This window comes from Anabas testudineus, chromosome 2 (assembly GCF_900324465.2).
Source record: "Anabas testudineus chromosome 2, fAnaTes1.2, whole genome shotgun sequence".
NCBI classification, from domain to species: domain Eukaryota; kingdom Metazoa; phylum Chordata; class Actinopteri; order Anabantiformes; family Anabantidae; genus Anabas; species Anabas testudineus.
The window spans coordinates 25451484-25705842 of NC_046611.1; the positions used below are offsets into that span (position 1 = coordinate 25451484).

General features: G+C 40.4%; 4 protein-coding genes across 11 annotated transcripts; all 4 read left to right on the plus strand.

The window, feature by feature from the left end:
* Window positions 1–27147: 27147 nt before the first annotated feature.
* neto1l (neuropilin (NRP) and tolloid (TLL)-like 1, like) lies at window positions 27148–79812 on the plus strand. Of its 7 annotated transcripts, none has more exons than XM_026364503.1 (12): window positions 27148–27804; window positions 28417–28473; window positions 28573–28707; window positions 29129–29377; window positions 61496–61537; window positions 61817–61944; window positions 64136–64218; window positions 64771–64916; window positions 72652–72765; window positions 74526–75153; window positions 75994–76068; window positions 79165–79812. In XM_026364503.1, the coding sequence occupies exons 1-11, from the start codon at window positions 27777–27779 to the stop codon at window positions 76052–76054; spliced, it is 1671 nt and encodes a 556-aa protein (XP_026220288.1). In that variant the 5' UTR covers window positions 27148–27776; the 3' UTR covers window positions 76055–76068; window positions 79165–79812. The 7 variants fall into 7 exon arrangements, with proteins under 7 accessions (XP_026220288.1, XP_026220285.1, XP_026220287.1 ...); XM_026364500.1 differs by lacking the exon at window positions 79165–79812 and adding an exon at window positions 76334–78392; XM_026364502.1 differs by lacking the exon at window positions 79165–79812 and adding an exon at window positions 77338–78392.
* An 883-nt stretch (window positions 79813–80695) lies between these two features.
* timm21 (translocase of inner mitochondrial membrane 21) lies at window positions 80696–83299 on the plus strand. Its single transcript, XM_026361385.1, has 6 exons — window positions 80696–81222; window positions 81769–81831; window positions 81986–82083; window positions 82246–82319; window positions 82571–82676; window positions 82793–83299. The coding sequence occupies exons 1-6, from the start codon at window positions 80898–80900 to the stop codon at window positions 82883–82885; spliced, it is 759 nt and encodes a 252-aa protein (XP_026217170.1). The 5' UTR covers window positions 80696–80897; the 3' UTR covers window positions 82886–83299.
* A 649-nt stretch (window positions 83300–83948) lies between these two features.
* Window positions 83949–93152, plus strand: si:dkey-118j18.2. 2 transcript variants are annotated; one of them, XM_033326527.1, is made up of 5 exons: window positions 83949–84503; window positions 84763–84859; window positions 84948–85107; window positions 88309–88441; window positions 91289–93152. In XM_033326527.1, the coding sequence occupies exons 2-5, from the start codon at window positions 84840–84842 to the stop codon at window positions 91507–91509; spliced, it is 534 nt and encodes a 177-aa protein (XP_033182418.1). In that variant the 5' UTR covers window positions 83949–84503; window positions 84763–84839; the 3' UTR covers window positions 91510–93152. The 2 variants fall into 2 exon arrangements, with proteins under 2 accessions (XP_033182418.1, XP_033182415.1); XM_033326524.1 differs by having other exon boundaries at window positions 83950–84503; window positions 84780–84859.
* A 17995-nt stretch (window positions 93153–111147) lies between these two features.
* sema5a (sema domain, seven thrombospondin repeats (type 1 and type 1-like), transmembrane domain (TM) and short cytoplasmic domain, (semaphorin) 5A) lies at window positions 111148–222067 on the plus strand. The gene is made up of 22 exons (XM_026364488.1): window positions 111148–111449; window positions 139429–139640; window positions 148788–148887; window positions 151482–151527; window positions 159363–159425; window positions 162884–162982; window positions 167499–167712; window positions 168955–169240; window positions 171394–171529; window positions 176218–176422; window positions 178593–178800; window positions 180525–180642; window positions 183361–183542; window positions 184736–184879; window positions 189154–189301; window positions 199685–199910; window positions 211486–211695; window positions 213947–214117; window positions 214353–214508; window positions 215788–215832; window positions 217263–217474; window positions 220653–222067. Exons 2-22 carry the CDS (start codon window positions 139493–139495, stop codon window positions 220770–220772), a joined length of 3237 nt encoding a protein of 1078 aa, XP_026220273.1. The 5' UTR covers window positions 111148–111449; window positions 139429–139492; the 3' UTR covers window positions 220773–222067.
* Window positions 222068–254359: the final 32292 nt, after the last annotated feature.

The following is a 254359-nucleotide window of genomic DNA, read 5'->3' on the forward strand; positions in this document are numbered from 1 at the left end:
CAATTTCTGGTTCAACCTTAGGTCAAACTATGTTTACCACACTCAGCAAAACACTTCAGTCTTCTACTCACAATAAGCTGAAACTCACTGTAAAGCTCAGCAAAGGTGAGGGAACTGTAGATTAAGGTGGTAAATCCTGTCACGTTGTGACATTGTTTTCACATTGTCATACATTTAGCATTATAAAAGAATTAATGATACAAACAAGCTTGCCTTATTTTACTAAAGATATCAGTTTGTAAGGCATTTGATTATATTCAGGGAATAATAATACTTTGGTTTAAAATAAGTAACAATATAGTCACACCTTTTCTCACTGCTTGCCTACATACCTGGTATTTTTGATCTTGTGTGTCTTATTATATCCCTTTGCTCGAGGTTGCGTAAATATGAGAGATGCAGTTTACCCATACCTAAGCATTACTACTAGGGTAGCATAACAACTAAAAGCATAGCACTAACATTTGAAATAGCTCATATTATCTGCCAGAAAACTTCCCCAGTCTACATGCACCACAATGACAAACAGGTTGCATTTCATGTGGAGGCTTCACAATAAAGCCACGTGTTTCACCACCTAGTGACTGGTAACATGACCTTACATATGTATGCATCAAATGTGATCAGGTTAACTAAAAATCATTCGGTTTGCTGCTGCACTTCTCGTCAGGCTTTTACTCACGAAACCACTCATGAATTAAGTACCTTATTGCAACTGCTTTAACAGTATGACTATCATTCGTTCATCCCATTGTGCATTGAGCAGATCTGAAATGTCACTATGAGTATAAGAAATGATTTCACTTAGACATTGGCTCAAATGAGATTTTAAAATATTAAAGTGAAGACAAAACTTTCAAGGTATCCCCAGCATGGATGGTGCCCAGACACTATTCATATCTTCACTGCTTCTATAAAATGCAGTCGGTCTGCTAATTATTAAATGGTAATAAGAATTTAACACCTCTGAGATCATGGCAGGACTTGTGTCCTACAGTGATTAATCTCCTCATAGCAGTAGACTAGATCTATCCTATTTAATCAATTTTATAACTAAATGCAATCAAGCTGTTTTGTATGGATGATGTTCATAATCATCCTTTGACGTCAGGCACAAAATGTAATTAATGTAACAGGACTGCAAGGAAGTTGTGATTACTGCTCCGACCTGAGAATTCAATTTGAGATTCTGATTAGCTTAAAATCAGAAACACAACATCTCTTTTTTTAATGTTTACGCAGTTTCTTTGCTGATGAATAATGCCATGGTCCATCAACTAATAACAAACATGTATGTATAATATATGTATGTATCAGTCTCTTAAATTTATTTCCAATCTGGACCACTGGACTTATTTTTCTTTGGCTGTGTACATTTTTTGTATAACCTTAGAGTATCTTTATTTTTTGCTCCCAGGCCAGTTTAACAAGGAGAAAGTAGCAGATAAATGATAAGGACTATTTGTCAGTTATTCCCAGTTCTCAGACATCCTATTACTTTTTTTATGGGAGCTTCTGACAACTGCCTTGATGCCCACATCTATCACTTAAGTTTTCTTACACTCTCCAGCAATAATCAGGCTGCTTGCACTGTCTATATTTAGTTCATTCAAAGTCTGGTAAGGACAGCTAGAAATAGCCATGGTGTAAGGATAAAGTGGAAGTGGTTGTTAAAGCAGGTGTCTTCTGTGTTACCTGATGAAGACAACCCAGCATGCTGTCAAAACCACTTGTTCTCCAGGTTCATAACATACTTGTAATGGTGCTCTCAGAGTCATCTCTTCCTATTAAATGTAATTAAAGCTCCCTCCAACTCCTGTACCTGCTCTCTCTATCTCTTTCTCCCGTGTCTCTTGTTTGATGTCACTTACATTCGCCACGCCATCTCTGATTGCTCATTCTGCCTTTATTATGTATGTTTAGTGAACAAATAGATCCGAACACCATTAGCTTCGCACACACACCCAAATGTAACTCTGCTAATTGAAATGAGGCTCAAATTATGCCGAGCGTGGCATTTAAGTATTCTCTCCTCTCACTCTTTGTAGCAAACTATAATATAATTGTCTACTGACTGTCAGACTTAAGAGTTAGGCCTGAAAGACAAGTAACATTGAGTACTTCTCTCTGGAGTCCAGTAAAGTGCCTTGGGGAGACTTTTAAGTGTGACTCTAGTATAGTGGCTGGCTGATAAATTGTTCTGTGAGACGTGGTCAATATAACTGATGCTGTCATACTTAATGGATCACATTTGATTTAAGAAAAAAAAAACATACCAACCATAGAGATTTGCTTTCAACGATGAATAAGACAATAAGAGGAGGTTTTTACTGTGTATCACTCCACCTGCACGACATTCATTTGTCAATGGTGGCGTGAAATACGAGCATGCTCCAACAGTGTGTGTGATTGATAATTGCTGTACTGTGGCTGAACGCCTGCCATCTCCACTGTGGCCTGCCAATTCATCAGGCATCAGAGGCAGATTGGGCTGATGAGTAATGTCTGCATCTATCTGTGACAAACCACAGCGATATGCTTTCTTGCTGCAGCCAGACAGCATGCTACTTGCAAATCTAGCTTATTAGTGAGGTGACAGTGCGACTCTTGAATCGGTTGATATAAAAGGAAAAAAAAAAAAAGTTTAAAGTCCCTAACTCTTCTTACACTTTAGAAATAGAAGTAAAAAACCCAAATCAGAGTATGTGTTTCGGCTACCCTGGCATTTTCAGTCACATACAGTATAATACTTGTGGTACAATTCATGCATCTATTGCAACAGATTAGCAGGTGCTGGCAGCCTCTCTCTACACACACCATCCCTTTTGTTAATGAGGTAAGGATATGCTCAGTCTCTCTGTTCTTTGATGATTGACTTCCTATTTCCGTCCTTCATTCTTAGATAGGGTCTCTTATTAAGCAAATTAGCTGCTGCTCCATTGGACTTTGCCATCAGATAGCTATGACTGAAGGTTAATGGCACTGTTGTTCACTGGGGAAACAGGGACACATAGGGGTCTCACCCAGCATGGTGGCCTGCTACATGTGTCCTTTGACCTGTCTACATCTGTGTTATACTATGGGCCCCGACTCCCATGGGCGTGCAATCTGCGAGAGCACACAGTACAAGATGCTCAATGTTAAACAGAAACAACACCATTAATCAGGCAGTGTCAAGGTGTCACAAGTGTAATTTCACTTCCACAATGTACGTGGATTGTTTATTACAGTGATGTTGACCAAGCATCTGGGCTGGCTGTCATCTATAAATTAGCTACCAGTCATAGCTAATGCATGTGAGAACCAGGGGAAATTAACGCTGGCTTAAATGGGCCTACAGCAGAGTGTACTTTTACTACTACTACTATTTCCTTTTGCATTAGCAATGATGATTTTGAAATCATGTTGGCAATGTGATAATCCAGTGATTGCTAAACTGGGTAGTGACAAGACATCATGACCTCAGATCTGCACTTGTAATATATTTAGTCCAATTCAAATCGCTTTTTCCTTTAGATTTAGTGTAACTACTATGCATAACATGTGTTGTTTAAGTTTACTTAAGCCTTCTGTGGTTACATGTGCTCTGTAATTAGGTTTTGTGTTCTTCTCAGTCAAGGCAAACCAATCAACCAGCAGCTGAGGAGTTTAGTGTCTTTATTTCTGACAAATCAAAAACCTGCACCAAAAATCTTTAGCCGTGGGTTAATTGCCACGTTTCAAAAGTTGACCTCCTTTGCCAGTCTTGAATAAATCTTTTCTTTGTCTCCTGTGTGCCAAACATAAAAAGGAATAAAAAATAAATATCTAGAATCCTTAGGGCTGGCATTGCCAACAGACATTGTTCTTGGCTCAGTGCCTGGTTTCAAGAGAAAATTCTTTCAAGCAGGCTTTCCTCCCTCAACAGGATGATTTTGAGGGGATTGAGGTAGATTTTCCTGCATTACACTAGAAAATCACTCTTTTAATTTGAAATCTGGGAATTTGTTGGCTCTTTTGTCTTGAGAAGTTACATGTGGCAGCTATTCTCAGATGAGTAGCAGAATATACAGCATATTCAATTTGATACAAACGATGGCTAGCTGCTGTGTGGTTGCATGGCCTCTAATAATCTCAGTATGTGTGTGAAAACAACTAAAGAAAAAACACAGCTGGTGTATCAATGTTGGGATTAGTGGCTGCTCTCTGCAAAACACTACCTTAGGCAACAATTCTGATTTCATCAAACTTCAAAAGCCCTGCTTTGGATACTGTAGGTCTATGCAAAGACCTTTAAGGAGATAAAGATGACTGCCCCAAATTAAATAACAGTGATGTCAGTCGTACTAGTCGGCTCTGTCATGAGCTGCCGGATGGACTCCATGGTCAGAGAGCAGACAGGACAGAACTGAGCGAACAATGTTTATTTAGAAATGACAGAACACAGTAAATCAATGGAACAGTCACCAGGTGGCAGGAGATGAGGTAGGGTGCGTATGGTGGTCTGGTTGGAAACCGGAAGTAATTCAAATCCAAGATGGCCAACCAACAGAGAGCACATGGGCAAAATGGAAGACAACGTCAAAACCAAAATGGCCGACTGACAGAGAGCACATGGACAGAGACACCAGAGTCACACAAGCACAACGAGAAAGTAGTCCAAACAGTATCTACAGAGCTAGCTCGGAGGTCGAGGGTAATCCGGGTCATACACAGGCAGGCAGTTCAAAGTTAAGTCCGGCAGGCAAAATCCACAACGGAAGACAATCCAGGTCGAAACACAAAAGCAGTCCAAACAGACAGAGCAGGAAAGGGGACAACAAGGGAGCGAAACAGAACAGAGGGAGAACTCACTGAACCAGAGGGGAAGCAGGGTCAGGTCAGGCTGGTCCAATAAGGGGGAATCCAGGGTAGACAGAGTAGAAAGGGGACAGGTCCGGGAAAGGGAATCAGGCAGGTCCAGGTACAGGTTTGGTACCGTGAGCAGGGGGGGAAAAACAGAACTCACAGCACCAGGGGGTCAGGCAAGAGACGGGGTCCAGATCAGGCAGAGTCCAAGAAATCCAAAAGAGTCAGTAACTTTCCGTCACCACCATGAGGTTGAGAACTGTGGTTTTGACTAGCAAGGTTAATTTGCATGGGTCAACAACATTTGAGTCAAGAGTGAGACAACTACAACTTATAACAAGAGTACAACTTAAAATATGTTAGTTACTGTAAGAAAGTACTTTTGTGTTTTATTGTACTTACACTTAACCTAACCCAGATTTTTAACCCGGTTGTTTCTGTTTTCCTGAACTCTAACCAAATAGAGTCATAATTGTTGTCATGACAACAGCTGCAACACACCATAGTGCTACTTGAAGAGGTATCTATCTATTGTCAATTCCCAGAGTGTCAGACACTGACGCCAAAGAGTCCCTTTAGCATTGGCCTTGAATGAGAAGGGGTTGGGGCAGACTGCATTCACCATTGATAGTGAACATATTCCCAGAAATACTGGACTGCAAATACTACTCACTACTAATATAAAACAAGTAGGACATAAACCTTGCCTCCTTCCACCAACTGCATGTATCCCACTATGACTTTAGAGCATCCTTCCAGTATTAAAAGTTGAAAAAAGAAAAATTTCGTTTTGAGTGAATGAGTTTTGAATTTGCGTAAGACGTGCAGTGTAGCTGATGGATGGATATGTGTGTGTGTGTGTAACAAAGAGTGCATGCAGGGTGGGGAGGCTTGGTGTTGAAGGCCAGTTCATAATGGTGAATACTGTGGTAACAGCACTGTTGCAGTTGCAGGTGGTGCTGACAACACTAATGCACCAGAAATGGCCTCAGTGTCAAAGACACAGTTGTTCAGATGGAACAGGTCAAAAGTAATCCTCTTTTCCTTTCAGCTTGCTTTGACACTGAACACAGCCATCAGCTGACGACCATGCCAGCCATTCAAATGACAGGTTTTTTGCCTTGCAGTGGGTGGAAGGAGACAAGGAAAAGCATCTTCTGTTGTGTCTTGAAAAACTGACTATTTTGTTCAGAGTACAGAGGCACTGATTGACAGTATGAGATGAGCCTGTCTGTCAGCCCTCATCTCCATATCCTTGAGAGTGTTGACATTTCCAGTGTGATGGGAGCTTTTGCATATTTCTTGCATTCAGTTGTGGTTTTACATCTGCAGAGCATTGCTTTTATCTATCTTACGTGGCACAGTGTGTCGGCCGCATAATTAACTACTTGCTTAGTGGTTAATTTCAGCCACAAATGAATAAGTATGCACAATAATATGTCTATTTAAATAGTTGTGAGGAAATGCATATTTACATGACACAATCAGTAAAGCAGTTAATAAAATTACTAAAACATTAATTTATCATTATGTCAATTAATTATCCATTATTCTGACTATGAGCATTGAATACATTTCACAGTTTCACAGACTGATTAAAATGTAAAAATAGTTTTGGAGTCTATAATTGTCATTCTAACTAACTATGCAAAACACATCACACAGTGATCAAAAAATATGGAATAATCAGAGTTTAAATGAACTCAATATGATTTTTTATCCTCTGCCAGGAGTGCATGGCCTCAGTGAACAGAAAGGCTAAGTAAGGTTTCTGGACACTGCTGGTTGGTGCTCTTGTCTAATGCACCCAGGCCTTTAACAGTTTTCAGGACACTTCAAGGTTCAAGATGCCCCTTGGTCTGCCTTGGGTGGACAGACACTTATCTGATCACTGCAAACACAAGTAAGATGGACGAAAAGAACTTTGTATAACTTTGCTCGGGAATTGATGGTATCCATCTATAATGAGAGAGAGAGGAGCAGGAACCAGTGGTATAGTACCAGCAAACTGTTTCCCAGGGTCCATGAGCAGAGTGTGGCCATCAAGAGGATTACTGACAGAGAATCTGTCAGATACAACCAGCAGTCCAACCAGGGCAAAGGAGGTTAAAAAACCTTGTCTAATCACAGCAATAATCAGACCAGCTGTCTCCCTTCTTATATTTAAACTTTTATCTCTGCCAACTACATGGATGAATAATTGAATATCCAGCAAAACACTTTAGATTGGCTACAGTGTTTGAGCACAGAGGAATTAAAGGAGAGCTCAAGATGAACAAAGAACATCCACTAACTGTACTTTTATGCCCATATGCACTGCTAATGGTGGGTGAGCATGGAAGATTTTACTGATTTTGGAACCCACTACTTAAATCCGTTCACTTTCATTCACTTATATTGTGTTCACTTTTATTTTCTGACTATTGTGCTTTTGTTACTACTCTTGCTCTTACTTAAGACAAATACCTGTATGTATGCTCCATCAACTGCTGCAGACCAGAAACTGGTGTAACCTGCTTAAAAACTATTGTTGTTGTTTCTTCAACATATGACTTGATTTGGTTACACTCCTTTTTGTTCTGCAGATTTACCATCACTATATGACTAATACTATAAGCCACACAATGGATGACTGTATCGGTTTTATCTACCTTTTTAACTAGAATTAAAATATTTAGGGAGCTATAACAAGACACTCAGACCTCTTTCTGTGCCCATTTAATTAATGATCATTTGTTCATCAACTTGATAGTGTTTAATAGATACTGTCCATAGACAGCTGAGTCTGCTAAGCCTTCTGAAAAGAGCCCCCGGGTAACGATTATGTCACAAGTTATTGTTCTCTTCTCTCTTTCTTTTCTTCTGCTCTTTTGCAACTGAACTGGGCTTGCCAGCACAATATCAGTGCCTTGGCCCAGAAGTTCAAACATTTCATCTCCCAGTGAAGAAGATGAGAAAGCAATTAGACCCCTAAATAAGAGAAAAACCCAAAACCAAAGAGAGCCAGACAGTCTGTTATATTGCTGTACTGGGTTCAGGACAAGTACAAGAGTTAAATATGGTCTACATGTAACAAGGAATGACACACACTGTGGAAAGGAGCAGATGTCCTGCAGTTTGTACACTAAACATTATCGTCGAAACAAACATGCCACAGCAACTATGGGCAATAAATGATGTATTATTAATGCTCTCTCCGTAGGACTTTTGTGAGCTATTGTAAGCCACCACAAACTTTCCCAGTGCATAACTTACAATGTACAACTAAGTGGCATCCTGCAAACAAGGTCGGGTTTTCCAATTGTTTTTATTATCAGGGTCTGAATCACCTGTAGAGACCATATACCACCCTCACATGTGATGATCTAGGACACTTCCTTTAACATATCTCTGATCAAGAGTCTAGTGTAAAAGTGAATATTTTTCTTTATAAAATTTGAATCTGTAAGGTTGACCTTGCTGCATTTCTCACACCAAAACCAATTTATTTTACAACTACCAAGACTAATCCATTAAACATCTTTTTTTTTTTTGTAATTCTTTCAGAGGCCTTCTGAACAGCACTTACAATTTCCATTATCTCCACTGTCGCTGACCAGTGTGCCAATATAAGATGGGGTTTAACAATGGCATATGAATAAAGGTAAATTGAACTGTAAGATTAGTTCTGATCTTACGACAGTGAGTGCTGCTAAATGTAAGCTTTCATAATTTGAACTGGAATATCTGTGAAGATTGCCGGGTATCCAGTTCAATTTAATTAAATTTTATTTTATTTGTATAGCACCAAATTACAACAGAAGTCATCTCAAGGCACTTCAGCGTAAGGTTTAAGATCTTACAAAATGTTACTGTATACAGAATTATCTTACTTACAGTAAGAAACCTCCAGCAGAATCAGGCTCATGTTGGGCGGTCATCTGCCTCGACCTGTTTGTGTGAGTGGAAAGAAGAGAGAGAAACAAAAAACAACGACAACAAGGAGCAAAAACACTGGGCAGGTCTGCAGGGCCAGTAACTGAAGTCTGGAGATGTACAGCTCCAAGGTCGACGATACCTACAGAGGAGTAAAGACAGAGGGAGACAGAGAGGAGGAAGCACAACTACGGGAGAGAGAAATGACAAAGTTAATGACATGTAGTGTTAGTGGTGGAGAAAGGAGAGAGGAGCTCAGTTTATCAGTAGCGGTCCCACAGCAGACTAACCTGTAGCAGCCGAACTAAGAAATGGTTCAGAGTCACCTGATCCATCTCTAACTATAAGCTATTTAAAAAAGGAAAGTTTTAAGTCTAGTCTTAAATGTGGAGAGGGTGTCTGACTCCCAAACCTGAACTGGGAGCTGGTTCCACAGGACAGGGGCTTGATAGCTAAAGGCTCTGCCTCCCATTCTACATCTGGAAACTCTAGGAACCACAAGTAAACCTGCAGTCTGAGAACAGATAGTTCTGCTGGGAAAATACTGTATGAAACTATGAGGTCTTTAAGATAAGATGGAGCTTGATTATTAAGTGGTCTATAAGTGAGGAGAAGTGTTTTAAACTCTATTCTGGATTTTACAGGGTGCCAGTGGAGAGAAGCTAACGTAGAAGAAATATGATGTCTCTTGCTAATTCCAGTCAGAACTCTGGCTGCAGCATTTTGGATTAACTGGAGGCTTTTAAGGAGTTATTGTGACATCCTATCAATAGTGTATTACAATAATCCAGTCTGGAAGTAACAAATGCATGGACTAGTTCTTCAGCATCACTTTGAGACAGGATGGATGCCGTCTCTTCTAATCAGCCCAGGTTTTCTCTAAAAGGTTTTCCAATTGTCTGTGTAGCCCATGTTGTTTGCGGGACACCACTTAGACAGCGAGGGGTTACATGTCATCACTGTTCAGTTTGGGAAGTGGTCCAGAGAAAACTAGGACGTATTTTGCAATTGTACATAATTTTAACTCCTGTGTGAATTATTATCTTACTGTATTTACATTTATCTTTACACAGGAGATTCAAACAGGATTTGACTTTGTCTGCTCTGGCTCCAGGAATACACTTGACTATGGCTGCTGGACTCTCTAAATTCACGTTTCTCACTATAGAGCTGCCAATAACCAGTGTAGGGTTCACATGTGTGTTGCTAAGTTTGGAAAATCTGTTGAAAATGTGAACCTGATTGTGGGGAACCTTGGGCGACTCTCTAGGGTTATTCTTCCTAGGAACCATCACCCACCCGGCCTGACCTCTCAGCTGCTCGGGAACTGCCAGAGGACAGCTAACAGGAGCTAGGCTAGGTGGCTCCGTCTACTTTTCCATGGTTAAATGCTACAAATTTACCATCCAGCTTGGTCTCCCACCCTGAAAAGGCTCATTGGAAGGTGTGATTAAATGTGGCCTTTCTGGTGGATGGGCAAAGTGGTCTTGATTTTTCTGGCAGTAGATGAAAGGGCAGCATGATAAATTAGAAAATTAGAGAGTTATGTCTTAGGCAGTCACCTCTTTAGAGTGAAGTGCTCTTTTCCACATCTTCTCTGTCCAAAATATATACATCAGTGTCCTCAAACGTGTTCTTGAAGATCCAGAGGTATTGCTCTTTCTGTGCTGCGTAACTCTCTTGTCTAGATGCTGTTTAGTTTCCCCAGTGTACAGCTCTAAGCTTCTCTTATGTTTTGGTGTCTGGTCTTTCAGGTGGACGAGTCTCTGTCTCGATGTGTTTGTGGATTTGAAGTGGATGGAGGCATGCAGTTTTTTCCACTGTTTTCCACCAGCCATGTAAGGAATAATTAGGTCCTTCTATTGGCCCCAAGTCTTCCCTTGTCCTTTTGCTCAGGACACTGCCTTGTTAAAAGTCGATATCCGGCCTTGACAGTTGTCCTTACACTTTCTTATTCTTGGTTCCAGTGGAGGTGGGGATGTTTTTCAATCTATGGTTTAGAGTCTTGATAACTCCTAGTTTGTGTTGTAGTGGGTGATGGGAGTTAAACAACAACACACTTTTGCCAATTTATACATGGAAGAAGTGGAGAAGAAAGCGTTCAATTCCTTCCCAGGGACAACCCCCCTTACCCAACCCACTGATTCAGGTATTAGGATGACTACTGGGTCAAGATCAAAATCCAGGAGGTACTGTCCTTCACAGACCACATAAATGCAGTGGACATGGCACATCAGGTTCACCAAAAGTGTGACACCAAAGAGAACTCATGGGACTAGAAATAAACGTTTACAGGAAACCCACCCACACTGACCAGTAACTGTTATTTTACTCCACTGTTAACTGTTGTAAACACCCACTACATTAGCATTAATTTGGAGCCATTGATGTGTCCATATACTATACATATGTCCAACACTGATTCTACTTGTAGTTTGTTTTCTAGCTCCCACCAACTGCTGAGAAAAAATGTCTGGCTCATAAAAGTAACCTTGTCTGTCAGCTGTTGAGTTTAGGACAGGCACTTTACAGTGTATAAAGCTTTTTGATAAAAACATCCTAACTCATCGAAAATTAAATGAACGGCAGAAATATTTTGTTGATGGATTCTGTGAAGGACACTTTTCTCCTACTAGATGCAGTACTGTACGTTTTAATATTGCCATATTACTCTAGCAGCCACCTACAAAGTTAATTGCTGCTGATTCACTATTTTAAAACCACAAAATAACCTGTGGTGTTACTGTCACACGACGTTTAATCCTGTAATATTTTCGGAAGACTGCAAAAACACGTTTGGCAATTTCATGCCTGCTGTACTTTATTCCAAGCAACAATTAATTAGAAATCAACTGAGTGTGAACAATATCAACAACAAGTTTGATACTTGCTTGCAAATTACACTTACACCTAACAGTTCATGTAACAAAAATATTTATTTCTTGAATCCAGGATCATTTTTGAAACAATTCCTTCATTCCAGTAAATGATCAGGATTAATATGTGAACCCTATGTCAGACGTTTAGCAACCTGAAAATAATATATGTACCTTCTGACAGTGTTTTATTGAGAGGCTATTGTACAGTAAGACTGAAAGTGTGGAATAGACGGTTACTTGGTACTGTTAGTGTGTTGAGTGATGAGCTCTATTAGTTATCCAATTACAGGAACATCTGAATGAACAGCATAAAGATATAAAAAGCTATTCATCATTTAGAGCTACAACAACTCTGCATAAGTAGTAATGGAAATAACCATTCATCTTGAAACTCTCTTAGGAATGGTAATGTGTGTCCAGGCCAGTTCATCCTGTTGTCACCTCTTTGTCTAATTTAATAGTTGTTTTAATGAAGACTGTGGTTAAATGATTGATTTAAGTGGTAAATTCTATTATTAAAATGTAATGAAACACTTATTTTTTATAAATGATCAGCATTTATTAACATTAATCTCTTATGCCCATCTTTCAATAACTCTTCAGTTTCTGTGAAACCCATTTATCCCATTGATTGTTCATCGGTCATTAAATTACACTGTCTTCCAGGTTTTTTTTTTGTTTGTTTGTTTGGTTGTTATATTCTCTGGAGATTTTGTTCTTACCTTAACGTAAAATGGTGACTCACCACAAAATGCTTTACATCTGCAGTCTGATTCAGTTCCACTGCTGACTACCTTTCTGTTTGTTTGTTTGTGTGTGTATGTGTGTGTGGTTGTGGGCGTGGATGTGTGTCTGTGTGTGCACATGAGACCAGACCAGAATGTAAGTTGCTGAAAGAGGGATAACGGGATGAAGATGGAGATTTACTCTAAAGTACACTATTAGCCCCAGAGACGCATTTATGCCTTGTGTTAAATGCACAGCTCCAGCATGAGTCAGCCATCATAAAGAATTCATAATTTGATTTGTCCAAGATTTCAAATCCAAATGGCTTATTGAAAATTGTTGCATCATACTGGGGCTGTCAGGTTTTATTCAAAATTCAAACAACCATTTGATCAGTAATGTGCCACATTTTTCAGTGTATAAGGCCAACAGCCTGTGCCATTATTACAAAGGTAAGTAAATTATTAAATTATTATTGTTGTCTTTGCTAACGGAAGATGGACAGCACTACTGAGCTCTGCTGAGCAGGCAATCATGACACCAAACTCAAAAAGGAATGAATGGAAAAATAATAGGTTATGGTCAGGCTGTTTGTTGACTTTATACAATGCAACTGTGTTAGCTTGTCACTCAGTGAGGCACTTGAGACACAGTAAATGAACAGAGCAGTGTTACATTAATTATACAAGGCTGGCATAGATCGAACTATGTGGAAAGCATTCTAATTAGTTCGAAAATAATCATGTCTTAGTTTGAATGCACATGGGCTTCATTTTTCAACTTTCTTGCAGAATACAAAACCATTACATGTTCTACCTTACAATTAATTATATATTAAATGCATGTAATGTGTAATGTTATAGTAATTGTGACTTTAGGCAGATCTGGAGCATTGTATATTAGCCATATAGTGCAACTGCAGTATTGATTTCTACTAGTTTGCATGGTGTCTGACAGTTCATTAAATAAGTAGAATAAGCATTTTGTGTGTGTGTGTATACATGCATTTAAATTACAAGTTCCCCATTTCCCTGTGCATTGGTCCAATAATAATAATAATAATAATTGAGTGGCTGTTTGGCTCAACTCAGAGATGTAAAAAATATGGGGAGACAATGTGAATGGGAACACTCAAACATCTCAGTGTCATCATCTTCCACATGGCCATAAGTATAGCGCACATGAATCTGATGCCTACTACAGTCCTCCTTTAAATAGAGAAGTCATTTGAAATGCATCAAATGAAAAGTGGGGCCTCTTCGTTTCCTCTCCGTTCTGCTGAATGCAGACTGAGACAGTAAAATAAAGCACAAATGGATGTACCTCTACCTCTGTTTCAAATGTAATATATCTGCTTTTATTTACAGTATATAGCCATCTATGCTGTTTGAGGGAATGTAATGACTTTCCTGATTTCCTTTTAATCTTACTATAATCACATATTCCACATTACACATTAAGGGGGAAGGGCAAAAGAAAGACCTACTACTATTTGGCAACGAATCACCCTTAGTGCTCTGTGTGTAATATGTGCAACCTTCTGGATATTAACAGTGGCCTATTGGCTGCAAGTGACAGTAGAATGCTGTTTTTCAAGGCTGCTGGATCTGGAGATGCAGGGTGCTGTTTAATATGCATGGACTCACTAATTACAGCCCTCTTACTCTAATGATGTGGCCTTGAGACTGGGATGCAGAGGAATAGGCTCAAATATGCATGCCTGCACACACAGTCTCTTTTACACACACCAACGCATACAAGTCACTACAACACACAGCACCCAGACAGACTAAGTTTGAATGGATCTGAAGATCCCCCTGAGCAAATCAACATGTTACCGGTAATTTGAGATGGTGGCGCGTAGGTTGGCACAGCACATATGCCATAACAGATAAAATGTAACACAAGCTCATAAACTAAAACCAAATAAGAAACATTGAATGAAATTTACAGTCAAGTTTGTGTGTGCCTGCAGACATGCCAGAATACCTTATGTGAGATCCAAGCAGATACACAAATACACAAGAAGAATGAGATGAACATGCCCAGAGGACACTGCAATGTCAACTGGCAGATCAAATAGGCAATTTTTGGTTTTGGTACATGAGGTTCTCCTGCTGTTACTCTCCCAGAGCTGGCACATGGAAATCTACCTGAGAGGCTGCCTAGCACATTGTCACCCAGTATCAGTGAGTAATCTCAAGTAACCTCTTGCCTTCCTAATCAACCATCTATTACACTGTTGTCTGATGCTCTACAGGAAAACACTGCCACAGCACATCCACAAAACCTATACAGCTCCATTTGCACTTTTGCTTTCCTTGTTGTCTCTCATACATGAACAGGCACACAACATTAAACACACCCTCCCTTTCTCTAGCATTCTCCTAAAGGCACAGTGGAAGCATTATGTGTTAGAGACATTGAAGACGTGGAAGTAAAATATCCTGTTAGAATCAGGGTAGAAACAAGACACTGCGGCTACACTCTTTGATAAATGCCCAGTACAAGATTGGAAATAACATTTTTCAGCAAAAAACTAATAATAAAAAAAAAATACGGTAACATAGTAGTTTTACAATTTAAATGAAATAAATGCATTTAGTGTAAAACTGGTTTAAGATTGTAATATAATTATCAGGTAATTTGCCCAAATTACTATTGTAACGTACCGGTACTTACAACTATATTATAATTTGTGCACTGTATTTGTTTAGTGTAAATTGCTGTGTATCCTTAAAGTAACTGCTGAGATTAGTGTGTAAGAAAATTAGTAGCTTGTGAGAAATGTGATTATATTGTGATGTATGTTTATGCTAATAAAATGCTGTGCATCATGTCATAGGCCTTCAGTTTTTTTTTTATTTCACAGTATTAAATATGTTTGTACCTACAATATACTTTGTAATATAAACCCAAAAGAATTAACTTTCTTCTTCCATAAGCTCACTTATGTTAGTAATTATTAACTATTATTAACTCTTACTTATTGGGTAAATGCTAGTAAAAGTGATTGTTTTCTCATTTAGGATTTATGGCAGCGTAAATTAGTGGAAATGATGTTATAATGTACACACATTTCTAGGTAATTACATTAAAATGTTAAACATTTTTCATACTAAATGTTAAGGTTACATTTTAGGCAAATTACGTGATAACTGTATTAAAATTTCAAACTAGTTTTACACTAAATGCAGTTATTTCATTTATATTTGTGAAACAATTACTACATAATTATTTAATAATTAGTAAACTGTAATTTTCTATGTTACCACAAATACCACCCATATCTTGTCATGTTCTGTTTGTAAAATGTGAATTAATTCACAAGACAGAAACATTTTCTACATTTAATATGCATCGTTTGCTTTAACCATGAATTGAGCTGATTTGGTTAAAGACACAACAAGAGCTTTGATTCATTTATTTTTCGTTGGGGTTTTATAAAGATGCACCCTTGAGAAAGCTTGGGCTGAAACTGAAAGCAGGCCAACCAAATTGCTCCTCAGCCCTCAGCAGGGTTTCTGGTGCTACATGGCAGAAATTCCACAGCTCCATGCTGCACCGTGGCCAGCAGAGGATGAGATTACAGCATTGTGTATGCTTTCTGGAGCCGTACCTTCACCCTGCTCTGCGGGTGGTTTTCACACCCACGAAATGGATCAATTATCCCTTCACAGACACCCATCCACACCACTCTCACACAATTAACTCAGCCTGACACATGACAAGAGGACTGGATGATTTGGGAACAGCTTCCTCAGTTATAAAATCGATCTAAATGTATGTCCTCTCCACCTTTTCCAAAAAATAACAAATCTTTTATCTGTTTTACTCCAGTTATCCCCCAGTTACATCAAGGCACATGTTTGCCACATACCCCTGTAGGTGTAGCACATGTAGGCATGTAACCACCAAACTGGAACATAACGTCTGACATAACTTGTCCTGGTTAAACTAAATCACATTGTGCTCACATTATTTTTTTCTGTCACCTAGCTGAGAAAACAGCGGGGAATTGCTTTCTTCTGTCACTTATGTGTGCATGTTTTGTATTCTTTTGGCTTTTTCATCTCTCTATTGAGAAATGCAGGATATGGAAAATCCTATTTGTGTTTCATAAGCTAGCTAAGAAGTGCACAGCCCTAAAATGTAGGCTACAGTATTTGCAAATTAAAACATAATGCCTGTTGTTTTTTACATGTTAAATACAAAATTTTAAATATTGTCTGAGAAACCATTAAAAATAAAGAGCAATTGAACTTGCAATAACAATGATAAGGACGTCCACAATCTTATTCGCAGACACACACACCTCTTTTGAATTGTACCTTTCAGACTTTGCCTCATTTTCCAGGCATCTATTGTGCAGCGCACTGTGAACTTGTGTGTGCTTGCATGGGCATGTGTGTTTGTTACTGTGTGAACATAAAGGCGCTGGAAGAGAGAGACTTGCTAAAGGACAACGCTGGCTCAGCTCTGTGTAACTTCAACAACCTCAACCAGGTAACCTCATCCCACTTTTGGGTGATCGTCATACCACACAGAAAGGAATATTCATATCTAATATAGTTATATTCGTTACATTCAATATGATTATTAAATGAATTCATAAATGGCATAGTGCAAACTGTGGCAATTAGTTTGGGACAAACTTTTCAGAACAACTCACATTTCCATTAGCATATGTTCAGCCAGACATTTTATTTCTTCCCTAGATTTTTTTAGTGCTCCAGCAGATGTTCCAGTGGCTATCATCAAAGAGATTTATGCAAGCTGATTATAGCCAAAGAGTCTCCTGAAGTGAATAAACATATTCAAGCCGGAAATGGACCCTGGCTCCTTCTGTAGCTGAATAAGGTCTCCTTTGGTGTGTAGTTTAACTTGCATGTGGAAACAGACTTGGTAGGTTCTGACATGTCCGAAATTACGTGTGTTGTGCATTAAAAACAATTTGTAAAATCTTAAAATCAATCAGAGAACATAATAAGTGTAAGAAAATTAGCTGAATGTCATGTCCTGTGTTCCATTATTGGGCGCTTATTCTGTTTTTCTGTTTCTCTTCTCTTAACAGTCTCATGGCAGCAGCTCCAGAAATGTGTCATCACATCATCTTCTGGTATCACAAGTTGTACTACATTGAGCACAACAGTTAAGATGTTTTGATTATGATCACGCTAATTTCAATAAATTCATTCATTTATCAGGAGCAAAGGTCAGAAAAAAAGTGATCTCCCAAACCAACATCCATGCATTTGTTAATTTACTCTTCCCGTCATCATTTTTTTCATGCTGTTGATTTCTGTTTTACTCACTATGTTGTCCTGTGTTGTGTTTCTTCTCGGGTACTGTACGTTCTGTAAGTTACAGAACTGTTTTTGTTCCTCGTCTTTGATTTGATCTATTTATTGTTATCAAAACCTTGACTCACTTCACACTCCTCTCTTTGTGCTTTGCATTTCGGTCGAGCCACTTTACTCCATGACACTTCCACCTCTGAAATAGCCTTCTCAGGCACTCTGAACTCACTGTGTACAATTCCCAGAGAGCACCACCAATTAAGATGTTATAAAACTAGATGCAAGCCTCTCCAGGGGACAACCGTGATGCTCACGACTGTCTTTCCTTTGTCTTCTATAAAGTAACAGCTAAAATCAGTTTAAGAGAAATTAACCCTGGACATTTTCAATACAAACACTAAGAAAACTTAAGAAGGGTTCGATACTCAATAGTAATCAGAGAGAAGCATATCAGAACTGAGACGCTGCTGTCCATCCTTTTACACACACCCAGATGCACTCCTTTACTTCTCTCAGTGTGCTGTTGCCGGCTTGCTTTGACTGCAAGATGATTTTCTGCTCAAGTTTCAGAAATGACTTTTTTACCAAGATAGGATCTGAGGAAGCCCACAGATTTCATCTTTATTGATAAGCATGTCCTTAAAGGCGCAAAGCGCACCTTGAACTGCCTTTGTTTTTGTGAAACCCTCCCTGACTGTCTCATCTATCCATCTGTAAACAACATCTGCTACTCAACAGTCCATTGTTGCAGTTGTCTGATTCTCCTCCTCTGTGTGATGCTCCGTTTTCAGGACTGCACATGAGAACCTGGCATTGTCCTGCTGAAACATCCACTAAGAGGTTTCAAAGGTACCTCACACATATGCTTAGGTCACCTGTGATGTGGCCACAACAGGGCATTCAATGTAGGCAACCAGCTTATAAGTTTGTTGTCAGAATTCAGTAAGATACCAATCTGCATGTAACTACGGACATTTATAGCTTTCACATCCTTCTTCATCAGCCGACTCCAAGTTGGTGTACTTGCCTGACAGCTTGTACAAGTTCTTTTTGTTCCTTATGTGCTGTTGACTTTAGCTGCAGTCACATCGTCTCACCTCAGCTTTGTGGATCTGGCATCACTAGATCTGCTCCTTTTGAGTAAACCACGGCAGATTTTTCAGACAAGTCCAAAAGACATCAAAATAACTTGAATAAATAACTGACTAAAGCATAGACAGGTAGATATTGGTGTACCTGCTGCTAGTGCTAGAGTTTGAACAGCCAGGCCTAGAGTGGAAACTAACAATGCCATGTGCTAGTTCCCATTCTGTTTCCAATCACTGAAGGAATTAAGCAATAAACAGGTTGTTTGTCTAAACATTTAATTAGAAATGTGTGCCCCAGAGTAATTACACAATGCCAATAACCCCCATATTCCTATGATCTGTCCATCGCTATTCAACATTCAACGACACCAATTTATTACAGGCAGCACTACAGGGAACGCCAAGGCTGCTGCTGCTGCTGTCTCCCGGGTTCAGAGCTGTTAATTTAAAGGACAGAGAAACAGCAATAGTCAACCCTATCAGCAATTAACTAATAACCTTTACAATAATATAGAGCCAACTCTTAAATCAAACCTGAATAGTAAATAGCTTACACCCTATTGCTCCCACGAGTGTTAAATTTACCATTACTTGCTGCACTGGGGCATTGGGTTAATGAATTCTTCTTTGAACAGCTAAACCAGAAGAAGTGGTACAGTGATATGATAATCAGGATAGTGAGTGAGGACATGGAGAAGAGATACTTTTTAATTTCTATAGAGCTGAAGGCTTGCTAAACATTCAGTGAAGTAATGGTGTCTCTGTAAAGAGCTTTATCTATTGTCATTTTGGTTAGATCAGTATCAGTAGACGGATCGCACATCTCCTCATGCGTGAACTGTTCAACCAGTTTCACGGACTTCAGTGATTGTATTAAACTGCTTTGGGTTATATTTATAATGTTAGTTTATCATAGAGGCTTGTTTCCTTTTTTCAGAAAGGATAATCATCTTATTATAAAGCAGCAAATTACAAATGTTTTTCACTTAACTGCTCAGATGATGATTAGTTGCCGGATTTGTGGGTTTAGCGGCAGAAACATTTTGTTCTAACGTCACTGTAGTCACTACATTTCTTATCTCTAATTGACACAGCTCTATTTGCCTCTGGTCCAACGGGGTTCAGCTGCTTTCATGATGTCCTTTTGTCAAATAATCAAAAGATGGATTAAAATACCAGAAGTATGTGTCTTGCAGCACAGTTAAAGTCATTCATTTTCCAGATGGCGGTTAAGGGTTTCGGTCCTCATTGATTGTTTGCCCATTGCAATTTGTTGATGACTTCAATGGGTTTGAAGCTTTTGTGAGATGACACCTCAACATGGTGAGTGCACATTTTAGCTTCCACCAGTCCTCACACGAAAAAGCAAAATCTCTATATTTTTCCACATCAGAACAGTGCAAAACCTCAGCAACATGATGGCAGTGTATTACTTTTTTATATGAAATACAAAAGCAAAAGCAAGTTTAAGCAATGGATTTAAACGCCTACATTTACCTGTTCTAAGCTACACATTAGCAGGTCCACGTAACTCGCTCAAATACAGTAACAAACTAAAGCCCCTGTTGGTGCTAAAATAAAAGTGTTTATTATGATGTTGTAAAACATTCAGGTGGTATTTTGTTTCAAACATATAACAGAATAAGCTATTTACTTACACACAGTATTAAGGCTAACGTAGCATTACACCTAAAATAACATTACATTCATTTGTTAGGTTAGATAATATGATATACAAGAAGATATAGCTTTTGCTTTAGCCTCGTTAGTATCGTTCTTGGTCACATTCAAGACATTGAAATCACTTCAGTTTTTTATCCAACTTACTGAGCTAATTAGCTATTTAGTTTCAATAACTTCTTATAATTTAGTCAACTCGCACTGAGAAGTCTTCTTTTGTCTGTCTCTGTGTACAATCAACATCTTATTGTTTCAATGATTACTAAAAAGATTCAAGGGGTAAATCTGACACAAAGAAACTACTTTCAGATTTTTTTTCTATATTTACATCAAGCCTATTTTATTTTATTTTTAATTTTATTTTTGGACATATATGTGCATTTCTGTTTACCCGGACGTGTGTCGATGACTGACACTGGGAAGCGGCTCCTTCCTGTGGTCTGCTGCTGACTAAGCCTCTGTTAATTTCACTAACCACCTTGGCCATCTTCTCTATCGTCATCATTAATCATCTCTCTGCTCTCCTTCCTTTTCCTCCTCTCCTCTCCATTCTACTCTCTTCCCTTCCCCCATGCTCTCTCTTTTATTTTCCTCTCCTACCGTGTCTTTTCTGCACTCTTCTGCAGCCTAGTGCTCCAGCATTTGTGTAAGAGCTGCAGTAATGAGATAACACAGGCCTAATGGCATGAATGCAGTAAAGCTGACAAAGAACCTAGTACATACAAATTATACAGATAATGCGCTGCTACACTGTTGTGGAACATTGTTAACTAGAAAGTGCTATAAACTATCTGCACGGAGCATTTAATTTTTTTTTTTATTATATTTTTATGATGCAATTATTTAAAAAGACTGTGTACTGAAATACTGACCAAGATGCATACTATGTTGGTATACAGTAAAGCTTCCATCCTTTTTATTAATGGTCTTGAGGCAAGATCAGTTCTCAGGCTGGTAAGTAGGCCAGTAAACTTAAAGCACTACCTATTACGACAGTATAATGTACATTTGATGATTTTTAAAATGTAGTCATTGGTATTTATTCTGAATATAAAGTAGTGTTACAGTAAAGAAAAAGGAGAGATCACGGAAATATAATTCTTACTAGTATCAGATGGACTGTACACGTTACACAGATTAGGGCAATATGGCAAGATCCTCCTTTTGATATGAATTATTAAACTGCCATATTGTAGAATTCGGGTCTATGATTAACTCATGACACTATAAGTGAACATATCATCTTTTTTAAAATTAAAATACTGAGTGAAAAGTGCCATACTGTGCAGTCATATTACATGTATTCATTAATATTACATATGTATTCATACTCCATGGTGTCCATGGTGTAGGTACTATTGTATTACAGTTGTCCATGCAATCTTCCCAGAAAGTATATTCAACCAGGGCTTTGTTACCTATACCTAATAGAAATACTATAGAAATATTGTCTTTGGAGTTCAGTAGTGTGTGTATCCACAAACCAACTACTTCCCTTAATTTGTGGGTAGAAGGTAAAAACAAAGAAATGCAGCACATTCTTTCATGCAACTGAATAAAATCAAGGCAGATTTGCCTCAAATTAATTATTCAGATGTCATTTTAGAAAATTTGGGGTTGAGGTGAGGGAGCATGAGGTGTCAAAGAAACTGAATTAATTGAATTTAGATTGCACCTTTCACTGTTCAGTTACAACATTAAATCCATATGGTGGTTTTAATGTTGTGGAGTGACCTCCTGTCCACCACAACAGTAAGTCGATTTAATGTTTAATGTGGCAATCAGTCTATTTACCAGCACAGCTGCTAAATTACTTAGCTTAACAACCACGCGTATCTGGATGTAGAATTTTTGTATTGACACTTCTGAGCTGCACAAATCTATCACTGATCAATTGTTTTACGTAGTATGTATATTTTTGTACTTGCACTACACACAAACATAAACTCAAAGTAACAGTGTCCACAATAATGATAACTAAATGTTTTGTTTAGTTTTCTTTACTCAGTAGCCCTCTACTCTATAGGTCAGAATATTCATCCCTACAAAATCAAAGTTCTGGGGTTAAACTTCAAAGTTTGTAGAAAACTTCCCTCTTTCACTTAGACAAAATAATTTCTTCCATTATAAACATTAAATGCTGCCCTGTGCCCCAGAAAACTGCATTTGTCACACATCGAATGCTCGACTCGACATATGAGTGAGTAGGTTACGACTTTGCATCACAGAACTTCTACCACAGCAGTGCTGGAAGAAAGATGAGAACGCTTTTGTTGGAAAGTTATGTGACATAACTAAAAAATGACATAATATAGTTTATATGTTGCAGTGGTGAATAAAATAAACCACACCTAATAATGTCTGATTCCAATATAATCCTCCATACTTCCCCAGAGTGAACATATACCTCTCTGTGACATTTTCAAAAGCAACATTATTGACTGCAGATCAAATAAATGAAATGTACTGTGGCTAAACACTGACAATGTGGAAATGAAGCAGGAATGGTTAAAGGGTGACAGGATCTCAGCAGCTCAGCTTGGTCTTCAAACACTAGGGCCAAAATGAAAGGTCATCTCTCCCTACTACAGAGCCCACCTGACATTTCAGCAAAAATGATCTCTCTCCCTGTCACTGTACAGTGGGATCCTTGAACACTTCCACTTCCACCACAGTTGGAGATAGAGGAGTGTGAATACAAAAAAAAAGTCATACTGTATACTAAAAGAGGCTAATTTATAAAGAAATGTGCAGTATTATTTAAACACTACAAATGTTTGGTGTAAAATGTAAGGACTTGAACAGTCACAAAAACATACTTTATGATTTATCCGTAGCATGCAGTGTAATAACAATAAACCTTTTTTTCAAATATAGAATTACTTTTGTGCAAAATGCTTAATGTAAGTCTGTTTTAATTGTATAAACTAGTTATTATTTTAAAATCCGTCTGATTTGAACCATAGTTTCTTATTATAAATGACCACGGGTCTGTGTCAGTCTGTGATTTGGTGTCAGAATGACATTCATGACTCTGGGTGTTACAGCCCACAGAGTGTCACTCCACAGTGTCCATGGTGCACCCACTAAGTGGCTAATGAGGTCAAATGGTGTATTACATCCCAGTTTAACCCAGAGGCTTGGGGCTGCATAAACAGAACAGATTGCATAGGGTATGTAAGCCCAAATCCAGGACACCTGTGATGCACCAAGGCTCTGCTTCTTTCATGCCTGAAGACAGAGGGAGAAGCATGCAGAGGAAACACTAGAACAAAAGATTTGCAGAAAAGTGCAAGAAATATGTCCTCCCATACAGCACCTCTCAACATTACAACTAGAGCAGAAATCTGCAGACTAGACTTGCAGTCTGTCAGACGTTTAGGTTCATAGACAGTGCAGCTGCCCCTCTTGGGCTAAGATTAATTGCTGGATGGATAAAGCCACAGTGATTGACAGATGAGTTGCAGCACTGAAGAGACATGAGAGAGATGAATGTGGAGCAGTTCAAAGTGAAATTAGCATTGAGTGCTTTGGATTCCTCAAAAGAAATTTAGCTGGAACTGAACATTTGGAGTTTATTGTAAAAAATATGATTTTCGATCAGTCATGAACCAACATGCACCGCCTTCTATATGTCGCATGTGTTTAGGGCTTTGTTTTCTAGTCATTCATGTGTCGGATAACTATGAAACTGAAAATAACAACACAGAGACATTTATTCCCTAGTGACTATTCTATTGACAGCGATGCTACCGGTCTAACCTAAACGCTGAAGACATAAACTGAAGGTCGTGTAGCATGTTCATTTACATCTGGCCTCCATGTAGTCTACAATGAAAAGCTGAAAAAATGATTGTGATAAGATCATTATAAGATAATCAACTATTTACTCTAAGTCAATTCTTTAACAATAAGTGCCAAACATTTGCTTGGTGCAATATGCACCAGCTGTGATAGTAAATGGAATATATTTAACTTTTCAACTGCTGATGAGATACTAAGCAGAAATGTAATGACTTTAGCTCAGGGAAAATGTGATGGGGGATTTTTCTTTATTTGCCAAATGTTATGTTGATTAGCCGAGAAAATAACTGGCAGAATAAACAATTATCAAAATAGGACTACTATGATTCAGCTATATTCTGTTTTATTTTCCACATAATAGTTGGCAAATATCAAATACATTATTTTTTTTATATGTCTGATTTTTTTTAAATTTCTGACTTTTAGAGAGAGTGAAAGAGAGCACAGGGCTTAAAATTGCAAACTAACAAAGGCACCTCAACAAAAATGAAGCCAAAGGTAGATTATGTGCTATCATCTGATGGAATTATTTTCCCACTGGCTCCAGGTGCAGAGCCGGGATAAAGGCAGTCTATCACCAGAGACCCAGACAGCTAATGTAGCATAAAGTGCTGTTCAAAATTTGCCCATGGTCAGAGCAACACTTTCTTTTAACTGGGTCCTGCTTAATGAACTACAAGCTACCTTGAATGACAAATAAATGGTGAGCTTTTGGCCAACAAACTTCTCAATGCATCACTAATAAGGTTAATTTGAGTCCCAGTGGGCAGGTGGCATTAGCCTAAGTGTTTATCCGCTTTTATGCTGTCACCTGTTAGACTGACAAAAAGAAACAGAGCTGGCAGCGTCATTAGAGCAACAGCAAGTAGAAGGTGAGTGTCCAATCTGCTCATTAGGTCTGATCCGAATGTACAGACCGCAGCCATGAATGACTTTGTTTTGTATATGCCGGAGGTATAAGACGGCACATTTTGGGCATGTCTACTTGAGAAACTACATGTTTAATGAATGAAGTGAGCTGTTCCTCCTGTGTATACTGTATGTATGGATCCAGTTCTATAGAATATTTTCCTTTTCCCCAATCTGATTATACTTACAAATGTACACGACGCCAACGCAGCACAATAGTTATCTCGGGCCAGATGACAGACTTCCTTAATTAAAAATGTCAGACTTTGAGACTGCTGAATTGCTTCTCTGAGATGCTCCCACTGCCTCAGTGCTATTCAGTCAAACAGACGCTTTAAACATGCCAAGCTAAACTGGAGGCTGTTGTTAAATTCACCAGGGCTACTGTTGCATACAGTGGGACAGATAAGCCTCATTTGAATAATTCCCATATAACTCTGCTGCTTCATCTCAGCGTTTACCCATCAGAAACGTGTGGTGTGTTTATAAAGTTGACAGATGACGCAGCACCTGTTAATCAATAACAAGCTTTGGGCACTGCATTGTGTTGTGTATTGACATCCCCTCAGACTGGAAGATCTCTAATAGGCTTTGCCTTTGCAGAGAAATTGGCATTTGAAATTCTTTTCAGCCATGTTTTTATTCTGTTTGCGAAGTCTTGGAGAAAGCAAAATGTGCGATGCTACTCTGTGGGTTTTAAAGCTCTGTGGGAGTTGACTGTGCAGTAGCAAGAAAGCAACTGGCTAAGCTTCAGTTATTGTGTTGGGGGGGGGGTAGGGTCTAAATCCCAAGTCCATTAAATCACTCTATATAACAGATTAGCAGGAGCCTATTAGTTGAAAAGAGTTCTGAGATTTCCCACTCCCACATGCATTCTCAAAACCAGCATGGCACCTGCAAAGTCTGCATTACCTGCTCCACGCCAAAACACTTTTAAAGTCGTCAGCAACGGACCACTCTGTGGGACAGGATGTAATTAAGAAGGCGTTGGAGACAACAATATGCCTTTATCTTAGAAATCTCCAGAGGGTTTGTACACTAGAAAAGTACACAGTGGGAACGGGAAGGACAAAAGAGACATAACAGACATAGTCATTGCGTTCAAGTCTGTCATGGGCACAACAGAGCTAAAAAGAGTTTACATAAGCACCCATTAACAGTCTATTTCAAGCTGATTCAAACTGTCCAGCGAATGTTAACCAGCAACATTAACATACGCACAGAGGGACCGAGTCCAAGATTGCCTCTGCAGCAGGGGCACCTGAAGATGGATATTGTCTGCTTGGTGCCAAGACTATTTTGAGAAACTGAGCCACTGACTTGTCCCTGGGGTATTGGCATACACCTCATGAAAGTATTAGGTCTTTGTCACTTATCTAAGACAAAGAAGAGGCAAGTGCAGCTTATGTGTCGACTTCACTTTACCTCTACATTCCTGGTAGCAATTGAAAAAAAATGAGCAATAGAGAGAAAACCTGAAGATGCCATCCATGATAACCCTGAAGTCAGTGACATGTGGAGCTGCACCAACCACTCCAGTGGTTCTTCTTATTGGGCAGAGGGAAGAGTTTGACCTGGTTTTAGTCATAAACACAGATGCTGTGGATGACGCATAGCTTTATAGTTCTGCATTATTTCATTCAGCAGGTTGATGGTGCTGATAGGACCTAGTCTTTGACACATATTGTCTTGTTTCCCATCTCATTGCCTTTTCCGCTCCCCTTTCCATCTTCTTTGCGCGGCGGATCCAGGAGGTGAAATGTAATGAGCGCTAATTGTTCAAACCAGGCGCTCACACAAATGCATACAGGCTTTTCCCACACCACTTTTCCCAGTGTGCCTTCATGTGCGTGGATGAAGTCGAATCCTGGAGAGAAGTTTTCCGTACGTGCGTCAAAAGTGCGTGAGGATTGTGGCGCATTGGACGGCTCGAGTCGGTGTTGAATGAACGGAAGGAGGAGGGACATAATACGTTAACTCCTGCTGGCTGCGGGGACTCTCCAGCTGACTCTCCAACACAGAGGGAGGCACACAGAAGAGCACTGACGGCCGTTTGGGAAACACAGAAGCGACAGAAGAAAACCCACTTCGTTTGTTTGGCCACCCGGTGTCTCCAGGAGATTTTTACGCACCGCGGAGAGCAAAGCAAACGCTGCAGAGATGAGTGTTGCGCGGTTGCACATGCTCCTGAAGGATTCCCTCTCCTGATACAGGGACCCGAGAGGACAAAACAACGCTGTCCACGATGTTTTGCAGAAGAAGATCGCAAAGGTGGAGCGAGTAGAGAAGGGCTGATGACGGGACTATTAATCCTTTCAGTGCATCCAAAGCACCAAAGGGCATTAGAAACGTTTGGATGGAAATCGGGCGAGTGTTTAGAACTGTTTTTGGTTTTATATGAAACTGGCGATTAGTTTTCATTACTGACACATTCGCAAGGATCTTGTTTTTTTGTTTTGTTTTTTTAACTTAGGATTTTATTAAGGAGTAGAATTGCTTTTGTTCACCAAACATTGACTGGTATGAGTGGTTTTCCACGTGAATTTTTCAGAAACTCTCATCTCAGTCTTTTTTTTTTTCTCTCTTCAAGTATTTCTAAATCTAAATGGAATTAGTTGAGTCTGAAGTCGTTTGTGAAAGGAACAGACATGGTTCATGGGCACAGCTTCCCTCACGGTAAGACATCCGTAATGCATGTAACACATAACATTAACGGCGATGAAGTGGATGAGTCGTGTAATCAGCGTTAAAACGCTGCAGTATCAGAGCAACAGTTTACAGTGAACATAGAAACACAGCATCCTAAACTCACCGACGAAGGTCGCACTGGAAGTTCTTGTAGTATTGGTTTTCCTTTTTCAAATACATTTTAATGGTATGAATTGTTATTAAGAAAAATAGAATGTGGCACAATTAAATTAGGTTCTTCGAGAAATCCATCATTTTTTTTAAAATGATGGATTTTATTAATTGAAGTCAATCAAATTAAGTGTTTGCACGAAGTTACAGGCCTGGATGTTATGTGCATGTTTTCAGTTATTTATTTATTTTAATATCACTTTAAATTAATGTCTTCCTAATTGATAATTTACCAAACAGTCTGTTACAGTTTCAAGTTTTGCACTCAGGGCAGGTTTAGCATACAGCTGATGTGCAGTACCTGAAATCCAAAACCTGAAATCTCTTCCTCAACCTTCTCTCAGCTGATACTGATCCTGTGCACAAAACAGTGGATTTGTTTGATGGGAATTCAATTAAATGCACTTATTTATCTTTCGGTTCTTACAGTTGTTGCAAGTCTTCTCATACTTGGCTTGTCTGGGGCAACAAAAAAGGACACAGCAGGTAATTCCCATCACCACACACCTTTCCGCTCAGATATCATCTCTGTTGCTAACTTTGATCTCCGACATTTCTTCTCTTTTTTTGCTTTATATGATTCAGTGAAAAACAATTCTGGAGTGAAGCCTGCAGGTCAGTGTGGAACGTGGGTGAAAGAACCCGAAGGAGGACTCTTCACTTCTCCCAATTACCCAAACAAATACCCTCCAGACACAGAGTGTGTTTACATCCTTGAAGGTAAATATTCTCTTGAAGCACAGCAGCATTTAAAAAAAAAAAAAAAAAAAAAGCAAGGCGATCTATTTATTTATTCTCAGCAGAAGCATTCCTGGGGTTATCCTGAGGAGAAAAATCCCGCTATCTGCTCGGAGAATGATTAGATACATTGCAAGTGGCTGCTTCAGGCTATTATTTTTCACATTAGCAGATGATATTTGATTAATCAGTATAGATAAACAGGTTAAGATATTACCAAAGTGAACATGGACAGCTCTGGTGTTTTAGAGATAAATTGACTTACAGTCAGGCCTGGAGGCATTTATTGAACATGTGGGTGTGCTGATAATGGAACAGGTTGAATGTTTGTCAATGAAAGCGTGACAAATATTTTACTCCCTGGTTTCTGCTAGGTGGTAATTATATTCATTGTGTCTTCCAGCCCCCCCAAGGCAGTGCATCGATCTACACTTTGAAGATAATTATTCAATCGAGTCCTCTTGGGAATGTAAATTTGACAACATTGAGGTTCGGGATGGACCATTCGGCTTCTCCCCAATGCTCGGAAAATACTGCGGTCAGCACAGCCCACCTGATATTAGGAGTAGCGGTCGATATCTGTGGATAAAATTTGTTACCGATGGTGAACTGGAAGCGGTGGGATTCTCAGCAAGTTACAACTTCACTGCAGGTACGTAGATCTTTTTTCTTTTCTGGCCTAACTGTTTCTGCCCATTCATTTCTTCCTTTTTAAGCTTTATAGCTGTAAGTGCAAGACTCCAAATGAATAACAAACATCATCCAGGGAACTCTGCCTTGTTGGAGCCTCTTGCAGGTTTATTGATTGCCTGCACACGCCCAGTATTTCCATTGGCTAGGCTGGGCATTGGGTTTTTCCTTTCCTCTGTGTTCGTAGTGATGTGGAACAGTGTCAGACTTTAATTCAGTTGAACAGGCCCACTCTTCAGTTTACAGGGCTGGAAGATGCTGAGGGCGCCTAACAAAATAATCTCTATTGTTGAACACAACTGTGGCAATTAGGGTTTTGTGTAAAACCTTGGTTTTCTTAATTTGCCTCACATTTGCATCAGATCCCATTACTGAAGCAGTGTAAGGATTGATGACAAGGAATCAGGGCATAGCCGTGATTTAATATTCCTTCACCTACACTTGACTGAGTTTAATAACACTGTCAACCTTTTAGTGTGTTTGAGACTTGAAAGGCACTGTGCCAGGAAACATGAATGGTATGCCAATTCGTCTCCATATCCACTGTGCCTCTAGGGGCGTTTCACCACTGGAGATTTGAGTGTGTCATTGTTTTTGTGATGATCACTTGTGCAGCACATCGACCTTTCATCCAAAAACATGCTACACCAGAGGCTACTGAAAAGAAAGCTATCGCGGTGAAGGGGGACCGTGGAGTTATCTCCGGTGGCGTTGTGTGTGTTCTTATCTAGAAATCTAAATGGTGATGCTGTTCATGGGAAATTACAGTGAAAAAATGGAGTATCATTTCTGAGTTTTAAAAACATAGTGACAGAAAACTGTTCTGGCTCATTCAGTGTTATGCAGCCAAATATGACATTCATAACATTCAGAAAGCTTCAGAAAAAACAGTGCCAGTTATTGTTACATATGTTTTTAATTCTTTGCTGTGGAGATTGCTGTCTGTAGAGGCAAGAACTTCTTATCATGAGGCTGTTTTTGCAACTGTAATTGCTACAGTACAATTCGGGCTTTAGCCTTTATAAATACACTGATATTGAAAAGATGTAATTAAGCTGAACTAAGCTAAGCATTTACCACACAAGAATACTGTATCAGTGGGTGGATGGCATTTTAGCTTATGTTAACTAAGCTGACATAATACTGTAGTAGTATTAGGAAGCAGTTATGAGAGTATTGATATCACTCACATGTCTGTATCCACAATGAGCTTATGTTAAAGACTGGCTCTGCAGAGCGCCCTCGTTACCAGATGGTTAGAGTGCACGCCATAAAACTGCATTGTCCCCGGTTCAGTTCTGGCTGGGGCCCTTTGTTGCATGTTAGACCCTCTCTCTATCTTCCCATGTTTACTGTCTGCCTGTATGCAAAAATATCCTAGATGTACTGTTGGGTTTGTTGCATTTGGTAGATATTGCATAGGTACTGTGGAGCCCTGCAATGTGACATATCCATTTACATTTTTCACTCAATTTGAAACGTTACCAATATAGATAATGCATCTGGACCTGAGGGACCTGTACTTTACATTACAAAATATGCTATATTTGATGGTTGACAGCAAATGGGCCGACATGACTGAGGGGAGAGAGCCAGTGGGTACATCATGCAACAAACGTTCCCAGCAAGGCTTGAACCAGGGATGTGGCAGTTATGTATGTATGCCCTGTAATCATTAGGCCACCAGGGCACGACTGAACATTTGCTTTTGACAGACTAACTGGCTAAGCTACCTAGTCGCTGGCTTTAGCTTCATATTTACCAAACAGCCGTATTGTCTTCTCATTTCTGAGCATGAAAGCAGATAAGTGTTATTTCTGAAACATCTTTTTTTCTAACAGAAAACTATTTTAGGTTGACATGCTTGAAAGGCTTCATAAGAAATGAGCTATTCGACAAAGTTTTCTTCCCTAGTAGATGTGAATTAAAAAGTACAGTGGAAACATTAACACTGTGACCACAAAAAAACTGAACTACGCAGGTAGGAAAAAAACATATTTTCTGTGATGTGCAACTCATGTATTGTTTCTTTTTCCTGCGTCTCATTGAAATTTTGCTGAGAGGAAAGGGGGAAAAAAGCTCTCCCTCTTGACAGGAAATATCTGTGGCATATGATTTACATAATTAAAGAAGATAAAAGTCCTGAATTCACTCAACTTGATACTCTGAAATCTGGCAGTGTGAATAGTGTCTCACATCTGCAGCTGCTCTGCTAACCATGCTAATTCACACAGCCTTCCTCTGATGAATGGGAGCGAGAGAAAAAAAGATGTAACAAAGGTGACATGAATCAGCTCCTCTTACTCTCTTTCCTCAGTCATTTTTGGAGCAGAGAGATAAAAACTCTCCTGCTTCTCCTTCACATTCTGCCAGAGTCCTTTCAGAGGACTCATGCTCTTGATGACTAATGCAGTTAGTACAGCGCCAGTGAATGGAGAAAGCGGCGGCGGGAATCTCACAATATTCAGTGTCATATTACAGGAGATGTTAAGATACTTCAGTAAAGTACTTCGACTCCACAGATGGGGCATCAGAAAAAGTGGGAAGTTGTTGGAGTAGCAGTCATTTGAGGTTCATTCAGAACAGTGACTTAGTTGATCGTGCCTGTCCCAATGATGTGATGTGCTTTTTTTTTTTTTTTTTGTCAAACATACTTATATACCTCGTACCCTGTTGGTTTCCCTACAGCATATACAGTCTATGATGTTTCATAGGGTTATGAAAGGTGTGGGGGGAGTGTGACAAAATGTATATTTGAAAATATTATGTGCAGATTACTTCTACTATTACACACTAACAATTTTCTATTGACTTACCCGACTACAAATATACACTTTACATGACGAAGCTGTGCAGCACCTGTACAGGGATCAGTACACAAAAGCTTACCAGGCTGTGGAGTCCATCTGGCAGGCCGTATGCGTGACTGAATGAGCATCCGTGTAGTCAGGAAATACCTCTGCCGAGCTAACACATGTGGGCTCCCAGATGAATCGCAGCCAATCGTCATACAGCCCCTGATATTGATCTTGACTCAATACTCCCACTAGTGTACACTCTAGTTAAACCAACAAGCTATGATGTGTTAAACAGTGAGGTTTCCACAGAGCGAGGCTGCTTGTTTACCCCTGTTTTCAGTCTTACTTTGTTTTACTAGAGTAATGGTGGGTAGTGTTTGTGACAGCTTCAAACTTAGCACACAAATATGGGAGTGATATCAGTCTTCACATCCAACTGTGCACAAGAAACCAAGTATTCCGAAAAAATGTCAATGATATGTCTGTAATAGCACTTTGAAGCAGCTTGCAGACCTACTGTAAGTCTATCCCAGAAGTCATCCCACTCTGCTGCTCAGTAATCAAGTCTAAAGCAGTAAATTAAGAGAGGGAAGCTTTGGACAGAGGAGCAGGCAGTAAATTACCTATGGGAAGAGTGTTTTTAGGAAAAGACGCGGTGCCTCAGGGCAGTAAGGCTTTTGAATTTAGAAACATTTTTCCCAAGATTATCTTTGTTTTTAGTATCTCATCCTTTCCTTCATATTTTATATTATTTTCATATTGAAACGTTTAGTTTTGAAATAAATTGCATCTTGTTCATGTGTGAGTGTCAGTGGAGAGATGTGAACGTTTTATTTTTCATAACAAATGTGAAGTTGCCTCCCCAAGAGTCGTATCGTCATGGGGGATTTGAGCAGCATTCTGCAATTTGTGTTGTCGTAGGGCGCCGTGACCTTAGAACCCTGTGGACGGGTGGATTAAGTGGTGTTTCAGCACCTTCAGCTAAAGTCAGAACAAATAAAAGCTGCCAGCTCTCCCTCTCTTGCGCCCTGTATGCTGATCTTTGGCTGTTTGCAGAGCCAAAACCTTGCTGAGGTAGATGCTGCTATATGGAGGACCAAATGATGATCAAAGGACTTTAAATATACCTTTACTTTTAATGAAATATTGTTGAAGGAGTGAAAAATATAGCATGTAAGATGAGATGTAAATCTCCTCGTTTAGCACATAAGTAATTTGTAATTTACAGTAGATGTGAAAAGTAAGCTAATCGGTGCCAAAACAATCTACTGTAATATTTACTGTTGTGGAAAGAACAGATCCCTGGCAGTCTACCTTCAGGAGCAAGTGTAATGCATGTTCGGCCTGTTTAGAATTCAGGCTGTGACTAATGCATCTATAAGAAAGATGAGACACTGATTTGTGCTGTAAAGCCTGACTGATTTTGGAAGTGAAGGAGTCAAAATGGCATTTAAGATTATAGCTGGAATAGGATATTCACGGCCGTGAGATTGAACCGAGTTTGGCTCAAATAGGAAAATTGAAAATTAAACAATGAAGATCAACTCTTCTTTACTCTGACTACAGTGGCACCATTTCTAGGTTTGCACAGAAGGATTAGTATCTTGTCAGTTTCATCTGTCTCCAAAGTCATTTTCCAGTGGCAACAGCTGACTTTGAAATGTGTTTTAAAGTGTTTTTCATTCAGCTGTATCCACTCCACTCTCTAAATGACATTGCCAAAGACGCTGACGTTCACCACACTAGCAGGAAGTATAATGATGATAGTTGTCATGTAATGTCTCAATCTGAGTAACTTTGGGGAATTTGGCTAAAACATCCTTTTCACTGCAGTGGGTAAATAGCCGTAGAGAGACTGAGAGTTAGAAGTAGGACTTTTATTCAGGAGATGCAGACGTTTTAGGGAACTGTCATACTGGAAAAATGAGTAAGAGAATAAACAAACACTAACATGTACCAGCAAACTGTAGCATTTTGATATATTTTTTATGCCAGCTGATTCCTATAAAAGTACTTCAGTAATCCTTGGTATCCTACATTACAACATGTGGCATGCACCTTCTGAATAAGACGTTATTTGCTCGAGTTTTCTCGGTAACCACTTTGTTTAATTTTACAGATTGTTCAAATTGCGCTCTTGCTGACCTTTGTTTCTGAATTTCAAAATGAAACACACAATGGCATTTATATACAATAATCTGAGTCGTTTTAATGGGAGAAACATGAAATGTTGTTACATAATCGTGACTTGTTTAAATACATGTTGAAATAGAGTGGGAAAAAATTAATTCTCATAGAGACTACTGAGCTAATAACATGTGGTGCCTCTTTTTCTACTGTGATACCATTCAACCTAAATCAAGAGAGAAACACTGTCATGACTTTGCACTACACTAGTAGAGCAGCCCAGGTACTAAAAGTACATTTTCATTCTCTGTGTCTCAACAGTGGTAGGGGCTCGGATTCACTGTGCGCATTAGAAAGGTAGAGGAAATTCATGAGCAGGAATGGAGAGAGAACTCTCCTGCGGTGCAATTTATGGATTTCAACATGATTTCAGTGAAGAGTGTCTTTGCCAGACTGAGGCTCTTGCACATAGTCACTCCTAATAAATCACAGCATTTTTCCTTCTAATGCTTATTGTCATTAGCGCTCCCTACAGTGCACGTCACATTCTGTGTGAGTTTTCTCCCTGATTGTTCAACACTGCCCACTGTTTCTTTGATTGTTATGGCTCCGTCTTTCCTTCGCTGGGAAAATGTGTAGGTGCACCTTTCCCACAGCACCGGCATGATCCTCATGTGTAATGCAATTTCCCCAAAGTAATGTTATCAGCTGAAGGGCTATGGCAAACAGAAAACTGCCAGGTATTTGTTTGTGTTTATTTTTTCCAGATGAGTCATTGTAATACTAAAAAAAACAACTGATAGGACCTGTGTTCGGAGGACAGGCAGGACCCTGCTGGTTTTCTCTAGCTGTCTCTGACTGCCCACACCTATCTCATTTCAAAAAGAATCTCCTCTGCTCGTATGTAGTGGGCAAGAATGACAGATGGTAGATTTGAGCTCAGCTGAAGATACCCATCCTTCCACACAGCCTCAGTTTTAGCAAACCAAGATGGATGGCGTGAGTTAACATTGCAGGCACTCCTCTTGCAGCTGTGGAAGAGGTTGGTCTCACCCTCGCTCGCTTTCTTTTTTCAGCTAACAGTACCTCTTTTCTTCTCTCCCCCGTCAGTTAGTCATAACCGGTTTCAAACCAACCCAGTCTCCTGAAAATGCTATGCAACTGAAGCGCAAAAGCAAAATAATGTTTTGGTATTTTCACTGGATGGATTATGTTCTGAGGAATTGTATTTGTTGAATGAATGAAGCACTATGTTTTGTATGGGAAGTTGCAGGGAGGCGGTTTGGGTGAATGATGGGCATACAAAACACAGGACAGTCAGACCCAGTTTGGAGTCCAGTCCCAAGTGTGGTCAAGTTTACACAAGAGAGGCATTTTAAAGTTAATAAGGTTATTAAATACGCTGTACATTACATTTTTCTATTAAGTCAGATCACAATCTATCCCCAAACTTAACCAAGTGCACTGAGTGCCTAAACACAACTATTAAAAGTGTGTCTTTGTGTGTTATATTTTGTACAAGTACAAATCTGTGCTGTACATATATACATATATACATCTTTAAATGCTGCACTGATCCATCCTTTTCCTTTCCTTGGATATTTCGATAATAAAATTCATTAGATCTGAGTTCAATCAACAACAGAGTTTGGGTGGATTAGTTTAATAACAGAAAACAAAGCTTTGGGCTGTAACATTATCACAAAAAGTGAACTCCTAATAGTTTCCTGTTGTCTTCTTCCCATTCGTTTTTGTTTAAAGCCTGAGTTATTTTACTGGACTTCAGCTGTGTGCTGATAGATACATAACACTTTAAAATATCTGGATTTTAACTTCTTTTCTCTGAGGTTTTCAGCCACCTTCACGCTTTGTTGTTGTTTGACTATGTTATTTATGTAAAGTGAGTTAGTAACAGTCTACTGCTGCTGCCTTGGTCTTTAACAAGGATAAAAACACAAACACATCAGCAGTAAGTGGGTGGGAGGAACAGCAGGACTGAAGTGACAGCTCTCTGTAGGGAAACAGAGGGGACTGTCATTGTAGCCGCATAACCTGACGCCAAAAGGGGCGCAATTTCATGAGACGTCTGCCAACGTATGTGGGGATGCACTTATAGCAAAACCTCACATGGGTTCTATTAGAGGGCTGGGTCAAGCAGCCTACTGCATATCTGCAATAAGGTTAGAGGACTGAAACAGAGGCAGACATTACCCTGGTTCTAGCAGTGCACACTTCACAAAGCCTTGTAGATGGATTTTATATTCTCTTTTCCATTTTTACGCCACTTGTTCCATTGTTGCTCTGATATCTTGCCTCACTCCTTCCTGCTCGGCAGAGGATTCCCGGCACAAAATGTTCAGTAGCTTATCAGTACGTTCACTCAGGGGACATGCAGTCAGAGTTTATCGCCCGGTGGAACTTAACTCACTATCGAGGAAGATGGCTGATATTTATGTCCTTTGGCTCTTCCAGGCGCTCCTAGCCAATTACTCTGCAGATCAATCAGTAGCTCGGGCCGCCTCCTGCTTCCATCCTCTGTGGCAGTTTGTTAGCCAGGCCTGCTGTTCAGCTGCAGATGCTGTGGGGGTCAGGGTACCGCTCCGTTGTAGCTGCAGGTTTGCAGTAATGGAAACCATGGTGGTTGCAAGTTATTTGTGGCGTGGTTTGGGAATTGGAGGGGAGGGCTTTTGTAAATGTGTCTGCTTCAACTGTATACACACACCATATGGATCAATACCCATGTGTACATATAGTAGGTTGGAACGTGTATTTGTGTATGTGTGTGTATGTGTGTGTGTTTGTCTACATTGCGCATCTCTCCTATCAGTTAGAGAATCTTGGCTGCTTTCCTATTCAAACCCCCATGTCCTTCCTGTGCTACATTTACAATTGAGCAATGCATTATGCATTCAGTCAGTGTTTGCTACATTGTACACACGCTGCATATGTTGCTGGTCTCAGAACCGCATTGGAAATTAGCTGGGTTGTTGTTAGTGTTTTTTTTTTCCTCTACTCCTTTCTTCTGTAGGCATAACAGCTTGCCCAGGGCTCTTTGTTTCAATAGCCTATCACGGCGGTGGATCCTTGGCTGTCATGCTGAGAGTGTGACTCTCTCCATTATGCTGCATTAGACAGCAATGAGACTGAGTTGTTTGTTTTATCTCTACACACCCAGCCTACACCCAACGTCCTAGAGAATTATTCTCATGTGGGGCTGATTGAAAAGGTCTTTTAATTTTTGGAAGGTGAATAAGTTTTGTTTGCTCATCGCTCCTGATTTGTGCTCCTGATTTCGAGGGACATCACAGAGCAGATTGCTTTCCATGCTTGACAAGTTTTGGTTTTGGTTTCATCTTCATATCAGAGGGATACTTCCTTAGGGAGCTGGTGTGTTACAGGGATAAAATGCCTTTTAACTCACTCAAAATGAGTCTGGATGTTGTATAGTATGTCCTATTTTCACCATTTACAATTTGCTCATACATCGTTTTTGGCAGTGAATGGACTCTACTGTAGATTCCCAGCTTAGCATTAAGGGCAAATGTCTGATTCCAAAAGGACCTAAATCACATTTGGCATCAGGGTAATCTAATAGTCAATGTTTTGCCGCTGGGGAATAATGTCAACAGTGAAGGAGTGCAGGACCTTGATGGGATTATAAGATGTTTGAGTTGAATTTGAGCAATCCTCAGAGGATTTCATAATGAAAAGAATTGTCATGGATTCAATTGGATGGCCACAACAATATATAATACTCCCACACTGGAAGTGGTAGTAAAATGAGTTGATGGTACATTTCATGAAATTAAAGTGCAGCTTAGGTCTTATATTGGCTGCTGTGTTGGACGGTTAAAACATATCATTAAAATCTGAGAAGCCGGGCGAATGACAGGTGGTTTATTGTTTACAAGTGGCTATAAATCTCCAGCTCCTCTCAATTCATAATATTTTATTTATTCTAGACTTCCCTATTTCAACCAGGAAAGAAATACTCAAGCAGAATTTCCAAGCAGGTCAAGGTTTGGTTCTCTTGCCTTCCCGTTTCACCCTATCTGAATGAAGGATTGCTATTGCACCCAGACGATCCATTATGTGAGTATGCAGGCTGCAAAACGGGAAAGACGAGGTTACATTTGAATGTTTACCGTTTGTCGTTGTTAAAGTGCATGTGACATTTGGTGTACTTGAGGTGCCAAACAGACTGCACGTGTTCTGTGCTGTTTCAGTTTACTTTCAGCCATTTTGCTGAAGGTGTCAAGCATTTACTTGGCCCTAAGACCTTGAGTCACCACAGCTGAAAGAACTGTCAGGATGACAGTGTAGCAGAAACATGTTCTTAGCTAAGTGTTGTTTTCCATTCATCCTCGTGATAGCTCAAATTGCTCATCCATCTGTGATTATTGAGGTGCCTTGGGGTGCGTGAGAACATTTTTATTTCCTCCTCAGACCACTGACTGTACACCCGTGGAGTCCAGCAAGTCAATTAAGACTGTCTCCTTGCATTGGACAACTGAAGTCTCTCTGGCAGATTGCTGAGAGCATAGACCTGGAAAGGAAGTCGATGATGTGTGTTCATCTCTTTCTCCCTCAAACAAACACTAACAGTCGGCTGAACACATTGGCCTTGCTGCTTTTTCATTTTCCATTTGACAAGCACGATTAATCACAGCACTCCTATACAATGCATGCACATGGCCACCCAGAGCTTGTGGGTCTCATTAGTTCCCTATGCAGGCAAATGTACAGCTAGGGAAAAGAGAGGCAGCAGGAACACCACCATACAGTAGCTATAGTGCTGCACATACTGTATACAGTGCATACATCTTGTGACAGGAAACACAAAAGAAAAGGCAAAGAAAAACTGAAAAGACAGATTCACTAATGAAGAGAAATATTTGGATAGCTGTGAATCAGTTATGGCCATACTGTGAGGAAGACTGATAAAAGATTGGGGCTGCTCCATGTCCCCTCAAGGCTCTGCTTCAATCTGAATATTCATTGAGCTGACACTGGGTTTTCGTCTATAAAAAAAAAAAGCCAATTGGCTTTTACCCTGTGGCTCCTAATAAGCCTTTGTGCCTAACTTGCATACAAACGGCTTGTCATAATACACATACTGATACCTGCACTTGCACATAAACAGCCTTGAAAACTGCTTAGAATGCATTAGGAGTATGTTTAAAGTGTCATACGCAAAATTAAAAAAAAATGTATTACTAGATAGCATGTTTTCTGTGACAGGTGTTTGGCTTCATATCTCCAGGACTGAAAATAAGACCTCCTGACTTTATCTTCTTTCATGCGTGCACTATGATTGTTTATTCATTCCGTATAATGAAGTATCTGATCTGCTGCAGGAGAATGAAATTGTTTTGGGAAGTCGTTCAATTTGTCAAAAAGCAGATTATTCATTTATTCAGCACATTCATATAATTCTTCATTCACTCATGATCCCAGATTGCCAGTTTTAAAGTAACTTTTCTACAATTCTAATATTGTGTAGAATTGTCTTTGCTGACAATACAGAGTCTGAGTATGTTCTGAAAAATGTGCGCTCTGCAGATACAACACCCTGCATGCTGAGTCTGAATGTCTACACAAAAGCAGCAACGGTCGAGCTAAGTAGTGCAAAATGTATTTTTTGATATATAGTCACTGCACATACGTAGAGTGTGTGGAGTCATGCGCATGTTTGTATCCTAATGTGCATCTCTCATCCCAGGATTGAGTCAATCTGGATTTTAGCTCAGGGAAACTACTCAAATCTGTATGCTACTCCTAATCCCTGTGCACAAACACAGACATACACACTGGACCTCCACTGAGCGCCTAGATCTGAACCCTCAGACCAAAAAAATCCTTTTCACTTTGTGCTGCAATTTTTTTGTAAGATCAACATTCTTAGCTCTTGTTTTTTATACTGGAAGCAAAAACGGGCATGTTTGTGAGGAAAATGAGATAAACTTGCTAAGTAGATTTTTCTTTTTGCCTAAAAATGCATTTGTTTTATAATATTTGTTAAATATTCTTGCATAATCCTTGGTGCTCTTCTGGTAAGATGTAGAATTGAGCTTGAGATTGAAATCACCGCCACTTTGTTAGATAGCTGCGTGGCACAAGGACATCATTTTCTTTTCTTAAATTAGAAAAGATTAGGTTTAATCTTTAGCGCTCCGCAGAGAATTTTGTCACCCTCTGGGCAACACGTTATTTTCTAGTATTTCAAAAGTTTTATTGTTTAGTTGATATCTCAGTCTCTCTCCAACTCTCTTTGTTACAAAAAGGAAAAAAATACGTGTATGGGTTAGAGAGTAAAATAATTTATTTATACATTATGAACTAATGTCCACTACCACAGCGTTAATTTCACCACACCACAGAGCACGAAAGGGCCTGAAAGAGAATCACGGGGTCACACATCAGACAGAGAAATAAAAAAGTGAGATGGTTGGATTACATTTAACCACACGCCCCCCTCAAAAAAGCCTCTTTGCATTTTTGTATCTTATAAGACTGTGATCGGGAAGGAAGCCTGTGCCACTGAATTTGTTGTGTTCTGCCTTTGAAGACACAAGTCTTTGTGGAAACCTAGACTGTGGTAAAAAGAGCTCAGTGAAAATGCTTAAATTAAGTGTGTGGGGAGGAGAGCTTTGCTGTGGCTTAAATATTCATTTGCTGGTGGCACTAGCTCTGGAGTGAGGCTTTAGCTCCTAGCGATGGATCTCTTGACTCACTACTTGTCAAACATCTGTGGGTTCACCCATTCAAATGAAACAAAGCTGACTTTAAAAAAAAATGTAAATCTGCTCTTTCTGCTGTGTTCATGAAAATGCTCTGAGTTTAACCGTGTCCACAGGTACATAAGAGCCCACACTGAGTCTGTTCGCTGCTAACACATGCATTCACCTGAAGTCGAAGTACAGTACTGTTGCTAAAAATGGAAATGTGCTAAATTTCACATGCCACGTGCAAGACCTCCTCACGCTGCCCTGCCTACCATTGTAACTTGTAATGACTTGTAAGTCGCTTTGGATAAAAAGCGTCTGCTAAATGACTGTAATGTAACATGCTTTTCATTTTGATGCATTAAAAAAGAAGTTTCACAAGACATTGCAGTCGATGTGCAAAAGTGTGACTCTGACGTGTCATTTCATGCCACTTCAAAACATAGAGGGTCATATCATTTAAATAATTAAAAAGCTCTAAAGGTACCGTGGTTTAGCATGTTGCACAATGAGAAACCGCAGAAAAATATACTATTCTTTATCCTCAACTGTAATGTTTTTTCTTTTCCTTTTTTATTTTGGCACAGCTTGTGCTTTGTCAACACGCCTCAAAGTCTCTTTTGGGATGTTCTCAGTGCAATCCTGATTGGGATTGGGTTTTTCATTTCATTAAATGTGAGAGTGATTACATCAGCCAGAGGCAACAGTTTGCCTGGGGTTCAGATGTGTGAAGCGCACTGATAGTGCTTCCCTCTAAGATAAAAGATCGCATTATAAGAAGCGTGAGTTACCAACAGTGGCTACAGTAAGTGGAGTTTACCAATGTATGAGTCATTACTTTGTACCAGAGGTTAGATAACATGTAATTTAACAGAGGAACAGCGAGTTCTTAATCACTTTCCCACCTCTGTCACTGCACCTTTTTTTTTTTTTTTTTTTTTTTGGCTTTAAGCAATCTGTGCTGCAACTTAACTTGCATGATTAGCCAGCACACCAAAGAGCAGTGTTTCATTACATTGGAGTGAGATCTTTATTTGATCCTACCCTTTTAGTACATTTGCCTGTTAATACCCCTTCTGATGTCTGATTAAAACTCTCACAGTAATGTGCCTACAACCCCCACCCACGCACACAGACTCTCTATCAGACACAAAAAGCCAATTTGAGAAAATTAAAAATCTTTTAAAAGGACGTAGTTATCTCGCCATTTTCTAACGGACATTTTTATGTAACTCAAGTGATGCATGACTGCTTCCATTAACTTCTGATCCCTAAGTTGGTATAAATACTCTTTTCAATTTAGATAGTGGCAAGTGGTGAATGGGGCGTTGCATTGGCGTGCATGTAGAGTAGCGACCTCCGCCAGACTTCTTGACGAATCATTCATTCCTTTATATGATTAAGCTGACGTTCACCTGCAACTGCAGTGCTGCGTTCATAGTGAAAGACCCCAGCTGTCTCCAGTGATTTGGAGATATACATCTCTCAATCTTTTACAGTGACTAAAGCCTGAAATTGCATATGTAAATCTCTTTTAACACAACCCTGTGCCACTAAGTGATTTCCTTTCACTCATTTTCATTCATCTAAATCAATTTTGCCAGTTATTTATCTTCATGCAGTGTCAGGGTAACCTTGTATTTTTGCCCTCACACCAATTTCTTTGTGGTTCATATAAGTGTGTGTGAGAAGGAGGGAGATACTTTAATGGGGTTTATCAAAGTCAACTTGAATACTCAATCACAGTCTGGGCCTGAACATCAAAGACCGCTCTCCCATCCACTGCTGACTACTCTGGACATTCATCAAACACCCAGGCAGAGGGAAACCCTAAATTGACTAAATTGGTGACGGAAATGTTTGTATTGTAAGGACAGATACGGCGATGAAGGTCTAATCTCAGCACACAGGTGTGATGGTGAACGAACCTGACTTTTTGGGGAGTTAGCTCAAAGGTGTCACAAGAAGCCCCTTTGTATTTGAAACTGTGAAAGAATTAAGAAGCAGTGGTAGATTATTTCAAAATGCTGCAAGGTCTGCATCAACATACTTTATGACATGCTATGGATTCAAGAGAAGATGAAAGGAAATGCTGTGTGATTTGATTTCTCATTCAAGGCTCTTAATTCCCCCTGACACGCATTGAGAGACAGGCAGTCCTTTTGATTACAGTGAATCTGACCAACAGGGTTATTCACTCTGGTAGATCAGAGTGTTTCACCTTGTTTTTATTAGACATCAAAGGTTACATGTAGAAGTAATGCAGTGTACGTACAGTACGTATATTCATCTTTTTGATAGCTGTGAATACACTTTAATTCATCATTTGTTTGTGTGGGTGTTCATTTGAATATACAGAATAGTAAGGTAGAATGACTTTCCACACTGATAAAAGAAACTCTTTTTTTATTTTAAAAACACTGACGATTTGCACAGTAAAAACATGTAAGGGATGAAAATCTCTTATGTGAACTGCTTCACTTTGAATTGCATAGTGACGGATCATCTGCTCAGTAGCCACATTTTCTCCCTCTTTAGTTGGGTTTGTGCACCAAAGAGAAATGGATTCTGGCATTATGCTGCTGCTCTGGGAGATTACGTCCTCCTTTCTTGGATGTATTTATGGCTGTAATATTGTGAAAGGAGAGGTTAGAGATTAGATAAAAGGACCATATTGACCATGTCCTTCAGTTTGTGGGCATGGCAGACAGTCTTGAGATGTCAGTCTGTCTTAATCAATTAAAAGGTTTTCCACAAAGCGCTTAAAAGAGCAGGCATGGAAATAATGTTTCATAATGAAAAAAGAATATACTGTATATACAGTTATTTTACAAATCTCTGCACAACAGGATTAAAAGTCTGCAGCCATGCTATGCTTTGTGAAGGCTGAGCCAAATGCTAAAAGCTGACATCAAAGCTGCCAAGCTCACAATGGCAATGCTAACATGCCATTTATCTTTATCATGTTTATCATCTTAGATTAGTTATTAGCATGCTAATATTTGTTAATTATAATTGCTGGGTAATACCATTTGGTAATATAATTTGGACACGATAGCACTAAAATCAGTGGGGAACATGAATATCTGTACGAAATTCCATTTCAATCACCTCCAGTATCAATATTACTGAGTTTCTCCCTTGGCAGGACCCAGGTGCTGTCTCCTTGACTTTGCTATTGGCTTGGAGGCTAAACGTTTATCTGCAAAGCAGTCCCTACGTCCTGCGTTACTACTACTACCTTTACAGCCACTGCAGTGAAGTAAAGTCGATTTTTCAACTGTAAAATTTTAGTATGTACAGGATCTCGTTTGCAGTTTTAAAATATCAGAGGAATCCATATCAAAATGGTATTTTATATATATTGCCTGATGTATTTCTATCGGCTAGATACACGCAGTGGAAGCAAACTGTACTGGCCAGTGCACCAGTATAACACACATGCGCCAAAGCACGCACACACACACACACACACACGCACACACACATACACACACACACACACACATACACACTTTAACTGTATAGTTATTGATTGCTTCTCTCTATTTTGCTGAGACAGATGCTGTTTCTCCCAGGATGGTACTGGACCATTTGGCTGGTGGCCTCTCTCTTTCTCCTTTGTGTCTCTATTGCTGCATACCTATCCTTCATCAGCATCCACACACACACACACTTTACTTCAAGTCATCACATCACTATCACTAATTACCTGCCTCTCTCCTCTGAATTACAGAATTACATTAGACTTTTTCCACATCTCTCTCTGCTCTCTTTTACCCAATTCTTAATACTGCCTAGTCTTTCACTTCCTTCCTTCTCTTGAGCCGCTGACATGTACATAATGTGTTTCTTATATTTTGAGACTCCTCCATGTCTCTGTCTCTCTCTCCTTCTCTCACTTTTTTGACAGCCAGGACCATTTTCTCAACCTTGTCAGTCTTTGTGTGTCATTTGTGCCATTTTGCAGTGGACAGGTTGCTCTGTCTGTGTCTCTTAGTACCACACTAGGCCCCTCAAAGACTTCCCACTCACCTCTGGATGATACTGTCTGTGCCCCTGTGTGATTTACTGACCTTGTTTTCCTTCTTAACGCTTCATTGCCAAACTTCACTTATTGTTTTAGCACTTAAAACTCAGTTTGGGATGTAACACACATTAATTTCAACAATAAATCTAGACTGTTTAGTATAGAGTGTGTTTTAAAAAATCTCTGTCCATGTTCATAAACCTTGAAATGTGTTTCAATAGCTTGTTGAGGCCGATCCACAGTCGGAAATCCAGAGACATCCGGCTTACACTTGTGTGCAGTCCTGAAAGAAAATTCACTTTTGAGATATCTGATGTTTAGTATTTTTCCTTGACAAATGAAACAAAACAATAATTTAAGTCATTATTTCTGGTGATCAGCTAAACAATATGGATCTTCACTCTATGGCCAGTTTGTGATAAGTGAAATGTAAATTTGTATTTCAGCATCACCAGTATATTCTCATGCTTTCATTTAATCTACTGTACATTATACATCACAATATATACATATAGAATCTGTATAACAAGAACCTACTCTGTATCTCACAGAAGTGTCCTGCAGGATGGGAATCCCTGATTGCAACAAGCCCCATCAGAAACTATTGGGAAAAATAACTCCTTCCTGAACACCCGACCACTGATGTAATAGTAAATGATGTACCAGCGTCCTTCTTGTCCTCAGGAGGCTCCCTTGCTTTCTAACAAGTGAACTGTGACCTGTTGAGTAATTTGTTTGTGGCAACCACAGAACAGCTTAACCAGCACTAATCTCTTCATCTGGCACTATGTGCTGTGTCAAGCACCAGTGTGCTTTATTTCACTTATTCGTTGACACCCATCGAATATAGATAAAACTATTTTTAACTTGGACCCTGTGAAATAATGCATGTGCGGAAAGGATAATGAATGATCATAGCAGGTGTCAGAAGTATTGTGGTTTAACGCCCGCGGGCTGGGGGAAAATTGGATGGATCTTACTCTGTTTATTTATTCATGGTTGTATCTGGCAGACGTGTAGAAAAAGCTATGTTGCAGTACTGCTTCCCTGCTGCTTAGACCCCTACAGCTAGTGCTGAGAGCTAGTGCTTGGCTAGCTTCCTGTTGCCTTCTTATTGTGCTGGTGGCAGGCGAGTGCCCTGCTGCCAAGTAGGCCTTATCCTTCCTTAAAGCAGCAAGTATTATCTGGAAGAAAGCACCATGCTGATAACTAAGGTTGGATTTTGTTTTTTTTTAACTATTTCAAATTCAAATCATAGGTAAACAATTACTTTGAAAACATTTCTCATTAAAATGCATGAAATCATATTCTTTATGCAGTTATATGCTTGTAAAGTGCACAAAATAAGTTTCACTTGTGTGAGTGTGTGTGTGTGTGTGTGTTCTCCAAGTTCTGATGAACTCTGATTAAAAGAAGGTGTAATAACAACAAATCAACGCCTCCCACTTCAAATAGTCACTGCTAACAAATTAAAATTTCCAATGACGGTAAGAGAATAATAAACTAACTGTTGTTATCCAAATATTCATGATGCCTACGGAAGAAAAACACTTCCATTGTATACACAATGGCTTTTCACAGCAGGACTGATGCAAATGACATACATATATATTATATTTGTAAACTTGTCTTAATATTGGTAAAATGGAGGACTGAAGGCACACATATGGTTTGTGTATTTCTTGTACACAACTAAAACTTACTTTTAAAGTTATTTTAAAATATGACTAAATGATCTCTAAGTGATTTCATTTCTTAATCAAAGGGACACAGCCAAGATGATGTTGAAGGAAGCCAGGATGGGAAAAACAGAGAGTAACTAAGCAAGCGATGCAACAGAGTAAATATCTGGCTGACTTTTACTGCTTGGCGAGAGCTAAAAAAGGTCAGTTGCAGATCTGTCGCTTGTGCTGTTGGACCAGTGAATAATAACTCATTATGTGTGTTGTTATGTTTGTTTGAAGTGTTGATGTATTAGTGAAGTTTTACTTTTTGATCATGTCAGCAGAGGTTAGCTGCTTCCTACAACATCTCAACATTAGCAAAGTTGGCAAAGGTTCTAAATAGCAAACTGGGACGCACATCACATTGGACAAAAGTGACACAGTCTTGTGTTGCAGTCTGCCGAGCTAGTTATAGCTGCATTTGGCAAAGTGCCGTAAAGCAATAAACATCGTGAGATGTCACGATTGGGGATTTAAAAGTTACATAGTGAAGAAACACATGAACATAATAGACAGGTGTGCCACTTGCCTTCATTTGAATTTGGCACAATATATAAAATAGTAATTTCTAAATTTGTGCAATTTATTTAATGTATTTTTATTATTTTGTGTATGATCTCATTCAATATGTTTGTTCGAGGACACCAAAAGAGAAGACACACAGGAAACTATTAGGTCATACCTTTACAACTGTTTCACATACAAAGCCTTTTTTACATCACCTGGCACATCTCATTGAACAGATCCATTTGATTAAATTTATCAAACAAAACTGACACCAAGACACACACATTTTAGATGTGTCTCAGCCTTGGGACCTCCACATTTGTCAAATTATTTTTCCTCCTGGCATGTTTTAAAGCACAATCTTCACAGGCAGCTGTTTAAGTCTGTTCAAAAGTTGTTGTTACCTGTGTCACTGTGAACTCTCTGGTTTCATTTTCCCTGCCCTCTGCAGCAGATAGGTGAATATTAATAAAATCAAACATAAAAACGTTCCTGTTTTTGTTCTGATGAGGCGTCTTGAAAGGGTTTAGTAAATAACAAACAGCATGTGTGCTTATTTTGTGCAATTTAATGTCAAGAACATTTGTTAAATTACATATTAATATATTAGTTTCCTAGAGAAACTAATTAGCGGTGCCTACCATTTTGAGTCTGGTTATTTATGTGTTCACGGGCATGATGTGTGAGTGAGAGTGTGAATGTGACTCTCACTAAACCAGCCATTGCAACTGTATATATCACCCTGACACTGCTGCCCATGACGTTGGTTGCTTTGACACAAATGTCACATTATTAACAGCACAACTCTCAACATCCCTGATGTAAAGTGATGCTAAAAATGTGTTTGACATGTCAAACTGATGCAAACCTCAAGGTCTCAGACTGGTGTCTTTGTTTCTGGGCTGTCATCACTCTCACAAGTTCAAGGCCGGTGCTCCTAGACCTTCACAATGACAGCGACGCACAGAGACCACAGCTCCAGAAACCTCGGCTGAAACTGTCTGTGTAAAACATATGAACTCCAGGATATGGAGCCTGGATATCAAATTGAAACCAGTGTAATTTGTGGGTTGGACACACATGGAAATGTTGACGGTATTTCATAGTACGGTGCAATAGCTGTCTGTTGGACAGCTCCAGCTGAAGAATGATGGGCAAAGCAGAGAGATGAATGAGAAAAAGAGAGACTTTCCTAATCCCTCCCTGTTCTGCAGCATAGGATAGAGAGTACAACAGACTAGAGGAGATGTTGACAGGACAGGAAAGTTTGGCATTTTGACAACTGCAATCTCTTTCTCTCCCTCGGACACCTGCACACATAAGGATGCATATGTGGATAATATACATACTGAATGTACATACCAAAGGGAAATAGAGGCTCATTGTAATACAACATAGACATAGATGTACTATGTCTCAGGCTTATGGCTGGTCAGAAGTTGTGTAAAGACATATAGATGTGACAACACAGGTGTGCCTGCAGCTCATGATGAGCACTGTTGAAACTGGACAATACTAACAGTGTATTGCAGGAACTGATAGAGGACAAACCTGTCAAAACAAAAAGGACACAGCTCCTGTAGATTGGATCTGGCAAGGATTATCTTTTTTTTTTTTTTTTTTTTTGTTTCCTTTTTTCCTTTTTCCAGATTAAAATCAGTCAAACCTTTAGTACAAAGAATGGATGATTGAGGAGCATTCTGTGTTGCTTTTTTGATAGTGACTGTGGTTTTTAAGACAAAGAAATACCAAAAACGATACAGCTTAAAGACTGAAGTTTCAAGTGTGTGTTTTCCTACTATTAATTTCTCAGCAGTAAAAATTCCACATTCTTGACATATCTGCCTGTAAAGATTACTGTAGCGATGCAGCAGTTTCTCTCTTTTTATCCATACAAGATGTGGATACTTTCAGTGGGTTGCCACGGGCTTGAGTTTATTGCCTTACAACAGAGATTGAAAATGGAAAGCTACTACAGAAGGTACAGATGATAAAAAGAAAACAGAATATGAATAAGATCCAAAAGAGGCAGCACTACAGTTCAGTCATTAGGCCTTTCCTCCATACTCTTGAGCCCTTGAGTCCATTCTTGGCATTGCTATATTTCATGGACATCCTAAGCACTAAGGGACCCATATAGATTAACCCTCAAGGACACTCTCACAACAAGCCCATTCACAGTGAACGATTATAGATTCAGCTTGACTATTGTCCTATATCACTTGAAGGGTGAAATACCCAGTGGCACAGGATAGGCCTACTTGGCTGTGTAAAGTCACAGTAAATATTACATAAGATGATCACCAGTGTCCTAAATTCTCAATTTCTTCACAGGCCTCTCTCAAAAATGACCAGTTTTGAGGTGGAGCCTCTAACTCACCACTCTCTTTGCTGTGGTGTCTGTGACGCTACAACCTCCATCCCCCCCTTTAGCACGATGATGGTGAGGCTGGAATGTGGGGGGAAAAAAGACACAAGAGGTGTGTGGGTAGCCTTCAGCAGTTCATCAGCAGCTCAATGTGCATGCTGATATTTGTTGCTGCACCAAGAGAGACTTAATCATGTGCCACTGCACTGAGTGGAAGTGTATTTATGTGTGTGAACTGATTTGTGTCTGTGTGAGAAAGTGGATGGATTTAAAATCTTGTTCGGTTGTAGTAAATAAATCTCAAACGTCTCTTATACCACTGTGAGGGTGTTGATTTAAAGGAACCTTTCAGCAACTTGGGAAACACCTTATGCACTTCTCTGCTTAGATAATGAAATCAATACCATTCCCAAGTCTATATGGCCCACATGGTATATGAAGCTGCAGCCAGCAAACATAAAGACGTGCAAACAGAGGGAACACTTATTCTGGCTCTGTTCAAAGGTGATAAATCCCAAACAGAAAACTAACTGTAAATTGGAATTAGTCTTCCACATAACCAACACACTGCAACATAGTTGAATTATACAACTTAGTACATATCAATTAGTGAGAATTGGAGGTAGTATTAATTCATTTTGACAGAACTAGCTGTTTCTAGTCTTTGTGCCAAACCAACCTAAACAGGTGCGGGCAGTAGTTTCATACTAACTGGACTTTTGAAAGTGGTACCAATCCTCTCAGGATAATAGCAATTCTGCATTGCACTTTTGCACCTTTTTGAAATTTTTTACCACCAGCATCAAACTAGAGAAAGTACAGTATACCTTTTCTTGTACTTGACCTTTTCTGCCACTGTGCTCCAACTTTCCCAAATCCTACCTTTAGCTATCCAAAAGTTAGCTCTGATCCCAAATTAACTCTTATTAAAAGTTATATTTAAAAAAATCTAGCAACATCTCATGAACTCACCATGAAACGTAATGAGCCTTGTACATGTGGATATGCACTCACTTTGAACTGCTGATATCGCTATATTTTGTCGTTGATTATTGGCTTCCGTGCCATCGCTCACTGAGATAGGTCAAGGTAGATGAGAGCAGAGTAACCATGTCTGTAGAAGTATAGAAGTGCTGAGGTTTTACAAATGGATCGGTATGATAGAAGAACTAATAAATGCTCAAATATTCCAACCTGCCCTGCTCCACTGTGACTCTAGTTAGGAACTGCTTCAGTCAGCTTTTTGCTGACTGAAGTGTGGTAGCTGCTACACAACATCCTTCAACATCCTTTTTTATGTGAGAAACACCTGCAGGATTTTACAAAGGGGTCCTCTCAGAATGAGGCAACAGTCAACGAAGTGCATAAAATGTTTATTTAAATATTGATTTTATTATTATTATTGTTCATAGTGAACTGACTATCTTACTTACTATCACCTACAGTTTTTTATCTCAAACAGTGAATTAATGATATGATGGTTATGTATTTGACATGCTCTGTACCTACATACCTACATACAACATTTGGCCTTAAATCTCTGGTTCTATCAAAACCATTATTACACTGAAAGAGAAATCCAATTAATTAGGTCAAATTTCTGAAATACTTACTGTATGGGTGTAAATTTCTAAAGCAAGCTTAATTTCAGTTCAGTCATTTCAGCTGGTTTCATTTTTCCCAATTTGCTGCTAATATAAAGTCCAACACTGTGGTCACTCTCCATTACCTTCTAGCCTGCTCTATTGGGACTTGTTTGGAATAGTAAAACCTGAGGTTGTAAGTGTAAATGCAGTTTTCACTGTGTGGATTTAATTTCTCTTACTATGTGACCACCCTATCACCCTTCCTTGTTTCAATATCCCTTCCTCCCTCTGTTGATTGCTTTTACTTATTTGGATGTAATTGTTGTGGAAAGCTCTCAGCCTGTATATTTGCCATCATTATGTTTAACCACACTGCATGATTACTTAATATACTGGGCTATTTTACACTGCTTCATATATAAATGTGGCCTTTTGGAATAACTGATACAATCTTTGAAGCCGACAAGGTGAATTTTTCTCTTTTCACTTCTTATCTAAATTATATCCAATGCAATGAATATTTTGGTAAATATAGAGCCTGCTTTAGTGGCTCACTGCCAGTCACTCTCTCAAGTTGTCTCTCCAAAAGTAATTTGCTGACTGGCATAAATATTGTTACATCCTCAATGCACCATCAGGGTTGGATGGCTAAATTTAGAGGCTTAAGTGTTTTGGAAAGGACAGGGCAGAGAGGTTCAGGGAGTTTAAAAGCAAGACAGAGAGCAGGACTGTGTCCCAGAACAATGAGTGCACTATACTGTATTTATTGTGATTAGAATTTTATTATGAGCTTTTGATTTTCTAGATCCAACTAAATCCAGTTGAAACTAATCAATGTGACTTTTACTGTTATGAAGTAATGATTATGTCAAAACAATCCAGATCTATTTGATCAAATGCCGAATTAATAAGAAGAGGGTCAAAAATAATCTTATGTGTCCATATAGGGCTACTGTTTTCAGTAGTTAAAGAGACACCAGCCCTGCAGGTATTATTCTCTTGACTCAGAGACTCAGTCAGACCTAACACAGACAGCTCAACGTACAGAATATTTCCATTGTGATTCAGCCCATTTAACACCTGGTGACAGGGGGTCAAAGTAAAGAAGACAGAAGATCGAAGCTTGTGAGTTTGTGTGTGTCAGGTTCTAGCAGCTTCACTTCGTCTTTCCACATGGCATGCCCACTTGGCCTGGTCGCCCAAAGAGTTTGTGAGATCGAAGATGCTGCATCTCCTTGATCACAACAGGAAGCAGAGGCTTACTGACGAGTGTAAAGAAAGCCGGATGTGGCTGTTTTTAGCCATTAGAGGTGAGGCTGAGGAAAAAAGTCTGAGAAAACTAGTCACAGCTTAGCATCGTATCAGGTGGGAAGAAGCTATAGGTAGAGGTGGGACTGATATTATAGCATGAAGGCTTCTGAAGTTTTTAGTTTGGCTGCCGGGCTGCATGCTACACACAAGATATTTACCCCATTTTAATGCAATGTAACATAAAACAGTAGGTCTAGATGAATTTAGCACTTAATGCTGATATAATCACATTTCAATTGTGACTACAGCACACATTGTTTGTAGTGCTGTACCCACAGATTGCACAGACACACAGTTCCCCTCTGCTCTGCTGTGTGTTTATGTGTCTTTCATTTCTTTGAAACTCAGCAAGAAGTTCAAGAAAATCAGCAGAATCATCATGTTTGAATAGGGACCTTTGCTAAGTTACATTAATTATAATAAAGACTGAACGCAGGGCACAGGGTTACCCTAGCTCTGTCCAAATGTAATAAAATCTTTGAATGTGTTAATTAGTAAGCTCTAAAACCCACTAATTAACACGTCTCATTTGGTTCATTTGTATTATTTTATATTTGTCCACAAATCAAATGTATCATACTGGTTATGCCCCACTTGTGCGCTACTACACAGCAGGCCACACTGCCAGCTTTGTTTTGAGAAATTATTAGTATCTAGCCATAGCCCATGTGTTGTAGAGATTGTTCTCAAAGGGAAAATGAATGTTGACAGTGTGATTGATACCAGAGCTGTACGTTTTATAGCTTATAGTCTGCCTCTGGGTCAATGTCCAGCTTCCATCAGAACTGTCGTTGTGCTACACAGCCGCAGCAGTGGTGCAATAATCTTAATTCAGATTTAAATCCTATTACACTTCTTTTCAACAGTGTGTCAGTCACTTTGATGGTAAAGACCCTATAGCGCTTGGGGGCCAAAATCGCAATCTACATCTTTCTCTCTGTTTCTTAATCTCTCTCTCTCTTACAATCTCTCTTTGCTTCTGTCAGCCTCTCCATCTCTCTCTACTACCAGAGCATCAATTTCATTACTCCCTTTCATTTATTTTCCCTCTGCTTGCTGATTTAGGATTTATTTAAAGGCTAATATTGCACACAATAAATCTTATTATTTCCAGTCCTATGCCATATTACTGTGATGGTTACTTCTTTAACATGGCAAGCAATTTGTTCAGCATTCTTCCTTTGAATCCACTTGTGTTTGTATTGGCTACTAGCTAAAGTGTATTTGGCTGCTGTTTATCGCCCCCCTGGGTCAGATTGTAGCCTGTTGTTGTCATAGAAAAGTATGTGAGCCAGTGATTCACCCCTGGGTGCTCTAGAACAGATGCAGAGTGGCGGTGAAATGTGAAACAGGAATCTGCTACCTCTCATAATTCCATGACAGTGAAATGAAACACTATCTCATGAAAGCAATCAGACTCTCAAATTACCTTTCTTGAGGGGGGGGGGGCATTGTTTGCAGATCAGCAAAACTATCCTTGCTCTGTCCCTTTATGTCATCGTGTATCTCTCTTTCTGCCTCTCAGACACTGTGTGCAGTAATGACTGGCAGAGTGGCAATGTTGTGTTGATTTATTGCATGGTTGCCCAAATAGAACTTGGATGGAATGTGTCTGTCATTGGGGTGTCACTTAGATAGAAACACCTGTGGTGCCTAGGGACAACTAACTGCTCCATCAGGAATAGGTTCCCGCCTGAGCCATCAGTACATCTTACACACTCACACAGCACACACAGGGTCACACACAAATTTGCACACATACACTGTCAAATGTGGTAGCACTCAAAACAAAGCGTGCACTGCTGAGGCAAAGCGGTACGGTGATTCAAATGCATTTGCATGCGATCAGATGTAGCTGCACATGCAGTTTACCAGACGTGTGACGGTTTGAAATGCCGGTATATACGGTAATTTATTGCATTGAGCTAATATTCCACCAATTCTATAGCACTGCTAGACTGTTGATGATCAAAATTAATTCAGAAGCAGAAATATTGTCCTTTTTATTCCACACATTTCACAAAATAAAAAACCCTGGAGTGTAAAGGGTTAAAACCTGGTGCATACATTAATCTTGTATCTCTATTTCCCAGCTGAATTAAATGAAATATGATGCACTGGTACAAATTAAACCACCTAACAATAAAGTAGTAAACCACTCTGCATATCTGCAGCATACCCACTACCTAGATACCACTACACCACTCCAGTATGCCAGTGCTTACCCAGACTTAGTACATAGTGTAGAACAGGATGGGTGGCATTGTTCCCAAGGTGCTGGAGTAGTGTTTTCAGGATCAGCTTTTTGTCCTTGTCTGGGAGGGAGGAAGGAAGGAGAAGAGAAGGAGGAGAGCTGTTAACAGCTTGATCAATGGATGAGATGGAAGAACACACACACACACACACACACACACACACACACATAGAACTATGGGAGCACACAGACACACAACCATAAACAGATTTCTGAAATCCATCACTGTAAATAATGGTGCAAAATGAAGTACAACTCCATACCAGTGAGCAAATTCACTGCTCTCCCCTCAACACAAAAATCTTGATGGACACTTTTATTTGATGTGGCATGTCCACCATGAGCATGTGCATCTATTGGTATGAACTAAACTCCTAAAAACAGATGTTCCAAAAGCAAAATATAGAAGCATGTGTGGATCAGAGATGAATGGATGGATGGTCAAATAAGATTAACAAAGAGGAGGTTTTCTCATTCAACACCAATGTACTCAGTGGCCTGAAGACTAGACTTTACTCAGTGTAATCAATTAAGACACTGAATGAACAAAGCACACAATTAAATGCATTACACCACATCACTTTGTTTCTCTAAGGCAGCATATTGAATAGCGATTAGGGTATTTTACAGAAATGATTGCAAAACAATATGGGATACATCTGCAGCAAAAGCTGTCATCTGCAGCACCTGAACACTACAGCACACTGAACTGACCAAAACCCTAAAAGAACAAATAAATTATAAGGTAATAATAGCCACCTTAAATGGTAAGTGGTCAAATACCATTTAGTTTAGAATGCACATATGTTCATATGGAAAATGATGAGATAACGTTATTGAAGGAATGATTTTGTTCATCTAACAGGGATGTGGGGTTCAAACATATTTGCTTTAGACATTAGAAATGAACTAATTAACCACAGAAGTCATGTGCTGAGGTGTCCTTGAGCAAGACACTGTATCCCTGCCTGCTTCAGGAGCTTTTTTTATTATAGCTGCTTCCCTTATGGAGATCAATAATGTATCACAGGAGTCATTAGTCCACATAGAAGGGCAGGGATCATACAGTTCTTGTAATGTATATACCTCTGAAATCCTGTGACCATCTGTCCTCCAAGGTCTGACAGACGATAGTTTAACTGCTATTTCTGGATAGTCAGCACTTCTACTGGAACATATTGGGGTTAAGGCCCTTGCTCAAGGGCACTTGAACCATTGATGGGTGAGAAAGACTTTGGGATTAGCTTTTCCCAGTTGAATTTCCCAGTTATAAGCTCACCCCATTGTGTCACCCCATTGCCGGCTTCTATAACAAATACAGGTCAAGGGCAGGCTGTATTTATGTCTGTATTATTGTGAAACAGAGTGATTCGAGCTTCGATCCCCAGATAAACCCAAGAAAATTATAATTCATGTCACTTTTTTTGCACAAAAAGCATGAAACACACTCCTTTTATTCCTCGAGACTAGTTCGGAACAGTTCTTAGACACCAGTGTAGCTGGTTGTTGTTTGTGTGGCGTTGGGGTGCACATGGTTACTAATCGCTGTCCAGGGCACAGACCCAGCTCACTGGCCATGACACTCAGGTTGTGGTGAATCCTATCAGTCCTCAGCAGATCCTGTGGCCTCCTCTTTTCGCAGCCACTCTTCTGTATAGTTGGGCTGTCATCCGTCAGAAACCCCCTGTTGAGTGGGTGTTAGCTATATAGTTAATCTTTACGACATTGTTTGATCAAAGAGGGTTTTCATAGTGGCTTTTTGTTTGTTCAGGCAATGTGTTTGAATACTCCAGCGTGCAATGTGCAGGTTTGTTTTGGGAGTTGAAAGCTGGGTGAACTGCTAGATTGAAAACTGCAGAGACACACTCAATACAGGAAGCAGTGAAAGTACAATATGACAGGGAAAATCACCTCTGCCAAAATTGGTCTTTATTTGTGACTGAAAGGGCCAGAAGCAATCAAACTGTGGAAAATGTTTCCTTTTCTTTCCCTATCTCTCCACTTCTTCCTCTAGCTGTCTCTCGAACTCCATCCACAGCTGTGCCTGGTGTGATTAATGGCAGCCATTCATTAGCTTGATCAACCACTTTAGCAGAGATTATTAATCAGATGCTTATTTAAATGTCACTGCTGAGCAGCGGAGAGGAAATGAGGCCACTGGGAAATTGAGTTTTTGTGTGTGGGCTGCTTATGAATGTGTGTGCGTGTTTGTGTTCATTGGTTCCTGGAATATTGCCACACAGAGATAACCATGAGCCCTATTCATTTGCTGTTTTACATGCACCAGGACTCAGCAGCAAATACTGAAGGGATATATAGCAATGTAGCCTAGCGTTCAGTTCCAAATGAGACATAATGTGTCTCATTAATAAAACATAGTGTTGTTGCCGTATTATGAAGAGCAGTGCAATACTTCTTGGATCACAGCAGTTATTAGAAATTTACATCTCCTGACAGTTCTGCAGGGCTCTGTTTCATTTGTCTGTGCGTGCATATGCTTTCTCAATAAAGGACATTTCCCACTACGCAGCCAAACTGCTCTAATCAGGGCCTACTCATCATTTGTTTCAGAATTGTTCACTAGAACAAATTCCTAGTGATTATTTTTGTGTCTGGCTGCCAAAGTGAATTACCATTGCAGCATTGCCAGTATTATAAACATGTTTTTGAAGCAATATGACGAGCACATTTGAGCTGGCATTTGCAAGCTGCTCATGTTTGTTTCTGGGGGCATTTTCACGTAACTTCTGTAAAATTCTGCCCTGTCACTGTGAAGCTTTCGGGTTTTTGGGACAGCGTTTTCATCTTCCGTTGTATAGCTTCTGTATGTTGGTGCAAATATAGTTTTTAGTTATTTATGTATTTGATCAGGATTGCACTTAGGATGGTGACAGCGTTTTGCTCTTCATGTAGCACAGTCTGTGCATATGTAGTGCTGTGGGGCAGTCTGTGTCCCAGGCTTTAAAGTGAGCATTTTCTGTGTTGCAAAGGGTAAATACAGTAAGCCCCAGAAGATTATGCTCTTGGTAGAGCTTTATGAAGAAAGGAGAGGGTGGGGCCATGTGTGGATCTGCTCTGAATTCAGCTCGCACAGTCGAAAGCATTTACACAGTGCAGTGCAGAGAGCAGGCACCATAGAGAAGCTGCAGTATGAATACAATGGCAGCACACATATTTCACATGTCAGGATGTAGAAGTGTGCTGCGGTGAAACTCTATCTGTATGCGCTGTGGCGAGTTAGGTTTTTACTATGGTATTTATTATTCACTGGAGCAACATATAGCAACACTTCTCAAGTGTGATGTTCACCCTGTAATCAATTATTACATGGTGTGACCAAGCTCAGATACCCACCTTATAAATAACAGGGTTTAATCACCTGCTGTGGTCAGAGTACATGTACTTTATATAGTTCATCAATCATTTTATCAATCCATGTAATTGATTGAACTGATTAATCAGAGGGGACATTGAGGGGGAGGGGGTGATGGATGGTGAAAGGGATGGAATCTGCCTGATTGAAATTCAGGAGTCTGACTCTAAAAAGGTCAAGGGTCACACAAGAGGCATAGCAGCCTCTTAGTGAGACCTGCCATGTTAAGAAAAGTCTTTATCAAAAGTGTATGTGTGTGTGCGTGTGTGTGTGTGCCTACATACACATAGGCCTGTGCATCTATTCCTTTGAGGTTCCGTGGCCTTGTGATCAAGTCGGGTTAAGTGATGGCAAAGCCCAATAATAAATCTCTGACACAACCAGCACGAATGACCTGAAGGTCACTGTTTCATTAAGTGTCTTCTGCTTTCATTTCCTCATCCCTCATGCGTGCTTGCTTCCCTGCTCGCTTGCCTACCTTCCTGCTACGCACACGTAAACACACTGTCAAAGGCAACATGGACAGACGCTCAGAGAAGGTTTTGAATATGATGAAGTTAAATGTACATGTACCTTAGGTGTAAGTCAGGTTTTTTTTTTTTCATTTTAATGTTAATGATAAGGTAAGCTAGTCAACAGAGTTAGAGTAGTTACTTGTCAAAACTAATATATATTACGTATTACTGCTTACTATATGTAAGGGTTAAGTTACAACATTACTTTCTAAAGCAGTAACTGACTATTTTATGAGTTACTTTTAAATAGTTTTCAGTGTCCACATAAGTGAAGTGAAATTTGGCCTAATGAAGTAAGATATTTAGACATAAGTAATTTTACTGTTTAGAGTAGAAGAAGAAGAAGTTAATTTTATATGTCATTTGAGCTTTAGGAATCTATTTTTACTACTAGTCTAGTCAAAGACAGATTTGATTAAGATAACTAGAATTACCACCCAACTGTCTGTTTACATGCAAATTCTAATCAGTTCATCCATGCATCCAGGGTGTGCCTGATGTTATGGACATCTATTAGTTCCTGAGATATTGCATCAAGAAAAATGGGACAGAAATGAGATAATAGTGACTTTGCGCTTTGACCTTTAACCACTAAAATCAGTTCATTTTTGAGTCCAAGTGGACATTTTTTTGCATACAATTCTTCAAGGTGTTTGAATGGATACAACGCATAGAGAGGCACAGGCAAAACTAAATCATAATGCCCATAGCTATACAGCTTTTTACAGATAGACCTATTTGTGCAACTAATAGTCAGGAGGAAAGGCTCCAGGAGAAGCATTTGAATAGACCCTCGTGACCTATCTTGACTGCTCTCGTGTTTGCGATTGTTTCAGCATGTCCTCAAGAAGAAAGGGCTTTTTGCAGCCCTGCCAGCTTTATTACAGGTATTCAATGGGTTCTTCTTTTCACCATAACGCAAGGTCCACATTGGGCCAAGAATCTCTTTGTTCTGATTATAGGTTTTAACCAGCGAGTGTCATCATGAGAAACACTGAATGCTCATCCTCCCTCAAGAGCCATTTCACAGTTTTTTATCTGGTGTTCTGTCACCAGGTATATTGGACTTGCTGCTCCTTATGTCCAGCACACGCACACACTGAAGCTCTGACTCATGTCTAGACAGAAAAATTAGGGCATACATACAGACAAAAAAACTGTGACATTTAGGCAAGGTGTTCACGCTGTGCAATCAGACCTCATTTTCCACACTGAGCTCAGTCAGTGGTAGCCATGTCTCGATTTGGCAAGGAACAATCAGATTTAATGTGAAGCCTTTTTGTGTTTCCTATTTGCTCTGTCCTCTAAATGAATGCAGCCCCGAGCTCTCGGCTAACAGCGTATCTTTGAAAGCACATCTGCTCTGTCACTATAGGCTGAAATAAAATGGAATCAGCAGGAATGTTTTGAAGCTGTGAAAGCTTTGTATTTTAAAGACAATGCTTCATACAGCATAGTGACAAAGTTTGAACTCGAAAGCAAGACTCAAATCAAAAAGCTTTACTTAGGTCAGAGAGGGTCAGCAGAAGACTAGAGAAGGCTCACCTATCAGACAGGCATCAGGTGGTCAAAATAACTACAGCTAGTACACTTTTTATAGCATGGCAATAAGGTTGCATGCAGTACCATTTACAATACCTTTCAAATAAAATTGAAACTGATACAAAATTCAACTGCAGTTTGGTGGGAAAAATCACATAGAGAAATGTTCCTGCATAGCAAACAAAGACCAATGATGACGTGAAAGAGCGGTGAAGACTTTTCAAGATTTAGATTCTGTCTTGTGTGAAGTCATCTGAAGAGTGATATAATCTTTAGGGACAACATATGAGACTGTGATGTTTCACTAGCAAGAGGAGGTAACACACCTCAGCAGCACCAGGCTTGTTGATGTAATTTATTGCAACGTTATACAGACAAATGGTTTACAACTTTTCCAAACCTCCTAACAACTGATTTTACTGTTACTTTCTTCACAGACTGTAGACTAATGTTCAATCAACTTACTCTAATTAAAACAAAATTCTGTCAAGCTCCTGTAAAACACACTTTCAAATGTTACTGATTAGAGTGTTGAATGAAACCCCAAGAGAACATCTACTGCATAAGTCAGTCCTTGGTCCTCTTAATTTGCTTTCAAAACCTTAATTGGCATAAATTTGCTTGATTTTATATTTTTGACCAATTTCACGCTAATGAGGCAATTTTGCATAATTTTAGAAGAGTGCAGCTACTGTGACTGTACTTTCACAGTCATTCTTTATATATCTGGAATTGAACTAATACAGTGAACATAGAAAATATTATACTTGCTTAGCCTGCTTCCAGCTTAGTGTCTTTGGATGATCATTATCACAGCGAGCATGTTAACTTGCTCATATTAACATTACTCTCAAAGCAGCATCATGTCATACGGCTGCTAGCGAGGCCGTAGCATTTTAATCCCATTGGTCGATTAAGAAAAATGATTGCAGAATGCGGAATGGGAAGTTGTCTTCAATGCAGTATATGAACATAAAGTATAATGTCATATTTAAGAGTTCAACACGACAGTTAACACAGTAAAATCTCCAAAGATAAGGCAGGCGCAAAGTGTGTAAGGGTGCCTAAATAATTTTGGATGTGCTGTAAACATTTTGTAGATTTCTTTGCTGAAAGTTCCTTCGTATGTTGTTACTCGTTGTTGTTTTTTCCTCTGTGAAGATCCTGATTTTGTAATTATGAATTAAAAATGAATACCCCTTCCTCTGCTCTCTTCTCAGATCCGGACTTTGCAGACTTGGGAGTTCCCCCACCTCTGCCCTGTAGGTATACTCCTTCACTTTCTGCCAGTGTTTCTTTCTTTCTCTCTTTCTGTCTTTGTCACACTTGATCTTAAATTCAATCTCTTCATTCAGTCTCTGTGACCTTTTATACCGCAATAAAGTCTATTTACTGTATATTCTTGCAGTTTTATATATTGTTTTTGTACTGGTTGTCTCCTGTATGCTTGTGTCTTGTGTTTGTGATACTTGTGAGTTCATGTGTGTTTGCTTCAACTGCATGTGCATGTGTGTGTGTTTATGCAAATGTGTGTGTTTCAGCCTGTCAGTATGACATGGTTGGTCCAGAAGGTATCGTTGAGTCACATCAGATCACCAGAGATGGGAAGGCTGGTGCTGCAGAGGCCATAGACTGTAAATGGTACATCCGTGCTCCACCACGCTCCAAGGTTAGTGACCAGCTAAAAAGATAATAGTCTAGTTCCTTATCACCATTTTATGTGAAATTTTCAGCATAATCTTCTGTTGTATTAAAGATAAAGTATTGTTTTCCTATCACTTTGCTGTTTCCAGTCATTTCATTTCTTTACATATGCAGGAAAATCAATGGTTGCATCATGAAGCTTTGATGCATGCAGGATTGTCAGCACATGTCAGCAGTATCCCAAGTGTCCATGGCTGCAGGAGACTTCTAGGGTCAGACACATAGACAGAAGGGTTTACTTGGAGTCAGGCCCATTTTTTTATCAGCAAGCTGTTGCCAAGAGGAATAGGCAAGCGGAAGGAGAAAGAGGGAGAGATAGAAGTAGAGGAGCAGTGGTGGTAGACTGGCCAGACAGAGAGGAGGGGAGTGCTACTGCTGATGAAATAGTGTTGCCATGCATTTTGACCTCGAGGCCTGCAACAGCCTGTATTTGTTTTCTCTTCCAGCAATCTCCAGGATTCCCTGCTTGCGTACACAGCTACATACATGCACACAGTAACACGCATGCACAAACACACACACACCTTTGCTGCAGGTAATACACACTGCATGCTTCCTTATCTGCCAGAGGAACCTGTGCTGCACCTACCTGTATGCTACAGGATTAAAAGTTTCCCGGGGGCAGCGCAGAAGTGCAGGAAAAGGCCATGTTTTACAAATGCTATAACTTCTCACAAGTCTATATGACTTGTTCATGAACACATGTGCACACGTGTCCTTCACTGCAGTAAATCCACTGTTGAAATAGCCCCCTTCTGGCTGCACTTCATTTAATAGGATGAGACCACACTTTAACTTTGACTTTTATAATAGGAGTAATTCGTTCAAGGACAAAAACTATTATGAGCCCTGGTCTTGAGGATTTAAAAGGGCTAGTCGTGCTTTTAAGAGTGTCATTGTAAATGGTGAGGTAACATAGACTTGAATCTTATATTATAATGGCTTTAATATATGTAACATTTTAGGCATAATCTAAATTCAAAAAGTCTCCTTTAACCATAATCCTGTAATAGGTTACTGTAAAAGCTGAAATTAATTTTTATGAAAATGTGTCTTATTTCCCCAAGGGGATCAATGAAGTACATCATCATTCATTTTATGTATTGTATGTAGGTTTTTATTGGGGTTCATTTCTTTAAATGTGTGCGTTCACCCCGGAGTGAGATAAGTCAGGTGCAACATCAGTTTAACTATGTCACTATGTGTTTCATTAACTCAGCACCTCAAGATGTTATTCTTTTCTCTTTCTGACCACCACAGAGATCTTTTTAAAGCCATACAGTACACATTAAGGAGGCTGTTAAGCTGTTATCATCTCAGATTTGTGTCATAGCACTTTTTAATGCAGGTTTTTCAAACTGTGCTGCAGGCTCTTGTACTGCAGTCTCTTATACTGTACACACCCGCACACGCACACACACACATGCACTGGCTTATGATTATGACTGGCTGATAATATTGGCGCGACTGTGATTCATGGCCACAGTCATTGCTGTTATCTGGCCTCCTCTTTTGGCCACATATTTCCAGCTAATGTCCTTGTTTCCCTCAGAAATGACCTTCAAATTCAGCTACTTTAAGCCCCAAGCCCACAGGAACCATAAGACTGCATCATCTAACTTGAGCTTCATCATCAGCACTCATGTGGAGCCATGCAAGTGTAACATTGAAACAGACATTAGGATGAACCGTGGCTCAGGTTAAACAATGCTGTTGATTAAAAACAAGCAGCAGTCCCACTAAGAGACTAAGTGATTGGGTGATTTCAGTCTGATGAATGAGTGACAGACAATGATGTGGAGGCAATCAGAAAGCTGTTGTGAAGAGTCAAGGTGGATGGCAAGGTGGATATTTCACTCAACAAGGGATTGCAAAGATAGTAAAATAGTCTATATGCGGTAGTCATAGTTTGAAAGTCTTTAAGATACACTGCTTACAACATACGGTATATTTGGCTGCATAACTAGCTGGTGTAAAATCTATTTAAACTTTCTAGTCACACATTGACTTTGTACGTCAACATAACACCGTCATCTATGACCAGCTGTCAGTTTTCTCAATGAGAATTAATAGTAGATTTTTACATTCATTTTGTGTTTTTGCTTCATTTTTCACTCTGTAATATCCCTTTTCTCTGCCTTGTTTGCATTGGACAGATCTACCTGCGTTTCCTCGACTATGAGATGGCGAATTCCAATGAATGCAAGCGCAATTTTGTGGCAGTGTATGATGGTGGCAGGTCTGACTTTTTTTTTAACTACTCATTTAGATAAATCATACAACTAACTTAGTAACTTAGTGTCTTTTTGCTAAGCTAAAGCAACTGGGAGCCATCCCAGTTAAGACAGTGCTCTCAACCTTTTGATCCAGTGCCATGCGAGAAAGTATTTGTATTTGTAGTAACTGTATTTTACTACATTACGAAGTTGTGCTTTAATAAATTAGCCACGTGACAGATTTATAGGCAACTTCACAGAACAATAACTTTTTATCTCAAGATGGTAGGATAGTTGGGATATTTGATATGTTAATGTAATGTAATAAAAAGATATGTTGAAAACAACTGTATCATTAAATGCGATATGCTAAAAACAAATATGAGCTCTTCAACAATCTGATTTATCTTGAGATAATGAGAATATAAAGTTGAAATGACTTAATAATGAGCCTAAAAGATGTGAGCAACCACAGCAGCTGAGAGCCTATGTTTAATGACATGGATCATTGAGATGCACAGCCAATGTTCATGTTCTCTGATAATAAATTCTTATCTCACGCTGTCCCATCTCAGTTCGGTGGAGGACCTGAAGAGCAAGTTCTGCTCCACGGTGGCCAACGACATCATGCTGGTTTCCACGCTGGGAGTCATCCGTATGTGGGCAGATGAGGCCAGTCGCAAAAGTCGCTTCCGCATACTTTACACAACCTACCAAGAACGTAAGACACTACTAATAATGGTAATATGTACACTCGCACACACATATTGGGTACCATAAAGAGGTTTACCACAACAAGACCACTCTAAGGGCCCAAGTCATTAGCCTTGTTAATAAGATATCAATAATAGTAAACATGACAACAAAATAAATCAGGGCTGATGTTTAGTGGTAGTGGTAGGAAGTTGGAGGTACACAATTATGGTAATTACACTCAGATTATTTGGAAAAGTGCTGTCAAGAGGTTCCCACTGATTTAGTCCTTTTATAACGATAACAAGCAAGAAACCAAGGTACATGGGTTTGATTATAAGAGATGGGGGATCGTAATATGTGTGAATATGACTATACTAGTGGATGTGAGCTCAACTGTGCAAGCTAATTCCCTTAATTTAAAAAGCTTAAAACAGAGCAAGACAGAGGAAAAGCAGTTAGGATAGGTTTATTATTATTAGGATAAGCTACAGTTTGTATTCATCCACCAGTTTTCTTTGAGTCAAACACTTCAGATGGACTTGAGATTAAAATTCACACTCTCTCACACACACACACACACACACACACACACACACATACACCTTTCCAGTTTCTCATTGATTGTTCTCGTAGTTTGACAGAGGTTGCAGAGTGCATTCTTTGTACTAGTGAGGTGAATGAAGAGGCTCTGAGTTTTGTGATTATATAGTATGTCAATGCTATCCAGCGCTTTTTAATCCCACATACACTCGCTGCACTATTGATCATTTTCTCTTTATTTTTGGAGCTTGAAGATGATCTTTTCAATGCAAACAGTGCAAGATAAAAGTGAAAAGGTTGAATTTATAAAACATCATGTCATATAGGGATTATGGTTATTAAGGAACTAGAATAGTGACATGTACCTGGAAAAATGTAAAAATGTGTAGAATTTGCTTTTCCTTCATGCTGCATGGTTGATTGGATTTGTTGTCATGTCATAAATTATAAAAACACCTACAAGAAGCCATCAGCTCTGAAGGACAATCTGCGGATGCTCTTTGCACATCTACGTGTCTTTATGTTTGTATATAGTGAAGTAGAAGATAGTTTAGTAACTAGTTTTTAGAGAATAGGCAACAGCAGTAGTTGCTTGTGTGGTGAAGTCAATGTCCCTTTTGTGAGGACCTTTCACCAAGCAAAGCCAGGATGTGCTGTTGCCAGGGAAACGCTTCTGCCTAAGTCACTCAGGCGATCCACAGCCAGGCCTCAGCCTTTAGAGCCGCCTCCACCACAGCTCAGCAGCACTGCAGTAACCCCGTCAACAGCGAATGTACAGGTGCACCAGAGCTGTGCAGAGGAGACACAGTAGAACAAGTGATTCAGTCTAGCGTGCAGTGTTAACTTGTTTTTAGTGCAAATATTGGGCAGTTGCTTTGCAATTTAGTGAAATTCTGAACAGGATGTATTTTAATGACTTTACTACATTCATGTCATTAAGCTTATTAAGGAAAAAAAAAGTCACACTAAAACAACCTGTGCTACCCTTAGGTGGTCCACATCTAGGCATTAAAGACGCCTATTCCTTTCCATTCCATTACCAACTAAATCTAAATCCTAGCAAGAATAAATGTAGTTTTTAGTTTTACGTTTTCCATGTCAATTTTTGCACAGTCAAATTAACACAATTTTCAAAATTGTGATGCTTCAATTATTGTTTTCTTTAAATTGCAACTAGTATTTCAATCTGGGCCGCTAACCAGCTGGCAGGCATCACTGCCTAAAGTGTACAATTTCACTACATACTGTACAAACATGAATCCAAACACTGCTGGGAAACTGCAAATTCACAAACGTGATGCCCCTTAACACATGATTTAAGGCTTTGCTGAAGATACTGACCCAGAGGAATAGCATGCCTTCACACACATACCAGCCAGCCATAGCCAGAGAGTATAGTGAATAATACAGAAGAAAAAGAACTTAACTAAAAAACTGCATGCTAAATATGATAATTTGAACACACATACTAAATTTGATTATTGACCTATATTGTATTGAGGAGGCTTTCTCTCTTAGCTCCAAGCTAGTAAGGCAACCTTAAGTTAGGATTATTGTCATTGTGATGCAGATATGGCCTTTACAACTGTTTAAGTCTCAATGTGGGTCATGTTTACAGCTGTATGAAATGGGAAATTTCAGTTGACGTCATATAATACACTGCAGAAAGATACTTGATTCCCATCTCCAGGTGAACTGAAGACTTGTGTAACTACTACAAGTGAGTAGTGTGTATTCTGTTGCAGGTGCACAAGCTGGATGTGCACTTACAGGGGAATTTTTACAATAAGTGTTCCCTAGCCACAGAAGATCCTAAACCTTTAAATAACAGCTGCTTCCCAAAGGGACCAGTAGTTTTAGAGAGCCACTACTCTCTCCCAGCAAGATGCTACAACTAGAAAAGCAATGTTACCAAATGCATCCACCTTTATCATCTGCGCTGTGTTCACACCTGCTGGTACTACTGATTTTGCTCTTTTCCTGACATGCACACACACATTCCTGTGCTGAACTAGAGTCTTAAGATCACCACTGTCAACTGTAAGAAAGTGAAACCTATCTTTACCCAACAAACAGTTACATCTTAGGTGATAAATGTGCTTGTGTGACATCTCAGCTGTCAGCATTGTTACGCCTCATCAACAGATATCCGTCTCTGGGGTTGCAGATGGAAATTTGCTCTGGCTTCACTACACACATCACTTATTATTTCTTGCCAAAGGTCTTTACTGTATGCATGAAAGCATTTTAGATCAACACAGTATGCTAATGTCTGTTAACATATGGATCTTTGCTATTTCTTAGATCCGCTTAAATCCTCTCAATGCATTTGTTATCTTGGTTGCTCAGGGATTAAGAAGAATACTGTGGGGATATTAGTCTGTAGCATTGTACAGCAATGTAAAATAAGATAAGAAGCACTGGATGGATGTATCTTGCGACATTCAGAACTTGAAGGAATCAAATGAGTGGGGTTTAGTTATTAGTTCACAGTTCTTATCCACTTAATTTGCTGACAAAACCCATTGTCTGAGTCCTCACACCAAATGCAGAATTACCTAAAGCACTTACATATTCAATTTCAGGGTGATTGAGACAACAATATGGAGATACATGATGCTGCAAACACAATTAGCTGTGACATAATCAAATAAACCTCAGAGGTTGGATTGCATATAAATAACCAGAAACAGCTTAACACGGTTATTACTGCCTTCAGGAATTTTTGAGCAAAGAGAATGGCCAAATAGGTCAGAAAATTGAAAGTCATTTTCTGGCTTAAACTCAAGAAAAGCCTGTACATGTGAGAAAAATTGACAAATATGAAGGCCTGTTAGCATCCTGTATGAGATGGAAAAGGTGAAAGCCTTGAGGCTTCCCAGGAGACTTGGCCCATGCCTTTTATGAACAATTTTATTGAATAATCTGAAAATAGACTAGGAAAACCAGCCAGTTGTGAATGTATGGGGGCTTTAATTTTCTCACTTGACATTGATGAATAAAACATAAATATCTTAGATGAAAACAAATCAGACAAATCAACATCCTGTCAGAGCAGAAGAATGAAACATCCTCCAGGCAAATTCTTCTAAATTAACTAATAAAATAAAACAAGAGACTCTAGGAGACTGGCTGTGAGAATATGATTTATGACATGATTACGTCGGAGAATGGGGAAACTACTGTTGGGACTTGGCCCAACATCTGTGCACCAAATCCTGAAGGTCTGAAAATTAAAACAAGACTGGTGTAGCCTTCAAGTGAAACTGTAAATATGAGTTGTGGCTGACTGGCAGGTTAGATGTGCCATGAACTGTGTAGTATCAGGGTAGGAGGAGTCACCTTTGTTTATTATGCACACTATGGCTTCACAGTGGCAACAGTTTAGATATAGGATTACACTGTCACAGCTGATGTTAGACATAGCACGGCATGGCGATGGAGTAAACCTCTAACAGAGCGGTTCAGAAAACTGCAACGCCCAAACATTTGTGAACTGGCTGCCTTGATAGTGTCTTTAAAACCTAGAATTGCAGAGAATCTGGGGAATAAACAATATCATCCTAGAAAAATGACATGCCATTCTAGTGATTGAAAAAAAAAAAATATGAATGACATCCCTCATCTAGTGTGACTATGTTGAGAGGGTTGGGTAGTGAGGACACAAGCTCAGGTATACAAGGGATGAAAGAGTTGCCTTGGGGACGCTCATTGCAAAGTTTAAGTGACTGAGCAAGGACAACGATTGGTGTTTCATGGTGTTTACACTGGAGAGAAAAGATAGAGTGACTTTCAGGGGCAAGCTTTCAGCTTACTGGAAAAAGATAAAAACTCCACACTTGTTGTGGGACCCACTCTTTTGTGCAGCTTTCGCTCTACATTTCGACAGGCGATTACTTAAATGACTGAATGTGGATTTTAGTTTGGACAGCAAATAACTAGAGTAATTGTGGGGATGGTTGATGAGGAAGAAATAATTGAGTAAGTGGAAAAGTCCGGATCAAGCAGATACCACACTGGAAAAGGCTGAACTGCTTCTGCAACCGAAGGTTAACCAGGGTACAAAACAATATTTATTAGAATAATTAATGCAGAGTGTGCTACTGGTGCAGGTGTCAATTAAATTGTTTATTAGTTTAATTGCCTTGTCAACAGAAGCTTAGAAGAGAGGAGAATTGCTTTCACATTGATACAAGGTTGACTGTAGCAGAGTATGCTACAGAAGCAGAACAGAGGCTGAGGTGGCAGGAAGAGAATCAGACTGAGGATCCAGTTGAAAAGGAGGCACTGGCATGATGCTAATACTGTTGGCATTCTCCAGGGCAAGATAGCATCAGTGGTGTGGAGTGATACCCTAACTGCCTGCAGAAAATGCACGATGTCAGCGGTGCTTGTGCTGTTGTGCAGCTGTGCTGACTGCTCTCAGCGTTTAGCTGGGGTACTTCAACCAGAGAAGATTCTTTAGTCCTCTACCAACACCAACTGGGCTTTGGACTGCTGTTGAGATAGAGGGTAAGATGAATGCGGCAAAATATAGGACAATCCTGGAGGACACTCTCATTCAGTCAGTAAGACAACTACGGCTTGGGAGAAGATTTGTTTTCCAGCAAGACAAAGACCTGAAGCATACAGCTAAAGCTTCATAGAAATGGTTTACTGACAACAAGGTGAATGCTCTGGAGTCAAAGCCCAGACCTCAATCCAGTAGAGGATTTGTGGATGGACTTGAAAAGGGCTGTTCACACCAGATCCCTACGCAACCTGAGAGCTTGAGCAGTTCTGCAAAGAGGAATGGCATAAAGATCCAGTGTCCAGATGTGCAAGCCTAATTGAGACGTATCCACACAGACTCCATGCTGTGATTGCAGCCGAATGTGCATCTACTAAATACTGACCTGAAGGGGGTGAATATTAATGCAAACACTGATTTCACCTAATATATTTTTATTGAATTTACATTGTTTTGTAGAAACCTGTTTTCAATTTCACATTAATGAGGTATTTTTCTGACAATTGTTTGTCAAAGTTACCAAATTTTATTGACCATAATTGATTTATAATGTCAATAAAAAGATGAAACATCCAAGGGGGTAACAAATTTTTATAGGCACTGTATGTTTTATTGGCACCCATTGGGAATGGAGCCTAAACATCACACGGATCTGGCACCAAGATCTCTCACCCATTTAAAATGTTGCTACCATGGCCAGTACCAAAAAGGACACTGTGGTATTTAAACAGTCACCATATACAACCTGACTGAAGACTGTGAAATGTGGTGAAATCAATGATGACCGAGAAGCATCCTGGAACAAGGAAGTGACAGAAAAGAGCAAAATAGAAAAGCCTGAATTCGCAGTGGAAGGAGCGGAGGGAGCAAAAAACAACTTGCCTACCAAATGTCCCCTGCAGAAGCTTCTTTGCTCTTGGAGTGTCTGTCTGCAGAGACACCCAGACTGTTTTCATCAGCCACTCATTTAGCAGTTAATTTATGCTTCTAGTAGAGACTGTGAACATTTCTGTGTGGGCAAAAGGGCACTTTTATTACAGAATGTCTTGAAATTAATTCAGCAAGAGATTAGTGTGGATCACGCTCTTTATGACGTCCGGTATCACCCTGTGGTTTGTAAAGGAGTCAAGGGGATTGAGCAGCGAAAAGAGAAGAAGGCTGCTCCATCTGGTGGTGACTACCAGAAAAGACAGTCACAGATTTGGCACAAACACTGAGCTGACAAAAGGAGAATCAGGGGTAGAGGTAGAAAATGAGAAGACGAGTATCAGAAGACACACAGAGAGCCAGTATGATTCAGGAAATGCTGGCAAAGATGCGGACTGGATGGGACGCAGAGAGAGATAGAGATATGTCACCCTAATTTGGTGTGTTATTATTCACTCGGGATGAGTGCTGGGATGAAACCGGTCATACATCACAGTGGCAACGCTGTCAAATAGTCCCTGTCTCTGCCACACCACTGGCAAGCCGCTCTAGTACACGATGCCAGTGCTGTGAGTTAAGAGGGAGAAGAGAAGAGATAAAGGAAGAATGAGAGACAGAAGGAAAGAAAGGGGGCAGGATATTTCCTCCGCTACCAAACAGCCAGCAGCTAAATAGAGTCATACATAACGTTCACATGTCAGTGACAAAATAAATAACTTTTTGAAATTAACGGTGGTTTCAAATACTTCTGACCTCCAGTTTAGGAATTTCACATGCAAATATAACCACATGGGAAAACGAAAAATATCTCATCACATTGACAAAGAAATCCTACAATTTATAAATCTTACAATGAAATGTTTGCCAGATTACACTATAAACTGTAGATTTAACACTAGCAACCATTTTAACATGGGGTTAACTTGCTATGCCACTGTTCTAGGAAAGCTTGGTATGATTGGTTGTTGAGAGCAAGGACAGCTTATGTGTTGGAAGTGGCCGAGTCAAAGCTCAGACCATCACAGTTATGTGATGGAACTTTTAACAGTCCCACGAGTCATGATATTACAACTTGCTGATATGTGGCTCCACCTCCTATGGTTATGTGATAGCAAGGTGTAGGCATACGTTTGAGTGGCAGCGTTGTGTCTCAGACAGGCCATGCTGTGGCGGCAGGTGTCATGATGGAACACGTGTTTGCTTATTGCCTGGTCTAGATTCGTGTTGACAAGGGCTGTGCACCCAAAGCAAATAAACAGCATCTTGCATAAATAGAAAAGATTTGTATTGGGTTTGTTCTATGTGCATATTGTCATGGCTGTGTCTCCCAGCACACACAAACTTTTACGTGCAGTCCAAGAAATTCAGTCATGTCCACAAGTTGTCTCTGCAAATGTTTGAAGAGGTGGGTGAGGATGAAAATTCATGAAGAACAGATGGGTTCAGGGGGAACAGGTCTGATTTGAGTATGGCTCATCCAAATGCATTTCCTCAGAATCTGGCACACTGAACCTTATTTACAGCTGTATCTCAAAACCTGATGTGTGCAGTACTATACATAGCTTTTCAACACATTTCATGTTTTATTAATTGGAAATTCACTAAGAAGTAGTTGAACGTTGTTTTAAAATATTTCTATATTGACTTCTGATCAGATTGTAAGTCAGCAAAGGAAGTTTTAGTCATAGGAAGGTGGTACCTCTAGATCTCTCCTGTAATACTGTATTTTCACTTTTATTATAACAAGCTCTGAGTGATAACTGTGTGAACTCTCGTTTTCCAGCTCCATGTGATGCAGATGCCTTCTTCTGTCACAGTAACATGTGCATAAACAACACACTGGTGTGTAATGGCATGCAGAACTGTGTCTACCCCTGGGATGAGAACCAATGTAAAGGTGAGACGTTACATTTAATTTGATAGAAGGAGCATTTGTAGGTTCAAAACCAAAGCTGCAGCACCGCCGAGAGCGGCGGGCGGTGCATCCTAAATCACTCTTTATTTACGCTATACTCCACTGTGTTCCTTGCTCCTCACTCAATCCCAAATTTTGTTCGCTTGTGTTTATGTATTGAGGAGCACTGTGGCGGCCACTGAAAGGGAACAGCCAAATGGAAAAGAAGAAGAAAAATCTCTAAAGGACTGCTTTATTTTGTTTGTTTTGTTATTGTTGTGAGAAATATGTGGAAATGTATAGTCCTAATGGCACCACTTTCTACTAAATTAGAGAATGTAACATATAACAGCAAAAGGTCTCACAACTACCACTGAGTGACTGAAAAATTACAATGAATCTGTGTCAGAAATCTTTACAGTATACAGTAAAGTACTGAATGACTAATGGTGCAAAGGAAGCTGTGAATGATTAGACTTTTCTAACAGTGTTAATGTTTCTGTACGTGCTGTCATGTGATTCACTACTCCAGTCATTATTTGGATTATTTCCTCTGTGAAACCACTATAAAAACACATATTGGCTTTATTTTATTCTTTATTTTACCTTGCTTCTATGCCAAGCAAGTGACGTCCTGAGTATTCCCTGACTTTGTGATGCTGTCAGTTTCTTCATTTCCTCTGTAGTTCATCCCCTCACTCCACCCTGATAGAAAAGCCCCTGGATCTATACATTGATCTGCCGTGTTGTGCTGCAACACTGCCAGCTCTATGATTTATCCCTAAATCTGACTTGATCTGTTTTCCTTATTGCAGCATCTTTATATATATTTCTATATGTTTATCATGCTGTCCTAATAATATGCTGAGGCGTGTGAAGCGTCTGGAGATGAGTTAGTTTCTCTCTTTTTTATTATTATTATTATTATGTTGCAAATTGATCCCCCCTCTGTTGCTTGACCTTTTATGATCCATCACTGTTACTCACGTACAGAGGATTTGATCTATATGGCCGCTACCTTGATCCCTCTTGCGTTTAAACTCCCACATTAATAAATGCTATGTGTTTTTAATTATCATTTTGCTGTTGTGTTTGGGTTATCATTCACACATGCTCTAATTTGTTTTTCCATTAAACCCGCTAGAGAATATGTGTACATCCAGTTTCTCTTTATTTTTTTATCCCCTTCCTTTAGCAGAAAAGTTGCACAGTCTGTGTATTTTGTAATTCTCTCAAGCTTTGAGCAGAGCCGGTGACAAATTGCATCAATTAAGTAAATCCTGCATGGCTAGTTCCTCACTCACACTAACTTACCTTTCCATCCAGCAGTCTGAATTTGACATTATGCACAACTCAGCAAGAAGAGACGGTGTTATCCAGCCTGTTACTCTGTCTTCTGCATTCTCCCTGCTCTGTTAAATCACTGGACCACTGCAGTGCCCACATTTGTCCTCATTAGTAGTAAAATGTCAAGTTTTATTCTTTTCTCCTTTATGCTTCTGAATGGACCTATTTACTGTCATTGAAACCCATTGTGCTGTGCTACAAGTTCATCCAGCACTTAGACCTAAATGTCACAGATCCCACCACAGATTGGCTCTCTACACATTGGGATCCTTTTTGTCCATCTGTTTGGACTGGACATGATATGGTCCATTTCCTCTACATGTGAGCCATGATTTCTTGTTATTTGAGGTCTGTATTGGTTATATTCTAATCAAAGTTCTCTCTCTGTGTTCTGCTGTGTCTTTCTCACTGTACAGAGAAGAGAAAAGCCAACATCCTGGACAATCTGAACAACACAAATGGGACCATAATCGGCGTCACCTGTTGCATCGTGCTCATCCTCCTCATCGTCTCTGTCATTGTCCAGATCAAGCAGCCACGTAAGAAATACGTCCTGCGACGTGAGGACTTTGACCCCACCATGTTCCAGGAGGTCTTTGAGCCGCCCCACTACGAGCTGTGTACTTTAAGAAGTGCCACCACAGCCGCAGCGGCCTCTGCAGACTTAGTTGACCTGGCCGAAGATTTTGAGAACTACCACGCCCTTCGGCGTGCCTCCTCGCGCTGCGTCTATGATCACCACTGTGGCTCCTCTTCCAATCCTGGCTCTGCCCACATATCCCAGCTGTCACTCAGTGGACGAGGAAGCCGTGGAAATTTGAGCGCTCGTGACACGGCGGCCACCACTCTGCTCTCAGACTTTCCGCAGCCTCCCATGGCAGTGCGGCCCTTGCTGCCGGCCACGGGGAACCGCAGGAGCATCCTCGTGATGAAGCACAGCTACTCACAAGAGGCAGCGGACAATGGATGCGACCTGGACGACGACCTGGAAGAAGTTCCCACCACCAGCCACCGGCTTTCACGCCACGAAAAGGCAGTGCAGCGGTCAGTATCTATAGATTTCTGATAAGGGAAGAACACCACCCGTAGAGTTAACTGTGGGGATGTTTGCGTGTATGGGATCCTTAAATTTCTTTTCTTTTCCTCTTATTTCAGCTTCTTCTTTCTCGCATTCTTTTTTAAATTATAAAAGCTTCTCTTTTGCATTGATCTTTTTACCCCCTCTTTTATCATTAAAACCTTTTAAACTTTTCACAAAGGGCTAAATTATGATTGCCCCTCTTGCATGCTCATCCTTGAACATGGCAAGCACCCCCTGCTAGCTTTCCCTAAATGGTGATTTGTAGCCTACACCTATAAACTCCACTGTACTTTGAGGTTTGTCACAGACCTTTAAGCAAATACACACCTCAATTCATTATATGATCAGTCCAGTTCTGACTGGTAACACAAGGGCTTGAATCAGTGCCTGATATTTATAGTGATGGCTTATTTCATTAACACTGATCAGAAATAATGATCAGAAATTATGTATTTGTACTCTAAACTGCAATACTAAAAATAAATGGTATGTTCTACATAGCTCAATATTTGGGCATGAACAAGTTTTACTACTATTAAAAAAAGGGGTGGGAGGGTATTGTGTTAGGTATCAGAGTACATTTTCTGGAGAGAATAAATGTAACCTGTAATGTTCTCCTGCATGCACCTTCCATGTGCTCTTTCCAGAGTGTTCTTGACTGTTTTCTACAAATCTGCATGCAAGGCCCCGAGAGACTAGCGAAGCACTAATGAATTTTACTGCTGTTGTGTAGCATATTATACATTCTGACCTCTCTATGCAAAAGGAGTTTGATATTAAATGAAAGAGCCGTGACATTTCAGGTTCTGCCTCATTGGCTCTTTGAGCAAACATGAATCAGAGTACAACACAACTAGGGTCTAAGAGACAATCTCAAGGTAAGCACCCTTATCCAACAATCAACATCTTTATATGTTGTTGTGTAGTCATCATTTGCTGTGTCAGTATATTTTTTATGTAAGTTGTTTTTTTTTTTCCTTTTCTGGTGTTTTTGCGCAGGTTTCTATTTTGTTTTTATGTTGTTGTTTTTTCTTTTATGTTCATTTTCATGTTCAGATATTTTTATTGCTTGCAGCCATCTTGCCCTCCAAGTGAATTTGTTTTGTGATGCTCTGTAAGTTTACTGTATGTCCTCTTTTCCAGATGACATACATTCTATCACTCAGTGGATGTTCATAAGCATGGAGTTTTTTCGTCATCTTTAGTTAAACCTGTTATGAATTACGTGTAACCTCTTCGTGTTTTCTCCCAGTAGCCCTCCAGCACATAACCTGCACTCAGGGGCCACTTTAATAGATACGCTTATACAATCTAATGTAGTCTAACGCAGCAGCTCTGCCGTGAATTCTACTGCTCATGTATGTAGATAGTGTGGCAAAAAGATTAGAAACACCTCTTAATGTAATGCACTCCAGTGCGACTCTACAGCACTGTGACCTCATTAGGAAACATATAGTGGAAATGTCACCTATCTGACAGTTTTAACAAAAAACTGATCAGTTCCAACCTTGTTTCAGTTCATGGCAGAGCTGCTGTATTGGATATCATTATGTTGTACAAATGTACCTAATAAAGTGGCCACTAAGTGTTCAGTATATCAGTAACGACAAAGCACAAATCTAAAAGCAAATGCAATCCCAGATGTTTTCATTAAATTACATCAGCGGGATTTTTGCACACATTAAATAAAGCACATTGATTATGATAATTGAAATAGTCTTACTCAGCTCGTTGTAATTTATTGTTATTTTTTCTGGTCACACACTTTTAAAGAATTCTTCTGTAGTTCTGCATGACTTGTGTCACTTGTAGTATTTGATTTTGTGTTTGGTTAATTGTGATGCACTGTATTTAAGCTAGTGTCTAACACTTAATGTGTATGCTCCACCACTGTGCAGTCGGGAGGTTGTAGCCTGTACAGCGCTACATTCATTGAACAGTAGTAGCTGACATTAAAGCTAAATTCACAATTTAAAATAGAAACAAATCAACACAGATGTGTTTGCATCTTGATGTCTGCATAAAATGGAGCTGTCACAAAAAGTGCTACCAATTGTTTTGTGTTTTTTAGTGTGAAAAATGTGCTGTCCTGTTGTATGTGTGTCTGCTTATGTTCTACGTTATGTTGCATTGTCTCCATCATGTAGACTTCTTGAGAATAGTGCAATCCTGGATCAGTACGAACGGGCATCACTGACATGTGAAAAAGCGGAGCGGGGATTTACACCAGCATGATGCTGATGATGAAGGGACACTATGACAAAAGCATACTGAATATGTATTTATGTGCAAAGATGAACATAAAGGACAAGATGAACATGCCTCAGTTGCAGTGCTATGAAGCAAGTCTACATACTGTAGTATGTAGTCAGTCCAGATATTTGTCTCACTGAAAACACATGGACCTTTATTGATTCTTGAACTTTGAATCTGGGACATTAGCCAGAAACATATTCCTTATTGCCATAGATTCCTTATTAGTAACAAAATAACACAATCAACCATCTTCAATATTTATTTTTAAGCATGCATTTTTTAAATAAGTATCATACATATTATAATTTTAATAGCAAATGATAGAAAACAAGTTTATGTTATCTGTAAAAATTGAATTCAACTCAAGTTACTAACTAATTATTAATAAGCAGAAGCTGTTTAATTTGAATAACATTTGACGTCCCTTTGTACGGCTTGTGCATGTTTACTTTATATCCATGAAAACATTAACATATTAAAATATGAAAGACTGTCACATACTAACAAAGTCATTTGGACATATGATGTGGTTAAAAAGTGTCTTTTAAATGAATTAACTGCACTGCATGCATTTGCTTAGCTAAACCATTAGATTAGAGAATTGCACCAAATACATTTAATCACACCATACATTAAAACAAACCCGCTTAAATATGTTGACTAACATTTTGACAAACCTTCCTTTGACAAAAAAAATACTTGTTTTTTTGTTTGTTTATTTGTTTGTTTCATTTTAGTTTTTGGAAAGAATATTTACTTCAATCTGTTTGTTTTCCAATTCTCTTCTACCTTAGAAGCTTAAAATCTTTGTATTAAAATGGACTTTTATACTATGGCAACTGAAAGAACTACCATTTTTACATTTACTCAAATTCTCTTTCAGGACTGATTTTACTGATGCTTTGTACAGTAAAAAATAATAACAATAAAGCCTAACCTTTCTGCACTCTTTTATTGGCTTAGAAGTTCATCTGGTCATCTGATGTTTTAGATTTTGGCCTATTTATGTTGGCTGATTTTGCTTTAGAGAACAACCAAGGACTTGTTTCACCACAAAGGACAATAAAATGATTCTTAGATAATGGTTCAGATAATCCCAGGTACTCTCATATATCTAGCGGACAAATTAATTAACTTTTTTGTTGTGTTTGTCCTGGATGCTGCTTTTCTATGCAGAACTAAAACTGCATTATGTGAAGACTTAGTAGATCAGTTCAGAGTTTGACGACATAAACACATAGACATGCATATAGCAAAGCTTTCTTCTTACTCTGTGTCATTGTCCTAATTTTCTTCTTAGATGGTATCTTCCAGTACATGTACATTATTTTCTGTATTCAGTGTATTATGTATTATTTGCATCCATGCTCTCCATTCTGTTTTCCTTCCATTCACACACAGACTTATATTGTAATAATCCTTTTTTCTTTTCTTTTCTATACATATAATGCTCTAGTTCTTTGTGTTGTTTAACAATTGTGTTGTAATTTGTGCTAGAACATGTTGGGAATAACTCACACTTGTCTATGAGTCACGTACACATATTAGGTCACAAACTCATTTTCCAGTATATGGAGTGCAGTACAGTGTATACAGTAAATGGAGACAGACACCTCAGGAAGGTAGTAAATCTGAATCTGCTTGATCAAAAGCAGCCTAGGCAGAAAGAAAAGGGCCTAGGATAGACCTACAGTAATAGTGTTTTCATTTCTCTGCAGATACATCAAGCAGGTGCATCATTCCGCCGCATCTTGCCAGGTTTGACAACATTCGGAGCTAAGGTTTCTCTCCTTTGTGCACCCTGAGCAACTTTACCCATATAGAGTGTTGTGATGAGAAAATAAAAAAAGGTTTGTTGTGTATGCATCAAGTTTTCTTCTTTGCTTTGGACTACAGAGGTGCATTTTCCCTACCTGTGCTCCACTACTGGCTAGGATTGACGAGCCATGGAACACTGATTATTTCAAATACAGGACTGGACCTTTGTTTTTGGAGATATAGAGTACCTTTAATGTAAAGTTGTTCATGGAGGGAAAAAAAGAAAAAACAACAGAATCAGGTTTTTTAAAATCATGTTCGTGTAACCATGAAACTGTATCTTTGAAATCATGTCTCCACAGTGGACTATCAGGTTGTTTTGATATTTAAACAATTACTGGCAGCCCCGATGAGGAGACGAGAATGTATGAAATGAAGTGATGTTAAACTTCATAACTGGGTGCAAACATGATTCTACTGACCCATCGACTAACCTTTATTTATTCCCACTTTTCTTGATGTCTCAACATTACTTATTTCTTTGTTTTGTGTGTTTCTCCTCGTCAAATTTCATTAAAATGTGGTGTTTTTTTAAGCAATTTGCATATTTATTTGATAACACATTAAGAAAATGCTGGATACAATGTTTTCAATAAACTTATTGTTTACTGTTTTTATTGTGATTGTGATTTATTTTCCCCTTTGTTTAGGACTGTAGATACAATACTGTTATAGTTTTAGCAATATGACAGGCTTTATTTAAAAGAATTTAACAGTTCAGCAACTCACTGTGGGAATTTTAAAGTTTGAAACACTATTTTTCCATCTTTGTATTCTTTGGAGTATAGCTACTGTTAATGTGGCAGCCACAAAGCGATCAAGCAAATAACAATATTAATTATTTAGTATTTCTTTAGCAAATCGTATGGAGGAGGCAGTGAAGCATCATTAAGATGTTTATTTGCGACAATAAAACTAACAGGAAAGAAAAAACACACACTCAGATCTAAGCACTACTATAATTAATATTTTTATAATACTGGCTATAAAAAGTGTAGCTCGGAGATAGTTTCCCACAGAGACTTATCACACAACTTTGCATCTTCTCTCAGCTTTACTGTCTCTTTTAGCTTGTTGTTATCATCCAGCTTACAATTTAACTGTTTTGGATTGGACTACCACTCTCATAATGACACTCGATCTACAGTGGCGATTTCAATTAAAAAACAAAAAAAAAGGAGAAAGAAACAGCTCTGTACACAGTTTTGGGTCCATACAAAAGACAAAATAGTTTCTGATTATGTCTTTGTTTTTTTATGTATATGTTTTGTTACACCATGAATAAATAAATATGAGTTAATTTATTCTTATTCATCTGTGAAGGTGTACGGCGCTGGCATTAAACGTGAATTCGAGTGACAGGCGGTGCTCCCTTAAAAACTCAATCTCCCATGAATCCTTCGACTCGTGTGACGACAAAGGTATGCGCCTCGGGAATACAAACAGCACTACTGATTTGACAGATTGTGCCTTTGCCGTGGTGTAATTTAGCTTTCTAGTCTTGTCGTACTCACGTTTCTATTGTTACACTCTTCGGTAGGTTTTTACATCTTCAGTTAGCTGTAGATAGAAAGTATTAACCCAGTGTCCAGCAGGTCACTGGAGTTCAAGCTAACTCACAGAGGACATAATCATGGCTTATATGCAGATACTGAAAGTCCTGCATGGGACCTTCCTGCAGTCAGCGACACGGGGCTCCGGGCAGACGTGTAGACTCACACTGGTTAGCTTCATCCACACACAGAGGACGGTGTCAGCAGCATCAAGACCGACTTTCCTCAGACGCCTGGAGGTCCCTTCATCTTTAGTACCAGCACTGAGCTGCTTCAAACAGACGCAGCCACTGCGGAGTGTTTCTCTTGACCTAACAGCGAGGAATAAAAGCAACCCAGAGGAGAGAGACAGGTCCATTTCCAGGTATCAGAGTGGCAGCCCAAAGCCTTCAGCTGCACAGAAGGGTAAGCAAGGGACCCAGCTATTTTCCACAGATCATTAAAAGGCCATTAAAAAGGCCTGCATTAAAAATAAAAACACTGAAATCTTTCTTTTACACAAGTATTCGGTGCCTTAATTCAGTACTTTGCATAAACCCCGCTGGCAGAAAAGGGGTCTCTTTGCTTAGGCAAGCTCCTCACACCTGGTTTATCCCAATCTCCATGATAGATCCTCTCAAGCTCCAACAGGTTGGACTGAAGTGGCTGTGACAGATGATCTGTGGAGTTTATGTTCTGGCTTGTTCTTTTTTAGGACTGTAGGTTAAGTAGATTGTTATGTGGGGTTTCAGGATATGCTAGAAAAATAAACCCACACTTGAGTAAAGTGTGCATGAAGTAAAGGGTCAACATATATTTATTCAGTGTCATACATAAAAAAACATGAAACATAAGTTTTAGGATAATTTGAATATGTGTAAAATAAAGTTATTTTAGAGTTTAATAACCATTATGTTGCTATTATTAGTTTAGGTAAGAATTCTCACTATTTCCATTTGCAATCTTTTACAGTGAAGGAAGCTGGCAGAGACTTCACCTACTTGATAGTTGTACTCATCGGGCTCGGAGTGACAGGTGACTACAATATAAGGATTTGAGAATTTAATTTGCCTTCACAAACGGGCAGATATGTTGTATGATCTTATGTCAGGTAACAGTTACATGTTTTGTTCTCTGTGTGTGTGTGTGTGTGTGTGTGTGTGTGTGTGTGTGTTTGTGTGTGTTTTAGGTGGTCTGTTATATGTTGTCTTCCAGGAACTGTTTTCTTCCTCAAGTCCAAATAAAATCTATGGGAAAGCCTTCAACATAGTCAAGTCAAACCCAGAAGTAAGACCAAGACCAACGCTTGCTTAGTGTCTCCCACTTAAATTCCATAACCTAAAGGCATCTTGACTATACAGTACATTGTTCAGTGTTAGAACGCATTAATTTGTGGCAAAGATTAACAGGAAGTTCAGTTCAAAGCATCCTTTTTTATTCAAAATATAGGTGATTGGTGCCTTTGGGGAGCCAATCAAGTGCTATGGGGAGACTACCCGGCGAGGAAGGAGGCAACAAGTCAGGTGGGAATTTAGTGACTTTGTCCGCTGCAATAACAAATATCAAATTGAAACTGTCAGACGCATTTATTAATTGATCAATCTTTAATTGAGATAATAACACAACAGAAAGGTATTCCATCAACTAGCTGTGTTTGGCACCACTTTCAGTACAGGATAGCTCTTGATTTGTATAATAAACAGGTCGTGAAGTACAGAAATAAACATCCGTGTGCTGGAAGTATAAACATATTTCCGTGTTTTTATCTCATCAGTCATTTGGAGTACTTGAAGGACGGGCTGAAGCACATGAGACTCAAATTTTACATTGAAGGCTCTGAACCAGGCCTCAAAGGAACTGTACATTCAGAGTCAAAAGAGGTTAGTATTTTTATTAAATACAAATACAGAAGTATTATTGTTGTTGTTGTTGTTGTTTTATTACTATCCACTAAGGCTGTTTAGTCTTTAAAAATATCTCATTGCTTGTTTTACAGGATCCGGAAACTGGAAAATATGTCTTTCGCTACATATTTGTAGACGTAGACCAGTACCCAAGACGTACCATCATTGTGGAAGATAACCGATAACAAAGGAAACTCAGACTCAGCTACTGGAAGGTGTTAATTCACTGATTTCACAAAAACATAGTGACGTTTGAAGAGTATGTCACTAAAATATGTGTGTTGTGTATTGGACAAAAAGCAGAGGATGTAATTAAGTGTGCCACTGAAACATCATGAGTGGCTTGGCTTTTGTAGATTTAAAGAATTATACGACAATGTGGTGATCAGCACTCTTGAAGAGGTTTGCAAAGCACTCATTTTTACAAATGTTAATGATTTTTTTGTGTTGCTTGGAAAATAAAACACATGATATATAAGAGGTTTTGTCTGGCATAATGACCAGAACTTTGAAATGACCTGCAATCAGAGGTGCTTTTACATGGTAATAAAATGTTTCTCTGGTATGTCACGTGAGCAGACATACGAGAAAAAGTGTCAGATGTGTGTGTGCATTTGTGTTGTATTGTCTTGTATATTCTGATACGTCTGCTTAGTTAAACCCCATATTTATTTATCTTATAATGCATTTGGTTGCATTTTATAGTCAGATTGCATTGTAAAGCGGTGCCCACTAGATGGAAGCAGAGAGGAGAGGAACAGCCTAGTATGACCTTTTAGGTTCATTTATTATTTCCATTTTTATGTGGATGTGTATTTTTACTAATTTTTTAAATACATGATTGAAAGTATAACAAAGAAACAAGCTTTCAAGACTGGATAAATAATGTTAAACACTGAACATTCAGGTTATTCCTAGAGTCATTTGGCCTTTTAATACAAAGATTTTTATAGAATGATATTAAAAATGATGCATAACACTATGACATTGTGTGTGAACATATGTATCATATGCTGCCTTCTGTGACCTACGGAAAAAAGAAGATATTGTGCACCGTAATGAAATATCCCTGCATTATTATTATTAATAGTAGTAGTAGTGTTTTACATATTTATTTGTTTGGCTTTCATTAATAAAAAAAATATTTATTTACATCGGACGTCCAACACCATGTTACAACGATAGGTGGTGGACTAAATAGAGATTATGTTTACTTCATTTTCCCTAATCGCAAGCGTCAAACCTCAGCGCCGTGCGGCGGCTGTGTGATCGCGCACTTTTGCTCGAAGTGTTGTCATTTCGCCCCTGAATTTCTCACAGCAGCACTAAAACCTTTTCCTCGTACGAGCTGGGCGAGCAGCAGCTTACGGGAAGCACCGACGGCAGCAGCAGCCCCGTGAACGCCGCCCACTGTGAAAGCGAAGGCAGCACTGAACACACAGGGATGTGCTAACGTGAGGGGAGGCCGGTGTCGCTAGCTTAAACTCTCAAGGACTAACATTACGTGTTTCTTTAATGTTAAGTTAACGAGGAGCTTGTCGAGTGACTAGTCAGCGACCTTGTATGTACTACATAGAAGGTGTGTACATAAAACAGGTCCATTTGAGCTGCTTTGTTCGCAGCGTGGGTGAATAGAGTAGTGGCTTTTATTGTTGTTGTGGCCTGCTTCAGGTTAGCGTTAGCCTAGCTAAACTAGCCGTAGCTTTAGCTGGTTCCAGGAGCTGCTCGCATCACATCCCCGAAACGACGAGGGGAATGGCACACCTTTCCTGTTAACTCCGAGGGCAGAGGTGTCACCGTAAAGTAAGTTCAAAATCATGCTCTGCTCTTTGCTTTGAGCTGAGTAAGGTAACCTCACCTAGCTAAGTTAACAGAGGAGCTGTTGAGTCAAATTCAAATCAGTTTAAGTGCTTATTATGTTTACTTTAGTTTGAATCAGGTGATTCTGAGTTTATAAACGTGAGTTAGTGTTTATTATAACACATATTACTTTAAGTCTATAAAGAGAGGTGGTGTGCTGGATAAACTCGCTCAAAAGTGTAACTGTCTTGTTAACTGTCAGGTTGTGTGTTTGTCCAGGGATCAACAAGTCACTCCACAGATATGAGATCTTGCAATCAGTGATTGACGTCTCACAAAATGGAGCTGTATTGGTACATGTAAGTCTAACAGACGTATTTAGTAATTACACTACTTAAAAAATAAAGTAATTAAATAACATTTTTCCTCTTTTTCTATTTTGTACAGAGTTGTCATCATTTTCATCATTATTAAGATCTTCTTCTATGTGTGCTGGTATCGGTCAAGACAGAGGCAACTGGCAGCGTACCTGAGCAATCCACGCAATGCCCAGATAGTCATTGTTGGAGGAAGGGCCTACCTTCATCAGATGTGTGAGAGACAGAGTGTAAGTAAAAGACGGGGTTCGATCCATCTAAATTTTGCGTCAAATACTTCTATCAAACTCAAATTCTTTTCAGCCTCCTCTCAAATGTTGTACATTCATACCCTATGAAACAGCTCTTTCTAGAGAACTTTAAACTTTGTTTCCTTGGCTTAGATATTTGCTTGTTTTGTACCTCACTTGCAAGTTGCTTTGGATAAAAGCGTCTGATAAATGTAAATCTGAACAAAACAAACTTTAACTGCTCTGTGTAATGAAGCTAATGTTTAAAAATCTATTTCCTGATTGCACAAATGATAAAATGTCACAGAATATGGCGTATCACCAACAGGGCATGCTGAAGCACAGCACTCAAGAAAGCAAATTCTTAAATTCTTAACCTGTTGGATGATAGGTAAATCTTTAAACAAAGGACTTATCTTTCCCCCTTTGTTTGACTAGTCTTCTGTGAATTTTACAATTTGTAGATGTTTCTTTGACCTCAGAATGTTTAAGTCAGTCTAGCATGTTTGTATAAAATAGCACCGTAGCGTTAGCAGGCATTTGTATACGTCATATCCATTTTTCTTTTTTGCAGATGCTTGCAGGATAGATAGAACTTATGTCGTTTTTATGCTAACGTAAATGTCTTTAAGCAGGCTGTGAAACTCGACAAAGTAAGATCAGTGAGTAAGAAGTCTAATGAGGGCACAGTTGTGTTCCATTTCTGCAGAGGAGTTGTTTGCTCTTTTGAAAAGGCATGTGGTTTTCAGTCCGCCACTTTCATTTTGATTATAAGAACGAGACGGGCTACATTTCACACTCAGTGATATTCTGATAGTGGGTGACTTTATGCATGTGTATTAATAGGTACATACTTCTGCTTTGCATGCACATGTTAAATTTTTCTAAGAAGCTTGTTTGACCTCATTGACCGAATGGCAGAACAGGTCAGGTTGACAGTTCATCAGTTAGAAACAATGACTTGACAATGAGAAAACGCAGGGAGAGAGGAAGTGTGACATGCAACAAAGGTTCCAAGCCAGACTTGAACCATGGACGTTGCAATTATGTAGCATACACATGAACCATTAGGCTACTAGTGCACTCCACTGTGTCATTTTTTTGTGTAAACATCATCATTAAAGAGAGACTGCAAGGCTGGAGTAGACTGACTTACAGTAAACAATGTTTACAGAAGTATAGTTAGTCAATGGTGACTCTTGTTCCACGTAACACATGGGACAATTCATAACTTTGTTCCTATTTGGTTTGTAGCATCTTACATTTTGCTGAAACACATTTTTGTCATGCATACTTTGAACTTGTCTTTAAAATTCAGCGCTCTGTTCTGTTGTGATATGTGTAGAATGATAATGCCTTTTCTCAAAATCGGTAAGTAAGGGGTTATTTCTGTGGACTATGCCACAGGTTTAGACAGGCATCATGTTTGTGATTCCCTCAGGATCTTTCATGCTTTACTGCCCCTCTAAGACACCTGGAAGCATCTCCATGATTCAGACACCTTCTAAAATATGCTCAGTGAACTGTATGAAACAGGTTTCTCAGATGGTTTTGAAACTTATTTTCAACTCTTGCTTGAATATCAACCCTTTGGAGTTATTCCAAAGATATTGCATGAATGATTTGTCTCCAACAAATGTCAATTTAGTAATTTCCTCTTAACCTGGACAAAACATCAACTATTTTAACAGTTTTTATCGTGTTAATAACATTTATGAGGCATCTGTGCTTTTTTTTCTCTAAGCATTGTTTGGAATATTTGTACAACAGGAAATGCCTCAGCTGTTAAAAAAATAAATGATGCAGTTGAAACAGAGATGCCTTTTGGTCTGGGGTTTCCCCATGGCACTCTGTGTGCTGTCTGCAGTGTTTATCTGATTTGAGAGAATGTCCAGTCCATCTTAAAAATTACTATTCTTGGTGACTTTGGTTCTTGTCAGACATACTTATAATGTTATAATAGTATATAACCTGCTCAGGAGCCCTTCCATCTTGTTGCATTCATCTTTTTGTTGTTACTCATCTTTAGCCTTCACCACGTCCTAATCTCTTATTGTCCTATGACTATTGGGGTTGTTCTCCCTTGTTCTGAATCATTCCTTTTGTACTCCATTTTTTTCTACTACTATTCTTTTATTCCTCACCCCCCTTGTTCCTCCTGCAGTCTCTGGCGTGTAATGTTCCCTGTTTAGATTTTAATGGAATGTGCACCAGGGAGGCTCCATGGCCATCTATAACCCAGCACCCTGAAAGGTTTCTGGAGAGACGCCAGGATGACAGAAGTTCTGAGCTTGAGTGATTCAGATGCAGCTGGGGAAAAAGTCTTAATGTTGTATCAGTCACTAAGTCTCTTGGACATTTAATTCATGGCTACCTGAAAAGGCAAAGTGAAAGATCTATAAGGAAGCACTTTTGAAGAATGTAGACTCTGGAGAGGTGAAGAAGATAAAGCTTCATCTTAAACAGTTGTGTTGTATTGTGGGGTTTGACACTGCCTGTACATAAGCACCTAAGCCACCAGGCAACTTTAACTTCATAGATCATTTGTGGATATTTAGCTCATAGTGGACTCTCTAAGCTTCATCATTCCCCATCATTTCCTTTCATGCCCACACAACAGGATGGCAATTTTAAACAAATTAAGACATAAGTCAGTGAGCTTTTTAGTCTATCATCACTGACCTCCCTGTTCAGTCCTTCTTCCTGTAACTGTTGCAGTTTACTAGCTAACACAAGACATTGTAACATAACATTGAGAGCTTCCTCAGAAGAAATGTGAGATTAATGAACCACAGTGCTTGTTGTAATACTCAAACCTAGTCCACTTTAAACCCTGTAAATGGTCAGCTGGTGAAAATGACTGTGCCTGCTCTCTGCTTGCCATCTTTTGTCAGTCCTTTTACAATTTCTGTGTCACAGACTAATGTAATGTATACAAGCATTGCCTATTTATATGATTAACTGGCAGGCATCTCCCTACTGTTCTTTGTAAATGACTTGGGTGGGTTTACACGGTTCATTAAGTTTGGGGTTAAAATGTTCCATGCTGGCAGCCTGATGTTGAAAAACACACTTAAACACAAACAAGTGGTTCAAGGCACAGCTTGTCAGACTTACAATGTTTTGTTAATCTTCAAGAATATTCTTGCTTGTTTTTTGTGGTGTATCATTAACTCTCTCTGTGTTTCCTTCCCTCTGTAGCAAACTTCTGTCTGGCATGGTTGGTACGGTGTTCAGGATGACGTGTCAATAGAGGAACCCTCCACAGCTCTGCCACCAGCTGCATCCTTTTCTCACTTGGACATACCACCACCATATGAAGCAGTTTCTGGAGGTAGCAGAGACGCACATAAACGCAACATGACAGATCTTCTTCCTCATTCATTGAGGAAGCAAACTACTGCATTTTTGTTTTTTTCCCTTGTACATCTTCATTCAAAACTTCCCCTATGCTACAGTTTACAGCTGCTCTCCACGCTTTAGTGATCTAAAAAAGTGAAATGCATTTCTGTCTCATTCACAAACAACCTATGAAGTACAACAGATTTTATGTTTGTCCTGTTGTAACACCTACAAACCTGTAGGGTTTATTTTGTAGTCTAGTGTCTGATTTTACCACTTTATAGCCCCACCATAACATTGAAACAGATATAAATGATTGTGCTGGACCGTGTTTTAGTGACCTTTCTGGCAGTTATTGTATTTACATTCACTTAGTGTTGGTAGGGATGGTGGATTGTTTCATGGCTGAAAAGACTTTGTCGCTTTATTTGCACAGTTTGATTTACTTGGTATAGATTCATGTTGATTATGAGTAGAACATTTCCAATGGAAACTGCTTTTCCAGCTGTGTGATACTGAAAGATGTAAGATAAATGAAGATAACTAAATTTATTACTGTGAATAACCTCTACTAGCATCAGAGATCTGTGCAAGAAAACCTGATTAGCCTATGATGGCCAGCTGCTGTGTAGAGTAGTTGCAATTGTGGGGAGATGTACATTAGTTTCACGATGGCTTGGATTTAATACATGGTTGAACCTCCTATTGGCCGCAATAACTTGAAACACAAGTTTCATTCAGGAGGAATATTGGACCATTCTTCCTTACAGAGCTGCTTCAGCTCAGCTATTTCAGCTACCTCCCATGTCATGGGTGATCTGTTCATACTAAACATCCCACTACACAGCTACTTTCTGTTGGACTGGACTTTGAGTGGGCCAGTTCAAAAGGTGGATTTTCGTTGTTTGAAGTAATCCAGTATTAAATTTGGGTTTATTGTTCTGCTGCATCACTTCACATCATCTTCAGCTGTGTCAACTGGTGGACAGCCACCTTGACAGTATCCTGTAGGATGCTTTACTAAACTTGGGATTTAATGTTCCCTTTGATAATAGCAAGCTGTGCAGACCTACAGGCATCAGAGCAGCCCCAAAACATAATGATTTCTCCACAGTTGTGATTATCTTTTCATGTCAGTATGCAGCACCATTTCTACACCATGCATGGTGGAGCTGGCCACCCAGTTCTAGGGAGTGGTAAATTGTCTCTAATTATAGACAGTTTGTCTGTGGACTAATGGATATCTAAAGTCTGGATATCTAGATTACTTCTAGTCCTTCCCAGCTTCTGCAAATCAGCAAGTCTTCACACATCAGCTAGAAAAATAGCAGTAACCCACCACTCCAGTCTATGTTTGTGTTTATGAAGCCTTTTGAACCTTCTCTTTCTGCCAAAATATGAATGTCCTACCATTGGAAATAGGGTAACACTTGATCCAGTGATCCAGCCTATTTCAATCCATCAGTAGCTTTAACATAGGCATGTCGGTTGGTTTCCTTGTATTAACTTCAGGTCCTTTCTAAGCATTTTTGTGGGATTAATGTCAGGACATTGACTTGGCCAAATCCAAAACGGGACACAGGGCTAAAGCAGTGAACTTTGTCTTAGTGTAAGACAAGAAGGCATTGCTTTGTTTAATAATCTCTTTTTTCATCCAATCACTGCACTACTTTCTCGGTCTGCAACGTTTTTTGTCCTGCACACAATCAAATGTAAAATCATTGGGTGGATAATTAGTAACCCAGTTACATGTATATGTGGCAGAGACATCAAGGTACTCCAGGAGATATCTACATGGGGGAAAAAACATTTCTCTAATCCTCCACTCAGATTTAAAAAAAAAAAAAAACAAGGATTTACATGATATTCAAGAAAGCAGCTTACTCAAGAAAGCCAACTGTAAGGGCGTTAATAGTGTACTGTGTATTGGTATATTACTCATAATGAAATGGACAGCTGTAACATTTTTATATATTATTATCCCCTTTCTCTTATCTGTTTTAGCTGTGCAGACAAAAGCAAAGTTAGTAAGAGGGTAAAAACTGTTTAACTCTTCTGATGAGGAGGATCATGTACACTACTGGTACTGTCTGACACGTCTGATCATTCTGCATTCATCCTCATTAATTTCTACTTTTTTAAGTTCATTTCTGTCCCTAACCACTCATCTTCTTCATGGTTTAAAGATCCATAAACAGTGCTCTCTGTGTATTCAACCTTTTGCATCTTTCATAATGCAGCATATTGTTTTTAGTTTTTTTAAACGATGTCTTTGTGAGGTCATGAAAGACTGTATAAAGTTGCCGGGCCAGCTGCTAAATCAGTTTTGGGTTTTATTTTATTTGCTCTGGACTCATTCAGTCTGACAGCAGGATGTGGCCATAGAGGCTGCAAATGGTGACATTACACCACTAATTCTATTAGTTCTTGCTGCAGCCTAATTGTCGCCCCTGCGTCTGATCTTGTTTCCTATCATAGACATCAGAGGAGGTTTCAGGGTTTGCAGGATTTGAATGTTTATTATTGTGCTAAAGTATGAATGTATAAGTTCTGGAGGCACGTCTTGGGATTGTATGCACTTACTTCAGCATCAGTTCTCTAACGTGCATCTATGGTTTCACTTACTATCTTCTTGAAGATGAAATACTTGGACTGCTCGAGGGTGACATACTCGTCACGCTTGTCGATTGCTTATGCAAACACAACAGAGTCATTGTCACTTAATATATTATAGAGGCATGAATTAAGTTTTTAATTAATCATGCAACTGTAATGTTGAATTCTGTTGGCTTACATTTTTTGACAACTGGCTGACTGCTTGACCTGTCTTTCCTTTCAGAGGATGATCTGAAGCCCCCTCCCTACAGCGAGTGTGCTCATGGTAATGAGGCAGAAGGCCCTCGTCCCTCCCACCACAGTCTTCTCATTTCAGCAGGAGGAGACTCAACTAGTGTAAATGAACCCCCACCCCCCTACACACCGTCCCCCCCTACACAAGTCAGTCAACATGACAGCCCTATAAGCCACATTGAGTCGCAGTCGGAGAGCAGTTCCACTTAATCGGTCCCTGATGCCAGTTTGCCTTTTTCATGCACTGCCTTCCTACATTCAACCTCAGTGATCGTTGCCAGCCTAACTCTCATCACATGAGAGCAGTTTATTTGGATGCAAGTGTGTGTGTGTGTGTGTGTGAGTGTGTGTTTGTGTGTGTGTGTGTGTGTTTGGTGGTTTTTCGAACCAAGTTGTTTTTCTACTTTGTATTGTTTAAAAAAAAGTGGTCATCTGATGAGTTTGGCAATAACAGATGACATCAGCAAGCCTGTGTGCCTCAGTCAGGACAGCAGAACCAGCCTCCTAGCTATGACGAGGATAACACTCTTAACCTCTAAGCTCAACAGGAATCAGTGAGGCAGAGGTAAGCATAGAGATGGACACTTTAAAAATGTTCTGTTTTTATGAAGTTGTTTTCTGCTGTATGTCCGAGGCCACTTCCTTACACAGATCAAAAACAAGTGACTCATGTTTAAAACATGAGTGGGGGAATGAGTAGATGCTTGACAGCTCCTAGTTCCTGCTACTGTGACACAAAGTGTGGGCGTCTTTGTGTGTCTGTCTATAGACATTGTTGTGAACATAGTAACAGTCTGATAGAATTTCATTATGTAGACAGTCTAATTAGATTTCGGGGCACCTTGCTACGTTCATTTACATTAAATAAATTGTTTCAACTTCTTCAAACTGTTATTAAGCTCAATGCTTCATCAATACTGTACGTGGTTATGTGAAGACAAAGTATATTGACTTCATAATGAATGAATAATTGTCATAAATAACCTCATTAGCATCACCGCTTTAGTTTAATATATCATAGTTATTATACTGGAACATCAGGCAATTGAAGTGCCTATAACATCTATGAAAGGAAGTGAGCAAGGACAAACAGGCAAGGAGAACAAGTTAATATAATAAACATTTCTTGGCAGTAAACAAGAGATTGCTCTCTGTTGATTATCACCTTTGTAGCTCGGTTCTGTTTCTGCTCCACATTAGCACCTGTACACCAGGTTGCGAGGGTTTGTGCAAATTGTATGAACATGAATTTTCTTATTTCTGCATCATGAAAACACACAGAATTTGACAAATAGTCTTAGTAGTAGTATGTAGTATTTGACCCAGGTGTAAAGTTATCAGTTCTGATGTTATGAACTGTGATGTTGAGTTGAACACTTGAATGAAAAACAGTTAAACAACAGTTACAGTTAAACTTATGACAAAAAACAGGGCTGTGAGCTGAAGTTCAAAACATTTACAGTATGATGCTATTGGCTGCATTTAATGTGCCAGGAAGTTATCAGCAAAGCTCAGTTACTACATTTTTCATAATTGTTGCAAAATTAAGACTAACCAAATTAAAAATGTTCATCAGCATCTGTTTTTTATTATTCATGGTAATCTGCCACAGGCTGGTAGATGTCAGCTGACTATTTTCTTTTTCCTGATGGTTGTCCTGTCATAGTATTGCTTTTGGAAATGTTATTTCTTTGCTTTAAGCATTTTGTGCCACTGCATTTCAAGATAACCGAAAATAACACTGTAAGATCATCCTCTCAAATAATGCACCTCCCATCTTTGTTTAAGCAAAAATATAATCTGTGTATAGTCTGTACCTGGGGGTGGGAATGAGAAAATAAATACTGCGTAACTGTATTTTATTTTTTTATTATTTTTGTGCCATTAGTCAAGTATATAAAAGAGGATCTTCATAGAGGATCACTATTCAAAATTGAATGTGTTAAGATGATAATCCTATGTATTGTGATGACAAATCCTGGTGCATCCATCACTGATGCCTTTTACAAAGTCTTTCCTGTGGTTTTACAATCTGAAGGATACAACAGAAGCTGTGAGCTACAAATCTAAATATAGCATTGTACTCTGAAATCAAGAACAGCAGCAGCATGATGATGATTGACTACCTAGACCATAGTATTACTGGCTTCTAAGTAATGTGCATCCTGTTCCTTAACTTCATGTTCATTCCCATCACGGGCGACATATCAGATCTCTCTAGTGAGGGGGCGTTTTTTTTTTTTTTTTTTTGGTCTGATTTGGGGAACTCTGCCTTCTATATTAAACTGTTGTTCATAATTTTGCAGTCTTAAGTGTTTCTTCCTTACAGTTTACATTCACTGTAAATAGATGAAATACATTGTGGTATTTGTACTATTTACTTGTGATTAATTATGATTTGGGCTTAACCAGTCCATTTACATGTTAGCTAGTAAGTAAGTATTGTGTCAAAGGTCAATTTAAGCAGCAGAGGCCATGAAGTCATCAATTTAAGCTATTGACACTAGATACAGTATATTCCACAATTCATGTCTATTACATCTTTCATTGCCCCTGTGCAACACTGAGGCTCCTACAGAGCAACATAAGACATAGAACAACAGCAACAGCAATCCTGAGTTCAGGATTAAATCAAACTTCATTTGAGTGCTGCTTTAATGTATGTTGTACAGTACATTATACGGGGATATGTCAGTGAGAGCAGAATGAGATTTGTCCCAGTGGTATTTAAAGAATGGCACCCAGTGGTTGCTTTGTCTCAAGGGACACAAGCTGAAAGATCCCTGGTCAGATACAGTGACGTCAGGAGTGTTGGTGAAGGGATTTGACAACGTGGGAAAGCGGAAGTGGCAGAGAGAAATGAGGACTATATAACACACAGAGGAACCAGGGAGAGTGAGAGGGAGGAGATCTTCCTCTTTGAATTTTCATCAAATGCTTATGTTTGGGTTTGGCAGTTGCCAGGGTGTATTCGTGCTACTGTGCATCAACATAACCTCTAATGCTATGGAGAGGCAGCGTTATTTATACAACATGTCAAACACAGGCAATTCAGTAGAAAAAAGAAGGTCTTAGAATGACATTCAACGTTAAATAAGCAAAAAAATAAAAAGAGGTTTTATTTATTTTGTATAGGTATCTTCAGGCAGAGACTGTGGCGGCTCTCCTTTAGTTTTTCTGCCATGTTGTGCTACGTCTTACTGTTGTTGTGATTTGTCTTGGCCTTCACAGAGGAAGTGGGTGAGTAGCCCAAGTATAGGTACTAAAACAGGTTGTAGATGAATTTAAAATCCTGATTCTGTGGAGTGAATTCCATCGGTCTTAAAATGTAGTCTGCAGACCCAGAAAATAAGGCACTGTTGGGATGATATATGCAGCACATCTCGTCATGCATTAAGTGCCAACACCGTGGTTTTCATTTTCTCAATGTGCAGCCAAAATACTATCTGCTCCAAAAGTACTGGAACGGCATTAAGGCTGACACCTGTACCATGTTAGGTTACTTCTATTACAGCCTCGTACAGTTGTTGGGTGCTTTGGGGGGGTCTCCCTATAAGAGTCCTCTTCAGCAACTGAAATGCATATTGAGTTGAGGTCCAGTGTGTGGCTAAAGCCGTCAGCTGTAGTTGTTTTCCTTGGCTGATCCATCCTCTGCATGTTGCTCAGTGCACCAGGACCATACTTCTTGCCCCAGACATCCTAAAGTGCTGTATTTTCTACGTCCAGTGGTTACGTAATGCTTCTTATTGTTTTTGTCTCTTTTCTCAGATAGACAATGGCTGCTTTACTTCCATAGGAAGAGATCCAATGTTCACAGGTAAAACTCAAGGCCTCCACTTTTGTCTCATATATTATTCTTTTGATTTTAAACCCAAGTCTCTTTATTGTACAGCAAATACTAATGAATTGGCCTTGATTTTCCAGTACTTCCTTAGGGGACTGTACACATCTTGGAAAAAGCACACTACTTACACTACTTTTTTTTATTCTTACCACTTATGACTTTTGCATCTTTGATGGCAAAGTCACCCACAACCACTGCTATGACTTCATAACTTAATCACTTTGCCAGTTCTCAGTTTGACAGATACCTATTTTTAAGTTTTCAGAGCTTTTTTTCCAAATCACGGCTCAGTACAACACTTGATTTCACCTTCAAAATGCACCAACACAACCAGAATGATCATGTTACTGTCAAGTCTTAACCATAACAATGGCAGGATTTGTCTCCCAGCATCTTGGGCACAGAGACAATGGACCTCTGGGACCGGACAAACTAAAAAGCTTCCTGTTTTTATTGCAATCAAGCCGTGGCTGACGTGGCTGGTTTGTAGCTATGTGGGTTTTTTTTTTAGGTTTTTTTTTTTTTTTGTGAATGCACCTGAATATAGCAAATTATAATAAAATGTACCTGATTGTCTGCTGAGTTTTGAATGTAAACTTAACATTTGGAACAATCAGGGCAGCGGCCCCAAAACTGGGAGAGGCTCCAGCAGATACCAGGACCGGCGTCCGAGATCTCTGTCCAGAAGAGTCCTGGAAACACCTAAGATACTGCACGAGACCCTCAAGCTCCCAGGCCTCTGTTAGAGGACCCAAACTTGAAGGACCAAGACCACCTACAGGGGAAAGTGGGAACACATTTTAAATATATAATAATTTGTACTAAAAGAACCATAACTTAAGATAATATCTGCTATATATATCTGATCTAGACTTAAATCCCCCATGATGTGGGGGGACTCAATGCTCAGTCCACCCTCAGTAAGGACAGGAGAGATGATTACATTAACGTTCCCAAACACTGCTGAAATTGGGCATGAGACGATTTCTTATGACAGTTTCCCACATTCTGTAATGTGCCTCTAGAGAGCAGTGTTGCACCACAGGTTTCTGAGCCGTTTGCGCCTGTTGCTCAGTCCGTGTGCTGAGCCTGAAACAAGAACGGCTTCTGATTGATATCACCTCAGTATAGATTGATGTCTTTTATTACACATTTTACTGACAGAAAACTGCATTGACTTTTGCTCCAAAGTTTTATACTTCAGATGGAGAAAATAATTGGTCACGATCAAGATCAATTGTGCAGTCCTCTCTTGGAATGTAAAGCCGAGTAGATACTCAAGGACGTTCATTTTTCATATCTTTGCCTCTCAGCTGCTGCATCACTAAGCTGCATACAAATAAGCTGAGTTTGAACATTTCACACTTTGTGTACACTCGATTCCACATCTTTCTGCTAAGCAAAGCATGGTGATTTGTATGGAAACTCTGGAAAATGACAATGTTTAGTAGTTCTCACCCCTAATTATTAATTGCTGTATTAATAGGGAATTAGAGTGTTGCTATAGCACGCCTTACTTGCTGAATCTATTATCTTTATTTTCCGTGTGGAAGCAGTTATTCAAGAAGCACTGAATTGAATACAGCCTTTATGCAACACTTCATGTACAGTATGAGCAGAACTTGTGTCAGATTTAAATGGAGTTACATAAGCGCTCTGTTTGTCACTTCTGCTTTGGCTTTGACTAACTGACGCTTCCTGTGGAAATATTTGCATTTTGGGATACAGGCAACAATCCATCATACGAACCGTTTTACTGATCATTACATCTCGATATAAACAGCTGTATAATGGACACAGTACAAAACGCCCTCCTCAAGGATATTCACTGAACCTCTTTCCAGATTATTGAGGTCTCCAAGGCCATTGGAGAACCAGAATAGATGATTCAGTTACCCTCCGTTGCCTGCAGAAGATGTATTGCACCTCGCAGCCTCGCGTTTGGGTGCAGTACCTATCGAATGACATGTATTTTGAGGCTTGTGCACATGGAAAAAACCACAGCTTTTGAATTCTGCAAGAAAGCACATTCCAGGCATGGGCAGGGAAGGATACGGTTTCAAAAGTACCTATTATTATTATTATTATTGTTATTGATTTTTCACCTCAAAGTCATTTGAGATGAGGATACCCATCACTAGCCTGAGCAAAGCTGTTGTTTACACTGTTTAAATTTTTATTCCGCTTCAAATTCCTATGGTATACTTGTGTGGCGACAGCGTAACATCACAGCACAGCAGAACTTAATGAGTTTTGCAGGTCATTTAACTGCTAACAGATTTCCTTCCTGCACCTTTTTCTTTTATTTGTTAGTTGGTTTTATTTTATGTAGCAAAATACCCAGGTGAATTACAGTTTGGACCATGTTTTTGCAGGATATAAAACAATAAATGATATGGACATCTTCCATTGGAATTAGATGTAGGAAGCTGAGCTGAGTCGATACGAGTCAGTGATTTAACAACCCCTCTGCCATATGACCTTCTTTTAGCATATTTGTTTCAGAGCTCTAGCTGGTTTCACCTGACAGTAAAGTGGTTTGTGGAGAGGGTGATTTTGTGCCATGCACTCATTAAAACGTCTGCTCAAACACTGTCAACGACGAGAAGCCACAGAGTAGGTGTCTCACATCAACCCAGGACTGTGACCATTTGTGTCCACTTGGATCTTTCCTCTGCCACCGGATGCACTACTAAGAATACAGATCACATTTTTTGAGTCACAATAATGTGACGAAAGTTCAAGATACATTGATACACTGACTGTTTTTTGTTTTTTGTTTGTTTGTAGCTAAAAAAAAACGCTGTTTCTTGGAAGAGTACTAATCATATTGTAGTTAAAGTAATTATACAGGATGTACCTCTACTTGTTCACTTAGCAAAATGTGCTTTTAGCAGGCAAGTCCTTACACTTTGACTTGAGTAGTAAGTACTGACTGCCACTTTTGGAAGCATCTCAATTACTGGAGTGCTGGGAAATTTAGTGCATTTTTATTCCCCAGATGATGTCGCTTTGCTGGGCCCTTGGAATTTTTTTTTATGCCACCAGGGTGATTTATTTATTTTGGTTTTGGCTGAAAGGTTTAACAATTGGATAGATTGCCATGAAATTCAGACAATCATCGTCCCAAGAACACCGATCTCATTGTCTTGATCCTTTGACTTTAGCCACCTGATGATCAGCTTTCACTCGTCTAGTGAATATGGTGACATCTACTGGATGGATTGAGATAAAATACAGAATACAGACTTGTGTACTCGTTTGCCTTGTATCTATCTAAACATAACTTCAGATAAGATAAAATTGACTAATAGAGACGAGGCTAAGCACGTTCCCTTGAGGTAATTCAGTTAGCTCTACATAGTCACAGCTAGATAATCCAACCCATACTCAGAACAAGTCTAATATAAGCCTGTCTTAGTTACTCAGACGTGGGGTTTGCAGTTGTGGATTTCTCATCATTAAAAACACTTTGAGTTTTTGGTTTGCTTCACACAGCAGTTTTAAATTCAGCTAGCTTTCATCAACATCAAAAGCATGATAACAGGTTCATCATTTCTCCTTGGCCTGTCACTACAGATATAATCTAGAGGGCAGGGACATGCCCGCTCCTGTGTCTGTGTGATGACAGGATAAGTGAGGATGCCTGAATGTCAGGAAGGAAGGATGAGCACCTGCTGCAGACAGGCATGTGTTGGAGCATAATGATGTGGCAGTCAAGATAGCTGGTTGTTTAATTTTAAAAATGTATTATCGCCTGCTGGACATGATCGTCATTCATTTTCCTCAGGACCTTGCTGGCTCCTGTACTTACCAGTCCCTCTAGATGGCAAAGACTTGTGCAAGCAGTGCACTCTTCCCAACTCCCCAAGGTAATTTGTTTGTAACTGGAGGTGATAAATTAAGCATTTTTTAATCCCAGAAAAATGCCTCTGAGTGGGAAATCGTCATCCAGTGTGTGACTTACAGCCACCGCTGGCTTCATCCGAGTGATGAAAGGTGGAAGTAGAAACTTCTTTTTTCCTCCTGGAGGACCAGCAGCTTAGCCTGTGAAGTAAAGCATTCATCCCACTGCCACTGCTTGAGAAGTCGAAAATCAGCTGAGAGTTGTTACAGAAACTGTATGAAAACATCCATCTGACTTACAGAAATGTCGTAATTCTTATCTGGATTCACTGTGCCAAAGTGTTGCGTTTGCCCTTCAGCGTTTGGATTCTGACGTGATGTGCATTGCTGACTTTTTTTTTTTTTTTTTTTTTTTTTTGAAAGAACCACGAATTGAAGAAGTGTGTCAGCTCCTTGCAAACAATGTCTCTCCGCTTGTACAGTTTGTACAAAAACTTCAAAAGTGTAGGTGCAGAGAAGATTGAGTTTTTCTGGGAGCTGTCAATAGAGTAGACAAAGACGTGGAGTACACAGAAGATACGTGTTGAGCAGGAAGCGAGAGGAGCAGCCAGGGAACCGGCAGAGAAAAGACCAGTCTGTAAATCCTCGTGAATGCCCTGAATCCTGCCGACCTCTGACCATATGTTAATTTTCCTCTCTCTCCTCCGAGGCCTCATTGCTCACCTGCCGTCCCAAACAACAATTTCCAAATGTCTTTGTAAAAAGACGCCTTCCTCATCTGGTGCCCGAGCAACTTGTTCCCATTTATCAGCTTAGTGCGAATTTACATTTTAATTGAATCCTGAGGTTTGAGCCAAACTATACTTGCTGAGTAACTGGAGCCCCTTCAGAGAAACTTTCCAGGCTGAGTCCACTGAAGACGACAGCCAGTCACACCTGCTCGCATTGACCGTGCAGAACTCAGCGTTATGTGCCAAAATTGCTCATAGCATCACTGCCAGGCATATCCTTAGATTGTGTGTGTGTGTGTGCGTTTGTGTGTGTGTGTGTTGCAATATTACAAAACCACAACTGGGCTTTGTGTGTGCGTATTTACACATCAGCTTCTATGTGTTTTAATTAGTTTGAATGTGCCAAGAGTTTTCATGCTCCCATTGCCAGGGATATACTTGGAACGTGTGTGTAAAGACAGCAGGGAATTAGAGCTGGGCTCAAGGTGTGTGTGTGTGTGGGTGTGTGTGTGTGTGTTCTCAGATCATTCACAGATCAGCGCTCTATCATACTAATTAGGATGGACACGTCTACTCCTACACACTCTTTTGATGTGGCATGTTGGGCCAACTCTGCTGATGTGAGCGATTCTGTCTAATAAGATACAGTAGAAGATAAAAAGATGGGATTCATCAGGAGCCATCTTTGTTTGGTCAACCTTTTACATGTGGGTAGAGTCTTTTATCAGACAACACAGGGGTACATGACAGGGGCTCCTAGTTGAGTTTGCAGTGCCGTGTGGGTAAGTAGAGTTTAGTGTTATACTTGCGGTGAGTAAAGTTTGTCTTTCATGTTCATAGTTTAATACACTCTTAATCTGGATACAGTCCCCTGTGACAACTGTCCTCGGAAAAGGATGCAGCTTTGTTTAATGTTTTCAAGTGCACAAGTGGAACTAGCAAGTATTTTTAGCATTGCTCATAGTTTATTATTTTCTTTTAATAAATCAATTGTTTGTTCTATCAAATGTCAGAAAAGAAGTGTTAAATGCCCATCATAAGTTCAGAGAGCCCAAGGGAACATCTAAAAATACATTGTGTTGAAACCAAAAGATCTTCATTTTACAGTTTATTAAAAATACAGAGATTAAAATATAATATTGACATTTATATTTTTGCTGGAAAGATTGACATGATTGTGTTTTTTGTAGCAACAGGTTTCATATGCAATGCAGCTTCACCCTGAAACACACGGAAATATCTAAACATACAAGCATGAGGTTCATATTTGTGATCTCACCTGAAACGTTACTGTTAAATGTATTGGCATGAAATTTAGTGCAGACTCCTGTGTGCACCTCAGGATGAAATATCATCAGTTTGATGATTCCCCAGCATATTATCTGCTGCCAGGTACGCTGTTATTGAAATCTGATCACATAATCAGCTCCTATTTCGTTTTTCCACCAAGTTATTAACTCATTGACTAATTGTTTCTGATTTACTGAGGTGAATATCTTTAATTCAGGTTCAATAAAAAAAGTCTCTCCTTACTGTACTAATCAGGGGTTTGGAAGTTTTGAAGGCTAATTGGTGTATGTTTCACTTACACTAATATAGTTGGGAGCTATACCTATTACAATGCAATCCAAGCGCTAATGTCTTATTATTGCATTATTTCCAGACTGCGGCACCTGCAGTCATTCCTTCATCCAAGTGCAGCGCATAACAAGATAGTGATTAACTTCTGTGTTATCACACTGATAAAGCACAACTGAAGAGTCAAGAACAGAACTGCTTTGTGAAGTAAGTCATTAGGAGTCTGACTAATTACATGTCGTCAGACCTTCCTCTCTCATTTCTTCAGCCAGAACAAATGAGCGTTCCTCTGTCTGCTTATACCTCATGCACATCCAAAATGAAAATGTAAAGTTGTGCTAAGAGATGGAAACAGCGACATTGTAACTTAAGCAGATTATGCTTCGGTGTGACACTGGAAAGTGTTATCACAACATTAAAACAGATAAGAGTTAATTAACTGATAATGGCACTCTGTTCACCGAGATGAAAGTCAGCCAAGTGAAATGAAAGGATGGGAGTCAAAGAGAAGAAAATGGGCGTTGAATGTGCAGATTGAAAAGAAAAGCAGATCATTTTATTCCTGCTTATTAAGCTTCACCTGTGGGATGGCACGAAGACCAAGAATGCTGCGTAGTCTTTAACACAGCTGCCACAACAATGACCTTAAGCAGGGCGTATGAATTTCAGCGCGTCTACTTCTATACAAATTGCACTACAGGCTTCTCGGAGGAAACAGCACACCTGTCACGCTCCGCCTTTGATCTCTCGATGATGACCTCTTTTATTCACTCCTGCTCTTGTTCCTAAAGCCAGCATGAGACAGCGGAGCGAATTGATGGCAACAGCACGAAACCCCAGAGTTGTTGTGTTCTGGGGGAAGTGAACTTACCGAGAGGGCAGGAAAAACACAACCCTTCCTCTTCCTGCGTGCCAGGCTTTTGATCATCATTCCAGCTGGTTTTATCGGCTCTGTCCTCCCCTCTCACCGATGAGAAACAATGTACTTTATTCCATTACACTGTAAATCCAATCTCATGCTTCACGCTCTGTAGAAGAGTAGCAGAAAGACGGAATGAATGAGATGCTGCGGGGTAGTGTTGACACAAATCCCCACAATCCCTAAGGCGACACCAGGCGGTCACTGGGGTACAGTTGGAGGATTGGGAGAAATTAACCAATCAATTAAGGGGCTGATGGGACCCTGTGTAGCTATTAGGGAAATGCTTATGCTACTGAAGCGAGAGGAGTGCACTCGGGTCGACCAAGCACCCAACCTGGGCTGTTTATAAATGTTGTTGCCTATTCTGACCAAAAGGTCTCCGCTGGGAAATCAGTGCTCTTCCTGAGGGAAAGTCTTCAAGTGTACAATTAAAAAATAATTAGCATTTGCTGCCTAAACTGTGGACTTGCACACATAAATTCTTCTATGTTATCACCATCAAGGGCAAGAGAACACAGTGTGGTCTGAAATGGAAATGAATCTGTCCGTCTGTAGGATCCCACACTGCTGCTGCTGCTGACTATCCTAGACATCTGATGAATGTCTAAATTAATAATGCATTGTGAGGAAATCAATATTTAATTCTTTAAATCTGTTGCAAACAGCTTGTAATATTCGCTGATCTATCTGCTGCATGATTCACGCAGCAATATAATACCTTTAAAGAGCCCAGAAGCTGGATGTCTCTCCCGCTCACGGAGCCCTTTCAGCATCAGTTAACAAAGTGTCTCACATATGGAACAGTCACCATTTGGTGTTGAACACAGCCGAGGACGCTGATGTACGACTCATCCCATCGAACCTGTTATTACCTCAAAAGAAATCAGCTCAAGATCTAATATAGGAAATTGAATGAACGTCCTCACCGGCTAATGACAATTAACCCGCTCCAGGGTTTAGACTAGTTCGGCCTTTTAATAGTGTAGGCTTTGAATTGAAATGCATCTTCCCTGGATGGACATTTTCAGTAACAGTGCTCTAGATAAGGTCATGTTTTATTTATTCAGAAAATGAAGATTTCTGAATAAATTTGAATTTGGCTGTGTAGTGTTCCTCCGTGGGACAATCTGTCCACTCTCCAGTTTCATTTCAGGCTGAACAACTATTACATGGACTGTTATAAAATTTTATACCGACATTAATGATCCCAACGGAGGAGTCTTAATGACATTTAGTGGAGCCAGAGTTTGGCCTTTTTTTGGGGGTGAGTCCTCTCACCACAACCAGATCCCAGTTCAGGTTCTGGATGCAGACGCCATCTGTACTTTTAAGACTGATTGAGGCTTCAACTTTCCTATTTAATAAAGCTCAAAGTCAGAGCTGACTCAGGTGACTGTGAACCATCTCTTAATTATCATGCTACAGACCTCAACTGCTGGCGGACACACTCTCTAGTCATTTATATGCCACTGCTGCATGTCATGACCTTTGTGTCTTCTCTCTCCTCGTAGTTGTGCTTCCTCTTCTGTGTCTCCCCCTCTCTGTACTTTCCTGCCAGACCTGTATATTTCCAGTGTGCAGTTCCTGGCCCGACCAACATCCCCAGTGTTCGTCTCTTGCAGTGTCTTCTTGTTCTTGTCAGAGAGGAGTTATTGTGTTGTTTCGTTAACCCACTTAATGATCCATAAGCAGCGAGTGAGGAGAAGGACAGGACGCTCTCCCTGGAGGAGACACGCACAAGCCGACTGGGTGCAACGTGCACAATGAGCTAAGTGAAGGAACGTACCTGAAGCCTGCGTGTGTGTGGGTAAACCGGCCTGGAGCGCAGTCATCACCACACTTACAGACTCGTCCCAAACACTCTGTGGACTTCTGATGGACAGTGGTTGTAGTCATTTCCTGACAGCGTTTAAAAGACTCTTTTTATTTACTTCTAACGTATATTTGAACTGTTCTTGTATTTTTAAAAAACTGTTTAGATCCTCAACATTGTGGCTTTAATTTTATTGTATTTTGTAATAACTGTGTATAATAAATTGTACTTTCTTTCTTTTCTGAATAAAATAGAATCTGGACACACTGGACGAGGCAGATGGCCGCCCACCCTGAGCCTGGTTCTGCTGCAGGTGTCTTCCATGAAAGAGAATTTTTCCTCTCTCTATCTAGTGCTTGTTCAAGGGGGATTTGTTGGATTTTTAATAATAATAATAATAATAATGATGCTGTGTATGGTCTCCATATAATTCTGTAAGGTTTAACCTTACTATAAAATATGTTTTTCAAGAAAATGTATTTGGACCCAGATTACATTATGAAAATTAGAAGGTCTTGAATTCCTGAAAGTTTTTATTGTCAATCTTTAATCTGCACAGGGGGCCCCATCAGCACCTCCCCCACTTCACCTCAGAACATGCCTCCAAAATCTACAGGTCTACAACACAGGTGAAACAGTCTGTTTAAATGATACCATCACTTATAAAGTTTAATAGAAAGTCTGTTATTAATCTTGATTGTTACCTTTTCACTTTATCTCCCTGTTTTGCTCAGTCACACGTTGTAGTTGTGGTTGCGTTACTAAAGTGTGTAAATGTTCATATCACACACAGACACCTTATTTTCAATAGCAAGAGAATAAGACTACTAACTGTTCGTGCACATGTGGAATCGAGAGGGTGGGAGGTTCATTCAGATCAGGCAGTGCAGAGCTGTTACGTGTGAACGTCCATCAGGTCCAGCATATGGAATATTTGATGTGAATTTTATAATTGGTCTTATTTTTCATTTAAAGTGAACAATGTGATTGTTCTAACACAGTTGTTCATCTTTTGTACTATTGATTGAAGCAGAAGAGTTTAACTCCAACTGTATGGCTCATCAGAGTATATTGTTTTTCAATGCGTTTTAAAGGTAGTGGGAAAAGAATACAGCTTGACCAGCACCATTAAACCACCAGTCTTCTGTTCTTTGAATTCCTGCTTTTAAAGGCACTATACTTCACATGAGCTGTCTCTGTCTAGTGTGCCTGGCGTAGCCTTGCTGAGGTGTTCAGACACTTGCTTTTATCTTGTCCAGAGGTATGGCTCGGAGATGGGAAAAGGTGAAAGTGACTTGGGCAGGTGGAAAAGCTATGCTCAAAGCCAAAGCAAAATAGTTTGATTTTTTTTTGCCTTTTCACAGCCTGCCCACAATTTCCTGAAAACAAGCAGCTGTTAGCACCTTATAATGCCAGTTTGGTGTTGATGTCCCGCTGCATATCCTCTCCATTAGAGCAGCTATTAGTCTGTATATAGTCACTTGTCATCACCTCAATGTATGTCTCCTTTGATAAATGGACAAATAAACATTTGACTTTGCTTCCTCCACACAGCCTGGTCCAGCATTGCCTTCTAACCTCCATCTGGAAAGCTGCCAGTAATTGAGATTAATTAACTTGTCCAAAGTGAGACAAAAACAGTTACCCTAGTTTCTCCTTGCTTGTCAACAAAGCTAATTTCTCATGAGAAGAATGAGCAGGGTATTACAGTCTTGTACAGGAGAAATGCAAGATGATGGATCTCTATATTTCCAATGGTTCCCCCTGTCTAATGAGTTCTTCCGTCACATTGTAGGATGATTATAAACAACAGGATCTACATTACTGAAAATAATAAGAAATTATGATGTCCCGGTAATGAGTGGGATTATTATCAGCTAATGCAAGTTTTGGTTGCTGTTGTCAGCCTTGCTGGTTATTTCCTTTTTGTAATGGGGTGGTTTATGAGAGGCAGTCATCTGAAACATGCAAAAATCTGCTTTGTAATAATAATGTATATGTAAATAAAAAGACAGCGATGTGCTATATTTACCTTGAGGATGCATATTGTAGTGTAAGTCAAACACTGAGCGTGTTCAGAGCTGTTCAGTTTCCTCAGTTTAGTATAGCTGTTAGACCACCAAACTGTGAAAAGGTTTTCCGATTTTTCACCTCAGAAGCACACATAAATCAAGGTTTCCAGAACTCTGGAGATAGAAATGCAGCGTAGCGAGAAGACCAATTTTGAGTTCCTGTGCACACCTGCTCAGAGTGCATTACAGTTCACGCAAATCCAAACTCTGAGGGGTCTAGGTTTGCTTTGTGTCTGTGACTGATCGTGGGGGAGACTGAGGCACGTGTACAGAGAGCGTCACACACATACACCTCTAGATATGCGTGCATGGCTGTGCGCACAAACGAACATATCTAGTTTTTTGTGTATGTAATGTATTGGTGCGTGTGACTCCGGTGCCCCTCAGCTAGAGTGGACATGTGGACATGTGTGTATTAGGAGACATGACTGTGGAGCAAGACGCCAGTGAAGTCACCCTGAAACACAAGATGGTGTTGAAGGAAACAAACGGCTTCTGCTGACTTAGTAAACGAAGGATTTATTCCAGTTTCCTGAGACTGTTTGGTCAGTGTTGGCAAAAAAAATCACTTCAGTCCCCCGTGGGCCTTCGGGAGCAAGGTACAGTTTGTTCCTCTACTTAATCTGGGATGATGCATCATAGTAAACCTCTATTAAGGACAAAGGGGAAAAGGTGAGGGAGTGACAGTGACTACAGAGTGAATATGTGCAGACAAGGTTATTTTTAACCAGGTCCACTTTAAAATGATGTTTTTAATGAATGTTTTTAATAAAATATTAACCACTAATTAAGCATATTCCCCCTTTAGCTCTGGGTCTGCCTTTAGAAGATTACAGTGTCCTAGAGATGGTGGTAGTTTTCCCACTGTGGCTCCTCTGGATTATATGTGCCTTGAGTACTTACATAAGTGGCTTTATTTTTCTATCCATTTAGGCATGGGTAGCTTTTGCCTAGTCTATCTCCACTTAAATTGCTTTTGGCTTCTGAAAATGACTGACTGGGAATAAATAGGTTCTTAATACAGACAAAAATCAGCAGACTGCACCCTTTACTGTAAATGGTGGAGACTATGCCCAGCAGTCACATACATAATTGTCCTCTATAGCCTCACCCCTTTCCATTTTGACATTAATTAATCTGAAGCAATCTCCAAACTGTTCATAGGGCCAAGACTTCATGCCTCCAAACCTTCAATTCCCATGATTGAATTTCAGAGAGTTCATCTCTCCAGCCCTTAACTTTGCCACTTCGCTAATGATGATCGAAAAAAAAAAAGAAGAAGAAGAAGACACTAAAAAAAGAGTAAGGAAAAAAAAATCTCTCACCATCAGCCATATTCTTTTTCCTATCCATCATGGGCCATAGAGGGGAGGACAAAGACAAATTCAGCCAGCCAGAATCTGGGCAGAAAGCAAGAAAGATGACCCCGTGGACTCTGGTGCTGCATTTTATTTTCTCCTATAGTCTATTCATTCACTGCCTTTAGATGGCCTGGTCGCCCAAAACGCTCTATCACACCTCCACAATGCTGTGCAGCAGGTCAGTGTGGGCTGGACAGACCCGCAAGGAAAAGATGGAGATGGAGTAAACTTCCACAATGTTATAGGCAAGAAAGGGGAGTACGGACTTCATTCGATGGATTATTTCATTTTACAGCACAGTCTGACCTTGTTTTAGGTGTTGAAACTTGTCTAAAGCCATGTTAACAGCTCCAACAACAACAACAACAACAACAACAATAATAATAATAATAAGCCACGGCACTGCTAACATGCAGATTCTAGTTTAGCATGGTAACAACCATCTTTAATAATAATCCATCCAGTTGTCGTGGAGATGCTGGAGGCTTCACTGTTGAGATAGCTCAGTGTGACCCAAACACACCAGCATCCTCAGAATCGCGCTGCTAACACGACTAAAATGATGGAAGAGGGCAACTTTGTAAGTATCTACGCAGATCTTTATCTCACAAATCAGCACCTACAGAAGCTTTTTCCTCCTAATTGTGCTGAGCCTGGCGCCTCCAGAAGTGCCGTCCCCTCCATCGCGGACATACTTCCTCTGACACTGTGACAGTTACAGCATCATTGTCCAATCCTTCCTCCCGTGAAGCGTGGCAGTGAAAGTAGACTTTGAGGAGCCCTGGCACTACAAGGCCCTGGATGCTGTTGCTGGAGGGGGGGGGGGGCACAGTAAGGCTGAGTAAGCCTGAGAAATTGCACGGCTTTGGCCCCGCTGCTGTATAGGATGGCTCATTGAGTCTGCAGGTATGTAGCTCACAGTGAGGAATGACTGCAGTCTTTTACAGATGCCCAGCTTCTTTCGGTCTCTCTCTCCCTATCCTTTCATACTCCTCTTCCCTCTGCCTGTGTCTGTCCACAGCTCCTTTTTCTCCTGGGAAATGACCAAGCTGCACTCCTCTGTCACTCGCCTGTATTTTCACCTCTCTCAGTCGAACGTACCGTGCAGTCATTCCTGCACAGGTATGTGCACGAGTGCATATCTCAGCGTCCACATGTGAAAATGTTGCATTTATGTGTCGGTGAGCGTGTGTGTGTGTGTGTGTGTGTGTGTGTTTTGCGTGTCTCAGTGGTCGGCTGGTTGACTGGCTGTGTTTGCAAGGTGTGAGCTGACCTGGGGCTTGAAACGGCCAAGAAACAGCATGACAGATGGCATATTTGAAAGAGGGATTTGGGGGATCGGATACAGTCAACTGAGGTTTGGCACCAAAGCAGGAGCTTGGGCTCCTGTTAGTATTTTCCCTTCCTTCAATCACTGAGCGTGGACACATGAAAACATCCACACAAGCCTTTACAGATGCACATGCTGACGAGAAGGGAACGCAACAATATGAGCATCAAATATTCTCAAATTAATATATTGTCATGCTGATCGAGGCCTTTGCTGTCTTCATCGTGACATTACTTCAGTGTCTTCAAAGAAGAGCAGAGATGAAACACTACACAAACACATAGATACGCGAATACACCCTACTGAGATCTTATAGGTCCAGGTGAAATGGAGGCTCTTGAAACTGATTTTCTGTGGTTGCCTGGCAACTTCATTGTATTTGCCTGATACCAAAACAGGAATGCTGAACAACAAAGGTGGCGGCAGACAAACCAGAGGAGACTGGAACACCGGTTCATATCGGTCGTCCTCTGTCTCAGGCCTCTTCTCAGGAGCTAATGTGCTTAATCTCATCCATCACAGACCGATGGCTTATTCAAAGTGAAAACAATTCCGCTTTTACTGATGAAACTTGCTCAGCGCAGCTCAGACAGCTGTAGCTTGAGTCTGAAGTTTAGCCCGACCTCTGTGGATTACGCTTTCGGCCATGAGCGAGTCAAACATCCATTGTTGTGGCGAGTGAAGCATGCAGAGTGAAAAAGGGACTCTCAAATTCCTGAAGCAAGGAGAAAAGGTTCTGGAGGTCGTAACCCTCTCGGTGGAGCAAACTTTATTCAATCACTTATTTTTTGAGTTTATTGTATCACAACTTAGTGTGCTGCTCTTTCCTTTTGTTAATTATATTTGTCGAGCCCTGTCGCTGCCTTTGGCATGTCCCAACTTTATCGAATCTGTTCCCACACTTCAGGAAAGCTGATCTGCTCCCGCTGCCTCTCCCCGCGCAGCCAGAGAAAGGAAAAGGTTACCCACGTGTTTCCCAGAGCTTCATAGAGACCACTTGAAATGTAAATCTCAGTTTTACGTCCTCCCATTGTGAGTAGCTACATTTTTATGAAAATGACCTGATTTGAATTTAGATGTGGGTACACAGGAGCCGAGGCATTCACTGAGGCACGTCCCTGTTTAATGAAGAGGCGTATTAACAGGCTGTTGTTGACTCCGCTACGTGTCTGTCAAAAAGACAGACACACACTTAGTCATAGCCCTAAAGCTGTGTAAGACACTCTTTGGGCTTTGGCGCTTGATAGAGGCTGTGTTCATTCACCTGGGGATAAATAGGTAATTGAACTGGGAATGTCACTATTAAAATACACAAAGGCAGAGAAACACAGGGCTGTCACTCTCTATCTTGCTCACCTCCTCTCACAAATCCACACACACACACACACATATTAGACATGACATGTATTTGCGTTCTAAAAAGATCAGTTGTTCAAAACAGATCTGAAGGGAAACTCTCTGTGGCACTCTCAGCTGTTTGTCTTCTCAATTAAAAATGTCTTTACTTGTGCGTAGCAATTACAAAACACATCCGCAAACACCTTCACATCGTTAAATAACTGGGTCCCAGCGAGTGCAGGTCTGGATGAGAGGTTTCAAACTCCAAAAGAGGCATCACATTCATTTCCTGAATCTCAACCAGCCACATCAAAAAATGCAAAGTTTGGGAGTTTAAAGGCGAATTTAAAATATCCAGCAGCCTACTGGTTGGAAAATACGTGTTTTTGTTGCTTTTAAAGGCTCAGGGCTTGTGTATTCACTTGCAAATAAAGCTACTTAAGGGGTGAGTGCTTATCTGAAGCTGGTGTTGACCTCTGACCTCCCCGGAAGAGACAAACCAGAGGAAGGTTAAACTTCCAAGTGGAACAGAGCCACATGTGTTTGAGGTATAAAAAATAAAAAAAAAAAAAAAAAGGAGTAAAAAATAGCTCAAAGTGTCCATAACTCTTGGATCCCACTTGTCCCAGCAGCGGTTAGCGGGCTGCGCTGCGCTGCTCTCCTCCACCCTCCACCTCCACCTGCAGGACAGCTGTGCAGCCGCTGCCACGTCTCTCCCCCTCGCCGCTGGAGTGGACGCGCAAAGTGGGGGCGCACTCCTCAGAGCCGGCCCCGCTCGAGAGATGCGCAGCTGTGACTGAGAGAGGCGCGCTGGACTCATCCCTCCACCTCCACCCACCTCCACCCCTCCTGCCTTTTTCTTCTTCTTTTTTGGTGCACAAGCTCTGACTGTTTTAGTTGAAGGAAACTTTTGTGTGTGTGGTTTTTTTTCGGTGCCGATGCTTTTTCGCACCCGCGTCTCTCTCTCTCCCCCTCCAAACACACACACACACACACTAGAGAGCGGAGGCACATTGTCTGTGGCGCAGCGAGACAGTGCGGTGTCCGATTACAAACCGTGCGCCGGGGACCTACCGGCACAGAGCGCTCCTCTGTGGACAAGAAATAGCACACGGGACTCCGGAGGGACGAGAGACAGCGCAGAAAGAGAAGGAGCTTTACCGAGGTCGATTCCTGGCACAGACACAGCGGAACTGAAGAGATCTCATCTTCAGTTCATCTTTATTTTGTGTTTCTGTGGCACCACTCTTCTCACCGGGACGACACACGCAGCCTGGCTCATTACTAGATGAACGGGAGTTGGGCACCTCACCTGGTAAGAGCAAACGCATTTTAACGTGCACCGTGCACCAGCTTTTTATTATAAGGACATGTCACAGCTTCTGGAGCTGCTCCGTTCCTGCACGCAATGCATTTGTCTTCACCTTATATTAAACCGATGCCTTCTGACTGTCATGCACCTTATCTTGCAGCCATAACACCTGATATAAGAGGTTACAGTATCCAGTAGAGAGGGTTGAAGCCCGTGTTTATTCAGGAAATATCCAGAATCCCATTACGCAAAGAATCAGTTTGAGAAGTTTGGGATTTGGCTTTGCGGTGTTTGGCCACTTGGTGGTGCTGACAGAGTGCCACCAGTGCAGCTTTTATAAAATCTCTACATTCAACAAATTCACTGCAGTGTCTGACTTTTCTTTCCTCTTTCAAAATCTGAATGTCTGGTATAATATCTCCAGGTGCACAAATCTCTGCATCGTCTGCAGCGGGTGCATGTACAGTATTTCCTCTCTCTTCTCTTCCTCCTTTTTTTTAAAAGACATAGCTGTTCACCAGTCCTTGAAACCAGTCAGTGCCTTGATAGCACAAATGCAAATGGGACCTTTTCACACTCAAATGTCTGTGATTAATTATGGTATGATTTTTACCCTTTGTTATGGACGTATTTGTAGCGAAGCGGCGTTCAATTAGTCGATTAGATGGATGGACCAGTGTCCATATGTTTCCTTTTTATGTAAAACTCACATTGTGTTTTGATATTTTCATCCCACTTTCTTCCCGTAAAACTGCTTTTAATCTACAAAACATGTGAACAGAGCGGGTGCCCTTTCTGAGGCACGCTCATTGTGTACAAGATAATGCCAGAATTTCCCATTTAATGGCGGGGGATAGGACATATCTCTGTTATTCTGCTCATCCCTTTGTTGAGGATTTCAGACCTTCCAGGCGCACAGCTCGAGCCTTTGGCTTGTCGCACAATGTAAGAGCCAGAGCTGAGTCCTCGCAGGTCATATGGTTTTGTAAAAGCACTTGGAAAAAGTTCTTTTTATGAGTAGAGTAAGAGCTTTATTTGAACTTTTCTTACATATTACACATTTGAGTTCAGCGTTGAGTTCAGTTCGGGAAGTTTGGACAAGTTGAATATACAGTCGGAAAGATAATATGTGGTTTAATTCTGAATTCTCGGCCCCACGTCCTCTTTCCAGTCCTGCAGCAGGTGTGGATGCACTTTAATCTCCAGCCCTGTTGATTAGTGTACAGTTAATCAAACACAATTGTTAACTTACTCACTTATTTATCATTATTTTTTGCAGCCTGAGGCAACAACCTTTGTAAAGAGATGCACATTTTCAGTCAGGTGTGGCGTCCTGAGTATAAAGCACTCAGCATACTCCTTTCTGTTGCATTGGTATTCATGCGGGGTTGTGGTTGTTTTGGAACTTGAAAGCCATGGTCCTGATAAACACAGTCAGCTTCCTCTGATCTTATGGCCTCAGACCCATGAGGATGCTGTAGCTTGTCCATCCTGTCACACTGCGCTTAGCAGAGGAAAAACGTGACCCTTATCCAGATGGTAGAATTACTTTCAACTCACAGCATCCGAGCCTTTATTCGACATTGCATGCAAAAATCCCCGAGGAAAAGAGATGAAAAGGAGACATGAAGTGAGAGAAAAAGGGATGATATGAAAATGCTAAGTCACAAAATCATGTAATATGACGCATTTTGTCAGACGTTGCTGGTTTCTATTAGAGATGAGCTGCTAGAGATCCAGTGTAAATACAGGTGACACTCCAAACACTGGGAATTGATGCTTTTCTCTGTTTCTGTCCTCTCTGGTGGCAATATTTGCTGATTTTCCTCATCTTTCATAGGAATAATTAGCTATAACTCAAATACTTTGAGAGGTTTGTCAAAATAAACATAGAAAGCCGACTGTCAGTTTGGGCCGTCAGAAACTTTGACGTGCATTTCTGACAATCTTCTCACACTTGAGCAAAAAATAAATGATTTGAGCGAAGAATTGGCAGATTTATCAATTGTAGGAATAATCATTATTTGCACTCCTAGACAGCATTAACACCTCAACTCCTTCCTCATAGAGTCATAACACAGACGAGCAGCAGATCCTGACGAGGCCATAATATGGAAAAGCAGCCACACATTCCAGCGGTGAGCGAAGAGCAGCATATGATTAGTGTGATTGATATCGGTGCCATGTTGGGAAATTGCCCAAACACTGACACAGAAGACCAGCACAAACACAGCAATTATTCCCAGCCAGGAGAATTTCATGATGAAAATGACCCCGGTGGCCTCAGCGGGTTGTGTGGTCGCCATGGAAACCCGTTGAATGACAAGCCCATTGTCGCCGACCTTTGTGATTCAGCATCCCCTCGGGGTCGATCCCTGTTGGGAGAGAAAGTGAAAGGCATTGTCATGCACGTGTAAACTAAACAGCCATTACCCTCTGGCCTCTTGGCGCCTCTTTAAGGCCCTTTGGTTATTTATTTATCTGACACCAGCAAGATGGGGCTTTGCTATAGTTTGTTCGTGTACACACGGCCTAACAAAAGATCCAGCTTTACTGGCTGTGAATTGCATGGAAGCCCCGATTTTACAAATTCTCCTCAGCAGATGATTTATTACTCCCTTACAAGTAAACTTGGAGGCTCAAACAATAGTTGAAGTGGTTGGCTGTGTCTTCCTGCTGCGCTTTGTCCTCTCACTACCACAGACTATTTATACATCACAACCACTTTGCCATCATCTGATCCCTCCCTTGTTCTTCTTGCCATTTATGATTTTAAGACTATAGTAAGAGAATCAGAGAAGCTTCGTGTTAGAAGACACCGATTTAAATCTCAAATTCTGCTTTGGTTGTTTGTGTGAGCAGCGGCACATTCAGATACATTTCTGGCTCATCCCTACAAAACCAAAAAGGTTGCCGAGGTGTAAGTACACAGTTCTTTTCTTTTCTTTTCTGCCATTCTCGGTTATTTAGTGACATGGTGCAATGTTGCTATGGCTACTCCAAGGTTTCCTGCAGGGGATCTGAGTGCATGTCCATCACAAAGGAAATGAAAATGTTGGCAAAATGAAAGTTTATCATCCACTTGTGTTCTTTAAAAGGCCAAAGTGTCACAGTGGTTGTCATAGAAATCGTGAGAAAGTTATCAAGTTGGGACACGCGGCGCAACCCCGTGGCATCTGTAGCCTCACGAAAGTCTGCATGGCATTTGCGAGGCTTGCATCACATTGCGTTAACGTTTGTAAGTAAGTAAAGCGAATAAAAATGGCAGTGCAGCACACACACACACACACACGCACACACGAATACATTCACACATAAACGACTCCTCTGGTGGGACGGATCCTTGTAAAACAGGCAGGGGAAGATGTGGTAATTTCACACTGCATGCTTAACAGCAAAACCAGCACAGGGGCAGGTGTAGGAAATAATTTGAGTTCACAGTGCGGCAGGGAAGCGCAGGCTTGCGAGATGTGATCCTGGATGTGCTATTATTTTTGCTGCTTGGATCCAAGAATGAATATCTGTGGTTTGAGTAAAACATCCAGTCTCATGTCCACACGTCAGAGGGAATTAGCGACGCTAAACCAGCCTTCACTCGCCAGCAATGTTACACTACATTAGCTCTGTCTGTCTCCCCGCTACAACCTCAAACCCCACTCAAATAGTGGAGGAATATGTCTTTTAACCATGATGCCAGCACAGGAAGAAGAGGGAGACTCTATTTGGGTCACGATTAAATAATCCCCAAAGCCTCTTTTTCACTGGGGATCGAGCCAAGAGGATGTTTGAAAGGTTAAACAGAGATGGATCCCGAAACTTCTGTGACAACAGGAGAAGCGATTATTGTAAACTTATTTAAGTTTGGAGTTTGCCGCACTTTTCTTTTGTGCTGCTATGAGGCTTGCGAGTGGTGGCGGCTGATGGGAGGAGAAGCAGACGGGACAGGCGGGAGGACGGCAGAGAGAGAGAGTGTGTGAAGAGGTATAATGAGTCAAGGGGAGAAGAGGTGGAAAGAGGATTTTTCAAATGAGAGATGGAGGAAGAAAGAGTGGAGAGGATTTGCTGGTCTTTGTTTACTGAGTGATTGAGTGCCACAGGGCCATTTGAAGGGTGAAATGAGTCATGAGTTGTCACCAAACACACACACACAGAGAAACACACACTTCTCCCCTCGCTGGGCCATCACCCAGCTGTATTTCTCCGGAAGATGAATGACTTTGAAGCATCAATGAGTGGATCATTTGATAGCGGCGCTCAGCCCGTACATTTCTCTTATACAGGAGCTTCTTGTTTCAGGCTGCAGCTTGTAACTCCGCAGTGAGAGCATAACTGGACTGCCTCCTGTGAGACTTTGACACTCTTCGCTATGTATAGTCACGGCTAAATTAGCAGTCTACACCTATTACTGAAGCAGGTGCACAGATTTGTGCTGTCTGCGTGTTTATTTGTGTGTCATTCGAGGTTGTGTTGTGCCATATGTTTTTCATATCAGCAGGAGGTGGATGCACTGTAGCTTAAGTCTTTCGTGGGTTTAGAGTTTTTTAAGCCTCATGGGACATGCATTGCCGCATCTTATCTTTATAGAGCATATCATTATACGATAAGAAGCTCTTTTGATGTGAGGTGTTTAGAGCTATCCGGGCGTCATCTATCGCAGCGCTGCAAACAGCCAGAGAAGCTGTAATTTGATCAGTGAGAGGATATAAATAAAGAAAATCCTTTAATCTTCTGCAAATGAAAACATTTATCTCTACTTTGAAATCATTACGAAGGGCTAATCAGAGCAATATCCTCGAAAAAAAAATTCCAGTTGCAAGAGGTTGCTTCCCTCAGCAGATGAATGAGCAAACAAAATTACAGAGCGTGCTATATTCTTTTTATCCAACCTTATATGAAAGTTTGCGATAACATCTAAAAGATAAAGAGGCCCACTACTTGTAGTTCGGCCACGCGGGAAAAATGGGGAGGGAGGAGAGATACAGAGGGAGATTAAAGGAGAGATATAAAGAAAGAGAAGGAGAGATTGGACACCGCAGGAAGATGTGAAAGATAAGAATGTACATTTTTCAGACAAAGAGGGGTGGCGCCTGCTTTATGAATGAAAAAAGAAAGGGCAACGGAAAGAAAAAGGAACAGGAATAAAGAAATAGAAGGGATGGTAGGGCAGGACACAAAGGCGAAAAGTAGGCAGGCAGCAAGACACGCAAAGGAGAGTGATAAGAAAGAGAAAACTTACAGGGACGTGCTGCGATGGAGAGCAGAAGAAGGAAGGAAGAGTTAAGGAAGCAATTGTGCACTTCCTGGGGATGAACAGGTCGCGTCTTACTCACTTTTCAATATCCCCAAAAAGACCTTCGCTTTTACAGCTTCACTTATTGAATTATCCCAAAGTGTAAAACTCAAATACCATCGCCTCCAAACCCAGAAAGTCCAGAGATGTTGAAACTCTCCCCCGAGTCGATAAAATGTATTACTTGGCACTCAAAGCAATCGAGGTTTACTTTTCACGCCCTCTGAGACCACATACAGTTAAAGTAACTAATTACATTTAGTCAAGTGCTGCATTTAAGCACCGTGTTGAAGGACATAACGTGGGCTCTTGCTTTTAGTTCTACTTTGTTACATTTCAGTGGACAGTGCTGTTCTTTGTAGTCCTCTTTCACTTTTATTTGGTTTCACTACTTTCTAGTAGTAAAAGACTGCAAGAAAAAAACTTTACTCCAAACTTACTTTACTTTTACATGTAGCCAGTCAACAGACAGGTATAAACACATTATTTATCATAAAGTAGTAGAGGTTTCTTTTGAGGACACCAAACCTACACCCCCTTACACCCACAGTGCTGCACACACATATTCAAAAGAACCCACTAAAGACTATGCACGTTAAAAAAAACATATTCGTTCCCATTCGGCACTTAAATCCTACAAGACTGAATCTTTACTTCAACCTCACTTGCGTTCCTGTGGATAAAAGTGTCAAAGTGCCAAATGATTAAATGTAAATGCACGGTCTCGAAAGAAAAGGAAAAATAAGAAACAAGAAAGAAAACGCAGCCTCATGCTCTTGATGGTAGAGTGCTACTTGACACAAACCTACAGCGCTGTTTTCCCAAACCTTTGCCTGCGAACACTACGCTCTCTACACGCTCTCCAGACATGAGAGTCTCATGAGTCACACCGCGTTATTGGTGTGTGTAGAGCATGAATGTGAATGTGTAGTCTACCCCGGTCGTAGGCACAATGCTCGCTCAGTTCTGAAGGTGAAACCGCACAGAGGATGTGTGGTCTGATATAAACCACCAGCAGTGAATAACGAACCACTTATTATTCCTACTGAATAACATTTCATTCTCCTTTGAATAAACCATCAAGAAGAATGAGCCCTCAGTTAGAAACCCGGCTGCCTGGCTCTCTGCCAGCACAAGCACCTTATTTTGTTGATTGCACTGTACGCTAAAGTGACTTGACTTTTGACTTTTTCTTATGCTTTGTGCTTGAAAAGAAGTCATTTCGAGTTGAATACTTTTTACAAGAGTGGAAATTGGGGATATTTTATCATGGAACATTAAGTCTATTGAAAGTCTATCAAGGTACAGGGCTTCAACGTTAAGGGTATCAGTTTCTGTAAGAGACGACAGTGTGGAGCGCCTAAAAACACACATCCCAGCGTACACACAGTTCACTATGTGTTGTAGTATTTTCTTAACAGACGAGATATGAGTTAAACCCTGCAGCTACAGTTCAATGAAGGACAAGGCACAGCCGAGAACGAGAGGCAGGATGTAAAGAAAGATTATATAAATAAATAAATAAATAATCCACATAGAGGAAAACCACACAGAGTGGAGGAAGTAGCAAAAATATCCCTGTGTACAAATACGAACATATTAATAGTTCTGTTTGTTTCACATGTCCTCTGGTGCATGTGTGAGGCCTTCTGGGATCAGCAGGGTGACTCTGAGCAGCTGAATGAAAGGGTCCGGTTTCACTTTCTCAGAGATGAGTCTGCTCCCATTTGTTGACCTCAGCTCGACCAGACCGGACCCCGACTTCCCGGCTGCTCTTTCATACACATATGCATATAGGTGTGCAAGAAAGGTGCGTAGATACGTGCCGCTTAGGGAAGAAAAGGCTGCTTTCCTAAATCATGACTAGGTGAGATCAGCTCAGTCCAATCATTGTAAATGAAGGACAAAATGCATTTTTTTGCAGGAAATCTTCACAGTTGTTTTTGACTGAAGCTGTTGCCGAACTCTTAAGACAGGCGCAGCGAAGGAGGGAACTCCTACGCAGAGGATACATTTCCTCTGGACTTGCACTAGCACAACACGTTGTTGCAGTGCTCTTGTTGTCATTAAAAATAGACCTCTGCCCTTCTGAAGCAAGGGCCCCGTAGCATCCTGATCTATTTTGTGCTCCACGCTGTTCGCCAAAGGCTTTCTGGTTAGAAAAGTACTCCCTGCTCTGCAACAGTTAAGGGCAAAAGAGGATTCTTCCCTGCAGGGTCAACTTCTTTTTATTGACTTTAGGAAAGCACAGAAAAAACGAGCTGTATTGCACAACGCAAAGCAGAAACTGTTGCCAGAGACCATAAAGCAGCTGATACTCAGGAGGAAATAGTGCGAATGAAGATTGTTGAGGGTTTTTTTTTTTTTTTTTGACTTATCTTTTATTGCCTCTACTGGTGTTACAAACACCTGAAATTTATAGCTGGAGTTCAGCAAACAATTCATGATTTTTTGAGAGGTAAAGAATGTTTTTCTCTCGAAATCATAATTTTAATCAAATCATTTATTTATTCTGAGAGGAAAATACATTTTTCTTCTGCTCTCAGGTTCAGGATCGTGTTAACGGGCAGTGCTGTACATTAATAGACATAAAACAAAATCAGCTTCCAGTTTGTGAAGCAAATTCAGTCTGAAACATCCACAGACAGTAGCAGGACTCTCTGAATACGATTAGTCCAATGTAGCCTGCTAGTGTCATCAGCAGAGCTCTACACCCACACTGACTCCCCACTAGATCCATATAGACCCATAATTAACACATTATCTTTCAAAAACCATATTTGTTCTTGCCTTTTCATATGTCCTATAGGTTCCATTTTTACTGAGTCAATCAGAGTAATTGGCTCAGCTTTTTTTTTTTCAAACTTTTATTAGTCCCACAGTGGGGGTATTGCAATGTGGACAGACTGCCCCACGACCAAGGGTTAAGTAGCTAGGAGAAACCAGAAATCAAACCTCTCTGTTCAGTAGACCACTGCTCTACCACCTGAGCTACTGCCGCCTTGTCTTTTTCACTCTTTACTGCTTCTTAGTCATCATTTTTCCCTCTCACATTGTGAATCGATGCCGTTCAGACTTCTCACTCACCCCCTGTGTCATCATCATGCTTTTTCAGCCAGCTAGGTGTAGGCAAAATAATTAAAAAGGCAAAGATTTTTCAATAGACACAGTCTGTTGCCATATTTAACCACAAAGTGTGATTACTGTGAAGGAGGTAAAGGATTTTAATTGCAGTGTACACTCACATGATTCCCTGCTTTTGTTATAAAGCAGTGTGGGACAATGGAAACCACGCCTAAAGAAACGATTACGCAAATCATATTGTTCTTTCTGCCTGAGTGGCTGGACTATAATTTATCTGCAAGTCTGATTCAGCATTTGGCCCCTCACCAAATTTACCTATTTCTCGTGTCTTTTTTCTTTGTAACATTTCCTACTTTCATACTTCCTCTGTATACAGAAGAATGCTACATGACGGGATGATTAATGCAGATCATCCAGCTGTATCATTCTCTCGAGGACAGAAAGCTTTCACATTTATTAGAGACATATTTCTTCAACTGCAAGATGTATGCTCACACACACAAAAAAAAAAAGCACGAATGTCAGGGTGGATATACAGCAGCGGTGGGATAAATACAGATGGACAGAGTTAAAGTGGACGCACCCAAGCCTTGTTGGGAGGCTTAAGAAACAGCAGCGTTGCAGTTGAGCACACCTGGAGGCCACATGTGGCTTACCCCAGCCTGCCTCCCACAAGCATCCCGGGTTGGAAAACTTCATCGTCATCACTTTAACTAAGGGTGGAGGGGATCATTAAGTCATTATTTATGTCCTTTCTGCTGTTTTTATCACCTCCAGACACAGTCTCACAATGCAGACACCCACACTCACAGACCCAGAAGAATAACATAATTGTATGAGGCAGCCAGGGGGTCTCGTCTAATAGAAAAGGTGCAGACATTAACAGTCTGGCCCAGCTGTAGACATGACTAACCCACCTTTTTTTTCCCCCTGCCAGGCTCATTTACACCTTGTGTTGTTTATGTTTATTTACACTCAGAGTTCCCAGAGTGAACTTTCACTTTCACAGATTTTCTTCCGTTTAAGAGTTGCAGCAGCGCAGGGGAAGTTTTTACAGGCAATTTCCCCTTTACAATAACAGTACTTTGCTTGATGAGCCCGGATAAAAACTCATCGTCAACACAGCACGTTGAGCTGCCTCTCACCCAATTTTGGCTTCTTCCCCCGCAATATTCTCTAGCATGGAAAACCAGCCGGTTAGTTATGGGTATATTTGTGCGAGCTGGCTTATTTCAGGCTGCCTCTCCTTGTCACTGGGTGAGTTTGAATAACATTTTCACTCGTTCTGTCATCTTTTCACACTGTGATGGATGATTGCAGTCATATGATTGCAGTTTACATAAAACAAAACCAAGTGTGTTGGTGAAAACAAAGACATATGGGACAAGGTTGGTCTACAAAACTGAGACGTGTGGGAAATTGGAGGAGAATTGGATGTTAAACAGACCTGCACTGGTTTGCACCTGGGGCTGTGGCTCCTGTGAAAAGCCGTGTAGAATCAGCTCTTTGGACAGCACAGTCTCTTAATGCTGTCGTTTTCCCTGGTGTTTCCTTTTTCTTTACCTTAAAAGGGGGGCGGGGGGGGGCACTGCCCTGCTGCTTTTGCAGCTGTGCCTGACCACCTCACCCCGAGACTGTTCCCCTGTTGATTTTATGTCCTGATTCAATTACCTCTGTGCGACTGCTCTCCTGGACTGGATTCAAGACATATGAGGAGTTTCACATTTATGGCACGTGGTGTGCATTATTTATGGAAAGCCCAGGCACAGCCTTCACAGCAAATCCACACTTTCTGAGCCTTCTTGCCTTTCGCTAAAGTACCTCTAACTTCCTCAGTCTGTTTCTTTCAATCCGTTTAAACTCATCTTCTATTAATCCTCTCCATTCTCCTCCCTACTTGTGGCTCCTTTTGTTCCCGCCTAACCTCTTTAACACCCTTCTCCTCTTCCCTCCAACCTCCTCTATCCTTGCTGCGTCACTTAATTTCATCTCATCCAACCTCTTCTCCTCATCCTCTCCTACAACTCGTTCATCCTTTGTTCCTCTATTCTCTTCGTTATTACCGGCCTCTCTCCTGTAATCAATCTCAGATGACCCTAAACGCCTTTCTCGCCTTTTCTCCTTATCAAATCTTTTTCTCCTCTCTTCACGTTCGGAAGGTTAGGATAGTGCGAGACTAAGGGCCATTACTCCATCGTGTTTCAGTTTTCCTATACAGTGGAGCAGCCCGGCTTTTGCAAGAATTCACTGGCAGAAACAGGAAATTGAAACAGCACCCGCTGAAACTGACAGCATGAGTTTGTACAGTAGAAATCAGTGTAGCCATATGATAAGTCACTCATACTGTGGAGCACTTTTGCAGTGGTAGACTAACACAAGACTGAAAATAAGAAGTGGCATTAACTGTGAAGTGTCCTCCATGTTATCAAATTAGATGTCACTGATGAACCAAATTATTTCTTGGTTGTCTCACAGATGAAACACAGATAATCAACTTAATTATTCAATTATTCAAATTGTTGCTTTTTTTTTTTCAGTCAGTCGTTCCACTAGCAGATTATCGCAGAGATAGATTCAGTGTCTCCTCTCACAAAGAAACATGCAAACAGCAACAAAGAAGTAGAGATCAGACATGGATCTATAAGCAACACTATTAAAATAATAATTATAAGAGCAATAAATAAAGAAAGCACAGGTGCAAACTCACGCTCATAGTGGAACATGCAAGTAAACATAAACTGCTACAAATGGGTCATACTCTCACACTAACAAAGAGCCATTTCAGCAGTAATGGATACATTTGGGTTAGGTAGACAGCTGTGCACACACACACATTTCTTTAAGGTGGTGTGAAACCATCCACACACACAAAGACACGCACACACACACACACACACAAACATGCATATGCAGACAGGAACATCTGTTTTTGGCCTACAATCAAGCCCAGTCGGACCCCAGGGCTCAACAACAGTAGAGACCACACATTAGATACACCCTGTCTTCTTGCAACTGACTCCTGGGGATTTAGATGCGCTGAGGGGGTTTTAACCGAGACCACAACCTGTAATTGTTATTATAATGACACAGGAAGGTATTTCCACGTTAATGCATGCCATATTTCTGTAGACATTTAGATCGATCAACCAAAATGTGAGGAGCTGTGTGCCTGGTGTGACTCTTAGGTGTTGCGGTGTGTGTATCCTGCATGAATATGCATTGTGGGGGCAAGTTAAGCTTTTTTTTTTCTCCACAGCAATATGAGGCAGAACCTAAACATAGAAAGTGAATTAATATATTGGAGTTAAAAGTGATGATATTCAGCTTTGAAGTTGAGCCATCAAAGGCATCATGTAACTGCATGGTTCAGAGGGGCAACGATGCACTCTACTATATATTTAGCTGTGAGCTTAAATTAGGCCTGTCACAATTACAGACACATTCCATACTGGCTTATGCGTCTCCTCATCTGTCGGGGAAGCTGATGTAGCTGTTGCTGCAGATTAGACGGTATTGTTTTTGTTCCCAGGTGGCGCTTTGGGAGGGAGGTGTGGTGGTTGCATGTATGCGTTAAAAGAAAGAAAACAGGAAAAGAGGAAAGATGACTGGAGAGTGTGTTTACCGTTGTGTGTATCGTGTGTGTGTGTGTGTGTGTTTGTGTCAGCGTGTCCTTGTGCAAGCTTTCGTACGAGTGAGGAGAGGGCACAAAGCGTCTGGTCCCTACCTGCCTAATCAAGTTAGTCGGAGAGCCTGCAGCTATGGCCCAAATAGAGACTGTAGCTTGTCACTTTTATACAGGAAACTTTGAGTTTCCCCCACAAAACTCATTAAACACCAACATGAAGCCTGGAGCTGCACAGCTACACACACACACACACTCACACACACACCTGCTCTCCTACTCTATACTTGCTGACACACGCAATAGAGACCACCAACCCTTCTCCTTGCGAGACGGGAGAGTTTTTGAGAATAATGTCTTTGTAGTTTTACCCAAACTACAAATGTTAAAGATACACTGCATCGTCTGTTTGATATCTAATTTGTTCCAACAGACTCACACTCTGATTCTTTTTGGCCTCACAGTCAGACAGGCAGGATGCGTATTCTCACTTCTCTAATCCTCTAATCCCTGTCGCTCTGTCAGTTTTTCGGAGGGAAATGATGACACATTATCAAAGTGATTTCTATTTGTTACATGCCTCATTTAGGTCAATTAGAGGAAAGAGTTTTTTTTTGTATTGTCAGTGTTTCAGGGGCACAGTGGCACCAAACGCCAAAAATGTGCAATTAGTTGTCTGACTGTGACATCTTCAAATATTCACAAATGTTTGTCACGTGGAGGCTTTAAAGGCTGGCTTGTTGCTACAAGGAAGTTGTGTCATTGTTATATTGTTGTGTTGTAGACTGAATAGTGTGTGTGTGTGTGCAAACTACTGTATAATTGTGCATATATGTGTTAATGGAACATAGCGTATTACTATTTCTTATTTATTACAATCATTGCAGGGAGGCTGTATGTGGAAACCTTTTGTTTGAAATTTGCAACAGTAATCATCATTATCATAAATTACTAATTATTAGGCTGGCTGTAGCTGTCAATCAGCTTGTAGTGCTGCAATACAATCTGCTACTTATTTCCTGAATTAAGACCTTAGTTGTTTGGTTTCTAAAATATCTAAATAAAACATAACTGTTTTTTTAAAAGTCTGAAGTTGCTCATTTTGAGTGAACAACAGCAAAAAAGATTATTTTTACTCATACTAATCTTTTCTCCTATGTTGTTGAAATATGGCTTAGGCCCTATCATAATTGGAAATATGAATGAGAATGCACCATATCTCCTGATAACGATTCCCTGTTCCACTGTGTCCTGACCTGAGGGCAGATACATCATCATCTTCAACTTGTCTAGTGTGCTTTACACACAGATTGTGCTGTACTGTATGATTACTGGTGCAGTGTAATGTTAATTTGAGTCAGCACTAACACAGAAACTGAGGATCGAAATCAACAGCTGCATGTTGATATTTCACATCTGGCTAAGATCCAATCCACTATTGGACAGCACTGGTGCCAGTACTAATATCACAGGTACTGTTTCAAAAGACAGTAGCCTAAACCCACTTGTGTATGTGTGTGTGTGTGTGTGTGTGTGTGTGTGTGTCTTTGTGTGGTCTGCACACCTGTGATCTTTCTCTACTTTACATTCCTCCCGCCCTCTGTCCATCTAGCGCGGTATGCTGATGATTTAGCAGTACACTGGCAGAGTGGATTAACTGTGCAGTTCACGCTTTCTGTCTGAAGTTTCATGCTTTAAAGGAGGGCAGAGTGTCACTGATCAGAGAAAGAGACAGTGTGGAAACATTATAGTCAGACCTGATTAGTAAGAATGTAGCGTGACGCACTGTGGGTTCTGCATCAATAATGACACCGGAGAAAATCTGCTTGAACCTCAGTTTTCTCTTTCCCTCAGAAGTCTGATATCTCCCCTCCTGCCCTTGTCTACAAAGTGTGGCAGCTCCCATAACACCCTCCATCCTGGTAACACCACCACCTCCATGCTGCTATGAAAGGGCATCATACAATATGAAAAATACAGATTCCTGTAATTTAGTTTAGAGATTTAGTTTGGTTAGTGTGTGCTACATTTTTCCATATTTCCACATGTGCTTATATGAGGGCAACATTTTCATTGAGCCAGCGTTTCTGCCTCAGAGCTTTGCCAACCTGTGCTCTAATTCGCTGCTTCTCTGACCTTCCAATTGGCATTTACACTGGAAATCTACCTGCACTAAAGGCTTTGTTACAGTGGTTAATGAGCACACGCTGAATGACAACCTGGTCATTAAACCTTTGGACTTAAGCATGTAGATAATGCCATCTATTGATGCGGGTGAGATAATGAATGGACTCAGAGGTGGTGTGGTCTTAAGCTTCTCGCCTTGCAGTAACACTGTTGTCTTGACTAAAATGAATTTCACTGCTGGGGGAGGGGTGTGGGTCATTAAAACCATCACCTATCAACTTCACTATTTATAAACACACTATGTAATGTGAATATTCATGCTGCACTGTGAAGGACAACATTAAGGTCAATAAGTTATTTTTGAACAAAAAAGAGGAGATGAGAGCCGATGCCATGAATCAGAGCTCGCGTGGCACTCGGCAGAGGTTACGATGAACAAATCGTGCGGTTTGATTGGCGTTCTCACCGTTTTCTAGACTCTCATTAGCGACAGTTTTGAAGCAGGCTACAGTTACCGTCCTTAAGTGAAAAAGCCATTACACAGACATCATGATGCAGCTATGTAATTATGGATATCTTCCCTTCTATTAATGTGTGTGATTGTTGCCTTGACTGCTTTTCTATGCGTTTGCAGTTTACCCCACCAGGAGTGAGCTGTGAGATGTGTATGTTGTTGTGCATCTTCAAAAACAGCCTGGCCTCTCTCATGGGGAAAATACAGTGGATCACACAGAAGGAAATGCAATTACTGCATCCCACCAGAATCCTAATCACCGAGCCCTGATGTTAAAAGTTAGCCTCTTTAATGTGTTGAATTTCAAAGACACAGCACAAATCATTTGATTTACTCAGCCACATCTTCACTGGATGTAAATAAGCTTATTAACAAGCAATATTTAATGTGTGAATCCCTTGACCTCACGGAGACCTACTGACTTTACTCAGAGAGGGTCCCTGAGGACGTGCTGAAATTAATATATTTACACTGAATATGTTTATTTAACACTGTATTTGATTTAACCTAAAAAAATTCAGTTAGTGTAGCAGCAGGTTGGTTGTGTGTGTGTGTGTGTGTGTGTGTGTGTGTGTGTGTGTGTGTGTGTGTGTGTGTGTATGTTCTTTTATATTTGAGGTGCACCTGAACAAACATCAAACTTTCCCCAACTCAGCACTTAAAACTTTGTAAAACTTTGTTTAGGGATTTGTAATTCGTAATGTGCAGGTGCTTGCAATATTTCATTACGTGTTACGCTGCATAAAGTACGGACAGTACATGTAACACAGCATGTGCAGAATCAACCTCTTTCCAGAATCTTCTCCTGGACTCCAGCTGGGACTCAAATGCCCAGTTAAAGCCATTACCAGTGTCCCCTGCTCCAGTAGAAGTGAACCAAAAAAAAGGAGGTGGAAGAGGAATTACAGAAGTAGTACAGTCCATAGCTAGACTGAAGATGTTGCCTTATCATGGACTTAATAGATCTAGAGACACATTTTGCCTGGAGCTAAGGTGTGTAGGTTGGTTCTGAAAGTAGCTGCAAGTCACAGGAATCTCTATTTTTGAGGAGGCTAACTGTCAGAGTGGACGAGTCCATACAGCTCGCTGTGAAAGACGATTCTTCAGACTTCTCACTAGCACCAGAAGAAAGAAGGAAGGCAGACAGAGGGAGAAAGAGAGAGAGCGAGAGAGCGAGATAGGCCTACATCTGTTTGCTTGGTCTAGTAGAGACACAATCATATTGGATGCCTGCAGGCTCCGTCTCCGACTCCGCTCTTCTGTTGTTCCAGTTTACCCTTGGGAGTCGTGTTCGGGGAGACAGAGGCTCAGTCAGACACACACACACACACACACACACGCTAAGACCACTTCAGCTGCATCTTTTCTGTGTGTGTTAAAACAGCTGCCGTTAACCAAACCCATGTCTCCCTCTCATTAATGCTATAACTTTGTGCTATTGTGCCTGTCTCTGATGTTAACGGGACAAATTACAAAGACCAGGCACTCAACAGACACACGCACGTGCACACGCCTGTGTAATTAATTGGTTCCAGTGGAGCCAAGAGCTAATTTACTATCCCTCCTGCCACATTCAGATACAGTAAAACGAGTCAGCTGAAGGAAGCTTCCTTATGGCTTCCTCCCCATCTGTAGGCCCTTTATGTGTGTTGAAATATACGTATGATGTTTTTTTTTTTATTCTGCCAAAGAGGTGGTAGTTGTTGTTGTTGTTTTTCAGGCATATAATTACTGAGCGTAGGAGTTGGCAGACTGTTAGCCTTGTTATCTTGGATGTGCTGATTGCAAGAAATGTAGGATGATTGATTATAGTACACTCTTTGCTGCCCTCCGCCTGCTTTGGTTTAGCCCGATTGGGACTACACATCAGTGTACGACCAGAATTTACTAAAAAAAGAGGAACTCTGATGTGATGTGATGTGATGTGTTCTCATAGTGATCCATGTTGTTATGAGCACTGAACACACACTGCTAGTTAAGAGAGGAATCTGCTGCTTTTCCTTCTGTGGACGTCCAAGGCATTAAAGGTTACTGTAGGTGATTTCTTTTCAGGGTTAAACACTTAATGATGAGTTCACCAGATAGTTGCTAACTTTGTCTATAATAATAATAATAATGAATACTTATTATAGTTTTCAGAGCTTTAATACTGAAAAGAACTGAGGCCTGTTACAGCAGACATTAGTGTAATGTTAGTAAAACAGTCGAGTTATGGGCCAAAAAAACCAAATCAATGCATCAAAAGAAGCTACAAAAAAATCCTCACTGATAAGAGCAACCACAGAGTCGGGTGAGCGACCCCCTTTTGTGATTCATTGTTATTATAAAAAATGTGCAGCTTTAAAATAATAGCTCTGTAAGATAAAGCGTAGAATGTGGTCAAGTATGATACAACTTCATAAAAGGAAGTTTTCAGAGTTGTGCTACTTTTTCACTTTCCACCTCTGCTGTAAAAGATCCAAACAGTGGCCACGGTTGAAATCTCTGTACATACAGCAAGTACAGTACAATAAAGCATCTCAATCTCCACTGCACCGCAAGAGATTTCATCCATCATTCCCCCAGTCGTCTTCTGTCACCACTAAAGCTGATATGATTGATAGCGATATTAGTAATTCGATGATTCTAAACTGCACCAGAATAAAGAAAGTCTCCACTGACTGATTTCACGCTCTCGGCTGACTTTACCCTTCAGCGTCATTATTATTTTGTTCTTTATTTCTTTTTTCATTTAGGGTCTGCTAATAATCAAGGTTGCATTTCATTCTTCTGCGAGGCGCGTCTGTGCCCTTTTGGAAGTACAGATCAAAGAGCTGGTCCTGTAGCTTCCCAGGGCAGCAGGAGCCCCCGCGTTGCTTCTTCACCTTTAGAGGAGCAGAAGGCGCGTGTGTTCGTGTGAATGCCACCTCGGTTTTAGACTCCTCCACCTCGGTTTTAGACTCCTCCACCTCGGTTTTAGACTCCTCCACCTCGGTTTTAGACTCTTTTTAGACTTTGCACACAGCTGTCGTCAGTAATCATATAATTAAATGAAAACATCAGCATTCCTCACTGGTGGGCTTTAATAAGTCCGTTTTCATGTGCTCCAGTATTTGCATGTTTTTTTTTTTTAGTTTTTTTTTTTTTTAGTCTTGGGCCATTTGCACTGCTGCCTTGATCAGCCATCAGATGACACCTCTCCTCTCATGTGGATTGACCGCTAATATACCGCAGAGAACAAAGGCTTTGAAGTGGGAGAAATCTTTGATGCCAATGCATTACCTGACCAGTTAATGTTGAGAAAATGACAGAAATTTTTTGAAACTTCCTTGAGGGGATTGTTTTGATCATCTCAACAGTTAAAAAAAAAAAAAAACTAAAACCTTACGTGAGGACACAGTAGCGAGCTGACATCAGTGAGGTACTTTGCAGAAGTTGTTATGGAAATATCAGAGAGGGGCAGTTTTGGGGCGGCGGTGACAAACTCTTGGTTCCGTCTCTGAGATTTGAGCCACTCCAGCGCTGCGAGCTTGTTGTGACAACTCGCTCCCTGTGAACAGCACTTTCTTGACACTGAGAGCAGCTTCGACAGTAGCCTGAGGGTCTGGGCTATGTGTCAGAGCCGCTGTCTCAGCAGCAGATCAGTGCCGGGGTCGGCCACTGGATTTTTTCACATGCTGACACTTATTTATACAGACGTCTCTCTGCAGCAGTGGTCCGGCTCGAAAGGTAGAGATGTGACTTATCCAGTATTGTTAATTGTCACTGAAACTGAGAGTGTGTGCTGCTGTCTGTATGTTTGTTTCAATTTTGAAGTCATTCTTTTTGTCTCTTTCTAAAAAAACTGTAAAAGGTAACTTTCATACTTCCATATGAAGAACTTAATGAGAAGATTGATACCACTTTTACATCTGTGTAGTAAATATTGAGCTTTTTTCAGCAGCTTCCTAACTTAGCATAAAGACTAGATGTACTACTACTACTCCAGTGCAACATAATCAACATATTATATCTAGTTTCTTTTTAACGATACACAAACCAAAGTGAGAAATGACTTAATGTCTTGTTCCAGGAGCTTACTGTATGTACCACATTCTTAGTCCTGGAGTCCCTACTGGTTGCCTGATCAGTGTCTGCAGGGGAAATAGTAATAATACACAGAGGAAGCCTTATGAACATTTGGTACTTTTCTTTCTATTGTTTAGTTTTCTTTTGTTATTTTTGTGCCAAAAAAGATTTGATGCTTCTGGCAACATCTGGTGCCTTGTCAGACATACTGTATTTATCAATAATTCGCTCTTGTTATTCCACTAATATCCCTTTTTTTTAGCTGTCCGCCAATCTCTAGGGGATTATCTTGTCACAGCCAGCAGTTAGTGTAGACGTGATGTCAGATTTTGTTATTTTAGGAATAAGGCAAACTATGTGTTCCCAGTTTTTCTGCTATTTAAATTAAGTTAGTCAGCTCGGTGATGGTTTTATATCTATAGTACAGATACCGAATCAACCTAATCGACTGAATCAAGAAAAATAATTAGTGTATTTGCCAAATTATCTCATGTTTTGTTGAAGAAAACTACAGACACAGCTCCTAATCAAAATCATACAATATATCGGACCTTTGTCACAAGTCAAGTAGAAACCAACCAACCTCAGAAATGATTAATTCTCTCTAATTATGAAGTCACCGTGTAGGCTACAAGTCCTGACTCTGCCTTACCTTGACCTAAATTTGGAAGTGAACAGTTTCGAAAACCCTGCTCTGTATTCAAAGGGCTACCCTGCCGGGCTTCCTGTAATGTTTCGAAGTCGCAGGTCATATTGAACTACCTCCAGCAATCATGAAAGCAGGAAGACGAGGCCAAGTCATGCTGGTAATTGCTGTCTAGCGACGCGTGAGAGCTTTTCACATGGAAGTTTCTCTCTTTTCAAGCATGATGTCACTTCTTCTGCCACATATTGCATGTTGTTGAAGCCTTCCCTCTGGAGTCTGGAGGTTGTGTTGTCGTAGACACACGCAGACCGCATTTAGGCACGTGGTAACGCGTCTGCATGAGTGCTAGAAGATCAGCGAGTTAAGTAAAAATAACAGCAGGATTTGGGAACCTCGAGAGAGTTAGGGTGGGGCTCTTGGAGGAAATTGCCGGGTATGTTTTTTGACACAAGGCAGCAGAGAGAGTCGGTGTGTGTGTGTGTTTCTGTGGCTCAATGAGTGTGTGCACATGTGTGTGATGTACGTCCCAGATTCAACTGGACCAAGGCTATGGTTGTGGTCAGGCAAACCTTTAGGGCTGGTCAAAGGAAGCCTTTTTACCTCAGTGCAGTCCACAGCCTCTGGTGTGCTTAACATTCACTGTGTTTTTCATCTTGTACAAAGAAAATACAAAATACCAGCTATAGATGTGTACAACCATTGCTCAGGAGCAGAGGAGTGTGACGTTATCTTAAATTGACCCAGAGACTATATACATTAAAACTTTCAGCACAAGTTTGTAGGAAGAGTTGAGTTCCCTGCAAAGTTTCAGCCCTCCGCCAGAGAAACCCCGTTCCTCATCCCCAGCGTCATCATCGAGCTTCATCGGCTGTGTCCCTTCCTTCCATATGCTGAGAGCAGTACATACACAGCAAATCACACAGTTCTGTTTTCCAAATCTTTCCAAAACCAACAACAGATTGGGACCTCAAAGCGTTGTTCCAGCAGGGGAAACTGGTTCACTGTTTGTTCGATTCAATGTTTATTCCAGTATAGAAACTGTTTGTGGAACAGGCTGAAATCCAGACTATGTGTGAGGAAAGATAGAGCAGTAAGGTAAAGACATACATTATGCATCCACAAACCGAGTGCTCTGTCAGTGTTAGCTGGAAACCCTGTATGTAGCTAAGGAGGTTGTGAACAACATACGCATGTGGCACACAGATTCAGAGTTTTTAAAAACAAAGCAGCTGCTTTCAGGATGAGTCCTGCACCATCAAAGTTGTTGCTACATTGTTCTTTTACAGAAAATGTCCAAATATTGTTTCGTCTGGGGGGTGACGAGGTGTTTTTTTATAACATTTTGACTGGTGTGTTGCAGGGAGTTTTCATATTTCTGCTTGAATGCAATGAATCCCGAATGTAAGTAAAACATGTGGCAGCAGATAATGGGCCTAATAATGCAAAAGCAATTCACTGTACTCAGCCTGCATGTTACTGTAGATGCTGGAGCTCCCTCATTGCAGTGATATGTCCATTTGTATGCATGAGCAGGGATTTCAGTGTTTCGTGAACCATAAATTCAACAGAAAAACTGGCTGCGTTTGGGCCCAGGCTCGTGTTGCCTTTTGAGACTTCACAGTGATTCGTGGAAAAAAACTATTTTCTTTTCGTCCTCAAATTTATTCAAAGGTCAGTGTGACCCAGATTACCAATAAAGACATTTTAATGGAACATTTTTTACACGTATCCATAATAATACAAAATGATTCTTGAATAAACTGCAGTGTGTGACAGTTTTTTTGGTTTTTTTTTTTTTTATTATTTCTCGTACACACTTGTTTGATCCAAGTGCAGAGAAATTTTGCTTCCGAATGAGGAATCTGGAGTGTGAAATGCATTCTGGGCTCGAGAGAAAATGAAGAGCTGTTGTTGTCTCAGCATTGTGTGTTTGTGTGTGTAAGACAGAAGAAAAATATGAAAGACTGAAGAAGAAGAAAAAAATCGCACATGTGCACATTTGATTTGCGCTTCAAAAGCCACCCTGTGCACCACAGATAAGGTATTGAAACAAACAAGCCATCGAATCCAAGTTTGCTTATCAATCCCTTTTCTTTAGGAGAGACACAAGCATTTCTTTGCATGGAATTAATCGGCGCTCTGATCTGAGGGTCGCCAAGTGGAAAGGACCCTGCTGTGTGGCGATAAGCCCTTGACAGTGATATCATCATGTCATTTTTTTCTGTCTTCCTTCACTGAGTCTGTAGGAAACTCATATAGGGTATGGCAGAAACTGAGCGAGCGAGGCTGGGGAGGGATAACGATAGCAGTTGGAAAAATCTGACAGATGTCAGTAAAAAAAAAAAAAAAATCCTCATGACAGGCAGAGAGGAGGAAAAGTCAGTCACTTGGCTACTCGGTCTGTCAATCCCGTTGTGTTGTGCGCAGCAGTCGTTCACACAGGCGCCGCCTCCTCTGTCTCGCTCTCAGTCAGTCACACGGTTTGTTACTGTGTCAGATCGCTTGTCTTTCACTCGGTCATCTAGATAGTGAATTCATTGAGCCAGGTCAGTGAGCTTGTTGGTAAGTCACGTAGACTTTTATTTTATCATTTGTTGAGTCGGTCTTTGTTTCATTAAATAATTTAGTTTGGCTGCAGACTGATCAGTCGGACCTTTATAAATCAACTTATACATAAAATCAAAAATATAAAATCAGCTTTTTAGACAGAAAAGTGAAAAACAGACGCCTCGTCATTTCTGTGTGCACAATGGTTTAAACACGGGACACGGAAATCAAAGATACCAATTGGCAGAGAGAGAGAGGGAGGGAGAGACAGAACGACAAACAAAAACTGGCAATAACCCGCCTGATAGACAGAGAGATAAACACGCAAACACCCAGTCAATTGCATCCAAGCATTCTGCCTCACAAACATCCGGCTATATGAAGAAGCTCAGTGGTGTCTTTGTGTGCTCTGGTTTAAAGTAAAGTCTGCTGGGATTTTAGTGGTGTGTGTCCTGTCTGGAGAGAGAGAGAGAGAGAGAGAGAGAGAGGCCGAGAAGCATCTATCAGCACTGTGGTGTGACCCCGATCTCACACTCTCCTGACTGTGTTTGGACAGATGGATCATCACAGCACCACTCACATTTGACAAACTTGTTTGTATTTGAGCTTGTGTGTGTGTGTGTGTGTGTGTGTGTGTGTGTGTGTGTGTGTGTGTGTGTGTGTGTGTGTGTGTCATGGTGACAAATACAACGGCGGCGTTTATTCAGGAGCCTATTCATTATGTATAGTGTAATTCAACCATCATGAAGTCGTCCCCCCCCCCCCCCCCCCCCCCAGACAAAATCAATACTGGTGTTAATATGATCTTCTCTCCACTCATGACTGCAGGAAGACTTCAATTGATTAGTTAGCTGACACCTCAACTTCCAAAATGCAGAGATGCAGTGGAGTGTGTGTGTTTGTGTGTGTGTCCACTTCCATGATCATGTATCACATAACTTTTAAACACTATGAAGCAAACAGCTATTGACCGTCTGACTCAGTTCATTATTCAACGGCATGCACCGCTCGGCAAGCAGACATTTTTATCTGCATAATTATTCTTTATACTTTTTGTGAGTTTGACAAATAAGAAGCTGTCAAAACAGGACGTCGGCTCATCAAAATGAAACAAGCTGCAAGGGATTTCAACGGATTAGATGCGTCATAAAGACGGGAGTAATATAAATTTATGGTAAAATCAAAAATCCCATCTAGTTAACTGAACAGTATCTATCATGAACATGCAAGTTTCAACACAAACTATATTCACAGTTTTCTTACCTGCACCAATCTCCATGCACAAGAAAAAAAAGAAGAAAAAAAAAACACATGACATTTACGAGGACAAATGTTTCTACAATACTACATGTGCAGACTGTCTGCTCTATATGCACTAGGCTACCTGTGTAAAACTGTGGTGTAAATATGATCACCTGTGAAGTTGATGATATGTGATGATTTGCACTAAAAGCTGACGATAAACCTGTTAGCCGATAATGAGATTTTACACGAGCTTCCTCTGGTATTACTTCTTTTTACTGGCGTGTATGAAGCATTACTGTCTAGCTGATTATAGCTGTTGGCTCGAATTTTTTGCATATGAGAATTATTTATCATTAAAGGATGGGTTCACTTGTTTTTTTTCACGTCAGTCTTGTGTGATCCCGCTGAAGCAGGTTTTACTTGTTGTCGTCGTCACTCCTCTTGTTCGCAGCCTTCATAATGCACCGTCAATCCAAAGGATGAGGCGCAATATCTCCAGTCCTCCTCTCATATAAAAATGTCAGAGTTTATCTGAAGCTAATGTACTGCGCAGCTTCAGCAGCCTGACTTAGTTTAAGTGGGTATCTCCTAAAGTCACAGACTTCGTAGTACATAATTCCTTCTGTTGCTGCAACCCAGCAAAGAAATGGTTTCTCTGGAAACTAAAAGAGAATTTATTTTATGCTAAAAAGAACTCCGCTTAATAAGATGCCCACTCTGTGTGACTAAGTCAGACTGATTAAGCCTCGTATAAAGTTCAGATCAACACTTGAATTTTTGTGGACTGTTCATCTTGTGGTGAACAGGAGTCACTTTAGCTCCAGAACAGCAAGCTGTGATGTGCTGTCTGTTCTGACACCTGTTGATCAGGACAGTACATGTTCCCCCTGCTGATGGTGCTGGTGGTGGCTTATCTGTATTTAATTCTTCCCATAAAAATATGTTAAAATATTATGTGAGCGTCGTGTTATACTGTCATTCATTATGTTTATACAGCAGCCTGTTCAGCAGAGTAGTAGTGGCTGACAAATACTTTAATAACTATGTAAATCTTCTGTTTAAATATGGGGACTTAAAGTGAAGTTTACAGCGTCGTACCGAAAACCTTGTGCATTGGGTAAAAGCTTGTAGCAGATGCTGTTTTGTCTTTTGTCATGATGACGTGTATTTCTATAACTGACAACATTAAAAAGGACCCTGGTGAATACAGAGATCCGGGTAGTGAAATGTTTACTGATGATGGTCTGTGTGGTGAAGGTCACCAGCTCTGTCCTACTTGAAAACAGTATTATTGTCAACCATATTGCCTGTTGTGCCCATTTCAAATGACAACATTGTTTACCCCATGTTTAGCTTATGTGTGACTCGGGCTCCCTCTGCTCCTTGTCCTGAATGTACTGGTGTGTGCGATCCATCACCTGGTCCCAAGGTGACTGCAGCGTGTCTGTGTGCTGTAAATGCACTGGGACTGTTGAGCCTTCCTGGATGTTCATATTTGTGGAGGTGTGAGAGAGATACAGAGGGAAGAGTAGGAGTGGGAGCAGAAGGAGGTGGAGGTGGCAGAGTCTTGTACTAATGCACTGGAAATGATTTAGAGTTGAGACCACCGAACAGCACACAAAGCTCCTCCAGTTCTCTCCCACAGGACCAGTCGGTGGCTTGTGGTGAGTTAAAGAGAAAATAGGATCCACCAGAGATTTTGTCAGGGGAATGAAACAACAGTTCAAAAGGTTTGGTTTTAAATCAAGTCAGGCGCGTCTGTGCTCTGTTACTTCCATTAAAAGCCATGAAGCATGTGCATGTGTGGATATAAATCAGGTTATCTCTGCATCTGTTTACACTACCTTAGAGTTTAGACGTTTAAATCGTTTCACTGTGTAATGACTGGTTTTCATTAGGGTTAATTTTCATGCAGAGATAAGAGCATTTTGAAAATCATTCAGCTGGCTTTTGGATAGTAAGACAAACAATTAGCCTCTGACATTAATTGCTACTTTCTGTTTTCACCGATGCTTCTAAAAGAAAAAAAAATCGGATTCAGATTCCTCATCAATTAGGTTTTTTTCTTACAAATATTTGTATATTTATTCGGTAGTAAATTAAAGGTTCCCAGTTGATTTTTTTGCCATGATTTTCACACTATTCTGATAAACAGTTGAGGGTGATAATGCACAAATGAGAGTAATAACGCACAAAAAAGGCAACAATTTGTTTTATGAAGAAGAAGATACAATGTTAACACTTTGGGCATACACACAAGGCACTTTGGCAAGAAACACTGAATATAATACAAACTTTTTTTGTTTGTTTGTTTACTGCAGAACTCCAAATTAAAATCACAGAGATTTGTTCAATATTTAAAACATTTTCAAAAAGTGGTTAAGAAACAAAACGACAAGTACAAACAGACAGTTCGTAGGGAGCATCGCAACATTTCCTGACCAGTGATAATATAGCCAGTAGGAATAGGTTGACGACCGCCTCAGATAACCTTCCTAGATGAACATAGGGGTCAAATTTATAACAGGTATGGAGCGTTTTACATCAACAAGTAGGGCAACCTTGCAAAATTAGTAGTCTGGTGGTTTGTGTGAACACGGTGGCCCGGGATAGAGTCAAATTCCCAACACGGATTATTGTTTTAGGGCACCCCGATAATAAGCAATGGTGAAATAGTAGCTTTAAATAGCATTATGTATTGTGCATATACAACACGGACTCTGGCTTATATGTGTACACGTGTGCAGGCATGTATGAGCTGACGGGAGGTCATGTGCAGAGCTTGAAGAGAGAGTGAGGTCAAGAAGGAGTGCTCAACTCACTGACCTTGGCTCCTGCTCCTGTGTGTGTGTGTGTGTGTGTGTGTGTGTGTGTGTGATTTAATTGGTGAAACTGTAACAACAACAGTGATCTAATTTCCTACATGAAGTTCACGGCAGATTATGAAATCGTTTTTTTTTTTTTTAAGTTTAAGTTTATAAGACTGTGTGGAAAATGACCTGAAGAATATCCCAGCTAACAGCCTGCCTGGGGGAAATGGCTCACTCAACAGGTAAAATGGCTTTTTGGTGAGAAAAATAGTTAAAGACTGTCAAGAAAACTACCAGACAAAGAAAAGTGACATGCAAAACGACAGGGAGACTAAAGCGAAACTGAGAAACATTACAGAAGCTGACATGTGAGCTGTCAAGACGAAAGGGAAAAGGAACATAGAGAGGAAACTGGCACTGGCTGTCACTTGCTTTCCCTGCTGTGGATGACAGGTGTTGTACATTACTTTGTGGGTGAAGGCAAACCACATACTGTACACTATCCCGGCTGCCTGTGGATTTCTACACTGGACTTTGAACAAATTCTATATAGACCCCCAAGGTCATGTAGCCTGTTCATGCACACTAAAAGTAGAGTAAACTTTCCATTCAAGGAGAAAATGAAGTAAAACCAGCACATTCACAGCATTAGGGTTTTCATTTGGAAGCTGGAGTAGAGAGGTGCCTTATGTTCTGCCTCAGAGCCACTCCACAATTTCCAGCACTAAGGGGGAATTCATATTTCAGAGAGGAGTAGGTTTGTCTGAGGAGAGCAAATGTTCACCACTTCTTTTTATGTTTGCCCAGTTTGTCTTTCTTTTAGTTTTTGTTGTTTTAGTTGTTTTTTTTTACAGCGTGCAGATTTTTTCATATTTTGCAGTTTTTACACAATGTGGTATTAATAGGTTTTGCTTATTTGCAACGTACCACTCATATTAAATCCACTCGGAGGGAGGATAGTTCTGTTCTGTTCTTGCTCTAAAAAAACAACTTTTTCCACCAACTGTACAACAGATGAAAAGCCCATATCTCAGTGCAATAAGACAATATAAATATAATAATAAGAATACACAGGTTGAGCTGCAGAATATATTTGTCTATGACAACAGTGGCGGTTTAAGTTAAGATCTTCGGTATCTGTACTCACTTTACCACATATGCTGCTCATAATATGGTATACAGTCAGGAAGGCTTATTTGTCTGCTATGCGCAGCATGAATCATTCCTGGTAATAGCATCATATAAATGATTAAAAAGTAATGATGTAGATGGTCTGGGCTGCTCATCAATTCACCCCCACAATGAAAGAAATCATGAACAATTGAGTTGTGCAAACCGCTTTGTTTTTCTTGCAGCAGATGACTTCTCCGGGAAGCATGAATCTGCCGTAAGCATTATACAGTATAATAATCACATTCAGCACTTTCAGGGTTTGGTTGTGAATAAAAACACATCAGATTTACAGCATCTGTAGAATTTAATTGACCCATGAGAAGTGCTGTGCACCCTGTCAAACATAAAAAATTGAATCTTAATAATGAGAAACACGTGAAAGCGTGCACACACACACACACACACACAGCACGCTTACTGCTCTTCTGCAGTGAGAGCAAACACAGAGCCCAGGCACAAAATCTCTAAAAAGATATTAGAGGACACATGCACTCAGACGCACACGTTAGGTGTTCGAGGGAATGCAGAGTCATGTTTGATTCATGTGCTTCATGTAGTGTCAGAGGTGAGAGGTGTGAGATCTCTAGGTGCCTGCAAGGATCTCACCTACCTACTGTTGTTTCTCGGCAAAGCTGAACATTTTTATTTTTTCAGAATATGTCACACTCTGTCTTCTTTGCACCTCTCCCTCTCGTTTCTTTTTGTAAGGGTTTCTTTTTGCTGCTTTTCATCTCCTGGAGTGAATCCTTGGCGATCGCGGTGATGCAGAGTTGCTATACTGTATCACGCTTTTCAACACCTCAAACTAAATGAAATGTGAAATAAGCCCTTTTTTTTTTAAACCCAGATCTGTCTCCTTCTATTCACATCTCTGCAGGTGTGTTTCCTCAATGCATTTGGCCCCTGAGGCCTGAGGAGAAGTGAGCCAAGCCCAGGCCCCCATGGGACGCCCTGTTATCCAGCATGCACTGCTGCTGCTGCAGTGCATGCTGGTCCTGCAGCCTGGACGCGTGGTCAGCAGGAGAGGGCCGGTGCTACTGCCTGAGTCGCCCTGTCACAAGACAGAGCACCCAATCATCCCACACTCAGGTAAGTCCTCAAACAGACACATAAACTCACACAACAGAGTCCTATGTCTTATGTGAACTGTTGCTGCGCTGCACAGGGTGTAGTTAGTTCTAACCTCACATTTCCCATCCATTAATGCTGAAATCTCCAAACCTTAACTCTTCACGAGGTTAGAGCTGTTGACCATATATGGCAGTTTCATCAGAACATTTACTGTTGCTAGGAGACATAAACATCTTGGATGCGAGAAAAACAAAACAGAAAACAAAACACAAACTGGTCCTAAAGTAAAGTATCTTGATATTTTTATAAGATGTCTAGTTAGTAGTTAGCAGTTTTTTTGATTGTTAATGTCAGAAAAAAGATTTTACCACATGCTGAAATGCTTGTGCTGCTAATTAACTAGCATGTATAAGACTCCTTTTCAAGGTCTACTCTACACAGGTTTATTTTCCACAAGCCTGCTGGAAATATGACCAATTCAGACAGAGATGGTGCTTTCAAGCAGCTTAATACATCCCTGCTGGCAACTGTGTGAGCCGCCAAACTCGACTAGAACTGAGAAGCCTGCTTTTTGTCTACCTTTGTATGAAATTAAGGATCCATTTAGCAGAAAATGACTTTCAGGGGTTTGATTTGACCACATTATTACTGTGAACTGCAGATGTGCTGTGCGACAATAAAAAGATAGACAAGTGCAACAGTAACTCAGATAGAGACTGAGTGATGGGTCGGTTGACTTTTTAAGTTGTTCATTTGTGTCAAAATAATTTAAAAAAAGATTTCAGCTTGAGAAAAAAAACGTCCTCGTTGTCTCCTTGCTTTGCTTTGCCTCTCTTTGTTCGTTCCCTTGAGACTCGAAGCAGACACACCCTTCCCCGTATGCTTTCACTACGTGGCTCTGCAGTTTTTAGTTATAGCCTATTCCGCATCACATTTCATTGCTCTTACCCATTGTCTCACATTTCTTTTGAACAGCTAAACTGTAATGAAATGCTGCAAGATTTAGTTGAATGAAAGTATCAATAGCAATCAATGCTGCCTAGCCACTATGAAGAAAGCAAAATGTCATTGAGCTGTTTTTAGTCCACCACAGTCCCAGCCAGATAATCACATAGCATTCAGGATCAAACTGACTGGAGGACCAAGGTCAGGGCATGTGTGCAAAGACCCACATGCATGCAAGGACTTATATTCTTAAAACCACTATGAACAGTCTCCTCTGCAGCTCTGTTGTTCTCCTCGGTCATTGTCACTTCATTGTTAGCTGAGGTGGCAGTCTTCCCTCAGTGCCAATTTAGCGCAATGATGATGACTAACTGCCCGGCTAACGTGATGCATTCCCGACGTGCGCTTTCTGCATGAGGGGCATCACACAGCAGCCAGTGGGTCAGCTGTGGTCAAAGCATTTGTGTTCTCTAATGTACCAGAGTGGCCCATTAAGCTCCACCGGCTGAATGCTTTGGTTGAAATATAGAAGCATTAATAAAGAGGGTCGACATTTCAGTTAGCAATCAGACATGGTTCACTAACACAAAGGCTAGTGTACAGAGGAAGATAACAGAACGGGAGAGGAACTCAGAGGAATCACTATCAGTGGCTCGGTGTGTTTGGTCTGAGTGATCAGCTCTGATCAGTAACACTTGATCTGGGTAATTTAAAGAAAGTACTTTGTACCAAAGAAGCCTGGCGATATGTTCTCTGAGGAAGTATGTTACATTATAAGAAGTATCTCTTTTTCAAGGATTTTGAAGTAGACTCAAAAGAGTTATTCAACAATTTTTTTAGATTTTTTAATTCAATCTTTTTCTATTTAGTTCTATTTAGTTTTTAAATCCTTTGGTGAACTCACCAATAAATAATAATGATAACCTATACAAAATCTATAAAGGAAGGAAACCAATGCAATTTAAATTCTCCCTTTTTTTTTGTTTTTCAAACACCGGGTGATGTCAGGCTGATAACGCTGATGCTGTCTCGGCTCGTGTTGATTGTAATCAGAAATGTGCTCGTAGTGTTTGTCTAGGGAGTCTTCTAGCTAGTCTGACACATGTTGTACGATGTGCAGAGCCGTTAGTCCTCCCTGCTCTCCAACTATCTCTGCCATTCCCTCTGCCCATTACCTAGATCAGGTGTGTTCATCCAATCAGAATCTGTAAAATTGCAGGGATGGATGAATCTCTCTAGGACCAGGGGTGACTACCTCTGCCCCACCCTCTGTTTGAAGAAATGCACACTGTTGATGATACTGTTTTTGATACAGGTTTTTTCAACCTGCCAGGGAAGCTGCCATAGTTTAGGATGACTGTAAACATCGTCACTCATCAATGTATTCCCTGCAAATCACTAAAAATGAATTATTTTTGCTGCAGGTTTACTTCACACAGAATCTTTGCCTCATTATCCTTGATACGCCCAGAAACATGTGTTTATATAAGTTTAGCGGGCTACAGTTATACTCAAGAAGCTTTTGAACACTGAATAATGAGCGTTTTTCAGTTTTAGTAGTTTAAAGGAGAAGACGCCTGTCGACTCCATCACCATAGGAATCATAATGATGTTTCTGTTTGTCAGAGGAACCTTCAGCAGGTCACACTGCTGCTTGACTTTTGAGGCCCCGAGGCACAGTGGGCAGCACCAGAATGCAATTTCAAGGTTCAGCTCACAATGAGTGGCGTCATGTCACACCTTCAGTGATTTAAGTTTGTTTGTGTGCTCTTTTGAGAGTGTTAGGTTACATGGCAAACTGGAGGCGGTCATTTCAGTGCCACACATCTGTATTTAAACTGTAATTTACATAAAAAGAAACTGCACTTATCTAGAAACTGTTGAGCCCTAAAGGTTCACTAATGGCCTTTATGCTTGTTGACTGTGTGCACATCAGTTTTATTATCTATCATAAAGCTATAAAGCACTGTTGGCTTTGCATTATACATCTACATTTCTCACCTTTTCTAGGGATCAGCACGGAGAGCAGCTACTAATTCCCCGGGTCACATGAAAAATAATATTTTTGCCCAGTTTTTTAATAACGTCCCTTTCATGGCCTGATGATAGTCTTTGCGTGGTTCAGATACATCTCATTGTTCAGCATATGTTTTCAGAGACCGCCAAATTATAGCCCTTGCTTTCTTGCAATAAACACAAAAAAGCTATGAGTCATTAAAGAATCTGCAGACACTCACACACAAATCACATGTGAGGGAAGCGCAATCTCTCCGTAAACCTATTATCGTTGTCTTTTGTGACTCATTTTGTTTCATGTAATGTAGTGTAATCCCTCTCTGCCACGGTTCCTCTTTAGCCGTGCGGGGAGGACTACCAACACAGTAAATATACCCCTGTGGATCACAACAGCACAGCACTCCCACTTCACTTTACTTTACTTTACTTGTCTTATACATATATTTGGAGGATGTAAGTCTATAGCAATGGTCTAAGAAAATAGTTTGGCATGCTGGGATCTGTGCTTAATTTCTATCTTCAAACAGAAGATTAAAACATTATCTTTGCGTATTAGTAGTCACTCTCATTTTTTTTACTTCAAATATTGAGCTACAGCGCAACAAATATCTGGAATAAGCAGATACATGTAGGCTGGCCTTTTCTGAGAGGTAACAGAAAGTCTTCATCGGCCTCACAGTGAAATCCCAAATTATTGCTTTCCACATTGTTTTTACACACTAACAAAGAACATACTTTCATACAACATGTTAATTAGTGAGCTTATTTTTATGCAAGGCTAAGCTAACTGGCTGTTGGCTTTTAATACAGTTTTAGCTCGAAGACGTGAGGGTGATATCTGTCTTCTCACCTTTCTCTCAGCACCAAAGCGAACTGTTCCTTTGAACGAAACGTTAATTAGATTATAATTAAAATGACAACAACAAAAAAATGGATAACTCATTTATCATTCCAGTGCTTTTTTTTTTTTTTTATCTCGTCCCAGTCTCACAAATATGAGTGTTTTTCTGCATTTGTCTACTGATGTCTTGAACTGTTAATCAGACAAAACAGGCTTTTCAGAACATCACCTTGGACTATGGGGCACTGAGATGATTCTTCACATTTCCTAACATGATAGTGGTTCAATAGCTATTTGAAGGAAATAAATCATTACAGCTAGACACATCTTTTATTTGGGAGTAAGAGAGTGATATTATGCTTTCTTCTCCACTGGATCTGCAACTACCGTATGAAGGCTTTTCAGCCTACTCAGCTGATGTGGTGGGAACAGAGTTAAACAATAGCGAGTGGTTGTGACCCATTATGAGAAGCCAAGGTCAGGGGTTTGTGTTCCAGTGACAGCGTTTTTTCTCTCTGTGTGATTGTGGCCTGACTGTGGAAGGGTGTGCCTCACATGGGTTTGACCCCACTGGGGACGGTGGTTTTCTGACTTGGCACAACACTTGGCTGACAGAACTGCTACTGTGGTGCAAGGGTTCTGCAGCCTAAAGACCACTTTCTGCTCTGCGTGGTGGTTTGAAATGTGGGGTTTCAGAAAGAAAGTACACTGTTCAGTTCAGAAGCTACATTCGCAGTGTTTACACTGAAGGTACACTTTCACGACGACATGTCTGAATATAGCTTCACCGAGCGTCCGGTGTAAATGTGTGTCATTTACAGGATTATTTTAGGAGCAGTGATTTTATCCCTGTTTTCGGAGAAAGATTTTTAAGCACAAGTCCAATGACCGAGCATTTGTAGTATTATTGAGGCATATAACCCGTGGGATATACTGTATTAATAAAGTCTTTAACAAGTGTTCCTGGGTGTAGACTTGTAGGCTTTTAGAGGTTATAAACTGTGGTGTAAACAATGCCTTCATAGTCCAAGCTGAGGGCCATGTCTCTGAGGAGTGGAGCCGGCAGCCTTGTTTTTACAGCCAGAGACCCGGGCTTAGCTTTTATCATCCCTGAACGGCTAACACATCATTACAGAGAGGGGAGTGGAAGGAGGAAAATAAACAAATGGCCTCATAGCATTCATAAATGCAACAGGCGAAAATCAGTGTCAGATACCGTTTAATTGGTCATTTGGGGATCATTCTTTTAAATTTAAAACCCTGTAAGATGTTTGGAGCTGAAATCCCGAAACATTAGCGCGGCTCTTCGCATGTCCAAGGTCAGCTATGTTCCAGCCGTGTTTTATTTTAATGCATGACAAGCTGCCAATGGAATGAATAACTCCCGGTTCATATTTTTGGATCTGCGTGTCTTTCATTTACCCGCTGCAATAAAAGTCCCACATGTCATTTCCCTTCATAATTTCTTTCATCTCTATTTTCAAGTGGCTTCGAGAGATTTGGTCATCTCGTTAAAAGGTTGTCTCTTCTCTTACACCCCTACAACCAAACAAATCTGCCCCTTAAACACACATTAGATTTTAATATTTCTTGCGCACTAATTTGTGGCTTCATGGTGGGTTTGTTTTGCATGATTCACTCACTGCCATGGGACCACAGTAATTTCACATGCAGGACTTTTAGCTGTAATTTATTTTTTCCTTGAAATAACATAATAGGAAGAAAATCTTGACGCACAGAGCCGCATGTGAGGGCAAACTGCCATTCCCTGTTGCTTTAGCTTTCCTCAAACTGAGCAGGTGTTTGTTTTTCAGCCGCTCAGTCCAAAATCGTTTCCTCACATCAACTTGACCAAATAGTTGCCATTCTTCTGCTGCCCATTACCACAAAGCTGCATTTAGACTAAACTAGCTCTTCATTTATGTGTATGCCCGCTGCCACACTCTATTTACGCCACGCAAAGGAAAAAAAACATTCATGTCTCAGAATTGGTTCCACATGTTGCCATTACTGCCAGCCTGGCAGTACTGTAGAGTGGTAACTTGCACTGGCAGACTCAAGACTGACTGTAAATATTTATATATCTTGTCATTTTGTCTTTGTGTCAACTGCTCCGTGGCAGAGAGCGGAATAACAAACGGGATGTGAGTGATGGGCTGTACTATTTTGAGGAGGAGGGAGACAGGGGGTTAAGGGGATAAGATGGGGAAGAGTAGAAGAGGAAAGGGAGGGGTGCATGTGTGTGTGTTCGTTGATTTCACTTTGGCTTAGAGCCCTGGCTGCACTCTGAATTTTCATCCCAGTCTCTGCGTTAGTGTGTGTGTGTGTGTGTGTGTGTGTGTGTGTGTGTGTGTGTGTGTGTGTGTGTGTGTGTGTGTGTGTGTGTGTGTGTGTGGGAGAGACCGCATGTGTGTGTGTCTGCATGTGTGATTACGCCTTTGTCTCATCGGAAGCCAATCCCCTGATTCAGGCAGCTGCTGTACAAGCATGGGTGTGATGTGATTACATTATCACATGCACTTAAAGTACAGCTGATATGACCAAAGTACCATGCAGATGAGGAAGCGAGATGGGGGTAGAATCAAGCTTTTTTAAGGATACAGTACGGTATTTGTTGGTGGAGAGTGCTCCTGCTGTTTTTCTTTTTTAATGGCTTAACAATAACATTGATTTGTTGACTCTATATGGGATCATAAAAACCTCCCAGGGTGCCTCTAAAATTAGCTATTAGAACTCATCCAAAAACAAACATATATTCCCAAAAAAAAAAAAAAAAAGAGGTCAGAGTTCAAATCACTGTGATTAGTCTCTGTGGCGAAGCTAACTCAGCACCCTGCAGTGTTTTTTAAATCCTTCCAGGACTGCTGCTGTTTTGCATTCCCTGTATTAAACCCAAACTATCATCTGATAAAACCCCAGGAGTTCCACTTTGTAAAGCTCTGTGTATTTAGCTGCACAGCTCTGGTGAGGTCCGTCCATGCTGGTTATGAATGTTTATGAATAGTCTTTGGCCTCATCACAAAAGGGCATAAATCCTTTGAGTGTCGTTGTGCTCAGTTACAACCTTTTGGCCCTTTTGCACACTCTAACAAATCTCTTCTTTCTTTTTGTTTCACACACACGCACACACGCACACTCTCCATCACCCCGTTAGCAAGCCTCCCCTGGTGCGTCAGGGAGATTTATGGGGAGAAGCTGGGTTCGTCAAGCGCCGTCTTCCCTCGGGGGGTGTCACAGCCACATTTGTATGCCATGGATTCTCTCGATGCCGTAAAAAAACAAGCCCAGTGGAGCTACAGGATTGGCACATCCAAAACTTTGTTTATCCCTCCAGAATAGGCAGAGCATCAGCCATTAAGCAAAATGAAATCTTTAGGGTGAAGTTGGTTGTGATCTCCCTGATATTTATTTCTCAGCTGCTAATGAAAATGTATTGGAGCTGTGAAACCTGGACTCACCGGAGACTTGAAAGAGAACAAGGGAAAATATCTTTGCATACAGTGGCATTGTCTTATAGCAGATTATATTGTTTTGTCATGAGAGCCAGTGTTTGGTCCCACTACGCAAGCCGGAGGAGGCAGATGTTCTTTGGAAGCTCCCATTTTCTTGCTCTGTTTGTCTCCTTTTTGAATCACTCAGAAATCCCACGTTTGTCACAGAAACCTGGAGTACTTTTGATGCAGTCAAGGGAGTGCGTGCTTTCATTTGAAACGCTGTCTGACAGGTGCGCCTGAGGAAGTAGATAATGTGTTTTGAGGAGGATATGCACGCTGTCCTCTCCCTCTGTTCCGGCCCTGATGGAAAGCTCCCTGCTAAATATAAAAAAAAAAAAATTCAAAAAGATTTTAGACTGAAAATAGCTCTCAAATGCAGACATGAATAATTTTAAATCACATTAGTATCCATTGCTTAAAACTGTGACTTTCTAGAGTTCTGTCACTTTAAGAACCTAATTTTTAACTATCTGAAGAAAATGTTGCATAAATCGTTATGATTTTTTTAAAAACGTGATCAGATATGTTTATATAGTGGTTCTGGGAAAGGTTATTATGACAATGGATCAACCACAAGATGAGTGATGGATACGACATGTCACTATAATGTCTGATTGACCCCTTCAACTAAACCTATCAGGTAACCAGACAGTAGACAGGTCGTCCTCATTGCTCCACAACCACTCGTGACTTGTGATTCGATTGGTCAAGGGTTAATGGGTTAGGCGCCACGAGAACAGGCATGTTGTGGATAAAATGTCAGTGTCTGTCTGGGATATCTCTCTCTCTCTCTCTCTCTCTCTCTCTCTCTCTCTCTCTCTCTCTCTCTCTCTCTCTCTTTAGGTGTGTATGTATACATTCAGCATACCAAGCTGAAGGAGACAAGGTCAATTTCCATAAAAGTCCAAATCTGATATGTCTTCGTGCAGAGCAAACATTTCTAGGAAACCATTCAATCAACAGTGGCTTTAACGGTTTGTGGAACTAAAAACAAACTCCCCACTGAGTCGCGAGATATCTAAATTTCACTATTTCATGAACTTCCTCATGAAGGTCTCGTGTGACAGTGAGCCTGATATCCATTGATGCCTGAGCTTACTTTGATTCAAGTAACATTACATGACTCAGAGGTATCATAGGTATGACTGGCATGTATGTACCAAAAGCTGTCATTGTACAACAACGGCAAAGTTGTCTCCACAACACAGAGATGTAATGGAGAACCACTGTATACAGGTTGTTCTGCACCGGTCTTACTGGATTACAGTCCAGGGGCTTTTGCCTGGAAGCAGCTGGTTCTCAAAGGTGAAGTTATGTAACAGTATGTCAACGAATGAGAAGGATTCATGATATCAGTAGCGTACTGGATACGGTCTGTACACAGACAGCCCATGCAGCTCATTATTTTTAATTAGCCCCACTTTAGTCCATTATTGCAGGCTTCACTGATGTGTGGCAACAGCCAGTTGCACTTGCCAATAATGTTTAGCAGTCATGCCCTACTGTAAATCTACGGGCCAAAATCTCATTTATAACCTAAAACACACTCTTGTGTCATCTTTAGTCTAAATTTGCATTGTATGCCATTTGAATGTGGGCTGTGCTGTGGGTAAACACACTCCAATTAGATTTAACAACCAAGGCTGCCCAAACACACCTTTAGTTGAATAAATCCAAATCTTAACAACAGCAGTAGCAGAAAGAGTCGTGTAGCGGTTATAAATTTGGCCTGTGACATACTGTTTGGGTGTCTCGAGGAAAGTTACAGCAGCTCCTTGAACGCACCTAATTCATCAGCACAGCTGTCATCTCGAGTCGTAAACACTCTGATTGGCTCACTGTTGTTGTGTCCTGTGGTGTTTTTGGCAGAGATGGAGCCGTGGATGTTCAGGTTCAAGGCAGAAGGAACGGTGGATTACTCACAGCTGACCTTTGACCCCGGCCAGAACGAACTGATCGTCGGTGCCAGGTAACCTTTATCTGGGTTTGTTTTCCTTCTTGCTTCCTCCTTCGCTCTTCATTCCGTCCTGTCATTTTCTTTTGTTGTCTGTCTTTTTATTGTCGTGTCTTTCATTCTCATTTTTTTCAATGTTTGTTTATGCATTGCATGATAATCAGTTTCTCATAAGATGTCTTCAAAAGCCAGAGTAAATGGCTTTGGAGATTGTTTCCAAGTCTATTGTCTTTGTCAAGCCCAGCCAAGTGTGTGTGTGTGTATGTAGTGTACATGTGTGTGCGTGCACGTGTATATGTACCCTATGTGTGTGTGTGTGCTTGTGCAGTTCCTCCGTAATAGAGACTCTGAATTTAAAAGCTCACATGTAGCTCTTTTCACATATGTGTGCGCATATGTGAGTAAAATCTAAAGCATGTGTGTGTGTGTGTGTGTGTGTTCTCCACAGCAGTATGCTTCAGCGTGTGTGCATAAGAAATTGGACGGTATACGTTGACGTTGTGTAAGTCTCTGTCTGAGTCTAGATGAAGTATCCACAGCACTTCTCTTAATGGCTTGAGTTGTCAATAGAAAGAAGCACTCCACTAACTTATCTCCTGTTCACGTCGTAGTGAACAGGAGATAACAGCAGGAAGGGGAGCAGCAAAACAAACAGTAACAAAGCGAGCCCAGGGAATTTACTAATGTATCACAGGAACTTAGCTGGAAATGCTAATCAGGGTATATTTGTACAGTATGTGTGGACGGACGAATACTAAAGGTCAAAAGATGAATAAATACTCACTTGCACTGTGGTAAAATTGAAATAAAATATAATATAATATAGTATACATGGTTTTACTGGCCATCTTTTGTTCTACACTACAACTCTGCCCGTTCTATCAACACAAGGTATTTGCCTCACTTAAAAAAAATCAAATAATAGATCTAGTTTAATTCTCAGTAGCACTTGGCAGCTGTTGAGTGTCTGACTGTGAAAGATGATGTGGCTGGATAGATGGCTGCAGGCTGGGTTAGAAGTATGAGTGATAATGGAAGGAAAGAAAGATCGATGCAAATATCAATACAGTAAAACAGGGGGCTGCGGCCACACTGAGACCTGGCTGATAGCCACTCTTCAGGAGACTGATAGATCTCTGCGAAAGTGTGTCTGTGTGTGTGCGTGAATAGGCTTGAAAATCAAATCTGATTTAACTGCTAACTGATTTATGAAAAAAACAATGTGTGTTCTTGAAAATAATGATTGCTGATAAGAAAGAAGTACTGAATGGGTTAGTTAGTGCTTTTGCAAAGTCTTTGCCTGAGTTCAACATTTTTTGTGAAATGACACAAAAATGACTTAAAGTTATAGATGTTTATCCTTCATTCCCAAAAAATTTTAAATAAATTCTGAGCTGTAGATTTTTTGGATTGCTCCTGTTGCTTTGCAAATATCTCTCTTTCCTGTTGTTTAAATGAATAGTAATAGTGGCTAAAATAATAACGTTTTAAGATGGTTCTGATACAAACTAAACAAACTAAACTTTGGACTAAATTGTTCACCATATTTGATGAACATCATGATGTCATTTTCTCCTTCATGCTTTTTATTTTGTCAGGTTTTGCACTTCCTCTTCCTCACCATGTTGTCCTCTTATTTGTTGTAGAGCATGCCTTTCTCCCCTTGCATGCCCCACCTGCCTTTGTCTGTTTTGGTGCTGTTCACCCCTGGCTATGCATCTCCACACCTGCTGCTCAGACTGTAATGAAAAGACTCGCATTTGGTACTCACCTGACTTAATGTCTTTAGTTGTAGCAGCTAAGACATACTGTCACATACTTAAGCACCTTAAAATTGTATTAAGACCAGCTTCAAAACCCTTAACTATTCTAATACATTGTGCACCACTATATATATATATATAGTTGGTAAATCATGGAAAATATATCTCAGTAAATAACAGCTTAGTCCTTATTGTAAGTGTTTATATGATCTCATTCAAGTAATGGTGCGTAATGGTTTGTGGACAGTCTCAGACATTGTTAAATACTCAATATTCCTCTTGAGAGAGCATTCATTTATTGTTTTATTTTTTGTTTTGTTTCTTGAAATTGTGACCAATGCATCCATTGTATTTGTGTCTTGCAAAATCAAAAAGCTTCTGGCAAGATAGGATACCTATTAAACTGAGGTTTCACCACTGGCCTTTGATTTTCTCTCAGTCTCCCACTCTCACTGTTTCTCATAGACACAAAACTTCAGGAGGTTTTACCATAACATCACTTTATCAGCTATTTATTGCCTCCTAATTACAGGTTGGTGAAATGTAGAAGTCCATTATTTGCTGCAGTAGTTGGATCCAAGCATCCAGTCCCTGAAAACGCTGCCCAAACACTTACAACTCCTTATCTCGCCAATGAAAAGGTTAGGTTGAACTTGAGTGAGGGAAACTCGGTTTTGAAAGGAAGAAAAGTAAAAAGCTTACTAACAGCTCTAAATGACAATAGCATAACACATCTCCAACCTAACTGTCTGGCATTGTATCCACCTGACAATGAAGAGGAATGTACTCATAGAATAAAAAAGGATGAACTGGCCTCACTGACTCACATGTTTCATTCTTTTCCAGGAATCATCTCTTCAGACTCAATCTGGAAGACCTGACACTGATCCAGGTGAGTGCTAATTCTTGTCATTCTCTTTTTCTGATTCGCCTTCAGTCTGTGTCTGACTCATGCTTTTCTGGATGAATATGTACTCGCTCTGTCTGCTCAGACAACTCTAACAGTCACCCTGGCACAGGCTTCCTGAGCGCTGTCTGCCTCCAACGAACAACGCGCGTAGCGCGGTGCTGCCAGCTCCTGCAACTTAAAGCTGTTACACTAAAATGGTTTAGCATTTCACATGTCACAACAACTTCCCATCTAGTAGAGTGACAGTGGGTTGATACACACAAGGAAGGCGTATCGATATAAAGTCTTGTCTAGTGTTAATATCCATAGTGTTTAAGCCCAATTTGAACTGACATATTCCGCAGCTGTATTTCCTTCTAATTTTTCAGATGGTTGTAACACCTTGTGCATCTTCTTTCATATTTTCTCATAGTAGCAAGGTGAAAAAATTCACAATCAAATGTTCTGAAATGCTAATCAGAAATTAAAGTATGCTAACTTCAGAGCTTTGCCTTCTTCCTATGGTGATAAGTTGTAAAATCTGCACAAAACATGCAAAAATATCAGTAGGCTCAAAGTGGCAATTATGCTTTTTGTCCAATCTGCCTTTCATCTCACTTCTCCCACATGTTGTCATTCAAATTTTTCTCTCCATCCTCTCATTTTTTTTTTCAGTCTTGTACGAGCCCACATCCCTCCCTGTGGAGCTAAGCATTTTGCGACCCACTGAGTTACTATACAAACACTGACACATTGAGGGGTTTATTTCTAGGAGGTAGCAGCAAGGCTTCTTTGATGGTTAGACAACTCTTGATGTTTGCCATTTACACCCTGGAAAACCAGGGGAGAGGATGAGGAGGGAGGGAAAGAGAAACAGGGGAGTGAGAATGGCTGGATGGAACAAAAGGGAGAATTGAGCAAGCGGTGTTGATATAAATCCGCCTGGAAAGGGAAAATGAGAAAAACGGTCAGATGAAATAAGAAGCTAGACTGAATTTATTGGATAGGAAGGAGGGGAGAGCGGCACACACAAAGAAATCGGGGATCAGTGAGGCAGCACACAGACAGAGGGAATAAAGCAGAGAAACCCCCCCACAGAGAGAGACGAGGATTCATGCAGAGCAGGTCTTTTGTGACTGCTCGCTGGGACACAGATGCTGTTTAAAGATGCTATGTCCCATCCTCACAGCCAATCATGCCTCCTGCTTTATTTGATCCTGCGCTCTGCCGGAGCTGCAACAACAACGAGGAGATTCCACCAGCCCAATCAACCCCACATCTCTAAAACATCTTCTCTGGAGAGAATGGGAACCCCGTAATCTCCGCCTGGGGCCAGTTCAAAATGACCTGCACATTAGTCCCTGCTTTGCATTTGACTGGACCAGTGCTATAGAGTCAAGCGGAAGTTCAACTGCTGAAGTTTGTGGAGCACAAGTGCCATTTATTCAATCGCTTCCCTTTTTTTTTGTTTCTCCTTTTTATTGTGGAGTAAAATACAGTAAGAGATTAATTGCACAGAGATTTGGTTGCCTGTGTGACCGGTTTTACATATATTTGTTTGGATTGTTGTTGGATATAAAAAGACTTTGATTTTCCCCTCTGGTGCTGTTGCTCCACTCAGATTATACTCCCATTGCTGATCAATCAAACAGACTTACAAGGGAATATGGTGATGAGTGTTACAGTGAACAAAGAAAGTTTGAGCACAAGCAGTGTTAAGTAGTTGTGTGTTTTTTTGGGGTTTTTGTTTTTTATTGTGGTTGCACTGACGCTCAAAAGAGTTGCATGAGGTTCTTTTTTGTCTTTCTTTCCTCCAGAAGTAAAACAAGCTAAAAGCTACACCTACGCTTGTCTTTGTGATTTCACCCCCATCGCCATGCATCAGCCCTGTCAGAAAATGCCCGATGGCAGTCATTTGTTCTTGCATGGCTGGCAGCGCTAAGAGGGAGGCTGTGTATTGTTTGACAGAGCACAAGTCTTAGAGCCGGTGCAATACAAACAGCCTATAATACACTAAAGCACTGGCTATAATTACCATATGATTGATCACAGGTTGATTGTATCTTGCATGTAACTGCATGAAACATTTATTTTTAATAAAAGCCTCCAAGGTCGTCTGTTCACGGAGGCAAAAGGAAACCCACCTCTTTCCCTGCAACCAGTGGATGGAAGTCAAGCATTCAGAGATTCAAATTAACCCTGAATACCCAATAACCTTACACTCTTCCATATTATGGAGGGTTTAGAAAGTGGTGGCATTTAGGTTGGTAACTAAATACATTCCTACATAACCTGAGAGATATATCAAAGATCAATAGAGGCTGAGCTCCAGCAACCATAACCTCCTCAGTAAATGCTAACGTGGAGGTAATAAAAAAATAGAAAAAAGCACCAACATCATATGTTGGAAAGAAAGATCACCTTTGTTAAAAGAGTTGATGTTAAGAAATCTGGCAGCTTTTACACTTTTATTGCTTCTGTGTCTTTTAAAGAATTGAATTATGTCTTCAATAAGTCCTGGCATAAGAAAGGATTCAGTCACTTATGAATGATAGAAAGGTTTGTCTGAACTGTTTACACAACGGAGTGACACCTTCAGAATCATAAACCGTGTCAGTAAGAAATCCTGCACATTACAGGAACCTGCAAGCATGTGCTCAAACTGAATGGCAACGGCGAGTGAAATGGGAATAGGCAGGAGTCGAATCCTGAGCCTTCGCTTTGACCTTAAATGGCGTTAATATCTAGTACAAAGTTTTTTTCCAGCCTGAACAGGTCTTTCTCTTCCTGTCAACCTCTACCCTCATCCTCACTGATCTGGAAAGCACTGTCAAGAACTGAAGGTGGATACTTTAATCCTTGCTCCACTTTCCAACTTGTGCAGCTCAAGTTTGAAAAAAAAAAAAAAGGAAAGGACTTAACTCTGTCACATGCACAACTAAGGAGACATTTAGAGCCGCCACGTCCTAGGAAATAGCTATAAAAAGAACAAAAGAAAATATCCTTCCTCCATCTACAGGTGAGTCTCACTTTATATCTCACATCTGTTCGGTTTTGTCCTTCTGCCCCCTCTGTCCCTCATTCAGTTCCCTGCCCTCAGCTGCTGCCAGCCTTGGACAGGCGAATCAACCCTTGCATCCCGATTATACACCTTCCATGGCCCACTGCAGAGAGGGGACAAACACTGATGAATTGGCCCCTCTGTATTTGCATTGTGTTCAGTTTCCCATTGTGTTGCCAGGACTGATGAATGGCCAAGCCGGCTCCATGTACCTCTCAGCCTTGTATGTCTGTCTGTCCATGAGCTTCCCCATATAATGTCTTTTGATGATGTTGAAGAGCCTCATAGTGTGACCTCCAACGCATTTTTTAGCTCTATCTTTACACTCGCACACCATGCCTAATAACAGGCTACTCCTTTTCATGCTGGTCCTGAAAGCCCAAAATGTCCAATTTGCAGGCACGATAAGAGCTGGTTGACTTCACCAAAAGCTGATCAAAGAAAAAATGTAAGAAGGAATTAAAAGAAAAAGAAAAAAAAAACACCCTTTTAAGAATTCAATATGCTGAATCGAAACAGGACACTGAGGCTGAGTTTCAACAGAAAACACTGTGGCACGACATTAGTCAATAAGCACCGGGATGAGGAAGATCACAGGCATTGTTCACAATTCAATACAACACAGAGGAGGAGAAAACAGTGGATATTCACTCCATCCTCTCTCCTCCTGCTCTGGCACATGAAAACACTATCCATAACAACTCCCCTTGGCAGCAGACACCGTATGGAGTGGAGACATATAGTGCACCTCCATTTTTCTTATGCTTCCGCTCATTTCGTTCTGTCATTAAGAATGAAGGGGAGTCCGAAGAAGACAAAAGGCTCTCTCCTTTCTCACATGTTGTATTTGTCTCCTGCAATTATATTTCGTCAGAAAAACAATTAGCCCTGCTAATCAGTAGCCAACAGAAACTGTCCTGCATAGCCGTGGAAGCATTGCTAATTAAATTACTAGAACTTGCTAACTTGGCTATTTAAATGCATGGAATAAAAAGAATCAATGGGATAGGAGATACATATCCTGCCACACTCCATGATTGTGCAGGGTGATGTCATGGAGTTTGATGGCACGTTTAAGCAGCAGGGTCGTGACAAGCGCTGAGAAGCAGGGGGTCACTTCAACACCTCTTGCGGTTTTATGATGATATGTGTAGTGGCGCAGATCTACACTTGCACTGACATTACATCCAGACCAATTTCATGTGTAAATCTTTCAGCAGCTTACATCAGCACACATCAGTCTGAATGGTAAATATTGTGCCTGCACATCAAAAGGTAATATCAGCTATTCATAAGACAGATTAGATTTCCCAGACAGGATTTGTCCAGCTCTCACTCTCAACCCACTGTCCCCTTGTAATGAGACTGACAGCCAGTCATTTCACTGAGCTAGACAGCTGTCAGTGTGTTCTCTGGACTCTCTTTATGCTAAATACATTCAATATCATGTCTGGAAACAGCGCTGTTTTGGAATTCAGCTCCTCGCTCCCTCCTCCATCTCACTGACTACTTCATTCTGCCCACACTATCTCTCTTGTTCTGGCTGACTCCTAAGTTGGATTCTGTTTTCTCATTGTTGTTTTTTTCTGTCTGTTTGTCCATTATTTTCCTTTTTCTTTTCCTGTCTTTTCCTCTATCTCCCTCCATGCCTACTCGCTCCCTTGGTATCTTTCCTGCACCCACCTCGTGGTGACAATAACCCCTCAGTGTGAGGGCTGACAAGATACTTGAATACAATGGTTCATCTCTGAGGATTGCGCCTATTACAGGGGACAGGAGAGAGGGTGGACACATGGGACAGAACATAGCTCAGGAATGTGTTCTTCTGCTTCCCTGAAGCAACAAATGCCTTGAGTATGCTGAATTCCGTCTCTCTGAATTTCTGGATCTTAATCACAGTTCAGCTTGCTTAAAGGATTATTATGGTTTATTGCAGCTTAGGTATCAGTTCGTCTTTGTTGTTTGGTCCGTATATTTTTAGGTAATAAAACAACTGTACTGGCCAATTAATTGCTGTGATAGCAGCAGTGCAAGAAACATTTGGACCTTCATCAAGGTTTTTAAAAATTCAAATATATTTGAAAGATAAAACTAAGTTTAACAGTGGAATTATTAGTCATTCTTCACACATGCGTATATTGTGTTGCTTGTGCTCACTGTGTTCCTTTTACGTGTCCACTATACACCAACATTATGTCACAGTTAAACACTATTTCTGAGTGACTGATGTTGGCAGTCTCTCTGTTTCAGCTTTGACCTACTGTACCTTACCTTGCACACAGTAATATTTTGGATGGGCTCACTTTCAGCTTTACGTTAAACTCAAATGGCTTAAACAATCTGGATGAAGTGGATCATTTACAATCTGTGTGAGCCGATCTTTGTCATTACGTTGGTGAAACGACCGAAACCATGACAATAAATACTTGTAATAAGTCATAATTATCTTTTATTAGCTCTGTAGTTTGCCTTTTCTACAATATGCAATCGATGTTTTTCCCTGAAGATAATTACAGCAGCCTGGTGGATCAGCTGACCACCCAGCTATTACATTTGATCCTGTTCTTCTCTTATTCTCTCGTCTTCTTTGTTTCATGCCCCGGCCTCTTATTTCAGTCTCTTTTAGGTGCAAAAGACACAGAATAAGGTCTTTGTAACACAGCTTATTTAATGGCAGCACATTCCAGACATATTTCAGTTCGAGAGAGATTCTTCTGTGGAGCACAGTGGCTGAACAATAGCATGTTAATGAGCTTTTAATGCTTCTTAATGACCCTGGTGCTTGCTTTCGCATGGCTGTGATTCTGTTCTTTATTCTGGATCATTTGAGGCAGGGCAGTCGGACGGTCGGCTTTAGTGGTCAATGATGCCAGCACATCCCCCACTTACAGGCTTATGAACATCACTTTTTTCACTAGCCATAAAGTTGATGTCTTGGAGATTTGATGAGAATATGCAGTGTTATAAAAATCTGCTTTGAACTATGTTGAATGATCACAAATCATATCATTGGCCCATTATGATAAAAGCAACCACTTTGCTCTCGTTAATGTGATCTCAAGTTGTAAATTTGCATTGTATTATCATTGATTTTTTTACACTGAACATGAGTGAGTTATATTTCGGGCCTTTAATAGGTTTTTCCCCCCCATGCGATTAGCGAAAGCACTTTTCAGCGCCCACATTCAATTCAGCTGGGACCTGCTGTGGTGCTGTGTGAGCACGGCTGTGCTGCTTGTGCTGATGTGTGTGGTTTGCGTCTGTGGCGGCTGCATGGCCCCAGAATAGCCTGCTTTGGCCTGGAATGTGAACAGACATACAAATACACGCGCAGAGAAAAGAAGAAGAAGACGAGAAGCTGGCTCCTATTAATACTCCATAACTTAACCTCCCTGAATAGTACCACACATCTTCTCAGTAAGCTCCCGCCGTTTCTGCTTATGCATGTACATATGTGTCTGTACGGCTCCCAGTAGAAAGGCCACTGAGGAAAGCGAATGTCTTGTCATAAAACATGCAGAGGAAACTCCCAGAGCCGCCGCAAAGAGCAAATGTACAAAGTTCTCCTAAGTGCTGAAGGGGGTTCAGCTTTCTTTCCTCATGTCCTGGCATAAAACAGTCCTGAGACCAAGGTGAAATCTAATATTCTCTTTCAGTTAGTGATATTTACAATATTCCCACAGAGACTGAAGTCTTGTGCCTCTGGCCACAAGTCAGGTTACAACAGCAGGAAAGTTGTAACTCTGTGGCCAAAAAAAGAAGTTGAATAAGTTGAACGGTTGAACTTTTAGAGACTTTTCATGACTTGGCGTTAAGCGTATTATTTCGCCAGCCAGTTTTTCTGTTAAGTATTGCTCTCTGTGCCAGTCACATGGAGCTCGTGGCTGTGACAGCTAATTCTCCCTGTCAAAAGTGTGAGTGTCTTAGTGCCTCTGTGCCGTCCCGAGGCAGACACTAATTTCACGAACAGAGAATTTTTATCAATGAGGAGCCTCTCCCCCAGAGGTCACGCTAAAATTAAATGGTAGAAGTTGGAGCATGCTGGTGTGTTCACCAGAGTTTAGGTTTTATCGTCTTATCCCCCCCCCCCCCCCCCCCCCTCGACACCTGCATGTAAAAGACATCGCTCTGTTTCTTCTTCACATGTAAATCATGTTGACACCCTACTCTCGGGACTCACCTGTTATGTCTTAGGATTCCTCCTTTTTCCCTCGCGCATAAATCAAGCTGGCATTCGGCTCTGCTCATGCTTGCTTCTTGTTTCTTAAGGTCTCAGCTTGGTATGCACCTTAATTGGATTTTGTGTCTGTATTTAACACGGCTTAAAAACTTGTGTGTACTGTAAATGTATCTGTTCAAGTGTGTATATGTGTTAGATCGAGTGCACAGTGAAGATTTGTCAAATTCATTTACTGTTTGCTTCTTTTTTAATCCATTCCTCCCACCCAAGTGAAAGAATAGTCTGCTTCCAGAAAGCAGAGCTGCAGCCAACATATCAAACTCATCACAATTATGGTTTTCTATTCAATTTTTTAAGTGTGTTTTCATGTGTCCTGTGGCATTTTTTATTGCAGGACTATCTCAGACAAAGTCACCAGACATCAAATTGACTTAAAAGGTGGGAATTTTGCCGTAGCCAAGAGCCAGGCATTGTTTTGTTTGGGTTCCCTGAGTGGTTTTCAAAGTGGCTCATGGTGACACGGCACTGAATGTTTGATGTTTGCTTCTTCTGGATGATTTATTGGGAGCCTTACACTGCTTTTCTCTTTCTCCACAGGAGGCTGAGTGGCACTGCGATGAGTTCACCAAGGGAGCCTGCTTCAGTCGTGGAAAATCTGAGGTGAGTTTAAGTGATGCCTGAGCATTTGAAATGTCACACTCTTTTATTGCTTTATCAGTCACTTTGTTGAGAAAAACAAGTTTCAATGTTGCTATTGTAAAGAAAAAAAACACTTTGTTGTAACTTGAATGATTACTGCTTTGCAGGTAACTGAGCCTATAGGTTTTTTCATATTCAAATAAAGGGCTATTCCAGTGATTTTATACATGTGTGACACTTTAGCTCCCATAATGCAGCACGGTAGGTAAAGTTGCACCATGTTCTTGATAACACCAAATCTTTTACGATTAAAAAGTGTAATTTCACAATCTCAATTATATAGTGTGAACAACAATGACACCAGCCCAATGTCTCAGAGCAAGCAGCTTTTGGCTGAATGAGAAAGAGATAATTACCGAGTGATGACACCTCCTTCTTAAATCAAAATCTGTGAGCCATGTTTTCAAAATACGTCAGAGATGGAGGTGAAATCTAATTGAATGTAAAATGCAGATTTACAGTAACCAGGTTTCTTAAGTGCATGTAAACTCTCACTGAACTGAACATGCTATTCATCTTGTTTGCATTAATTAATGCTTTTACCTGCAAGTTGCAGTCACCGATACAACGTCCAGTAATGTTTTTCCCTATATCTTCCTAAATGTCATTAAATTTTGTTGGAAAAATGTGATATAATTTTTAGGCTGTCACTCACCCCTACCAATAGGTTATAAACAATAGATTATTTTCAGCCAAAATAACTCCAGTACAACAACCGGTTTTGTGACAACAGCGTTATTAAACTTCTTTATGTCTTGGTTCAGGCTCTCACAGCACTTGGTTATGGTTAGGGAAAGAACTTGGGATGACATTTTTTCAGTCATGCACATTGTATGGACTCTGCCTTTCAGTGTTTCAAGTCTAAGCTTTACCCAAGTTGATCAATATGACATCACAGGGGGTTACTTTCTCAGACTTGACAAACGCCCTCCGAAGCTCCAGAAGATGACTAAACAACAGTATTTAATGTTTAGAAGTTGAAGTTTCCCCTCCATATAAATAACATTCTAAACAACTCAAACAAAAGGAAATCTCCACCACTACTCAACAATACCTTAAATCTCAAAGCTGCAAAAGAGATTTTTCCAAAATTTCCTGTGGCTGTGGTTATATACAAAAATAACACATGAATGAATGATGTTTTCCATTGCAGCTGTAGGCTCCACATGTTGTACATTCCCACCAGTACACCATTGCTGCATAATAATTATGGCTAAAAAGGAAATTAAATTTATAAAGACAGAAATTACAGATCTCCTTTCATTTTTTCAGGCAGTGTTGAATCAGCTCCACACTACCAAACAGCTCACTGAAATTAAAAAAAAAAAAGTTATGATGAAACATAATGAAGCCTGAATGCAACATATACAATGGACTCACTGGGAATTCCTGCAGGATTCCCAGTGAGTGAAGTGGCCTCAAAGTGGATTTAAATCAACTTGTTGTGAAGCAAGGAGCTTTTCAACCACACCTCACCTCTTATTTATAGAGCTTGCTTAAAGGGAGTTCCTATTGTTTTTGTAGTTTCTTTTTATGTGCAAGTGTATGTTTTTGTATGTGGTTAGCTGGCATACTCTATCTACTAAACAACTGGTTTAGGGCCAGACTTGACTTGTAGGTGAACTGTACAGCCCAGCCCTGATCCCCATGTGTGTGTGCGATGCAGTGTATTTATCTTTGTGTTAGAGACCTATAATAGGCATGCATGTGCTGGGTAGCACAAGATAGCCGTTGTGAATTGCAGACCAAAGCTACCTCAGTCCTTCAGAGCCACTGCTGTCTGGCAGAGTTGAATCGTTTTGCTCACTGTTCCCTTCTGAGGATCAGCTCCTGTGATGTACACTAAGAATAGCATTAAAAGACTTCATTCTCTCACAGCTGACAGGGCTTTTGATGGTTTATTACCTAGCTCAGTGCGCAGCAATATACCATCGCTTAGGCTATTATACAGATACCGTCCCTGTGCTTTGAGTGAATTTACAAGTGATTGTTTTTTTTTTTTTTTCCTAATGCACGCATCCGCTCTTCTCTTGTGTATTTGATTTATTTCAACTGGGAGAAGAAAGGAGAGTTAAATTGACTTGACAGGATTTGATTGCTGCCTCGGTTTTGTTTTATAATGCGAGAGCCAAGCATAACAGCCTCTGTATTATAGTACGAGCGTGGAACATTTGTCAGGAAGTTTTCATAAACAAGTCAAGATTGTGAGACTGGGCAAATATTAAATATGCCGTTATTTACCGTAGAAATAAACTGGAGAGAAGAATTGAATTATAAGGACCTCTTCACACTCCCGCACCCACACACAAGCGCACAGCGGATAACGAGCTGAGCAAACAGCACCGATATATAGGCATACTTAACAAGTGTAACTACTCACACACTCATGCACATATCTTATTTTGAACAGGCACACACTTAAAGATGCACATGTACTTCTGCGAGTCAACCTCCATCTTGATAGAGGGGAATAAAAGCCTTTCTCTGGCTCTTCCTGCAGTGCCCTCCACTCCTAAATCAGACCCTTGAGAGGAGGAGAGTGGGGTCGCCCTGTGGGCATCTAGAGTGGCTCAGACAATAGCAGATTTACAGGGTTTTAAATTTCTACGAGGGGCCCTCACACACTGAGCCCTGGCCCCTTTTCAGATGGGGACTTTATTACCTTGTCCCAGGACAAAAACAAACAGCTCTGTTTGAAATGAATACTTACTGACCTGCCTTACTTACCGTTGTAGTTACATTTACTGTGAGTCTGCTTGGATGAAAACCCCAGCACGCCTCCATGAAAGCTTGACGGCGATGTCGAGGTTTTATGGTGTTCAGCAGCGATCAATCATTCACTCCATCTATCAGTCACTCACTCAGTCCCACTTTATTTGTCAGGTCCTTTTAACCAAGTGTTGAGTGGTTTTGCTTGAGACCCAACCCCAGCCAAAAAACGCCAAAACTCAGAAGAAGGGGCGAGCCAAACGAATGGTGAACATGCACTACACCATAATATAGAGAAAAGTGCTTTGAATTGATCAATGCAGAGGGCAGGTTGAAAAGAAACACGATTGATGATTTTGACCAGTCAACAAATCCAAGGCAATTTTCTAAACTAATCCTGAGTGGTCCTCTCCCACGCCCACTGCATTTATCTGTTCTCTACCTCACTCAGATCCCTCTCCAAATCTGCTCCCTGTTGAATTAAGATGTGACATCTGTAAGCCATGTGGGCATTAGCCTTGATTTGACTCTGTCGAGCTTGGCCACGTTTTAGAGTAGCCGTCCCGCTGTTTCAGGTGTTTGTCTCATTTATTGGCATAAAGTGTAATTTTGTCCCGCTCCCTAATGCTGCTGTCTGTCAATGGATAGATAATGGTGCTGCTGCTAACTGCTAAAGCGCGATGTGTGTGTTTGCTGGTGTGTTTCCACAGGAGGAGTGCCAGAACTACATCAGGGTGCTGCTGGTCAACGGGAACAGGCTGTTTACCTGTGGAACCAACGCCTTCACCCCCATCTGCACCAACCGAACGGTATGGACCACAGCAGGGCTTTCATGTTAGCAAATCTTCAATAGAGCTAATATTTCTGTCAATAAGAGACCTTACATTAACTAAACAACATGACTGAGAGCCGACATGAAAAGTTGTTTTTGTGCCTCAAACTGCACAAATTGCCAAAGTAATGAGTGGAAAATGTTTATTATCCTAAAACAGGTTTGCTGCCAGAGGTGAGTGGCATGTGGTTAAAATAGATGTGCAAGTACAGGATGTACATTGCATACAAATTCAATTCTTTAAAAAGTAATTTTCTATTTCTAGACTGAATAGTGAAAAAGTGCACACATCCTATCCTGTAGGAAGAGTCTCACATTCATATAATTCAAGCGCCGTATGTACCTGGATGCAGCAGGCATTATTACTTCTTTCTGTGTTATATAGAGTCAGTGTTTACTAAAAATCTACTAAATCAGTTGAAAAATAGAAACATAACTCAGGAATGCATTCAAGGTTTTATCTTGTACATGCTTGTATAATACGGATATTTCAAGCTGGGTAAACCTGATAACGTTGCAAATGTAAGTGTCATTGATTGAATTGAATTGACAACGTCAGAAGCAAAGGTCAAGGTTGATCAACACATTTAATCAAGGTGCGACTAAGCTCTTATTCTTGCCTCCCGGTGTGCAGTCAGGGATGTAGACTAATTATAAAGAAAGATGAATCTTATTAAGCGTGGATGCTTAAGAAGTCATGTTACCTTAAACTTGTTAAACGTTGCAATCAAAATATTGCCTTAAGCTCATTACTCTTGATAATCATAGCATTGGCCTAAGTTAACACACTCATTGTCTCATTTGTGCTGCCTTCTTCATAATACATTGCAATTATTTATCGTCTTTGCATTTTCATCCTCTACATTTAATTCACGCAGTTCTCTCTCTCCTGCCTGCATCTGTATAATCCTATGCTTTAAAGGGATGTTTAGTCAGAATTTTCTATTTAAGTTGCTATTGTGTTTCAGCAGGCTTTAGACACAGTGACGGCAGACCAAGATTTTTATGTGTGTGTGTGTGTATTAACCATTGGTGTGTAACAAAAGAGCACAGTAAATAAATGAAGTGTCAGAAAATAAACTTTTTCACCCAAAATTGGTGGTGACAAGTGCCTACTGAAGTTAAGTGTAGCCCAATATTTAAATGTCACAGTACTGTGCTTACCTTACAGCGGTGATCGGGCCATATCAAATACTTGCTTCTGTGGGATTTCAGAGGAGGAACAGGCAGAAGTTGACTATTGTGATGACATTTGTTTTTGTCCAAAAGCACTGCATACAAAGGTCACAGGCTCATAATGACTGTTTACTGCTGTGAAAATACATATAGTTGAAATGTCATGACATTATTATACCAGTATTTCATTGGATGCTGTCATATTTACCCACTGAACGTCCATTAATGTGAAACACTGTTTGGGCACAGCAACAGCAATTGAATCACTCTAAGACAGATTTACTATCACTGTGATGGATGAACAGATAGGGAGCAGAATATTCTATTAGTTTAATAAGTGCTCGGGGGTTATAGATTAAATAGCTGTTACTTTCTGACTTTTAGTCATGTAGCTACTGAAGATGACAACTGAGTTGATAATTATGGTAGTTGTGGTCATAGAGAAAGTTTGTTTTTGTTTATGGGGATGAGAACTTTCATTGTAATGTAACCAGGGATTTCTCAGTCGAGGGAATGTCTCTACATCAAACCTTTAAACATACAGATACATTAGCACTGTGTAATTTCATTACCAAGCAAACGTTTTGAATTCATATATTGGAATTTGTGGAAGGCAATTGTTGCAACCTTAAAAGAATATTTAGTCTACTACACAAAACTCACATTTTACAGCAAAATTTATTTGCAGGAGAAAAACAAGGTATCGTTTGAAGCCCAACTTTACTGATCAGACAATATTTAAATGGTGAAAAATAATTTTTATGGTCAGCTGGTAATGGTAATAGATGATAATGAAGGAAATTGTTGTACAGATGAAAGCAGTGATAGTGTAGCTTGTTGACGATAAAGTTGATAACGCTGTTTATTCATTTCAACCTCTATAATGAAAATGCTGAAGCAATTTGAGACAGTTATGTAAATTTAAAAAAACATCAAAAACATTACATAGATATGCACATACTCAAATGAATTCATGCAATACAATACATGTTTACAATAAATTGAGTATTTTGTCAAAATGCAGCAAGGCACATTAACGTAACATTTGTAACAGTCAGCAGTAGCAATCAATCAAATGCCAGCTGACTATTCAACGTACAATAACAACTCATTCAGAATCCTTACAGGAAATTATTCCAGTGAGTGGTCACCCTGTGCACAACAGGCTTCACTAGTTCTGACTTGTGAATAAGCAAAATCAATTACATGTTTCCATCCACCTTTTTATTATTCGTTTTAGAACCTGAAAATAAAATTGAATATTTTGTACAAAAGTTACTCTTCAAGGTATGAAAGGTACAAGTGTAATGGAAACAGCAAATACATGATGACATACCTGTACAGTTCAGTATGTGAGGGATGTGACTTAAACGTGCACTGAAACATGTCATCAACGCAGAGCAGCGAGGAGACTGTAATATTCCTCAAGTTCAAACATACATGCCACGTTTCCATCGCTGTGTTGTTCATGTTCTGAGTTATACTTTGGACAAGAGGGAGTAGGCTTAAGATAAAGAAGTTGAAGAATGACATTCTGCTCACAGTTAACAATCCAAACAGCAATGTCAATGCAAATTCAGATTCAAAACATATCTGAAATCATGCACTGGGCTTGCTGCTATATTTCCTGTTGTTATTGTTGTTGCTAAAAATTGTCCCAGTAGCTGCAATTAGCGTGTCATACATAGACCACAACAGTTCTCACAGACCCTGTTCAAACTGGGAGCTATCTCTTTCCAAAAGTTTTCTATCAGAGGCACAGAAAGTCACTTCAGTGTCCTGCTTGCACAGCTGCTGGATCCACTATAGAGCTGACTTTTAGTCCCCTTCTTCAAAATGCAGTCAATGCATTGCAGTTTATTTATTTATCACACCTCCTCTTGTTTTTCTAAACAACCCAGTTGACCATAAAACAGCTATTCTGGCCCATTGACCAAGTCCCATCAATACCAAGCTTTCATCTCGTGCGGGAAGAGATCAGACAGAGTTTTCTCTGTTTTGTTGTGGTTTGGGTGGAGCAGAAGTCACAGTAGTCAACAGAACCCTTGATCCAAATCGACTGGCTCCAGGAAATTGGCTAAAGAAGTCGCCTGTTCCCCTAACACATGCCCGGAATGAGTCAGGTCTCCTGTTTGGAAGAGCTATCTACAGATCATTCAGTGAAAATGTGAGAGGAGAGATTGAGCTCTGACTCTTTCAAAGCTGAGACTTTTGCCATCATGTGAGTTGTTCTCCTATCAGCTAAGAATAAATAATGTGGAACCTGGTAATCACAAATAGAACCATTTTGATTATCTTTAGTGGATTTTAAAGCCTGAGGTTTTTTTCAACCATTGACTTGCATGGATTTGCCTACAGAACCCAGCCGAAGCAAAGACCTGAGTTAATGCATGTATATTGTTTACTTTTGCATCATAAAATATAATTACATTTTGAATTTAAAAATGCATTGCGCTTTGGTATTCAAGGCTGAGTCACTGAGCTATGCCCAATAGTTTTTTGTAAGTAGGAGCCAGTGCAGTGTGTCAGGGCTAAGCCAGGGTCATGCTGTAAAGTATTTTTAAAAAGCAAAGGGTTGGATTTGGCTTCATATTCAAAGGCAGAATGCGAGGGAAGACTGTAACAAGCCTCTTTTCAACCCAGAGAAGCTTCTTAAAGATGTGGTATAATAATGTTATAACCACACTAACAGCTGGATGTCGTGCACAGACTGCAGAAGCTAAACTGAGGAAGCACTGCCGTAAAGAACGAGCTGATTTAAGAAGCCTGCTTTAGAAATTGTATTGCTTTCTTAACAGGTGGCTTCTTAGCATTAAACTTCAGGCAGCTGCTCGGTTTTTCGTGTTTTACGCCGCTAATGATTCTAAATGTGTTTCTGTGATTATTTCACCTGCTCCTGAAGGTTTGCTCATATATATCTTTGTGTGTGTTTCGCTGTAGATATAAGCCAAACAAAACATAATGAGATGATTTTTTTTTTTTTTTTTTTTTTTGTCTGCATGATTTGCATATTGGCAGGAACAAACAAAACATTACCAGACTTCTTCGGTTTGCATTTTAATGCTGCCCTTTGATACTCTGTCCTATATATTTTTTATACAGTACACCATTATTTAAAAATAAGACAAAATGCATCTTATTTCCAAGGAAATTGCCTCTTATTGCTTAAGTTTCTTAACGCCAGGGACAATCCTATTTCAAAAAAAGTTTCCAAGTGTCTTAATGATATAGTGTCTAGTGAATGCTTGTGTCCCATCAGTGCCTTGTTTTTCTTTATAACCCTTTTGTATTCTAACTCTTCTCTCTCTGCGTTGCAGCTGACTAATCTGACAGAGATCCATGATCAGATCAGTGGGATGGCTCGGTGTCCATATAACCCCCTCCACAATTCTACAGCTCTCATCACCTCCAGTGGGGAGCTTTATGCTGCTACAGCCATGGACTTCTCTGGGCGAGACCCTGCTATCTATCGCAGCCTGGGTGGCCTGCCACCGCTGCGCACTGCCCAGTACAACTCCAAGTGGCTCAATGGTATGGAGTTGCCAAAGTTTGGGATTCTGATAGATAATTTATATCAATACCCAAGTTGTTAGATAAAGGTAAATTATTATTTTAAGTAGAGAGAAACACAATAAAGAAGATATTTTTCCGTTTGCTTTCTTCATATAGACATTGAACATCAGCATTGAGTCTTGTAGATCATCAGTACTTCGCTCAAGCATACTTACTCACTTACTAAATGAGCAACTGACTACATGACCGATGCTTATCTAACATGGGAATCAGAATCAATATCTCCTGGTTAAAGGATTGTATTCCCTCTTAAATAGCCACTGTGCTGTACAAAGTGCTGCACCTATAATTTGTTCTGCAGTTTTTTGTCAGTAAATACAACAATTTATAAAGTTACTAAGAACCTAGAAAATCTTTATGTTTATCTCACTGTTTGTTTGAGGAGTCTAACATTGTAATTCTTCACAAATCAATGTCGTTACCTGAAAACTCACCCAGACCCACACAAGCACAAGTCTCCTCAAAGCAGCTTGGAGAACTTCAGACAGCTTAAGGTGTCTAGTCTGCAAATCAGGTCAATCAGTATCTTGTCAGCAGGTGACTTTTATCAGATTCACATTTAAACTAAATTGAAAAAATAAATTAAAAGCCACCACACACATTGTTTTGCAGCAACCTTCTGGGAAAAGGTTTAATAACTAATTTTATGGCGAATTGATTTTTTTCTCTCCGTCTCCCCCTGCACTGCCCTCCAAAGGTGCAGAGGAGAAGAGGGTTGAAATGAGATGGGGGGGGGCACTTTCATTTAAAGGTGAATTGAATCACCGTCAGTGAGAATAAAGTGTGTGGTTTAGATCCAATAATGTCATACATGAAGATGAACGCATTATCTGTGACGTGGAGGTTGCGTGTCTCAGATAGGGCGAGAGCTATTATGCTACACCTGTTTTGGTCATTTCTCATCCTAACCTTTACGTTTGGGGAGTGAAAAATTAGTTTTCTTATTACACCCCAGCATCATTAATAACATGGCCTGTAGTTATTAATCCTGATCACCTGCTGTTGTGTGGGCCGCACACTCGCACGCACTACAAGTCAATCAATCATAACTCACACCTATTCGCACTCCTACTCCCTTTTACTCCCACAACTTGAAGTATTTTTCTTTTGGTGCTCCTTCTCTCTTACTCTTGGCATTCTTCATTTTTTTTATGCCTTTCCCATTCTGACATGTTTTCTTTAACTCCACTTCCTCAACAGAACCAAACTTCGTCTCCTCCTATGATATTGGCAACTTTACCTACTTCTTCTTCCGGGAAAACGCGGTAGAGCATGACTGTGGCCGGACGGTTTTCTCCCGTGCTGGGCGGGTCTGTAAGAATGACATCGGTGGCCGCTTCCTCCTGGAGGATACATGGACCACCTTCATGAAAGCCAGGCTGAACTGCTCCCGACCAGGAGAAATCCCTTTTAACTACAACGAGCTGCAGGGAACATTTTACCTGCCTGAGCTTGAGATGCTATACGGCATTTTTACTACCAATGTGTGAGTAACAAGAGATTTTACAAAAGTAACATGATAGCAAATGCACCACAACAGTATTTTTGCTGGTTATAGTTTGAAACAAATATTGTAACAAGAGGTTTATATTTAAATTTAACATTGTAGTTTTTTTAAAATATGTTTCATGAACCAAACAGAGAACCTCAAAATGTTTTGATATCAGATGAAAAATACTGACACAGATTTTTCTTTTATGTGTTTTTTGTTGCACCAATAGAATAGCTTCATGTATAATTCACAGTGAGCTTGGCATCACATTGTGAATTTGTCAGTTTTGTAGACACACCACAGCTGCATCTGCATTAACTTGGCATCTGACCTTTTTGTACCATACATATTAAGCATATCAGTTGAGAAACTTGTTGTTTTTGCAAATGTACTAAAAAGCAAATATCAAAATGCCCCCTAGCTGTGGCACTCAAAGGAACTTTCTCTAGACCTCTGCAGTACAATTGTGGTGTGGAATAGAGCTGGACAAGGTTATAAAGCCTTTTCTAAAGCTTTGGGTGTTCCCAGGAGCACAGTGGCCTCAATAATTATGAGGTGTAAAAGGACTTTCTATAGTTGGCCATTCAGCCAAGAATGGACTTGATCAGGAAGGTAACCAACAACCCAGTCACTCTAACAGCACTTCAGAAGTCCTCTGTAGAGATAGAAGAACCTGAACTCCAAGATTTAGCCATTTATGATAGTAGATAGCATGCTTGGACCTTGCCAAACAGTACTTAAAGAACTGTGAGAAAACGACAAGAAATATTTTTCATTTATTTCATTTATTCAATATTTAACTCCAAACATTATGTCTGGTGAACTCCTATGGTGAAGCATCTTTGTGGTAGCATCATACTATTGGGGTGCTTCTAGTCAACAGGGACAGACAGCAAGGATCAGAAGGAGCCAGAGTACTAGCAAAGGATGAATGATGCCAAACAGAGAGATTCTTCAAGAAAACCAGTATACTACTATACTGAGGTGGTGGTTCATCCTTTTACATTGACAATGGCCTGAATCATACTTCCAAGCAATGCAAAAGTAGCCTTTGATGAAGTTTTTGACTGATGTTGACTGGCCCAACCAAAGCCCAGACCTATACCTGTGAGCTGAAGATGGCAGTTCACAGAAACATCTATTCAATATGATAGAAAGCGTCCAGTTCCAGAGACTTGCCCAAAAGATTCATAGCTGTGATTGTTGCCAATAGGTTTCCACAAACTGAATTAAGGGAGTGAATACATTTGTAAAAAAGAATAAATGATGTTGTAAACGATAAAGCTTGTTTCCACTTTATGATTGAGGGTTATTGAGTGAAGACGAGTGACAATTTAATTCAATTTAACTCATTTAAAATAAATCTACAACACAATGAAGTTTGTACAAAGTGAAAGAATCCTGTCGCCACATACTGTATCAGAAAAATACACTGTACCGTGCATATAGAAGATGTAAAAGAGAGAGCAGATGTTTTTATAAACACCACAACCCCTACTCTTTTTTTTATATTGTCATCTTTTTTTTGTGCTTTGTCAGACTCACAAACACACATGCACACATGCACAGACTAATATTAAAAGCTGACTAATCTATTCTTTATGGTCAATGCATTCGCACTGCTGAAAAAAAGTCTTTTGAAGGGTATTGGAAACATTTCCCCCTGCAGGCACAGACTTTAATGAACAGCCGCATTGGATTATAATTCACATTACCCAAGTCTCACAGTTTGAGTTGAGAGTTAATACTCTCATTCTTTACTTTCTCTTCAGACGGAGGAGGCCAGTACTTGTTGAACCTGACAGCTTAAAAAGTCAGAGCTGTATTTCAGCCAGATCTGTACAGTTAATCAGACAAGCTAAACAGCTTAATTGTGTCCTATTGCTGCATTTGTAATCCAGTAATGACTATAACTTACACCAGAGTCTGCATCTGTCTGTCCAGTGTTTGATTTGTGTTGTTGGCTGAAGGCAGTTCAAGCATAGAGAGGCCAGCTTTACAGATACCAACAAAATTTGGTAGCAATTTTCTGCTACTGCTGCTGTGTCCTTTTCTTAATGTAAATATTCTAATACCTCTCTCTTTTTCCACCTCTGTCATCCATCATTCCCTCCATTCTCTCCTCCAACTTTGTTCCTGACATTCAGAAACAGCATTGCTGCATCTGCGGTGTGTGCCTTCAATCTCAGTGCTATATCCCAGGTTTTCAATGGACCCTTCAAGTATCAGGAGAACTCCCGGTCAGCCTGGTTGCCTTACCCCAACCCCAACCCAGACTTTCAGGTAACAAAACTTAATAATGCATTGAGCTAAATGCTAATTTATTGCTAATATCACCCAATATTAACCTAATTACAGCTCAGCTTGGTGGGGATATAGTTGATCTTGCAGGTGTTTGGATATAAACCGAAGTATAGGTCAAACTGAAATGTTCACCTGATGGTGGTGGAAGATATAAGCTCAAGAGATCAATGGAGTTATTACAGTTAATTCTGAGCAGAGCAAACATCTGTGCATAGTGTCAGTCTATACTACTGTAGGTTTGTTGAGATATTTCACATAAAGGTGAACCTCATGCTGGTGCTAGATGGAAAGTCACCAAAGTAAGTTGGTTTCATCCTCTAGAGTCCATGAACATTTGTGATATTTCAGCCTGAACCAAAGTGGTGGACCAACTGAAGGACCACGACTCTGCAGCCATGCTGCTGGCCACCATGCTTACAAATGCGGTTCATAAACATTGCACATGAATTCAGAGCTAATCTTTAATTCATCATTTGCCATTTGTTCATGCTTGGACTGAGGACCTGGCTTTTAATTTAGCTGCATGGTGTGTATCCTGGTAAATAAATGTGTTCATGCTGATGAGCCTTCCTCAGAGCATTGATGACCATCTTACACCATTCATTTCCTCTCTCTTTCTGCTTATGAACACATAAATTACAATGGTTCTTTATAAAGTCCTGTAATGTTTGCAGTGGCACCATCATTCCTTTAATATGTGTCAAACCCTTGTTCTGTGAACTGTCGTGCCTTTCTATTGAACTGTCCATGTTTTGCACAAGTACCACTTTATGTTTATACATCCTAAAAATCCAAGCACCGCCAGGGCACTTTATCGCTATTTGAGGCACCACTCAATAGTGATGACACAGAGGGAATGTTTTATTAGTAGAAGAAGTGGCTCTCAGTTGTAGCCGGCTTAGGAGATAGTGAGGGAGCTAATCCACATAGCTCCCCATGAGGGATTGAATTCCATCTGAGGTCTCGCTGCCAATGGGTGACACGCCTTGCTCCCTCACATTTCAAATCATGGGCACTTCATCATGTTTCCGTCAAGCCAGCAGATGCATGAACCATGTCCATTATGTATATGTATATGGACAAAAGTGGATGAATTGATCAAGCCTTAGAAGTTTAAGCTGGCTGCTGCTGTGCATACACTTACTGTATCTACAAGTCAGAATGTGGCTGAGTGCATTTCCCTCTTCAAGAAAAACAATTTTCATATCTGGCCAACATTGACCAGTTAGAGAGAATTAGGCTGGATGTACTGAAGGTTGATCACAGAGGGGATTCTATATAACATATGTTTTCACATGGCTGTGTTCCTCAAGGATAAAACAGCATCAGTTATTCCTCTTCATCCCCATCATTCCATGTAAGTCTCAGCACAATAGCTGCTCCTCACCGCTGGACCGATGCACACTTTATCTAGGTTTCAGTGACATCTTCATCAAGCATTTGTCAATGCTGTGGGATTAGATTTACGAGCACAGGATTTATGGCTTGCCTGTTTTTTGTTTGGTTTAGTTTTCTTTTTTTTTTCAGCCCTTTGTGCACACAAACCTGTACTGTACATGTATAAACATACACCTACAGGAGACCAGCATCCATAAAAGTCACTGACCATGTCCATTTGTACACATCTTATGTGCGCAAATACACCCACAAAATCAGGGTTATAGACTGCTGCCAAAAAATATAATTTTAACTGTGAATGCATCACTCACACTGGTCAATGATTGAGAGTTTAATTCTGTCTGTCTGCAGAAAAACTCATGTATTTGAACCACACTGAACAATCCTTCTGGGTTTTGTCAGGCTGTGAGTCATGTTCAAGGTGCATTGGGAGCTAATGTCTCTGTGTTGTGTAGGTCCACGATCACACTGTAACTGCTTAGGGTGAATGCATGAACTCAGGGTTAAAGTTCATATGTAGGAAAATAGTAAAGTTACAGTATGCTATCTAATGCAGTTCTATCTAGTGCTAGTTTTAGCAGTTTTGTTTTGTTTGCCGTATTTATGATTTGGTTTGATTTGAAGCCAAAATTAACAAAATATTATAATCAGATTTTATCAGGAGAAGCTAAAATTTTAAATAACATGGGACACATTACAAATAGAAGCCCATTTTGCACAAGCTTTCCGTAAAATAACCATATTACTCAGTGGCACTTATCCTGGCAGAGAGAAGTATGCTGATGATGTGCTGAACAGCTGAGTGTTGGATGGGCCCTCAGCCAAATTACGTCCCTCACCTTGACTGTACCGTGGAAATCACAACATCCATCTCTTTACAGATTTACTAATGTCGTAGACCCTCACTGGTCACAGTGTCTAACTTTGTCTTTGGCAGAACTGCATGCGGACACTTCAAGATTCATACACATGCATGTAATGCAAGGACAAAAAGCAAAACCCTAGACATGGGTTATTATGTACCCCACACCACACACATGCTGCACAATTTTGCTATAAGCAGGAGGCTCATTTGAGTGTTTTTTATTTCCCTGTCCTTCAGGGCTTTAATTTCCCATCTCCTGATAGGGTGAGTTCACTGATGCGTTGCACATCTCATGGAAGCCCTCCATGGTTTTCATCTTTTAGCCCAGGGAAGGCCAGGACTTGATCTGTATAAAGTATCCATTCTGTTGGTACTGTAGCTAGTCAGCAGGAACTAATCACTGTCCAAGGTCCAGTTTTCAGTGTAGTTCGATGAGGCTGTGTATGTTGCCTGGAGCAAATTTGTGCTGTTCACTTGAGATACTACGTTCAGAACAAAACACAATTTTGGGTTAGTGTAATTGTCGAGTACTGTACAACTTATTTTTGCTATCTCTGCTCTGTTTTAGTGTAGGCATATTCATTCCACAATGCTGCCCCCAACCGGGGACCTCCTTAACTGGACAGGACATGCATGCTTACTGCAACTTTACTCATTCAGCTCTGCCTCAGCACAACTGGCTTAAAGCTTTACCTGAAAAACAATGTGTTATTACAGACAGTGGCTCTATCTTTAGCTTTGCAGCATTATACCATTCAGATTATTTTACTTGAAATCTACCTATTTACAATGGCAAGTATGTGAACCTTATGGAATTTCGCTGCATTTATTTGTCATAAAACATTTTCTGATTTTCATCAGATCATCATCAAGTCAAGAGTATTAAGAAATATAATGTGTCTAAAATAATAACACAAAAAGTGTTTTTGATTTTTCATGTCTTTATAGAGAACAACCATAAAAACCTCATAGTGCTAGTGGAAAAATATGTGAACCCCTGGAATATTGTCCTGTAGTCTTGTTAAGATAATTAGTTTGGAGGTGTGGACTAGAGCTACTTTGACTGAGATAAAAGCACTCAAACGTTTTGAGTTTACTCCACACAAGAAGAATACGCTTTTGTTAGCCATGTCTCACCAGAAGGAGCTTTCAGACATCAAAAATTGCTGTAAAGAGTTACAAAGAAATTCACCAGTCTACATTTAGGCAAACAATCTACAGCCAAAGAATTGAAGGCATCACTGGAACTGGCTAACATTTGTATGCATATCATCATGAAAACATCCTCCTAATTGTAAACTATGGTGGAGGAAACATCATGATTTGGGCCTGCTTTGCTGTATCAGGGTCTGACCAGCTTGCAGTGATTGAGGGGAAGATGAATCACCAAGTGTATCAAAATAATCTTCAGCATAATGTGAGAATGTCTGTATGTCAGCTAAAACTCTGTAGAAGTTTAGTGAGGCTACAGGATAATGACCCAAAACACCAAAGGAAAAACAGAATGGCTTTAGAAAAACTAAATCTACCTTTTAGAGTGGTCAAGTCAGAGTCCAGAGCTCAACCCAAAAGAGATGCTATGGAACAACTTTAAGAAAGCCACACACGAAACATCCAAAGAATATGACAGAGCTAAAGCAGTTCTGCAGGAAGAATGCCAAAATTCCTCCTGAATAATCTGCAGGTGTGATCCATAGCTACAGGAAGTGCCTGATTGTTTGTGATTGTTGTCAATGAAGACAATGAACATTTTGTGTTATTATTTTAGGCACATTATATTTGTTCAAATCAGATCGCAATTTATGACATATTAATGCAAACCATGAAATTCGAAAAGGTTCACATACGTTTTCCTTCTTTGAAAGTGAGATGCTTATTGAAGCTGCAGTGTTTTGTAGGGTACAAGTAATTTTTACACTCTTACTTCATTCTTTTTTTTTTTAATGATGCTACATTTAGAGGGAGCGTTTTGTCAGAAATGTAATGAACTGACATAATGAAGCTCTAAAGATGGAAACATTTTTCAGGTATTAGCTTATTTTTGAGGTGAAAAAGACATATTACTATTGGGTACCAATAAAACTCACCACCACTCAATTTATATGCAGATGAGGAAAAAATCTAATAAAAAATATAACTACTTGCTCTGTCAAACTTTCATTCACTCTTCTTCCATCAGCCTTGCAGTATTGACTACAAAGACTTAAGGTTGTGAGGATAGCAAACCATTGCAAAATGTCGGCAATTCACTTTAAAGCCTTGTTCATTTAATCATTCAATCTCTCTTTTCCCTCATATGTGGTGACACAGAATCTTAAGTTTATAACAAAGCCTGAAGAGCTTGGCCTTTATTAATGCACTTAGTCAAACTGTTTTTCCTTTGCTGCTTCTCCACTTTTTATAGTGCGGTACCATCGACTCTGGTTCCTACGTGAACCTGACTGAGAGAAACCTGCAAGACGCTCAGAAGTTTTTACTAATGCATGAGGTGGTCCAGCCCGTGGTTCCTGTGCCCTACTTCATGGAGGACAATGTGCGCTTCACTCATGTGGCAGTGGATGTGGTGCAAGGAAAAGATATGCTGTTTCACATCATATACTTAGCTACTGGTAGGTTCCTAACACCATGTTTATGCATGAGGGCACGGTTTGAAAAATCAGTCTGTTTATATTTGCATGCATTATCTACCTCTACATGCTGAACATATTACTGTCTCTTTTTTCACAATTTGCATATTTTTGGGTGCTGGCTGTAATTCTGTGCCTTCTTGAAGACCTTGAAAACATATTTTTAAATCAGCTTTTTGGTATGAGTGATTGTATCCTAGTAAACTCAAGTCTTTCTCATTTCCTATTTTTACGTTTTTTGTTGTTTCAGCATTTTTTGGTTAGTTGAAAAAAGCTGATGTGCACAAACTTTGTGCACAAATTAGCATTCAGAAAAAATGAAGAAACATCTACACCATCTTGCAGAAATAAAATAGCTGAATTTTTAGTGTTAAGCGTATTCTAAATTATACCAAAGATGATTTTTACATAAGCCATGATTGTTGCTTGTACAGTCATGAAATTTGTCATTGATTGTTACAGATGAAGACTGCAGTCTTTGCACAAGAAAACAGGCCTGCAAGAAGAATAATGAAATCAATAGCTGTGAGGTTCTGAGGAGACATCAAAGCTTAGTCTTACAACATGGGTTTAGTCACTCTTTACCTCCATATGTTTGCCATATGCACTGACAGAACACACACATATCACACCACACATCACTCCCATGCAGCCCTTCACAAAGAGATTGCAAGCAGCATGAACAGCCAACAATTCTGTCAAAAGAAGACAGACGGGTAATTAATAACACACACAGACAGCTCTAATTTAACCCGTACACGTTTTGCCTGTCTGAACGGCATGGCATTGCCTGCTTATCAGGAAACTGTTTGATCATACTGGTAAGACAATGTCTGATGTTAGACTTGGCAAAGCACTCAAAACAGTATTAGCACGATGCTAGATTTGCACCAGTTTCTGTTTTGTATTATGATATAACACACAATATGGATTATACTGAACAGGATTTGAATGTAATGACCCACTTCACTGTGCTAATGTACCATAGGCCCACTGGGAAATGTCAACACGATCTTCCTGTTGTAGCGTGTGTTATTTTAGGATATCACACACACACACACACACACACACACACACACACACACACACACACACAACCTGTTCCAGTTCACTGCCTCCATGCTTGGCATCTCCCTCAAAAACTCCCCTCTCATTGTTTGCATTGTGCTGTGATCAATGTAGCGACGGACCAAAGCTGCCCACATGGCAACTTCGTCAGACACTAACCAGCCGCTAATGAAAACATCTGAAACTGTGCCAAGGCCATTGGATAGCACTCATACTGTACCTTATCGCATGCTATTATTAAAGCTTAAATGCACTCTGCTAATTGGGGACGTTGTGGAGAATCTTCACTAACTTGGGCGACAAAAAGAGTTAAATAGTAGATTTATTTTATACAAACGTGTGGCTTGCAGAAGATTTAGAGTCTGACGTTACAAGTAGTCTTATTTGTTAGCCTCTCTACACATCAAGTCCCTGCACAAAGCTGGCATATCCAGGACCAGTTTACTCCACGTTCTTACTGCCCAACACTGCTTGGGGCAGTAGTTAACTTTTACATTCCCTACATTGAACCGATTAGCAATTCACCCTTCTGGCATCACTGTGCACCTAATTACTTTTTCTTCACCAAGGGTATTACATGTATAATGGACGATGTTTGTGTTAACACTCCAAAAGAAAATCTGCCCCTAACTTGTTCTCATGGGGCATACCTTACATAACATAAAGGTCAGGACATATTCACAATGACATCGATATCCACACTCTATCAGAAATGCAAAGTTGTTTCTTCCCCTGGAAAAAAACCTTTAAAGAAGAGTAGGCCTTAAATTGTACAGGTGCTACACCAATTCTATGGTTGCCTTTACAGTACTGCATGTTAATAGCATAACCAGTGTGTAGCACGACAGCTACCACCAATCATATTGACTTGTTTCTGAGCCTTTTTGTTAAGAACTGTTTGTTGTGTGGTTCATATTGAGTTCACATCGTCACGTGTACAGTTTTTGCTCATCCAGAATCCTCTTTCAGACTATTCTATCATTGTCTTGCCTTTCCTTTCCACGACTTTCTCACCTTTTCTCTTGCAGATAAACCCGTCTTACTCTTTGTGACCAAATCCTCTCTTTCTCCTTCTCTCCTCCAGATTATGGTACTATCAGGAAAGTGCTTTCCCCACTCAATCAATCTATGGGGAGTTGCCTATTGGAGGAGATTGAGTTGTTTCCACCCAGGAAGAGGCAGCCCATCCGCAGCTTGCTGATCCTGCACAGCCGCAGTGAGCTTTATGTGGGTGTAAGAGACCAGGTCATCAAGATCCCGCTCAAGAGATGCAACTACCACAAGAGCAGAGAGTAAGTACATGCACAAACAAACACAATTAATCTCAGTGGAAAATGTCAAAAGCAAATGTGCAAACAGCAAAGTTTTAAAGCTCCCTATTCCATAAGACGCTTTTTATCTGAGAGGGCCAGGCCTCTGTATTGTTCAGGGGCCCTTGCTGAGATTTAAAACCCTGTAAATCAGCTTTTGTCTGAGCCACTGGAGGTGCCTACAGCTGCCCTCTGTCTGTCTCACTGTCCCACATTAAACCGTGTGCTTTCTGACTTTTGTGGAAAGCAGACACACATCTACAGTTGTGCTGCATATGTGTGTGCGTGTTTATCAGATATATTGAGTTTCTGTCTGTCTTGAAGACGTTCCATCAAAGAATAAATATTGGCCACGAAAACCCGAGACAGAGGCCTGGGGTGTGAAGACTCACCACAAGATTGGTATCCCATCCATCATTTCATGCAGAAAAGGATTCACACCTGCATTCCTTATCTCTCACACAATGAGCTGTTATTGGAATACACAGAAGAGTTAAGGCTTCATATTACAGCTGCGGCTCTGTGATATATGCTGCAGCCATTATGGCACTTCATCACCTCTTTTACCATTTTTTATGAGAGCCAGAAAAAACTAAACAGGAAAGAAGCAAAAACCATTCACATAGGCTGGCAGGGGGAGAGTTACTAAGTTCATCACTGACATTTCTTTGAGGTTTACCTGTTTGAAATATTAGAAGGTTGCCCGTCTTTGTTTGCCTACGTGGCTCACCAATGGGTGGTGTACAATCTGCAAGGCCCACAAGGCCCCCTGAAAGACGGGTATTAGCTTGTTCCTTCTCCCTTTCATTTTGCGCCTCAGATATCATTTTCTGTGCAGTTACAGACCTTAACCCTCTGCTTTCTGTTTGCCACCCAGACATTACGTCAGCCGCCTTGTGCGTGCAGGCTCAGTGTTTGCCTTTTATGCATTTTCATTTGGATGGATGCAGATGATCTTGTGTCCTTGCACAAGTGTACTTGTGTTTGTGTCTGCACGCAGTTCATTGTTATAAAGCCCATGGACAACTTTGCTTTCGTTTCACCATGGGTATGTCAGACTGCGCCGAAGCCTGTGGCTCTGTGATATGTCATTGTGCTGTCATTGCAGACCAACATTTGCATGACAAGAGAAACATCAGGCTTTTTATTACACTAGATAAACCACCTGAAGCAGATAGGCCTATCTTTGCTACAGTATCATCACAGTGAATATTTGTTGTGTTGATAAGCTATTTGAGTCAGATATGTATGTATGTGTGTGTGTGCATGTGTGTGCATATGCAGGACTATAATCCTGGAGCTTGCCTGAAGATTACCTGAATAATCAGTCAGCATATTGTGTTAAGACGTAATTTTAGGATGCTGATGCAATGTAAGAATTGCAGATTACAACAATGGTCTACGTTCATAAATAGAATTGAACATGTTCATCCTGCCTTTCTTATCTCTCTCTCTCTTTTTCTCTCACTTGAGTAGCTTCTCTCCTCTCTCTCTCTTCTAGGTTCATTTTCTCTCTTCTAACCTCTTCTTCCCCTCATCAAATTTTCTATCTCTATACGGAGCAGTACATCTCTTATGCCTTCCTTGCTTTGCCACTAATCTCCCTCTTCAACCTGATGTTTGATTTAATATGTGCCACAGTGCAGAGCCATCTGTGTTCACACATGACAGGTTAATAAAAGCAAACTTTTTTTCTCTCCTTTTAGAGCGTGTGTTGGGGCCAGGGACCCATACTGTGGTTGGGATCTGTTGCTGAAGAAATGCACCACCTTGGAGGAAAGTGTCAGAATGAGCCAGTGGGAGCAGAGCATCACCAAATGTCCTGTAAGTATCACTGTGCTATTCCCTCGCGTACATACAGTTCACTTGCTTGCTTCTTGTTTTGTCTTTTTTTTTTCAAGCTTTAAAGTTGGTAGAAAACACAATTATCCTTCCTAGGCCTCTATACTCACTCCCCTCTCCACATGAATTTAATACTCGTATTAATCTGTGCTCCTCGCCTCTGGAAGCTACAGCCTGTTCTGTATTCACTCCATACGCTCACAACTTACAAGCAACAGCCCCTTAAACCAGACTGAGAAACATACATATCCTTGCCAAAGAAAGGCATCTTGGGACTGAACAACTTGACTTTAAGGGAGCGGCGTGTACCCCGAGAATGATCAAGAGGCCTGCCTCAGTCATTCATCTCTGACTGCTTGTTCATTAGCAAAACAGCTCTTCCATTTATTTAACCTGCACCAAATGTAGGAGCAGTATAAGGGAGAATCATGCCTATCAACTTCAGCATGGCTCTGCTTCTTTTTCATAATTTTTAAGTCAGTCACAGCAGAGACCGCTGTGTGCCTCCGTAGCTTTTTATGTGGCTTTGTGTTCAGAAGACTAGTTGGCAGCCAAGCTACTAAGCACCCAGTGGCATCTGTCACCAGAGCATTGGCAGAAACTTGGCTAACACTACATCCACATATAAATTCAGACATATTCACAGATATGTACAATCATGTGCAAACACAGGCACACAAATAGTTATTTTGCCAGGTCACAGTTGCAGCTTTTTTTTTTCAAATGCTGATAATCATTTCTATAGTCACTACTTAATAAAACACTTTCACTTTTCATTTTCCAAAATGTAAAAGTGTTGCTTTAAGTGTTGGCTCCAATCAAAGATAACATCCATGTTTTCAGCAGCAGTGAAGCCACCAGTCCTTTAGTTTTGATGTATTTTCAGGTGGCCACACACCACTGCCCACACCACTGATGGGATATGTATTTACGCACCTAACCTTGGTCTAACCAAGTCCAATCCATTTAGAGTAAGCATGAATTAACTTTGGCTGTAATATTTTGTATGCTGACAGAGAGAAATGGTTGCACAATGTAGGTTCTGAAGCCAGACCAGAAAATTATCTGCTTGCAACAATTCAATGCCAAGACCTGAAAACTAACAGTTACAGGTTCACTCCCCACGAATCCATTAACAGTTTCCAAAACGTTGGCTGAATGTCTGCTCTGTTGCTTTTTTCTGCAAAGTGGAAGTGTGATACTGGAGGCTAGTCAAGGGTGTGCACACCAAGCTGTGTTGGTTAGGCAGAGATAGGGGACGCGCTTTGCCAACCTATTAACAAAAGAACAAACTACACGGAAAAGAGGAAAAATAAGTGTCTCTGTAGTTGGAATGTAGCAGGCTTAGTCATTTTCATGTGTGTTTTGTCTAAGCTTTCTTTTCAGGTAAAATAGGAATTTCAACTCAATAAATATTTTTTTTCAAAGGGGCCCAGCTTTTCTAAAAGTAATTTTATTCAACCATCAGTCTGAAAGCATGATTATACTGTATTTTTTTATATTGCAAAAAGAGAGAGCTGTGGAATTATTGGTCTGTGAAAAAGAAATTATTTCTTTGTATAATAAATACAGTGGCATGAAAAAGTATGTAAACCTTTTGGAATTTCATGGTTTTCTGCATTATGCTGTCATAAAATGTGATCTGGTCTTCATCTAAGTCGAGAGTATTAACAAATATAATGTGCCTAAAATAATAACACAAAATCTGATCTTTCATGTCTTTATTAAGAACGACCACAAAAACCTCATAGTGCTAGTGGAAAAACTGTGTGAAGATCACATCACATTTTATGAAAAATGAATGCAGAAAAATTCCACGAGGCTCACATTCTTTTTCTTGCCTCTGTATAAAACATGAGTGGTTTTTGTACAGTTTCTGGTGTGTCCTCTCCTTTTAACCTTCTAACATAATTTTAACAAAAGCAATTATGCATCCATTTCACATCAATATTAATTTATTCAGAAATGTATACACAGCATTGATAAAGTTGTATGCGTGAATCATAACATTTAGTGTCAGCTATAAATCAGGTTGTTTGCTTTGTAGGCTGTCTGTCTCAGCAGACCCCCCCCCCACCCATCCCACCCCATTCAGGCCTACAGCAGAGTTCAATTACTCACGGAGCAGAGGGCAGATGTTATTTCTGCCTCTGTCAAAGCAGCTGATAATCACGCTCTCTCATCTTCCCATGTGAAAGTGTTCTTTGCATTTGCAAACCACCCTGAAATGTAGCAGAACCATGGTTTGTGTTTCCAGGACCTCAGTACTGGCTCATGTAATATCAGAGGCTCCCTGTTTTATTCTGTTTCGCTTCCAATGTCTATTTATGCAGCCACTTTTATTTCCTCATATGTCTGTTATTTCAGTGTGTCCGTTCATAGCTTTCATTTGCCTTTCACAATCTCTTTTCTGCTGTTCAGAATTCTCATCAAATCCCCAGACAGTTTTCCTATCTCCACATGTTTACAGCATATTTTTGTCTCCTTAACTGCACAATTTTGGATGTGCTACAGATGATGTAATGAAGGTATTTTTACATCTATTTAAGGAAAATTGATTTGGGTTTGCATCCATCGTAGCCGTGGGCCGCGTTTCCCAGAGCAACACATTCCTGAGAGCACAAGTCTAATGCAATGAGTGGTTTCTGAGAAAGACCATTACTCTCATGTTTTATTTTTGGCCCTTTTTGTTCCTAACAGATTCGTAATGTGACAGTCGATGGAGGCTTTGGTGCCTGGTCAGGCTGGTCTACATGTAGCCATAATGATGGCGGCAGTGCAGGGTCTTGTCTGTGTCGGACTCGAGCTTGTGATAACCCTGCTCCTCAGTGCGGTGGCCAGCAGTGTTATGGGATCAGTGTGGAGGTGGCCAACTGTTCAAGGTAAATTCTTTAACCACAAAACATCTGCAAATATTGCTTTTGGCTTTATCGGCGGTCTCTCCATTGGCAGTACATGTCTATTGATGGATATAGAGAGTTAATAAAAGATAAGTTAATTAATTCCCAGCAACCACACACCTCGTCATTAGCAATGCATGTGTGATAAATTGGTCCATGTTGCATATTTAGCATCAGTTATTTGGGGATGAGTGTTGATTGGATATTGTTTTTATACTCTCTCAGCTGAAAAGTTGTTGATTTTAACACTCAGAGTTAAAACTGACATGTTGCTGCTGTGCACAACTCAGCTGCCTGCTGCCAACAGCACATGTGAACATATTCTTCAAAACCTGATAAGCTTTGTGAGTTCTGAATGGAGAATATTAGATAGTAGAATATTGGAGTTATTGCTTACAGTACGGTACTTAATATTTGAATATATATTTTATAATTGTCTGAAACTAATGAGATTTGCTTATCACAAGTTATCAGAAACTGCATTAAAGAGTTTATCTGATTAATAGTAAAAAGAAGAAACATTTAAAAGACATTTAATTTGTAGTTTAATAAGCAATAATGGTTTTGTATATTATCTTTATACAACTTGTGATGAAGCAACTTGTTTGAGATATAGGTTTATAACATTCACCTGTTTACCTATTCACCTCCTTGTTTAACTCACTCAGAACAAGAACACTATACAGAGTTATACCTCCATAGCAGTGTTTTTTTTTTTCTTTATAAATATTAATTTTACCTTATAGTTTGGTCTTGGCAACATCACAGTGCTGAATGTGAAGGTCTTGCCCTTCATTTGTGCATGCAATGAGAAATTGATTCTCAGCCAATGCTTTTATTTCTTCACAAACAAAACATCTGGCAGAAAAAAGACCAATGTCTTCTGTGACTGTAAAGTGCACTTCTTCACTGTAGTTATACTGTATGTTTGCAATTAGGTTTATTTACACCCCCAAAATCTGAAAAACATGACACGTCTTCCAAATGAAAACCATATTCTGAGTCTTTCAATGGAGGAGCTTCTCTCATGGTGTCGTCAACTCCTGTGATTCATGTGACTTAATAATTGATGTCTTCTGGCTATAATCTTGTTATTTTGACTTTTACAGCACCATCTACCTCTCTATCAGTGCCTAAAGTAACTTTGACTGATGTTGCACTTTCCACCTCCATAGAAATGGAGCTTGGACTCCCTGGACTGCCTGGTCTCCTTGCAGCACCAGCTGCGGCATTGGCTTTCAGGTTCGTCAACGCTCCTGCAGCAACCCAACTCCTCGCCATGGAGGAAGAGTGTGTGTGGGCCAGAACCGTGAAGAGAGGTATACTTTCACAGATTTACGCACACATTAGCATCTAACCGAAAACAAATACATACTGTACGTACATGTTTGTTAATTTGTATTCTGTGCATGTGAAAGACACAACAAAAGCAACATCACTCTATTATTCGCAACCTGGAGTTGCAGGTTGCAAAGATGACTTTCACTGTGACTTTTTCTGTTCTTTTATTCTCTCCTCACTTCTGTCCAACTTCATGACAACCAATTAAGGAATGAGTGGGATAGGCCTGTGCTTGGATAATTATCTGGCTTTCACACACAGACCATGTCTGTGTTTTGAAGCTTTGGAGGCTTTGGCGTAGAATAATCGCCTTTAAAAGATGTTTGTGTGGTTTCTAAGCAACCCTCTAGGCCTGAAAAAAATTCAGTTTTCAAGGAGAGGGAATGTGAAGTAGGACAATAAGACGTATAAAGCAGCCCAGGTAAAAGGTTTGTCTCTGAGTTTATTCTGATTGTCTAAAAGTTTAGTTCAGTGTTTGCCAAATCAAAAAGACACTTAGAAAGGCACTGAAAATTACTGGTTATATATCATTATCAGCTCCACCTTTATGAAGCTCTTTCTTAATGAACTGAGGCATTCTTCCCTTGTGTTTACGGTGTCTTTGTTAACCAAGCTGATGTGTTTTCATCCAAATGCTGCCGTTCACCAGAAGTGGAGGCAGAAAAAGTGCAAATAAATACAGTTCAGAGAGCACAGGGGAAAAAGAGGAGAGAAATAAATTGTTAGCAATTGTTGCCATGGAAACTGAAACAGCATCGCCACAGACGAGTAATTGGATACAGCCTTCAAGGATGAACCTTATATTGCATCCTTTTTTCCCTCCGCACTTTTTCATTTCCTCTCTCCCTCCTCCTCCTACCTTCCCTTTTTCATGGTCCTGGTGGAGAAGTCCTTTTTTCAAGGACTGCTCCAATAGGAGCTCTGAGGGAAATATATGGAGTGACCAGCAAAGCCCAGTTACTCATGAACCACACCAAAAAAAATGCTGGCTGGCACTAAAGACCACAGGAGGCCAGAAGCAGGTTTTACCACCCCCACTCTTTTTCTCTCTGAGCTTTAATCTCTTTTGTTTCATCTCCCCTTCTGGCTCTCAGTGCTTGCTCTGTTCAGCTATTTAAAACACCTTGGGCCGGTTAGGGGCCAACTGTGAGGGCTGGAAAAGGATCTTTGTAAGGAAACAGCAAGAGAATAGTGTTGTGTGTGTGTGTGTGTGTGTGTGTGTGTGTGTGTGTGTGTGTGTGTGTGTGTGTGTGTGTGTGTGTGTGTGTGTGGGAGACAGTGAGAAAAAGAGAGTCAGACAAATGAACAGTAAGGCAGAAAGATAGAAAGAGAATGTGTTAACAGATGAATTATGCTGCGTCAGTTAGAGTCTGCCTGAGGCAGAAAAAGATAAGCTGGAGATGCTATATGTTTGTGTGTGTGTGTGTGTGTGTGTGTGTGTGTGTGTGTGTGTGTGTGTGTGTGTGTGTGTGTGTGTGTGTGTGTGTGTGTGTGTGTGTGTTTTTATTGTGTAACCAGTCCAAAAACGTCCAACACATCTGTCGTTTATAGGTGTGCAAGTGTGAAATAGGTGAAACTGTCTGTGCAAGCTATACTACAAATGACATGAAAAAGACTGGCACTGGCAACGATTCTTTTAATGCCGTGAAGATTTGTATTTTACGGACCACAGACTTCTTTTCTTTTCTGTTGTCTGTGTCAGCTAGCTTTGTTCATCCCATGTTGCCTTGAGTAGCCTGTTTAGATGAATGCACAGTCCTTATGTTCCCCAATGCATGCAAACAGCATAGTGTGAGCTCATATGTACACAGACACATATTTACAAAACTAAAAGGACCCAAAAGCCAAAGCTACTTTTCTGCATCTGGTGTAGCCAATAGGCTTCCAATACGTTTGGCCCTTATTGGTTGCAGCAGGCAGAGCTTTTAAAGATAAAGCAAATGTTCTGAAACCAAAACCTACGGGCTTAAATCTGGCTGGTTAATGCCTGCATTAATGATCCTTCTGTTGGTATTTCCCTCAGCATATCCACATCGTCCATATTGCTTGCTCAGCCTATAGCAAGTAATTAGCAGTATTTAGTTTGATCGGCAGTGTGTTTTTGGAGAGGAGAGAAAAGCGTAAGTTAAAGATTGATTGAACACTGACTTGTCTGAAATGATTAAAGCTTGTATGATGATGAATTTGAAGCTCTAAATCTACTTTGTATTGATCGTGGCAGTCTTTTATTGTGCTGTTAGGCAAGAAAAACCCTGCGTGCATGGATATCTGTGTGTGTTTGTGTGTGTGTGTGTGTGTGTGTGTGTGTGTGTGTGTGTGTGTGTGTATGTGTGTGTATGTGTTTGTATATCTTTCCTATTCTCTCAGGCATGTGCTAGATTGTGATTTGTACTCGTCCTCACTTCTCCACACTCCTCCTCCCAACTGTATCATCCCACAGATTAGCAAAAGTGGAAAAGAACACACTGCTCTAAGGATTTTTACAACCAGAGTATACAGAATGTAGCTTTTGATTTTACATGAACAATAGCAGACTATTTGGGATTAGTACCATGGAAGGATCCATCCTGAGCCTCTTGAGTAAGGGTATAAAGTTAAAACTAATTTAGCGCAAGAAGACTCAAAAGACAGCCTTGTGCCGAAACACAACAAAACAGCAATAAAAGCAATTTTATAGTATGTGTAAAAGTTATAAAACAAATTATATGGCTCTAATAAGGCTGGCAATCAGATGTCGTTCTTGTGTAATGAAGACTGACTGGGTATTTTAGACATGGCAGTAATCCTGTCTTGTTAAACGATGTAATTAGAGATGATGCATGCATCTTTGTGGCTTTTTTAATAGGCTATGTCAATGAATTATGCAAAGTGCATATGCATGTTCATTACACTTTCAAGATATTATTTTGTAAAATGTTTTTTATGCAACACTGGCCAGCGCACCATGCACTCATATACTTCACATCTGTCTCTTGTGGTCCATTGGCTCTGATGTTTAGACCCACAGTGCACCAGGTTCTGTGCACTGCATAGCCACATCAAAGAGATATGTTAGGATAGTAAAAGTTTGCTTTAAGTTTGTTTGCAGATTTCCAATGTGGCGGGGACTCTGTGAAGCTACTTTAGTTCAGTGGCAAGGTTTTGAAAGTGACATCTTTAGAGACCTTCACATATAATTGTAGTGCTCTTTCAGTTAAAGTAGCTATTCCATTTTCCCCAGACAATACTACCATGCATGATCCATTTGAGTCTAATATGTATCTAGTACTCAGTATCCAGTATGAGTGATGCTCTTTTAGTAAAGTTTCCAATCTGCCTCATGTCACCGCTCTCGCTGAGAGAGTTGGAACACATCTCACAATCCAGTAATTACTTAATGCTGCACCAATATTTTTATTTAGGTAACAATAGATCAAGTGTCATTCATATTGACAAAACCATCATTATCACCCAACTCTACCGCTCCCCTCAGTTGTGAGAGTATTTTTTAGCATCTTTCAGTTTATTAAGATTTTCAGGCCTGCATCTTTAATGCTTTTGTGTATCTCAGCAGCCCACTATCCATCAACAACAGGCAGATTTTTTATTGAAAAAGTTCAAATAATGCACATCCAGGGTAGACTATCGGCCTAGCATGCAAGTTGGAACCTAGCTACTGAACATAATAGAGTATTTAGCAGCTTTAATGGAAACATATTTCTCCCATTAAAAACCAAAACAGAGTTTAAACATGAGTAAGTATTAGAATTAGTCACTCAGGTGGCCAGAAACTACTTGAAATGGATGCTTATGTTCCACTGTGTCTACTAAATGTGTAAAGATACAGCTGTTTGCTAACATATTCTATCATAGCAACAACAATATTCATTAAGAACAGCAAGTTGCTAATATGTGACTATTGTGTCTACAGCTTGTTACTTCAAGTAAGATCAGAAAATCAATGCTACTTTCATGTAAATATGAAGCTACAGCCAGCAGGTAGCTAAAATGTTAAACTATTAATTAAACCTCATATACAGTATCCCATAAATATGCAGGGCCGAATTTGGATAAATGGAATAAATAACAGCTCAGGAGCTTCAACACTTTATTTGTATAATCACTTTTTTCTTATTTATTGGATTTTTGGCTCCCTTTTGTTTGTGTTTTTTTGGTTTTTTTTTCTCAAGTCTCTCGTGAAGAATAGATTTGATTTAGGTAATTAAATAAAGAAACATTCTCATTCCCTGTGGTCATTGTTTTTCCTTCTTAGGTACTGTAATGAACACCTGCCCTGCCCGCCTCATGTCTACTGGTCGGCCTGGTCGGCATGGGAACGCTGCACCGTGCCTTGCGGCGGAGGCATCCAGTCACGACGCAGAACTTGTGAGAACGGTAACGACTGTCCTGGGTGTGGTCAGGTATGTCACAGAAAACAATCGCTCTCAAATGCACCATCTGTCTTTCTCGCAGTCAGTTCATTGTTCAGGAACTCAAGCTAAACCATTCTATGCAATGAATAGGGAGTAGTGATGAAACTGGAACATCTTACACAGCCAAATCCCCTGGCTATATTTAAACAGTGGCAGCAGCCATCAGATTTATTACCAAGACCTATTTAATACTACACACACACATACAGTAATCACTTCACATATGAACAGGCTTATTTTCTGCCACAGAGATCTCTCCAAAGCATGGATGATGCAAGGAAGTGTTGAAATACAAGCATTCTCCTTGTTGACAGGATGATGTGATGCTCATGTTATTTCTGGTGTTGTTTTCACGCACACACACGCACAAGCACACGCACAAACACACAACCCTCCTCATCCACAGTGCTGGTAAAAATAAGAGAGAATGAGCATGATAGCTGTAGCTTCTTGTGTCCCCCTTGGAAATGGATTAAAGAATATGGGTCAGGGCCTTGTGGATGCATGGGATTTTTCAAGTGTGTTTATGTTTGTTTGTTTGTGGATTTTCTTTCTTCGCAAATCTTGGATGGTCTATGGACAACGCTGAGCCTCAAACTTATTTTTTTTTAATGACAAGTTTGGATTTATAGTTTCTGAATAAGATTATAATTGGGATTACACACACACACACACACACACCGCATTTATGCTACTGGGTCTGCGTATTAGTAAATATGTGCACAGTATCTGTAGGTATGTGCAATAAACACTGGCATTTACTGTGTTAAATATAAATGATGTTTTAAGACTTTTTTTTATATGCCAAATGCTGAAAAAACAACAACCGAAATCACATTTAGATGAAAAATCACATCCCACAGCTTGTGTAATGGTTCATTGCAAATCTAAATAACACACAGACAGAATTATGAAACAGCCCACTCAAGGCCTCGCAACCTCAAGAACATATATGGTATGTGATAATTACCCATGACACATTAGTAGCTGCAAAACACCCAAATGAAAAGAGTGACCTCCCATTAAGTTGCAATTTAGCAGGCTTACCACATCATCTGCTGCTATGTGTACCTACCCACTCTTTAGCTGTCACACACAAATATTCTCTCCTGATGGCAGCTGTCTTAATTCTGTCATGGCACAGCGACAGTTATCTTCACAGAAACATCCTGGGAATGCATCAGCATTCCTAGAGGAGCTCAGTTCAGAAAAGGAAACGGATGGCCAACATGAGGGAATCTCTGTTCCTCTTAACTGCTGTTTCCAAGACTGAACGCCTGTCTTTCATTGTTGATAGAATGTATTTTGGGTATCCTGAATTATCTTCTTTTTCTCTTCTGGAGACAAGCAAGGGCTGAGTGAATAGACATATAAGATACATTTTTATTGGTGTCAGGAGAAGGCATAGTCTGGTAGTGACATACTAGAGAGGGCTGAGTCAGGTCAGTTGAAAAACATGTCTTATACAAAACAACTTTTTTGACACTGTTATTGTTGCTGTTGCTCATGGATATTTTTTTGCTCTGTTTGTTTCCTCGTTGACTTCTTGTCTTCCAACACTGCAGCATTGACTTAATTGGGGCTGTCCTGGCCACCAGTGTCGTAATTACATGGGCACCTTCTCCTTCCATGGAAAGGCTATTTGGACAGCATGGCTGACTTGTTGTATATAGAGCTGTATATTTACTTAGACCAAAGAAACATTTGCTGTACTTATTTTAAGCTCTGAGAAGGTGCTTAATTGCACAGCTTAGTGTAACAATTGCCTCAATGCACTTAAAGCCCATAAAGTGGTGTTTGAGGGAATTTGCATCCACCTTTCCAGTGAAAATGGTTATAAAAAACAATGTGATGGAGTTCTTTGTCTGCCTGTGTTCTCTTCCCCTGGACAGATCCATGTTTAATTAAACAGAGGGAGACCACACACACATTCACACATAATTACACACACACACACAAAGCAGCTTCTGTCATGAGAGCTACTTTTTAAGCCCAGACACCCTTCAGAGACCTGAAAAGATGAACACTGTGTACGTATGTCCCAGCTGGTTGGATTTTGGATCCAGTTGCGAGTTGGTAAAATACTGGGGTTCACTAAACTCCATGGCCAAAAAAATCTCTTGCTTATGCTTTAATTTTAGTTATTGTTTTGTTTAGTTTTCATTTGACTAAATATCTATCCACCATCTAAAATTTTAATGTAAAAACTAACATTTTTGATAACTTGAGAAGGACTAGTGCTCCCAGATTTTATACTATATGTTATCCTGATTCTTCCTCTTACCCAGATAACATTAAGTGTGCTTTGCATGCAAAAAAAAAACTGATTTATTTAAGTGGTATTCACTGAATGTTAAATAATTACTATTAGTTTTACTGTGATAGTTTCACTTCTGCAGCTGCAGCACAGCACCCTAGTGAGGAACAAACACAGCGAAACGAAAAATTAATCAGAGCCAGGGTTAATGAATGCTACAGAGCAGTGATTAAATATGTGGTGAAAGCCCTGCAACCCTTTAGCACAGCAGAACGTCCATGATTTGTAAATCAGTACTGGGGCCTGTACACTGTTTACTGTATAGCGCACGTGTGTGTGTGTGTGTGTGTGTGTGTGTGTGTGTGTGTGTGTGTGTGTGTGTGTGGGTTCATATTTACCTGTCAGGATTGATATCACTGCAGCCACTGTTGATCATCTCCAGGTGTTAGTGAGACATTAATCAACCGTGAGCTAACATCTGCTACGGGTATTACAGAGATGTCAGTCAGAGAATATTAACTTTTGGAACTTGTTTTGGAAAGAAGCACTGCACTTGACCATGCCCATCTCCTGCAGCGATATAGGTGGTCAACATTCCCAACATGCTGCAAAGTGAATCCCTGAACGGAAAATCTATTCAGTTCTTACTTTCCTGTGAGTCTCTATTGATCCCCGAAGCTACATTTTCTCAGTTTGCACACTCTCCACGGGACGCTCCCAGCACAGAGACCAAGACTGGATAAGTCAGGTGAAGATACTAGGAATTTAGGTTAAGGACGCTTCACTTGAAACAAAAGTGTCTCTACTCATTATGCAACCCTAAAAGCAAAATGTTGCCACTGCCATGATTAAAAGAACAAACTCTCAAGGTGTTTCCCATCAAAATGCCCTATTGTTGCCCTGCGTGTCATTGCCTTGAGCCTCAGCAGTGTTATCACCAGGGAAGTATTTAGTCCTGATGTGTTGTGTGCGTCATTTTGCTGATGCAAAAGGCCACATGACTGCAACTTCATCAGTCTGACCCTGGTCCATGCAGCAGTGCTCCATCTCTCTAGTTTCACTGTATCTGCATTACAGGCTTGAATCCCCCAGAGGTGCCAGTGAAATCTGGGCTGGAAATAAACAAGCTAGGCTCTGGTGGCCCAGCAGTGATTTACTGTACCACAAGTACAGTGCTTAGCTTCATCTTCTCCTGTGTGATGACTGGAAAACTTAAAAAAGAGAGAAGTCAAGTCAAGTAGCCTTGATTAAACTGAAGGAAAGACTCTTTTTTTCCAAACAATGAAGAAATAAGAAATATATATAATATATATATTATATATATATATATAGTATATATATATAATATATATAGTTTAGGTCTACTGAATGATATTATTTATTAAAAGGAAGAAATTTGTGAGAAAAAAATATAATTCTGCAACCCTTTGTATGCAGTTCAAACAATAACAACATTTTAAGCATTTATTTTTTGTTAGGCGACAGATTTATCAGAAATTAGAGCTACAGTAATTGTTTGGCCTTGAGAAGCTGAGATTTACTGAAAAAAAGTAGATTTGTCCAGTTTACATTATCTACCATACCAAATATGCAGTATCTATTTGGCTTTGGCAGGATTGCCTTGTAATAAATAAAAATATTAAATAGAAATAATATTACAGCCAAATGCCATTAGAATAGAGGTTACAATCCTCAAAACATATAGTAAACAGACAACTAGATGTCTTTTATACATTGACCTCCTCCTGATTTCATCTCTTCCATAAATTCTAAATCACAACTGTGAGAAAGTAGACGTAATAGCTACTTCAGGTCCAGGCTTTGACTAGGTCATTCGAAAAGTTAAATTAGATCCCTCTTAAGCCATTCAAAGCCAGTCAGAGGTTGACTGTTATACCTGGGATCATTGTCTTGCTGCATGACCCAGTCGGGCTTGAGCTTCAACTCACAGACTAATGACATGATGTGTCCTTCATGGTTTTCTGGTAGAGAACAGAATTCATGATTTCCCTAAATTATGGCAAGTCACCCTGGCCCTGAAGCAGCAAAGCATATCCACAACATTACACTGCCACATTCATATCTCATAGGCTTTTTGTGGATTTCCGGATTTGCTCTAAGACAAAGGTAATAGGACTGCTGTCTTCCTAACAGTTCAGTTTTAAGTCATCAGTGCAGAGAATATTCTCCCACAAGGTTTGTTCAGTCAAAATAACCAGCCGTTATTGAGGTGAACGAGGCCTGCCGTTTCTTGGATGTTTTCTTTGGATCTTTTGGGTCTTCCTGGATGAGTCGCAGCTGTGCTCAGCCACTTTGGTCTCAGAACCTTAGAAATAGCTTTGTAACCAAACCTAGACAAATTAATGCAAATGTAGTTTTTTTTCTTTTTCCTATTTCGATGTAGTAACTTAGGGGCATGAATATTTTTTCCCATAGACCTTTTTATCAACTTTGCTTTGTTTTGCTTTAATCAGTGCAGTTATGATTTAAAACCTTTGCATTTGTTGCACTGGTTTTATGTTTGATTTTGTTTTAATGTCTGAAACTGTTCAGTATGAGATACACACAAGAATAGAAGAAATCAGGAGTGGGTCGACTTCTTTCAGTATTTTATAACCTTTGTTTAATTCAGGTAGTCTTATTTAGCTCAAGGTCTCTTATGCAAAAGAGACCAGAGTACTGCAGCTGAAAAGAGAAATAATCTTGACCAGTCAAATCAAAACCGACAAATGCGAACATAATCAAACATAACAACATCCTAGACAGCATTAGTGACAATAGCAAATATCACTAAATAGATGTAAAGTTGAAAGTCACTTTAATGTCTTAAAATCCTCTGTAATTTTTTTATTCTATTTATGAACACATTTTATGTTATATGCAGTTTTCGGCTCCTCCAGACCTAATGTTTTCAGTCGAATGCAGAGACAGGACCAAACAGTGGTCGCTAAGTACTGAGCAGATTGCCTGTACAGGCCACTGGTGTGCTGGATCCTCATCCAGACTGTGAGGGTCAGACAGGAGTGATTAGTTAATGTGTTTTTCCCATCGCTAGTTTCAGTAACCGTAAAATTAGGTGTCACATATGTTACACATTCTTTTAAATATTAATATTAAACACTTAATTTTAAATAGGATTATGTAAAATGTTTAATGCACTTCCAGCTCCAGTATATATTGTAGATGTATAACATTAAGAGCTGTTTCTAATGTTTTGGCCCCCTCATTTATGCAAACAGGGTGACCTAAACATTAGAAACTCCTTTTATCATAATGCACTCCAGTATGACTCCACCACCTCTCTGACAGTTTCAACTTAAAAACTGAGGAATTATAACGTTGTAAAAGTAGAATTCATGGCAGAGTTTCTGGATTGGATTGCATTAGATTGTACATATGTACCTAATAAGGTGACCAGTGAGTACATATCAGAGAGAAATTACATGAAATTACATTTTGCCAAAAGTTAAAGACCACAGTTGCACTGTAAGTGACATGTTGGTATTTTCTTTTAATTCCTAGTCCTCAAGAAAGAGGACTTTGTTCAAACATTTGCATTCTTCAGGAAGATATCATTCATAGTGGTATATCCTACTTTACACAGAAAAGTACATCAAATATCTCTCACATCCAAGGATCAAAAAAGACCATTTTTCTCCAGTGAACTGCACATCTTGACTCTGCCTCTCAGAGTTAGGAAAGTCAAATATGGGCCATGCAGCCCTGACACTGCACAGAGCTGCTTAATAATATGGAGAGCTGCTCTTTTTTACGTGCAAGGAGTTCAGTCGTGCAGACAGGCTGTGAAATGAAAGTTAAGTACCCAGTGTTTGTGTGGGCAGACTGATGGGTGAACACACTTGTGTATTTTTGTACTGTTTAGTGTTAGCCTATGTGTGTGTGCATGTGCACTGGGGTGTAGCCAGGAGACCTGCTTCTGGCTGACAGCAGGCATCATTATGGAGTCAGACTGGTGGGGAGACACGGAGACATAGGACTCTTTGACAAAGTGTGTTTCAGTCAGTGTTTCTAATTTAACTGATGTGTCATTGAGACTTGAGGAACATTAGGCCTCCGTCTCTGCAGACTAGACCACAATAGAGATGTAGACACTGCAGAGCATTAGTCACTCTCAAATCTGGACCATTTACTTAAAAGTTGGGATGTAAGTGTGTGCGTGTGTGTGTGTGTGTGTGTGTGTGTGTGTGTGTGTGTGTGTGTGTGTGTGTGTGTGTGTGTGTGTGTGTGTGTGTGTGTATACACCAACACACATGCTTCAGTCTCCCACTTGCATTCTCTCTCGCACAGACAAACAGCTCTCCAACTCCAATAAGAAGTATAATGAGTGTAATGATGGCAGGAAGCTGGAGACGCACGTCTCCTTATTATTCACCTCCCACAGCTGCCCGGACACCACAGAGAGCCTTTTATACATGCACACACCACACAGCCATACTGTACACACCCTTTCTCTCCTCCACACACACACAAGTAAAGACACAAAATGAATTTTACTGTCCACTCCACATTCATAGGTTGTTCAAAAAAATAAGAGATACAGTAGGCAGAGGGTTCATACTTTCTCAGCACTGAGACACTGTGCTGACACACTTTCTTTCACACTCTCTTTTTTCACTATTCTTCTCAACTTGCATGCCTTCAGCCTGTAACACCAAAAAATAAGCAGAAAGGTCTGTGAATGGAGACCAGATGACTTTGGACCTGCCTGGAACATTAACTCAGCCATGCATAAACATGCACACACAGTCAAATCAGTGCCAGAGTGCCAGCCTCGAACTTTCACTCTATAGTCAGCTTGACATACACGGTCCCGGACATACACACTCAAACACACTAACGTCCCGACCATCACTTTCGTACTGACCAGCCAGGCAACAGCTTGTTTGTGTGAAGCAGTAAAATGCTATCAAGCATGCCCCCCCCCCCACCACCACCACCCAATTCTCCTGAGCTTCAGCCAGAAACACATTAAAGTGTTGCCCGTCTCAGAGCAGCTGCCTGTTAAAGGTGTTGCACAGCATAAAATCACTGCTCTCCATTTGCCCATAATGCATATCACTGCTCGCACTAAGGGGGGGGGGGGCACGAATATGAGTCGAAATTAGTGGACTAATTGAATCCAATTTTGTGTTCCACATGCCACTTTTCACAGTCGACTGCTTTCCACCATGTTTTCACTTTTGGTTAATTCCTCTGAAATTGAGATGTGAGTATAGCTGAGTGAAGAGTGCAGGACACTTTATTTGTCTTTTTTTATTTGTTTGTGTTTTTAGCTCAATGTATAGTGATACATACTGGAAACAATCCGATTACACATTTTCCTTAGCTTCCTTTGCCTAAAAGTTCATTTCGAATATGGCTCACTTTTGTTCAGAGAGCCACATTTACATGGGAAACATAATGTATGCCTAAGATGACCTATTCCTTTCTCTGGCTCAGTGAATGTTATTTGAATGGTGTTATTTCTCTTTGCTTGTGGGTGTATATGTGTGTTTGGATTATGAGTTTATATGGCTAGAGCTGGACTGATGTTTATTTCACATCCTCAGGTCCATTTTTAATACATTATTCACAGGGTGCTATAAAAATTGCCACTCATAAAGCAGGAGGGACTGTTTTTGTTTTTGTTAATATACCAGGTTTTGTATTCACATGCATAGCCACTATTACAAGGTTATTTTATTGCCGTAAAATGCAATAAACCTCCTTCAGTGTCCTTCAACATTATTACTGGTTCTACGATTGTTAACAGGAGTCATCATGGACCCCCAGGTGGTACAGGTTGATACTAGGGACCTTCACCATAGTTTCATTTTATACACTCAGTCTATTAGCTTTGCAGTCAGTCTATTTATTATGAGTCTTTTATTTCCATTCAACCATTAAGAAGTTATTAATACGTAGGGAATATGATTCAGCATTGTAATGGATTGCACCATACGTTTATTCTATTTTGCTTCAGGTGATCTGTCTTTTGGTTACTCTATTTACACTATTACACCATTTCTTTTTTCTTATGGTCGTCTTTGTCTTTGCATATTAATGCATTTATCACACAAAGTGTGAAATTATATTTCTATGGTGGGGTTCTATCAATCCCTAATGTAAAATAGTGAGCGTTGTCCATTGGATAATTTCACAGTAAAGTGAGAAAATGTTTAAATACACTATCCATTTTAAAAAAAGTTCCAGTGCGTTTTCATTCAAGTCGCTCAACAAGCCACAGATCTTTAGTAAGCTGTATATACTTCAGCTGTGGATACCTTCAGAGACCTTGAATGAGGTTTAGCTTAAAACCCAGTAATTATCTCCTTAGCCCTCTGCATCGACACTAATCCTCAGAAAAGTACAGGGAGAAACGTTTACCAGACAAGCCTCATTAAATATTTACTGTGTTTGGCCACCATCAACAACTCACACAACAAACAGCCACAGATCGTTTGCCTTTTTCTTCCTCATTCATGTCATGTGTGGCGTTTCTGTCATTGCAGGTGGCAACGGCATGCTGAGATGGACTTTTTTGTTCCTCCTTCTCCTTCTCTTTTGTTATTGGCTGATAATTACACATGAGCTGGTCTGTGATGCGTGATGATGTTAAATATTAATGTCTGGAGATGATTACTGCACTAGATGGAGAGAGGCAGGAAGTGCGGCTGAGGTGACACACTCATTCATCACGGGGCTCTAACAGAATCTAAATCCTCCCTGTGTTTTTAACCTTGGTATCTCGGGGGAAAGAGAGGCAGAGAGAGTGAGGGAGAGGAAGAGATAGAAAGGCAGAGAGAGATGAAACAATGATACAGAGAGAAAGAGGAGCGAGTAGAGGAGGAAACAGAGCTGTCACAAAGTGAGCTGTATGTACAGTGTGTGGAAAAAACAGTGAAAGAAATATAGATAGGTAGGTAGATAGATAGATAGGCAGATAGAAGGCGAAACCACAAGAGAGCATAAAAGATGGGGCAGACTGGAGAAAAATACACTTGCATACTATATTCTGTATAGCAATCCTCTCCTCAGCTGACCCGTCAGCCTATCCCGCGTGACAGGCTGACGGATGTGTAGAAAAGATCTCTTATCTTATTTTGTCAAGGTCTGCCAGTCACTCAAGGCCTATTCAGCATAAATAAACAAGTGGTAAGGAAAATGGCAGCCATCTCACCCTCTCTTCTGTGGTGTCATTTTCTCCAGACGTATCACTACCTCCACCTTTTTATTTATTTAGCTGTGCACAAAAGGGGGCCAGACTCCCTATTACCCACCATTATCTTCCTGAATCATATCGTCACATATAGTCCCACAGAAGGAGCAGAATATTTTTCAGCCAGTAGCCTAAATGGAGGGAGAATGCACACTTACGGCACTCCTGAATGAGGCTTGCATATCATCCTGTTAGAGCCTCACTGCTGTGTTTTTCATTTTTACTGCCTAGCTTGCAAAGTCAGATGCAGATAGGAAAAAGAGTTGCCATTCCTGCCTTCTTATTTCATTCCTTTTTTTGCCTGTCTCTCTACAGTATCAACTTCTTTGAGTCCCTTGTCCACTCTTTCTCGTTGGTTATAAATTAAACTTGATCAATGACCTTTTCTGCCTGGCTTGTTTACCTCTTGCCATGTTCAGCAAGTGGCCTAATGGGGATGTATCCTTAGTCAGTGCATGCTGGCAGAGTGGCAGGTTATGTTGGGGCTAGGTAAACACAGGTGTTTGGGGTTTTAACAGGTTTTGGGGGGCTAGAAAAGTTGTATTGCACCCCCACACAAAACAATACAGTAAACCAGACAGAACTGGAATCAAGAGGTTTTTAAAGATGAGCCGTGATGTACTCTTTGAAAAGGCTGTTTATTTCTTTTAAAATGAGATGATAAATTTCACATTAGTCACTGCTTAGAATTTCAAAAGCCATTGTCTTGGCTATTATTATGCTTGGGAAATACACCAGACATTCCTGTCTGAGCTTGTCATGCTTAATTATTGCTTTAATGATTTGTTATTATCACTTCCTACGCCAGACATGGCAGATTACCTGCAAATGTGCTTGGCCTGACATCAAACTCTAAATGAAATGCTGTAAAATGTTTCCACCTCTGTCATTGCAGGAGTACCAATCATGCAACACACTACCCTGTCCCGACCTGAAGAAAACCACACCCTGGACTCCGTGGACACCGGTCAACATCTCCGACAATGGCGGGCACTATGAGCAGCGTTTCCGCTACACTTGTAAAGCTCGCATCCCAGATCCCAGCCTGCTAGAAGTGGGCAGACAGAGGATCGAGATGCGCTACTGCTCCAGCGATGGATCCACAGGCTGCTCTACTGACGGTGAGTGCGGAATTAGAGGAGACAGATGGTCACTTTCCAGTCATCTCAGCCTCTTGTTTCCTCTGTTATCTTGCTCCAACTGTCTTTCTGTGACTTTGCAGGCTAATTCAAACCAGTCCTTCTGTATGTGTCTTTGTTGTTTATCAGGTCTTCCTTTCCTTTCTTGCTTTCTCAAACTTTTCAGTCCACTCCATCCAGTGAAAGTTAATCTATTTTAATCGGGTCCCTTGTTTGTGGTCCCATCTTCCTCAAGTTTATCAGGGGATCAGAGCATCTGCCATGTTAATGAACTTCCAATCCACAAAGCCGATCAGTAGTTTACGACTAATTTTAGCATCTCAGTGTCATGTTTCACACTCTTTCACACAAGGATGAAAGCAATCACGGATGCATGCACAAAGTTATGCACACACACATACACACGTTTTATCTGTCATCCTAACTATTCCCCTTTGCTGGAGTTGGTGCACCACACATTTTCAGTCAGCCACACCCCTGGTGAATTAAACACTGTAAACCCTTGTACAAACACGCTGCTAATTGACAAGTTGTTTATGTTGTCAAGTGGAAGGATCCATATTAGAGGGAAGGCAGGCTGGGTGGCACCACACCACAGCAAAGAGGCTGCAAATACAGATGCAGCAGTTAAAGTTTGTTTATGGTGCAGCTCGCTGCCTCAGAAGGAAAAGCTGATATGTTTTTTTAGGGCTTTAGAGTTAGCGCCTCACTAAGCTGCTGTGGCCTCCCATCACTTTGAGTTCCTCTGTGTCTCTGGTGGTCTGTTACACCTGATCTCTCTCTTCTTGCTCATTTCTGATTTTTAATCTCTGTCGTTGCTTAGTGCTGTCCCTGGTACAAAATGTTCTTTTCACACGTTGAAGCCAGTGTTAAAATGTTCCTGAAGGGTTTTAAATGGGCGCTGGTAGGCAGAGACAAAACTTGACTGCAGACTTAAAGCTTTAAGACAAGTCAAAGCTACACATCCAAGTTTTAAGCGAACAAAGACTTGAGCTGTCGTGTTTTGGATTAGCAACAGGAAGTAACATGTAAAATGTGTTTCATTAGAGGTTGTCACCAGAAGTTTGACATCAGATTAGCTTCACTGTTAATTACACCAATTGAATAGCCAAGGTTATGAGTTTGGTAGTCACTTTTGGCAACATGTCAGTCTGTGTTGTAGGATCCAAGCGGCCTGTAGGCTACAGAAGGCAAAAGGTGATGTATGAGCTGCACAGTCAAATCTGTTCAACAACTGGTGTGCAAACATGAGTGTTGTTTTCTCAAATGTGCCATCAGGAGAAATGGGAAACACTATTAAGTCAGCTTACTGAGGTGTAAATTATGTAGCAGCGATTCTGCAGGTTACATTTACACCATTTTTTTAAGGGGATGTTATAATTTTCCCGTTAATAGAGAGAGACTTCATTATACACTGCCAAAGATTATCAGCAGCAACTGTCATGATGCTATTGCACTTAATATTCCACCTATATCGACTTTTCAACTAAATAAGTAATTAACATCACTGCAGGCAATATCGCTGGTCTACAGTCCCTCAGTAGAGCCAGACTGGCAACCAAAAGCATTCCCTGGATTTTGCTGTCAAGCACTCTCAATTTGACACGCCAAATTGAAACCGTCACAAGAAAATTATCTATTAACAAAATGCTATTAATAAACCAAAACCTGCTAATTTGTGTGCAGTTTGCATTAGGTTCATAAGTAAAATAATGGATGTCATTTTGAAAGTTGTTCCTCACCGTGTGTGTGCAGAAAGCCAACATTAAAAACTATATTAATGTAGTGGTCACCTAGCACCTAATTTCGATAGCTCCAATGAGGAAGTTTACAGATATTGAAAAACTGATCAGAACTGAAATTATCTACTGTGTCACTAGTCCTGAACATAGTTGTATCCCGGTATTAAAATATTTATCATTTACTTTAGAGCAGGTTTTATTCTTGTGTTTGGATTTAGATTATGTCTAAAATGAGTCTACTGGTCCTGAATAGAATCAGTGTCTATCTCTTTTGCTTCATGCTTTCCTTTAAATCTTTTAATTCATTTATTGTCATCCATTTCTCTGAGTTACCCCCTGTTAACTCTAATAGTTGGGATCTGTAACTAAGTTCAAGCTAATGTAAAGTAATATCATACAGGATACACATTAAGCAAATAAAACTGTAGACTCAGTTAAGGACTCAAAGATAATTACTCTGTTTGTGATCTTTCATTTGAAAGGTCACTATTTCAGAGCTGAGCTGTCTCTCGCTCGCTCTCTCTCTCTCTGTCTTATAGCAGCTGCTCTGTCTTGTTTGTAGACAGATAGTGTCAGCTTTAATGAAGGGTGCATTTGTTTTCATCACAGCAAAGTATGAGTGGGTGTGGGCTGAGAGTTTCCCATGTTAACAGGATACAGTGGCTGTGACATGGGGATATCATAGTGCAAAAAATGAGTTATCATTCAATTTCTAGAAAAAAAAAACAGTCAGTGAAGTCGAGCGCACAAGCTGCAGTGGTTACGTTTTGTCTTGAATGATAATGAGCAATGTGAACTTTGTGCAGCGATGTGCATGCATGAAGGAGAAAATGCCACAGACAATGCAGCCACACATAGGAGACTTTGAAGTCATGGTTGTAAATGTCCTCTCTGCTATTACACATTGTAGCAGCTGTGCTACTGTGGCTATGATTTCCAGTTGAATATGTGTATGTGCTTGATAACGCCTAATGGGTTTGGAGAAAAGCAGAGAAAAGCCCTGAGACAAACTGGCCCACTGGGAAATTCTCTAAACTTCTCAATGGCTACTCTGCACTTGCCTCCAAGTATGACGTTGTGAATAAAGGCCCTTAAAGAAGATTTTGTTTACTCTTATCAGACAAGTATTTCTCCATTATGTTTTTTTAAATGTTTAGTGATACAAACTTCAAAACTTGTTTGATGTAAGATTGATTAATTGATTTTTATCCTTTTCATCAAACGCTCAATGGCGCACGGTTGGGAGAAGAAGCTTTGGTGTAGACCAAACAATTTCTTTATCCTCAAAAAATAAACTGTTTCACTTCAGCTGAAGTGAAGAGCTTGAGTGAAAACAAGACCTGTTGAAGTGTGCGTGGCCTCTGTGTCCTAATCCTCTTCGTGTCCCGCGTTGATTGTTCATCTGAGCTCTTCAATATGATTTACTTCTCAGAGGAGTTTTAAGTCATAACTGCCAAAGAAAGAGGGTGGACTCCAGTGATCCACTTCTTCATTTCAACCATTATGAAACTTGCCATCCATCTGGTGTGCACTGGCATGTGTGTGTGTATTTGTGGGTGTGTGTGGGGGCGGGTTGACATGCATTTGCCAGTTTTGTTGGTGGGTGGTTATATGAATCTGTTTGTTGTGTGTTTACACGCACATAGGTGTGTGTGTGTGTGTGTGTGTGTGTGTGTGTGTGTGTGTGTGTGTGTGTGTGTGTGTGTGTGTGTGTGTGTGTGTGTGTGTGTGTGTGTACGTACATGACAGTTTTCCAATATGTCTTCCTCCCACCATCCGCCTCTCATAGTTGCATGGGGTGCCCAAGCCCCGAGGACAGTAGTTAACTTTTTTTTCAAGCAAGAGGTCATCCCAGGATAATTACCACTATAGTGATGGTGCGTATTGATGTCCACAAGTGAGGAAAAAGCCACAGAGATCCCTGCTCATACCTGGATAAGCACCCAAACATAATCATTTGTCACCTGAAAGATTTAGTACTTGTATGGGGCAGCTTTGTATTGATTAGAGCTTGTCGGGCAAAGTTAGATTAAAAATAATAACTACTCATTACATTACTACTGAGTGAAAAATGTAGATTTATTTACAAGTGACAGCTTTACTGAGGGTGTATGTGCATTTTTACATGTGAAGTGAAATACCACAAATCAAGGCAAAGTATCTGTAGAGAATTTGCAAATAAATGTTGCCTCCTATTTGAAACCAAAGCATGAAAAAGCCTTTTGCTGTCTCTCTTTTCCACTGATGCTACCTCCCTGCTACTCAATAAAAAGCCTGTCCTGCTGTTTGTCTCCCCCTGCTCAGGCAGAATGTCACCACGTTTGAGCATCAGCACTATCAGATATACCTGACATTTGACGCTGTGCATGCTATTGACACACACCTGGAAGTCTCATCTGTGATGCACAGATATGGAGAATATAATAATCTCCCATCAATATGGAGAATAAATAGATGTTTGCGATATACTAGCAGCTTTTACAGACTCTCCTCGGCTTCTCTTTTGTCTCACTGTCTCTCGTTTTAAGACCTCTATCTGTCTTTATTATGAGAGATAAATGGTGACTATATGATTTAACCAGGCGTTTACAATGAGCTCTTATGTAACATACTGACTTGTTTCATGCTAGTGATCATGGCTTAATGACGGCGATGAGTTAATTACTTAAGATGCGTGGTGATTTAAAGACCTCTCTTGTCATGTACACCCAGTGATTACTCTGTGTTCACTCTTTTAGGCATTTTTTCTTTTTAATATATTTTATATGCCTGAATGAAAAAACAAATATTTGTCCATTTGCTTAAATGCTTAAGTGCTTTGAAACATGTATGAATCAAAATCCTATAGGCACTTTATAAAACATGACCTGTCCTTTTTCTTCCCATTATTTGACTATTTCTTGTCTCTCAATTATACAGTACATCCTCATATAATATTTATGCATTCATATACAATTAATATTAGAGACAGTTTACACAAGGCGATTGCTATTTGGAGATTCACCATTCTGCGCACTGCTCCGCTCATATTGCCTTTTTCTATATGTGCCAGCAGTGCAGTGTCCCAAAGGCTCAGTGTCTTGCTCATTTGATCAACTATAACACAATAGCTAATTGAACCTATGTTAGCTCTATGCTTGAAAATCTGTAGCTGATTTTTTTGTGTTTCCAGCTAAAACAAGAACACTGTAAACGGGGTCTGAAATATGCAAATGATGGTTCACAGCTGTACAGTACATGATATTATGGTAAGAGACTGTGGCTAAAGCTGCATGCAGGCTAAATGTCAGCATCACACAGAGAATGAATGCAGAAGACAATGACGTTAGGAATTGGCATGTACTTAGTTAATTGTGTGTTCCTACAATAGCTAAGACAAATACATAAGCCTCTTTCAACTCTTTCTTGCTTGCAGTTTCTAAGCTACGATGGGACAATCGACTTTTGGGAAAGGGATTTTACGAACTGTCAATTATTAACCAGCTTGCTGTAGCCTCCATAAACAGTATATTGACTTCACCCTCCTGCTGTTGCCTGGCTTCAAACCAGCCACTTATCCATTAGTCAGCCTCCAACTAAAAAAGCATCTCAGTTATTAGTCACTCTCTCTACTACCACAGGCCAGCCCATTGCAGCAACAGATAAATTAAAGGATGATTTCTATGAAGCTATATGTCAATAAAGCAGACATGTATGTCTGATTTAATTAATAACCTTCCATAATGCAGAGTTAAAAATGTAGTCATGCTAGTTTTACGATGCAGTAATCATAATACTGAGCTCTAAAAGGCTTTGAAAGCAGACATTCATCCCAGTTTTTTTTTCCATTTGCATCTTACAAAGACAAAGGCAGATACCACAAGGGAGAAGAAAACACTGGAAGGATGAAAGACATTTCTGTAGAAGGTAGTGAGTTTGTAATTTTGCTTGCTTGTGTCGATGAGTGATGGCTTCATTTTTTTCCCTGGGAGAAACTGTGGTGTGTCAGCAGCCTGATGTGTCTCACTTCAGCTGATCTGTTATCAAGGCCTGAGCTTTCTCAGGGGCGACAGATTAGTTTCTTCTGCTCAGATGTCATGAGCAGACACTGAGTAGACACAGGACAGTGCTGAGGGACACCTCTGACAGATGACAACCATTGCACTATCCTTTCTGTTCTTCTGTTCTTCCCTCAGTCTTTCCAACTCCAGTCAAGACAGTCTTTTTCTGTGTTCATCTTGCTGCTCATCAAGAAGAAACTGGACTGACTGAGCTACCAAGTGAACACTAAGCTATTGAACATATGTCTGATTCCACAGGTGCCTGTTTCTATAAGGGAACTGCCACAAAATGATGCTCACACTGTTTAGGTTGAACTCGTGCTGTTGTCATTAATAGTGGGCCTCTGTGAGGGCGTGGCTTTATTTGGTAAAATGTTAATACTCTCAAAAGTCATATCTGCAACTCCACTTATTATTACAATAAGGCGGTAAACAGTAGGAGATGAATGGCTAAAAATGTTATATGAAATTGTGATGCATTTTTCATATTACAGTAGCTCTTGTTGATGTTGTTGAAGTTGAAGTTCCCTATATGTCTCTCTCTGTCTGTTAAGCCTCAAATAAGTACATAAACCATGCCCCATTTCAGATTAGCATCAGATGGAGTTCGCAACCTTACTGCAATTATGCTTGACACCAAATTTGCAGGCACCATCAGACTGTCAGTGACACACTGCCTGTTGCACCTTTCCCCCCAGTATAGCACTCAGAGTGGCACAAATTTTGGTGACAGAGTCAGCAAATTAGCAAACCTGCGTAGGCCATGAAATAACAACCCTGTCTGTCAGAAAGAAAATCCACTTTTTTGGCACAAAGCCACTCTGCTCAGCATGCTTGCATGAATTTATGGCCTCCAAGCACTTAAAACATCATAACAGGAGGTGCTGACAGTCCAACACCCAAGAAAACAACACCCAGGAAAAGTTTGTGATCTCACACATGTTCTAACTCAGTGACGAGCTTGTCTTCGCCTGTCTTCTCTGATATTGGTTCACTTTCCGCTTTGTTGCTTGTTGCTTTATTTTTTGACCAATCAGTCTGGATGCTACCTCAGAGTAGCAAGCTGTTCTGTGGTACTTCAAATTACCACAGAGAAGAAAGGGGCTGTTTCCTTGATGGAAACAAGTTTCCTTAGATAGAAAAAGAAACAATCATGTTTGCACTGTTTGTTGGCAATTTCAGGTTGTTGGAGTTGACTCATTCTGTTGAAAGCACCTGCAATTACGACAAACTCATACTTGCCCACCACTACAGCCAGCAGTACTAGCTGGTGTTTTTCCAGTTACTTGTCATTATATTAAAATGGAGAGGCGCTCATTTTGAATTTCCCTCTCTGCCATTTGCTTTTCCTGCTTCTTCACCAACAAAAAACAATCAAAAGTTGGTCACGAATTTATGTACAAGTGTACCCAGGTTGAGTCAATTCATACTAAGTAATAAATAAATAATAATAAATAAAAAAGTGACTGAAAAAACAATGTTAAATTTGTGGTTTAATAGATTTCTTAACTTAAATATTTAAAAACCCTGAAGTCAAACTGCAACTCTATTGCATGCCGTTGCCAGGTTTTAGACAGATTTTCCGCCTTCAGACTGCTTCATGTCAGCGCAGTAGAAAAATCACCTTGCAGAGAGTTGAAACCTGCATATGCACAGTAAACATTCAGTTGCTTTCATTTTCTTGTCAACGTTATGTTATTGTTGCAGTTTGGAGCAGCAGGAACCAAGTAAACACTCTCCTTGGTGGTGCATTCAAGGGCAAATTGTCAGCAAGGCGATGAAAACCATCCCATGTGATGCTGGGTTACTTCAGGAAAATATAACCCTAACATGATTCTTTTACATAATAAATCATGATGGATGTTTTTAAAAGAAGAACATGGGTCTTGGTTTGCTTTTGTTTAGCAGGGGATTTTAAAGTGTTAATGTCAGTTGTTGTGAGTTAGCTATGTTTCAGTGGAGGACAGCATAAGGTGAAGGTTGGGCTTTTAATCTTCATTCTGAAAATGTGTCAGACTCAAAGCATGTGCAGGTGAATTCAAGAAACATCACATTACAGTACAGTCAGTTATTCCCTGTGCTCCAGTTAGTAAGTATATCCTTGTTGTTGTACATGCACTGATCTCTTATGGTCTCCAGCGTTGGCGTTGTAATTGCAAACTGTTCTATGTATTTTTTAGACATAAATACAGATCATATTCAAAGAAATTGCTCCTTCCACGGGGAGATGTTGCTGATTTGATAGTGAAAGTAAATGACAAGGAGGAGGAGGGAGAACAGTAAACAGGGAGTAAATATTCAGTTGAAAATCTAGGACAGGCTGGAAAAAGAATTTCTGCACTTTTTTTCTCACTCGGTGTGGTCGAGCTTTACTCGGATGTGGATAAAACTTCACACATGCATCTCGCTTTACTGCTGGAGGTTAGTGCTTTTTCTACCCCTCCATCTCACACACATCTGCCTGTCTGTCCGGTTTCTATCTCTCTTCTCACTTGTGTCACTGTTTCTGCATATACAGATGCATATATAGATTACACTATCATTGTTTGTCTGTTTGGCCTCACAGGGTCTTCATTCCTCCTTTTCCCACGCGTCTTTATTTTCTTCATATTCTCCCTCACATACACACAATTATAAGTTTGTTTACAGTATATTTTGCCTTTGAGCAGGGTGTGAGGTTGGGCAAGGGGAGGGAACTTTTTTTCATGTCCTAGTTTCTTTTTTCATGTCCTGCAGTGGGGAGTATTGGATGTCGCGCTGTGTCCTTCTTAGTTTTGGCTCAGCCCAGCTCGTCAGGAGAGCAGGGATTAATTCTCTCCAGCTGTGTGTGGTTCTTGTGCAGATCGATAGATCCAGTCGCTACCTATTTAAGAAGGAGGGCACCACGCTGTTTGTTTTGGTGACTGGAGGGCAGCCCCCATGAAGTAGCATCAACAATGCATGCAGTACATCAGAGCAGTCTCAGGCTAAAGCTAAAGCAAAGTGCTGGGTTTGTATTGTGGGAATTCGAATAATTAAGTGTATAGAGGTATACAGTGCCTTTGTACATTCCTGTATTAGTGTGTCCATAAACTTTTGAGCGTATTTGTCCTCACAAGGCCCTGTGTACACACCTGTGTATTTCATAGGAAGCATCATTATGAAGCACTCAATTGCCTTTAGAGTAGCAGGCTAGTCTCCTGGGCTACAGGATGCTGGATAAAGAGGATGTGTTGCAGTAGCAGGCGGGACTGTCCAAGCCACTGCCTGCTCAGAATCGATAAAGAGCAAGGGCCTCGACGGGCCTGTCAGCACTCACAGCAGCTTGATGCCGGGGTGAGTGGGCCTGTGCACTGCCAAGGTCGGCCATAGTTATGAAGAGGTCAAGGATTTGCGATAGGTAAACACACTGTCCGCTCCCTGAGAATACAAAACAGCCACACCACGATAACTGTCAGGGAAAAGAGCAGGCTGACAAAACCAACGAGACCATGTTGGAGGACGGAGCAGGAGGGAGAGAGGCAAAAAGAAATAGAAAGTTAATGGGAAAGAAAGACAGAGAGGAAGAGAATGGTGAAGAGAGGCAGAGAGCAAAATAGATTAGTTAGTGATAAAAAAAAAAAAGATAAAACATGAAAAGGAGAATGATACAAAAAACAAAGGTTGATGGTTGAGTGGTTAAGACTCAAGATCCAAATGAGCAGTCACCAAATGAAGACTGCCATTGTTATGTTTGAATGAGTGAATGATCAGAGAAGTGCTTGGACAGTGATTGTAATTTCATTGGGGGTGATTATCATCCATTGAAACAGATGAGTTCACTCATTTCATTCAAAAAGGCTAGAAGCTTTCTGCACATTCTACACTCTGTCTCTCACCACAAGGCACATTTCCGCGCTGCTAATTAATGCATGCAGTAATTATAGTTCAATAGAAATGATGGTTTCATATTTCATTAGGAATCCTCTATTCGAGTCATTCCAGATGAGAGTACACAGATTAGTCAGCTGATGTTTGATGAGTGAGTGTGTTCGCGTGTTGACAGGACACACTCAGCTCCTGCTCAGCTTATCTCTTTCTTCCGTTTGCCTGTCTTTATTACTGTTTTCATGTTTTTTTGTTTTCTTTTTTTTAATATTCATTACTAGAAGCAGAAAAATCTAAGTACAAGTACAAATAGTCTACAGCCCTAATAGCAGCACTTAGGCACAGTGGTGCCTTTAGCGTGTTAGCTAACATTTGCTAATTATTGCTAAACACAAAGCAGAGCGGAGGTTGAGAAAAATGTTATTAGTGTTCAAAAACTAAAGAACTGGACAGATTGAAATTTTGACCAAAAGCCCAGACAAGTCAAACAGGTCAGTGGATGATGCAGTCAACATGGGACTGCAATACATCCTTCAACTCCTGGACTCCCCAGGGACCTGTGCAAGGGTTTTGCTCATGGGCCTTAGCTCAGTGTTGAATACAATACTTCCTGAAATCCTCTGGACCAAATTCACCCAGCTCCACCTGTCATTGGTTCATTAATTTCCTGACTGACAGGAAGCAGCAGGCGAAGCTATGGCAAAAACACATCCAGCACACGGACAGTCAGAACAGGCGCCCCGTGGAGATATGTGCTCTCTCCACTGCTCTTCTCCTTTAACACAAATGACTGCACCTTCAGTGAGTGACCCATCTGTCAAACTGAAATTTGCAAATGACACAACTATCATCAGCCTCGTCCAAGACAGTGATGAACGTGCTTACGGACAGGAAGTTGAATGAGTGGCCCTCTGGTGCCGTCAGAACAACCTGGAGCTGAAAATGCTCGAGACTCTGAATATGGCTGTGGATTTCAGGAGGAACCCCCACCATGCCCCACAGACCATACATAACAGCACAGTGTTGGCAGTGGAATCCTTCAGACACCTGGGAACCACAATCCCCCAGGACCTGAAATGGGAATCTAATGCCAACTCAGTCATCAAAAAACCCAGCAGAGGAGGAACTTCATATATCAGATCAGGAAGCTCCACCTATTATACCTCAGGAACTGCTGATTCAATTTTATACTGTACCTGTACAACTCCAGAGTCAGGAAACAGGCAGAGAAAATCACTGCAGACTTCTCACAGTCTGGCCTCAATGTGTTTGAACATTTTCCCTCTGATCAGTGCTACAGAGCACTGTACAAAACAAGAACGTTCCCACAAGCCATCCCATATGCCATCAATCAGATCATGTCAATCAGTCGATCAGTCATGGATTATCACAATCTCTGAGCAGTAACTGCAAAACTAATACGACATCTGTGCCATTAAATTTTAAGATCAGATTGAACGTATCATGCTCATAGTCTAACTGAAACCATAACTAATATATATAATCCTAAATAAATGAATTGTCCTTTGTAGTAAGACATTAGTATTTAGTAAACGAAACCAAAGATTGACAGTCTCTGTGAGCTTTAAAGAAAATTTTACAGCAAAAGTTAAAACACAGCACAAAACAAGAGGTCTTTCAGCACATATCGAGCTAAACCTTTTAGAGCATCCCCCAGCTACAAGAGCAGAGGCACATTCACTGTTATCGAGAGCTGTTATTGACTCTCTGTCCTCTTCTTGCTCCTCAAAACAAATGCACAGATTTGTGCCAGGAATGCAGGTCAATTATCATCCGATTTCATCCATTCACCAGAAATGTTGTCTTAAAGCTTAGATAGGCTAACAATACTAGGGGCGTGGGGTACTGCACAAGTTGGTAAGAAATTATTTACATTATTATTGTTTTTCTTCTATGTGTGCCTAACAGGTGAAGTGCTTCGTCTGGGGAGGATCTCAGGCCACACAGTGAATGGTGGCTGGTCGTCCTGGAGTTCCTGGTCCCAGTGCAGCCGAGATTGCAGCCGTGGAATTCGCAGTCGAAAGAGGACTTGCAGTAACCCAGAGCCTAAATATGGAGGTCAGACCTGCCTGGGGCCAGCACAGGAGTATCAAGAATGTAACATCACCCCTTGTCCAGGTAAGACATGGACAGATATAGTATGGTTCTGCTGCAGTACAAGCCAATTTTAGTTTAAGCAATGACACATAATATACAGAAACACCACTGGCACAGTAAACAGAGGAGACAGAGAGAAAAGACTATTTACTGTGGCCAATTTCTCAGCTAGCTCCTTTTCACTCACCCGCAGATAAATAGACATTGCTCAACATTATACTCATATGTTTTACCTTGATTAATGAATAAAGAAATACAGTAACAAAATGAATTACCAAATCATCAGGAATCACAAAAGAAATCAGCTGCAGATAAGAGGTGTGACGAAGACCCCAATTTACACGAGGAATCAAAGAGACAATCCCTGTAGCGCTCCAGTATGTAATTACATTGCTGGGTAATTATGCTGCCAGCTATTGGAGGCCTCATTCTGTTGTGGAAAGCTCGGAGACAATGCAATTTCAACACTTCTCTAGCAGAAGACAGCGAGAGGAAGCTTTCTAATTAAAAGAATGCTCTGTCTGACAAGGGAAGTAAGCTGTCTAAATGGAAATCCAGTGCTTAGTTTGGCATAAAGCACACCTGGTATCCAGCACAGGCGCCAAGCAGGCAAGCAGGACATTGTCTCAGATGATTATTAATCAAGGCCCCAAGAGAAGAGCTTAGATATCTCGCTAAAAGCCTAGAACTGCATGTCTTCAGCACCTGTGATCTGTCTTCATAACTGCTGCCACCCTGTAAGCAAGTAAAAACAGACAAGACAGTAGATGGCCATTGATACTATTTTTACAGCCTGTTAATTCATTCAATGGAAGTGCACACCAGTCAGCTCCACAACAGCATGGACACAGTCGCTAATAGGGTAAGCTGTTATCAGCTCCAAACTCTAATAAAGACCTTGGATGGGTCTAATAGCACCGGCTTTGCTTTATCCAGGAGGACTCTGTATGGCTCCCACAAGTATCCCCCTTGAGTAAAATGTCGAGTGAATGCACTTTGATATTTCTGCTCCGCATCACTATGCTAATACATGTAGTACACCTATTCTGGGATGTTGACTGTAATAATACCATAGTTACAGTATGTTGATGAACAACTCTGCACTCCTGTCCCCCAAAGGAACCGACTTAACCCAGCCTCAAGTAGCAGGGAATACTAATGCATACTCAATTAGCAACCCTCTAAAAGTGAGACATTATTTTGAGGCAGGCACACTGTGCTGGCAGACCAATCGTAATCCTCCTATGGCTAATCCAGTGCTTTTTGAAATGTGTTAGTACACTGTGAAGGAGAGGGAGAGGAAAGGTGCTATGCCTACCATCCATCTGGTTTGGAAACAAATGATTCCGTGTTTTCTTGCATCTGCGCCTGAGATGAGACGATCCGTCATCGAGGGCCAGGAATCGACTTCTGTGTCACTTTGTGATAGAGAAATTACACTGAGATGACAAAAAGCATCGGCAACTTCAATTACCTGCACAGTGCTGCCAGCCATCCTGAGGTCTTTAAAAGCAATTCTCAGAAGGTTCCGAAAAGGGAATTTCTCTCTGCCACAATGAAGTGAGGTCTTATCCAAATGATTGGTAAAGGATATTTACTTTTGTTGTGATTCATGGCATACTGTAAGCTTGTCCCCATTTTATTACTCTTCTCTCCCTCTCTTTCTTTATTTCTCCCATATCTACTTTTCTCCCCCTATCCATCAAATTATTCAATAAATCTTCTTTGGGATACTGTCATGAGTTTTCACATGCTTTTGTCTGTTGTTTGCAACTTGGCACCGCATGAAGGAAGGAACAACAACAACAGAGGATTGCCATGCTTCATTTATCTTTATTAATCAGGGGGGAGGTTGTTGAGATTGCGGGTGGGAAGGGCATGAGTGTCAGGTCAGGCATTTGCTGTAACGGCTGGATGAAGCACACTTCCTGTCACTCTTTTTCAAGCACACACATTATTGAAATTGCTTCATATTACTGCATCACGCATCGCTGTCTGAAATCACTTGGAATGACTTTCAATCACTTGATGTTCAGAGGAAATTGTCTTTTGAAATGACCTGGAAACTGCTAGATACATGAAAGCATGAATTTCAGATACATGAAAGCGTGAAATTTAGGGAATGTTCTCCTTGAGACAAGAAAGTATGAAAGTTACTGCCTATTTTCTTCTGTCACACATGCACCATCATAAGTACAGTTGTTTATACCAGCATAATCATACCATTTTTAGCATTAACATAAATAATTTCACACCAATCTCCTGGGTTTAGTGGACGGCAGCTGGTCATGTTGGTCTTCATGGTCCAAGTGCTCTGTGACATGTGGAGGGGGACACTACATGAGGACACGAACCTGCAGCAACCCCCCACCAGCTCACGGAGGGGACATCTGCCTAGGCCTGCACACTGAGGAAGCACTGTGCAACACACAGCCTTGTCCAGGTACACACACATCCACACACACACGTCAGTATTAAGCAGCTTAGGTCCCTGAATCAGCCACCAATCCATCACAAGTTTATTGCTTATTTTCTTTCGTCTCTCTCGGGCCCCCAGAGGTTACTCATGCATAAATAATATGGAGCTGAGGGCATATAGTATAATGCACATACTCAAACATACTGTACATGGAACCACATTGGACAGGGGTGAGATTCTCTTCCATTGTCATTTCCAGAGAGCTGGTCCAGCTGGTCCGAGTGGTCCCACTGTGACCCTAATGGGGCCCAGCTGCGTGTCCGTCACTGTGACGTCCTATTTCCCACTGGAAACCAGTGCTCGGGAAACAGCAGTGAGACCAGGCCATGCTCTCCCGACTCCAATTTTATACCAGGTGATCCCACACTCACACTTCCCGATATGGGCAGACACAAGCTTCTTCGCTTTAGTAATATCTTGGGCACTCATGCATCACTTACAGTTTTTAGCACACATACACAAATTCTGCACCGCCCACCACCATATGCCCACAGCTGCAATTTAGTTCATTTTCAAGAATCCTTTAATAATGAAATACGTTATTGATCCCTCTGAGCGATTCATCTCAGGTCAAAGGTCAGGTTCAGCGACAGGGCAGCACTTTTGGGAAATGGTTGGGATTAGTGTCTTGCTCAAGGACCCCATGAGTGCGGCAGGTGATTACATGGGGGTGTTAACTCGGGTGCTGCACTTGAGGGCAGGCTCCCTACTCATTCCAACAACCCTGCTGCTATATTGGTTTCATTATGAGTCTCAAAGTCTTGTCAGGCCATGCAAAAAGCACTTACACTAGCAGTTTTACTTTCTTCAAATGTTGGAAGGAGAGAAGCTATGGCTCCTGTGTGCCATTCCTGGTAATTCAATCCTTAAAGTTTTTTCTTTAGTTATTTTAGTGATAATTTAGTAATTAAACTTCTTTTCTAATGAGATTAATTCCAGATTTAAATAGATGTGCGTGAGCTTTTCTGTTACTTACAAACAGTGTTAAGCTGCTAAGCTACGTTAAAAGTTATTCATTGTAGTAATAGAGAAACTCCATTAAAACCTAAATACATATACATGTATCTTTCATGCCAACTTTAGTATTATTAGATGGGCATCATGACATCCAAAATAATACAATACATACAATTGTATCATATGATATCACTGCACAACACTGATATAGGATGTTTGTACACGGGTAGAGAAAGTTACACATATTCATGTGTAGAGTCCTAAACTTATCATGAATCATTAATTAATAGAATGCATAAACATTTGATTAAAACAGACATTTGTTACTTTTCTGTATTAATTAAATGGGAAATCATTTTCATGGAGAGCCTTCACAGGGCTTTGTGGAATTACCCATTTGCCTTTATACCTTATCATCCATCCCCTTTAATGGGAAAGGTACTCCATTAAGGTTCATTAGCAGCGTCTTGTACCTCATTTCCTTTACTTTTCATAAACCACTCCAGGTGCCACAGCCTTGATTAGCTTGTGGAGTTTTTTACGATAATCTGTTTCGTATTGAGTATAGCTTTCATCTCCATACTCACCTTCAAGGGTACGATTTGTCATGCTAACAGAAGGGTGTATGGTTTTTGGCCCTAATTCTGCTGCCTTTGCTTTTTCTTTTCCTTTGTCAGAAGTCTCGATTGCACACTCCAGTCAGGAAGAGAGGCGCTGTGGAGGTAATTTATATTTGTGTATGTGTGTGAAAGAGGGAGATAAAGAGGTGTACAGGTTCTTGTAGTGCATATGCATGGTATCTTGATAAGATAGCCTTCTAATACAGTTTAATAGCATATAAATCCAGCTGCAGCTTACACCTAAGACACATAAAGGAAATATGGTCCAATTATTCAGTCAGTCCTGGACAAAGTCTAAGATGTATTATATGAAATCTGTCATTTTTTAAATGCATTACTTTTCTCGAGGTATAAATATGAGCTGTCATTTGAAAATATTGGTCACCGGAAATGCAACTTGGTGGACAACATGCTCTGCCTGTCTTGCTCCCCTATGAACTAAAAATAATGTTAAAGATGATTCATGTCCAGCTTTTTCATTCATACAGCAAAACTTTAGTCCTGAAAAACTAGAAAAACCAACACTCTCAGTTTTGCAGCTACAGTTTGAGTTTGAAGGAGTCAATAAAACCACTTACAACAGACTCCTCTTGCTTACATCTTGAAATAAGATGCCCTGAGTTGATAGAAATGCTGATAGTACTGTATTATCTACTTGAACTGTTACAGTCATAGCAATAAGCTACATACAGTACAGTAAAGTGAAGCGAAGCTAGAGAGACCTTTTGTGCCCTGAGTTTTGCCTCTTAGAAAGGCTACATACTGCTCCTAATATCACTATATAGCTTGTTGAATGCTTTGTCCAGTACATGGAACTCTGCAAAGTGTGCACACTGCTCATGTCAACACACTTCTTTATACATTAATATACTTTTTACATAAATACAAGCTAAGTCAGTAGAGGACAATTCCCCTAAATAACAATTCTAATTTACAGTTTGTGACTGATCAAACAAAATGTATATTTTATAGCCTTTGGTTTAAATGCATCAATGTAGTATTTATTTATTTATTACTTTTAACTGTGTTCATTGAATGTGATGAGCAGAAGTGTACTAATAAATACAAATAAGTAATTATTGCTTGGACTATTCCAGTTTTATTCTAAAGAAATAGGAAAATACACAAAAGCATGTAATAGCAAGTTTTGTGTGGTTATGATTAATGTATATGTGCCAGCTCACTACACATTCTTACTGCAACTAGAGCTAATGTGCAAAGTTCTATGTCTAAACAAAGGTTTCATGTTAATTCTAGCTGCAAATTGGGCATATGTTTTGTGTTACACTGAAATTTACAAATTGTGATGTGTGATGCCACACAGAAAACAGAAACAGAGGGAGACAATAAGCAAGACTAAAAGGAGAAAACATGAATAACCTTTATTCTCTTCAACAGTCCAAGAGAATCTGAAAGGCAGAGCACTTCATCATTGCCATCTGAATTGCAGCTTTAATTACCATTTCCACTTGTGTAAATTGACAGAGATTCACCCCAGCCTCTGCCTCATTCTTCTTTTCCCTTTACCCCAGATTTCAACCTCTTCCACATGATCGCTGTGGGGCTTAGCAGCTCCATCCTTGGCTGTCTGGTTACCCTGCTGGTCTACTCATACTGCCAGCGCTACCAGCAGCAGTCCCACGACGCCACTGTCATCCACCCCATTTCAGCTGCGCCGCTCAACACCAGCATCACCAACCACATCAACAAACTGGACAAATACGACTCTGTGGAAGCCATCAAGGTCTGTACAGAGATTTGCTGTTGGTTCTCGGTGGCTTTCACTTCACAAATGTCCACATGTGTAAAGGCAAAGGAGCAGTTTCATTGCTTTATGACTTAATCAACTGATGTCACAACCTGAGTCAGTGAGCAAACGGTTTACCTCTTTCTCTCAGTTGTGATTAAATACACTTTTTTACTGCATGATTCTCACTGTCACACCACCTCCTGTCATGCACTGACTTTCTAGTTGTGCAACATGTAGGCAGTTGTGCGTACATCTTCTCTGTGTGTGCTCCTCTCCTGTGTGTCTCAGTGTGTGACTTTGTTCTGTGTCAGTGGTCATACACTGCTTTCTCGTAACATCCTAGTGCAGTTACAGATCGGTGCGTGGGCAGGCGATCAATGAAGAAGCTGTGTATCTGCACATTTTCCTACTTAGGCAGGGTTTTGTGTCATTACTGTATCCTATACAAGTAGTTGGATGCACCAGAGCAAGTGACAGAGATCCAGCTACTCTCGTAGTACAAACAGCCTCTTATCCACTGATACATCAGGGCTGGTGATTAGTGCTTCTCCACAGCTTCTCCATGCTCCAACAAGGCTTTTTTCAAGGATTCCCAATGCTCTGTATTGCTGTTGATATGCAGCTAATAAATATGCAACGACACAAATCGTTTTAGATGAGCTAGCATGATGATTCACTAAGTTCCACCCTCCTTAGTCATTGTTGTATAATTTACAATCTTTATCTTTCTGTGCTGTTTCTTATGTTTTCTGCAGTATGTGGATCAACTGGTGAGCATGCTGATTTTCTTTTACCTGGGACATGTAGCTTTAGCCTTATTTAGCATCATATAATGTACGTGGCAACCATACACTAACATTTGTTGCTTACCTTAGAGCAGACAAACACACAGTTGAATCCAATACGTATGCATTTGCCCTGCAGTAAAATGTAGTTGTCTTCGAAGTTGTACACTGAAACTCATACTTTGGTATTACAGTCAACTTTATTTTACTGTAATGCTAATGAATCAGCATTTGAGGCTGGTTTTCTGTTTGTCATGAAGTGTTTGACGTGCTGGTTCTGTCAGAGGAAGACTTTAATGTCAGATATATATTATAAACTAAGTGAATACCTGGATCTCTGTTTGCAAAACTACTTCACAGATATGAAAGTGTTTTGTAAAACTGCCACAGAGTGAGAACAGATCCTTTGGCTCAGAGCAGACGTCTCCAAATGTAATTTCATTGCAGAATAAAGGTGTGAGGAGCGTTCATCTGTCATGCAATTACAGTCAGGAGCATCGAGCATAATTCACTTAGTTCAGTTGCAGATAGAGGCAGATATGAGTATAGACAGTTCATGTGAAAATACAAAGGAGCTCCATGACAAATGAACACTGTCCAATTTTCCGGCAAGCACATTCTGCCTCCAACCATCACTTACTGAGCTTAAACGGTTCGGATGTGGCAGTGAATTTTCAACCATTACATGTGTGGAACCATAATGTGCCTCTTTTGAGTTTTTATTGGAAGGAATAATGAACACCTGATGCCATATTTTAGAGTTTTTGGCTCAAAACCTGATGTTAATGACACATTAGTCATTATTAGTATGCACAGCGTATCATAGATACCCTTCATACTTCATACTAGCCAACTGGAGTATTTCCAGAAGTCACAAGTCACACTTTTATGTACAGTTTATTACATATCCAGTGTGCCTGTAAGTCAGAATATGGCTTAAGGGTTTCTTTGAGGATGATCCTTGCCCATTCCTCTCCTCCTTGCAGCCAGATGTGTCGGTACTCTTGCCCTTGGACGACCCTGCCATGCACCAGCCTCTCTCTGCTAACATGGGGGTGTCCATGCGTGGCCTGGAGATTTTCTACTAACCACTGACTTCTGACCTCTACAACATCCCGCTTCTTGACCCTCCCCAACAACTCTTTGACCCCCACCACTACTACTTCCTCTTCCCCACCGTGCCCTGCCTTTCCACTTCCTGTGGCACTTCCTGTGTGTGGCAGGTTGGAGTACAGACTAGTTTCTCTTTCTCTGCTCAGATTCTTTCATCCCTTCATCACGACCCCCCACCCCTTCTTCCTCCCAGCTTGTGAGAAGGCAGTGTATCCCCCCCTTATTTTTATCTTTTAAAAAAATCCTCCATTTGCATGTTTTTTTCATGTTTGTCTTTCTTGTTTTGCCTTCAATTTTTGTTTGATGTGTTGAGAAAGAACATTTATTGTGATGCTCTATCATTATGCTCCTCTGTTACCTCTCTATCACTAGTGCCACTGTATAGAAACTAAACTATTCTTTACTGCTCCAGAAACTTTAATGTAATCATTCTTTAGCCAATTAAAGATGTTTAAGGCAACAGGAATATGTAGATGGTGCTAACAAGCATCATAGCACAGCTGTTTAAAAGCAGCCATGGGGCCACCTGCAGAGACACATAACTGTCTCCGGGGCTGCGGGAGTGCTAATTACATTCCCAATGTGTGCAAACCACATAATGGGAAAGAAGCTAAATATATGAGTTTTTGTCCACCACACTTCGCTATCAGTGTCAGTCAGAAGCAAGAAGCATCCATCAACTGCAAATGCAGCATCACCAAGTGTTCAATTACCCTGCCCCAAGGGGCTCCCAGCACATACTCTCTACAACATGCAGGATATAGACTCATCCATTTGCCAAATTGCTGATGATGTATTGGGCACCACATCAGAAGCTTATTCCATGTTTACCATGTCACACAAGGACACAGAAGATGCTCCCATGGCTCTTCCTTATTGTTTAACAGAAAAGCAACTCTCTTTTGATAGATTTTTTTTAGGCTTAGCTCGTCCTACAGGACCAACAATCCAGGGCCATAAAAACTGCTGATGCTGGCTATTAGAGATGACAGAGGTGGACATACGGACTTGCATCAAAATAATTTAGCCCTGTGGTAGCTTATCATTTTTCCTGTCTGTTTGCAAATACTTTGACCTTGCAATGTGAAATGTGTGTTTCATTCACTGGGCAGCCTCCCTTTGATTTGTGTTGCTCCTTTTTTTCCTGTTTTTTTCGGCTAGATGGATTTGCTTTTACCTTGCCATCTGGGCTGAATAATCACTTGATCCATGTGTCGAAAATCTGTCCTTACTGACTCTTTTCTCTTTCTCCCCTCTCTGTCCTTCATCCACAGGCCTTCAACAAAAACAATCTGATTCTGGAGGAAAGAAATAAGTACTTCAACCCACAGCTTGCCGGGAAGACCTATACCAACGCATACTTCACTGACCTCAACACTTACGATGACTATTAACCCTTGATCTGGCAGTTCAGTCTCCATACCATAATAGGGTCACCAACCCTATCATCCATTTTGACTGTATTCTTTAATTTGTGCTTTGTATTGCGATTCGTGACACCATGCGGGGGACAGTCCCACTCTGAGACTCTTTGGCAGCTGGTATGTAATGAAAACATGGACAGACAGTGTTGCCAACAGAGGGAAATGCCCACTTTCTCTCAGGTGCCTTGGGGTACACTTGGAAAGATTTCTGGGGGCAAGTCTTGCCTTGAATCTCACTGGGAAATGGACAACTGGATTTCTCAATGTGAACGAAAAGGGAAAAATAAGAATATCACACAGACTGTGGGAAATGTGATCTCTTTTATCTTTCCTGTGACACCTCTAAAACAGACCGGTATTTGTAATGATGGGAAATAACCACAAAACTGCTTTGCATGACTTCATCTGATGTGTTTTCTCTGCTGTTCTGTTTTTGTTTGCATGGTTGATCGCATTACAGGGTCTGGGGACTTGCAAACAACATCTCTGCAGGTCTTTGGTTCGGGGCTGGTTTTGGAAGTCATACAAACAAAGGCTATGGTGATGCCTGGTGGCATTGTACTGCTGCAGCAATTTCCAAATGGATCAATATCCACCCCCAGTCTTTGAATCAGGATGTAGATATTTGAAGTCTGTGGTCAAGTTTGTTCATTTCTTTTCTTTTTCTTTTGTCTTCTTTTCTTTTGTTTTGTTTCAGTTATAGGCTCTTCTGGGGTCTAGCAGCTAGCAGTAATTGAACTCAATGTCTTTCTTTTTTTTTTTTTCTTTTTTTTTTTGGCTTTAAGAGGCACATGTGGTTTTTGTACAGGAAGTTAAGTTCAAAGCTTATGTCTGTAGTTTTTCTAAATACATTTATTCAATGTCTCAAGTGTTTAAAGAATTAAACATTTTCTTTGGAAAAGAAAAAAAGTTCATGTGAATTCTGGCAAGTAATCTGTATTCATATCGGCCTGCATCGAGTCTTTGTCACCGTACTTTTTATATTTTTTGTAAAAAACAATGTTTTTTGAAATTTGATAGTGTTCACTATTTCTTTTGGCTTCTGAGTTAAATATGTATCTCTGAGAGCAGGCTGTTATTGGCATTTACTGTACAGATGGAGTGTAGCAAATGCTACTCTCCCAAACCCCAACTGGAGTGCTACCCACATACTATAGGATGAAATCCATTCATCAAGTTGAGATATTTCTGTTCGGAGTGTATAACCAGATATTAGGTTATTCAATGGTTCAGTTGCAACTAACTTTTTACATGTTTGCTTGTGTTACTGTGCATAAATTAAAAACTGCTTCGTACACTTATTGAGTGTCAGTGTACAGATTTGTAAGGCTTTGATGTACTTAATCTCTTAAACTTTCATCATCTCTCTGACCATCCTGTGAATGGCCTCAGGAGTTAAAATAGTAACACTCAGTAATACGTGTGAAACACTTCTGTCCAGTGCGGTTTGCTCAGAAAACTTGGAGACTTTGATATTCCTCGGACAAAGCACTGTAACACCGCAGCACTGTAAGTACACAGTATCACTTCATAAATCACTCAAAGCCTGAGTAAAAGACTCCTTCCACCCGTTTTTAAAGGAGTCTTCAGCAGGGCCCTGCAGTGACAAATGGCATCAGCGGCAGTGGAAGGATACCTGAAGGATACAAATTGCACGAGGCAGCAGGGTAAAGGTGGAGGGGGCGCTGTCTAATGTCCAAATTCTAATCTGTATGATGGGGTGTAATACCACACACGGTGCTGTTCTCCATCAACCTTCAACCTGACGTCCCATCTGTGTGCACAGGGTAATGGGGGGGTGTTATTAATCACCCCACTGTTTGGGTGGTTGAAGGGGGATGGTAGTGTTGATCCAACTCACTGTACAAACCAGCTCGGTCTGGCTCCAGGGAATCATCCTCTCCTTACCTCGATGTCATTCTTACTAGCTGAAAAGCAACAGACACACAGATGGTTGGAAGACATTGTATGAACATGGGTGTGTTAGAAGTTGGAGTTGTTGTAAGCAGCTGCAGCTCTTTTTCCAGCATTGGTTTTCCTCAGTGCATTTAGGATAATGGTGGATGATGTATAAAACAGGCATTTGCTCCACATTGGCCCCTCTAAACCTTGATTGATGAATCATAACAAGATGCCTCCACCCGCACGTCTACAGCCAGCAGAGGTGGTGCTGAAGCTATCTTCTGCACTTTCAGGAATTTGCCAGGAACTTGAACTATGCAGCTCATAGTCAGTCAGACACATGTGACATTCCACTTTGACAGGGGGGCCGACGACAATAAACGACTTTCACTGGCATTTAGGGACTGCTAAAGGTCACAGCTAAAGGTTACAAGAGCAGGGCTTGTGGCTGTCAGAGGAACTGACTGTGTGAGCACTTGTGTGTAGAAGTGTCAGGAGCTGTGGCTTGCAGGATGATAGGGACCGTAGTCTGCATATTGTTTATGAACGTGTATGTTTAAGACTTTATCGGAGTGGCAATGGCGAGGTCGGTCTGACTCCCAGGTCGTCCATATTGATGTATCCTAGCAACAAGTGGAGGAATAGTGATTTTTTATAGATATTCACGATCCCCATACAATGAAGCCTACAGACTGTTCTCTGGAAGTTTGTTCTTTGTGATTTTGAGTGTAGTGACTCACTGCTGCTGTATAGGAAATATTTGTTCTGTTGTTCTTCACAGTGAACTGTAGACTAATAACTCTAATGCCTTTACTTTTATCCCTGTGTCCTTTTACCTTTATTTTTCCAGTTACTTGTAGAGTGTAGAGTTTAGTCCAAATATAAAATATCCATATAATATAAATATTATATGGATATTATAAACCTGTGCTGGTAAAGATTTTGACCCATCCAGATGTTAGAGTGTGAAAACCTCTGCTGCAATGGACATCTTGTGAGTATTTGTTAACTGATACCCGATGTGATTTGAATATAAAATGCATTCAGCATGAAATTTTTCAAATGTGAGCCAGACTTCTCTGTGCATGTTCCCACTTTGCTCATGAAGCATTCAGGAGGTCTGTTAATTAGCAGCCTGTATACAGAGGCCTCTGAGTGGCAAACAAGGTGAGTGAGTGAGATTGTTCCTGTCAGCCAAGTAACAGAGCGTGAACATCCCATTAAACACCTCTTTTCCCTCTCGAGGCCACATTTTCTCTCATTCACATGGATCACTGTGCTTTAGACTGGCCTTGCAGCACCTCCCCGAGCAGAGCCACTACTCAGTCACTACTGTAGCATCAGCAGCACTAGTTAAGTATACAAATGTCGCTAAATTACGTCCCCAGACTAGAAGCAGCCGCTGCAGCTGCTGTTATTATTCAGTGCTAGTGCCAGCCAAAACTGTTACTGTGGAGAGAATCTGAAGAAGTTACGGCTAAGTCTGGGATGAGACCCCCTGCAGTCAGCACAGTACACTGTGAAAGATGCTTTCAGGGGGGACAACCCAGTGATGAATGTATGCTGTTGCATTATGTTTGTATGAGCTGGGAGAAGTGATGGAAGTAGATGTTGACTAAACAACCACAGGGAAGACTGGAGACTACTGAAGAATTTATGAGCTGCCATGAAATGTATTTTTTTTGCAGAAGGAAAATAACAGTGATTACAGATGCCTGTCATACAATGGAATCCTTGAGCAGGGGGGATTACGGTTAGTACAGGTTTATCTGTGCACACACAGACACTTTAAATTAGACACTTTTCACAGCACAGCGCTGCACAGCTCACCTTACACTCACTCTGTATCTCTTTCCACCTGGGGCCAAGGTGAGGCCCTGTGGATTTAGCTGTGAATTAGTTGTTTCTTTGAGGCTGTAAATAGACTGAGTCAGACTGACGATTCTTTAACTATGCCCCAATGTATTAAAGCATCCCTTTAGTATATTTTCCTCTGTACTTGTATGTTTTGAAGCAAACATTCCTTAATGTTGCTCTAGTCCAGATTAACATTACTAGATATTCAAAGGCTACAGATGAGAGAGATCTTTCAAAGCAGCACTAATCTCCATAACCCCCTAGTTGCTGCGCTTAAGAAATGTATTTCTCAGCTCACTGACATTTTCTAGGAAAATTGTGTATTAAACTTAGAAAGTTAAGCCAACAACACATTAGCATGTGGTGGAAACTAAGGTTCCAGACAGCGCAGCAGTCCAGTTTGCTCTGTTTCAGACAAACTCTGCATTTTCTTTATCCCAGACAGGAGGAAGCACAACTTCCAGCAGCGCTCACTCAGACAGATATGTGTGGGTAGAGAGGAAGCTGGCACGCCGCTGCTAGATCCGACGTGCCAGAATGAAGGATGAATGTCACCGTAGGCGCTAATGCCAGTTGAGAGATGCCACCATAGATTCTACCCCAAGACATCTGGAATCCCAGGTGCCCGTCCCGCCATTCCAGGTCTCAGCTGCAGGAAGCCAAGAGTTCCCACGATTGCCAAGAGCTTCACAACACAAGCCAAGCCACACTGAAGCTTATCAGCTCCACCACAACCCTTTATGGGGCTATTCACCTCAATCAAAGCTGCTATTTAGGTAACGAGCCAAGATGGCGGATATTGCTGCGCTCCAATTACCTGCTATGTCTCCTCCATCTTTCCCTGCCAGCTTCCTCACAAGCCCTGATTCTCCTCAGCATGCCCAGCTGCTCTGGCGGTGCTCCACTTCCTCAGTATCTGTTCAGAGGGAGACCTTTCAGAAGAGAGGGGCTCTGTCGGCGCTAGATTCACTCACAGGGGCTATTCATGACTGCCATGGTGTTTGATAAGGCAGATCTAATCAATAATGGCTAGCTGTCTCTTAAAATGTGACATCAGTGTCAACTCATGGTTTCCAGTGACTCGGATTTCTTAACAACATGTTGATTATAATTGTTGTAGCAGTTGGAAATCCCAGCTATAATAATAATAATCTTCTCCAAATTTCTGATCATTCAGCATCTCGGCAGTATCATTATTTCCACCTGCAATCAGAATAAAAAAATTGCCAAAAAGAAGTTACAATCAAGAATTTCTGCTGACAAGGAGAATACCAATAAGAAATTGGCAATATTTCATGCATTGCATTGTTCATTCGTATGTTTTATTGTAATGTCAAATTATTACACTAATGCACCTTTATTCAGTTTTTGTTTATGCACATGATTACCAGCTTAGCGCCGGCATGGTAGCATGCTGACATTAGCACATAGCGTAAGCACTTTTCCATATATGTGTATTTTTTCCTATTTCTATTTCTATTTTATTTTATTTTATTTTTTAGTTTTATTTTACTATATAATGTATGTGTAGAAAGACAGCCCCACTCATACAGTATTTATTTTTCAATGGATAGTACACACAGTTTTTATTTTACTAGGTTGCATTTCTGGAAGAAAAGCACTGTTTGAAATCAATAAATGTTATAATATCTTTTTTATTTTGTAGAAGTCGTGTAGGTTTAATGACAAATACTGTACAGAATATGTTTTAAAATCAGCATTTACATGTATTGCTGACAGAGTGACACAGTAGGATCATTTCACTATGTGCTCTAGTTAACATGACTCTTACCCAGCTACCACCTGTGCTAAACAGTTATGTTGCTGATTTTCACTTACTTAACTTTGCAGCACTAGTTATGTCTAGTTAGTTACTTACTTCATCTTATTCTACAGATATTTTGCCAATGCAGTGCACTCATATTGCGAAGGAGTCTACAATAAAATGCCAATGTGCAAAGTCAGCTTTTGATGGACACTGTATTGTCCCACGATGAGCTGCACAATGAAAGCAGAACAGCTCACACCTGTTTAACTGGCTAAAGGCTCTTCTAGTAGCTGATTCTACTAATTACTTTTCTATTTTCTATCTTTCTTAAGCTAAATGAAATAATCTGTTGTATAAGAAGTCAGGTTCATAAAGTGGCACAGACCTTTATATGTAACTTTATTTTATGTGACCAACTCTGCAATAAAATGATATATAACCTTGTGATTTCAAAGCCATTCATCTATGTTACCTGTAGCCTCTTTATGCTGTTGCTCTTTGTCATTGTTTGGGAGCAGCAGTTCAGTCGCATTGCTGTTCAGCTCCATCATCACTTCCATCTTCTGCTCCTCTGCTTCTTTTTCATTGTCTTCACTCTCAAGCCCACAGCAGAGACAAAGGCAAGGGTTGAATTCATTTAAATTGTATTTGCGTGTTATAATAACAGCTAACATTAGTAATAGTAGAAGTGGTCACAATGTTTTGAGTACAAGCTTTTTAAAAAGATAAAGAAACCGCCTTGCTAAATCATTCATTTATAAATGTTGAAGGGCAATTTTAATTAGTAAAGCAATTTCCTACTTATAGGAGAGGGACTTGGAGTTCAGAAAGTTCCTCTCCTCTCCTCTCCTCTCCTCTCTAAGTGCAATATTTCATGTTATTTCATATTAGGTTTTAGGTGCAGAGAAAGATGTGCCATGTAGATGTAGAATAGATGTAAAAGAGTAGAAGACCAAGAACTGAGCCCTGTGTCATGCCAGTGGAGAGGCAGGGAGAGTTGGAAACCTGCCCCTGCCAAGATACCTTGAGGGTACGTCCAGGCAAATAGGACTTGAGCTGTCCCAGTGATGCCCAGATCAGAAAGTGTAGAAAGGGGGATCTGGTGGTTGACTGTGTCAAAGGCTGCAGATTAGTTCAGATAGCTCATTACCTTTGTGTTTTCTCTCTCCCCTAGTTCTGTTTCCTTCTCTCTCTCTCTCTCTCTCTCTCTCTCTCTCTCTCTCTCTCTCTCTCTGTACTTTTTTGCAGGTATCCTGCTCGAGCTTTCTTCCATTAAAGGGAGTTTTTCTTCTCCACTGTCGTCTAGTGCTGCTTGAGTGGAGTTGTTGGGGTCTTGCGATGACATCTGTTGTGATTTGGTGCTATATAAACAAATTGAATGGAATTGGTGGTAGCAGTTTTAATTTGATGATATTTTGATCTTAGAAGTATTTGTCTAAGTATAGTCTAGAATAGAACTGTAATATAACTAAGAAATTTTACTCGACATCCTCATGGGTCTCACTTAGTACTTAATCCTTGGTATGTGTCCTGTTTTGCCTTCTCCAGGTCCTCTGCAATTATCTTCTGGAGTTGCACTTGAGTCTCAGTGGTAGAGTACTTAACGCTGCTCTGAGAGTGGCCACTTCTATGCTCTGATTGTTCAGGTCTTTCAACCACTAATACACATTCAACACATCTACTCAGCACAGCCAGCAATATCCAACCTATTGTAAATAGTTCTGTAACAAACCAAATGATTCTTGAGTAAGATTCATTCATGACATTTCTGAGAATATAGTTTCAGACATTTCAGAAAAATAAACAACAATGGGAATGGATGTCTTTGATTCAAACATCAATAAAAACAGGAGGATTGACTTTGTAGAAACTGTTTGTTTGAGCTTTTTCATTCAAATGTCTTGTATTTCACTGCAGAGATGACAGTTATGAAGCGGGAAATGGGCCCATACGCTTGTGAATCACTGTGGGTATTATTTCTTCCTCAAAGTCAGGATCCCATTCCTCCGAAACGTAAGCAATTCTTTGATGCTGTTATGAATCATCTGTTGATGTTTGTAGCAGAGTGTGTGATGTGCCCACTTCCCCTCAACATTCATTATGTACCTTTATTTTAGATGGTCATTGTTCACATACTTCTAACAAACCATGTAGAAAAAGAGGCGCCCCTTTGCATGTGGCTGGGGATAATATTGTAACACACAGTGCACAGACCTTTTGGATGTACTGTATTTTAGAAGACAGAAAAACAAGCAGTGAGTAGGGCCTCCCGAAGCTGTTCAAATCAATATTGTTTATCACATGAAAACCCACAGAGATACACTATCCAGTCTGCGATGCATGTCTTATCTTCATTATGTGTCTTCATAAGTGTGGAAGAAGTAAGTCATCGTGACAGATGAAACCGGCCCTCCCAGCGTTCTTGGCCTGTGATCCTTTTCACAAAAATGCAGTGTGTAGTTTGGCCTCCTGTCACGTTTGTCTATGAGTTGTCTAAATGACCAAAGATATTTCCTTAGTAATGAAAGAAACATCCAAGGCTCGAGCTCAGCACCCGTATTTTGCTTCATCCAGTTTGTTCTTGGTGACCCGCGGCTCCTTTCTCCCTCACCTCCACCTGCTTTGTTTTGTTCTCCAGCTCGGCTGTCAGCAGCACAGCTTTGCTTCTCTCCTCTGTTGCATGAAGCGCGGTTCTCTCGCTCTGCCCCGCAGCTTGTTCAGCTCTACCCTCTGCTCTGTAACCACAGTCCCTACGTTGTACATCATCAGCTAGCAGCAATAGACAGATTGGCCGTCAGAGCCGTCCCCAGTGGCAGCAAGAAGAAGTATCTAAGCACTCAACACACATTATGGAAAAGTATTGGGGTTTTTTTGTTGTTGTTGTTTTTTCATTTACCCCTGAAGATGACATATGCCTTACAGTAACCATAACCAATGGTTATTTCAGTGTGTGGTCTGTTTAAACATACGTTTCATAACATAAAAATAGGAATGTATAAACAGTTTGTCTGTTTGATACCTACAGACAGAGGCAGACCTGCTGTTTACAGACCGTGTCCAGTCTCTCTCGAGACTCAGCTTGTTTGCCACACAATTAGCATACATGGGAGTATCAGTCTTCTCGTCTAACGCTCGGCAAGACCACAAATAACCCACCGACACTCTTTGATTTCATCTGCATGTAAGAGCCCTGAGCCCATAAATTTGCATTTACAAATGAACAGTAACAGTCTGTACATTGGAGTTGTGCGTCAAGGTCTGGCAAAATGTTCTGTGGCCCTGCCAGCTCCTGTCTAAACAAAGCTTACTGTAGAGCTACATCTCTGGGCTGCAGCTAAATCCAGCTTTTTGACAGTGGTGAAAAATAGCTGATTACATAATTCATTCTCTTTGTTTACTTTATATGATATTTCCAGGAATCGCCCAACCTGAACATGGCGCTATTTATTTTTTCACCATTTGGATTAAGATTTAACATTGTTTCCCATGGCAACAAGTGCAACAACATCACATCTCTTTTTTTTTTTTTTTGCAGTAGGGTAGAAGTATAAGGTAGCAGAAAGGTGAACTACTCCAGTACCTCAAGTACCTCAATGTAGTATTTACTGTAGTTACGGCCCCTGAACAAGTGTATCTGCTGCATGCACGCGGCATGTGAGATATGGTTTCATAATCATGAGCATCGTTTCTGACAGAAACACATCTTTCCTGTTTCGGTGAAGACAGGATTTCAACCCCAGAGCTATAAATGATTTCATTCATATGTAATGTGTTTCCACTGTACATGTCACTTCTATTCAGCTCTGTTTTCAGCTGACATTTTCCTCAACTCCCCTCTCTTTGCCCAACCTTATTATTTTAGTCAGTTTTTTTCAAGAGAGTTTGTTTTCATTGGTTAGAAAGCATGTTTTGTAAAAGGCCTCATTGGTACAAATATACATCTGCAGTCCTTATCGGGTGTTAAAATATTTCTGAACTTTCCACTAAAAGCAAAACAGGCTTTTTAATTTCCCCATGGTGCTGCTGTTCATCTTTCATTCCATTACAGCATCCACCATCCTGCTGGTTTGTTTTTAGCGGCGGCCGGTCGAGCACAGAGCCAATGAAACCAAGAAGACTGACGGCGACAGGTGAGCTAAGAATCTTATCAAAAGACATGACGCACGCCGTGAGGTTAGGCGAGGACTCTGGCTGAGACGGCTCTTAAGGTTTTTCAACTTCCAGATGCACATTTCCAGACACTAATGACAAGGAACAGGAGAGAAGTGTAGGTGGTGGACTGAAAATATAAGTTCTCAGATTGACAAATTCTTACAATGTATAATGTCTTAATTTTCACCTGTTTGTTGGATTCTTATACAATAGTGTCAGGTAAGCTGTCAATCACACAAAATAATTAGATTATATTATAATTATCTTTTACAATATTGTCAGAGTGAAAGCTTTAAAATTTAAGGTTCATTACAATCTCCCTTGTGGAAAGTTCAGCACATCTGCTGCCTAAGATAGCTTAAACAAACTGAAAAAGTGTTTTCAAAAATTGCTTGGCCCATGTTTCAGTTTTGGTTGTGGGCGCGTGAGGCAGTATGGCTGCTATCTCATTAGTGACAGAGTAGAGGTCAGAGTGAAAAACTTTGCACTCATGCTGGATGACAAATGAAGGCCTTCACGAGCCGCAGAAAGGGAGGAGATGATAGAGAGGAAAGAAAGTTGGAGAGAGAGCCGACAGATAGAGGAGAGGTGGCGGTGGTAGATGCACAGAAGCCAGAGAGAAAACAAGACAGAGGGAGTTACTCCTGTTATTGCTTCTTCTGGTGCTGTAGCATCTTTCATTTTTACACATTATGAAGCCTTTTGTTGTGCTGGCGTTTTCAGACTTTACAGCAGAAGACGGAGCATCCCTCCAAGGTGTGGTTTGATTAATGAAAGCACTCAACATAGGCAGCGAAACACTTAAGGGATTCATAAGAAAATTGATTACCTTTAACTAGAAAACAATGGTAAAAGAGGACGTGTAATGATTGGGCACCTGTTTCACTTCACAATCATTACAGGGTCCAGGAAAGCAATCACAATGCTTTGTAAAAGTCCAGTATTAACGACTCTTAAAAGTGAGACTTAACCATCACTAAACCACTAATATGCTCCGAAGAACACTTTTTTTAATCACACAGCACAGTGTAGTTGTTGTAGTCTAGTTCTGTTGTGATTAAAATGACACTTTCTTAGCTCTCGCTTTCCTGTTCTGTCAGACATTCATAACTTTGCAGTTTGCAGGTGATTTGTGCCCAATTAAAAAAAAAAGGGGCCAGTAATCCACCCATCTCCTTTACGACTAACAATTAGACTAAGTTTTTACTGCTCCAGATTAAATCAGATTAAACTTCATTTCCCTACCCCATTTGATTCATCCTCTTTGCTAATGGGCCTTGTGATGAGCTATTGATCTAGAGCAAAGTGTCTCAGGAAGTAAGAGAAAGGACTACACCAATTGATGAGAAAGGCCGAAATAATCTCTAAAGTAATGTAGGAGGCTCAGTCTATGTTTAACAGGCCTATTTGTCATCATTCGTTTGTACTGAATCGTAACAGGGACCTGTTGATTACTGTTGTTTTGCAGGTTATGCAAGATACTAATGCTATTCAAATAAATCTATCGTTAATATCTCTTCAAACTCCGACAGGAACATTTTGACTCCCGTAATGTTCAAGTTCACCTGAAAGTCCAAAAACAGTTGCAGTTTCTGAATAGTACTCCTCCTTTTTTAAAGTTATCATGCGTTAGAGCGCACACAGATAGCTTACCTCCAAATTTCTACTGTCCTAGGATAATAGTCGTTCTGGTGGCAGCAACAGGCGAGGTCACGTGCAAGCATGGTCACAATGTTAAGAACAAAATGAATGTTAATCGATTATCATCCGTGGTAACATAAATGTTAGTTTGTCAGCATGCCCTTTTCTTTCTGCAAACAAGTAATGATTAATTTAACCTCTGACCCCCCCGTAGAGGAAAATGATCAAATATCAGCAACAAATTGTCCTGCTGGGTTAAATCCTTCGTCAGCTATGTGATATCAGTTTGCTATTGGTGATGAGGTTTTTCATTTCCGGAAGATGATCAGATACATTAGCAGCAGTAGTGAGTGATGAGGGTAATTAGGACAGAGCTGTCCTTTCTCAACCTCTGCTCTTCAACCTTCTCCAGACCTTAAAGGACTTTTTTTTCTGTCATAGACCGGATCTGAATGAAAGATTAATAACGGCCATCAGCAGGCTGTGATTATTAATAAGACTGCAGACTGGGACAAATTCATGCTGGAGGACAGTGATTTTTTTTTAAATCCACATATATAGAGAGATGTTTACAGTGCACATGCATTTCATCTACAGAGATGTGAATCTGATAAGAGGTTTTACCTGATGTGCAGCCTGTAATTACGCTGACTCTCATTGATTCACGATCATATCCAGTTTTGCCAGACTCCCCACAGATATCTTATAGATACAGATATCCAGGCTCCAATTGGATTCTAGTGGTTCAAACATGGCTCTATTATATTTCTTACCATTCTCCATTTATTCATTGTGTGCTTCTCCTGCTGCTTTGGAAAGATTTGCAAGCCAGTAGAATTTAATCCCTCCCAGAACAAATTGAGATGTACTGTACTTGCAGCTCAGCAGTGGAGCCACACAGCAGCTTGGAGAAGCCATGTTGTGCTGACTAGACTTCACCTCACTGCACACACCTACACGATGAACCTTTAGTTCGATGTGGTGCAGAAAATAAAAAACTAGAAGTGAGCATGTGTGAGTGTATTTATTGCGTGTGCTGGTGTGCCTCTGAGTTTAAAGGGTACTGTACATAACTTTTTACTGGATAAAAGGGTGTCAGTAAGTACACCTTTGCGGATGCATGTAGGCCGGTACTATATGCAAAAATGAGTGTGCCCATATTTCAGCACTAAAGCAGTGAAGAGGTTTAAGAATGGGCCATTAAAAAGTTGGTGCTGGCATCTCTCATAGTTTTCATCTCAGATGGTGAAAGCATCAGACAGGATGATTCTTGGTTTTAGACACATAAACACCTCTGAGAGCCTGCCGGGGGCCTCAGAGTTCACAGGATTGATGTTGAAAAGCTCTATCTCCCACTCACTCTCTGTCATGCACAATTGCACACATATACACAGAAAGGCTCTTTCTCCGTCTCCCTTCCTCCATCAGTCAGAACCACAGAGTCCCCTCCTTCAGTCAATGAGCTTAACTTAAATTGTGACAGTCTTTTATTGGGAATCGATACTAATGGTGAATTCAAAATCAAAGAGCATGATCCACTGCATGATGCTGGTGTGACATTGGGTTGTCCTAGAAGTTCCTCCTGTATAACCATTATAGGCATCATAATGAGGAATGGACACGCTTCCAGAGTGAACACCACAGCAGTATATCAGTGGATTTATGCTTTCTGTTTCCTTGCAGGCGGGCGCCACTACCTTTTTTTTTTTTTTTTACCCCTTGGCTTGTTTCCTTCGGATTCATATCAATTTGTCCTCATTTTGCTTCATCCTGTGGTAGCGATGTGAAAGCCGAGATGCAGACAAGCAAGAAAATGTGTGTGTGTGTGTGTGTTTGTGTATTTGTCAGATTAAGTGAGAGAGAGGAAGGACTAAAGAGCAAGAAAAGGAAAAGAGAAATAGTGGTGAAGATGGCAGGTGGAGGGGGTAGTCTGGATTTCTTTCAGTGTCACAGAAGAGTGTCTGGCCCGTAACGAAATGCCAACCAAATGAGGACGGATCAGGGGGCCGAGCGTAAGCCACCCTGAGCCCCCATTACCGAGCACAGAAGACGGATGGGACGGCTCGCCCTGAGAGACAGAAGAGACACGCATGCATTTATACACTCTCTCGCATTTATTCCCATGTACACAGACCACAAGGACGCAGTCAAACACACATACGGTGGACTGCAAGGAGTACCGGGGAGGAAGGAAATAGATGGAAGCAAGGAGATGAAGTGCCACACTCCTTGTAGAGCGCACATACATCATACATGTACCGACAGCATGCATTCAAAGTAAAACTCTCCCTTGAGGATGTACTGTAAATGCAAAGATAGCAGGCAGCTATTTAAAGTTCAGCTCAATGACTTTTACGCCAGTCTTAACATAACAAATGTCTCATTACTAACAGAAGCGGGCTTTGTTAATTTGCAGATGGCAAGTCATCAGTCAGAAACCAGTGCTGTACACAAGGCTGATGAAAGACAGTGTGATCAATTTGTACAGGATCTGAAAACCTAATTTCAAGTATTTATGTGGCATCTTGCAGGTTCCCAGACTGTCAGAGGATTGACACATCGAGACAGACAAACACTGATGCCCACATTATCTCAGAACAGCGAAGACCTCGTGATGTATGCCTGATGTCTTGGATGCCTTTAAAACAATTCGTATAAAACAACAGGACAGATGATTCTTCTCTCAGTGCTCTTTAATGACAACAAAGTATAACTTTATGAGGCGTGACTAAAGCACTTCTTCATGTCAATGTTTCTGGTCAATGGCTCCCCATATAAGAGCCGGGGATGAGAGGAACAGAAGCAGTTGAACGAGGGAGATTTATGGAGGAACGATGGCAGTGGTAGACCCACATCAAACAGCACGACGGCAATCAAGTCGTTTACAATGGCTGAGCATCAGGCAGTTCTCAAAGTGTAATACAATACTAATATCACCCCTGCTGAGGAGAAAGGAGATCAGAGGGGGTTCAACTTATTCAGAGACTGTTCAAGAGCACTTAAACCAAATACTGTGTATACCAAGTTTCAATGGATGCCAACAAAGCCCTACTGTATATCAACACAGTTCAATACTATAAAATGATTACAGTGCTTCTTGGTTACTACATGCACAGTAGTACTTATGATTGCATGTAATAATTAGGAGTAAAATAAGTATCAAAGAATTCCTAAATAAACTTGTATATAATTTAATCAGCCGTTCTTCCATCATAAAGTCCAAGAGCCTAACATACGTAAAGGAAACTAGTCACGCTTTTATGTGCATGTGCTGTAAAAAAAAAATTACATTAATTAACTAAACTAAGTTCAGTAAACTCAAAACAGTTTCACTGCAACTGCATTAACACAATTTCCAAACAAATTAAAGTTGATTTGAAGCAAAGATGACCTGCAGCCCTGTTGTTGCTGTCGTGGTTAGGCACGCTACATGACACAGAAAGATGAATAAAGCTGCTGGCACTGACGCCAGACAACTGTGGGATGTTTTAATCATGCCAGCAGCTTGATTTGTCAGTGTGAGGAATGAGAATGGATGACTATGCATGTGCGTTGTTCTGTTCATCCACCTCTGATGAGAGTGTATTAGGGCGGGATAGCCAAAAACCAAAGACAGCAACAAAGCGAGACAGAGGAGGATATGAAGTGTGTGTGTGTGTGTGTGTGTGTGTGTGTGTGTGTGTGTGTGTGTGAAGCCTTGTAACCCTTGTTATTTCCACTCTGCTCCCAGGAGGCTTTGTTCCTATTTCAATTAATCACTAATCAAATTGGGAGCGGCAAACGTGATCTGATTTGGGCTCTTCACATATTAATGCTTTAATCAGTTTCCATGTCCAAATAGGATTTAGACGAAGAGCAGAGGACACACACACACACACACACACTCTGTTGTTAAGACTGTCCTTTGAGATATTACCACATACTGTGACACGTCCTACCCAGCAACTCCCAGTGTGTCTAGCAGAGCACGGTGTCACCACGCATAGTTAGGCAACTGTAAACTTCAATGCAAGGTGATAAAGAACACTGGAAGTATTCTGCCAGTGCTGTCTGTCCTCCGGCAACTTAGAGGCTCTCGAGTTTGTACGGTGCCAGATAGTGGAGGACTGGTGCCGACTGCATAATGTCAGAGGAGAGAGGAGCCTGTAAACAAAATCTGATATATTATTCACACCTTGGCAAAGAGGTATCCACCGGTGCCCGATGCTGTGATACGCAGTGACATGTCACATCTGTTGGCTAATGAGTGTGACTGCAACAGAGCCAGCTCATCAAGGGCATCAGTCGTTGCCCCACTGTGGGACAAGAGAAGAAACTGCGTCGCCTTAAGGCCAAGCTTCTGCTGCAATGAAGAACAACAAGCAGCTGCAAAGCACCGGGAAAGCACTTAGATCAATCCATTAAGAGGCCGAGGCGCAGCACGGGTGAAGAAATACACACAGTGCACGGGGAAAGGTGGAGTACAAGAAAGAAATTCAAAGCAAACTGAAAGAGACGCACAGGAAGAGGGAACAAAGTGAAGTGGCAAAACAGAAAGGAAGCGGTAGAAGAGTCGAAGAGAGAATTAAAGGATGGTTTGGCCAGAAATGTCTGGCATGTTAATCTTCTGCATTTTCACACCTTTAAAATCAACTGTTTTTCAAACTAATATTTTGTCAGTATGGGAGGTCACAGAGTGAGGACAGACGAGGTAATTTCTATCGCAGCATTTCAGGAAATATTAAATAGGGCGAGCTGGGTATCTGAATGACCAAAGAGTGTCTGCTGGAGTCTGTGCACTCTGTCTCTTAAATTATGTTGACCTGAGGTTAATTCAGTAGTTCAGTGCCCTCTGGAGGTTACTCATATTTCAACTGACGCTCTGCATCTGCATTTCTACGGTATTAATTACTTTGCTCATTTATGGGAAGGACACATTTTGACATAGGAATGTCAGAAACAGTTTTTTTTTATTTTGCAGGAATATGTGGGTTGGATTTGATCGACCTTTCTTGCAGTACAGCAGCGTTTTGTTTTAATCCTTGATTGGTAGAGTACATATCACACTGTCCCAGCCTCATCCAATTTACTGTTGAAGTAATAAAATGAGAAAATAAAGTAAATATATACAATATGTCATGTGAAATAACAAGTACTGACTGATTGTTATCTGCATTTGCTGGAACGCAGCCCCTTAATAAAGGCATCACAGTGTAAGTTGGTGATCTCGATCTTCTGTTAAGAGTGTGAAAGTCGTGTCAGGCAAAACAAACCTGAGACCTCGAGACTGCATTGCATTCTGGTCCACCAAGGTTTATTGTTGCTAGAGGAACTTTTATCTCGGCGTCTTTTGTGGTAGACTTGTCCTTGTCTGATTACTGAATGTAAGTGTAAAATGTTGAGTCTTGAAAAGGAGCCTGACATTTACCACTGATGGTTTATATAACTAGGAAATGTTCTGTAATCCAACTGTGGAAAAAATCTTTTCTTTTTTTTAATCATGTGTTACATCTGCTCACGAGATACAGTAAACCTGAGAAATACAGTTTATTCAACCAAATTCAAAGGTAATTGCAAGTAGGATTCCTATAAGTTAGAAGAGCGCAGCTACACACACGCACACAAACAAACAGGCATTATTCATCTTGCGGGTCTTGAGTGGTCATGTGCATCAAAGCATACTTCGCCTTTCATAAAGTGCTCTGGAAAACAAACACCCACTTCACTCAACTCTCCAAACATGAAGCATGGAGGGAGTGCAAGGAAAGTGAGCACCTCGTTTATCAAACCCCAGTTGGCCACCGGTGGGTGGGCATCACTGTCAAAAGGCCAATTAACAAGAAGCCCATTGTGAGCACCACAGAGCAGCACAGGAGAGACTAACCATTAGCACATATTCATCATTAGGAAATAATGGGACCAGAGCAGGAAACACGTCCTCAGCTTCAAATACTCTCAGATATGAAGGCTATTTCCAGCTGGAGAATAGGTGTGAGGATGATCCATCTGATTCTGTAATAAAATCCTAAAATCCTTGAGATGATTGTTTCACTTCACAGGCTAAAAATTCAGCTGCCTTCAAAAGCATCTCACAAGAAACCAATGAGGCTACTTGACCTAGCCGCGGAGCTGGAACACGAGTTGAAGCAGGTCCACCATGGCTCCCTGTCTTCCACTAAATACGTCAATAGTAAAGAAAGATATCTAAGATCAGACACGAATACGGGAGAAAGAAGCAGCAGGGAGATTTCCTGCCGCAAGCGATCAATAGAGCACAGAGAAAAACTAAAGACATCAGAGATCGGCTCTGAAGTTCAGGAGCAGACATGGATTTTCAGTGTTTCACGAGACCGTACATTTCACACAGTATTATCTTCTATATTTTTTTTTAAAGCACAGATTCTTTTGCTAAATGTTGACAATACCAGAATCCATTAGCAGAGATGGAAAATGCTGTGTCCCCAGTAAAATGTTTTGAAGTACTTTCAGATGACATTGTCTGGAAACCCTCCGGGGTTTATATACGTTAGGTGCCCTCTAAAACATTAGGAACACAAAAGGCCAATGTATTTGTTTTTTTTTCTGCAAACTAAAGAAATTTTGGGTTCATCAGAAGATGAACAGAGAAGAAAGCTCAGAATTTCAGTTCTTATTTGACTGTTTTTATACTTTACATGACCTGAAAAAATGAGCAAAAGTATTGGAACAGACATTGTTAGAGTAAATTAAAGTGGATAAAATGTTATATTTGGAGGCAAATCCCTTGTTTGCAACAACTCCCTCAAGCCTGCATTTAAATTAAGGCTAGAAACTGCCACCGTGCCTCTCTATATGTGTTACATACTGTATCAGTGGGTCTCCTGGCTAATAAATCCTCAGATTTACAGTATGATTCAAAGCGTGAAAATAAACATTAATCAGTCACCTCAGAAACAAATTGAAATACATTAGTTCACAAATCACATTACGGTGCCCAGAAAATCACTTTGTAAACTTGCTGATGGGTTCAGAAGCCTCAGGTTTTAAAACTGTTCAACATATTTATTCAAAAGGCTTTAATAGTTCACTGACGTAAAATCGTAAAGTAAATGTCGTCCGCCTGGCCTCACAGCCTTGAAGAGAAGAACACAAAGTGTTTCTCCTCAGTTTGCTGTAGAAAGAGCTCTGCTTCTCCTTTTGTCGACTTGTGTGTGTGTGTGTGTGTGTGTGTGTGTGTCCAGGTGTTTGTGTTGCTCTGACCAGGCTTTAATGGCACTCCAGGTCAAGGTTGCATGTTTTGTCCCTTCGAGACACAGACTGATTAAGAGGTTCTTGTGTTGTTTCATAGATCTGTGGGCCAGCGGTGCCACACCAACCATTCAACCAATGACCACAACCACTTTGTTCTCATCTGAGGAGAGCGTCTCCTGCACACACTCTTACCTTGACAGCACCAGTCAATGCACGCTGCACGAAACTCCCCCCACCAGGCAATCAAGTCTTTATGATGTACAATTGTTGTTCTGTGTTTTTATCTTTCTTTCTGATCTTTTGTCTTCGTTCTTCTCTCTTTTTCATTCAGTCACACATTTGCTTCATGCTCCTTGTGTTTTGTGACAGTTTCTGTTTTCATTTCAGCCTCTTTTAATAGTTGTATCTGTCTCAGATATACAGATACAGACTGCCACTCCTCTATCAGACTACATTACATATAACATGCCAAGGTCAGTCACAGTGATCAGCTGTCAATCATCCTGGCATGGGCACTGAGTGGGTGATGAGGTGTTTGCATAAATGTATGGGTGCGTGAGGTTGGGGGAAAGATAAATAAATGTGGCGGCGATGGTGAGGGTGACCTTGCTACGCAGCAGCTACATCTGAGTGGCTCTGAAGTAAAAACGCAACATGAGACAAAAAGGGAGCACACGTCATGGGCTCTGGCAAAAAAAAGAACACTCCCACAACTGAAAGTCTGTGAAAAGAGTTGATGTCTTTTCCAACTCGCTCTGAGTAAAGTGTAAAAAAAAACTATAAATACACTCTCACAACAAAACCATACATTTACATTTTGCACTCTATGAGAACTTTCAAGACAAACCATGTTTGTGAAAGACAAACCAAGACAGCCCATAGCTGAGATTGTTCTCTGCTTGGAAAAGCAAGGCATCGCGTTTAGAGGCCATGATGAAGGCAATAGCTCAAGCAACCTTTGCAGTGTTTTGGAAATGTGTAAATTCCCTTGCAGGCAAGATGCAGTATGATTCCTCGCTGGGAGTAATGTAATCTCACTCTCACTACAACGCTCAAAATGAGCTCATACAAATAGCTTCTGATATGGTGCGGGCGAGATTGTTCGAGTTGAAGCGACAGGCTTTTTGCAGTTATTGTTGATGAAGTATAGAGATTCGTGTAAGGACAAATGACTGTGTACGTTACACTCACAATATGGAAATGTGTGAACGTTTGCTTGGATTTGTTGACTGCTGTGAGAGGGCCGATGCGTTAAACGGTTCCTAAATGAGCACGGTAATGTATATCCATGTCTGAGGTTGTGCAGTGTTATGGCGCAGTTACTGTTATGGCTGAGATAGTAGGCTGGAGTGCAGCAGGAGACGTGCCACGATTCACCCGGCAGCTATACAAACTCCGTGGCACACACGGCAACCTAAATGGTTTGTTAGCTGAAGCTTTGCAAAGTGAACCGAACAGCATCTGTTTCTCTCTCATCCTACCTTTCACCAGATGCAGAAGCAGCTGGGATGCAAATGGACCTGTCAGCCTTGAGTGACACAAAATGGGCATGTGGCTGACATGGTAAGCGTGAGGGATTCAGAGAAATGTATTATGACGACTCTTTCTGAGTTTACAGTGTCTGCCTCGCAGTACGGCGCTGGAATTGTGAGCGTCTGGTTTTTCCCAGGCACTCTCTGCTCCACGGGCCAGTACTGGGACAGTTGGATATAAAAAGTGGAGATATTCTCTTTCAGTGACTTGTAATAATATATCTGTCATTGACTTGCACATTGGGTCAGCCAGAGCTTCGTGTCTGTGATGCCGTCCTACAGACCTGGTACGCGCTGAATTGATTCATTGAACTGTTAAGACTGTTGACCAGCTGAATGACTTTTCCTCTTTCCCAGGACTTTATTAATTTTATCATTGTCATTTTTTTTTAATAAGCCTACCAGGTTTAGAAAAGGCCAGTCTACTGGAAGTGGACAGAGCAGCCAGACATAAGGCAGACAGATGGAGCTGGGCAGAGGGCTGGTGAGGGGGGTCAGACACTGAGCAGAAACAGAGGAGGAAGTATGTGGATTATTTTTTAATGAAATTCCTCCCCACATATGATGACCTGGCGCTGCCAGTGTCACCTCATTATTGTTTGTCTTTATTGCATTGAGGCCTCTGTGAGACATGTATGCTGAATACATTGTGTTAGGTAAGAAGGAAAGAAAGCTCGTTATCGCTTTCCCTCTCCTCTTACACACACCCATAAACATAAGACAACACATACACACAAAGAGAAATCAGTCGTCAAGGGGCGTTACAGTGGATATCAGTGTTAACACAAGTAATTGCCTTGCAGCTCGGGGGCTTTGGAGTGTTAATCCAGCTTGACAAAGTTTGCTCTTGAGTGCGTGACTCAGAGCATGGTGTTTCATCAGCTCCAGTGGTTTCTGCTCCTGCCAGGACTACGTCGATGGAGAGAAAACTGTTCCTGTTCCAGGTGCAAAACTGGTGTTGTGAGTACCAATCATCATTTGAGGGTTTGTAAGTTTTTATTTTGTTCACTTCTTATTTATATTTAATGTCTGACTACTCAGTATAAACATGTTCAGATGGAGCCGAGAGATGAGAGGACCTCCTGTGAACCTGGGTGTGGACACACAAACACACCTCCAGACTGTGCGTAATGCTCTTTGCCACAGTGCAACAAAGATTTGTGTGAATGAGAGGAATTTGAATTTAGGCTGCCGTGCACAGGTATGTGGATACAAGTGTTTGTTTTTTTTTTACTGCACAAAATTCTACAAATGTCAGTCTAAATATTTTATAATGCTTTTTAAAAGAATGATACTCTCACTCCATGTCCATCAGTGCCGTGCGCTGCATTCGTCATGGAGCTGATGGGGACACTGAAGGCAACTCATTCCAAAAATGAAGTGAATTTATCATCTTTGGGAATAGAGAAATAAAGAAGTCCCAAAACGACTGCTATTGAGGCGAATTCTTCTTCCAGTGTGTGAGATAAGGAGTATAAAATCAAAATTTCATCAAATAAATACATTATCACACATTTCCCTGTTAGAAAAAGACTGCTGGAATTACTATGCCTACAGCAGCTGCAGGGTTTCTTATCTTTTATCCTTATGATAAGATAAAACATTTTCTCATTTCCTTTGTTTTACATCTCACACTTTTGGAGACAAGGTGATCTCTCTTGGAGGTGTGAGTACCCATGTTAAGCAGCCTGTTACCAAAGGAAAGACGTCATTCATAATGAAAAATGCTTAATGAGATCTTCCCTGATACCACCTTGTGATTTGGAACTAGACTATCCTGCCTCTGAATGTTTAATGACTATATTAAATATTTAAGAAATGAATAAAGTCTAAGTTGACAAAGCAATTAGATATTGACTGACCTTTTCGGTGAGTTTAGTATTCTGTATCATTCACTCATGATTCATTTTACAGCCGCACTGCACTGGGGGGGGAGTGAGGAGAGGAAGCAGTGGTAAAAGCGCTACAGATCTATTCCAATCAGTCAGCACCTGAGGAGTCTGGGGGACAATCTCAAAGTTTTCATGTGACAGGCAAAGCTTATGCAACAGGGCAGGGTGATATGAGATGGAGTTATGCCACCTATGAAAAGTAATAGAAGGACAATTTCTGCACTACTGAAGTGGAAAGGATGGCGCCAGGTAATTTTGAACAAGAACGCTCTCAACATAAATTTCAAAACACCTCAGAGTGAGAGGCTGGGGGAAAAAATTCCAAGCTCATTATTTCACGCGTCTTCATCACACCATATAACTAAGGCAATGACAATGGTGTGAATATCATCAGGCTCCAGCTTTGTACTAAAAAGGCTGCAATACCAGGAAAGAGAAAATAGTATATCCATGCATGGAGAAAACATCTTTGCAGCAAAGTACTGGAATAAAATAGCAATAAAAATCTGTTTACTGCCATTTTCTTTAAATTATAGCAGTCACTGGGCACAGAAAGCATTTGTCTGTCTGGGAATTTCTAAACCATCTTAGTTTGGGTTTGAGCAGCATTTCTTTCACTTACAGCTTGTAGTCAGACAAAGGTGGGCCACTTCCATCCCTGTCGATGGCATTACTACTGAAGTACTGACTGATTGGCTGCTAGACATTGGAAGTTGCAAGATTGGTAGATCTCTAGCTTTCTGTTCTACAGCATTGTTTCCTCGGTTTTGTCAATACAGAGTTAAGGGGGGAGAAATGTGCAAGCCCTGAGCAATATGCCAATATCTCTTGTGCACAAGCTGCCTTCTTGTCCTGCACACAGAGTCACATACAGAGAGGCCCAATCTCTCAGCTGAGATCTCGAGACCGATCCCAGAGGACAGACATATTATAATCAGCATGAAGCAGACACAGCCAGCCTATGTAACTGCACACATTTCAAGCTGACATGGAAGCTGTAGTTTCTCACATCATGCATCACCTCACCAAGTGTGTGACACTTTTTGCAGCAGCAGCAGCACCAATCATGACACACACACCGTACCACCAGCAATATACTGTAGGTCTGAGGAACGGTCTTTCTTACCAAGTCAGTGAGTCCACTCCTTCAGCCTGTAACCACCACCTGTTGCATGCAGCTCTCCCCGCTAAGGTGGAGGACGAATCCTAGTTGTCTGATCTGGGTCTGAAAGAGCTCCAGGCGCCCTTCAGGTCTGCCTCGACATGACACTGTTCTGAGGATGTAGTGTGGGTGACTGCACAAAGGTCACTCAGACATTTGGCCGGTGTTAAGGCGAGCAGTATAGCACTGTCCTCACAGGCAGCAGCTTGAGGGGGGGGAGGATTTTATCAATGAGTTTGAAAGGCTCCCCAAAGACCACAAGTAGCTCCCACTGTGAGGAAGCTGCATGTTACTAATTCTAACTACCTGAACCCTGCCAGGAAGAGTTTTAGCAGATGAAGGCTGAAGACTGTCTGTTCCACAAAACCTCAGTCAAGATGTTGAATCTCTCCTTTTTGTGTTTTGCAGCAATTCTTCCTGTGCAACGTGAATGTCGAACATATTCCACCGCTGACACATCACTCTCAGTGCCAAAACTGTTTAAGATCCTGCCATTGCAATTTATGTGTTGTTACCGTACATGGATAAAATGGACGCTGGCACTGGAAAGATGTTAGCTTTCTGCTACCCTCCCTCTTACATCTCTTAATTATAGCATGTAGTGGTAGAGAAAGCATAATAAATGACTGGCTCTTTCGGAACTATGGAGACCCATGAGAGAATGGAAGACATGCTGTGAACCTGAAGAATTTATGTGCTATGCTTTGTTAGAACTGTAAAGTGCATTACTAGATGCTGTTTATAGTCTAAATATACACATGCAGCCCTAATAAGGCATGAAGCTGGACTTTCTTTGTTAAATTGATGGTATAAGTGCATACCTGCTGAAATGCCATTGGCAAGACTCTTTGTCTTCTTTGTCTTTTTTACACACACACCTACACACTCCCACACACATGCTATGGCATGTGAAAGTAGAAAGGCCACTGACACTGGTGGCTAATTAGTGACTTGCCTCATTAGTCGCCTAGTCTCCATCTCTGGCCCCAGCAATTATCCCTCTCAGGACCACAGCAAGGTTGAGCGTCCCTGTCTTCATCTCTCTCTCTCTCTCTCTCTCTCACACACACACACACACACACGGTGCCAGTGAAAGGTAAAACACACCTTCTGATTCAGTGATCTTTCATAGTTTCTGTTATTTTCTATATAGCAGGTAAATATTGAAAACATCAAAACTATAACACGATACATATGAAATGTTTTGAAGTTGAGATTGCTCACGGTATTCATCTTTTTCCTCTATAACAGCTTTGCACACTCAGTTTCATGAGGTAGTCACCTAAAAAACCTTTCCAACAGTCTTGAAGGAGTTCTCACATATGCTTTCCTGAGCACTTCCTCTGGCTGCTCTTCCTTTACTCATCTCTACTGGGATTAGGTCAGATGATGGTGGAGGATGCCAGGTTGTCTAATGCAGCATCCCATCACTCTCCTTCTTGGCCAGAGAATGAGAGTGGACAAATTGGAGGTGTGTTATGTGTCATTGTCCTATTAACAAATGATGGTCCCAATGTGCATGGAAAAAATCAAACTAAAAAACGAAACAAATGATGGTCCCACTAAGCACAAACCAGATGGAATGGCGTGTCTCTGCAAAATGTAATGGTCCTCATGTTCGTTGAGTGGGTCTTGAATTCTTAATAAATCCCCAACAGTTTCACCAACACCATCACACCTCCTCCTCCATGCTTCACAGCCGGAACCACACATGCTGATAACATCCGTTCATCTTGTCTGTGTGTCACAAACACAGACAGGCGTTGGAACCAAAACCTTCAAATTTGACTCTTGTGTGTCTGCTACGTGAACTTTGTGAGGCACTGATGTAGGCTCTAATCTCAGATGTCATTAATTCATTTACTTTTTTGCTAACTACATTCTTATTATTTTATATTGATGCTTTGACTTTAGAAACACAGCAGACAACTCATGTATTGCTCAGACATGAGTTGGGAATAAATGCCGATCTCCCCCTTCAGTTCTATGGGGAGGTTTAAACACAGGTGGCAGAGGCGGCTCTGGCAAAACGATGCACAGACTTTCCTTCTGTGAGAACAAACTCAGCCGTTCTCTTTCATTTGAATTGGAAAATGCTGTGTACACAGCAATGACCGGCTCTGCAGGGGGTCTATCAAAACGACACAGCCTCATGGATGCGGTTCAACTTTCTCTGCAATGCAATGTGGCATAATGGTTAATTATGTGCATGCAAGCACACATTTCTCTACTTTGTAGCATCATTGCCATATCTGCTGTTTACCTCAACCAAAGATAAAACATTAGCTGCTTTGATAACTTTCCAGAGTTGTAAGAATCCTGCACACACCACAAACCTACAAATAATTATAATGAGATTTGCCATCTAGACTCCTAATTTTGAATTTAGCACTGCAAACTTAGCTGACCTTGTCATCTCAATACTTGATCATATAATTACTGATTTCAATTGAAGCTGTTAACCGGTACATGCCCACATTGCCCTTGTGACAGACTAGAAGGTAAAGTAGCTCAGCTCCTAATGTTACACTAGCATCTCACTGAAATGGACAAAGTAAATGCAGCCTCTACAAACAACGTTAGGAATACTAACTTTCTCCTAAATCCATGGTTTTATGGAAGAAATTCTATAAAAACCCCGGCTAGTGGTTGATTAAATTAGCTTTAAGCCTAATTCACTCAAACACTTTTGTTTATCTGCCCCCTAGGGGCTGTTGGCAGGAGTAGCTTTGTGACTGTGTGAAAAAGATACAGAAAACGTTCCATTAACAAACTGTATTAACATTTTGAGGATGAAGACCGGTCCTGTGGCATTTAGCAGAGGCATTTAGCTCCATTAACCTAAGCGTGACCCTTTCAAATTGCTACTATTAACCAAACTGGCTGTGTACTAGTCTGGGCACTCCACCCTTTTGCCATGTAGATGTTAGTTGTCCAAACATGCACCTATATTTCAAATAATGATAAAGGAGCCTTTCACCCTCTGATTAAATACATATAAGCAAGTAGATAACAGAATCCTCCTACTTGCAGTAACAAACGCATGGATAATTCTCAGGTTACTCAACTTAGTTTACCGCAAGAGGTTGTTTCTTAAAGTTGCAGTCTTCTCCAAGTGCAGATCAATTACTGGAATATTGCCAGAATATTATTACACACTACGCAACAGGGCCCAAACAATCATTAGACCTAATTGCAGACATGAAAGGTGGTATTTTTTCCATTCCCTCTCCTGTGGGTTTGGAATCTTTGATTCTTCATTAAGCTCACAGCCTGATTCTCACCTATCTTGTCAGTTTGGAAGCAGATGGAGAATATTTATAGTTTCAGCTATCTGTTGCCCTCTTTTTCCCCGTGACCAAAGTAAAGCTGAATTTTAAAGTAAACTCTTAAATAGGCCGCTGGGGTGGTCCAGGTTTCAGGTATTTGAGTCTCATATTATTTGGACATCGCTGTGTGCATATCTGCTCTCCCATCTCATCTTCCTCACCACCCAGAGGAATATATGATTAGCTGCCTCTGCTCTGCATGCTCCACAGTACAGGGTTAGATTAGGTCAATTTTAGCAGTCCAGCCCAAGTTAACTATGACAGAGAGCCCCCCCCCCTACACACACACACACACACACACACACACACACACACACCCCTTGGTGTTTTGCAATCAGTAGTAAAATACGTCTAGTATTCATTCACAATATTTCCTTCGTGATGCTTGATTCATCTTTCAGCTGGCAACTGTTTCACTTCACTTATTCTGAAGCTCAAGACACTTGTCTACAGATGCCAAACTATACTGACGATGCTCTCTTCCCGCCAGAAGACTCTAATGACAAACACGAATGGGAGATGGGTGTTTTCATAGCACGTCAAACCTCCTGTGTGTATGAGTCAAATCAAGAAATTAGATGTACTGCTGGTTCGTGGCATGCAGTCAGGTGGAACAATTTTCCTCACTGCCGTGTCACTCCCAAATTTTACATGTGATTTTTTTTTTTCTTCAAGAGTTGTTTGCTTTGACAGATAATCTTGATCCAAAACTGCATGCTTTCAAAGAGACTTAAGAGATTTACACACGGGCATAGCAGCTGCCTCTTATGTAAAACATGTGCTCTGAAGTGATTGATGAGTGCCTGGACCTTTTCACAAGCTGCTGCTTCATCAGTAAACATATGGTGGCAAACACAGTGAAATATAAAATATATAAAATCTTTTGCTGCATATGATACAAAGATTGACTTGTTACTTTAAGTACATGTTGGGCACAATGTGTGGTCTTGAGTATCACCGTGACAACTCAGGGGATACCGTGGAGTAAACAAACCTGGCTTTTCTCTTTGCAACAAAGGTCGGACGAGTCTTTCCGCAAAGTGTGAATGTCAAGGCACAGCAACAATTGCATTATTTGGTCCCAGTGAAACAGAAACAACATTAACAGAGGACAAGAAGCTGGATGTTCTCTCTAATTAAAACAAGAACAGAGAGTCAAGACCTTGATAAAGTTTTTTGGTCTTTATCGTGTACTGCTTTAAAGTGCATTGCTTTGCATTTTTATCTGATGACTGCTACAAGATGGTATGTTTTATTAATCTCCCAAACTATTATGCTAATATTTGCATAGTACTGCTGTGACACCTCTGGTACTTCAGATCAGAATAATAAAAGACTACAAAACTGCAACTATCTTAACTTAATAATTTAAGCAGCAGTTCATCTTGTCTAAATACCACTCTGCAGCAAATACTCCATTTCTCGTACTTGCTCAGATCATATCCTTTCACAACACAGATCTCTTAAAGATAGAAGTCTTCTTCAACTTTTTCGATTCCAGTCTTGTTGTCAAGCCTCCTCTGAGGTTTACAGAAAATATTCTCAGCACTCAAATGTCTCACTCAGTCCCTCCTTTTCTCAGGGCGAGGTTTATGAGCTTGCATGAAACCCCAAGATATCTGTCGGAGAGTGTGATTTATTGCAGAACCACCACCAGTCTGCAGATAAACAGCAAAATTTAGGCTTTGGCAGTTGTCTTCAGGTCTGTCTGTGTGCGAGTGCATGGCATGCAAACATGCATACATAAGCATGTGCTTCAGCTCTCAAGGGAAATATACTGCAGAATCATACAGCAGATGACTTTTCATTATTGTGATTACTTTTTAAAGGACGGTAGGAAGAGCAGCCCTCTCAATTTATTGGATTTGATGATATACTGTAGTGAAGATAAACAACAGCATGACTGGAGCAGTTACCTTGGATACTGATCCTCAGGGCCCAGAATCTGCTGGTTTTCATTCTAGCCATCAAGACAGGGACCGATTTACACCTGAAAACACAGGTTATCACAATTAACTGCAATTAACTAGCTGGTGGGAGAAAAATCATCAGCGGCGAGGGCGGATACAAGTGTTCCAAAGTGATGTCATCATCACATCATGATGGTATATTGCTGAAGTTTATTCACTGCAAGAACCTGACATGAGCAAGTGAACTAAAAGTAAAGTCCAAACAGAAGTGGTGTTTTTGTATGGAGTCGCAGCTGCTAAAAATCTGTAGCTTCTGGGCATGTTGACTGGAGAAGAAATCATCTTGATGGGCTGGAGTTTGTAGGTTGTATATTTTACCAATAAAGTATGACCTGAACATAATCATCGCTTGCTACACTGTTAGTTCTGTTATCACTCTTATTAGTACTCAAGCAGTAGACCTTCTCCACAGCAGGTATTTTGACTGAGCTTTAAGCACTGAGCTGTTCCACTGAACTGGTACACCAAAAATGAAACAGAGCCATTATTAGTTCCAGCTGTTATTTGCCTGCTACCACAAGTCAAGACGTCCGATAGGGGAGAAAAGGTTTGTTCCCAGTAAAACTCCACCCAGCTGAGATGTCTAATTAACTGAGACAATTGGTGAAACCCATGCACCGTACGGGTACCAATTAAACCTAAAAAATAATCAACAACCGTATTAATACAATTGTTGTTTGCAACACCCAATCCATGTGCCCCTTTGATTTTGTGAAATATAAAATATTGTGGAGCCATTACATTCTGCTGCAGATTAAAACCATTAATCAACCTAATTTCCCACCCAAAACTACATAAGGCTACCTAAATGTGTTTATTGGTCACAAAGAAACCACTGATAGAAAATCTTAATTACTCTGAGCAGCACTGTGGTTAGAAATGGATTAAAAGTGTTCCACTGTCGACCTTTTACGTTTCACAGTGGGAGAAAAAAAGCTGAGAAATAATCAGAGTAATGATGTCTGACTTCCATGTAGCTCCTTCTCTTACAGGGTCCTGGTACTGTACATTCTGGCTCAGGAAATACTGGAACACCATTATTAATGTTATTAGGAACATCTCTGATTTCCGGACTGTAGCTTGTCAGAACGTCTGCTGTGAAATGGGCCTGTAATGTAGGAGAAAATGACTGACAGAAATGGCAACCAGATTTCTGTTTGCCCCATTTGCTACAGCTAAAAAAAGGATCCCTTATAAAATAAGGTAAAGTCCTTTGGTATTGTAATTGCTGGCATTTCAAGTAGTGAAGACAATTCTTTAAAAGCTTGTTTAGTAAAATGACATTATCTTTTTAGAGTTTCACTTCTATTTATATTTGATGAATAGTGGTTTTATCGTCAAACAAAAAACAAGGATGAAATAAATGACTCATGCTTTAATACATTTGATTTGTCTACAGTTTGTTGTTGTTGTTGTTGTTTTTTTGCTTATGCACATAAACATTTATTTTTCCTTAGATTGTTTTTTTTTTTTCAATTAAAAGATTATATGCAATTAAAACCAAAATGACAAAATATTCTGTTAAATGACTTATTAGCAGCAATTCTGCTCATTATTCTAATTGTTCGGGACATTTGAATGATCAAATCAGTAAATGATCTGAGAGCTTGTGGAAGGGCTGGGACTTTGTTAGTCACACATAGTTTATCTATTTCTTTATACCCTTTAATAATAATAAAAAAAGGTCTTCCAGAGCAGCCTGAGTAGGACTCCATAGTGACAGTCTTTAGTGCTACTAGGGAGAGACCTGTCAGCTAAAGGTCATTGTTTTCTTTCACATTATTATCATCAAAATGACATAATCTTTGAGCGTTGAGTTGTCGCTGCTCCTTTCAAACTAAGATGTGCTGACTGCAAATAACAAAGCTCTCTTTTACATCAGTGCAATGATGAAATGATCAGTTACGGTAGCAGTTTCTTAGCAACAGCCATGGTAGTGTGCTGCAGGACCACCACACCACAAGTCCCGAAGAAAACTGCCATGTTTAAGCTGTTTTTAATCACTCCTGTGTTATGGTTCTCTGGAAAAATGAGGTCCTTAAGTGAGTGTGTGGGTGTGCATTTGTTTGGTCCTTTGATGTTGTAATATGATGCTCACAATGGCTCTCAGAGAGAAGTTGCCCACTTGCTCACTTTGATCATCTGCACAGTGTACCTGAGCTGAGCTGCACTTGTTATAAACCACCTGAATTATCAGTTGAGTTGGGTTTAGTTCTCTAATCAATTTTAATTACATGTGTATCTCTGCATATCAAATTCATTTAATGCCTAATCTCTCAAATGAACACAAACCATATTTCCTGCGTTGATGCATGATTTGCCTTAAACACTGATAAAGTGCTATACAAACAGTTGATGCTGTAACCTGTGTAATTGCTCTTCGTACATAGAGATTTTTCAATAAAACTGTAATCACTGAGTGAAATCCCTGCTGTCCCATTACATGCACATGGCTTGTCACTTTAAGGGAAGATGATTAATCACACAAACAGTTGCTCATTTTTTAAATACATCCTTAATAAGTTCTTTTGCCTAAGGGGCTACATACATCACCTCTTTGCTACGTCTGGGTTTGATGAAAGTATAAACTTTTTACGCGTCTTCTGGACCCTTGTTAGGCTTTTTTCTTTTGGCCAAATGTGCTGCATATGTTGTGGGGTGACTCTGAGGCTATCTCTACAGGAGACAAATCTAGAAAGGGTCAGGTGATGTTGTAATTCACCCCGGTTCACCACCCAGTGCACACCAAGCACAGTAATAAATTCAGAGTCAGGGACCTCTTACATTTTTCTGTTGCACATCTACCTGTGCCTGTTGTCACTCATTATTTTATCCTCACCAAACCTTGTCTGTTCATGCCTTTCAAAGGGAAATTGATTTCATATGTCTCCCTCAGTCTTCACGCCTTTCTACGTATATTTCACCCAATTTTCAGGCCTTAACAGTCAATCTTTCCCTCTCCTTGCTCATCACGTTCACAGTGTGGTGCAGGAACTACAGCTGGACATTAATCTGCCACTCATGAGCCCCACTCACCACATGGCTCATGGCTGCTTATCAGGCATTGGGTAAGATTAGGACAGTCACTGGTGCCAAGGTGAAGTTTTAGCAAGAGGACGGCGAAAAGACTTTGGGTAAAAACATTGTCATTACCTTTCATATGCCTCTATAGAGGCGAAAAGCCCACTCAGGTTGAAATCAATCGAAATGGCTGTATTTTGCCCTCAGTAATACAATAATGCAGTAAAGTCACCAAACAGTAACCATCTGGCCGTCTGCTATCTTTAAACTTTACTTTTTTTTTCTTTTTACTGTGTCGTTTTTTAAAATATCACCATGAGAACAAATTAAATTTAAGGTTACAGTTCACAAACACATTTGTCTTATATCTAGATCCACAGTTACTCTAAAGATGCACTGTGATAAAAAAAAAAAAAAAGGAATGTGGAGGATTTGTTTGATTTTCAACTTATTTAATTTCCTTATGTGCATTTTTAAATATCCCCAGCGATTGAGCTCCATGGTAACACACGTCCTACATATCACCCTCAACAAATAAAGACAAACGTCAAGTGTACACAATCCTTATTTTTTTCTGCGTTTCATCCAATCTCTTTTTTTTTTTTTTTGCTGAACAGTCTCATCTCAGCACTTAACCTCCAATTTGCATAAGTCATTATGCCTGTCAGAACTGAGGAGGCTATAAATTCTGCTAAGTGTTCATTCATCGTTGTAAGTTTAAAAATGCCGAACCAATTTTTACATTTCTTTGACTAATGGAGACAGAACGAGCATCCATCACTGAAATATCATTAATACATTTGATGAGCCAAGCAGTTTCAACTTAATTCATTTGGACCCACGGTACCTGACTGGTATGGGGAATCTCAGGTCGCATGTAATGTTAGCAATTATACATTAAAATGTTATTGGGACATTTTTAGTATGCTCCTCGGTCAGTTGAATCTAGAATAGAGCAGTTTCTTTAAACCCTTAGGGAGAACAATATTTTCTTATTGAATACTTTCGCCTCCTGCCAGCATCAATTACAGCAAATGTTTATTCTGCCAAAATGGAAGCAGGGATATCTCTCTGGCTCCATCAATAACAGACACCAGAACAACACTGGTAACTCACAGTGAAAACAGGAAACTCAATAGAAGTGCTGCCGCCTCTTATTTTTTTCCTTTGCTTTTTTTAAAGAAAAACAGATTTTCTTCCAGCACTCCTGACAGATGCAGGAGTTAAAGTGTTTGCGCACAGCTGGGACTCTGGAGAGCATGCGGACTGTGGTTCTCAGCGTGTGCTTGTATACTGTATGTGTGCTCGCAGGGCTGTCATCGATGCCACATCAAAGAGCTGAGTTGACATTCCTGCGTCATTGACTGCAGAGTGAGAACAACAGAGACAGAGTGGTGGTGTCCTTTTTAATGATAAAACGCAGGTGAGGCAACTTGAAGAAAAGACCATTTCTGCTGACTGCACTAATGCAAGAAGACTCCTCCACAGTAGCGTGAGTGTGAAACTGAGTGAAAACATCACCCTTCCAGCAGAAGATACAATGTTAGACAATCACGACAGACACTGCGCAGGATATGGATAAAATATGCTGCCATCACGTTGCTCAAAATGGCATGAACCACTCCCGAAGCCCGAAATAATAGCTCAGTCGAGCATTTAAAAATGTGTATCCGTTGATCCCAGCATCAACAGCACACTCACACAAGAGTAAAAGTTTTTTTTAAGACACAAAACTTAGTTTCTACCTTCTGTTTACACCTATATATACCACCACGTTGTTTGAACTGCAGTCACATCCACAGACCTAAGCCAAATGAATTGGACATATTGTCATTTGCCTAATTAAGGCGCATTGGTAGCATAGCTCAGGGAAGGAGAGTGTGGGAGGTTCCAGTTACTCTCCTCATCATCTCCACTTGTACTTTCTGCACCAAGGAGCTGAATGTTAAGCAGGTCTTTCCAAAATCTCCAAGCTCATTGACATAAAGTGCATCTCCCTACTTGGCTCACTCAACACTTCCATAATAACAGTCATTATCTTCAGCACACATCTTTCTGCTTCATTTAAGCTGTTCTTAACAAGAGGCATCTATCATGGAGGTGCTACTGTTCTGCGGTCGCA

What these genes read in the sequence shown, in the direction of transcription:
- neto1l (XM_026364503.1), top strand. Translation starts at nt 27,777, where the DNA reads ATGGTTCATGGGCACAGCTTCCCTCACG. An exon ending in AACAAAAAAGGACACAGCAG is followed by an intron (nt 28,474 to 28,572) that starts GTAATTCCCATC and finishes TATATGATTCAG; the next exon opens with TGAAAAACAATTCTGGAGTG. An exon ending in GTGCTCCACCACGCTCCAAG is followed by an intron (nt 61,945 to 64,135) that starts GTTAGTGACCAG and finishes TGCATTGGACAG; the next exon opens with ATCTACCTGCGTTTCCTCGA.
- timm21 (XM_026361385.1), top strand. Translation starts at nt 80,898, where the DNA reads ATGGCTTATATGCAGATACTGAAAGTCCTGCATGGGACCTTCCTGCAG. An exon ending in GGAAGGAGGCAACAAGTCAG is followed by an intron (nt 82,320 to 82,570) that starts GTGGGAATTTAG and finishes TTATCTCATCAG; the next exon opens with TCATTTGGAGTACTTGAAGG. An exon ending in TACATTCAGAGTCAAAAGAG is followed by an intron (nt 82,677 to 82,792) that starts GTTAGTATTTTT and finishes CTTGTTTTACAG; the next exon opens with GATCCGGAAACTGGAAAATA.
- si:dkey-118j18.2 (XM_033326527.1), top strand. Translation starts at nt 84,840, where the DNA reads ATGGAGCTGTATTGGTACAT. An exon ending in AGATGTGTGAGAGACAGAGT is followed by an intron (nt 85,108 to 88,308) that starts GTAAGTAAAAGA and finishes TTCCCTCTGTAG; the next exon opens with CAAACTTCTGTCTGGCATGG. An exon ending in ATATGAAGCAGTTTCTGGAG is followed by an intron (nt 88,442 to 91,288) that starts GTAGCAGAGACG and finishes CTTTCCTTTCAG; the next exon opens with AGGATGATCTGAAGCCCCCT.
- sema5a (XM_026364488.1), top strand. Translation starts at nt 139,493, where the DNA reads ATGGGACGCCCTGTTATCCAGCATGCACTGCTGCTGCTGCAGTGCATG. An exon ending in ACCCCAACCCAGACTTTCAG is followed by an intron (nt 171,530 to 176,217) that starts GTAACAAAACTT and finishes CACTTTTTATAG; the next exon opens with TGCGGTACCATCGACTCTGG. An exon ending in GGCCAGAACCGTGAAGAGAG is followed by an intron (nt 184,880 to 189,153) that starts GTATACTTTCAC and finishes TTTCCTTCTTAG; the next exon opens with GTACTGTAATGAACACCTGC.